Source organism: Ranitomeya variabilis, chromosome 6, assembly GCF_051348905.1.
Source record: "Ranitomeya variabilis isolate aRanVar5 chromosome 6, aRanVar5.hap1, whole genome shotgun sequence".
NCBI lineage: Eukaryota > Metazoa > Chordata > Amphibia > Anura > Dendrobatidae > Ranitomeya > Ranitomeya variabilis.
The window spans coordinates 156,649,884-156,938,241 of record NC_135237.1 but is presented as its reverse complement, the minus strand read 5'-3'; the positions used below and the strand labels follow the sequence as shown (position 1 = coordinate 156,938,241).

At 44.5% G+C, this 288,358-nt stretch overlaps 2 protein-coding genes and 1 pseudogene across 12 annotated transcripts in view; 2 read left to right on the top strand and 1 right to left on the bottom strand.

Moving 5' to 3' along the window:
- The first annotated feature begins 144,289 nt into the window (after positions 1-144,289).
- Positions 144,290-228,551, top strand: LOC143783235 (AP-2 complex subunit alpha-2 pseudogene; annotated as a pseudogene).
- Positions 228,552-255,278: 26,727 nt separating this feature from the next.
- Positions 255,279-269,019, top strand: SEC61G (SEC61 translocon subunit gamma). Its single transcript, XM_077269146.1, has 4 exons — positions 255,279-255,414; positions 256,931-257,036; positions 258,060-258,162; positions 268,880-269,019. The coding sequence occupies exons 2-4, from the start codon at positions 256,943-256,945 to the stop codon at positions 268,887-268,889; spliced, it is 207 nt and encodes a 68-aa protein (XP_077125261.1). The 5' UTR covers positions 255,279-255,414; positions 256,931-256,942; the 3' UTR covers positions 268,890-269,019.
- Positions 269,020-286,828: 17,809 nt separating this feature from the next.
- The window catches only part of TPK1 (thiamin pyrophosphokinase 1), an 854,031-nt gene continuing 852,501 nt past the window's right edge, over positions 286,829-288,358 (bottom strand). For all 11 annotated transcript variants that reach the window (XM_077269139.1, XM_077269141.1, XM_077269138.1 and 8 more), the window contains one exon: positions 286,829-287,317. In XM_077269139.1, the coding sequence (XP_077125254.1) occupies positions 287,187-287,317 (131 nt within the window). In that variant the 3' untranslated portion in view covers positions 286,829-287,186. The remainder of the gene's footprint in view (positions 287,318-288,358) is intronic.

Genomic DNA, 288,358 nt, shown 5'->3' with positions numbered 1-288,358 from the left:
CCTTGTTACATTGGTCCCAGCTCTCTGCAGTTCATTCACTAGGTCGCCCCGCGTAGTTCGGGGATTTTTGCTCACCGTTCTTGTGATCATTCTGACCCCACGGGGTGGGATTTTGCGTGGAGCCCCAGATCGAGGGAGATTATCAGTGGTCTTGAATGTCTACCATTTTCTAATTATTGCTCCCACTGTTGATTTCTTCACTCCAAGCTGGTTGGCTATTGCAGATTCAGTCTTCCCAGCCTGGTGCAGGGCTACAATTTTGTTTCTGGTGTCCTTTGACAGCTCTTTGGTCTTCACCATAGTGGAGTTTGGAGTCAGACTGTTTGAGGGTGTGCACAGGTGTCTTTTTATACTGATAACAAGTTTAAACAGGTGCCATTACTACAGGTAATGAGTGGAGGAAAGAGGAGACTCTTAAAGAAGAAGTTACAGGTCTGTGAGAGCCAGAAATCTTGATTGTTTGTTTCTGACCAAATACTTATTTTCCACCATAATATGCAAATAAAATGCTAAAAAAACAGACAATGTGATTTTCTGGATTTTTTTGTCTCAGTTTGTCTCCCATAGTTGAGGTCTACCTATGATGTAAATTACAGACGCCTCTCATCTTTTTAAGTGGTGGAACTTGCACTATTGCTGACTGACTAAATACTTTTTTGCCCCACTGTAGTATAATGCACTCTATAGTCCTCTATATAGTATAGTGCACTCCTCATAGACCTTTGTATAGTATAATGCACTCCCCATAGGCCTCCATATAGTATAATGCATCCAATTTTCCTCCATATAGTATAATGCAGTCCCCATAGGCCTCCATATAATATAATGAATTCCCCATAGGCTTCCATATAGTATAATGCACCCCATAGTCCTCCATATAATATAATGCATTCCCCATAGGCCTCCACATAGTATGATGCACTCCTCATTGGCCTCTATACAGTATAATGCACTCTTCAAAGGCCTCTACATAGTATACAGCACTCCCCATAGGCCTCTATACAGTATAGTGCACTCCCCATGGGCCTCTATATACTCTAATGCATTTACATAGGCCTCTATATAGAAAAAAACAATGTAAAATAGTAAATAAATAGCATAGTGCATGAAAATAATGTACGGTATTTAGTTAACATGTTTTTTGATTAAAAAAATGCAAAAGTCATCCCGACTCATCATGGTAACTGTAATTAGGACGGTCCTATCTCTAATATCAAAATCTTACCATTTATCAAGGGACGTGCATGTAGATAAAGGCTGAGGGACTGCATCCAAATAGTGGATGCACGGCCGGGTAAAACCACATAAATAATACCCTACATGTACGTCAATGGACAAACAGTAAGGTTTTAATATTAGAGTTATGATGGTCCCAATTACAATTGCCGTGACGAGACGAGTTGGCTTTCACATTTTTTTAATCAAAAAACATGTTTTGGTTTTATAGCCCTCTATAATATAGTATAATGCATAGTATAGTACTGAATAATGCATTTCCCATAGTCCTCCATATAGCATAATGCACTCCCGATAGGCCTGCATATAGCATAATGCACTCTCAATAGACCTTCATAGAGTATAATGCACTCCCTGTAGGCTTGATGTAGTATAATGCACTCCTCATAGACATCCATATAGTATAATGCACTTCCATAGGCCTCTATATAACATAATCAACTCTCCATAGGCCTCCATATTATTATTATTATTATTTATTTATATAGCACCATTAATTCCATGGTGCTGTACATGTGAAAAGGGGTTACATACAGGGTTATATATATCGTTAACAGTAAACAAATTTACAATGAAAGACTGGTACCGAGGGGAGAGGACCCTGTCCTTGCAGACTTACATTCTTCGGGATAATGGGGAAGAGACAGGAGGTCGGTGTGCTGCAGCACTGGTGGTGGTGAGGCGGCAGCTCGAGTGGTTGGTGAGGTGGCAGCTCAGGTGGTTGGTGAGGTGGCAACTCTGACGGTGGCGATGCGGCAGCTCGGGTGGTTAGTGACATGGCAGCTCGGGTGGTTGATGAGGCGGCAGCTTGGATGGTTGGTGAGGAGGCAGAATGGTTATTGCAGGCTGTAGGCTTTCCTAAAGAGATAGGTTTTCAGGTTCCGTCTGAAGGATCCGAGGGTGGTGGATAATCGGACATGTTGAGGCGTGGAATTCCAGAGGATGGGGGATATTTGGGAGAAATCTTGGAGGTGGTTGTGTGAGGAACGAATAAGTGTGGAGGAGAGTAGGAGGTCTTGGGAGGATCGAAGATTACGTGAGGGAAGATAGTGGGAGATTAGTTCGGACATATGGGGAGGGGACAGGTTGTGGATGGCTTTGTAGATCAGGGTTAGTAATTTGAACTGGATTCGTTGGGGGGATTTGCAGAGAGATGAAGCAGGGGAGTAGCGAGGAGAGAGGTGGGTTAGCTGAGCAGCAGAGTTGAGGACAGGCTGGAGTGGTGCAAGGGAGTTAGCGGGGAGGCCACAGAGGAGGGTGTTGCAGTAATCGAGGCGGGAGATGATGAGGGCATGCACAAAAGTTTTAGTAGATTGTGGGCTGAGGAAGGGATGGATTCTGGCAATATTTTTGAGTTGGAGGCGACAGGAAGTGGCAAGAGTTTGGACGTGCGGTTTGAAAGACAGGGCAGAATTGAGAGTTACCCGGAGGCAGCGGATTTCAGGTGCGGGAGAGAGCGTGATGCCGTTTACCATAATAGATAGATCAGGTAGGGGGGATACGCGAGATGGGGGAAAGATGATGAGTTCGGTTTTGTCTACATTGAGTTTTAGGAAACGAGAGTTGAAGAAGGAGGACATGGCTGACAGACACTCCGGGATTCTGGACAGAAGAGAGGCGACGTCTGAGCCAGAGAGGTAGATCTGAGTGTCGTTAGCATATAGGTGGTACTGGAAGCCATGGGACTTTATGAGTTGTCCTAGGCCAATGGTATAGATGGAAAAAAGTAGAGGCCGAAGGACAGAGCCTTGAGGGACTCCAACAGAGAGAGGGCGGGATGAGGAGGTAGTGTGGGAGTGGGAAATGCTAAATGTGCAGTCGGAAAGGTATGAGGCAATCCAGGACAGGGTAAGGCGTTTTGATGGCGAGGGAAGAAAGAATCTGTAGCAGTAGGCAGTGGTCGGCTGTGTCGAAAGCAGAGGACAGGTTGTGAAGGAGGAGGATGGAGAACTGTCTGTTAGCTTTGGCTGTGAGTATGTCATTAGTAATTTTGGTCAGAGCAGTTTCGGTGGAGTGGTGGGGGCGGAAGCCAGATTGGAGGTTGTCAAGGAGAGATAGATGAGAGGTGGGAGGAAAGTTGACCATGGACATGCTGCTCAAGGAGTTTGGAAGCAAACGGGACCAGCGATATGGGGCAATAGCTGGGCATAGCAGTTGGGTCAAGGTTAGCTATTTTGAGGATGGGTGTGATGGTGGCATGTTTGAAGGCAGAGGGGAAAGTACTAGAAGATAGCGATAGGTTGAAGAGATGGGTTAGGGCTGGAATGAGCGTGTTAGTGAGGTTGGGGAGCAGGTGGGAAGGGATGGGGTCAAGTGCACAGGTGGTGAAGTGTGATTTGGAAAGAAGGCGAGTAAGTTCTCCTTCAGTGATGTTGGAGAGGGAAGTTATTGGGGAAGGGCAGAGGTCTGGTATATGGAGTGGTTGGGGTGGTGGAACAGTAAAGGTTTGCCTTGTTTGGTCTATCTTGTTTTTGAAGTAGGTGGCAAAGTCCTCAGAAAAGATGAGGGGAGTTGGAGGTGGCAGTGGCAGGCGGAAGAGAGAGTTAAATGTGCTGAACAGTTGTTTTGGGTTGTAGGATAGTGAAGATACAAGGTTAGTGAAAGAGGTCTCTTTAGCAGAAGTGAGGGCTAGTTTGAAGGCAAGTGTAGCTTGTTTGAAAGCGGTGAAGTTGTCTGGCAGGCGTGTTTTTTTCCAACGCCGCTCGGTGACCCTGGATGCTTGTTGCAGTTTTTTGGTGAGGTTGTTATGCCAGGTTTGTGCAGCGCCCCAGAGACCTGGTCGTTGCAGTAACATCGCTCCGCCGCTAAGGGGAGTGATGGTACGTCTGATGGCACTGAAGGAGTTCACCTGACCAGGTATCACAGACACCAATACACTTCATAGTCTGGCCTCCTGGGGGAGCAAAGGGCACTATGCATTAGGCCACTCCTCACAATCTGGTAAAACTGGGGGTTAGATAGAAAGTTAGACAGAAAGCTGACTGGGTTGGAACCAGGCAACATCCTGTGGCAGAGGGTGTTGCAGGGGAAGATTCAGGGGGGTCCCTGTCAGGGGTGGGATCCTGACAGAGGCCTAGCGAACAGAGAGAACGTTACGGGACCGCGCCTGCACTTCATCGCGGCGGTACCCCAAGAAAGGACAAGAAGCGAGGTTTATTGTGAAGAGTGAGAAACGAGATCAAAGCAACAAGGAGAAAACACCAGTAGGAGTCGTGCTGTAAGATCGAGGCAACATCCTACTGAGGCGTGTAGCCGGTGGCCGGAAACGCCGAGGAAGTACTGGCTCCAAGCCTTACTTCAAACCAACGGCAGGACAGTCAGTTATAGGCGGGCTGTCTCGCCTAAATCACCTAAGCAGACATAGGGGGCAACAGTGGGAGAGGGGTGACTCTAGGGTCCTGGAAGAACTCCAGGCCTACCCGTCATATGGGTGCGTCCTAGCCATATCATCTGGGGGACGGAGAAGAACATCAGAATCAGTTGTGAGGGAACATCAGAAACAGACACAACAGTTGTGAGGACTATCCCGTGGTGCTCAGCAGGGAAGGACTACAACACACAAGCGCTAGAAGGAAGGCACAGATTTCCACCTGCAAAGGGAACTCTGGAGGTGCCATCGGACCGGCCGGTCTCAGACAGCCCTGTTAACCGTACTCTGGATTGAGGATCCTGAAGCCCTTCAGTAAAGAGGTAAAGAGACTGCAACCCTGTGTCCTCGTTATTCATCGCACCCTGCACCACACATTATCACTCTCAACTTTTACTGGATGCCCCTTAGCAGGGTCACGGACCGGGTCTAGCCACTGTGACAATCCCAGAACCGAGACAGAGAGGCCCGGTACCGGGTACCCCTCGGCCCTGCGACAGTGGGGGTGATCCAACTTGGCGTCACAAACAGGATCTACTTAAGCCTGAAGAATCAGGTCATGTGTGCCTTGGAACTGAGATTTATTGTGCTTGGACTGTGAATTATTGCAACGACTGTGTATTGCCTCTTGCCGCCAAAAGTTCCCGCCAAAACCGCCGCTATTGCAGCACCATGGGGAGCGCAGAGGAAGAAGAAGGGTGTGCCATGGGAGGAGATTACCAAAGCGGCGCCAAAAGCGGCGACCGCCCCCTCCGACTACTGCTGCGAGATGACAACCTGCCCAGAAGCAGAGGAGAACCACCCCCTGATTTGCAACGGCGGGAACGAGGTGGAGAAGGAGTTCCACCCCGGAGAAATGGCGGAGCCAGGTGCATGTGCAGCCATCGAATGCGGGACAACGAAGATGATCAGCGAGTGCCCGAGTGACGGCAAAGTTATCCCGGCCTGTCCTCGTCCACTGGAGACGGACCCGAGTCCACTGCAGCTGGAGGATCCGGACCTCTCGGCGCCACGGGTGGCGGAGCCGAGCCAGCCCATCCTGAACCTGGAGCCGGTCGATGCGAAGAAATGGGGGTCTGAGCTGCATCAGGAGACCGCCCTGGAGGAACCGAAGTCCGGGCTGCAGCCGATTCCAGGGTCCTTGTCAACGGAACAGATCGACATTGGTGGAATCACATCAGACGCAGGTATGGAAAGCATCCCTGCTCCCCCGACCGATCCTGCTCTCCTGACCGACCCTGCTCCCATGACCGCTCCCCAGCCTGACAATAACCGAGTTTTCACCGCTGAGCTAGTGATACTGACCCCAGGCACTATGGAGAAGCTGGTGCCTCCGCTACCAACCACGATGGGGGAACCGCTAGATATGAGCTCAGAGGGGGTGACCTTCCAATGGGACACCCCGCGGATCGGGCCAGACGGGGCCAGGCAGGAGGGCCTCAGCATTGCTGCGCTCACCTGGGAACAGTATAAACAATGCTTAATTCGACAATGGCAAAACCGAAGGGAGACAGAACCAAATGACCCACCGAGAGTACAGAGATCAAAGACTGAACACAACAGGAGGAACCCGGTCAGGCAGGGGACTGTACTAGCCTTCCACCCGAAGCGGGGTTGGGGCTCTATACAGGAACCGGGACTACCGACTGACATCTTCTTTACCAGCTACAATGTGAAAACTCCATCCCGCAATCGATATGACAAACAGCTACCATGTAAAGGGGACCAGGTGACCTACACCCGCCACCGGAGCGCACAGGGGTGGTGCGCACGAGACGTCCAACGGTGTGAGCCGGTAGCAGCACCACCCGCTGTCCCGCTGACGACCAACCCTGATTTGACCAACACCCCTACTGTTGCTACGGTGTGTATTTTTGCTGCCACTGAACTTGCAACCACAGCCGATATTCTAATCCAGACATCGGGTGATCTGGCCGTGTCTGGGAGACCAACTAATCATACTGAAACCACACCCGCCGAGGACAGAAGGCCACAACCTCCCCGGCCGGCGAGTGTCCGCCACCAATTGATGCAGTGTAACCTTGTATGAGGATAAACCTCGGAACCACGAAAATGTAAATAGTTAACTGTTTGTCTTTTTGTGTTTCTCTGCTGTTATAACCCGACTAGGGTTAACTCTTAAAGGGATCCCTTAGTTTACCCGGGATCCCTATTTTTGCCCTTTTTGTTTTGTTTCCTGTTTATCACTGTTACAGAGAACTGCTGGATCATGAACACTGCATGATTTCAAACTTATTGTAAATAGTTTGCACCTTCTTAAAGGTGCCCCCCCCCTACTGGTTTTACAACAAAGAGAACTCTTTGCAAAGAAACTGTTCCTGGGAACAGCATTGGAGTCCCTGCCTTGCACGAACTGGCAGCATGAGTAGCTGCACTACCTCAAAGAGACTTGGCTCCCTCTTAAAGGGAATGTTCGTTAGTTGTATTTAAGATACAATGTCACCTTGCAAGAGAATAAATAAAAATAATGTTTTACATAGAAAAGTTATATGTAGTTAGTTAGTTGATTGTAGGAAATGTTTAAGGCCACGTTCACACGTTGCGGCTTGCTCTGCGGGTTAATCCCGCAGTGGAATTGATAAATCTGCAGGGCAAAACCGCTGCGGTTATCCCTGCAGATTTATCGCGGTTTGTTCCGCGGTTTCCGCTGCGGGATTACTCCTGTACTATTGATGTTGCATATGCAGCAATATGCAGCATCAATAGTAATGTAAAAAATAATAAAAATTGGCTATACTCACCCTCTGACGTCGCGATCTCCCCGGCGCTGCACACGGCTGTGCTGACAAGGACCTTCGTGACGTCACGGTCATGTGACCGCGGCGTCATCACGGTCATGTGACCGCGACGTCACCACAGGTCCTGCAAGCACAGCAACTGAGACCGGACGTCGCGGGCAGCGCTGAGAGGTGAGTATAGCATCATTTTTTATTTTAATTCTTTTTTTTACACCAAAATATGGTTCCCAGGGCCTGGAGGAGAGTCTCCTCTCCTCCACCCCGGGTACCATCTGCACATTATCCGCTTAACTTACCGCAACGTGGGCACAGCCCCATGCGGGAAGTGAGCGGATCAATGCATTTCTATGGGTGCAGAACCGCTGCGATTCTGCACCAAGAAATGACATGCTCCTTCTTTTTTTCCGCAGAAAAGCCGCGCGGCTTTTCCCGCGGAAATCCGCAGTGTGGGCTCAGCGGGTTTTGTTTTCCATAGGGTAACATTGTACTGTACCCTGCATGGAAAACTGCTGCGGATCCGCAGTGTCAAATCCGCTGCAGATCCGCGGCAAAACCCGCAAAGTGTGAACATAGCCTAATAATGTGTTAGAGAATGAGGACAGGAAAGTGAACCCGTAGGGGTTAATGGGTGAGTCCTCCTAGGAGCCATACAGAGATGGCTCAGTGATCTTGTGCTGAGAGAAGGTTGATAAGTCCTATACTGTGTATAGAAAGAGAAAGGCAGTAGGCCCAGACGAGGAATTAGGCGGTCCTGCAAAAGAGCGAGAGGCAGTAGGCCTGGGGCAGATAGACAGGCGGTCCTGCGAATGTAAAGTTGGAAAAATGAAGAAAAGTTGATTAGCATTGTAGTGTTTTATGAGTAAGTCTTTAGTGGGTTTAGCTTATACGCCCTTAAAGAAAAAGTTAGTCTTATAGTAAGCCTTTAGTGGATTCAGCTTATACGTCCTTAGAGGCAAAGTTAAATTATTGTTCAGTAATTGCACTAAGTAGAATACCCGGCTGGGTAATAGAAGTTATTTATAGTCTGTTATTTAAAATATTTAACCATGTTTGTAACGTTTAAGAGTTCTTACCTCCCATAAAGGGAAGCACTGTTCTTATTACTTATTACTTGTTATTGCATTTCAAAATTGTATGTCTTTTTCCTGACATGTATTGTTGTTTTCTTCCCAGTCCGGGAGTACTGGATTCAACCGGGGGGGGGGGGAGTGCAGCGCCCCAGAGACCTGTTCGTTGCAGTAACATCGCTCCGCCGCTAAGGGGAGTGATGGTACGTCTGATGGCACTGAAGGAGTTCACCTGACCAGGTATCACAGACACCAATACACTTCATAGTCTGGCCTCCAGGGGGAGCAAAGGGCACTATGCATTAGGCCACTCCTCACAATCTGGTAAAACTGGGGGTTAGATAGAAAGTTAGACAGAAAGCTGACTGGGTTGGAACCAGGCAACATACTGTGGCAGAGGGTGTTGCAGGGGAAGATTCAGGGGGGTCCCTGTCAGGGGTGGGATCCTGACAGAGGCCTAGCGAACAGAAAGAATGTTACAGGACCGCGCCTGCACTTCATCGCGGCGGTACCCCAAGAAAGGACAAGAAGCGAGGTTTATTGTGAAGAGTGAGAAACGAGATCAAAGCAACAAGGAGAAAACACCAGTAGGAGTCGTACTGTAAGATCGAGGCAACATCCTACTGAGGCGTGTAGCCGGTGGCCGGAAACGCCGAGGAAGTACTGGCTCCAAGCCTTACTTCAAACCAACGGCAGGACAGTCAGTTATAGGTGGGCTGTCTCACCTAAATCACCTAAGCAGACATAGGGGGCAACAGTGGGAGAAGGGCGACTCTAGGGTCCCGGAAGAACTCCAGGCCTACCCGTCATACGGGTGCGTCCTAGCCATATTATCTGGGGGACGGAGAAGAATATCAGAATCAGTTGTGAGGGAACATCAGAAACAGACACAACAGTTGTGAGGACTATCCCGTGGTGCTCAGCAGGGAAGGACTACAACACACAAGCGCTAGAAGGAAGGCACAGATTTCCACCTGCAAAGGGAACTCTGGAGGTGCCATCGGAAAGGCCGGTCTCAGACAGCCCTGTTAACCGTACTCTGGATTGAGGATCCTGAAGCCTTCAGTAAAGAGGTAAAGAGACTGCAACCCTGTGTCCTCGTTATTCATCGCACCCTGCACCACACATTATCACTCTCAATTTTTACTGGACGCCCCTTAGCAGGGTCACGGACCGGGTCTAGCCACCGTGACAATCCCAGAACCGAGACAGAGAGGCCCGGTACCGGGTACCCCTCGGCCCTGCGATGGTGGGGGCGCTCCATTTGCCTAGTGATTTGTCGCACTTTGCCATGCATGAAAGGGGCGACTGAGTCTATATCTGATGTGAGGGTGGAGTTATAGAAAGCGGTGGCGCTATCCGTATCATGGAGTGAAGGTATGGAGGCCCAGGTAGAAGAGAATCTGAGAGTCTGTGAATGTCTAGGTGTGCAAGGTTTCTGCTAGGATGTGGTACTGGCTGGACGTGGGGGGCGGGTGAGGAGGACAAGGAAGAGAAGGTGAGTAGATGGTGGTCAGATAGGGGGAAGGAAGAGGTTGTGAGATTAGATAAGGAACAGAGGCCGGTGAAGATGAGGTCTAGTGTATGTCCGTCTGTGTGGGTAGCTGTGGAGGACCACTGAGTAAGTCCAAAGGATGAGGTAAGGGCCAGGAGCTTGGAGGCTGCTGGCCACTGGGTGTCAGTAGGGATATAACAAAACAAAAATTGGCGGCTGACAGCACATCTGACAAAAGAGCAGGAAAAGGCGGATGCCCATCCTAATTCCACTGGACCCAAGTGGAAGAGTACATACCATAGGTTGAAGTGAAGGACAGCATCCAGTCAAGGTGAAAAAATTCTTCTTTATTGTGCCATAAATGCATTTATGGCACAATAAAGAAGAATTTTTTCACCTTGACTGGATGCTGTCCTTCACTTCAACCTATAGTAGGGATATTACAGTCACCCATTATGACGGTGGGGATGTCAGCAGAGAGAAAGTGAAGAAGCCAGGTGGAGAATTGGTCAATGAAGGCAGTGGCTGAGCCCGGTGGTCAGTATATGACAGCCATTTTGAGATTAGAGGGAGAGTAGATACGGACAGAGTGAACCTCGAAAGAAGGGAGGATAAGGGAGGGTGGGGGTTGGATAGGGTTGAAGTAACAGTTTTTGGAAAGAAGGAAACCCACTCCCCCGCCATGTCTGTTGCCAGAGTGAGGAGTGTGGGTAAAGTGGAGGCCACCATAACTCAGTGCAGCAGGGGGGGCCGTGTCAGGGGGCATCAGCCAGGTCTCAGTGAGGGCCAGGAAGGAAAGGTTGTGGGAAGTAAAGAGACTGTGGATCATGTGGAGCTTGTTGCAGACAGAGTGGGCATTCCAAAGTGCCCCAGAGAGAGGAAGCAGGGGGGTGGGGGTCAGTTGCACAGGTTTTAAGTGTGAGGGATTGCGGTAGTTTCTCATAGTGTGAGAAGGATAGGGGTGAGGATTAGTATAATGCACTCCTCATAGGCCTCTATACAGTTTAACGTACTCCCCATTGGCCTCTGTAAAGTATGATGCACACCCCATAGGCTTCTATATAGTATAATGCATTCCCCATAGACCTCCATATAGTATAATGCACTCCCATAGGCCTCTATATAGTAAAATGCACTGCCCATAGACCTCCATTTAGTATAATGCAATCCTCATAGGCCTCTATACAGTATAATGCACTCCCCATTGGCCTCTGTGTAGTATATGCACTCCCCATAGGCCTCTATATAGTATAATGCACTACCCATAGGCCTCTATACAGTATTGTGCCGTCCCCATTGGACTCTGTATAGCATAATGCACTCCCATAGGCCTCTATATAGTCTACTGCACTTCCTATAGGCCTCCATATAGCATAATGCACTCCTCATAGGCCACTTTACAGTATATTGCTTTCCCCATAGGTCTATATACAGTATAATACACTACCTAAAGGCCTCTATATAGTATAATACACCCCCATAGGCCTCCATATAGTATAATGCACTCCCCAAAGGCCTATATATAGTACAATGCACTGCCCAAAGGACACTACACAGTATAATGCACTCCTCATAGGTCTCCATACAGTATATTGCACTCCCCATAAAACAAAAATACAATACTCACCTCTCCTCCTTGTCCCCCCACTTACCCAAGTGCCCGCTCATCTTGCAACATCTGGTTCCATGTACTGACGTCATCACTCTCAACGTCAGTGTCTACGTCATTGATGTCAGACGCAGAGGGGGAATGATGAGTGAGGGAGTGTGTCGCTCCCTGTCTCATAATTGCTTTCAACTGTATCGGCATCCAATTAATACAGTTGAACTTGTGATTATGGGTGTGGGCCCGGTGCTGGCAACAGGCTTCCCCAATTCACGGGCCCCATAGCGGCTGAGTTGTAGTGCATGGAGATTGAATCTCCGTGCTTTGCCGCAGAGTGTAAATGTATGGTAGCTATACTACTGGGGTCCATGTTTCTAAAAGTTGAAACCCCATGATTATTCAATATGGAAAATATTTATTATGCAGAACCAAGAGAAGGAGGTTTAGAGGATGCATGATAGAAATCCCATATGTAGCATTGCCCTTCCATGCAGATTCATTAGCGTTGCAAAATCTGTCCATGGAGAAATGATCAGGATGGACTCACTCCTCTGTCTTCTCTATCAGGCTCACTAGACCTACCTATTACTTTGCAGCTCCCAGATTTTTTAATTTTATAACTTTTAGTGTTCTTATACTTAATAAGATACCCTATGATTAGTAAATCTAATCTTTTCATCTAGGATATGGCTTCCCATTACTGATAAGTCATATAATGATTCTGATATATAATATATACTGTCTGAAACCCCACTAGAATGATTCACAGAGTCACTGGAGAGTGGAAAGAATTTGATGTGCTCAGACCATTTTTTTTAGAAGACTTGATGATTCATATAATTTACCTGGTAAGTAACACACAGTGGGTTAAAGTTGGGGCATGGGCTCGGGGTCAAGGAAAGTTCTATGTGTAACTTCTACAAGCTTGATTCACTATTCACTTTCTTTAGCTTTCAATGATCCTTCTGATTCATTTGTTCTGGTCTATTATATCCTGTATTTTGTTTCCATTGCTTACTAAAATGAGCCTGACTCAGTGTGTGCTGTAATTCTGGACAGTGGAGCTTGGATAATGATTGGGAGCAGGATACCTTATTATTAGCACAGGGGATTATAAGACTATATATAGACCATGCTGTATATAAATACGTACAGATTTCGTACACCAATGGAAAGTACAAGCTACCTGAAAAATGTTTCTGATATTGTTCTACTGTATCTGATTCATCCATATTCTATTTGTTTATTTTTCTCACCAATGTTAATGTAGCGCCCCAGAGTTCTGGTCGTTGCAGTAATGTCATTCTTCCACCAGGGGGAGTGATGTTACGTCTGAAGGCAATAAAGGAGATTTTCCTACCAGGTATCACAAACCATACACCACGCTTCACACTCCAGTCCACCAGGGGGAGCCTTGCTCCTATCTACTAGGGCACTCCTCACAATTAGGTAAAACTGGTGGGCTGGATAGAAAGTTAGTCAGAAGCTGACTGGGCTTTGTCCAGGCAACATCCTGTCAGGCAGACAGGGGGAAAGAAGGAATATCTGAGCTGCAGACAGAGAGGTCCCTGACAGGGGTGGGATCCTGTCAGAGGCCTAGACAGAGGGTCATGGAGCTGCGCCTGCCCCACGTGCGGCAGCATCCTAAGGAAGGACACGAAGAGAATTGTGTTGTAGAGGGTGAGAAACGAAGTCATAGCACAAGGAGAGAAAACCAGAGGGAGTTCTGCCCTGCGAAAGGCTGCCTCCTTCTGAGGCACAGACGCCGGTGGCCGGAACACCGAGGGAGCAATTGTCTCTAAGCCTTGCTCCAGAGACCGGCAGGACAGTCAATTCCACGTCGGCTGCCTGACCATATACCCAGGAGGCACGGTGGGAAATTGTGGGGGCTGAGGCGTCTCTAGGGTCCCTGTAAAAAGCCTCAGGCCACCAGTCATATGGGTTTGTCCTATCCACCACCATCTGGGGGACAGAGAGGAAGAAATAACATCTAGAACATCTACAATAGTTATGAAGACCTTACCGAGAAGCTCAGCAGGGAGGTACTACAACACTCAGGCGCTAGGGGAAGGCTACTGATTTCCACCTGGATAAGGGCACTCTGGATTTGCCTTCAGACCGGCCGGACTCTGCCTACCCTGTGGTCTGTACCCTGGACTGTGGATGCTGAAGCCTCCAGTAAAGGTAAATAGACTGCAACCTTGTGTCCTTGTTATTCACTGCGCCTTACATCATCCACCATCACCACCTACACTTCTGGGAAGCCCTGGGGGTACACTTCACCTGTGGGAAGGTATACCATCAAGCTGCCATAACACCACCCCCAGCGGACCCCTAAGCAGCGTTGGTCACCCTGACCGAATACCACAGGTGGCATCACGAACTACCCCTTTAAAGACCTTTCCCAAAACCATAAAAACTCTTCTCTTTATTGGACGCCCCTCAAAGGGCCATGGACCGGGTCGGGCCACCGTGACATCCCCTGAACTGAAGGACCCGGTGCCGAGTACCCCATTGCCCTTACGTGGGGGCGATCCATCAACTTACACTGACATGCATTATTGATATCAGGGGCATAGCTATAGCAACGGTTGCAAGTCTAGAGCCCAGAGGAGCCCAAATGGCCCATATGGGAGGACCAGTACTGTTAAAGGCCCTTGATAGCTGGAGCCATGTTAGGGAATATGCTTTGGTTACACCACTAAGTGATGGCAAAGAATATATACAACCTTAGCATATGAAAACTAGACTATGAATAAACTGTTCTATAAAGAGTGGCGCCAAGTATCATGCGGAGATATCCTGCAGCGAAACCAACAATTCCCCACAGATCAGAATTGTAAAACAAATTTGGCAAATAGTAAATACACACATAAACAGTATGTATGGGTTCGCGCTGGAAAGGCTAATATTGGTTCAGATATAGGAGGAAGTGTAAACAAATATATATAAATTAACGTGCAGTAATTCCAGACACAGAGCTGTTTACCAGCATGGAAAAAGCTACTCGAGGCTCACCCGACTTGTATGAATGGAAGAGCGCTTGATAATCCCAGCAGTCAATGGTAGATGTCCGTCCAGAAGATCTTTTAAGTCCGGCAGGATAAAGTCCGTGGATGCAAAGAAGATCGTGGCTACCCCGGCCGGTAGTAGCCACTATTCACCTACTGGCAGGAGAAGACGGGGGTCCAGCTATGCCGGCGCCGCGTGTGAGTCGAGCGGTGCGTACGGCTAGACTGCAGGACCTACGTGACGTGTCTCTCACGTGACCGCCGCTACTACCCGGTGATAAGTGTTACAGAGTGCGGTAAGGACCACTTTCCTACGCGTTTCGGAGACGCCTGTCTCCTTCTTCAGGGATGGTCCTTTACCCCACTAACAGTCTATTTATACCGCCTCCCGTAATCAGTTGTTTCACTGGAACCCGAACAATTCAGCTCCAGCGTTAAGACCTCTTGGTACAATAGTGTCTAATAGAAATATCCACTTGGTCTCAGCTCTGGACATCGCTTTGATGAAGTTGCCACCTCTCCAGTGTTTTTGTACCACCGCAATACCTGTGACCTCCATGTCTTTAACTAATCCTCCATGGTGGTTAATAAAATGTTTTGAAAGCGGGTGGCCCATAAATTTAGTTTTAATATTGCGGATATGTTCACTGATCCTAGTTTTCACTGAGCGTTTTGTTCTACCCACATACCTTTTCCCACAAGGGCACCTGATTGTATATATCACCCCTGTGGTGGAACATGTAATAAAGTCTTTGATAATATATTTTTTGTTACCCTTTTCAATGTCAGTTTGTTTGTGCATTTTAATCTGCTTGCATATATTACATCTATTACATGGGTAAAATCCTTTCAATATTTTGTGGAAAAAGGTAGATGGTTTATAGGCTGGTTTATCCTGGACTGTAGGTGCAATACTGTTGCCCAGGTTACAGGATTTTTTATATACGAATCGTGGATGGCTAGTAATTCTGTCCCCCAAGATTTTATCTTTCTTAAGCGTATGCCAATGTCTATTGACTATTTTACGAAGAATATTAGTACTGGCATTATATTGAACAATAATGGGGGTGAAGTCTTCTATATTTTTGGTTTTCAGATTACTGTTAATGAGTTCTTCTCTAGATTTTTTAAGAGCTGTTACTTTAGAGCATTCCAACATTTTCTCCTCGTATCCTTTCTCCAAAAATTTTTTGGTTAAAAGTTGGGCTTCAGTATTAAAATCCTGGGATCTCGAGCAATTACGATGGATCCGCATATACTGGCTTTTGGGAATGTTCAGAAGCCAGCTGGGGAGGTGGCAGCTGTCAAGAGGGATAAAACTGTTTATATCAGTAGGTTTCGTGAATGTACACGTGTTAATTTCAGAATTAGTAATAAAAATATTAAGGTCTAAAAAGTTTATATTGGTGGAACTGGTGGTTGAAGTAAAATTTAAAAAATATTCATTTTTATTAATATCAGTTAAAAACGTATTAAGAGTATCCAAACCACCAGACCAGATAAAAATGACATCGTCAATAAAACGCTGCCAGAGGACCAGGTCCGCGCGCAGACGCCCCCCAGGGTAGATGGTGGACTCCTCCCATCTACCTACATAGAGGTTGGCGTAACTGGGCGCGAACCTGGTCCCCATAGCAGTACCCCACTGCTGGGAGTAGTAGTTATTCTGGTACTGGAAATAATTGTGTTTCAAAATAAAAAGCATAAAATCACCTAAAAATTCAATCTGTTCGTGCGGAATCTCAGATAGTTTATTCAAAAAATATTTAGCCGCATCACACCCTTTTTTGTGGTCAATGACCGTATATAAGGAAGTAATATCGAGGATGCCTAGTAAATAATGATCCTGCCAATCGACATTTTGTAAAAGGCGCAAGACATGTGAGCTATCCTTTAGATGAGATTGCACCTACAGTCCAGGATAAACCAGCCTATAAACCATCTACCTTTTTCCACAAAATATTGAAAGGATTTTACCCATGTAATAGATGTAATATATGCAAGCAGATTAAAATGCACAAACAAACTGACATTGAAAAGGGTAACAAAAAATATATTATCAAAGACTTTATTACATGTTCCACCACAGGGGTGATATATACAATCAGGTGCCCTTGTGGGAAAAGGTATGTGGGTAGAACAAAACGTTCAGTGAAAACTAGGATCAGTGAACATATCCGCAATATTAAAACTAAATTTATGGGCCACCCGCTTTCAAAACATTTTATTAACCACCATGGAGGATTAGTTAAAGACATGGAGGTCACAGGTATTGCGGTGGTACAAAAACACTGGAGAGGTGGCAACTTCATCAAAGCGATGTCCAGAGCTGAGACCAAGTGGATATTTCTATTAGACACTATTGTACCAAGAGGTCTTAACGCTGGAGCTGAATTGTTCGGGTTCCAGTGAAACAACTGATTACGGGAGGCGGTATAAATAGACTGTTAGTGGGGTAAAGGACCATCCCTGAAGAAGGAGACAGGCGTCTCCGAAACGCGTAGGAAAGTGGTCCTTACCGCACTCTGTAACACTTATCACCGGGTAGTAGCGGCGGTCACGTGAGAGACACGTCACGTAGGTCCTGCAGTCTAGCCGTACGCACCGCTCGACTCACACGCGGCGCCGGCATAGCTGGACCCCCGTCTTCTCCTGCCAGTAGGTGAATAGTGGCTACTACCGGCCGGGGTAGCCACGATCTTCTTTGCATCCACGGACTTTATCCTGCCGGACTTAAAAGATCTTCTGGACGGACATCTACCATTGACTGCTGGGATTATCAAGCGCTCTTCCATTCATACAAGTCGGGTGAGCCTCGAGTAGCTTTTTCCATGCTGGTAAACAGCTCTGTGTCTGGAATTACTGCACGTTAATTTATATATATTTGTTTACACTTCCTCCTATATCTGAACCAATATTAGCCTTTCCAGCGCGAACCCATACATACTGTTTATGTGTGTATTTACTATATGAATAAACTGTGTTTAACCCCTTTTATTCCCAAGCCTGTTTGCACCTTCATGACCAGGCCAAATTTTACAATTCTCAACAGCGTCACTTTATGAGGTAATAACTCTGGAACACTTCAACAGATTCCACAGATTCTAAGACTATTTTTTCATCACTTGTGGTACTTCATGACAGTGGTTAATTTTGTTTTATATGGGTTGTGTTTATTTGTGAAAAAAATTGAAATTTGGCAAAAATTTTGAAAATGTTGCAATTTTCAAACTTTTTATGTATATGTCCTTAAACCAGATAATTATGTCACACAAAATAAATAGTTAGTAACATTTCCTACGTGTCTACTTTACATCAGTAAAAAATTTGGAACATCTTTTTTTATCTTAGGAAGTGAAAAGTCGACCAGCAAATTAGAAAACCATTTTTTTAGGGACAATATTACATTTGAAGTGACTTTGAGATGCCTATATGACAGAAAACGCCCCAAAGTGACATCATTTTAAAGCTGCATCCAACATGGTTATCAAACCCACATTCAAGAAGTTTTTTTAACCCTTCAGGCACTTCACAGGAATTTTTAGAATGTGGAAGGAAAAAATGAATATTTTACTTTTTTTTCCCAAAAATGTTATTAATACCCACATTTTTTTTTTTTATTTTCACAACAGTAACAGGAAAAAACAGACTACAAAGCTTTTTGTACAATTTCTCCTTAGCATACAGATAACCCATGTGTCAGTAAAAACCACTGTTTGGGTGCATGACAGGGTTTGGCAGAGAAGGTGCGCAATTTGACTTTTTTAATGTAAAATTTGCTGGATTAATTAGTGGATGCCATGACGCATTTGGAGAGCCCCAGATGTGCCTAAATAGTGGAAACGCACCACAAGTGACCCTACTTTGGAAACTAGACCCCTCAGGGAACTTAACTAGATGTGTGGAGAGTTTCTTGAACTAGCAGATGCTTCTTAGAAGTTTAGAACATTGAGCCGTGAAAATAAAAAAAACATTTTTTGCTCACAAAAATGTTTTTTAGCCCCCAAATTTTGCATTTTTACAAAGGTAACTGGAGAAATTGCACACACAATTTGTTCTACAATTTCTCCTGAGTATGCAGATACCCCATAAGAGGGGGAAAACAACTGTTTTGGCAGGGATCGAAAGGGAAGGAGTGCTATTTGACTTTTAAAAGCAACATTTTCTGGAATAATTAGTAGACACCATGTCGCGTTTGGAGCGCCCCTGATGTAACTAAACAGTGGAAACCCCCACAAGTGACCCCATTTTGGAAACTAGACTCCTCAAGGAATTTATTTAGATTTGTGTATCCTGAATGTAGAAATACCCCGTATGTGGCTGTACAGTACTACTTAGCCATATGGAGAGATTCGGGAGGGTCGGACTGCTATTTGCCTCCTGGAGAGCAGATTTTCCTAGAATAGTTTGTGGACTCCATATACAGAGCCTCTAAGTGATAGAAAAGCAGAATCCCCCCTTAAGTGACCCCATTTTGGAAATTATACCCCTTTGGGAATTTATCTACAGGTGGAGTGACAATTTTGACTCCATTCGTGTTTTCCATGAACATGCAGTAGTGGATATTGCTGACTGAAAATTCCAAACTACCGTTGTAGTGACCAGTACACTGCAGTGACCAGTCTTTTTGTAATTGGGGTATAGGATGTTATGATGCAAATTATATATTACGAGATGGATTTATTCACTTAATATATCTTTGGGGGATTATATATGTATTTTAGTTATATGATAGTAGCATATTTGTCTAATTCTGGTTTCACATTTGGCTCACCATTGTATCACGTACTGTGTAATTGGTATATTTGGATTTGATTTATTATGATTCTTGATACTCTTTTGGATGTATTTTGTACTATTCCACTTCTGTCAAATGATTACACTCTAAATTTTATATGGTATATATCATACCTCCCAACCGTCCCTGATCTGGCGGGGCAGTCCCGAATTTGACAGTCTACCCAGTGGTCATGGGCGGGACAGCAGTTTTCCCACACTGAATCTCAGCCTCAGCCTCATTGGGCCTCATTGGGACTGCCCTGCTGGATCTGAGATGGTTGGGAGGTCTGCGAGTCATCCCACCACCTGCAGAGCAGCACACCACATATATGGCTGCTCTGTGCGCACAGGACCTGTGATGAGGTCACAGGAGGGGAGGAGTCAGGGGTCACATGATCGGGGCCTCCATGTATGCATGCAGGACTGCTGATTGTCATGGTGCTGGATGAGGGTAAGTTTATGTGTGGGGTCAGGAGTGGTTTACAGTGTGGATGTAACAGAGCAGAGTGTGTGTGTACGAGGTGTACTGAGCGGAGTTAGCCATGTGTACAAGGTGTACGGAGCGGAGTTGTGTGTGTGTGTACGAGCGGAGTCGTGTGTACAAGGTGTACAGAGAGGACGCTAGCTGTGTCAGATCGGAGCAGATATTGCTCCTCGCTCCGACACTGACTGGCACAGGAGACATGCAGAGGTCTTTATCAGTGGTGTATTGGAGCTGCAGCGACGTGAGCAGTCAGCGATGCAGGGCAGCTGGATGACATCATTCAGCACCGTGGGAGTGGAAGCTGTCGGCTGCTGCGAGGGAGAGGTGTGTGTGTGTGTGTATGTGTATGTAGTGATGAAGAAGGCAATGATGGGGATGTGAGGGCAATGACGGGGTGGGGTAACCATGTGTGGCCATTATACTGTATGCAGCATCATGTGAGGCCATTATACTGTATGGAGCATAATGTGAGGCCATTATACTGTACGCAGCATCATGTGGGGACATTATACAGTATGCAGCATGATGTGGGGCCATTATACTGTACAAATCATCATGTGTGGCCATTATACAGTATGGAGCGCTGTGTGGCCATTATACAGTATGGAGCACTGTGGGGCCATTATACAGTATGGAGCACTGTGTGGCCATATTTTCTTTTTTTTATAATTATTGTTTATGAGACAGTGTGATCAACAGTGCTAAATGGGTGTGGTTGGGGTGTGGATATGGGTGTGACTAGTTGTGAAATGGGTGTGGTCAGAGGTGTGGTCTGAAATTTGCCTGTCCGCGCTGCAAACTTTGTCCCTTTTTCCCTTCTTCAAAAGTTGGGAGGTATGTATATGGAGCGGCCCCCAGACGCAGGACAGCGGGGTACTCGGATCCGGGTCTCTCGGTTCTGAGGATGTCACGGTGGCCCGACCCAGTCCGTGGTCCTGCTAATGGGCGCCCAATAAAAGGTGTAGGTGATGGTGTAGGTCGCAGTAAATAACGAGGACACAGGGTTGCAGTCTCTTTACCTCTTTACTGAAGGCTTCGGCATCCGCAATCCAGAGCACTGTTAACAGGGCTGGCTGAGACCGGCCGGTCCGAAGGCACATCCAGAGTTCCCTTTGCAGGTGGAAATCAGTGCCTACCTACTAGCGCCTGGGTGTTGTAGTACTTCCCTGCTGAGCACCACGGGATAGTCCTCACAACTGTCGTGTATGTTTCTGTTCTTTCTTTCTTTCTCTCCGTCCCCCAGATGATATGGATAGAACGCACCCGTATGACGGGGTAGGCCTGGAGTTATTTTATAGGGACCCTAGAGACGCCCCTCTCCCACAATTGCCTCCGTTGTCTTCATTAGGTGATTTAGGTGAGGCAGCCAACCTAAAATTAACTGCCCTGCCGTTGGTTTGAAGTAATGCGTAGAGCCCAATACTTCCTCGGCGTTCCAGCCACCGGCTACGCGCCTCAGTAGGATGTTGCTGATCTCGGGGCACGACTCCTACTGGTTCTATCGCCTTTGTGCTGTGATCTCGTTTCTCACTTCTCCACAATATACTTTGCTTCGTGTCCTTTCTTAAGATGCCGCCGCAATGAAGTGCAGGCGCGGCTCCGTAACGATCTGTCCTTTTCGCTAGGCCTCTGACAGGATCCCACCCCTGACAGGGACCCCCCTGGATCTTCCCAAGCAACGCTCTTCTCTCACTAGATGTTACCTGGGCAAAACCCAGTCAGCTTCTCCCTAACTTCCTATCCAACCCCCAGTTTTACCAAAGTGTGAGGAGTGGCCTAATAGATAGAACCCTTTGCTCCTCCTGGGTGCCGGAGTGTGAAGTGTAATGTGTGACTTTGATACCTGGTCAGGTGAACTCCTTTAGTGCAATCAGATGTACCATCACTCCCCTTAGTGGCGGAGCAACAGTACTGCAACGACCAGGACTCTGGGGCGCTGCATATATATGGGGAGTGTATAATATTGTCAGTCTCCTTATATTCCCCTTAGATTGTTTCTGCACTGTCACTTTAAATATACTTGAGTGAGGATGTATCATTTCATCATGCCTTGTAGTTGCAGGCCCATTTGATAGCATGTGGCACAATGGTACATCGTGCAGCAACTCGGTGTTTGTTGCAGATAGATCATTTATACTGGAAAGGCCCTGGCTAGTGTTGAGCATTCCGATGCCGCAAGTATTGGTATCGGCCGATATTTGCTGTATCGGAATTCCGATACCGAGTTCCGATATTTTTGTGATATTAGAAATCGGAATCGGAAGTTCCCAGTGTATGGTTCCCAGGGTCTGGAGGAGAGGAGACTCTCCTTCAGGCCCTGGGATCCATATTCATGTAAAAAATAAAGACTTAAAATAAAAAATATGGATATACTCACCCCTCCGGCGGACCCTGGACCTTAGCGATGTAACCGGCAGCCTCCGTTCCTAAGAATGCAGTGAGTATAGGACCTGCGATGACGTCGCGGCTTGTGATTGGTCGCGTGAGCGGTCACATGAGTGGTCACGCAACCAATCACAAGCCGCGACGTCATCAAAGGTCCTTCACTCCCTGCATTCTTAGGAACGGAGGCAGACGCTTGGACCGGTGAGAGCCGGGGCCGTCTGAGGGGTGAGTATATCAATATTTTTTTTTTTTATTCTTTATTTTATACATGAATATGGATCCCAGGGCCTGAAGGAGAGTTTCCTCTCCTTCAGACCCTGGGAACCATTCCGATATTTTGTGTCCCATTGATATGCATTGGTATCGGGTATCGGTAACGGCGATATCCGATATTTTTTGGGTATCGGCCGATCCAATCCGATACCGATGCCTTTGCATATCGGAAGGTATCGCTCAACACTAGTCCTGGCCAATCTTGACCACATTTGAGCACATGCCAAGTACGTGCTATGAGGCAGAGCATCGCAGATGGTCTCTTCATCCCAATGCATACTGGGCTTAGATGTCACAGGGCATCTCCCCCACCCAAATGTTTTTGCGTTGAGACTGGATGTGACGTATCGGCCGGAGTGTGGTGTACGACGAATGCGCTGACAAAATGATCAGCCGGCAGGAAGTCCTGTATTTAAACGGGAGCAGTGCACATGAAATTACAGCCCCATGAGGAAGCCCACGTGAAACGTTGGGGCTGTCAGCACCTGACCCTGTGAGGAGACTATAGGTAAGACCCTCCTTTTACAAAAGATTTAGCTGTTTCTCAGCCATATTTAGAGTTTCTGCTGCCCTAGGCACTTTTAGTGCTGCCTCCCCCTTTCGTGAGTATGACACTATAGGCAGTGACTTTGGAAAGAATCGCTGATGTGAAAGTCGCCTTTTGCAGCAGATCCGGCAGTTTTTCTGCATCTGCCGTGTAATGGATCACTTATGGCAACACTGTGTTCGGCCTCATTCATTCCCTATGGGATTTGCGGCACTTGCCGTGATCTGGCAAATGTGGTACCATACCTCCTAACTTTTGAAGAAGGGAAGGAGATATAAAGTTTGCGGCGCGCGTAGTGCGCCGCGGCAAATTTTAGGCGACGCCTCTGACCACACCCATTTCACAACTAGTCACACCCATATCCACGTCCCAACCACAGCCATTTAGCACTGCTGATCACACTGTTTTATATACAAAAATTATAAACAAAAAAAATATGGCGACACAGTGCTCCATACTGTATAATGGCCACACATGATGCTCAATACTGTATAATGGCCACACATGATGCTCCATACTGTATAACGGCCACACATAATGCTCAATACTGTATAATGGCCACCACACATGATGCTCCATACTGTATAATGGCCACACATGATGCTCCATACTGTATAACGGCCACACATGATGCTCAATACTGTATAACGGCCACCACACATGATGCTCCATACTGTATAATGGCCACACATGATGCTCAATACTGTATAATGGCCACACATGATGCTCTACACTGTATAACGGCCACACATGATGCTCAATACTGTATAATGGCCACACACAGTTCTCTATACTGTATGATGATCCCACATGATGCTCAATACTGTATAATGACCCCCCTGTATGCATGGCTCATATTCCCCCTCCTGTATGCATGGCTCATATTCCCCCTGTATGCATGGCTTACATTCCCCCCTGAATGCATGGCTCATATTCCCCCCCCCGAATGCATGGCTCATATTCCCACCCCCTGAATGCATGGTTCATATTCCTTCTCTGAATGCATGGCTCATATTCCCTCCCCTGTATGCATGGCTCATATTCCCCCCCCCTGTATGCATGGCTCATATCTCCCCTGCATGCATGGGTCATATTCCCCCCTGTAAGCATGGCTCATATCCCCCCTGTATGCATGGCTCATATTCCCCCCCTGTATGCATGGCTCATATCCCCCCTGTATGCATGGCTCATATTCCCCCCCTGTATGCATGGCTAATATCCCCCCCTGTATGCATGGCTTATCTCTCCACCCCCCCGCTCCTGCTCCCATCTTGCATGGCGCGTCGGCTTATGTCCGGCTCATGTCCTCCTTCATCCCACCATCCCCCCGTCCCTCATACTCACCTGTCCCTCACAGCCCGGCCGCGCCGACATCCCTCTGGCTCTGTCCCGACTCCCAGCGCAGCACCTTCTTCCTGCGTGAGCGGTCAGGTGATACCGCTCATTAAGGTCATGAATATGCGCATATTCATGACCTTAGTGAGCGGTACCACGAGACCGCTCATTCAGGATGAGCTCCAGACACGGAGACCAGGCATCGCTGGAGCAGGGTGAGTATCGTCTTCAAGGAGAGTGGGTGGGAGGCAGGCGGGCGGGCGTGGTGGGCGGTCGGTTGGGAGGTGACCCAGGACTTATTAAAAAAAAAAAAAAACAACAAACCTTGCTCAGGTGCGGCCCCCTGCATTGTCCCCGCCCTAAGCACGTGCCCTCAAGTGCCTATTGGCAAATACGGCCCTGCTGTTTCTACTGCCTGTTCATCGGTGCTCTCTATGTGTGTCCTATGTGACTCAACTGACCGGTTACTAATACTGAGTCCTTTTGATTTTGATTATTTATTGTGTTGTATTGAGACTTAAACTGAACGTGACACACTGTGAGAGCACCGGATGAGTAGTCTTGAATAACATAAGCACTGGCACTTTATATATAATGTAGCTATTTCCATGGGTCTCCCATCCACTTTATATGTATCCTTTCTAGGGTCTTGCTGCTAGTTTCACCATTGTGCCACACTATTCATCTTTGCTATTTTCATTATATCTGTATCTATATACTGATGTTCGTAATTATGTATTTAATAAAATGAGTTACATTTTATATTGGACTATTTGTCTCTCCCTTTCTGTATTTCTGTAGTGACCAGTACGTTGCAGTCACCAGTATGTTATTCCCAGCCCTTGCTTCTGGAGACACGCACCTGTAAATTAGGCGGGCTCTCATCACTACAGTAATACCAAACATGTGGACGTTAAATGTGGTTTAGACACAGTGGGGCTCAGTAGGGATGGGGGCATTTGGATTTGAGAGTGCATAATTTGCTGATTTTCTTTTGGAGGTTCAGGAGCCATTTTTTTCCGCAGCAAGGGCAGTGCGGATTGCGGTTTCCATAGGTTTACATTGTACTGTAAATGCATGGAAAGATGCTGCGGACCCGCAGCTGCAGATCCGCTGCGGATCCGCAGCAAAATCCGCAACGTGTGCACATAGCCTTACTGTGATCTTTAAGATGCAGAATGAACAAATCAAAAGCAGGTGAAGAATTGTTTTTATTTATTTTTACACTGTTCCTCATACGGTATAAGTAATTAGGTGACTTTATTCTTCGGGTCGGTGCGATTACAGTGATACCAGATATATATAGTTATTTTTATGTTTGGCTGTTGTTACACACTAAAAGACCCCCTTTATTACAAAAACTAGTTTTCGCATCCCCATATTTAGAAAGCTATAATTTTTCCATATTTTGGCCCACAGAGTCATATTGCTGCTTGTTTTTTGTGGGACAAGTTGACGTTTTTATTCGGGCACATAACTTTTTTTTATTGCGTTCTATTCTGATTTTTGTGAGGCAGAATAAACAAAAAACAGCAATTCAGGAATAGTTTTTTGTTTTTTTTATGTTGTTCCAGATGTGGTAAAATTGATAAGGCAGGTTTATTCTTCGGGTCAGTACAATTACAGCGATACCTCATTTATATTGTTTTATTATGTTTTGGCGCTTTTACACAATAGAAACAATTTTATAGAAAGATAAATATTTTTCCATCGCTTTATTCTGAGAGCTATAACTTTTTTATTTCTCTACTGAAAAAACTGTATGGCGACTTGTTTTTTGCGCGGCAAGATGATGCTTTCAGCATTACCATTTTTATTTACATTCATCTTTTTGATCGCATTTTATTGCACTTTTTGTTCAATGGTATGATGATAAAGCATTGTTTTTTTGCCTCGTTTTTGATTTCTATCTTTTATGGTGTTCACTGAAGGGGTTATTTAGAGCGGGTCGTTATGGACGCGGTGATACCAAATATGTATACTTTATCTGTTTTTTTTACATAAATAAATGTATTTATTGGAAAAATATTTGTGTTGTTGTTTATTTGGGGATTTAAAAAAAATATTTTTATACTTTTTAATGGTTTTTTTTCACTTTTTTACATTTTACATCAGTATGCAACAAAAAACAACAACGCTGCAAAAACGCTGAAAGAAGTGACATGCTCTATGTTAAACAAACGCTGCAAAGCACAAAATCCTGATGACAGAAAAAACAATGTGTGTACATGAGATTTCTGAAATCTCATAAGCTTTGCTAGTACTGTAAAGCAGCTGAAAATTAGCATAAAAAAAGCAGCATACTGTATATGCTCGTGTATAAGCCAGCCCGAGCATAAGCTGAGGCACCTAATCTTGACACGAAAAACTGGGAAAACTTATTGACTAAAGTATAAGCCGGGTATGCATTGTCAACCTCATCCCCATCCTTGTCTGCATGGCTCCTTATTCCCATCCTTGTCTGCAGGGCTCCTTATTCCCATTCTTGTGTACATGGCTCCTTATCCCCATCCTTGTCTGCATGGCTCCTTATTCCCATCCTTGTCTGCAGGGCTCCTTATTCCCATTCTTGTGTACATGGCTCCTTATCCCCATCCTTGTCTGCATGGCTCCTTATTCCCATCCTTGTCTGCAGGGCTCCTTATTCCCATTCTTGTGTACATGGCTCCTTATCCCCATCCTTGTATGCATGGCAGCTATCGGTGTGTTTAGATTCGATAGCTGCTATTGCATAGGCGCCAACAGTGCCATCTTGCCGTAGAAGAAAGAAAAGATTTCCTCCTCCAAGATGGCACCACCCACGCCTGTGCAATAGCAGCTATTGGCGATCTCCGAGAGCTGCAACTACGCAGTCACGGGCGGCATCATCTTGGAGTAGGAAATCTTTTTTGGACTATAAAAAAATAATGTAGAATGGAGTAAAAGGAAATCAAAATGAAGCTAATTGAACAGGTTTAATTTGCTTTTTGGTTTGGTTATCAATTAAATAATTACAGGAAAATATTAAAGGGAAGAGTTCTTCATGTTTGTTTTCTTTTTAGGAAATAAAATCCCTTTGACCATTGTGGGTTTTTCTGTCATTAAACGAGGGGTACCAACAATTTTGACCACGTGTGTATATGTAACCATGTAAGGGCTCATACTGTATACTGTATAAGGGGCTATGTGAGGGATCATACTGTATACACGGGCTTTGTGAGGGCTCATACTGTATATATGGAGGTTATGTGGGTTCTCATACTGAATACAGGGAGGCTATGTAAGGGCTCATGCTGTACACGGGGGAATGTGTGAGGGCTCATACTGTATATAGAGGGATGTGTAGGGGCTAATACTGTATATAGGAGGCCACCGATAGACCAAACTGCTGCACAACCAGCTCTACCTCGCCTACTGTATTCTCACCCCTTCTCATATGCAAAGCGCTATGGAATAAATGGCGCTATAATAGTAATAATAATATGTGAGGGCTCATACTGTATATTGATAACTATGTGTGGGCTCATACTGTATATATGGAGGTTATGTGGGGGTCTCATACTGAATATAGCAAAGATATATGAGTGCTGTGCGAGGGCTCATACTGTATACAGGGGGACTCTGTGGGTGTTGATACTGTATATAGGGGCTATATGAGGGATCATACTGTATATGGAAGGCTATGTGACTGCTCATACTGTATATAGGGGCTATGTGAGGGCTCATACTGCATATAGGGGGTTTATGTGGGGGCTCATAATGTATATAGGGAGGCTATGTAGGGTCTCATAATGGGCAGAGATGGGGCAGGTTGGGGCCGTGGCAGCATAGCTTATCTATTCTCTGACTGGAGTAAGATTTGTGGCGAGGCATACAAAGGCATATGCCACTTACCATACACTTCTGATTTATTTAGAATCATGCGCTTATTAATGAATCAGATGTGTCTAACTCCTACACACCACCTCATCAAGACTGACAAGAAAATTGGGGGTCTTGATTAATCGAGGCCACAGTGTTTTAGTTTTTGTATGTATGATATAACACAAGGGTTTTTTTTAACCACTTTAACCATTTTATCAAATCTGCTGTGCTCAGTGGAAACTATTTAATGTACTACTGAAGAGGAAACAAGTACAGGGCATCAGAGTGAGAGATGTCCCTTTTCAGTTCAAAATTGAAGTAATAAATCTGACTACTTGTTGATCAGTTGCCAGTCTTCTTACCAGAAATCACCAAGCTTCATTGTCCATATTGTGAAATGTGTTTGAATAGCAATCATAGCATATGACTGTCATCTGCTGTGATTGCTATAAAAACACATTGAAAAACTTTTTTTATTTGGAATGAACTTACAGTAGAGATACTTTTTCCCTTTCGTCTATTACAAGGGGGTGTAGATGACTCGTCCTGATATACCCTGGTACTTCTGAATGTGAAAGAGAAGTTGTTACCTTAGCATGCTCTGACACTGGCAATAAATCAACAAACTTGGATTTCTTCAATTAGTTGGTAACAAAATAATGTTTTAGCGCTGATTACATGCAGCAAGGTTATCTTTGCAATGACAGTAAAGATACTTGAGTTGCAGCACAGACACAATACTGCCTAATAAACACATTTACCTCAATGCATCCTGTTTGAGTCATAAGTCTGGCTGCTCTTAATTAATAGTGTTTTGTTAGAATGATTTTGAACTAATTAATATTTATAGTAGCTTTACCTTTTCTACAAGTGATTGTTTACTTATCTGTACAAAAGTGGGGCAGAGTACTATTAATAGATAGATTAGAATGGTAAGACATGCAAACATGGACTAAATTGTTGGTACTGTTCTGCTAAAGTAAAAAAAATAATGGTCATTAAAATAACTTGAAACTGACAAAAGTAAATTTCAATTTACTAAATATCAATTAATGAAAATAAGATATTGCTTTTTAATTAGGGCAAATTGACTGGACAAAAAGAAAAGATTGAAAACAATTTGAGCATACAGACATGTTAAACTAAGGTGGGTTTTGTAGTTAGTATCACAGATGTCTACCAATTTGTAATCAGTCAGTCTGCCTATTAAGAGTTTGAAAAGTAGTTACTGTTCTATTTGGCATCATGGTGTGTTTACACAATGAACATGTGTAATATGCCAAAGCGAGGTAGACATGGGCGAGCTTCTGCTCCCATTCTCTTTGGCATCCTACAGACAACAGTAGATACGATACTCACGGACCACTGTCTGCGTGGCCTCTCCATGGCCCCGTTCAACTTCTTTTCAGGCCTTCATCAACACCTCTACACCGGGGTAATTCTCTCTCTGAGCAGAGGGTATCTCTTGCTCCACTTCCATCTCTTCCTCGCTAATGTCCATAGGGCAGTTGGGAGACTCATTAGTGTTCTGCACCATTGTTGCTCGGGGCTCACAGCTTCACTTCTCACTCATCATTTATTCAGGAGAAAATGGCATCAGTCACTTCCTTATGATGCGCAACTTACATGCCTGGATCCGCCTCTCTCTAGGTTGGACATCTGATGCGACCGGCGAGACACGCTTCACTCTTGGCGGCTACTCTTTCAGCCGTGCCCCTTCCATTGCAATCTTCCATTCAGTGGGCAGCGCCTCACATTGCGCCACGCCCTCCTCCAGAATGTACCTCCCATTCTGGGCTGAACTCTGGCTGTTGGACCCATCCTTCTTAGGGCCATTATTGAGGGGGCTGAACACATTTTTGTGCTCCAGGGTGCTGTCAAGGCCACAATACATGACATTTCTTTTTCTCTTCACTGTTGCCTTTGCCATCTTAGAAAACATGCTTCAAGCTGCCATCTTGGGCCGCATGTAGTCCTGCGCTCTTCCATCTGCGCCATGAGCCATATCTTACCCGCTTTCTTTTTGTGAGGCACTTCCATCCTGCCAGTTGCACCAAATGTAAGATGCCCAAGCAAGGTAGTCATAGGCGAGCTTCTGTTCCCACTCACTTTGGTATCCTACAGACAACTCATGTCCCAGTCCTGATGTGCTGCTGTGTATGTGGTGAATCATACTTCAGAGCTACAGGCCTCTTCTGACTCCAGGAATCCCCACGGTATCTGTGCATGGCGCAATTAAATCTAAAGACTATCAAGGCATTCTGGAGCGAAATGGGCTACTTAGTTTGAGAAAACTTGGTCTAAGTTGCTGATCATGGTTCCTACAAAAGCATAATGACCCAAAACATAGCTAAAAGCATCCAAGAATGGCTAAAAGCAAAGCATTGTACTTTTATGAAATAGCCTTCTATAAGCCCTGATCTAAATCCTATTGAACATCTGTGGAAGGATCTGAAACCAGCAGTCTGAATAAAGGTACCTAGTGGAAGAGACGAAGAGCTAGCACTCGACTAGGGTGGAGTTCGATGGTGCTAGTGAACGGAGCCAAAAGCCCCCTTAGTACTAGAGAAAAAAGTCAAATCACCGCACTCATCATGTTGATTTTTGCTAACGTGAGGATTTATTCAAGATGAGAGACGAAAACAACAGGGCAATAGTATTTTAACGTTTCGGCCACTCAGTGGCCTTGATCACAAAGTGCGTGCCTTAATGGTTGTTTTGTATTCCGTCATGTGATATAAAGATATTCTACTGAGTTCAAGGTTAAAGAAGGCGTCGTATTTCCCAAGATTGGGGAAATAAGGCCTAGGGTCCAATGGGTGGTTGTCAGAGACAGGGTAAATCTGGTTCTAGTACCTCTGTCAAGAGCTAGGTTGGCTTGATATTAGTCTAAATGTCCCGTCCTAGGTGTGAGATCCGGTATAGATGCAATTACGGTGCTGTTACTTAGGAGCAAAAGCAGCTCCAAGGTGTATAGACCCACTAGAACGAAGTGGGGGTATCTGCTCGGATATCAAATACCAGCACTGCTGGTTTCACCGCCAAGACACAGTGTGCGTCGGCGTCTCCCACCTCACCACCAACGCAGATTTCAAGCTCCCACATAGCGCTTCCTCGGATATTTGATATCCGAGCAGATACCCCCACTTCGTTCTAGTGGGTCTATACACCTTGGAGCTGCTTTTGCTCCTAAGTAACAGCACCGTAATTGCATCTATACCGGATCTCACACCTAGGACGGGACATTTAGACTAATATCAAGCCAACCTAGCTCTTGACAGAGGTACTAGAACCAGATTTACCCTGTCTCTGACAACCACCCATTGGACCCTAGGCCTTATTTCCCCAATCTTGGGAAATACGACGCCTTCTTTAACCTTGAACTCAGTAGAATATCTTTATATCACATGACGGAATACAAAACAACCATTAAGGCACGCACTTTGTGATCAAGGCCACTGAGTGGCCGAAACGTTAAAATACTATTGCCCTGTTGTTTTCGTCTCTCATCTTGAATAAATCCTCACGTTAGCAAAAATCAACATGATGAGTGCGGTGATTTGACTTTTTTCTCTTGAATAAAGGTACCGTCACACTAAACGATATCGCTAGCGATCCGTGACGTTGCAGCGTCCTGGCTAGCGATATCGTTGAGTTTGACAGGCAGCAGCGATCAGGATCCTGCTGTGATATCGCTGGTCGTTGCTGAAAGTTCAGAACTTTATTTGGTCGTCAGATCGCCGTGTATCGTTGTGTTTGACAGCAAAAGCAACGATGCCAGCGATGTTTTACAATGGTAACCAGGGTAAATATCGGGTTACTAAGCGCAGGGCCGCGCTTAGTAACCCGATGTTTACCCTGGTTACCATCGTAAAAGTAAAAAAAACAAACTGTACATACTCACCTTCTGATGTCTGTCACACGTCCCTCGCCGTCCGCTTCCTGCACTGACTGAGTGCCGGCCGTAAAGTAAAAGCAAAGCACAGCGGTGACGTCACTGCTCTGCTGTTAGGGCCGGCACTCACACAGTGCAGGGAAGCGGACGCCGGGGGACGCGAATGTAAGTATGTAGTGTTTGTTTCTTTACATTTTACACTGGTAACCAGGGTAAACAGCGGGTTACTAAGCGCGGCCCTGCGCTTAGCAACCCGATGTTTACCCTGGTTACCCGGGGACTTCGGCATCGTTGGTCTCTGGAGAGCTGTCTGTGTGACAGCTCTCCAGCGACCAAACAGCGACGCTGCAGCGATCGGCATCGTTGTCTGTATCGCTGCAGCGTCGCTTAGTATGAAGGTACCTTAAGGCAATCTTCACACCTGAGACAGCTGGAGCAGCTTTCTCATGAGGAGTGGACCAAAAGGTTGCAAAAGGCTCATTGAGTATTACAGGAAACATTTGCTTGCAATGATTAATGCCTCAAAAGGTTGAGCAACAAAATACTAAGTTGAGGGTACTATCATTTTTGTCCAGACCAAATTCATTAGCTTTATTTTTGCTGAACCACAATTCAAAAGCAATGTCTGATTCCTATTAATTGCTATTCAGTAAATGTAAATTGAAAGTTACTTTTGTCAGTTTCAAGTTATTTCAGTGACTATTGCTGGTCTTTCTTAATTTAACAGAAGGGTGCCAATAATTTTGGCCATATTTGTATAAAGACTTAAAATATATGAATAAATCTGTCACTCTAATTCCTATACTATAATGCAACCTGGTTTGGATGCATCCTGAAAAAAACAAGAGTAAGTGCAAATAATTGATATATAGTTCTTAACCCCTTAACCCCCAGAGCTTTTTTCAGTTTTGGGTTTTCATTTTTCACTCTCCTTCTTCCTAGAACCATACATTTTTTATTTTTCCATCAATATGGCCATGTGAGGGCTTGATTTTTGTGGGACAAGATGTACTTTTAAATGACACTATTGGTTTTACCATGTCGTGTACTAGAAAATGGGGAAAAAAATTCCAAGTGTAGTGAAATTACAAAAAAAGTGCAATCCCACACTTGTTTTTTGTTTGGCTTTTTTACTAGGTTCACTTAATGCTAAAACTGACCTGCCATAATGATTCTCCAGGTCATTGCGAGTTCATTAATATATTTAGACGTAAGTGTGGAGCCCCTGAGGGTCCAGTCACTACAGAAGTACTGAACCTCACTGAGAGGTGTAGTACTTCATTCTCGGGTAAGGAGGGGACACTACCCAGTATCCACACACTAGCATCCAACACCAGAACTCTCCAGGCTAGGGAGGGACTAAGTAGAAGGTGTGGGTGGAGAGAGTGGCAGTTGTGAGAAGTTGTCATGGAAAAAAGGAGAAGTTAGTCAGTTAGTGAGAGAAAAAGGGAGCAGGAGATGGGACTTGAGGAGTAAGGAGCTCGTCCCAGCACCAGAGGACACAGAGAGAGAGAGGTTCCAAAGAGTGAGAGAGGAAGAAGGGGTCCTACGGGTACGGGTAGCGGAGAACCCACTCGTGGGGCCTAAATCCATGCCGACTGTAGTTGGGTGGAGGGACCAGGTCCCAGTAGGGGACCGGCCCTAGACTAGTGGAGAAACTGAGGACTAAGCTAGCAAACCAGAGGCTGTGGTAATTGTATGTGCCACAGCCACAACCACACACATTCACTGAAAAGGGAGCCATATAGGATCAAGGGAACCAGGAGGACATCATCCGACAGGATCCGAGGCTGCTGGCTTGGGACACTGTGTGTGAAGGCGCAGGGCAGGAGTGGCGGGAGCCAGCTCAGTGAGATGGCCAGAGAAGGAACAGAAGAAGGGGGTTCTGGTAAAGTGCACCCCAAACTACCTGAGAGCTGGCTGGACAGCAGACCCAGAGGATACAGCACCCAGCTGGGGACTGCTTGTAAGAACTGTGAGTAAAGTGTGGAAACTGCACCCTGCTGTGTTCTCTGAATTATTACTGCATCACCTGCCCTGCATCACAACATTCACCATCATTGACTTTAACACCATAATTGCCCTGGGGCCCAGCTCTACCCGTGGAGAGCCTTAACAACTCTGCTGCATCACCATCAGCCCCAGTGGTCCCCTTAAGCAGTGTCGGCCACTCATTGCCGAACACCACGGGTGGCGTCATGAACAAACCCACTATAAACTTTATTTCCCCTTTATTTAATTAATTTTATTGGACGCCCAGGGCCACGGATCGGGTCATTGCTGCCATGACAACCCCCTGATGAACATTCGGACCCGGCCTGAGTACACCACGGCCCTAGTGGGTGCTCCATAAGCACAACTGTTAACTGGTGCACAAGTAGGTTCCCAAACCGTGCTTGACTAGTTGAATAAACTTGGCACACAGGAAATTGCATAAGTTGTATTTTAATATGATCCACATGTTGTAGTAAAAAATTATACATACAAATGTTTCGGTCAATCAGACCTTCCTCAGTGAATCGACTGCAAATAGGAAATAGGTATGTGGTATAGACACTGTTATCCAGTATCCAAGCAGGCTATTTAAGCCTGTGATGAATGGCCTATGGTTGTATCAAAATGAAAATACTTTATCTTGCTGTGATGAGTGGGGCAGTGACCTGGTGTCCACCGCTTGTCGTATCGTGTCACTGCCCCACTAAAACCCCCTTTTTTACCTTTGTTGGTCACGCGTGGACTGGTGGATCTGCTGCAGCACAATATATCTGTGAGCCTTTCCTTCACCTCAAATTGGTGAGTAGAATCTGATCTATCTATTCAATTGTATCTCAGATAAGACCCTATGGTGCTCTTTTCTCCAACAGCATAATTTCCAAGTTATAACTTTTGTATTTTTTTTTTTTAAAGAAAAATGGTCAAAATAAAAAAACAGTGCTTTCAGACCTCAAATAAAGTTAAGAAAACAAGTTCATAATCATTTAGAAACAACAATACTAGTGTTTTAACTCAGGAAGAGTTCAGGAATCAATATTTTGTGGAATATCCATGATGTTTAATCACAGCTTTCATGCGTCTTGGTATGCTTTCCACCAGTTTTTCACACTGCTTCTGGTGCAAAAATTTAAGCAGTTCTTCTTTGATGGCTTGTGACTATCCATGATCCTCTTGATTACATTCCAGAGGTTTTCAATGGGACTCAGGTCTGGAGATTGGGCTGCCCATGACAGGGTTTTGATGTACTGGTCTCTTAATTTTTGCCAGAGCTGTATACACAGGGTCAACTACATAAAGGATAAATCCTATGGAATTGTTTTATCAACTATATCATCATTTTTTAACAGGACTAAACCAAAATGCTTTTGGGCTTTTCCCACCACTATCATCTCCACAAGTATTAATTTCCTGTACCTTACTATCTCAGTGGATCAGAGTCAACTAAAAAAAAAAGTTTTCAGAAAAAAGTTGACTCAAATAGTTATATACCAATAACCAGTTTTCATCTTCCATCATGGCTGCTCAACATACCAAACAGTCAATTTACTCAGATCCAGAGAAACTGCAGCCGAATCACGGAAGAGAGGAGAGGCCCAATTTCTGAAGAATCAATTCACTGAGAAAGGTTACCCTATGGAAAAGTTGGAATCTTCACTCAAAGAAGTACAGGAAATGACAAGATCAACATTGAACCGTAAAATTAATCCAATACAAAAATCACCCAACTTAAAAGAGCAAATATAAGAAGTACCCATTATCACTCAATATCATACAAATAATGGGGCTTTTGGGCTTTTTAGAAGATCATCAAAAAGTATTGGTATATTCTCAAAGAAGACAGGATTATTGGTGACCTTCTGGCAGTACTTCCAAAATTCGTATACAGATGAACACCAACCTTAGGTCTGAAGATTGCTCCCACGAACAAGGGCATCTATTTACCCGTATCCAAAATAACTAACAAACAACAAACTTTAGGTTGGTTTTCCCGTGTGGTTTCTGCACTTGTTGCAGACAACTTTTGAGAAAGAACCCTGGTAGAGTTGACTTTCAAAATTCGGAAGCCACTAAAATGTACTCCATTAGGGATAAAATCAAATGTTCCACTATGGGTGCCATTTATATTATTAAATGACCATATGAGAAAATTTACGTAGGGCGTACAAAAAGGAAGCTATCACAAAGGATAAACGAGCACCTTAAAAATATTAAAAAAGGTTTTGAAGGTCACCCATTGTCAAAACTTTTTAAGGACCTACACAACCATTCACACAAGGGTTTGGAATTTTTTGGCATTCAAATCATCTCCACACATTTTGCGAATTGAGATACTGATTTGGCTTTAATCCTAAGTCATATTGCAAGACTCGTTAAAGGGTTGATTGTGACTTGTAGGATCGCTACTTCCAACAGGTGGTGCTATAGAGTTCAAGTCCTTTTCTCTGAAGAGACAATTTGCATACCCCACACATTGGAGAGGGGGTGATTGTAACAGCCACATATCCAGAGCGGAGTCAAAATGGTTCTTTCTTTTAGACAGCCTGGCACCAAAGGGCCCCAAATTTGAAATTTAGCTATATGCCTTTTAACAAATTAATCATCAGTGTTGATCAGTAGGCATCCCCATAATACATTTCCCACAAAAATTTTGAAGGAACCAGGACGAACCATAAAAACCAGGTTAGAAGTTGTCACATTTGTCATTTCCCCAGGAGGGGATTTTTAAGGGTTTTCTCGATGGCTTAAAAAGGTATCTGTCATCCCATTCGAACATTTTTAGCTAATAATATGGGCATACAAGATGTATTGTATAAAGCTGAAGCTATTCATACATGTAAGCATCAAAAGATTAACCTGTCTAAATCAATGGCACTTCCAAAAAGTTTATGCATCAAAAAGGAAAAAAAGCGAAAGCTGTATGCCATAAAATTCTAAAATTTTTATTAATACAAATTAAGACAATAAGAATAGAGATAAAATTCATAATTAAATAAGGACAATAATGCAAAAAAAATAGCCACATAGAAATTACACAATGCCAAAACAGTATACCATATGTATAATAAATCCTAGGAAAATCAACTACTATCGGACTAAAGATATATGTATTATCATACACAAGGAGCAGATTAACACCTTCAAAAAGGAATATAATATATTCTCAGTCCAAATATAAACTGTTTATGTGTGTTGTATCCAAGGATTCAAAATAGATATCCCTATGCCCGGTTCAAAAAAACTCTAGTAGCATTTGTATCTAAGTGAGTATCATGTCAAAACACATGCAGAGCAAAGGCGAATCAGGCAAAAGAAAGGGGTAGAGGCGAAATGATAGTTGTTATTGGTAAATGGGCACTATACCTTTAAGTGGCACTGGCACCCGACGCGCGTTTCGCATTTTTGTCCCCTGGATATCTATTTTGAATCCTTGGATACAACACACATCAACAGTTTATATTTGGACTGAGAATATATTATATTCCTTTTTGAAGCTGTTAATCTGCTCCTTGCGTACGATAATACATATATCTTTAGTCCTATAGTAGTTGATTTTCCTAGGATTTATTATACATATGGTTTACTGTTGTGGCATTGTGTCCTTTCTATGTGGCTATTTTTTTGCATTATTGTCCCTATTTAATTATGCATTTTAGCTCTGCTCTTATTGTTTTAATTTGTATTAATAATTTTTTTTTTAATTTTATGGCATACAGCTTCCGCTTTTTTCCTTTTTGATGCATATTCATACATGTAGATGATTTTTAATGAACAAGGCATCATCAAGGAAGCATACATGTATGACTAGTTTCAGCTTTATTCAACCTGTATGCCCCTATAACTACCTAAACGCTAAAATAGGGTGACAGATTCCCTTTAAAGCTTGCAAGTTACTGACATTTCCTAGGCTTGTTATAAAATGCTGTCATATTGACACAAGCAAGTGTAGTGACCCAGTTGAGAATGTGTCCTTCCCTTTAAGTAATCCTGTATTGTGAGTAGCTTCTGTACACTACAGCTCACTCTCTAACTGCCCTTCTATATTATCCCCTGCATTTGTGAGCTGTAATTCTCCATTTCTAGTCACCTCCATTTTAGATGAATGCATTTCTCATTTGCTGTGTTCTGGCATCATTTAACCCCTTAGTGACAGCCAATTTGGTACTTAATGACCGGGCCAATTTTTACAATTCTGACCACTGTCACTTTATGAGGTTATAACTCTGGAACGCTTTAACGGATCCCGCTGATTCTGAGATTGTTTTTTCGTGACATATTGTACTTCATATTAGTGGTAACATTTCTTCGATATTACTTGCGATTATTTATGAAAAAAAATGGAAATATTGCGAAAATTTTTAAAATTTTGCAATTTTCAAAATTTGTATTTTTATGCCCTTAAATCAGAGAGATATGTCACACAAAATAGTTAATAAGTAACATTTCCCACATGTCTACTTTACATCAGCACAATTTTGGAAACAATTTTTTTCTTGTTAGGGAGTTATAAGGCTAGGTTCCCATTGCGTTAATGGGATAGCGCTAACGGACAGCGTTGCACGGCGAAATTAACGCCGTGCACCGCGTCCGTTAGCGCTCCCATTGCCGGCAATGGTAGAGCGCATTGCTAGCGCGTGTCATTTTCGGCACGCGCTAGCGATGTGCCGGTCTTTTGTAGCGCGCCTCGGACGCTGCTTGCAGCGTCCGCGGCGCGCCAGAGGTCCGTTCCCCGCTCTCGCAGATCGGGGATCTGCGAGAGCGGGGACGTTAACGCGACCCCTGAACGCGGCCCCGAAAAAGACATTGCGTTAGCGCAATCCGCTAGCGCTCGCGCTAAACGGATTGCACTAACGCAATCTGAACCTAGCCTAAGGGTTAAAAGTTGACCAGCAATTTCTCATTTTTACAACACCATTTTTTTTTAGGGACCACATCACATTTGAAGTCATTTTGAGGGGTCTATATGATAGAAATAACCAAGTGTGACACCATTCTAAAAACTGCACCCCTCAAGGTGCTCAAAACCACATTCAAGAAGTTTATTAACCCTTTACGTGCTTCACAGGAACTGAAACAATGTGGGAGGAAAAAATGAACATTTAACTTTTTTTGCAAACATTTTAATTCAGAACCATATTTTTTTATTTTCTCAAGTGTAAAAACAGAAATTTAACCATACATTTTGTTGTGCAATTTCTCCTGAATATGCTAATACCCCATATGTGGGGATAAACCACTGTTTGGGCGCACCGCAGAGCTTGGAAGAGGAGTGCCATTTGACTTTTTCAATGCAGAATTGGCATGTTTAGAGAGCCCCTGATGTGCCTAAACAGTGGAAACGCTCCACAAGTGACACCATTTTGGAAACTAGACCCCTTAAGGAACTTAACTAGATGTGTGGTGAGCACTTTAAACCCCCAGGTGCTTCACGGAAGTTTATAACGTAGAGCCGTGAAAATAAAAAATCGCATTTTTTCAACAAAAATGATATTTTTGCCCCAAAATTTTTATTTTGACAAGAGTAACAGGAGAAATTAGACCACAAAAGTTGTTGTGCAATTTCTCCTGAGTACGTCGATACCCCATATGTGGGGGTAAACCACTGTTTGGGCGCACCGCAGAGCTTGGAAGAGGAGTGCCGTTTTACTTTTTCAATGTAGAATTGGCTGGAATTGAGATCGGACACCATGTCGCGTTTGGAGAGCCCCTGATGTGCCTAAACAGTAGAAACTCCCCACAAGTGACCCCATTTTGGAAACTAGACCCCTTAAGGAACTTATCTAGATGTGTGGTGAGCACTTTAAACCCCCAAGTGCTTCACAGAAATTTATAACGTAGAGCCGTGAAAATAAAAAATCCTTTTTTTTCCCTCAAAAATGATTTTTTAGCCTGCAATTTTTTATTTTCTCAAGGGTAACAGGAGACATTGGACCCCAAAATCTGTTGACCAGTTTGTCCTGAGTACGCTGATACCCCATATGTGGGGGGGGGGGCACTGTTTTGGTACCCATCAGGGCTCGGAAGGGAAGGAGCGCCGCTTGGAATGCAGACTTTGATGGGACGGTCTGCGGGTGTCATGTTGCATTTGCAGAGCTCCTGATGTACCTAAACAGTAGAAACCCCCCACAAGTGACCCCATTTTGGAAACTAGACAACCCAAGGAGCTTATCTAGATATGTGGTGAGCACTATGAACCCCCAACTGCTTCACAAAAGTTTATAATGTAGAGCCATGAAAATAAAAAAAAAATCATATTTTTTCCACAAAAATGATCTTTTCACCACCAAATTTTTACTTTCACAAGGGTAACAGGAGAAATTGGACCCCAAAATTTATTGTGCAATTTATGCTGAGTAGGCTGATATCCCATATGTGGGGGATAAACCACTGTTTGGGCACATGGCAGAGCTCGGAAGGGAAGGAGCGCCGTTTTGGAATGCAGACTTTGATAGAATGGTCTGCGGGCGTTGTTACGTTTGCAGAGCCCCTGATGTACCTAAACAGTAGAAACCCCCCACAAGTGACCCCATTTTGGAAACTAGACCCCCCCAAGGAACTTATCTAGATGTGTTGTGAGAACTTTGAATGCCCAAGTGCTTCACAGAAGGTTATAATGCAGAGTCGTGAAAATAAAAAAAATATATTTTTTCCACAAAAAATATTTTTTTAGCCCCCAAATTTTTATTTTCACAAGGGTAACAAGAGAAATTGGACCCCAAAAGTTGTTGTCCAATTTGTCCTGAGTACACTGATACCCCATATGTGGGGAAGGACCACTGTTTGGGTGCACGGCAGAGTTCAGAAGGGAGGGAGCACCATTTGACTTTTGAGCGCAAAATTGGCTGTGGCGTTTAGAGAACCCCTGATGTACCTAAACAGTGGAAACTCCCCAATTCTAACTCCAACCCTAACCCCAACACACCCCTAACCCTAATCCCAACCCGATCCATAATCCTAATCACAACCCTAACCCCCAAAACACCCCTAACCCTAATCCCAAAGCTAACCATAACCCTAATCAAAACCCTAAAACGAACACACCCCTAATCCTAATCTCAACCCTAACCTCAAAACCTAACCCTAATCCCAATACACCCCTATCCCTAATCCCAAACCTAACCCTAATCCCAAAGGTAACCCTAATGCCAACCCTAATCCAAACCCTAATCCCAACTCTTACCCTAACCTTAGCCCCAACCCTAGCCCTAACCCTAACTTTAGCCCAAACCCTAACTTTAGCCCTAAACCTAGCCCCAACCCTAACCCTAACTTTAGCCCCAACCCTAGCCCTAACCTTAGCTCTAACCCTAATCCTAGCTCTAACCCTAACCCTAGCCCTAACCCTAACCCAAGCCCTATCCCTAACCCAAGCCCTATCCCTAGCCCTAACCCTAAGGCTATGTGCACACGTTGCGGATTTTGCTGCGGATCTGCTGCGTTTCCACAGCTGCGGGTCCGCAGCAGTTTCCCATGAGTTTACAGTACAATGTAAACCTATGGGAAACATAAAACGCTGTGCCCATGCTGCGGAAAAAACCACGCGGAAACTGTTGTGAAATTGGATTTTGGGCTCCCCCGGTGGCCACTGGTGGAATTGAACTGGTGTGCATCATCCTCTCTGTTCACCTGTTTCCATCAGGATGTGGGAGTCGCTATTTAGCCTTGCTCCTCTGTCACTTCCATGCCGGTCAACATTGTAATCAGAAGCCTTTCTGTGCATGTTCCTGCTGCTAGACAACTCCCAGCTAAGTTGGACTTAGTCCTTGTTTGTTTTTGCATTTTGTTCCAGTTCACAGCTGTAGTTTCGTTTCTGTGTCTGGAAAGCTCTTGTGATCTGAAATTGCCACTCTGATGTTATGAGTTAATACTAGAGTCTTAAAGTAATTTCAGGATGGTATTTTGATAGGGTTTTCAGCTGACCATGAAAGTGCCCTTTCTGTCTTCCTGCTATCTAGTAAGCGGACCTCAATTTTGCTAAACCTATTTTCATACTACGTTTGTCATTTCATCTAAAATCACCGCCAATATTTGTGGGGGCCTCTGTCTGCCTTTCGGGGAAATTTCTCTAGAGGTGAGCCAGGACTATATTTTCCTCTGCCAGGATTAGTTAGTCCTCCGGCCGGCGCTGGGCGTCTAGGGATAAAACGCAGGCTACGCTACCCGGCTACTGTTAGTTGTGCGGCAGGTTTAGTTCATGGTCAGTTTAGTTTCCATCCTTCCAAGAGCTAGTTCGTATGTTTGCTGGGCTATGTTCTCTTGCCATTGAGAACCATAACAGTTTGACCGGCCAAAAGGGTTAAATTAATTGACAGAGAAAGGAGAGAAAAGAGAAGTCTGCTGAAGATTTTTTTTTTTTTTTTTTTTTCTCAGTTCTGAGTGTGCTTGTAATTGAATCTCTTGCAAGTCTGCCTATATTGCAGCCTTTCTCTCTCTCTCTCCTTCTAATCCTGGAATGGCTCTGTGTTCACCTGTTTAAAATGGATATTCAGAGTTTAGCTGCAGGTTTGAATAATCTCACCACGAAAGTTCAAAACTTACAAGATTTTGTTGTTCATGTTCCTATATCTGAACCTAGAATTCCTTTGCCTGAATTTTTCTCGGGGAATAGATCTTGCTTTCAAAATTTCAAAAATAATTGCAAGTTGTTTTTGTCCCTGAAATCTCGCTCTGCTGGAGATCCTGCTCAGCAGGTCAGGATTGTGATTTCTTTGCTCCGGGGCGACCCTCAGGATTGGGCTTTTGCATTGGCTCCAGGGGATCCTGCGTTGCTCAATGTGGATGCGTTTTTTCTGGCCTTGGGGTTGCTTTATGAGGAACCTCAGTTAGAACTTCAGGCGGAAAAGGCCTTGATGTCCCTATCTCAGGGGCAAGACGAAGCTGAAATATACTGCCAGAAATTCCGTAAATGGGCTGTGCTTACTCAGTGGAATGAGTGCGCCCTGGCGGCGAATTTCAGAGAGGGTCTCTCTGATGCCATTAAGGATGTTATGGTGGGGTTCCCTGTGCCTGCGGGTCTGAATGAGTCCATGACAATGGCTATCCAGATCGATAGGCGTCTGCGGGAGCGCAAACCTGTGCACCATTTGGCGGTGTCTACTGAGAAGACGCCAGAGAATATGCAATGTGATAGAATTCTGTCCAGAAGTGAACGGCAGAATTTTAGACGAAAAAATGGGTTGTGCTTCTATTGCGGTGATTCAACTCATGTTATATCAGCATGCTCTAAGCGTACTAAGAAGCTTGATAAGTCTGTTTCAATTGGCACTTTACAGTCTAAGTTTATTCTATCTGTGACCCTGATTTGTTCTTTATCATCTATTACCGCGGATGCCTATGTCGACTCTGGCGCCGCTTTGAGTCTTATGGATTGGTCCTTTGCCAAACGCTGTGGGTATGATTTGGAGCCTCTTGAAACTCCTATACCCCTGAAGGGGATTGACTCCACCCCATTGGCTAGCAATAAACCACAATACTGGACACAAGTAACTATGCGGATTAATCCGGATCACCAGGAGATTATTCGCTTTCTTGTGCTGTATAACCTACATGATGTGTTGGTGCTTGGATTGCCATGGCTGCAATCTCATAACCCAGTCCTTGACTGGAAAGCTATGTCTGTGTTAAGCTGGGGATGTAAGGGGACGCATGGGGACGTACCTGTGGTTTCCATTTCATCATCTATTCCCTCTGAGATTCCTGAATTCTTGACTGAATATCGTGACGTTTTTGAAGAACCTAAGCTTGGTTCATTACCTCTGCACCGGGAGTGCGATTGTGCCATAGATTTGATTCCGGGTAGTAAATACCCTAAGGGTCGTTTATTTAATCTGTCTGTGCCTGAACATGCTGCTATGCGAGAATATATAAAGGAGTCCTTGGAAAAGGGACATATTCGTCCTTCGTCATCTCCCTTAGGAGCCGGTTTTTTCTTTGTGGCTAAGAAAGATGGCTCTTTGAGGCCGTGCATTGATTATCGGCTTTTGAATAAAATCACGGTTAAATATCAATATCCGTTGCCACTGCTGACTGATTTGTTTGCTCGCATAAAGGGGGCCAAGTGGTTCTCTAAGATAGATCTTCGTGGGGCGTATAATTTGGTGCGAATTAAGCAGGGGGATGAGTGGAAAACCGCATTTAATACGCCCGAGGGCCACTTTGAGTATTTGGTGATGCCTTTTGGTCTTTCAAATGCCCCTTCAGTCTTTCAGTCCTTTATGCATGACATTTTCCGTGATTATTTGGATAAATTTATGATTGTGTATCTGGATGATATTTTGATTTTTTCGGATGACTGGGACTCTCATGTCCAGCAGGTCAGGAGGGTTTTTCAGGTTTTGCGGTCTAATTCCTTGTGTGTGAAGGCTTCTAAGTGCGTTTTTGGGGTTCAAAAGATTTCCTTTTTGGGATATATTTTTTCCCCCTCTTCCATCGAGATGGATCCTGTCAAGGTTCAGGCTATTTGTAATTGGACGCAACCCTCTTCTCTTAAGAGTCTTCAGAAATTTTTGGGCTTTGCTAACTTTTATCGTCGATTTATTGCTGGTTTTTCTGATGTTGTTAAACCATTGACTGATTTGACTAAGAAGGGTGCTGATGTTGCTGATTGGTCCCCTGCTGCTGTGGAGGCCTTTCGGGAGCTTAAGCGCCGCTTTTCTTCCGCCCCTGTGTTGCGTCAGCCTGATGTTGCTCTTCCTTTTCAGGTTGAGGTCGACGCTTCTGAAATCGGAGCTGGGGCGGTTTTGTCGCAGAGAAGTTCCGATTGCTCCGTGATGAGACCTTGTGCTTTTTTCTCGCGTAAATTTTCGCCCACCGAGCGGAATTATGATGTTGGGAATCGGGAGCTTTTGGCCATGAAGTGGGCTTTTGAGGAGTGGCGTCATTGGCTTGAGGGGGCTAGACATCAGGTGGTGGTATTGACTGACCACAAAAATCTAATTTATCTTGAGTCCGCCAGACGCCTGAATCCTAGACAGGCGCGCTGGTCGTTGTTTTTCTCTCGGTTTAATTTTGTGGTGTCCTACCTGCCGGGTTCTAAGAATGTTAAGGCGGATGCCCTTTCTAGGAGTTTTGAGCCTGACTCCCCTGGTAATTCTGAACCTACAGGTATCCTTAAGGATGGAGTGATATTGTCTGCCGTTTCTCCAGACCTGCGGCGGGCCTTGCAGGAGTTTCAGGCGGATAGACCTGATCGTTGCCCACCTGGTAGACTGTTTGTTCCTGATGATTGGACCAGTAAAGTCATTTCTGAGGTTCATTCTTCTGCGTTGGCAGGTCATCCTGGAATCTTTGGTACCAGGGATTTGGTGGCAAGGTCCTTCTGGTGGCCTTCCCTGTCTCGAGATGTGCGAGGCTTCGTGCAGTCTTGTGACGTTTGTGCTCGGGCCAAGCCTTGTTGTTCTCGGGCTAGTGGATTGTTGTTGCCCTTGCCTATCCCGAAGAGGCCCTGGACGCACATCTCGATGGATTTTATTTCGGATCTTCCTGTTTCTCAGAAGATGTCTGTCATCTGGGTGGTGTGTGATCGTTTCTCTAAGATGGTCCATTTGGTTCCCCTGCCTAAGTTGCCTTCTTCTTCCGAGTTGGTTCCTCTGTTTTTTCAAAATGTGGTCCGTTTGCATGGTATTCCGGAGAATATCGTTTCTGACAGAGGTACCCAATTCGTGTCTAGATTTTGGCGAGCATTCTGTGCTAGGATGGGCATAGATTTGTCTTTCTCGTCTGCTTTCCATCCTCAGACTAATGGCCAGACCGAGCGGACGAATCAGACCTTGGAGACATATTTGAGGTGTTTTGTGTCTGCAGATCAGGATGATTGGGTTGCTTTTTTGCCTTTAGCGGAGTTTGCCCTCAATAATCGGGCCAGTTCTGCCACCTTGGTGTCTCCCTTTTTCTGTAATTCGGGGTTTCATCCTCGATTTTCTTCTGGTCAGGTGGAATCTTCGGATTGTCCTGGAGTGGATGCTGTGGTGGAGAGGTTGCATCAGATTTGGGGGCAGGTAGTGGACAATTTGAAGTTGTCCCAGGAGAAGACTCAGCTTTTTGCCAACCGCCGGCGTCGGGTTGGTCCTCGGCTTTGTGTTGGGGACTTGGTGTGGTTGTCTTCTCGTTTTGTCCCTATGAGGGTTTCTTCTCCCAAGTTTAAGCCTCGGTTCATCGGCCCATACAAGATATTGGAGATTCTTAACCCTGTGTCCTTCCGTTTGGACCTCCCTGCATCTTTTTCTATTCATAATGTTTTTCATCGGTCATTATTGCGCAGGTATGAGGTACCGGTTGTGCCTTCCGTTGAGCCTCCTGCTCCGGTGTTGGTTGAGGGCGAGTTGGAGTACGTTGTGGAAAAAATCTTGGACTCCCGTGTTTCCAGACGGAAACTCCAGTATCTGGTCAAATGGAAGGGATACGGTCAGGAGGATAATTCTTGGGTGACTGCCTCTGATGTTCATGCCTCCGATTTGGTCCGTGCCTTTCATAGGGCTCATCCTGATCGCCCTGGTGGTTCTGGTGAGGGTTCGGTGCCCCCTCCTTGAGGGGGGGGTACTGTTGTGAAATTGGATTTTGGGCTCCCCCGGTGGCCACTGGTGGAATTGAACTGGTGTGCATCATCCTCTCTGTTCACCTGTTTCCATCAGGATGTGGGAGTCGCTATTTAGCCTTGCTCCTCTGTCACTTCCATGCCGGTCAACATTGTAATCAGAAGCCTTTCTGTGCATGTTCCTGCTGCTAGACAACTCTGTTATGACCCCAATGGCGAGGGTCTCAGAGGAACGTGGAAGTCTGCAGAATACAAAAATCCAGCTCATAGGGCAGTGGTAACTGGGTTGACCATATATCTACTCCTAACGCCAACACTAGAAGTAGCCGGGGATCATTCCTACGTTGATTCTAGATGACACGCGCCAGCCGGAGAATCTAGCTACCCCTAGTAGAGGAAAACAAAGACCTTTCTTGCCTCCAGAGAAGGGGACCCCAAAGCTGGATAGAAGCCCCCCACAAATAATGACGGTGAGGTAAGAGGAAATGACAAACACAGAAATTAACCAGGTTTAGCACAGAGAGGCCCGCTTACTGATAGCAGAATAAAGAAAGGTAACTTATATGGTCAACAAAAACCCTATCAAAATCCACACTGGAAATTCAAGAACCCCCGAACCGTCTAACGGTCCGGGGGGAGAACACCAGCCCCCTAGAGCTTCCAGCAAAGGTCAGGATGTAGATATGGAACAAGCTGGACAAAAATACAAAACCAAAACAAATAGCAAAAAGCAAAAGGCAGACTTAGCTGATATAACTGGAACCAGGATCAGTAGACAAGAGCACAGCAGACTAGCTCTGATAACTACGTTGCCAGGCATTGAACTGAAGGTCCAGGGAGCTTATATAGCAACACCCCTAACTAACGACCCAGGTGCGGATAAAAGGAATGACAGAAAAACCAGAGTCAAAAAACTAGTAACCACTAGAGGGAGCAAAAAGCAAATTCACAACAGTACCCCCCCCTTAGTGAGGGGTCACCGAACCCTCACCACGACCACCAGGGCGATCAGGATGAGCGGCATGAAAGGCACGAACTAAATCGGCCGCATGAACATCAGAGGCGACCACCCAGGAATTATCCTCCTGACCATAGCCCTTCCACTTGACCAGGTACTGAAGCCTCCGCCTGGAGAGGCGAGAATCCAAGATCTTCTCCACCACGTACTCCAACTCGCCCTCAACCAACACCGGAGCAGGAGGCTCAGCAGAAGGAACTACAGGCACAATGTACCGCCGCAACAAGGACCTATGAAATACATTGTGAATAGCAAACGACACAGGAAGATCCAGACGAAAAGATACAGGATTAAGGATTTCCAATATCTTGTAAGGCCCAATAAAACGAGGTTTAAATTTGGGAGAGGAGACCTTCATAGGAACAAAGCGGGAAGAAAGCCATACCAAATCCCCAACGCGTAGTCGGGGACCCACACCGCGGCGGCGGTTGGCAAAGCGCTGAGCCTTCTCCTGTGACAACTTCAAGTTGTCCACCACATGATTCCAGATCTGCTGCAACCTATCCACCACAGAATCCACCCCAGGACAGTCAGAAGGCTCCACATGACCCGAAGAAAAGCGAGGATGGAAACCAGAGTTGCAGAAAAAAGGCGAAACCAAGGTGGCGGAACTAGCCCGATTATTAAGGGCAAACTCAGCCAACGGCAAGAATGTCACCCAATCGTCCTGATCAGCAGAGACAAAACACCTCAAATAAGCCTCCAAAGTCTGATTGGTTCGCTCCGTCTGTCCATTAGTCTGAGGATGGAAAGCAGACGAAAACGACAAATCAATGCCCATCCTACTACAAAAGGATCGCCAGAACCTGGAAACGAACTGGGATCCTCTGTCTGACACAATATTCTCAGGGATGCCGTGCAAACGAACCACGTTCTGGAAAAACACAGGAACCAGATCGGAAGAGGAAGGCAGCTTAGGCAAAGGAACCAAATGGACCATCTTGGAGAAGCGATCACATATCACCCAGATAACGGACATGCCCTGAGATAGCGGAAGATCAGAAATGAAATCCATGGAGATATGAGTCCAAGGTCTCTTCGGGACAGGCAAGGGCAAGAGCAAACCGCTGGCACGAGAACAGCAAGGCTTAGCTCGAGCACAAGTCCCACAGGACTGCACAAATGACCGCACATCCCTTGACAAGGAAGGCCACCAAAAGGACCTGACCACCAGATCTCTGGTGCCAAAAATTCCCGGGTGACCTGCCAACACCGAGGAATGAACCTCGGAAATGACTCTGCTGGTCCACTTATCCGGGACAAACAGTCTGTCAGGTGGACAAGACTCAGGCCTATCAGCCTGAAATCTCTGCAACACACGTCGCAGATCCGGAGAAATAGCTGACAAGATAACTCCATCTTTAAGAATACCAACAGGATCAGCGACTCCAGGAGCATCAGGCACAAAGCTCCTAGAAAGAGCATCGGCCTTCACATTCTTTGAACCTGGTAAATACGAGACAACAAAATCAAAGCGGGAGAAAAACAATGACCAGCGGGCCTGTCTCGGATTAAGGCGTTTAGCAGACTCGAGATACATCAGATTTTTGTGATCAGTCAAGACCACCACACGATGCTTAGCACCCTCAAGCCAATGACGCCACTCCTCAAATGCCCATTTCATGGCCAACAACTCCCGATTGCCCACATCATAATTTCGCTCGGCAGGCGAAAACTTCCTAGAGAAAAAGGCACAAGGTTTCATAACAGAGCAACCAGGGCCTCTCTGCGACAAAACGGCCCCTGCCCCAATCTCCGAAGCATCCACCTCAACCTGAAAGGGAAGTGAGACGTCAGGCTGGCACAAAACAGGCGCCGAAGTAAACCGGCGTTTCAACTCCTGGAAAGCCTCCACGGCAGCAGGAGCCCAGTTAGCTACATCGGAGCCCTTCTTGGTCATATCCGTCAAAGGTTTCACAATGCTAGAAAAATTAGCGATAAAACGACGGTAGAAGTTAGCGAAGCCCAAGAACTTCTGAAGACTCTTAACTGACGAGGGCTGAGTCCAATCAAGAATAGCTCGGACCTTGACTGGGTCCATCTCCACAGCAGAAGGGGAAAAAATGAACCCCAAAAAGGGAACCTTCTGTACACCAAAGAGACACTTTGAGCCCTTGACAAACAAAGAATTTTCACGCAAAATTTTAAAGACCAACCTGACCTGCTCCACATGCGAATCCCAATTATCAGAAAAAACCAAAATATCATCCAGATAAACAATCAAAAATTTATCCAGATACTTCCGGAAAATGTCATGCATAAAGGACTGAAAAACTGAAGGTGCATTGGAGAGCCCAAAAGGCATCACCAAGTACTCAAAATGACCTTCGGGCGTATTGAATGCGGTTTTCCATTCATCACCTTGCTTAATGCGCACAAGGTTGTACGCACCACGAAGGTCTATCTTGGTGAACCACTTGGCACCCTTAATCCGGGCAAACAAGTCAGACAACAGCGGTAAAGGATACTGAAATTTGACAGTGATCTTATTTAAAAGCCGATAATCAATACAAGGTCTCAAAGATCCGTCCTTTTTTGCCACAAAAAAGAATCCCGCACCAAGAGGGGAAGAAGACGGACGAATATGTCCTTTCTCCAGAGACTCCTTGATATATGAACGCATAGCGGTATGTTCAGGTACCGACAGATTAAACAGTCTTCCCTTAGGAAATTTACTGCCTGGGATCAAATCTATAGCACAGTCACAGTCCCTATGAGGAGGCAGTGCACTGGACTCAGACTCACTGAAGACATCCTGATAATCAGACAAATACTCCGGAACTTCCGAAGGCGTAGAAGAAGCAATAGACACAGGCAGGGAATCCCCATGAATACCACGACAGCCCCAACTTGAGACTGACATAGCCTTCCAGTCCAGGACTGGATTATGGGTCTGTAACCATGGCAGCCCTAAAACAACCAAATCATGCATTTTATGTAAAACCAGGAAACGTATCACCTCGCGGTGTTCAGGAGTCATGCACATGGTAACCTGTGTCCAATACTGCGGTTTATTTGCTGCCAATGGTGTAGCATCAATACCCCTAAGAGGAATAGGATTTTCTAATGGTTCAAGAGTAAAACCACAGCGCTTAGCAAATGAGAGATCCATGAGACTCAGGGCAGCACCTGAATCTACAAACGCCATGACAGGATAAGATGACAGTGAGCAAATCAAAGTTACAGACAGAATAAATTTAGGTTGCAAATTACCAACGGTGACAGGACTAACAACCTTAGCTATACGTTTAGAGCATGCTGAGATAACATGTGTAGAATCACCACAGTAGTAGCACAAGCCATTCCGGCGTCTATGAATTTTCCGCTCATTTCTAATCAGGATTCTATCACATTGCATTAAATCAGGTGTCTGTTCAGACAACACCATGAGGGAATTTGCGGTTTTTCTATCACATTGCACCGAATTAGGTGTCTGTTCAGACAACACCATGAGGGAATTTGCGGTTTTGCGCTCCCGCAACCGCCGGTCAATTTGAATAGCCAGTGCCATAGTATCATTCAGACCTGTGGGAATGGGAAAACCCACCATAACATTCTTAATGGCTTCAGAAAGACCATTTCTAAAATTAGCGGCCAGTGCACACTCGTTCCAATGTGTCAGCACGGACCATTTCCGAAATTTTTGGCAATACACTTCAGCCTCGTCCTGCCCCTGAGACATAGCCAGCAAGGCCTTTTCTGCCTGAATCTCAAGATTGGGTTCCTCATAAAGTAAACCGAGCGCCAGAAAAAACGCATCAAGATCAGCCAATGCCGGATCTCCTGGTGCCAGCGAAAAAGCCCAATCCCGAGGGTCGCCCCGTAAGAACGAAATAACAATTTTTACTTGCTGAGCAGAATCTCCAGATGAACAGGGTCTCAGGGACAAAAACAATTTACAATTATTCACGAAATTCCTAAACTTAAACCTGTCTCCGGAAAACAGTTCAGGAATCGGTATTTTAGGTTCTGACATAGGATTTCTGATAACATAGTCTTGTATGCCCTGCACACGAGTAGCCAGCTGGTCCACACTTGTAATCAAGGTCTGGACATTCATGTCTGCAGCAAGCATAGCCACTCTGAGGTAAAGGGGAAGAAGAAAAAAAAAACAAAAAAACTCAGAATCTTCTTTCTTATAATCCCTCTTCTGCAATGCATTAAACATTTAATACTGGCCTGGCAAACTGTTATGACCCCAATGGCGAGGGTCTCAGAGGAACGTGGAAGTCTGCAGAATACAAAAATCCAGCTCATAGGGCAGTGGTAACTGGGTTGACCATATATCTACTCCTAACGCCAACACTAGAAGTAGCCGGGGATCATTCCTACGTTGATTCTAGATGACACGCGCCAGCCGGAGAATCTAGCTACCCCTAGTAGAGGAAAACAAAGACCTTTCTTGCCTCCAGAGAAGGGGACCCCAAAGCTGGATAGAAGCCCCCCACAAATAATGACGGTGAGGTAAGAGGAAATGACAAACACAGAAATTAACCAGGTTTAGCACAGAGAGGCCCGCTTACTGATAGCAGAATAAAGAAAGGTAACTTATATGGTCAACAAAAACCCTATCAAAATCCACACTGGAAATTCAAGAACCCCCGAACCGTCTAACGGTCCGGGGGGAGAACACCAGCCCCCTAGAGCTTCCAGCAAAGGTCAGGATGTAGATATGGAACAAGCTGGACAAAAATACAAAACCAAAACAAATAGCAAAAAGCAAAAGGCAGACTTAGCTGATATAACTGGAACCAGGATCAGTAGACAAGAGCACAGCAGACTAGCTCTGATAACTACGTTGCCAGGCATTGAACTGAAGGTCCAGGGAGCTTATATAGCAACACCCCTAACTAACGACCCAGGTGCGGATAAAAGGAATGACAGAAAAACCAGAGTCAAAAAACTAGTAACCACTAGAGGGAGCAAAAAGCAAATTCACAACACAACTCCCAGCTAAGTTGGACTTAGTCCTTGTTTGTTTTTGCATTTTGTTCCAGTTCACAGCTGTAGTTTCGTTTCTGTGTCTGGAAAGCTCTTGTGATCTGAAATTGCCACTCTGATGTTATGAGTTAATACTAGAGTCTTAAAGTAATTTCAGGATGGTATTTTGATAGGGTTTTCAGCTGACCATGAAAGTGCCCTTTCTGTCTTCCTGCTATCTAGTAAGCGGACCTCAATTTTGCTAAACCTATTTTCATACTACGTTTGTCATTTCATCTAAAATCACCGCCAATATTTGTGGGGGCCTCTGTCTGCCTTTCGGGGAAATTTCTCTAGAGGTGAGCCAGGACTATATTTTCCTCTGCCAGGATTAGTTAGTCCTCCGGCCGGCACTGGGCGTCTAGGGATAAAACGCAGGCTACGCTACCCGGCTACTGTTAGTTGTGCGGCAGGTTTAGTTCATGGTCAGTTTAGTTTCCATCCTTCCAAGAGCTAGTTCGTATGTTTGCTGGGCTATGTTCTCTTGCCATTGAGAACCATAACAGGAAACGCAGCGGTTTACATTCCGCAGCATGTCAATTCTTTCTGCGGATTCCACAGCGGTTTTACACCTGCTCCATAATAGAAAACCGCAGGTGTAAAACAGCAGGGGAATCCGCACAAAAACCGCGGTACATCCGCGATAAATCCGCAGGAAAAACGCAGCGTTTTGGCCCTGCGGATTTATCAAATCCGCTGTGGAAAAATCCGCAGAGAACCATTCTACGTGTGCACATATCCTACCCCTACCCCTAACCCTACCCCTACCCCTAACCCTAACCCTACCCCTAACCCTAACCCTAATTGGAAAATAGAAATTCATACTTTTTTTAATTTTATTATTTTTTCCTTACTAAGAGGGTGATAAAGGGGGGGTTATTTACTATTTTTTTTATTTTGATCACTGTGATAGGATCTCACAGTGACCAAAATAAAACAAGTGGAAGAATCTTCCTCTGCCGGCCGGCAGATCATGGCGGGCGCACTGCGCATGTGCCCGCCATTTTCTTACCGGAGCAAGAAGCCGGTGGCCAGCAGAAGAAGCAGGAGGACCCAGGGACAATGGTAAGTATAACAGGGTCCCCGAATCCCCCTATTTCTCTGTCCACTGATGTGCGATCACATCAGAGGACAGAGAATGACATCGCTTTTTTTTTTTTTTTTTGCGGTCGCCGGTAAACAGTTAATTACCGGCGATCGCAAAACAGGGGTCGGTAAAAACCGACCCCGATCATGTTCTTTGGGGTCTCGGCTACCCCCGGCAGCCGAGACCCCAAAGATCTTCCGGGTGCCGGGCGGCGGGCGCACTGCGCATGCGCCCGCCATTTTTTCCCCGGAAAAAGATGGCGGCGCCCATCGGGAGCCACGAGGAGCACCGGGGGAGATAGTTGAGTATTGGGGGGCTATCGGGGGCGATCGGGGACCCCATTTCTCTGTCCTCCGATGTGCGATCACATCGGAGGACAGAGAAATTATATGGCAAATCGCGTTTTTTTTTTGTTGCGACCGCCAGTAAACGGTTAATTACCGGCGATCGCAACTCGGGGGTCGGTAAAACCCCCCCGAATCATGTTCTCTGGGGTCTCGGCTACCCTCGGCAACTGAGACCCCAGAGAAAATCCAACTCTGGGGGGCGCTATTCACTTTTTCCACAGCGCCGTTAATTAACGACGCTGTGGTTTAAGTACCCTTAGCGGCCGCCGTTAAAAGGCGTATCGGCGGTCATTAAGGGGTTAATGGTGAAAGTGTTATTGTTTTGTAAGGATCTGAGATGTGAATCCGGTGTCCTATTGGCCAGCTCCTAGTCACCTGGTCAATAGGAGGAGCCATTTTCCAGGCAAGTCTAGAATGTTCTTTAGTCTGAGGGATGCCCTCACGGAGAGCAGAACACACGTGGAGGCTGTTTTCACTACAAGATCTCCTGCAGGCCTAACAGCCTGGGTTCCCTCTAAAACCTCTACAAACATCATTCTAAAGTCTCTCTGACTGGAATCACCTCAGATTTTACATTCACCTATAAGTGACATCATTCTAAAGTCTTTCTGACTGGAATCACCTCAGTTTTTACATTCACCTATAAGTACTTGTGCACGTGCCGTGACACACTGTGGAGTTAACCCCGAGTACAGGTCTGTAACCTCTCATTGCTGCATCTACCTCCTTCTGTAAGTTATCAAATAACACTGTCCAGTGCTCTTAAAGCTCCAGACCCTAATCACATCTCAACATCTAAGTGTGAACTGTAATTGCAGTGGACTACCCATGAGAGACTGTTCATTATTTGTTTCAAGTTATAATTCCCGTTCCTGCTGAAGTAAAAGCAACTGTTATCCCCGAGACCGGTGTGTACCATAATTCCTTCGTCTGCGGACACCGTGTGGGGGTGGATAGCAGGGAATATTCGGCCTGGTCATTACACAAGGTCTCCTGATATATTCACGTAGAGTATATTTTAGCCATATGCTTATAGGATGAAAGAGTATATGCAAAGTATAGGAAACTGAAATTTAATTTAATTATGGAATGCAATTTATCTGTGCAGTTATTAGCCATACATTGTATTATACAGGTTTGCCGTACACCAAATAATGATGAAAGTGTTACACTGACATCTGCTGTTCCCTGGAGAAAACTCCCTACGTTAGAAAAACATTCTTGAACCATGTTTCATGTGTATTAAACTACATCAATATCTATGAAACATGAGAACAGATTTTCTAAGATCAGTCACACATTGCCCAATAGTACCTAACAAGGGTGAAAAGCTGTAACGCTAATACTGGCCAGTGCTCTCTGCGACACTAGCCACCAGTATTATACGTGGTACATAGAAGATGGTGGCTCTGTTGCAGATTGTGCAATGGGGTTTTAGGTCATGATTAGTGTTGAGTGATACCTTCCGATATGCAAAGGTATCGGTATCGGATTGGATCGGCCGATACCCAAAAAATATACCGATACCCGATACCAATGCATATCAATGGGACACAAAATATCGGAATGGTTCCCAGGGTCTGAAGGAGAGGAAACTCTCCTTCAGGCCCTGGGATCCATATTCATGTATAAAATAAAGAATAAAAATAAAAAATATTAATATACTCACCCCTCGGACGGCCCCTGGCTCTCACCGGTCCAAGCGTCTGCCTCCGTTCCTAAGAATGCAGAGCGAAGGACCTTCGATGACGTCGCGGCTTGTGATTGGTCGCGTGACCGCTCATGTGACCGCTCACGTGACCAATCACAAGCCGCGACGTCATCGCAGGTCCTACACTCACTGCATTCTTAGGAACGGAGGCTGCCGGTTACATCGCTAAGGTCCAGGGTCCGCCGGAGGGGTGAGTATATCCATATTTTTTATTTTTATTCTTTATTTTTTACATGAATATGGATCCCAGGGCCTGAAGGAGAGTCTCCTCTCCTCCAGACCCTGGGAACCATACACTGGGAACTTCCGATTCCGATTTCCGATATCACAAAAATATCGGAACTCGGTATCGGAATTCCGATACAGCAAATATCGTCCGATACCCGATACTTGCGGTATCGGAGTGCTCAACACTAGTCATGATAATAAATGTAGAAGTTCTTTCATCATTGTGCACAATCGGCAGGTATTGTGCACCTGTCCTATTAAATAGAAATGCAAAAAAAGGTTTTGGTATCGTGTTAGCCAGTTGAAAAAAGATTGATTGTTCTCAGTGAGAGAAACAAAATAATATTCTTGTAATTATGATAACTTTTAATTAGTGATGAGCCACCTCCCTAGTGTTCGGGTTCGGTTCGGTTCGTCGAACAGGGACGTGCTCGACGAACTGTTCGTCGAACGTTCGACGAACACCGTCGAACCCCATTGAAACCAATGGCAGGCAAACACAAACACATACAAACACATGGAAAACACATAGAAAACACCTTAAAAAGGTGTCCAAAAGCTGACAAACTGCTCAGAAGACACAACAAACACATGGAAAAGTCACAACTACATAAAGAAAAGAAAAGAGGTGGAGGAGTAAAAGGAGGAGGAGACACAGATATAGGCATGTCATGCCTTTCTAAAATCAAGAAAGGCTGGAGTAAAAATCTAAACTCACTCTACCAACACCCAGACGTCGTGACAAAAAAAATAAAAAAAGAAATATCTTTAGGTAGAATGGTGGCGGGTCCATTCAGAACACTTTCCTTAGAAGACGTAGTGGTACCCCCGTTGGGAGTTGTGCTAAAAAATGAACCCAATACATTCAGACTAATCCACCATTTGTCATATCAAAGGGGCAGGTCAGTAAACGACAACATCGACATGGAACCAAGTACAGTACTATGTACTGTACCTCCTTTGACGAGGCAATCAGGCGGGTCAAGAAGTTGGTAAGGGGCACCCTAATGGCCAAAGCAGACATTGAGGGGGCGTTCCGGTTACTACCTGTGCCTCCGAATAGTGTCCTCCCATTGGGCTGCTTATGTGAAGGAGCATACTACATAGATCGCTGTTTGCCCATGGGGTGCTCCATATCCTGCTCACTATTTGAGGCATTTAGTTGCTTCCTCGAATGTGTCGTCATGGACGTTTGTAAGGCGGCACATATTATCCATTACCTCGACGACTTCTTATGCCTGGGCCCAAAAGATTCGCCACAGTGTGAAAACACGCGGTAGTCCACCTGTGAGAAGGAGAGAGCTGGAGGGAGAGTGGACACCCCAGAGCCGAGGGGTTACATTGAGAAAGAAAGAAGGCGGTGTAGCTTGCTTCATGGGTGGGGTACTCAGCTGAGTAGCATAAATAGCTACTAGGCCCAAAAGGATTTCCTGGGCCAGATGCCATTACAAAATAGTAGTTAGGTAAACAGGCAGTGTAGCTTGCTTCATGGGTGGGGTACGCTGCTGAGTAGCACTAAATTCTACTAGGCCCAAAAGGATTTCCTGGGCTAGATGCCATTAAAAAATAGTACTTAGGTAAACAAGCGGTGTAGCTTGCTTCATGGGTGGGGTACGCTGCTGAGTAGCACCAAATTCTACTAGGCCCAAAAGGATTACCAGTGCCAGATGGCGTTACAAAATAGTAGTTAGGTAAACAGGCAGTGTAGCTGCTTCATGGGTGAAGTACGCTGCTGAGTAGCACCAAATTCTACTAGGCCCAAAAGGGTTTCCTGTGCCAGATGCCGTTACAAAATTGTACTTAGGTAAACAGGCAGTGTAGCTTGCTTCATGGGTGGGGTACGCTGCTGAGTAGCACAAAATTCTACTAGGCCCAAAAGGATTACCAGGGCCAGATGGCGTTACAAAATAGTAGTTAGGTAAACAGGCGGTGTAGCTTGCTTCATGGGTGAAGTACGCTGCTGAGTAGCACCAAATTCTACTAGGCCCAAAAGGATTTCCTGGGCCAGATGCCATTAAAAATAGTACTTAGGTAAACAGGCGGTGTAGCTTGCTTTCATGGTTGGGGTACGCTGCTGAGTAGCACCAAATTCTACTAGGCCCAAAAGGATTTCCTGGGCCAGATGCCGTTAAAAAATAGTAGTTAGGTAAACAAGCGGTGTAGCTTGCTTCATGGGTTGGGTACGCTGCTGAGTAGCACCAAATTCTACTAGGCCCAAAAGGATTTCCTGGGCCAGATGCCATTACAAAATTGTACTTAGGTAAACAGGCGGTGTAGCTTGCTTCATGGGTGGGGTACGCTGCTGAGTAGCACCAAATTCTACTAGGCCCAAAAGGATTCCCTGGGCCAGATGCCGTTAAAAATAGTAGTTAGGTAAACAGGCGGTGTAGCTTGCTTCATGGGTGAAGTACGCTGCGAGTAGCACCAAATTCTACTAGGCCCAAAAGGATTTCCTGGGCCAGATGCCGTTAAAAATAGTAGTTAGGTAAACAGGCGGTGTAGCTTGCTTCATGGGTGGGGTACGCTGCTGAGTAGCACCAAATTCTACTAGGCCCAAAAGGATTCCCTGGGCCAGATGCCGTTAAAAATAGTACTTAGGTAAACAGACAGTGTAGCTTGCTTCATGGGTGGGGTACGCTGCTGAGTAGCACTAAATTCTACTAGGCCCAAAAGGATTACCAGGGCCAGATGCCATTACAAAATAGTAGTTAGGTAAACAGGTGGTGTAGCTTGCTTCATGGGTTGGGTACGCTGCTGAGTAGCACCAAATTCTACTAGGCCCAAAAGGATTTCCCGGGCTAGATGCCGTTACAAAATAGTAGTTAGGTAAACAGGCCGTGTAGCTTGCTTCATGGGTGAAGTACGCTGCTGAGTAGCAACAAATTCTACTAGGCCCAAAAGGATTTCCTGGGCCAGATGCCATTACAAAATTGTACTTAGGTAAACAGGCGGTGTAGCTTGCTTCATGGGTGGGGTACGCTGCTGAGTTGCACTAAATTCTACTAGGCCCAAAAGGATTTCCTGGGCCAGATGGCGTTACAAAATAGTAGTTAGGTAAACAGGCGGTATAGCTTGCTTCATGGGGGAAGTACGCTGCTGAGTAGCACCAAATTCTACTAGGCCCAAGAGGATTTCCTGGGCCAGATGCTGTTAAAAATAGTACTTAGGTAAACAGGCGGTGTAGCTTGCTTCATGGGTGGGGTACGCTGCTGAGGAGCACTAAATTCTACTAGGCCCAAAAGGATTACCAGGGTCAGATGGCGTTACAAAATAGTAGTTAGGTAAACAGGCGGTATAGCTTGCTTCATGGGGGAAGTACGCTGCTGAGTAGCACCAAATTCTACTAGGCCCAAAAGGATTTCCTGGGCCAGATGCCGTTAAAAATAGTACTTAGGTAAACAGGCGGTGTAGCTTGCTTCATGGGTTGGGTACGCTGCTGAGTAGCACCAAATTCTACTAGGCCCAAAAGGATTTCCCGGGATAGATGCCGTTACAAAATAGTAGTTAGGTAAACAGGCAGTGTAGCTTGCTTCATGGGTGAAGTACACTGCTGAGTAGCATCAAATTCTACTAGGCCCAAAAGGATTTCCTGGGCCAGATGCCGTTAAAAATAGTACTTAGGTAAACAGGCGGTGTAGCTTGCTTCATGGGTGGGGTACGCTGCTGAGTAGCACTAAATTCTACTAGGCCCAAAAGGATTTCCTGGGTCAGATGCCATTAAAAAATAGTAGTTAGGTACACAGGCGGTGTAGCTTGCTTCATGGGTGGGGTAAGCTGCTGCTTAGCACTAAATTCTACTAGGCCCAAAAGGATTACCAGGGCCAGATGGTGTTACAAAATAGTAGTTAGGTAAACAGGTGGTGTAGCTTGCTTCATGGGTGAAGTACGCTGCTGAGTAGCACCAAATTCTACTAGGCCCAAAAGGATTTCCTGGGCCAGATGCCATTAAAAATAGTACTTAGATAAACAGGTGGTGTAGCTTGCTTCATGGGTGGGGTACGCTGCTGAGTAGCACTAAATTCTACAAGGCCCAAAAGGATTTCCTGGGCCAGATGCCGTTAAAAATAGTACTTAGGTAAACAGGCGGTGGGTGGCTGGGCTACTCTGCTGACTAGCAGACACTGAAGCTTTGGAGCAGACGTCTGAATCCCAGGCCATAGTATGAGTAAACAACTCTGCAGACGACCCCACCCACCTGGAATTGATGATGGCAACATCATGTAAAACTCAGCAAGGGGACTAAATAAAAGAGTCTCCATTTTTTCAAAAACTTCGGCCACAGACACCACTTAAGTGGCATCAATTTCGCCAGAGTTTTTTAAAACGGTTGATGAGGTGATTTTCAAAAATCATCAAGCTTTTAGTCTCCCCAAGATGACACAGGGGTAGAAAAGTCCTTGCGGATCCAGGATTTGTTCATCTTGATGAACGTTAGTCTGTCTACATTGTCACTGGACAGCCGCGTGCGCTTATCTGTCAGCACACTGTCAGGCACTTTATCTGGAAGGTACATACCTGGTGCTGGTGTCCTGCATCGTGATGGACAAAATAAAGCTAAGTATCGGTCTCTGATATTGTTTGAATACACTCCTAATGAACCTCCTTTGGGAGGAGAAACGCGTCGAGTTAGAGTTATGAGACTGGTTGTATTTATACCTATCCATTGAAATGTGAGTTTTGAAAATCTGCTAATCAGAGAGATCGGTCTCTTCATGATCAATAGGGGGGTCCTTGAATCTAGAAGCCGATAGACATGTCTGTTTGCTTCATGGCCCCACTGGTAAAAAAGTGTGTGAACCAGGTATTTTGGGGATCTAGTTTTGTGTATTTATGAACATTTGTATGGTGTCTGGGGATTGTCCCATTACCATTGTGGGCATTGTGCAATATACTCTATAGGCTGAGTGCCTTTATTCAGATCAGCACTCGTTTTCTTTTTTTTTTGTTTTTTTTTTCCTGGCTCACTAAGCTCTCACATTTCAGTTCCCTAAAACATTAAAAGACTTTCAAATTTTCAATAGGGTAATCTACTTTTGGGACAGCCGTCGAGGGGCGGGGGCGCCATTGCGCAGGTCTAGGGTGCCAACCTCCGCTGGCAGGTAGGGTGAATTTAAGGGACAGCATCCACCTTCGCCCACCTCTTAGGACCACACACATATACTTTTTCTTTCCTTCCCATTTAGGGGATATTAGATCAGAAGGGACAGTCGACGGTGAGCGGGGGCGCCACTGCGCAGGTCTAGGGTGCCAACCTCCGCTGGTAGGTAGGGTATTTACAAAGTGATAGGTTAATAGGGATAGGCACCTCCCTAGGTTCTTTTTCTATTTTCAAGTGTCAATTATCTGGTGATGGTTTTGTATACACTAGGTTTTTTTAATTAATTGGTTAATAAAGAGATTTTTAAGATTTTTGGGGGGTTTTCTGTGAAACTTATCTGTCAGCACACCACCAGCAGCGCTGAACACACGTTCAGAGAGAACGCTGGCTGCGGGGCACGACAAGATCTCCAAGGCGTGAGTGGCGAGCTCAGGCCATTTTTCAAGACTGGAAGCCCAAAATGAGCAAGGGTCCAGTTCCACAGTCATGGCATCGATGTTAACTTGGAGATACTCTTGTACCATCCTCTCTAGGCGTTGGCTGTGCGTCAGACTTCTTGTCTCCTGTGGCCTTGCAAAGGATGGTCTAAAAAAAATCTTGAAACGATTGGAAAAAATTGCTGTTACCACCAGATAAGATGTTACTGTTACGGTTAGAGTGATGACTCGATGGTCCCACAGTTGGCAAGTTAGAACTCAGAGATTGACTACGTGCACCACTGGTGTTTTGTGGAAAAGCAGATGTTAGATTCTATAACAGTCTCTGCTGATACTCCTGCATGCGTGAATCCCTTTCTATGGCAGGAATTATTTCGCCAAATTTGCTTTTGTACCGGGGATCTAAGAGTGTGGCAACCCAGTAGTCAGCATTACTTCGGATTCTGACAATCCGAGGGTCATGTTGCAGGTAGTGCAGCAAGAAGGCACTCATGTGTCTTGCGCATCCAGGAGGATCAAGTCCTTGTTGTCTTGGTGGTGGCGAGGTGAGAATCATGCTTCCTTCATCTGCCCTCTCCCCCCAACCTCGCACAACAGAAATATGATCAAGGTCTCCCTCATCTGATGAGTCTTCCATGCCCAGCGCCAGTTCGTCCTCCACTTCTTCCTCACCTCCTGCACCTTCTTCAACAGTTTGGCTGCTACCATGCGCCCTCGGTAATCCCTCTCCCCCAGCCTCCAATGCCATCCGTCTTGGTGCTGCCAACCTTCTTGACCTTGGAAGTATGATCCCTTCCACATACGACTCCTCCTGTTCCTCCTCCTCCTCCTCCTCTTCTTGTTCCACCACCTGACTCCGGACACTGTGTAAGGTGTGCTCCAGCATGTAAATCACCGGAATGGTCATGCTGATAATGGCATCATCAGCACTAAACATCTTCGTTGCTATTTCAAAACTGTTCAGAAGGGTGCATAGGTCCCTGATCTGAGACCACTCCTGCAGCGTGATTTGCCCCACCTCTTGATCTCGTTGGCCCAGGCTATACGTCATAACATATTGCACCAGGGCTCGTTGGTGCTGCCACAGTCGCTGCAACATGTGCAGAGTTGAATTCCACCGTGTGGGCACATCGCATTTCAGCCGGTGAACTGGCAGGGCCAACGACTTCTGTAGATATGCAAGTCGTCGAGCTGCGGGATGCGAACGGCGGAAGTGAGAACACAGCGACCGTGCCCTCTGCAGAAGCCCATCTAGTCCGGGATAGTGGGATAAAAATTGCTAGACAACCAGGTTCAAAACATGAGCCATACAAGGCACATGTGTGACATTGCCCCGGCAAAGGGCCGCACCCAGGTTTGCAGCATTGTCGCACACAGCCTTCCCTGGCTGCAGGTTGAGTGGAGACAACCATTGATGGAACTCGGTCTGCAGAGCTGACCACAACTCCTCAGCTGTGTGACTCACATTTCCCAGACATTTCAATGTAAACACTGCCTGATGCCGTTGAGCCCTGGTGACAGCATAGTGAGGAGGTGTACAGGATTCCTTCTGCGCAGTTACAATGCGGGTGGCATTACCAAACAGGCTTTGGGTGCAGGTGGAGGACCAAGAGGAGGTTGAGGAGGCAGAAGCAGTGGAGGAACTTCTAGATGCAGAGGATCGATGAGCAACTCGTGGGGACGGCAAGACTTGGACAGCAGCCCCTTCTCCTGATGTCGCCGTAGTTACCCAGTGCCCAGTCACCGACATGTAACGCCCCTGTCCATGTCTACTCATCCAAGTGTCTGTGGTGAAATGCACCCTGTCACACACAGAGTTTCTCAAGGAAGCGGTGATGTTGTGTGCGACATGCTGGTGTAGCGCAGGCACAGCTTTCTTTGAGAAGTATTGGCGACTGGGCATCTGGCAGCATTTCTGTAGCCAACAGCTTGCAGATTGAGAAATTCAACCTCTTAGCTTTGTCATGGCTAGGAGGAAATGGTCTTTTACTTGTCCACATCTGAGGGACTGAGGGCTGGCTGCCGCGCTTAGACGGAGTAGAGTAGGGTGTCCCTGGCAAACTGCTGGTCTGTGAGGAAGGTGCAGGCGGAGATGTTATGTTGCCTTGATCAAAAGGTGGTGTCGATGTCGGAGAGCGCTCAACACCAACAGGTGTTTCCACTTGCAAATGTCCTGACGACCTGCCAATCACACTGGTTGTTGCAGGTAAAGAGGTGGAAGGTCTGCATCCAAAACCAAGTGTGACTGCTGTCCCCACAGTCACAGAGGATGAAGAGAACGCGGATGCACTTGATGGAGCAGACGGTGGTTGACCCGGCCCACTAGGCCGCATTGTAGCACAGTGAGCTTCCCACTGCAACTTATGCCTCATATCCATGTGACTGTTCATGCATGAAGTACTCAAGCTAGTGATTTTTTGGCCTCTACTGAGATTTTGCTGACAAATCTTACAGACAACATGAGTTGGGTCATCCTTTGCGATGTCAAAAAATGCCCAGGCTATGCAAGGCTTAGAGCCCGTGCGACCTGAAGAGCCACCACGACTTCTGGTCTGAGGCACAGTTGGGGTTGAGGATGCAGTTGTTGACGTGCTTCCAGTACTCCATCTCTGTCCAGGAAGGCGCACCTTTACCTCGTCATCAGACTCATCACTAGCATCCTCCTCCACCTCCTCCTCTGCTGACCTCATGGACTGGCAGACTGTGGGTTGACAGTAAGTGGGGTCTACAACCTCGTCATCATCATCCTGTGTGTTCTCACACCTGTTGTCCTCAGAGCCAACCTCTTCCTGCCTCGACCGAAAAGTCAAGTTTTCGTTCCAATCAGGTATCTCAGGCTCTTCATCATCTTCCTCATTGTCTCCACCTACAGGAGTTACAGTTTGGGAACGAGGGTCTACATTATGCTCAGAACCTTCTTCATCTGGGCCTGGATCCGACTCACAAAGATTCTGGGCATCAGTGCAGATCATTTCCTCATCTGGATTCACAGAAGCTCTGGAGCAGACCTCTGATTCCCAGGCTATAGTATGCGTAAACAGCTCTACAGACTCAACCATGTGTGTTACCCCATGCTCAGACGGGCAGCTGGAGACTTGGGAGCTGTGAAGAAGCAAGTGCGATTGGGGTGACAAGTCTGAGGACTGGAGTAGTTGTGATGTTGAAGTTGACATGGAGGAAAGCACACTTTAACGAGCACTTGATATCCGTTCAAGCACCTGCTGTTTTGTGCCTCATCTGGAATTTTTGACGATGCTCGTAGCGATGGTCGTAAGAAAGGGATCATATCAGATTGTCCACGAAAAGAAGTAGTCATCTTACTTTGGCTGGAAGATGGTCTTTCTTCTGCAGATGTTACTGCTGCTTTACCACCTACCCCACGGACACAACCTTGTTTTCCCTTTCCAACATGCCTATTCCCCTTTCCACCAGCAGCAGGCCTTTTGCCACTCATTTTGGTGCTTAACTAATTGGCAACTCTGTATCTGTAGTTGTTGGCACAAAAAACGAAGGATGAAAACCGAGCAGAGCTGAATGGCCAAACTGTGGTACTAGGCCCAAAAGGATTTACTGGGTTAGATACAGTAAAAATTTAGATACACAGGGGGTGTAGTTAGCTTCACATGTGGGCTACTCTGCTGACGTGCAGACACTGCTCCTAGGCCCAAAACAATTTACTGGGTTAGATGCAGTAAAAATTTAGATACACAAGCGGTGTAGTTAGCTTCACATGCGGGCTACTCCGCTGACGTGCAGACACTACTCCTAGGCCCAAAACGCCAAAACTATTCGCTGGATTAGATGCAGTAAAAATTGAGATACAAAGGCGGTATAGTTTGTTTCACAGGCGGGCTACTCTGCTGACGTGCAGACACTGCTCCTAGGCCCCAAACCCTAAAACTATTAACTGGATTAGATGCAGTAAAAATTGAGATACACAGGCGGTATAGTTTGTTTCACATGCGGGCTACTCTGCTGACGTGCAGACACTGCTCCTAGGCCCAAAACCCCAAAACTATTAACTGGATTAGATGCAGTAAAAATTGAGATACACAGGCAGTATAGTTTGTTTCACAGGCGGGCTACTCTGCTGACGTGCAGACACTGCTCCTAGGCCCAAAACCCCCAAACTATTAACTGGATTAGATGCAGTAAAAATTGAGATACACAGGCGGTATAGTTTGTTTCACATGCGGGCTACTCTGCTGACGTGCAGACACTGCTCCTAGGCCCAAAACCCCAAAACTATTAACTGGATTAGATGCAGTAAAAATTGAGATACACAGGCAGTATAGTTTGTTTCACAGGCGGGCTACTCTGCTGACGTGCAGACACTACTCCTAGGCCCAAAACCCCAAAACTATTAACTGGATTAGATGCAGTAAAAATTGAGATACACAGGCGGTATAGTTTGTTTCACTGGCGGGCTACTCTGCTGAAGTGCAGACACTGTTCCTAGGCCCAAAACTATTAACTGGATTAGATGCAGTAAAAATTGAGATACACAGGCGGTATAGTTTGTTTCACAGACGGGATACTCTGCTGATGTGCAGACACTGCTCCTAGGCCCAAAACTATTAACTGGATTAGATGCAGTAAAAATTGAGATACACAGGCGGTATAGTTTGTTTCACAGGCGGACTACTCTGCTGATGTGCAGACACTGCTCCTAGGCCCCAAACTCCAAAACAATTTACTGGATTAGATGCAGTAAAAATTGAGATACACAGGCGGTGTAGCTAGCTTCACAGGCAGGCTACTCTGCTGATGTGCAGACACTGCTACTAAGCCCAAAACACCCAAATGATTTCCTGGGTTAGATGCAGTAAAAATTGAGATACACAGGTGGTGTAGCTAGCTTCACAGGCGGGCTACTCTGCTGACGTGCAGATACTGCTACTAAGCCCAAAACCCCAAAACGATTTACTGGGTTAGATGCAGTAAAAATTGAGATACACAGGCGGTGTAGCTAGCTTCACAGGCAGGCTACTCAGATGACTATCAGACAATGCTACTAGCCCAAAAGGATTGGCTGAGCTAGATTACACCAAATGCTGTGACTAACACTTGCACAGCACTGGCTGAGACCTGCCTGGCAAACAGTGCTATGAACTGCTGTAACCTACCCTGAAAAGGGCTGATATTACAACTAGTCCCGACTCCTCCCAACTCCCTAAACCTATCTCTCTGACAATTCGCTCCAAAAAAACACTCTTAGTCTGTATAGCGCCCACAGCAGCAGCGGTGCCGTCTAACACTAAGCTCCAGAAGTGAGGAAATGGGGCGACGGGGCAAATGGCTGGTTCTTATAGGGCAAGGACATGTGACATACACAGCCAATGACACATGCCCTTGCTTGTGTGCATCACATGCACATTGCTGTGTGTGTGCGCACTGCTGATAGGCTGAGAGACTGCACCGCCCCTCTGTAAATGCGGGAAAGAAAATTTTAAAAATGGAGATCGGCGTTATTTCAGCACAAATCTGTCCCCCGCCCACTATACACTGAAACAGTCCATTAACAATGATAAACAGTTTTAATGTGAAAATCAAGCTTGTCTTTTGGTGAACGAACAGTTATCGAACAGAAACTCGAACAGCCGAATTTTAAGCAAATTGTTCGGGTTCGTCGAAAGACTTGAACACCGCCCAAAACAGCTCGAATTTGAAATTGGCGAACAGTTCGACTCGAACACCGCTCATCTCTACTTTTAATGACTAACACAAATGAAATAAGTGATGTTACAAACAAAGCTTTCGAGACTACTTAGGTCTCTTCTTCAGCCATGGTATAATAAAGTGTCAGAAGAAACACAAATATACACTCACTGGCCACTTTATTAGGTACACCTGTCCAACTTCTTGTTAACACTTAATTTCTAATCAGCCAATCACATGGCGGCAACTCAGTGCATTTAGGCATGTAGACATGGTCAAGACAATCTCCTGCAGTTCAAACCGAGCATCAGTATGGGGAAGAAAGGTGATTTGAGTGCCTTTGAACGTGGCATGGTTGTTGGTGCCAGAAGGGCTGGTCTGAGTATTTCAGAAACTGCTGATCTACTGGGATTTTCACGCACAACCATCTCTAGGGTTTACAGAGAATGGTCCGAAAAAGAAAAAAAATCCAGTGAGCGGCAGTTCTGTGGGCGGAAATGCCTTGTTGATGCCAGAGGTCAGAGGAGAATGGGCAGACTGGTTCGAGCTGATAGAAAGGCAACAGTGACTCAAATCGCCACCCGCTACAACCAAGGTAGGCCTAAGAGCATCTCTGAACGCACAGTGCGTCGAACTTTGAGGCAGATGGGCTACAGCAGCAGAAGACCACACCGGGTACCACTCCTTTCAGCTAAGAACAGGAAACTGAGGCTACAATTTGTACAAGCTCATCGAAATTGGACAGTAGAAGATTGGAAAAACGTTGCTTGGTCTGATGAGTCTCGATTTCTGCTGCGACATTCGGATGGTAGGGTCAGAATTTGGCGTAAACAACATGAAAGCATGGATCCATCCTGCCTTGTATGGAGCATCTTTGGGATGTGCAGCCGACAAATCTGCGGCAACTGTGTGATGCCATCATGTCAATATGGACCAAAATCTCTGAGGAATGCTTCCAGCACCTTGTTGAATCTATGCCACGAAGAATTGAGGCAGTTCTGAAGGCAAAAGGGGTCCAACCCGTTACTAGCATGGTGTACCTAATAAAGTGGCCGGTGAGTGTATACAAAAAAGATCAGAGACATGACACTAGAAATGGACATTAAAAAAAACAATCAAACTGAAAATCCTTCATTAGCTTTGATAAATGGTTTGAAGGTTTTATTGTCCCAGACCTGATGCCCTCACTGTCTCTGGAGCAGATTCCTTAGATTTTATATGTAAATTGCCTAAATCCCCCGTCAGAAAGGAAGAGGACTTGAACTCTATAGTGACACCTGTTGGAAGCAGCGATCCTACAAGTCACTATACACTCTTTAACGAGCTTTGCAATATGACTTAGGATAAAAGTCAAATCATAATCTCAGTTTGCAGACATGGTGTTTTGCGGTATTGCCCCTCGTCAGTGCAAATTAAGAGATCTGACTTGGCTACAGCCACTCACCTAGCCAAATTAGTTGTCATACTTTGCACTGACGAGGAGCAATACCCCAAAACACCGTGTCTTCAAACTGAGATTATGATTTGGCTTTTATCCTAAGTCATATTGCAAGACTCATTAAAGGGGTGATAGTGACTTGTAGGATCGCTACTTCCAACAGGTGACGCTATAGAGTTCAAGTCCTCTTCCTCTCTGAAGAGGCAATTTGCATATTTAATTTCCAAGAGGAGCATCGCATGGCGAATACGTCTCCTTACATTGGCATGCCAGGGTCAGTGTGTCACTCTTCACAAGGAGAAACCTTTCTGTCCCATTTCTTAAACATAGACACCCCCAGTAGGACAAATAGTGCACACAATTAAGTACACCACTTTGGAAGAGGAACATGTGAATGTCCCATGAATCCTACAGTCCTGCTGAGAACTGTGGATATATATCTGGTCTGAGGTCATTAGAACACATGCACAACTGTCAAATTCCAAGCAATTCGCCGACGCCACATCAGCAGTGCTAATGTTTGCAATATCACACAAAACTTTGATGCTGCAGCTCTTCTACTACTATATATACCAGTTGCTGTGTTTAACACATGCTTTACATGATATTAGGGGTTGAAGCGCTGATTTGTTCCCTAACAAGTATAGAATGATTATAAACTAAAAACATAAGCAATGGGAAATAAGAAAAACTTATAGTTCATGAATCGATTACCAGGTACTGCAACTGACACATACAGTACAGACCAAAAGTTTGGACACACCTTCTCATTTAAAGATTTTTATTACTATGAAAATTGTAAATTCACACTGAAGGCATCAAAACTATGAATTAACACATGTGGAATTATAAACCTAACAAAAAAGTGTGAAACAACTGAAAATATGACTTATATTCTAGGTTCTTCAAAGTAGCCACCTTTTGCTTTGATGACTGCTTTGCACACTCTTGGCATTCTCTTGATGAGCTTCAAGAGGTAGTCACCGGGAAAGGTCTTCCAACAATCTTGAAGTAGTTCCCAGAGATGCTTAGCACTTGTTGGCCCTTTTGCCTTCACTCTGCGGTCCAGCTCACCCCAAACCATCTTGATTGGGTTCAGGTCTGGTGAAGCACCCCATCACTCTCCTTCTTGGTCAAATAGCCCTTACATAGCCTGGAGGTGTGTTTGGGGTCATTGTCCTGTTGAAAATAAATGATGGTCCAACTAAACTCAAACCGGATGGAATTACAAGCCGCTGCAAGATCCTGTGGTAGCCATGCTGGTTCAGTATGCCTTCAATTTTGAATAAATCCCGAACAGTGTCACCAGCAAAGCACCCCACACATCACACCTCCTCCTCCATGCTTCACGGTGGGAACCAGGCATGTAGAGTCCATCCGTTCACCTCTTCTGCGTCGCACAAAGACACAGTGGTTGGCACCAAAGATCTCAAATTTGGACTCATCAGACCGAAGCACAGATTTCCACTGGTCTAATGTCCATTCCTTGTGTTCTTTAGCCCAAACAAGTCTCTTCTGCTTGTTGCCTGTCCTTAGCAGTGGTTTCCTAGCAGCTATTTTACCATGAAGGCCTGCTGCACAAAGTCTCCTCTTAACAGTTGTTGTAGAGATGTGTCTGTCATGGGAGCCAGTTTCGTTGTAGTGCTTGATGGTTTTGCAACTGCACTTGGGGACACTTTCAAAGTTTTCCCAATTTTTCGGACTGACTGACCTTCATTTCTTAAAGTAATGATGGACACCCATTTTTCTTTACTTAGCTGCTTTTTTCTTGCCATAATACAAATTCTAACAGTCTATTAGTAGGACTATCAGCTGGGTTTCCACCAGACTTCTGCTCAACACAACTGATGGTCCCAACCCCATTTATAAGGCAAGAAATCCCACTTATTAAACTGACAGGGCACACCTGTGAAGTGAAAACCATTTCCGGTGGCTACCTCTTGAAGCTCATCAAGAGAATGCCAAGAGTGTGAAAAGCAGTCATCAAAGCAAAAGGTGGCTACTTTGAAGAACCTAGAATATAAGACATATTTTCAGTTGTTTCACAGTTTTTTTTGTTAAGTATATAATTCCACATGTGTTAATTCATAGTTTTGATGCCTTCAGTGTGAATTTACATTTTTCATAGTCATGAAAATACAGAAAAATCTTTAAATGAGAAGGTGTGTCCAAACTTTTGGTCTGTACTGTATATATTAAGACAAATGAGCTTGGGTGAAGAATAATCCTAGAATTCTGCCCTACACTAACAGAACAGGATTCAATTATTTGATTCATACATATATAAATGTAAACTATTATGACTGAAGTAAGGATGAGAAAAGGTTTTCATTAAGAAAGATCCAGGTAAGTAGAACAGTTAAAAGAATGTTGATATGTTTCAAGTGCTGGGTCTTTTTTTTAATAAAGAATTAAATAAATCGTTATTTTTTAATCACCATCCTGGATACTTTAGATGCTTTCTTGAATTTACTACTCATCCTTGGGGATGTAGCAGGAATTTCTCATTTTGGATGGGGATGAGTCAGTGCACACTTTTCCATTTTTCCTATCATAGGTTTTTCCGTAGACTTTAAGCAAACCTTTTGAGTTATTTTAACAGTTCAATGACAGATTCAACTCTGTAACATCTGTACACATGAACAGAATTAAAACTATTTGGAACCACAATGTTAACAGCCGTGTAATTCTATCATGACAGTGTAAATAGTGTTCACTTCTAAAGACCATGCTACAAGTCCCATCACCAACTATGCCGACATGAGTAGTCATCGGTTAATTCTAGACAAAGATTACATTTTATAGTATCTTTCGAGCAGAGATAACCACACTTAAGAGTTCAGGAACCAAGAATAAAGGTGATAGATTACATTGAGCCATATTAGAAGTTTTTTGTTTTTTTTTAAACCCTATCTATAAGGCCTCATTCACATCTGCCGCAGGATCCATCACAGAGCCTGAAAATTTTATTTGAAGAAATTACATACCGTGCTATTTTCTATCATACAGTAGAATAAAATACATGACAAAACCCCGACAGATACCACTTTAGACAACAGGTCTGTCATGCTCCATTATTCTTCTATTCTTCACATAATTAATCCATCCTTGGCGTGAGTTTTAGTAACAGAATATATCAGAATTAACTGATCTTCAGAAGAAAGGGGACGCAGCCCTCCTTTAGTTCTTTGTCTCCGTCAATGATTTATCCCTGCATAGCGGCTACCAGCTACCAGGCTGCAATTTGCAGCAGAGCCCAATTTTAATGAATGGGGCAAACTACAAAACAATTCCTTGCATAACCAGTTGGCTGATATCATCACCATGCAGTGAAATATTAAAAGCGGACAAAACACTGCACCAGAGAACAAAAAGTGATGGCATATCTGATAATATAGTAGTTTGCCTTTACGGCATGAAATAAGTAGAAACTCTTTTAAGGAATTCTTACTACATTATCTGTCACATAAGCTTCATTGGGAGCCATTTGTAAGGAGCTGTTCTTTTCTAGAATCAGTGTTTCTAGGGGAGAATTCCTTCTTACATACAGTACATTATTCATGGCTGCAAGATGTGCAGTTTCACAAAATATCACTGTTTTGTATATCTCCATATAAAACCAAAAGCATTCTTAAGGTAGAATTGTGGCCACATGCATGTCTATGTCTATAGCAGCAAAAAAGGCAAACACAGTTCTAGGATGTATTAAGAGAATCATAGATCACCTGAAGTAATTATCCCCCTCTACTCCTTTGTCCGGCCTCATCTGGAATAAGTTGTTCAATTCTGGGCACCGCATTTTAAAAAAGACATTGAGAAACTGAACCAAGTTCAGAGAAGAGCTACAAGGAATGTGAGCGGACTGCAAACTACGTCCTACGAAAAATGGTTAAAGGATCTGGGAATGTTTGCAACAAAAGGCTAAGATGATACTTAACCCCTTCCTGACGTCGGACGGGATAGTACGTCCGAGGTCAGCTCCCCTGCTTTGATGCAGGGCTCCGCGGTGAGCCCGCATCAAAGCCGGGACATGTCAGCTGTTTTGAACAGCTGACATGTGCCCGCAATAGCGGCGGGTGAAATCGCAATTCACCTGCCGCTATTAACTAGTTAAATGCCGCTGTCAAACGCAGACAGCGGCATTTAACTACCGCATCCGGCCGGGGGGCCGGAAATGACGTCATTGCCGACCCCCATCACATGATCGGGGGTCGGCGATGCTTCAGTATTGTAACCATAGAGGTCTTTGAGACCTCTATGGTTACTGATCGCCGGTAGCTGTGAGCGCCACCCTGTGGTCGGCGCTCACAGCACACCTGATTTTCTGCTGCATAGCAGCGATCTGATGATCGCTGTTATGTAGCAGAGGCGATTGAGTTGTGCCTGCTTCTAGCCTCCCATAGAGGCTATTGAAGCATGGCAAAAGTAAAAAAAATAAGTTAAAAAAAATGTGAAAAAAATAAAAAAAACATAAAAGTTTAAATCACCCCCCTTTCGCCCCAATCAAAATAAATCAATAAAAAAAAATCAAACATACACATATTTGGTATCGCCGCGTTCAGAATCACCCGATCTATCAATAAAAAAAAGCATTAACCTGATCGCTAAACGGCGTAATGAGAAAAAAATCCGAAACGCCAGAATTACGTTTTTTTTGTCGCCGTGACATTGCATTAAAATGCAATAACGGGCGATCATAAGAACGTACCTGCACCAAAATGGTATAATTAAAAACGCCAGCTCGGCACGCAAAAAATAAGCCCTCAACCGACCCCAGATCATGAAAAATGGAGATGCTACGAGTATCGGAAAATGGTGCAATTTTTTTTTCTTTTTTAGCAAAGTTTGGAATTTTTTTTCACCACTTAGGTAAAAAATAACCTAGTCATGTTAGGTGTCTATGAACTCGTAATGACCTGGAGAATCATAATGGCATGTCAGTTTTAGCATTTAGTGAACCTAGCAAAAAAGCCAAGCAAAAAACAAGTGTGGGATTGCACTTTTTTTGCAATTTCACCGCACTTGGAATTTTTTTTCCCGTTTTCTAGTACACGACATGGTAAAACCAATGATGTCGTTCAAAAGTACAACTCGTCCCGCCAAAAATAAGCCCTCACATGGCCAAATTGACGGAAAAATAAAAAAGTTATGGATCTGGGAAGGAGGGGAGTGAAAAACGAATACGGAAAAACGGAAAATCCCACGGTCATGAAGGGGTTAATAGCTATCTACAAATATCTGAAGGGATGTCACAGTGTAGAGAGATCTTCATTATTCTCATTTGCACATGGAAACACAAGAAGCAATGGGATGAAACTGAAAGGGTGAAGATACAGATTAGATATTAGAAAAAAACTTTTTGACAGTTAGGGTGATCAATGAGTGGAAAAGGCTGCCACGAGAGGTGGTGAGTTCTCTTTCTAAGGAAGTCTATAAACAGAGGCTGGACAGACATGTCTGAGATGGTTTACTGAATTATGCATTGAGCAGGGGGTTGGACACGATGACTCTGGAGGTCCTTTCCAATTCTAACATTCTATGATTCTATGGCGCCATAAGAGATGTTATCTATACTGTGTTAAATGTAGAAAAAAAACACAAAAATTGAGCTTGGTTTGAGTTGGTATACATGCAGCACATAAACGCAGGTTCACATTGGCCATAAAACATACAAAACCTACAAGAAACAAAATGAGCTAAAACCCTGCTGTATCTAAATAAGTAAAAAGCAAAAGTGCATTTAAATAACACAGGGTTCTTAGTAATACTGTTTTTGATCAAAAATAGCATAAAAGCAAAATAGCATAAAAGCCATCCCACTGTTGACAAGGTGATCCTGATTGGGACGGTCCTATGCTGTCTAATATTAAAAACCTTACCATGTGTCAAAGTTCACCTCAGTGTGTGAATAAGGGCAGACAAAAGGACCGTGCCCCGACCAGTGAACATGAACACCAGTCTGGGGAAGCCTTTAAATGTAATCCCAGCTCAGGAAGGGAAGCCATGCCCCGGCTTGCACAGAATGCAAAAATATATATATATATAAAAAAAAAATTTGACCTTGGTTTGAGTTGGTATACATGCAGCACATAAACGCAGTGTTTTTCTCATTTTAATTCTTGTAGGTTTTGTGTTAAATGTAGGTAGCGTAAAACTACAGAGGATGCTCATAATTTATCACAGTGGATCACGCTATAAGATGAACTTATTACAACTTTAGACATTTTGATCAACTTTTTGTGACCTTACTTTAGTCTAACGTTGTGTGATGTGAGATATTTTAAGCCACATAATAAGCCATGTCACTTTCCCCCAATCCTCAGGTCTAGAAAGGTGCAAAACTCCCTTACCATAGTTCTGGTGAAACACATACATTTTACGGTGCAATTTAAGATGTAATTCTTTAGCTTAAGTAATCCGTATAATAGTGTCTTCCCCAAGAGATTACAACCTTCAATTCTTTTTCATATGAAAGCAGTACCAGGGAGCAGCCACTGCTCAGTGTGCGGAGTGTGTCATTCTGTTACATGCCCTGTACACTCCCGGCTGCCTGCAGAGCTGGTAGCAGCTGATCAGCGGAGTGTCAGGTATCGGACCTCCACTAGTGTTCTATTGATAACATACCATAAGGATAGGACATCAATACAAAAGTAGGGGACAACTTAGTTTTTTTTTGTTTTTTTTATTTTCATTCCTTCAGCTATAATTTTACTACAACCTCAGAATTTCCTCCTAACATTACAGATGTCTTTCCTAGTATTAATCATGACCTATAAGATATAACACATGTTCCAGATCTTTCACATGAAAAGCTGTCAGTGTGATTCAACATAGTTATGTTTTGTTTTAAAGTAAAATGTAATTATAAAACATTGGATCAGCTCCACATTTCTGGCTCTCTGCCCAGCTTTTCAAGGCAGAAAGGTTAATATTAGTTGGAGTATAACCACAGCTGGGGTAGACATGACTTTTGCACTACAAAATGGATAGAATAACATTTGTTAGAAATTTGAAATAAATTGCTGTTTTCTGCATTTGCTACATTTTCTTAACGCTCCATTACCTTCTTCTTAACTTTGGTGGGAGACTCATGTATGGGTCCTCTGCCATCTTTGTGATGCCCGTATGAATTTTCTTTGTTAGATCTGCTTCACATACACTAATTTTGCATTTAAATTAAAAAAGCAGTCATCTCCAAAAACAAATATACTGTGTATGTGGACTTCTTAGTTTGCTGGAAACTTTTAAATAGTGTTTAACTGCAGTTGTTATGGTCCTAAAAATAACATTAAAGCGGCAACAAAAATGCCTTGAGCAACAATGTGGAACCACATACAGTCAATATCAGTTAGAACTATCTTTAGAGTAAAGAAAAACAAAGAGTCCTGGAAGTGATGATATGCCCCTCACAGAGTCCAGATCTCCATATCATGTAGTCTGCATGGGAATACATGATTAGTAATTTATATAATCAAACTGCAACATTTGTATCGGTGCCTGCCCTCCCTATTTCTGTCACTGGGTGGCACCGTGCTTTCGTTGTGGGTGATGCAGGGTGATAACATTAGTCCTGGGATCTCTGGGACTTGTCAAGGCTTGGAGTTAACCTCTGTTGGTGTTTTCTCCCAGCTGTTTAGTCTTGGCGGAGTTGCAAGCTATTTAAGCTACTTATATCCTTCCATTGACTGCCAGTTATAGCTATACTAACTTTGATGTTCTTCTGTGTATGGTTTATCTCCTGTATTTCCAGGGGGTATTCCTGTTTTCCATGTCTGTTCTGACCTCAGCTAATCTACTGAATATTCTCCTGATGATTTTTCCCCATTTGTACCTCCTGGTGCTGACCTGGCTACCTGACCATTCTTCCTTCCACCCTGCACCACCGGCAACAGCTACTCAGAGCACCTAACCCAGAGTCCCTTTATAAAGCCAAATATCTGTACTGGGGTTAAAAGGAAAAGGCAGGGCTTCTCTGTGACCTGATAGTCTGATTAGCCAGCACAAAGCCAGTCTTCTCAGAGTTGCCAGGCGACCACTAGCAATGCCCCCGTAACACCTACATCCACAGAAGATCTGTGGTTAGTTCTCCAACATGCTTGGAACAATCTCCATACCAACTTCCTCTGGAAACTATGTGCAAGTGTTCCTAGAAGAATTAATGCTTTTTGAAGGCAAATGCTGGTCACACCAAATATTGATTCAATTTAGATTTATTTTGCTCATTCACTTTTCATTTTGTTGATTGATAAAAATAATCTATTAGTATTTCTATTTTGACAGCCTTCTTACTTTACAGCACTTTTTTCACGCCTGCCTAACACTTTTGCATATTACTGTATATAAAATGAAAAATGATAGTTCTTCTTTTACAGTACTTGTAAAAATAGGTAAAACTAGGACAACCCCTTCTTAAACTAAATGTCACCTCTTGTGCTGATGCCGTTCCCGCGGTGTCAGCAATCTCTCTCTCCAGAGCTGTGATGCAGTGTTGTGACACATGACGGTGGCGTCCGATCACCTCTGGCGTCATTGTTTCCACCTTTGGACAAACTGACCATGAAGAGGAAGTCTGGGCTGCAGATGATCCTGGACTTCCTCTTCATGTTCAATTTGTCCGAAGGCAAAGACAATGACCCCAGCGCTGATAGGGTGCCGGGCATCATGTGTCATTCCACCGCATCACAAATCAGGACCACCACTGGAACGGCGCCGGCATGGGAGGTGAGTATATTCTTTATTATGCTATCAGGGACAAACATTTAGTTTAAGAAGGGGTTGTCCTAGTAGTGGACCTCTTTAATGAGAGATTGAATGAATTGCCCTCTCCTCCTGAAACCAGTATAAAATATCTTGTGTTAGAGAGATTGTATATAGCTAGAAAGAGAGGAACTATCAGTTCACTAGTTGTCAGTAGAATATTTTAAGATTTTTTTTTTGCATTATAATCTTGTCATATTAAAAACACCAAAAAAATGTTTAAGATATATTTGTAGTGCATTTAATATTTGCCTAATTACTTAAAAGCAACATCTTCTTTCAGAAAATACTGCAGGCAGATGTTTGCTTGAAGTCATTAGGGAAATATGAAATGCTTCTATGAAATGTTGCTTTTGTGCATTTTTACTATGAAAATAGGGTTTGTTGATAAATGCGGTCTAAAAAAAGTTATATTAAAATTAAATTAAAATAATATAAACTGTCTCAATTCAGTTTTGTCATTTTGTCATTCTGATGAAACTATTTCATACAGTCTTTAATAACAAACCTTATATCCAATCGAGTTCACCTTAAACCTCAAAGCGACATATTTCTTGCTATGGAATCAGTTCCATCTGCTCTACCATCATACCACAAACCTATTTCACAGCCAGCTAGACATTGTATAGCCACATTTATAAACACTGTGGGTTGGTGCATGTTAATAACACCTCTTACTTCTCTGGCAAAATAAAAGAAAAATAAATGTATGTTACAAATGAAACAAAGCTCTCACTTTGCTGGAAATCCGTGCTGCTCTATGAACATCTGTAGTGGTAAACTAGGTGCTGATTAAGCCAAGCTTCCCCCCTCTCTTATTATCTAGAGGACTAACCTTTGGCAAAACAACTCGCTACGGTCTTTCCAAAAAAGAGAAGTCCAAGCTACACAGTATAAATTGAAAATAATGACAAGTTAGAACTAAGGAGGTCTGTGTCCTTGCTGGGTGGTCTACGAAAAAAGAATAAAAATTGTCTTGTTAAGACGGAATATTCTCAATCTGTTACATGTCCATGTGAAGCATTGTTGGATACTTACATAGACAATATAACGGCTATTTCATTCATGTTACCATAATGGTTTCATTTAGTCCTGTAGAGAGTACAGCACATTTAACAACTTTTTTCTGGGAATACACTTTGCTCGCCTATTCTTAGCATTACCCATCAATATGTGATCAGATGGAGATCGGCCCTGGCAGTAGAACAAAGGGTATATCATTTTTAAATGGGTTTTCAACCGCATAAAAAACACCTTTCAAAGCATGCTGAAAAAGTAAAAAAAATGATGCATACTCTCAGGAGACGAGCAAATTGGTTTGAGGCAAATTGAGTTTGCCTGCAATTTCACGAATTTTTGTGATTCACTTAATGTGAATCCAACTAAATGGCAGCCAGACATTATTTCAATGATTTGTAAAAGGCTGGGAAAAGTTTTAAAATTAAAAATTACTCAAGTCAATGCTCATATGACTTACTACCACAGTTCCCTACTCCATATTCATCGCAGCTCCATCCAACCTCTTCTTTTCCTTTCCTAGCACCTTCATTCTGTGATACGTAGACATTGGACAATATGACATAATGAAAACAAAATGTGCATCATGATATCAAAGGCACCAGAAGCCCCAGCAAAGAGTGAAGATGCAAATTGAATTTCTGGGCCAAATTTGAGCAAACTGACAAATTAGAATTTCGGCACATTCGCACATCTCTAATACTCACCTTAGGGATTCCCACAGCTTCTTGTCCAAAGCTGCCCATTCTCTGTGCTTCCTCTTTTGGCTGCACTGATACTTAGCAGTGCCTCTTAATAAAGCTCAAATGTGCAGTACAGTACCGGACACAGCTGCATCTATGGATAATTATTCACATTTTGGGACTTTTTTTACATAAATGCATGTATTTTTGAAATGTTGGCTTTTCCAGGCTGTTTACACATTCAAGTTTTCAAGATTAATTTTTTGAACTGGTCTGTGGTCATAAATTTGTTGAGAGGAGCTCAGAAAAAAACAGATAAGAGTTAGGACATCTACCAATCCTGAGAACTGTCTAAATGGAGCAGTAGCTTGGCATGCACAGCTCCTCTCTATGCCATTGGGACAGCTGGAAAAAGCCAAGCATTGTTCTTTTTTCTCTTAACTTTTAACCCCATCATGACAGCGACCGTACATGTATGGCATAAGTTGGAAATGGGTATATGGAGTGGTATAACGGTGCAGGTAATGGCAGCTCCATGCTCAGCAGGTAATGACTGCATGATGACACCTGTTAAATGCTGATGTTAGAATTAGGCTGGGGTCACACTTGCGAGTGCAATGTGAGAAACTCGCATCAATTCCCGGCACTGCCACTGGCACTCGGGACTAGAGCGTGCAGCAACATGTATTTCTATGCAGCTGAACGCTCGGCTCCCGAGAGCCGGCATCAGTGCCGGCAATTGATGTGAGGGACTCGTGCAAGTTTCTCAAATTGCACTCGCAAGTGTGACCCCGGCCTAATTCTGACATCAGCATTTAACAGGTGTCATCATGCTGAGACATGAGTACTTGTTCTCGATGTGCTGCTATGCCAGCAGGGGGTCTGTTGAAGACTTCTGTGCTTGTCATTATGGAGCTCATTTGAAACCCAGCCTGTGGCCAGGCTTCAAAGGGGAAAGTGATCTTTACTATATGTATATACAGTAGACAGGTGTGTGCCTTTCCAAATCAAGTCCTATCAGTTTAATTAAACACAGCTGGACTCCATTGAACAAGCAGAACCATCTTAAGGACGATCACAAGGAAATGGACAGCATGTGACATAAATATGAGTGTCTGAGCAAAGGGTCTGAATACAGTTATATGAAAAAGTTTGGGCACCCCTATTAATCTTAAGCTTAATGTTTTATAAAAATTGGGGTTTTTTTGCAACAGCTATTTCAGTTTCATATATCTAATAACCGTTGGACACAGTAATGTTTCTGCCTTGAAATGAGGTTTATTGTACTAACAGAAAATGTGCAATCTGCATTCAAACTAAATTTGACAGGTGCATAAGTATGGGCACCTCACCAGAAAAGTGACATTAATATTTAGTAGATCCTCCTTTTGCAAAAATAACAGCCTCTAGTCGCTTCCTGTAGCTTTTAATGAGTTCCTGGATCCTGGACGAAGGTATTTTTGACAATTCCTCTTTACAAAACAATTCCAGTTCAGCTAAGTTTGATGGTTGCCGAGCATGGACAGCCCTCTTCAAATGGTCCCACAGATGTTCAATGATATTCAGGTCTGCGGACTAGGATGGCCATTCCAGAACAGTGTAATTGTTCCTCTGCATGAATGCCTGAGTAGATTTGGAGCGGTGTTTTGGATAATTGTCTTGCTGAAAGATCCATCCCCTGCGTAACGTCAACTTTGTCACTGATTCATGAACATTATTGTCAAGAATCTGCAGATACTGAAAGGAATCCATGCATCCCTCAAGTTTAACAAGATTCCCGGTGCCGGCATTGGCCACACAGCCCCAAAGCATGATGGAACCTCCACCAAATTTTACTGTGGGTAGCAAGTGTTTTTCTTGGAATGCTGTGTTTTTTGCCGCCATGCATAACGCCTTTTTGTATGACCAAACAACTCAATCTTGGTTTCATCAGTCCACAGGACCTTCTTCCAAAAATAAATTGGCTTCTCCAAATGTGCTTTTGCATACCTCAGCCGACTCTGTTTGTGGCGTGCTTGCAGAAACGGCTTCTTTCGCATCACTCTTCCATACAGCTTCTCCTTGTGCAAAGTGCGTTGTATAGTTGACCGATGCACAGTGACACCATCTGCAGCAAGTTGATGCTGCAGCTCTCTGGAGGTGGTCTGAGGATTGTCCTTGACTGATCTCACCATTCTTCTTCTCTGCCTTTCTGATGTTTTTCTTGGCCTGCCTCTTCTGGCCTTAACAAGAACTGTACCTGTGTTCTTCCATTTTCTTACTATGTTCCTCACAGTGGAAATTGACAGGTCAAATCTCTGAGACAGCTTTTTGTATCCTACCCCTGAACAACTATGTTGAATAATCTTTGTTTTCAGATCATTTGACAGTTGTTTTGAGGAGCCCATGATGCCATTCTTCAGAGGAGATTCAAACAGGAGAACAACTTGCAAGTGGCCACTTTAAGTAGCTTTTCTCATGATTGCATACACCTGGCTATGAAGTTCAAAGCTCAATGAGGTTACAAAACCAAAAAAAGTGCTTTAGTAAGTCAGTAAAAAGTAGGTAGGAGTATTTAAAACAAGAAAATGATAAGGGTGCCCATACTTATGCACCTGTCAAATTTTGTTTGAATGCAGATTGCACATTTTCTGTTAGTACAATAAACCTCATTTCAAGGCAGAAACATTACTGTGTCCAACAGTTATTAGATATATGAAACTGAAATAGCTGTTGCAAAAAAAACAATTTTTATAAAACATTAAGCCTAAGATTAATAGGGGTGCCCAAACTTTTTCATATAACTGTACTTATGACCATGTGATATTTCAGTTTTTCTTTTTTTAATTAATTTGCAAAAAAATTCTACAGCTCTGTTTTTTTTCAGTCAAGATGGGGTGCAGGGTGTACATTAATGAGAAAAAAAAGAACTCTGTTGAATTTACCAAATGGCTGCAATGAAACAAAGAGTGAAAAATGTAAAGGGGTCTAAATGCTTTCCATACCCACTGTACTATAGTGTGTGTGTGTATATATATATATATATACACTCACCGGCCACTTTATTAGGTACACCATGCTAGTAACGGGTTGGACCCCCTTTTGCCTTCAGAACTGCCTCAATTCTTCGTGGCATAGATTCAACAAGGTGCTGGAAGCATTCCTCAGAGATTTTGGTCCATATTGACATGATGGCATCACACAGTTGCCGCAGATTTGTCGGCTGCACATCCCAAAGATGCTCCATACAAGGCAGGATGGATCCATGCTTTCATGTTGTTTACGCCAAATTCTGACCCTACCATCCGAATGTCGCAGCAGAAATCGAGACTCATCAGACCAAGCAACGTTTTTCCAATCTTCTACTGTCCAATTTCGATGAGCTTGTACAAATTGTAGCCTCAGTTTCCTGTTCTTAGCTGAAAGGAGTGGTACCCGGTGTGGTCTTCTGCTGCTGTAGCCCATCTGCCTCAAAGTTCGACACACTGTGCGTTCAGAGATGCTCTTAGGCCTACCTTGGTTGTAACGGGTGGCGATTTGAGTCACTGTTGCCTTTCTATCAGCTCAAACCAGTCTGCCCATTCTCCTCTGACCTCTGGCATCAACAAGGCATTTCCGCCCACAGAACTGCCGCTCACTGGATTTTTTTTCTTTTTCGGACCATTCTCTGTAAACCCTAGAGATGGTTGTGCGTGAAAATCCCAGTAGATCAGCAGTTTCTGAAATACTCAGACCAGCCCTTCTGGCACCAACAACCATGCCACGTTCAAAGGCACTCAAATCACCTTTCTTCCCCATACTGATGCTCGGTTTGAACTGCAGGAGATTGTCTTGACCATGTCTACATGCCTAAATGCACTGAGTTGCCGCCATGTGATTGGCTGATTAGAAATTAAGTGTTAACAAGAAGTTGGACAGGTGTACCTAATAAAGTGGCCGGTGAGTGTATATATATATATATATATATATATACTAGATTGTGGGCGATTCTAACGCATCGGGTATTCTAGAATATGCATGTCCCCGTAGTATATGGACAATGATGATTCCAGAATTCGCGGCAGACTGTGCCCGTCGCTGATTGGTCGAGGCAACCTTTATGACATCATCGTCACCATGGCAACCATTATGACATCTACGTCGATAATGTGCCCGTCGCTGATTGATCGAGGCCTGGCGGCCTCGACCAATCAGAGACGCGGGATTTCCAGGACAGACAGACAAACAGACAGACAGAAAAACCCTTAGACAATTATATATATAGATATATAGATAGATATACTAGCTGAAGAGCCCGGCGTTGCCTGGGCAGAGTAAATATCTGTGGTTAGTTATAGCACCTCACTTCTCTTATTTTCCCATCACGCCTCTCATTTTCCCCCTCACATCTCTCATTTTCTCCCTCACACCTCTCATTTTCCCACTCACTCCTCTCATTCCCCCTCACTCCTCTCATTCCCCCAACACTTGTCATTTCGACCTCACATCTGTCATTTTCCGATCACTCCACTATTTTCCCTCACTCCTCTCATTTTGCACTCACACCTTTTCATTTTCACCTCACACCTCTCATTTTCCCCTCAGTATATACATGTTTGTCATCTCCCTTATCTATAGTATACACCTGTATGTCATCTCCTGTATATGGATTATAGTAATAGGTGGTTTAGTAGTGGAGCACCAGGAGGTAGACCCAGAGAGGGGAGAGAGAAGAAAAGGTGCAGAGTCCCTCGTAGCTTCCCGCTGAACACCTCCAGTGGAGGACGCAAAAGCAGGGAAAATGAATATCGGTCTCAGGAGTGCAGAAAGAAGACTCGGACACCCGGTTGTATTTGAACCACAACGCGTTTCAACGGATAACACCCGTTGAAAGGCGATGTGGTTCAAATACGACCGGGTGTCAGAGTCTTCTTTCTGCGCTCCTGAGACCGATCTTCATTTTCCCTGCTATCTCCTGTATATAGTATATACCTGTAGGTCATCTCCCCTGTATATAGTATATACCTGTATGTCATCTCCCCTGTAAATAGTATATACCTGCTGTATGTCATCTCCTCCTGTATATTGTATATACCTGTATGTCATCTCTTCTATATATAGTATATACCTGTATGTCATCTCCTCCTATATATAGTATATACCTGTATGTCATCTCCTGTATATAGTATATACCTGTATGTCATCTTCCCTGTATATAGTATATACCTGCTGTATGTCATCTCCTCCTGTATATTGTATATACCTATGTGTCATCTCCTCCTGCATATAGTATATACCTGTATGTCATCTCCTCCTGTATATAGTATATACTTGTGTGTCATCTGCTCCTGCATATGGTATATACCTGTATGTCATCTCCCCTGTATATAGTATGTACGTATGTCATCTCCCCTTTATATAGTATGCGCCTGTATGTCATCTCCTCCTGTATTAGACCTCGTTCACACGTTATTTGCTCAGTATTTTTACCTCAGTATTTGTAAGCTAAATTGGAAGCCTGATAAATCCCCAGCCAACAGGAAACCCTCCCCCCTGGCAGTATATATTAGTGCACACATACACATAATAGACAGGTCATGTGACTGACAGCTGCCGTATTACCTATACGGTACATTTGTTGCTCTTGTAGTTTGTCTGCTTATTAATCAGATTTTTATTTTTGAAGGATAATACCAGACTTGTGTGTGTGTTTTAGGGTGAGTTTCATGTGTCAAGTTGTGTGTTGAATTGTGTGTGGCAACATGCATGTAGCAAATTTTGTGAGATGAGTTTTGTGTGGCGACATGCGTGTAGCAATTTTTTATGTGTCGAGTTGCATGTGACAGGTTAGTGTAGCAAGTTGTGTGCAGCAAGTTTTGCGCATGGCGAGTTTTGCGCGTGGCGAGTTTTATGTGTGGTGCGTTTTGAGTATGTGCAAGTTTTGTGTGAGGCAACTTTTGCATGTGTTGGAACTTTTGTGCATGTGGCAATTTTTCCACGTGTGCAAGTTTTGCATGTTGCGAGTTTTCCATGAGGTGAATTTTGCACATTTGGCTAGTTTTGCGTGAGCCTAGTTTTGCATGTGGCGAGTTTTGCATGTGGCAAATTTTGTGCGTGGCAAGTTTTGAGCGGTGGCTTTTGTGTTTCGACTTTTATGTGGCGAGGTTGGTGTATGTGTGGTGAAATGTGTGCTGAGGGTGGTATATGTGTTCAAGCACGTGGTAGTGTGTGGTGCATCTTGTGTGTGTGTTCATATCCCCGTGTGTGGTGAGTATCCCATGTCGGGGCCCCACCTATACTCTTTGGCGCCATCGCTCTCACTCTTTAAGTCCCCCTTGTTCACATCTGGCAGCTGTCAATTTGCCTCCAACGCTTTTCCTTTCACTTTTTCCCCATTATGTAGATAGGGGCAAAATTGTTTGGGGAATTGGAACGCGCGGGGTTAAAATTTTGCCTCACAACATGGCCTATGACACTCTCGGGGTCCAGACGTGTGACTGTGCAAAATTTTGTGGCTGTAGCTGCGACGGTGCAGATGCCAATCCCGGACATACACACACACACATACACAAATACACACACACATTCAGCTTTATATATTAGATATATATATATATATATATATATATATATATATATATATATATACATACAGTATATATATATATATATATATATATATATATATATATATATATATATATATATACTTTGGCATTGCTGTGCATAGCACAAGCGATCAGATGATCACAGCTTCAGGTTCCCTAAGGGGACTAATAAGAACAGTCAAAAATATGTTAAAAAAAATTGTTAAAAAAACTAAAAATTCAAATAACTCCTCTTCCCCCCCCCCTTAAAAATAAAAATAATAAAAAATGTAAAAAATACACATGAATAGTGTCGTCGTGTTCAGAAAAATCCAATGTATCAAAATATAAAAATAATTAACCCGATCGGTAAACACTGTAAATGAAAAAAATAAAGAACGTCAAAATTTATTTTTTGGGGTCAGTAACAACTAACAAGCGATCACAACGCCATATTTATCCCAAAATGGTATCAGTAAAAACGTCTTGTCCTGCAACAAATAAGCCAACACAGAGCACCATTGACTGAAAAATGAAAATGTTGACACATTTCCAACATTTTCTTTCAAACTTCTAAAATAATAAAAAACAGGACATGCTTAGTATCACCGTAATTGTACTAATGAAGAGAATCATATTGCAAGGAAAGTTTTACATCAAAATGCACACCATTAAAGCAATTCCCAAAAAACTATGTCAGAATTCCTTTTTTTTTTTTTACAATTTATCCCCACTTGTAGAATTAATTGTGTCATTCAAAAGTTCAACTCATCCCACAAAAGACAAGCCTCATATGTCTATGTGCACAGAAAAATAAAAAAAAGTTAGGGTTCTGGGAAGAAGGTGAGGAAAAATCGAAAACGCAAAAACGAAAATTGACTGCATTATCAAGAGCTTAAAGGTAGGAATAGTGCTTAAAAAGGGCCACAGTGCGCACTGGAATCTCACAGCCTCTCTATTTAAATATTTGGCTATCCAATGGTAAGATATCCAGTTATCATACAAATAGGCACAAAGGTATGTTGTAGGAAACCCCTTGGTCAAAATAGTCATAAAAAGCACAAATCTTTGTTGCTTCGTTTTAGTGATCAATAAATGAAAGCGAATCACTGGAATTAAGCAAGAAAGATATATGAAACTCAACTGAGGTTTGAAATTAGTATATTCCGAACAAAGTCTCCTTATGTGCTTGTTAAACATACACTATAACAGATGTCTAACAGTGAAATTGATCACCCATAAACTATATTTGTAGGCTATAATGTAATCCACTTAACAGATGTCCCCTAGACTTTCATGTTAAAAAAGAAAACATTTAGCATATTTTAGGGGAGTATTAAATTATAATTAGGAATTAAAGGGGTTTTTAACATCATAAATTGATATCATCAGCACTTGTATGGATGGGGCTAAGGAGAATATTCTAATAAAAAAAATATATACCGTATATATAAAACTTTTAAAAAAATAATGTAAAAATTTGCATCACCCCCATTTTTCTAGCATTAAAGATAAAAAAAATAGATAAAGGTGATAAAGGTGAAAAAGATCTAACAGCCCAAATTGTGGAGTTTTAAGCACCACATCACTCTCAAAAATGCCACAAAAAGTCATACGTATCCCAAATTTGTATTAACAAAACCATCAGCTCCCACACAAAAAAAAATAGCCAGCACACAGCTTAATTACGGAAAACATAACAATGTTACAGTTCTTCGAATGTGGTGACGACATAAAACAAATTTTTTTTTACAAACTTCTGGAAATGTTGTTTTACATACGTCAAGTATGCGATGCAGTATGATGATGTGCTGTAGCACAGCAGACCTGAGTGTGATTAACTGACACTTCTAGTAGCTCTCCTCTCATGCTCTTGAGCGTTATCTTAGCTGGTCATCAAAAATAGAGGGGTCCTCACACCATTTTTTTTTAGTATTTAAATAAATAATTAAAAAAACAGCAGGAGGTCCCCACCACCTCATTTTCAACAACCAGCCAAGCTAAAACAGACAGCAGGGCTGGAATTCTCAGACTGGAAAGGACCAGGGATATTGGCACTCTCGAGCCTAAAAATAGCAGCCCGCAGCCGTCCCAGAAAAAGCGCATCTATTAAATCCGCCAATTCTGGCACTTTGCTCTTCCCACTTGCCCTAATGTGGTGGCAAGTGGGATAATATTTGTGCCGTTGATGTCATCATTATAAGACACACCCATTACTATCCCATAGTCAAATGTAATAAAACCACAGATATAGAGAAAAGTCCTTTATTTCAAATAAAAATACAGACTCCTTTATTTGAAAGACACACTCTCCACCCTCGTTCACCCTTTTACTAATGTACAATTAAAAATCATAAAACATTATATTTCTCACCTTTCTGATAATAATCCATATATCCCACAACGTGCTCCAACCATGGGAGCCTGCAACGCCCATCGGATCAGGGCCGCACCGGACCGCCCCTGGGTGAGTATAATCTAAAAAAAAAAAAAAAAACAGATACCAACGGAATCCAAGACTCCTTGCATCATTTGGACGGTCAATTCCCCCTGATGAACCCCCGGTTTTCCCACGGGGGGGAAACGCGTTGGGTACTATAAGGGATGTTATCCTACATGGAGATGCTTGTCGGTGGCTGGACTGATATCCGCAGCGCTACTATAGGACTTCTATGAATCAGATGAGTAAAGTGCTTGATGTGGCTCAGTGACTGTTCTAGCTGCATAGGATATGGCCATCTAAATGACTATTTGTTGCATTATATATATATCTCCCTGGGATAAGTTTTGCATTATACTCTGGGGTTTCCACTCCATGAAATGATCTTATTGTGAATAGGAATTAGCCAGTATATTAAGGTGGGCTTTTTGTATCTAGCTTTGGCTGACTTCACCATTGTGTGATAATCCTACGGTAGTATTACTGTCATTTGAGTGGTTCCCCATAACTGAGTCCTTTGCATAAATGGGACACTATTATTTTCCCTCTCTGTCCACCCAAAAAGACATAATCTGTTTGAGTACCCTATTAAGGGTCTCTAGGCTGTTGCTCAAAAAGATATAATTTATATGAGTACCCTATTAAGGGTCTCCAGGCTGTTGGTTATCAAACCACTTTTCAGTTTTTTTGCTTAGTTTGTTTTTTCTGATTTTTTCTATTTTGTTTTTCATACTATCTTTTTGCTAATTTTTTATATTAATTTTGTTTTTTTTTGGGTATATTGGTATGCCACTGAAACTATCATGTGTGGCACTGGAGTTTCCACTCTATGATTTTATGGCTGACTTCACTGTTGTGGGATAAGTCTATGTCAGTATGTATGTTATTTGAGTGGTCTCCTTAATTGAGTTGGTCTGTATAATTGGGATATTGATATTTCCCCTTTTTCTATACCCAAAAAATGGTACATTGTATATAAGTACCTGGAGCGCCCCCACTGCCGCAGGGCCGAGGGGTACCCGGTACCGGGCCTCTGAGTCTCTGCTCTGGGGTTGTCACGGTGGCTAGGCCCGATCCGTGACCCTGCCGAGGGGCGCACAGTGAATGATGTGACGGATGTAGATGGTGCAGTGCAGTAAATAACGAGGACACCAAGTTGCAGTCTCTTTACCTCTTTACTGAAGGTTTTAAAGTCCTCAGTCCAGAGCGCTGTTACCAGGGCTGTCAGAGACCGGCCGGTCTAAAGACACATCAGGAGTTCTCTTTACAGGTGGAAATCAGTGTCTACCTTCTAGCGCTGGGTGTTGTAGTTCTTCCCTGCTGAGCTCCCGGGATAGTCCTCACAACTGGTTCTGTCTATCTCTGATGTTCGTTCTCTCCGTCCTCCAGGTGATATGGTAGGACGCACCCGTATGACAGGGTAGGCCTGGAGTTCTTCCAGGACCCTAGAGTCGCCCCTCTCCCACAGCTGCCTCCGTTGTCTGCTTAGGTGTTAAGTGAGACAGCCAACCTGTAATTGGCTGTCCTGCCGTGGTTTGCAGTAGTACTTAAAGTCTCTTACTTGCTCGGCATTCCGGCCACCGACTGTTTGCGCCTCAGAAGGATGTTGCCTCGGTCTAACAGCACGACTCCTTCTGGTCCCAATTCCTCTTCACTGTATTCCCGTTGTGCACTGGTTAGTTCTGCTCCGAGGAGTCTGTCAGGATCCCATCCCTGACAGGTCCTCTCACTAGCTCTTCCCAGCTACTTCTCCCTGTCCTGTCCAACCCCCAGTTTTACCAGAGTGTGAGGAGTGGCCTACTAGATAGGACCACCCCCCCTGGTGGCCGGAGTGTGAAGTGTAGTGAGGTGTTACCTGATCAGAGAAACTCCTTTAGTGCAATCAGACGTACCATAGCTCCACATAGTGGCGGAGCCACAGTACTGCAACGACCAGGACTCTGGGGCACTGCACTCCCCCCCGGTTAAATCCAGTACTCCGGGACTGGGAAAACAAGAACAACAATACATGTTAACAGGGAACACACAACATTTTGAAATAGCATAAACAATTAAACATAACAGTGCTTCCCTTTTATGGGAGGTGAGAACTCTTGAACGTTGCGAAAATTAGGTCATGCACAGTTTATGACTCTCAGTTCAGTGGTTGAAACAGCGGGGACCCCGGGTAAACAAAGGGGTCCCCCTTTTTGAAAGTTTTTGAGCAATTCACCGTCCATTACTCTATTGTCCATTTTATAACCTGTAACAAAAATATGTACACAAACATTTTCAATTAGATAGCAGACCTTATCAATACCTCCAAGTTTTGTAGCGGAGGGGAGTTTGGTTCTGAGTGCTGCGTGTGGACCTTCGCAGCGCAGGGGTGGCTATTGGCCTAACAGGGCCCGCTATGCTTGCTACCGCTGGTGTAGTGCACTGTCTTCTAGCTACACTTCTAGTGAGTCTGGGTAGCACTGGCAGGTTGGGGCTCTCAGAGCTGCTGCTATCAACAGTGGGTACAGCAGGTTCACCGACAGCAGAGGGAGGATTTGCCGGTTCAACGGTCGGCATGGCATCTTCAGGTAAGGCTTGTTGAGGTTGCAGGGCCGGATGATCTGGTACCACCATTGTTTCTGGTGGGTCCGGCTGTTGAAACATTAGAACAGGTACCACGATGGCTTGATTTATCTGAGTCCAGGACTGGGGAAAGTCACCAAGGACGGTATGGATCATCTTCTCCTTTTCCACTGGCGGGGAGATTTCCGGGGCCATGTCCCTCTCTCTCAACTTATCGGGGCAGACCTTAAGGTGATCCCTGGATACCGCTGTCGAAGTCTCCCCTCTGTCCTTGCTGATGAGACAGACCTTCGTGTTATCGAAGTCGGATGGCAGGATGGTATAAGGTTCCGCTTCCCATTGGTCATCGAGCTTGTGTAATCTCCTCTTTCGTTTAAGTACTTGTTCACCAGGGGACAGGGGAATCGCAGGAGCGTGTTGGTTGTAGTCCCTTTCTTGTTTCTGCCTAGCCTGGGCGAGACTTCTTTCTACACACTCCTGTACCTCGCGGTACCTTCGCTGCCTTTCTGCATCCCAGTCGGCATCCGGCGAGGTATCTTCGGGTACTAGGACCCCCATGTCCAAATCAACGGGTAACCGACTAGATCTTCCTCGCATCAGGTACGCTGGGGTACAGTTGGTGGAACTTACTGGGATGTGATTGTACATATCCACCAAGTCAGGCAACTTTATTGGCCACAGGTTCCGTTCCTCCACAGGCAGGGTCTTCAATAAATCGATTACCACTTGGTTCATCTTCTCACACATCCCGTTGGTTTGAGGATGGTACGGTGTGGTTCTGATCTTCTTACACCCGTACAGTTGACAGAATTCTTGGAACACTTCCGCTTCGAATGCAGGTCCCTGATCAGTCAGTACCTTCTCTGGGTAGCCATGGGGCCTACAAAAGTGCTGCTGGAAGGCCCTGGCTGCAGTCCTGGCCGTTAGATCCTTGACAGGTACAACCACCAAAAACCTGGAGTAGTGGTCCACGATGGTAAGGGCGTAGATATAGCCCGATCGGCTAGGTGTCAGCTTCACATGATCCAGCGCGACCAGTTCAAGCGGCCGTTTGGTGATGATAGGCCGCAGGGGAGCCCGTTGACTGTCACGGTCCTTCCTGCGCAGACTACATGGACCACACTCCCGACACCACTTCTCAATGGTTCTCTTCCTGCCAATCCAATAGAACCTCCCTCGGAGTAGCCTTTCTAGCTTCCTCCATCCGAAGTGTCCGGCTCCATCATGGTAGGCTCCCAGAACCATGGGCGTATCTCGCCTTGGCACCACTATCTGCCACACCAATTCATGAGTACGTGGATCGATGCTCCTCCTGCACAACTTGCCATCATGGATAAACAGTTTGCTTCTCCCCTTCCACAGCTGTTGGGTCTCTTGTGGGTCATCTGGGCCAGGGTGCGACCCTGCCTGCGTCAAGAGCTCTTTCACCCGACGGACCGCGGGGTCACCATCCTGGGTTTCCGCCCACCCGTGATGGGGCAGGGGATTCAGCGTGTCATCCGGTTGGTTCTTGTGCCTGTTCTTCACACGATGAGAGCTCTGAGTGGCTTTGGGGCGATGGAATGCAGGCAGCTCCACCTCTTCAAGTGCCTCCGGGTCTTCTCCCGCTTCTGGCAAATTGGGCATTCGGGACAAGGCATCGGCATTGGCATTCTCGCGCCCCGCCCGGTACTTGATGGTGTAATCGTAGTTGGACAGCCGTGCCATCCATCGCTGTTCCAAAGCCCCGAGTTTGGCAGTATCCAGATGCGTTAGCGGATTGTTGTCCGTGAAGATGGTGAATTTCGCGGAGGCCAGGTAGTGTTTGAACCTCTCTGTCACTGCCCAGACAACGGCAAGGAATTCCAGTTTAAAGGAACTGTAGTTGTCAGGGTTCCTTTCCGTGGGACGGAGTTTCCTGCTGGCGTAAGCGATCACCCTTTCTTTGCCTTTCTGGACCTGAGACAGCACGGCTCCTAATCCCACATTACTGGCATCTGTGTACAGCACAAACGGTTGGTCGTATTCGGGGTAAGCCAGTACCTCTTCTCCCGTCAGTGCCGACTTCAAACAGGTGAAGGATTCCTCCAGCTCCTTGTTCCAATCAAAGGGGGTGTTCCTCCCCTTGGTCTTCTTTGGTTGGCCCACCAACAGGTTTTGCAAGGGCGCGGCCTTCTTGGTGAAGTCCTTAATGAACCTTCGGTAATAGCCTACCAGCCCGAGGAACTGCCGGACTTCGTGGAGGTCACTGGGCTTTGGCCAGTCCTTGATCACTGTGACCTTGTTGGGGTCTGGGGCCACTCCTTCAGTGCTCACCACATGGCCCAGGTACTGCACTTTAGGTTTCAGCAGATGACACTTGGACGGTTTCACCTTTAAGCCGAAGTTGGACAGGGCTTCAAACACCTCGGCCAGGTGCTTCAGATGGTCTTCGTAGGTCTTAGAGAAGACAATGACATCATCCAAATACAGCAGCACAGTTTCAAAGTTCATGTGTCCTAGGCAGCACTCCATCATCCTCTGGAACGTCCCGGGAGCATTGCACAATCCGAAGGGCATGTAGTTGAACTCGCAGAGACCCATTGGTGTCGTGAAGGCCGTCTTCTCTTTGTCCGCCTCCGCTACAGGAACCTGCCAGTACCCACTGGTGAGATCTAAGGTAGAGAAGTAGTTAGCAGATTTTAAGGCAGCCAGAGACTCCTCTATCCTGGGCAGTGGGTATGCGTCCTTATGTGTAATGCGATTCAACTGCCTGTAATCAACACACATCCTCATGGTACCATCTTTCTTTTTAACGAGGACTAACGGAGCTGCCCAGGGGCTACAGCTGTCTCTCACCACCCCAGCCTCCTTCATTTCCCGCAGCATGTCCTTGGCACACTGGTAATGAGCTGGGGGTACAGGGCGATATCTTTCTTTTATGGGTCGGTGATCTCCCGTGGGGATGTGATGTTGGATCCCTTTCACCTGCCCAAAATCTAAGGGGTGTTTGCTGAATACCTGCTCGTACTCGTGTACCACCCTGTAGGCCCCCTGTTTTTGATGGGATGGGGTAGAGTCAGTGCCCACATGCAATTCCCGACACCAGTCTTTCAAGTGCTCTGCAGAACCTTTGTTCTCTGCCACGTTTGACGGGACCAAGGGCTCAGGTGTCTGTATCACACTATTATTGACAGTGAACAGCTTGGCGAGCGTGGTGTACTTGGTGAGGTGAACCTCTTCCTCCCCACAATTGAGGACACATACGGGCACTCTCCCCTGGCGGACGTCGACCACCCCCCGGGCTGTCAGAACAGTAGGCCTATTGTCTGAATATACGGGTTCTACCAAGGCCTGGTAGTCCTTACCCCTGAGGCCTATGGCTGCCCGACACCATATTAACATCTCACTCCTGGGGGGTATCGCGATGGGGTTTGAATCACTCACAGTGACACGACCAATCTCACCACCAGTCAGCTCTACCTGCTGTCTCTGCATCAGAGCTCTGATTTCCTTCTGCAGGGCCCGTTGCTCGCTGTGGCCAGCGGTTTCTGCTACCTGTTGCAACAAAACAATAACTTCTGCAAGACAATTTTCTATAACATTAGTACCAAGAGTCATCATGGGATTACATTCTCGACGATCAGTATCAACAATCACAATCCCTTGGGCTTTCAATTCCACCCGCCCCACCTTGATGGTGACCTCCTTATACCCTACTTGTGGCAACGGCTGACCATTACTGGCTATTATGGTGAAATCATCGTCAGAGCCACGAGTAATATCAGCGTCCTCCCAATACCGTTTATAAAGCACGTAAGGTATAGTCGTCACCTGAGAACCGGTGTCCAGCAAAGCGTTCAAGGGGATTCCATCAACCACTACAGGGAGAACTGGTCGTCCTCCAATATACTTGGTTCTCCAATGCTGCGGGCCTGACCGTCCTACTCCTGGGGGTTGGCCCTTTGCCCCAGGGGTTGCTCGTTTAAAGGACAGTACCGTGCAAGGTGGCCCACCTGGTGGCATCGGCGGCAGATGGGTCGTCCGTCCTGATGGAAGCGATCGCTGTCCCGGCCTCTGGTCGGTGGGGTCCTCTTCTGTCGCGTCCAGGGGACATCTTCTGGTCCGGACGCTAGCTGGATCTTTTCCTTGGGGGCCTCCTGTAGGGACTGCACCGTCCGGGCTAGGGCAGCAACGCTCTTGGTTAGCTCTTGCATCTGGAGGCGAAGTCCTGCAGGGGAGTCGTCCTCGAAGCTCTGGGCGTCGGCCTCCGCGGCAACTGGGGTATCCGATGCCACCTCCTGGTGGTATGTGAGAGCGGGGCGCCTGGGTGGGATTGTGCGGCTGGGCTGTCGCTCCTGCAATGCCTGGATAGCCTTATCTTTGAATTGCGCAAAAGTCAAGTCTGGATTTTGCATGGCCAGGAAGTACAATTGGCCCCGCTGGTGACTGCACAGGAGCCCCTCAATGAACCGCTCCTTCAGAAGTTTATCCTCATCTTGCATGCTGCCGGGGTCACTCTGCTTAATGGCCCTCATCGCCTCTTGGAGATTAAGGGCATAGTCCCGTAAGCTATCCTGCGGTCTTTGTTTGCATCCATAGAAAGTCAGTTTAATTTCTGTAGCAGTGCGAGTATCGAAGGTGGCTTTAAGCTTTGCAAAAATCTGTTGTGCAGTTCCCTTATCCTCGGCGGGCCAGGACTTCAATTCTCTCAGAGCCGCCCCAAAGAGTTGGCCGGTTATCATATGAACCTTCTGAGGCTCTGTCAGGGGATAGAACTCGAGCAGGCTGCAGAGCCCTTCTTTAAAGTCAGTGAATGTATGCGACTCCCCAGAGTATCGTGGGAGCCAGGCCGCTCCGGGCAGGTACGGCATGGAGAAGGGCATTATGGCTTTTGTGTTAGCGGCAGTGTCCGACTGGCTGAGGGGGACAGCGGGTTCTGCGGCAACTGGTGGTGGTATTAGGGCCGCGGCTTCACTCGCTGCGGGGACCGGAGCTGCCCCTGCGTCCGCGGCTGCGGCTGCCACCTCCCCTCCTCCCGACTCGGACATGGCTGTCCCTTCCTCCCACTAACCTGCTGGAGGTCGGAGTTCCTCTTCCGGGATTGGCGCCTTACTGCGCTTTCCGTTCCACGCTTCTTTTGGCTGGTTCCGCCCACGAAGCTAAGGCTCCTCCCTCCGTGCGCGGCAATGGCGAATTTTGGCGGTAAATGGCAATACACAGTCCAAGCACAATAAATCACAGTTCCAAGGCACACATGACCTGATTCTTCAGGCTTAAGTAAATCCTGTTCGTGACGCCAAGTTGGAGCGCCCCCACTGCCACAGGGCCGAGGGGTACCCGGTACCGGGCCTCTGAGTCTCTGCTCTGGGGTTGTCACGGTGGCTAGGCCCGATCCGTGACCCTGCCGAGGGGCGCACAGTGAATGATGTGACGGATGTAGATGGTGCAGTGCAGTAAATAACGAGGACACCAAGTTGCAGTCTCTTTACCTCTTTACTGAAGGTTTTAAAGTCCTCAGTCCAGAGCGCTGTTACCAGGGCTGTCAGAGACCGGCCGGTCTAAAGACACATCAGGAGTTCTCTTTACAGGTGAAAATCAGTGTCTACCTTCTAGCGCTGGGTGTTGTAGTTCTTCCCTGCTGAGCTCCCGGGATAGTCCTCACAACTGGTTCTGTCTATCTCTGATGTTCGTTCTCTCCGTCCTCCAGGTGATATGGTAGGACGCACCCGTATGACGGGGTAGGCCTGGAGTTCTTCCGGGACCCTAGAGTCGCCCCTCTCCCACAGCTGCCTCCGTTGTCTGCTTAGGTGTTAAGTGAGACAGCCAACCTGTAATTGGCTGTCCTGCCGTGGTTTGCAGTAGTACTTAAAGTCTCTTACTTGCTCGGCGTTCCGGCCACCGACTGTTTGCGCCTCAGAAGGATGTTGCCTCGGTCTAACAGCACGACTCCTTCTGGTCCCAATTCCTCTTCACTGTATTCCCGTTGTGCACTGGTTAGTTCTGCTCCGAGGAGTCTGTCAGGATCCCATCCCTGACAGGTCCTCTCACTAGCTCTTCCCAGCTACTTCTCCCTGTCTTCCTGTCCAACCCCCAGTTTTACCAGAGTGTGAGGAGTGGCCTACTAGATAGGACCACCCCCCCTGGTGGCCGGAGTGTGAAGTGTAGTGAGGTGTTACCTGATCAGAGAAACTCCTTTAGTGCAATCAGACGTACCATAGCTCCCCATAGTGGCGGAGCCACAGTACTGCAACGACCAGGACTCTGGGGCGCTGCATACCCTATTTAGGGTTTTCAGCCTGTTGGCTATATAACTACTTTTTGAGTTTTTTTGTTAAGTTTGTTTTTTCTAATTTTTTCTTTTTCTATCTTTTATACAAACTGTCTTGCTAATTTTTTATATTACTTTTGGTTTTTGGGCTATTGGCATCTGTGTCACTACCTATTAGGGACTATAGGGAATTTGTAGGGCCATCAGGGCCAGCCTTCGTGGAGCGGGGGCGCCAACCGCAGTAACTTAGGGTGCCAACCTCCGCAAATAGGTAGTGGACAGGAGTAGGGTATTTGATAGGGGTCAGTTATTCCCCATGATGGTTATTTATTTAATTTTCATTATTTTGTCCTCAATTTTAGAACTGTGTGGTTTTAACTTTATACATTAAAAGTTATATTTTAGGAATCCTTGTGGTCTGGTTGGTTGAGTATAATCTAACTTATTTTTCTTATCTTTCAGGTTACATCAGGGGCTTATCTACAGCATTACAGAATGCTGTAGATAAGCTCCTGATGGCGGTGGCCACAGCTTATAGCTGCAAAATGAGGTGACAGATTCCCTTTAAATCTCGTTATCAATTATGTTGATTTATATGATCAGGTGAAATATACATTTGCACAAAGCACTTTTTCATAATATTTGTGGTAGACTGTATGTATTTTCCAGCTGTTTGCAGTATTTACACTAGATGTGATGAGTTTTGTATATATTTGAATACATTTGTGATTTATGTTTGACATCCACAGTTATTGTCAAGACCATCCCCCTCCCCCCTGTTATTTTAACCTCCCCCTTTTTTTATTTGGTTTTATTTTTTATTGCACAATAAAATTTGTCATTTGATTAACATATTATCTTTGCCTAATTTTTGTAACTAATTTTGTAGGTTTTTGGTTGATATTAGTGATGAGCGAATATACTCGTTACTCAAGATTTCCCGAGCACGCTCGCGTGTCCTCCGAGTATTTTTTAGTGTTCGGACATTTAGTTTTCTTTGCCGCAGCTGGATGATTTACAGCTACTAACCTGCTTGATTACATGTGGGGATTCCCTAGCAACCAGGCAACCCCCACATGTACTTAGCCTGGCTAATAGCTGTAAATCATTCAGCTGAGGCGATGAAAACTAAATCTCCGAGCACTAAAAAATACTCGGAGGACACCCGAGTGTGCTCGGGAAATCTCGAGTAACGAGTATATTCGCTCTTCACTAGTTGGTATGTTCATAGGTATGGTATGTTCATAGGTATTCAATAGTTTTGCTATTTTTGTTATTTCCTTCTATGTAGGTTTGTATAACCAATTCCTCCTGACCTGTACCTGTCATTGGACCTTCGCAATCACTATCAGCAACCATGTCCACTTTATTGTCACAGCACGTGTTCAGCTGTCCCTACCACAGGACTTTGAGTGATGCTGAAATACGCATCCACCCACCAATATGCCCAAACACTAAACGGACACATTTCCAGACTGCTTGCAGTGGATATGTTGCCATTTGGCTTGTGCAAACAGAGACTTTCCACATCATCATGTTGGTCGCTGTCCCTCTGTACTCACTCCCCGCCTGCCACTTTTTCTCCCAGTGCTTGTGGCCAGGGATGCTACATTACTCATGGCACACTGGGTGAACCTAGCTCAAGCTGGAAGCACTGCAACACTGCCTCGGTGCAGCAGCAACAGGCTCTGCTGAAACTAATTTGTATTGGTAACAAACAGCACACCGGCACCTAGTTGTTGAAAAAACTAACAGACCAGGCAGACCTGCGGCTCTCGCCGCTGAATCTATAATCAGGCATCGTCCTGTGTGATAATAGCTGTAACCTGGTTGCGACTCTGAAGCTTGGCAACCTCGTACACGTACCATACCTGGCCCACATGCTCAACTTAGTGGTTCAGATTTGCATGAGCTACTAGTGAAGGTGCACTGTGTGTGCGCCCATTTCTGCAAGTCAGAAACAGCTGCCGCCGGTCTGGCAGTGTGGTAGCAGAACTAGCAAGTGCCAGCTCACTGACTGGTGTGCGGCACGACTGCATTGTGTATGTTGGCAAGGCTGTTATGACCCCAATGGCGAGGGTCTCAGAGGAACAAGTAAGTCTGCGACGTACAAAAATCCAGCTCATAGGGCAGTGGTAACTGGGTTGACCATATAACTACTCCTAACGCCAACACTAGAAGTAGCCGGGGAACATGCCTACGTTGGTCGCTAGATGTCTCGCGCCAGCCGGAGGACTAACTACCCCTAGAAGAGGAAAACAAAGACCTCTCTTGCCTCCAGAGAATAGACCCCAAAAGTCGGATACAAGCCCCCCACAAATAATAACGGTGAGGTAAGAGGAAATGACAAACACAGAGATGAACTAGGTTTAGCAAAGAGAGGCCCACTTACTAATAGCAGAATGTAGTAAGATAACTTATATGGTCAACAAAAACCCTAACAAAATTCCACACTGGAGATACAAGAACCCCCGAACCATCTAACGGCCCGGGGGGAGAACTCCAGCCTCCCTAGAGCTTCCAGCAAGGTTAGGATACAGATTATGTACAAGCTGGACAAAAATGCAAACAAAAACAAATAGCAAAAAGCAAGAAAGCAGACTTAGCTTAATTTAGCAGGAACCAGGATCAGTAGACAAGAGCACAACAGATTAGCTCTGATTACAACGTTGCCAGGCATTGAACTGAAGGTCCAGGGAGCTTATATAGCAACACCCCTGACCTAACGACCCAGGTGAGCATACAAGGGATGAATGACATACCCAGAGTCAAATCACTAGTAACCACTAGAGGGAGCCAAAAGGTAAATTCACAACAGTACCCCCCCCCTTAGTGAGGGGTCACCGAACCCTCACCAAGACCACCAGGGCGATTAGGATGAGCGGCGTGAAAGGCACGAACTAAATCGGCCGCATGCACATCAGAGGCGACCACCCAGGAATTATCCTCCTGACCATAGCCCTTCCACTTGACCAGGTACTGAAGCCTCCGCCTGGAGAGACGAGAATCTAAGATCTTCTCCACCACGTACTCCAACTCGCCCTCAACCAACACCGGAGCAGGAGGCTCAGCAGAAGGAACCACAGGCACAACGTACCGCCGCAACAAGGACCTATGAAATACGTTGTGAATGGCAAACGACACCGGAAGATCCAGGCGAAAGGATACAGGATTAATGATTTCCAATATCTTGTAAGGACCAATGAAGCGAGGCTTAAATTTGGGAGAGGAGACCTTCATAGGAACAAATCGAGAAGACAGCCATACCAAATCCCCAACGCGAAGTCGGGGACCCACACCGCGGCGGCGGTTGGCAAAACGCTGAGCCTTCTCCTGTGACAACTTCAAGTTGTCCACCACATGACTCCAGATCCGCTGCAACCTATCCACCACGGAATCCACCCCAGGACAGTCAGAAGGCTCCACATGTCCCGAGGAAAAACGAGGATGGAAACCAGAGTTGCAGAAAAATGGCGAAACCAAGGTGGCGGAACTAGCCCGATTATTAAGGGCAAATTCAGCCAACGGCAAGAAGGTCACCCAATCATCCTGATCAGAAGAGACAAAACACCTCAAATAAGCCTCCAGAGTCTGATTAGTTCGCTCCGTTTGTCCGTTAGTCTGGGGATGGAAAGCGGACGAAAACGACAAATCAATGCCCATCCTACCACAAAAGGATCGCCAGAACCTGGAAACAAACTGGGATCCTCTGTCCGACACAATATTCTCAGGAATGCCGTGCAAACGAACCACGTTCTGGAAGAACACAGGAACCAGATCAGAAGAGGAAGGCAGCTTAGGCAAAGGAACCAGATGGACCATCTTGGAGAAACGATCACATATCACCCAGATGACAGACATGCCCTGAGACACCGGAAGATCCGAAATGAAATCCATAGAGATGTGTGTCCAAGGTCTCTTCGGGACAGGCAAGGGCAAGAGCAACCCGCTGGCACGAGAGCAACAAGGCTTAGCTCGGGCACAAGTACCACAGGACTGCACAAATGACCGCACATCCCTTGACAAGGAAGGCCACCAAAAGGACCTGGCCACCAGATCTCTGGTGCCAAAAATTCCCGGGTGCCCTGCCAACACCAAGGAATGAACCTCGGAAATGACTCTGCTGGTCCATCTAGCAGGCACAAACAATCTGTCAGGTGGACAAGAGTCAGGCCTACCAGCCTGAAATCTCTGCAACACACGTCGCAGATCTGGAGAAATAGCAGACACGATAACTCCTTCCTTAAGAATACCCACAGGTTCAGCGACTCCAGGAGCATCAGGCACAAAGCTCCTAGACAGAGCATCGGCCTTCACATTCTTAGAACCTGGTAAATACGAGACCACAAAGTCAAAACGGGAGAAAAACAATGACCAGCGGGCCTGTCTAGGATTCAGGCGTTTAGCAGACTCGAGATACATCAGATTTTTGTGATCAGTCAAGACCACCACACGATGCTTAGCACCCTCGAGCCAATGACGCCACTCCTCAAATGCCCACTTCATGGCCAACAACTCCCGATTGCCCACATCATAATTTCGCTCTGCCGGCGAAAACTTCCTAGAGAAAAAGGCACAAGGCCTCATAGTAGAGCAACCAGGGCCTCTCTGCGACAAAACGGCCCCTGCCCCAATCTCCGAAGCATCCACCTCAACCTGAAAGGGAAGTGAGGCGTCAGGCTGGCACAAAACAGGCGCCGAAGTAAATCGGCGTTTCAACTCCTGGAAAGCCTCCACGGCAGCAGGAGCCCAGTTAGCTACATCAGAGCCTTTCTTGGTCATATCCGTCAGCGGTTTAACAACGCTAGAGAAATTTGCGATAAAACGACGGTAGAAGTTAGCAAAACCCAAGAACTTCTGAAGACTCTTAACTGACGAGGGTTGAGTCCAATCATGAATAGCTCGGACCTTGACTGGATCCATCTCCACAGCAGAAGGGGAAAAAATGAACCCCAAAAAGGGAACCTTCTGTACACCAAAGAGACACTTTGAGCCTTTTACAAACAAAGAATTTTCACGCAGAATCTCAAAAACCATCCTGACCTGCTCCACATGCGAGTCCCAATCATCAGAAAAAACCAGAATATCATCCAGATAAACAATCAAAAATTTATCCAGATACTTCCGGAAAATGTCATGCATGAAGGACTGAAAAACTGAAGGGGCATTAGAGAGCCCAAATGGCATCACCAAGTACTCAAAATGACCTTCGGGCGTATTGAATGCGGTTTTCCATTCATCGCCTTGCTTAATGCGCACAAGGTTGTACGCACCACGAAGGTCTATCTTGGTGAACCACTTGGCACCTTTAATCTGGGCAAACAAATCTGACAACAGCGGCAAAGGATACTGAAATTTGACAGTGATCTTATTTAAAAGCCGATAGTCAATACAAGGCCTCAAAGATCCGTCCTTTTTGGCCACAAAAAAGAATCCCGCACCAAGAGGGGAAGAAGAAGGACGGATATGCCCCTTCTCAAGAGACTCCTTGATATATGAACGCATCGCGGTATGTTCAGGTACCGACAGATTAAACAGTCTCCCCTTAGGAAACTTACTGCCAGGAATCAAATCTATTGCACAGTCACATTCCCTATGAGGAGGCAGTGCACTGGACTTAGACTCGCTGAAGACATCCTGATAATCAGACAAATACGCCGGAACTTCCGAAGGCGTAGAAGAAGCAATAGACAAGGGCAGAGAATCTCCATGAATTCCATGGCAGCCCCAACTTGACACTGACATAGCCTTCCAGTCCAAGACTGGATTATGGGTCTGTAACCATGGCAAACCCAAAACAACCAAATCATGCATTTTATGCAGAACAAGAAAACGTATTACCTCCCGATGTTCGGGAGTCATGCACATGGTAACCTGTGTCCAAAACTGCGGTTTATTTTTTGCCAATGGCGTAGAATCAATACCCCTAAGAGGAATAGGATTTTCCAATGGCTCAAGAACAAATCCGCAGCGCTTGGCAAATGACAGATCCATAAGGCTCAGGGCAGCACCTGAGTCCACAAACGCCATGACAGGATACGATGACAGTGAGCAAATCAAAGTTACAGATAGAATAAACTTAGGTTGCAAATTACCAATGGCGACCGGACTAACAACCTTAGTAAGACGTTTAGAGCATGCTGAGATAACATGTGTAGAATCACCACAGTAGTAACACAAGCCATTCTGGCGTCTATGAATTTTCCGCTCATTTCTAGTCAGGATTCTATCACATTGCATTAAATCAGGTGCCTGTTCAGACAACACCATGAGGGAATTTGCGGTCTTGCGCTCCCGCAACCGCCGGTCGATTTGAATAGCCAGGGCCATAGAATCATTCAGACCTGTGGGAATGGGAAAACCCACCATCACATTCTTAATGGCTTCAGAAAGGCCATTTCTAAAATTTGCAGCCAATGCACACTCGTTCCACTGGGTCAGCACGGACCATTTCCGAAATTTTTGGCAATACACTTCAGCCTCGTCCTGGCCCTGAGACATCGCCAGCAAGGCTTTTTCTGCCTGAATCTCAAGATTGGGTTCCTCATAAAGCAAACCAAGTGCCAGAAAAAACGCATCAATGTCAGCCAATGCCGGATCTCCTGGCGCCAGCGAGAAAGCCCAATCCTGAGGGTCGCCCCGTAAAAAAGAAATAACAATTTTTACTTGCTGAGCGGAGTCTCCAGATGAACAGGGTTTCAGGGACAAAAACAATTTACAATTATTCCTGAAATTTCTAAATTTAAATCGGTCTCCGGAAAACGGTTCAGGAATCGGTATCTTAGGTTCTGACATAGGACTTCTGATAACATAATCTTGTATGCCCTGCACACGAGCAGCAAGCTGGTCCACACTTGTAATCAAGGTCTGGACATTCATGTCTGCAGCAAACACAAGCCACTCAGAGGTAAAGGGGAAAAGAAAAAAAAAAAATGAGAGAGAGAAAAAAAAACTCAGAACTTTCTTTCTTATAATCCCGCTTCTGCAATGCATTTAACATTTAATACAGGCCTGGCAAACTGTTGTGACCCCAATGGCGAGGGTCTCAGAGGAACAAGTAAGTCTGCGACGTACAAAAATCCAGCTCATAGGGCAGTGGTAACTGGGTTGACCATATAACTACTCCTAACGCCAACACTAGAAGTAGCCGGGGAACATGCCTACGTTGGTCGCTAGATGTCTCGCGCCAGCCGGAGGACTAACTACCCCTAGAAGAGGAAAACAAAGACCTCTCTTGCCTCCAGAGAATAGACCCCAAAAGTCGGATACAAGCCCCCCACAAATAATAACGGTGAGGTAAGAGGAAATGACAAACACAGAGATGAACTAGGTTTAGCAAAGAGAGGCCCACTTACTAATAGCAGAATGTAGTAAGATAACTTATATGGTCAACAAAAACCCTAACAAAATTCCACACTGGAGATACAAGAACCCCCGAACCGTCTAACGGCCCGGGGGGAGAACTCCAGCCTCCCTAGAGCTTCCAGCAAGGTTAGGATACAGATTATGTACAAGCTGGACAAAAATGCAAACAAAAACAAATAGCAAAAAGCAAGAAAGCAGACTTAGCTTAATTTAGCAGGAACCAGGATCAGTAGACAAGAGCACAACAGATTAGCTCTGATTACAACGTTGCCAGGCATTGAACTGAAGGTCCAGGGAGCTTATATAGCAACACCCCTGACCTAACGACCCAGGTGAGCATACAAGGGATGAATGACATACCCAGAGTCAAATCACTAGTAACCACTAGAGGGAGCCAAAAGGTAAATTCACAACACAAGGCTTTATGAGCAGCTGAGCTCAGTAGTTGAATACCAGCTACAAAATGCATATTGGTATATGGTCAAATTCCACACATAACAATTGACGAGTAGGCATGGATGTATGACATCTGTGAGGTTCTACAAAACTTTGAGGACACAACCACAATGGTGAGTGGCAATGACACCATTATCAGCATAGCCATTCCTCTTCTGTGCCTACTCAAACGCTTGCTACTCACAATTAAAGAGGAAGCTTTGCATGTGGACCAGGTGGAGATGGAGGAAGACAAGAACACAAAGTGATACTACCAGGCCCAGCCTTCTCTCATCTTCTCAGCATGTATTGGGTGATATTAAAGGGGAGGAGGCTGATTAAGAGAAACAGGAAATGGTTGTCTATGCTACAGAGGGTACTACCCACACCAGTTTCATCCCATCTGCTAAGCGTGGATGAGCTGAAGAGGAGGAGGAGGATGAGATGGGAAGTCATCTACAAGGTGGGGACAAGTATTTCTTTCCTGTTGTGAGTTTGGCACACATGACTGACTTTATGTCCCGCTGCCTTTTCCTTGACCCTTGTGTTATATGTATTTTGGGTTTACATAGCACAGTTAAATCTAGGGTATTTTTACAAGGTTACAGAAAAAAAAACCCTTATTAAAATATAACCTTTATTAGGTATATGCTAAAATATTGAAATCATGATCCCTAATAAATCAAGTGTAAATAATGTGCATGCATGGTGAAAAATTGACGACACATAAAAGAGTGTCAGAGGGGTGCTCTAGCCCTATAGTCTTGTACTCATTGAGCACCATACCAACCATGGAAGGTGGCACCATCAAAAAAAAATCAAGAGATGGCACCCCAGCTGTCCTTAGGCTAACCTAGATAATCCATGATAAAAGACAGATAAAGACCGACAAGCGCTATTATATAGAATATTTACCCTGTCTGCGGTTGGTAGGGTGTTCATTGAGTACAAGGATATAAGGCTAGAGCACCCCGCTGGCACTCTTTTACGTGTCACTTTTTCACCATGCATGCACTTTTTATACACTTGATTTATCAGGGATCATGATTTCAATATTTTAGTACATACTGTAAGGTTTCTCTTACTGAGAGTGTTGGGGGACACTCACTTGGCCGCGATATTCAAGCACACGGGCACGGGTTTATAAAACAAAGCAGTCCATGCGGTTTATTAAAGTGCCATAAACCGGGTAATGCACAGTTCATCACTTGTATCACATAGAACACAACAGGCACCAACAGTCTCTTTGGTACCTGACGGGAGCCACTGCTCCACCTGCCGACTCTTCTAACAGCCTTTGGGTAAGCTGCCTAACGGGGATCACCAACTCGCCTGGTCAATACACAGTAGTCAGTCCAGACCTCACCGAAGGACTCCAGCTTCCCCACACTCTGTTAACACTCTTCCGGGTAAGCTGCCTAACGGGGATCACCAACTCGCCTGTCCGGCACACAGTAGTCAGTCCAGACCTCACCGAAGGACTCCAGCTTCCCCACACAGTAACTGTCCCTGGCCCCGCAGATCCCGGTCCTCACCTCGTGCTATTCAGGGATCCGATCCTCGTCGCAGGACCTCCCAACACCCAGGTAGCCAGGACCCTGCCTGGTGGCCTAGTCCGGGTATTCTTCAGGACATCCTTCCCCAGCCGGGAACGTCCAATACCCAGGCCACCCGAAGCCAAGTCTCACGGTCTCAGGTGCATGCAGGACCCTAGTCATTCCTAGGACAATCCAGCACCGACCATCTCAGGTGCTTGCAGGACCCTAGTCATTCCTAGGACAGTCCAGCACCGACCATCTCAGGTGCTTGCAGGACCCTAGTCATTCCTAGGACAGTCCAGCACCAACCATCTCAGGTGCTTGCAGGACCCTAGTCATTCCTAGGACAATCCAGCACCATCCATACATCAGGTTCCTCGGTTCCAGGTGCTCACAGGACCCTAGTCATTCCTAGGACGATCCAGCACCTTCACCGGTCAGGTCCATACACAGGTTCCACACAGGAACCACACAGGACCTACCGGACACACCTCTCAGCTCCACACACAGGGAGCTCACAACGAACACTGACCCACACCCTGGTCACGTTACATACTGGTAACCACTCCCCTGGGTGGGAGTGTATGTGTGGCTAGTCTGACCCTCCCATCTCTCATGACTAGCCTAGTAAGTCACCCAAACTTAACTATACACATTACACAAACTCTTGAGGGACTACAGGTCCCAGCATAATCACAATACATCAGACTTACCACGCAGACTTCCTCTGCGACACATATCGGCCATTCACAACACTGCCGATTACAGGTTCACCACTATTACCACAACAGATACGCCTCCATGCATATCTCACAGAGCGCACAGAGCGCCCCCTAGCTGCCACAGGGGTCACTACACCACAATACCTAATTTAAGCTTATATTTTAATAAAGTTTTTTTCTTATTCATATTTTGGCCAACACTGATTACTGGTTGTTCACTCTGCAGTACCCACACTACAAGGAGAACTTTCTTCTCTCTTTCCTGCAGCGGAGAGGGCTAGTAAAATGATACAATACCAGAGGGCCCTAGTCGAGCAATTAGTACAAAAATTCCCATCTGACAACACTGGCAGCAGAGGTCATAATTCCTTGGACAACCAATGAATAGAGATGAGGAAGACAAACTCCAGGTCCAACAAAGGCAGGGGAAGACTATCAAAGGTCAGGGACAGTTTCATTATACCCTCCCAGAGCCGAGGCCCTGATGCGCGGGGTACTCTGACAAAGAGAGAAACATTTTGGAAGATGGTGAAGGAGTACCTAGCCAACCATACCAGTATCCTCCGTAATTTGTCTGTGCCTTACAACTATTGGGTATCCAAGCTGGACAGCAGGCATGAACTGTCCCTCTATGCCTTGGCGGTGCTGTCCTTCCCTGCCACTAGTGTATTGTCAGAGCTGGTTTATACTGCCACCGGGGGCATAATAACTGATAGGCGCATCCGCCTGTCAACTAAAAATGCTGACAGACAGTCTGTTATCAAAATGAACAAGGCCTGGATTGGCTCAGACTTCTTAACCCCACCGGATGACAGCACTGGAACTTGAAGTCAATTCTAATGTTCCACTTAGTACAAATGCTTTACCAATCTAGGAGTCCCACTCCTTACTAATGGGAAAAAAATGTTTTTTGAGGCACTCCTCTGCATGTCTTCTAGGGTGTATTGCAGTGCCTCCTTTTAATGTGGTAAGTACATATAGCGAATTCCTCACTTTAAGGAATAGGTGGTGCTATCAGATGATAAAGCGGTATGTGGCCAGCCATGGTTTGCTGCCCTGTGTGCTGAACCTGGGGTGAATGTCTTGTTTAGCGGCGCTCCCGCGCCCTGCTGATATCGGTGTTGCTGATATCGGCGCGGGAGCGCCGCTAAACAAGACATTCACCCCAGGTTCAGTACACAGGGCAGCAAACCACGGCTGGCCACATACCGCCTTATAATCTGATAGTACCACCTATTCCTTAAAGTGAGGAATTCGCTATATGTACTTACCATTGCTTTACCAAGCGACATTATGATTAAGGCTCGGGAGAGCCGAAACGTCAATTGAATTGTTATTACAAGTGGTCGCTTATCCTTGAAATGTATATTGCTCCCATGTGTCACTAATGTGTAGTTAATAAATTTGCAATATTTTGCATAAGCATCAATTAGAGTGTGCGGTGTCTTCTAAATACTACTTGCATTGGGACTTTTACAGTCCATGACACCTGCACCTCACCTTTTAAATTGACTGAGTGCACACCATTATACCTTATTATTCCTTTTAATTTTTGACAGCCCTTGCACTTAGTGCATAGACTTTATCAGTGGAGGAGTCCTACTGTTTTTAAAATTCTAAAAAAAATATTTTGAGGCCATCCGTTACGTGTCTTCCAGTGTGTATTGCAATCCCTGCTTTAAATTTTTGCTAAACATTGCACTTAGTGCATAAGCTTTACCAGTGTAGGAGTACTTTTTCTATAATTCTACATTCTATAATTTTTGATAGTCCTTGCAAAAGATTGAAGGAGAGATTGCAGTGAACCCTGGAAGCGTAGGCTTTACCAGTGTAGGAGTCCCATTTTACTTTAAATTCTACCCAAATTTATTCTGGCACCCTCCTCTACATGTCTACGGGGTGTATTGGAGTCCCACCTTCAAATTTTTGGCAGCCCTTGCACATAGCTCAAAGCCTTTATGAGTCCAACTACCTAACAATTTTAACAGAATGTGTCTGACTCCCTCCATTATGTCTAATACAGGGTGTATCGGAAGCCCACTTCCTTCTAATTTTTGGCAGTTCTTGCATTGTCAGCATAGGCTTTGTGAGTTTCAGAGACCCTCCTGTGAAGTGAAGTAATACTCTAACAACACTGTTCCCAGCATCAACCTGGGAATTAGAGATGCATCCAGGCATCTTCTCCATGCTGTTTCCATTCCTCTTGAGTGCTGTTTCCATACATTTCAGCGATATTCCTGCCTTCCCAGACCTCTTGGGACAGTCTGCCTGAAAAATGCTTTATTTTCCAATTGACTTGCAACATACTCGCGACTCATATTGAGCCCGTCAGAGTATCCAACTTGCTTGATTAGAGTAACAAGCACTCGAGAATTTTGGTGATTGCTTATCACTAATCTTGAGCTGAGTGGTGTTTTTGGATTCATGAGTTTGTCCTATTGTTGTGAATTAGACTTTTTGGCTCCCTCTTGTGGTTACTAGTGATATGACTCTGGGATTGTCTTTCCTCAGTTTGGCACTCACCTGGGTTGTTAGTCCAGGGGTGTTGCTATATAAACTTCCTGGATCCTTAGTCCAGTGCCTGGCATCGTTGTAATCAGATCCTTTCTGTTTGCTCCTGTCTGCTGGTCCGGGTTCGTGCAAAATTAAGCTAAGTCCTGCTTCTTTGTTTTTTGGTTATTTGCTTTGCTCTTATTTTTGTCCAGCTTGTACTAAATGTGATTCCTGACTTTGCTGGAAGCTCTAGGGGGCTGGTGTTCTCCCCCCGGGCCGTTAGACGGTTCGGGGGTTCTTGAATATCCAGCGTGGATATTTTGATAGGGTTTTTGCTGACCATATAAGTCATCTCACTATATTCTGCTATTAGCTAGTGGGCCTCTCTTTGCTAATTCCTAGCTCATTCTTACGTTTGTCTTTTCCTCTTACCTCACCGTTATTATTTGTTGGGGGCTTGTATCCAACTTTTGGGGTCTTTTCTCTAGAGGCAAGAAAGGTCTTTCTTTTCCCTTCTAGGGTTAGTTAGTTCTCTGTTGTGAATTTGGATTCTGGGCTCCCCCGGTGGCCGCTTGTGGAATTGGACTTGTCATCCTCTTTCCTGTTTCACCTGGTTCCATCAGTAGTGGGTGTCGCTATTTAAGCTCATTTCTCTGGTGGTTTCTTGCCGGTCAACAATGTTATCTGATGCCTCTCAGTGCTTGTTCCTGCTTCTAGACAACTTCTAGATAAGTTGGACTTTTGTCCATGTTTTGTTTTGCCTATTTGTTCCAGTTCACAGCTGAAGTTTTGTTACTGTGTCTGGAAAGCTCTCGTTGATCAGGGATTGCTACTCTGGCGTTATGAGTTAATGCCAGAGTTTAAGGTAATCTCTGGATGGTGTTTTGTTAGTGTTTTTCTGCTGACCATGAAAGTATACTATCTGTCTTCTGCTATCTAGTAAGCGGACCTCAAATTTGCTAAGACTATTTTCCTGCTGCGTTTGTTGTTTCATCTGAACTCACCGTCATTATATGTGGGGGGCTACTGTCTTCTTTGGAATATTTCTCTAGAGGTGAGCCAGGTCTTATATTTCCCTCTGCTAGCTATTTAGGTCTTAGGCCAGAGCTGGGCATCTAGCGATAAATAGGAAATGCTACCTGGCTATTTCTAGTTGCGCGGCAGGCTTAGTTCATGGTCAGTATAGTTCCATCTTCCGAGAGCTTGTCCCTCTATAGGCTTGCTATGATCTCTGTCTGCAGAGATCATGACAGTTTGACCGGCCCGATAAAGTGTTAAAGACCCAGGTTGAGAAAGGAGAGTTATAAGAAGTCTGCTGGAATTTTTTTTTTTTTTTTTTTTTTCCCTCCAGTCTGCCTTGCTGCAGTCTTTTTTCTCTCTCTCCTCCTAATCTCTGTATGGCTCTGTGTGCACCTGACAATAATGGATCTCCAGAGTGTAACTGTGGGTTTGAATAATCTCATCACGAAAGTACAAAATTTACAAGATTTTGTGGTACATGCTCCGGTATCTGAGCCGAGAATTCCTTTGCCGGAGTTCTTTACAGGGAATAGAGCTAGCTTCCAGAATTTCCGAAATAATTGTAAGCTTTATTTGTCCCTGAAGTCTCGTTCAGCTGGAGACCCTGCTCAGCAGGTTAGGATTGTGATTTCCTTGCTCAGGGGTGACCCTCAAGATTGGGCCTTCTCATTGCCAGCAGGGGATCCTGCGTTACGCGATGTGGATGCGTTTTTTCTGGCCTTGGGCTTGCTTTATGAGGAACCTCATTTGGAACTTCAGGCAGAAAAAACTTTGATGGCACTATCTCAGGGGCAAGACGAAGCTGAAGTTTTCTGCCAAAAATTCCGTAAATGGTCTGTGCTTACTCAGTGGAATGAGTGCGCCTTGGCGGCAACTTTCAGAGAGGGTCTCTCTGATGCCGTTAAGGATGTTATGGTGGGGTTCCCTGTGCCTGCAGGTCTGAATGAGTCCATGACAATGGCTATTCAGATTGATAGGCGTCTGCGGGAGCGCAAACCTGTGCACCATCTGGCGGTGTCTATGGAAAAGACGCCAGAAAGTATGCAGTGTGATAGAATTCTGTCCAGGAGCGAGCGACAGAATTTTAGACGGAAGAATGGATTGTGTTTCTATTGTGGGGATTCTACTCATGTTATATCAGCATGCTCTAGGCGTACAAAGAAGCTTGATAAGTCTGTTTCCATTGGCACCATTCAGTCTAAGTTTATTTTGTCTGTAACCCTGATTTGCTCTTTGTCATCCATTGCCACGGACGCCTATGTTGACTCTGGCGCCGCTCTGAGTCTTATGGATTGGTCCTTTGCCAATCGTTGTGGTTTTGATTTAGAGCCTTTGGAGACTCTTATTCCTCTGAAGGGGATTGACTCCACCCCATTGGCTAATAATAAACCACAATACTGGACACAAGTAACCATGCGTATCAATCCGGATCACCAGGAGATTATTCGTTTCCTGGTGCTGTATAATTTACATGACGATTTGGTACTGGGATTGCCATGGTTGCAGTCTCACAACCCAGTCTTGGACTGGAGAGCAATGTCTGTGTTGAGCTGGGGATGTAAGGGTATTCATGGGGACTTACCTTTGGTTTCTATTTCGTCGTCCATTCCCTCTGAAGTCCCTGAGTTCCTCTCTGATTATCAAGACGTCTTTGACGAACCCAAGCTTGGGTCGTTACCTCCGCACCGTGAGTGCGATTGTGCCATAGATTTGATACCGGGTTGTAAATATCCAAAGGGTCGTTTGTTTAATCTGTCTGTGCCGGAACATGCTGCTATGCGGGAATATATAAAGGAGTCTCTGGAAAAGGGACATATTCGTCCATCTTCTTCTCCCTTGGGAGCTGGGTTTTTCTTTGTCTCAAAAAAAGACGGCTCTTTGAGACCATGTATTGATTATCGGCTTCTGAATAAGATCACTGTTAAGTATCAATACCCATTGCCATTGCTTACTGATTTGTTTGCTCGTATAGAGGGTGCTAAGTGGTTCTCTAAAATTGATCTTCGTGGGGCGTATAATTTGGTGCGGATCAGGCAGGGGGATGAGTGGAAGACCGCATTTAATACGCCCGAGGGCCACTTTGAGTATTTGGTCATGCCTTTTGGTCTTTCTAATGCCCCTTCAGTTTTCCAGTCTTTTATGCATGATATTTTCCGCGATTTTCTGGATAAATTTATGATAATATATCTGGATGATATTCTGATTTTTTCTGATGACTGGGACTCTCATGTCCAGCAGGTCAGGAGAGTTTTTCAGGTTCTGCGGTCTAATTCTTTATGTGTGAAGGGGTCTAAGTGCGTTTTTGGGGTCCAGAAAATTTCCTTTTTGGGGTATATTTTTTCTCCCTCTTCCATTGAGATGGATCCCGTCAAGGTGCAAGCTATTTGTGACTGGACTCAGCCCTCCTCTCTTAAGGGTCTTCAGAGATTTTTGGGCTTTGCCAACTTTTACCGCCGATTTATTGCTGGTTTTTCGGATGTCGTTAAACCACTGACTGATTTGACCAGACAAGGCGCTGATGTTGCTAATTGGTCCCCTCATGCTGTAGAGGCCTTTCAGGAGCTTAAGCGCCGTTTTGCCTCTGCCCCTGTGTTGCGTCAGCCTGATGTGAATCTGCCTTTTCAGGTTGAGGTTGACGCTTCGGAGATCGGAGCTGGGGCAGTGTTGTCGCAGAAAGGTTCCGACTGCTCCGTCATTAGGCCTTGTGCCTTCTTTTCTCGCAAATTTTCGCCCGCAGAGCGGAATTATGATGTTGGGAATCGGGAGCTTTTGGCCATGAAGTGGGCGTTTGAGGAGTGGCGCCATTGGCTCGAGGGGGCTAGGCATCAGGTGGTGGTATTGACTGACCACAAAAATTTGATTTATCTTGAGACTGCCAGACGCCTGAATCCTAGACAGGCGCGCTGGTCTTTATTTTTTTCTCGCTTTAATTTTGTGGTGTCATACCTACCGGGTTCTAAGAATGTTAAGGCAGATGCCCTTTCTAGGAGTTTTGACCCGGACTCTCCTGGTAATTCTGAACCCACAGGTATCCTTAGGGAGGGAGTAATTTTGTCGGCCGTTTCTCCTGATCTGCGGCGGTCCTTGCAAGAGTTTCAGGCGGATAGACCGGATCGTTGTCCGCCTGATAGACTGTTTGTTCCGGATGATTGGACCAGCAGAGTCATCTCTGAGGTACATTCTTCTGCATTGGCAGGTCATCCCGGAATTTTTGGTACCAGGGATTTGGTGGCAAGATCCTTCTGGTGGCCTTCCCTGTCACGAGATGTGCGAGTCTTTGTGCAGTCATGTGACGTTTGTGCTCGGGCCAAGTCTTGTAGTTCTCGGGCTAGCGGACTGCTGTTGCCCTTGCCTATTCCTAAGAGGCCTTGGACACACATCTCGATGGATTTTATTTCAGATCTGCCTGTTTCCCAGAAGATGTCTGTCATCTGGGTGGTCTGTGACCGTTTCTCTAAAATGGTCCATTTGGTTCCTCTGCCCAAGTTGCCTTCTTCTTCTGAGTTGGTTCCTCTGTTTTTTCAGAATGTTGTCCGATTGCACGGTATTCCTGAGAATATTGTTTCTGACAGAGGTACCCAATTTGTGTCTAGATTTTGGCGGGCATTCTGTGCTAGGATGGGCATAGATTTGTCTTTTTCATCTGCTTTTCACCCTCAGACTAATGGCCAGACCGAGCGGACTAATCAGACCCTGGAGACATATCTGAGGTGTTTTGTCTCTGCTGACCAGGATGATTGGGTTGCTTTTTTGCCATTGGCAGAGGTCGCCCTCAATAATCGGGCCAGCTCTTCCACCTTGGTGTCCCCGTTTTTCTGTAATACGGGGTTTCACCCTCGATTTTCCTCCGGTCAGGTGGAATCCTCGGATTGTCCTGGAGTGGATGCGGTGGTGGAGAGATTGCATCACATCTGGGGGCAGGTTATGGACAATTTGAAGTTGTCCCAGGAGAAGACTCAGCGTTTTGCCAACCGTCATCGTCGTGTTGGTTCTCGGCTTTGTGTTGGAGATTTGGTGTGGTTGTCTTCTCGTTTTGTCCCTATGAGGGTCTCTTCTCCTAAGTTTAAACCTCGGTTCATCGGCCCTTATAGAATATTGGAGATTCTTAATCCTGTTTCTTTCCGTTTGGACCTCCCTGCGTCCTTTTCCATTCATAACGTTTTTCATCGGTCGTTATTGCGCAGGTATGAGGTACCTGTTGTACCTTCAGTTGAGCCTCCTGCTCCGGTGTTGGTTGAGGGTGAGTTGGAGTACGTTGTGGAGAAAATTTTGGACTCTCGTGTTTCCAGACGGAGACTCCAGTATCTGGTTAACTGGAAGGGTTACGGCCAGGAGGATAATTCTTGGGTCAATGCATCTGATGTTCATGCTTCTGATCTTGTTCGTGCCTTCCATAGGGCTCATCCTGGTCGCCCTGGTGGATCTGGTGAGGGTTCGGTGCCCCCTCCTTGAGGGGGGGGTACTGTTGTGAATTTGGATTCTGGGCTCCCCCGGTGGCCGCTTGTGGAATTGGACTTGTCATCCTCTTTCCTGTTTCACCTGGTTCCATCAGTAGTGGGTGTCGCTATTTAAGCTCATTTCTCTGGTGGTTTCTTGCCGGTCAACAATGTTATCTGATGCCTCTCAGTGCTTGTTCCTGCTTCTAGACAACTTCTAGATAAGTTGGACTTTTGTCCATGTTTTGTTTTGCCTATTTGTTCCAGTTCACAGCTGAAGTTTTGTTACTGTGTCTGGAAAGCTCTCGTTGATCAGGGATTGCTACTCTGGCGTTATGAGTTAATGCCAGAGTTTAAGGTAATCTCTGGATGGTGTTTTGTTAGTGTTTTTCTGCTGACCATGAAAGTATACTATCTGTCTTCTGCTATCTAGTAAGCGGACCTCAAATTTGCTAAGACTATTTTCCTGCTGCGTTTGTTGTTTCATCTGAACTCACCGTCATTATATGTGGGGGGCTACTGTCTTCTTTGGAATATTTCTCTAGAGGTGAGCCAGGTCTTATATTTCCCTCTGCTAGCTATTTAGGTCTTAGGCCAGAGCTGGGCATCTAGCGATAAATAGGAAATGCTACCTGGCTATTTCTAGTTGCGCGGCAGGCTTAGTTCATGGTCAGTATAGTTCCATCTTCCGAGAGCTTGTCCCTCTATAGGCTTGCTATGATCTCTGTCTGCAGAGATCATGACAGTTCTCCAGCTGGCGCGAGACGTCTAGAACCAACGTAGGCACGTTCCCTGGCTGCTGCTATTTGTGGTGCTAGGATTAGATATATGGTCAGCTCAGTTACCACTGCCCTATGAGCTGGTTTTTTGTGTTTGCAGACTTGGTAATTATTTCTGAGACCCTCTGCCATTGGGGTCATAACAGTATGCCAGGCCCACATTGGATGTTTAATGGAGTACAGAAGGTAGGAATTTCAGGAATAATTGTAAATTGTTTCTATCTCTGAGACCCCGTTCATCTGGAGATTCAGCTCAGCAAGTTAAAATTGTTATCTCTTTTTTACGGGGCGACCCTCAGGATTGGGCTTTCTTGCTAGCGCCAGGAGATCCGGCATTGGCAAATATTGATGCGTTTTTTCTGGCGCTCGGATTGCTTTACGAGGAACCCAATCTTGAAGTTCAGGCAGAAAAAGCCTTGCTGGCTATTTCTCAGGGCCAGGATGAAGCTGAAGTGTATTGCCAAAAATTTCGGAAATGGTCCGTGCTTACTCAGTGGAATGAGTGTGCTCTGGCCGCAAATTTCAGAAATGGCCTTTCTGAAGCCATTAAGAATGTGATGGTGGGTTTCCCCATTCCTACAAGTCTGAATGATTCCATGGCGCTGGCTATTCAAATTGACCGGCGTTTGCGGGAGCGCAAAACCGCTAATCCTCTGGTGGTGTTGTCTGAACAAACACCTGATTTAATGCAATGTGATAGAATTCAGACTAGAAATGAGCGGAAAAATCATAGACGTCAGAATGGGTTGTGTTTTTACTGTGGTGATTCTACACATGTTATATCAGCATGCTCTAAACGCCTAACAAGGGTTGTTAGTCCTGTCGCCATTGGTAATTTGCAACCTAAATTTATTTTGTCTGTGACTTTAATTTGCTCATTGTCTTCTTACCCTGTTATGGCGTTTGTGGATTCAGGTGCTGCCCTGAGTCTTATGGATCTGTCATTTGCCAAGCGCTGTGGTTTTGTTCTTGAACCATTGGTAAATCCTATTCCTCTTAGAGGTATTGATGCTACGCCATTGGCGGAAAATAAACCGCAGTTTTGGACGCAGGTAACCATGTGCATGACTCCTGAACATCGGGAGGTGATTCGTTTTCTTGTTCTGCATAAAATGCATGATTTGGTCGTTTTGGGTCTGCCATGGTTACAGACCCACAATCCAGTCTTGGATTGGAAGGCAATGTCTGTGTCAAGTTGGGGCTGTCAGGGAATTCATGCTGATTCCCCGCCGGTGTCTATTGCTTCCTCTACTCCTTCGGAAGTTCCTGAGTATTTGTCTGATTATCAGGATGTATTCAGCGAGTCTAGGTCCAGTGCTCTGCCTCCTCATAGGGACTGTGACTGCGCCATAGATTTGATTCCAGGTAGTAAATTTCCTAAGGGAAGACTATTTAATCTGTCTGTACCTGAGCATGCCGCAATGCGTTCGTATATCAAGGAGTCTCTGGAGAAGGGGCATATCCGTCCATCCTCTTCCCCTCTTGGTGCGGGATTCTTTTTTGTGGCCAAGAAGGATGGATCTTTGAGACCTTGTATTGACTATCGGCTTCTGAATAAAATCACTGTTAAATTTCAGTATCCTTTGCCTCTGTTGTCGGACTTGTTTGCCCGGATTAAAGGTGCCAAGTGGTTCACCAAGATAGATCTTCGTGGTGCGTACAACCTTGTGCGCATTAAGCAAGGAGATGAATGGAAGACAGCATTTAATACGCCCGAAGGTCATTTTGAGTACTTGATGATGCCTTTTGGGCTCTCTAATGCTCCCTCAGTGTTTCAGTCCTTTATGCATGATATTTTCCGGAAGTATCTGGATAAATTTATGATTGTTTATCTGGATGATATTCTGGTTTTCTCTGAAGATTGGGACTCACATGTGGAGCAGGTCAGGATAGTGTTTCAGGTTTTGCGTGAGAATGCTTTGTTTGTTAAGGGCTCAAAGTGTCTCTTTGGAGTACAGAAGGTTCCCTTTTTGGGGTTTATTTTTTCCCCTTCTGCTGTGGAGATGGACCCAGTCAAGGTCCGAGCTATTCATGATTGGACTCAACCCACGTCAGTTAAGAGTCTTCAGAAGTTCTTGGGTTTTGCTAACTTCTACCGTCGTTTTATCGCTAATTTTTCTAGCGTTGTTAAACCTTTGACGGATATGACCAAGAAAGGTTCTGATGTTGCTAACTGGGCTCCTGCAGCCGTGGAGGCGTTCCAAGAGTTGAAGCGCCGGTTTACTTCGGCGCCTGTTTTGTGCCAGCCTGATGTCTCACTTCCCTTTCAGGTCGAAGTGGATGCTTCTGAGATTGGGGCAGGGGCCGTTTTGTCGCAGAGAGGCCCTGGTTGCTCGGTAATGAGACCATGTGCTTTCTTCTCTAGGAAGTTTTCGCCTGCTGAGCGGAATTATGATGTTGGCAATCGGGAGTTGCTGGCCATGAAGTGGGCATTTGAGGAGTGGCGTCATTGGCTCGAGGGTGCTAAGCATCGTGTGGTGGTCTTGACTGATCACAAAAATTTGATGTATCTCGAGTCTGCTAAACGCCTGAATCCTAGACAGGCCTGCTGGTCATTGTTTTTCTCCCGTTTTGACTTTGTGGTCTCGTATTTACCAGGTTCAAAGAATGTGAAGGCTGATGTGCAGCGCCCCAGAGTCCTGGTCGTTGCAGTAGTGTGGCTCCGCCACTATGGGGAGCTACGGTGCGTCTGATGGCACTGAAGGAGCTCATCGGATCAGGTATCACAGACACCAATATATTTCACAGCTGGGCCTCCGGGGGGAGCTAAGGGTGCTATTCATTAGGCCACTCCCCACCATAGTGGGTAAACTGGGGGTCAGGCAGGAAGTTAGATCAGAAAGCTGACTGGATTGGATGAAGCAACACCTGGTGGCAGAGGGTGTTGTGGAGGAAGAGACAGTAGGGTCTCTGTCAGGGGTGGGATCCTGACAGAGGCTTGGCATTGGAAAGAACGTAACGGGTCCGCGCCAGCTCCGGGAAGCGGCGGGGCCCAAGCAAGGACTAAGAAGCGAGATAGATTGTGCTGAGTGAGAAACGAGATCAAGCGATAGGAGAATACCAGTAGGGGTCGTGCTGTAAGACCGGAGCAACACCCTACTGAGGCGCACTACCGGTGGCCGGAACGCCGAGGGAGTATCATAACATTCAGCTTCAAGCAATACTCTAAACAGCGGCAGGACAGTCAGTCTAAGGCGGGCTGTCTCACACAAATCACCTATGAAGTCTTGGGGGGCACCTTGTGGAGAGGGGCGACTCTAGGGTCCCGGAAGAGCTCCAAGCCTACCCGTCAAACGGGTGCCGTCCCAACCAGAACAACAGGGAGGGACGGAGGATTAGAAGAACATCATTTAATCGAGTTGTGAGGGAACTTAAGAAACAGACACAACGGTTGTGGGGACTTTCCGTAAGCACAGCAGGGGAGGACCGCAACACATAGCGCTAGAAGGAAGGCACCGATTTCCACCTGTGAAGTGAGCTCTGGAGGTGCCATCGGACCGGCCGGACTTGCGCAGCCTGGTGAACCGTATTCTGGACTGAGGACCCAGAGATCTTCAGTAAAGAGGTAAAGAGACTGCAACCTGGTGTCCTCGTTATTTACTGCACCGCACCACCACCACTGTCATTTACACGTATTATAGACTGCGCGCCCCACGGCAGGGTCACGGACCGGGGCCTAGCCGCCGTGACAACCCCAGAGCAGAGACCCCGAGGCCCTGTACCGGTCACCCCTCGGCCCTGCGGCGGTGGGGGCGCTTCAACTTGGCGTCACGAACAGGATCTACTTAAGCCTGAAGAGTCAGGTCATGTGTGCCTTGGAACTGTGATTTGTTGTGCTTGGACTGTACTTTATTGCAAAGACTGTGCTGCGCCATTTACTGCCAAAATCCGCCGCCATTATTGCGCTGAGGAGAGCGCGGGAGAAGAAGAGGGGCGTGGAGTGGGCGTAAGCAAACTGGAGAGCGCGAACAACCATGGCCGCCCAGTCTAAAAATTGTTGCTTCTTAAGGGCGGGCCCGTCGACAGGAGAGATCCGCCTCCTGATCCTCTATGGCGGGCGGAGACCGAAGAAACGAAACTATGACTCAGATGAGGTGGAACTGGAGACCAGGACAGGCCTACAGAAAAGGATGGCTCCGCATCGACCCCCGTCACCAGCGGATTATTCTGACATGCCTCCGCTGGAGGATTTGGACCCTTGGGAGCTGCCGCTGGAGCATCCCGGGCCTGGACGGTCCCCGACTCATACGCCTTCCCCAGGAGGGGCTACCGCAAGTGGAGGTACCCAGTGCCGCGATCCCCGGGATGGCCACCTCCCTTCTGCATACGACCCGGTCACTGCTGCGACCGGTGGCGCCCCGATGTCCCCGCCGTCTAGCACCAATGCACCGGGGGGGCATGACCTTGGGCCCTTCCCCTGGGGGGAATATCGGAACCATCTAATCGCAGAGTTCCAGCGTGAAGTGGAGCGGGAGGCGCGAGGTGAGCTGCTGGAGGGCTCCTTGCCGAAGTGGGGCGTGGTGGTTGTATACCTGCCCCAGACGGGAAAGGGCTTCGTGCAGGAGATCGGGACCGCCCTAAGGGTCCGCATCACCCGGGAGGAAGTGGAGCCCTGCCTGAGTGGAGACGGCGCCAAGTCCTTCCTGAAGCCGGGGGATGTAGTCACCTACCGTCGGCACCTAAAGGGGAGCGGATGGTGGGCTCAGGACATGCAGCGCTGCACCGCCGTTCTGGCGGTATCCCGCACTGAAGGGGAGGAGCTTGCCGCTGAAGCCGCCGCTGCCGCTGCTGCTGCTGCCAGCCGCATCCATCGGCCCATGCAGACCATCATTGCGGCTCACGACCTGGTCGTGCAGAAGACCCGAACCCACGAGGTATCCCTGGCCGCAGGGGTAAGCTTGGAGCCCAGTGAATTCGGCCAGCAGAAAGCCACCTGCCAGGTAAAGCCTCGGTGGGGGCTGCCTCCTGCGTAAGATTTTAAGATGCTGCTTGGAATGTAAATAGTTACTGTTTTCCTGTTGTTCTGCTAAACCCGTTCAGGGTAAACTCTAAAAGGGATCCCTTTGTTGACCCGGGATCCCTATTGTTTTTGGTTATTTTCTATTTTTTCTATGTTCTTCAAAAACTGCTGAAATCATGAACAGCGCATGATCCGAACTTCTTGTATATAGTTTGCACCTTATTAAAGGCGCTCCCTACTGGTTTTACTTAAAGAAGGACTCTTTGCGAAGATACCGCACTGGAACCTTTGCTAAGTATGGACTGGTAGCTTGAGAAGATACGCTACCTCGCAGAGACTTGGTCCCCTCTTAAAGGGGATGTTCATTTGCCACACTTCAATAGTAATATTGCTTAAGACAAGTAGCAATAATGTTGATGAGAGAAAAGTGATGATAATGTTTGTACGAGAAAGTTATATGTGTTCAACTGGTTAATTGTGAAGAAGTGTTAATGATGTTGTCTGAGAAGAAAAAGGTGAAAGATAGAAGGATGCAGTGGACCCGTAGGGATAGATGTGGTGTCCAGCATGCATGCAAGAAAGAAAGAGAGAAAGATAATGAGAAGGCTTATACTAAATAAACAAAGGCACCGCGCCAACTAAATAAATAATGCGTAAATGTACACAGTGAGCATCTACCTGAACACAACGTGACGCACAATGAAAATATAAAAGGTAACAATAGCAGAGTGGATGCCTGTTATTTCCAAAGCTACCACATAGAGTATATGGCTTGCTATTAGAAGAGAAAACACACTTACTGGCTAATGATGTAGCTGTTTGTGAAGGTGAGAGCACGTTTTCAGGAGAGCTGCAGTAGTAGGAACAGGATCGCCAGCGGCCACAAAAGTGAAAGTAAAAATCCAGTATCCAGATTTGCGATGCCCAGGACAGAGTGGATGCCTGTTATTTCCAAAGCTACCACATAAAGTGCATGGCTTGCTATTAGAAGAGAAAACACACTTACTGGCTAATGATGTAGCTGTTTGTGAAGGTGAGAGCACGTTTTCAGGAGAGCTGCAGTAGTAGGAACAGGATCGCCAGCGGCCACAAAAGTGAAAGTAAAAATCCAATATCCAGATTTGCGATGCCCAGGACAGTGACGTGGGGCGGCACAAACACCCAAACGTAAAGGGAGCGTCCTCCCTGGTGAGTATGTGCCTGCCGCACACGTCAGGAACACCGCTTGCCGGCACACGTGGACCAGGAGAAGCTGGTGCACAGAGCGGTGAAAAAGGGGCGTGGTAAAGGTGACGTCACCAAAAAAAAAAAAAAAAAAAAAAACAGAGGACGGATGCCGCACAGGACCACACTTGCCTACGCGTTTCGAAGGTCTACGGACGTTTTGGTGACGTCACCTTTACCACGCCCCTTTTTCACCGCTCTGTGCACCAGCTTCTCCTGGTCCACGTGTGCCGGCAAGCGGTGTTCCTGACGTGTGCGGCAGGCACATACTCACCAGGGAGGACGCTCCCTTTACGTTTGGGTGTTTGTGCCGCCCCACGTCACTGTCCTGGGCATCGCAAATCTGGATATTGGATTTTTACTTTCACTTTTGTGGCCGCTGGCGATCCTGTTCCTACTACTGCAGCTCTCCTGAAAACGTGCTCTCACCTTCACAAACAGCTACATCATTAGCCAGTAAGTGTGTTTTCTCTTCTAATAGCAAGCCATGCACTTTATGTGGTAGCTTTGGAAATAACAGGCATCCACTCTGTCCTGGGCATCGCAAATCTGGATACTGGATTTTTACTTTCACTTTTGTGGCCGCTGGCGATCCTGTTCCTACTACTGCAGCTCTCCTGAAAACGTGCTCTCACCTTCACAAACAGCTACATCATTAGCCAGTAAGTGTGTTTTCTCTTCTAATAGCAAGCCATATACTCTATGTGGTAGCTTTGGAAATAACAGGCATCCACTCTGCTATTGTTACCTTTTATATTTTCATTGTGCGTCACGTTGTGTTCAGGTAGATGCTCACTGTGTACATTTACGCATTATTTATTTAGTTGGCGCGGTGCCTTTGTTTATTTAGTATTTTCCTTTATTATTCGACAGAATTAGCACAGTTACTGTCTAGGTACCTGCAGCCTTCTGCTTTATTCCCCTGGGAGCGCCGGTGTGTGTTTATTCTCTAATGAGAAGGCTTAATGTTCAATAGAAAATGTTTTGATAATGCTGATAGATAGTTAGGATAGAAGGTAAACCCTGAGTCCTCATAGGAGTCATGTAGAGATGACTTGGTGCTCTTAAACTGAAAGTAATGTTATGTTCTATACTGTGTATAGTAGTTGAAAAGGCAGAAGGCCCTGGCTGAACGGGGCGGTCCTGTAACAGAAAGGAGAGGCAGTAGGTCTGGTGCCGATAGGACAGGCGGTCCTGCAGATCCAAAGTAGGAGAATGTAAAAGTTAGATTGCCTTATAATGTGATTATAGGAAGGTCTTTAGTGGATAAAGAGTGTATGTCCTTAAAGGCAAAGTTAAATTATTGTTCAACAATTTTGCATGTAGTAGAATACCCGGTTGGGTAACAGGAGTTATTTATAACCTGTAATTTATAATGTTAACCATGTTTGTAACGTTTGAGTGTCCTCACCTCCCATAAAGGGAAGCTCTGTTCAAGTATACTTATTGTTATTGCACTCAACAAAATTGTATGTCTTTTTGCTAACTTGTATTGTTGTTTTCTTCCCAGTCCCGGAGTACTGTGTTTAACCAGGGGGGAGTGCAGCGCCCCAGAGTCCTGGTTGTTGCAGTACTGTGGCTCCGCCACTATGGGGAGCTACGGTGCGTCTGATGGCACTGAAGGAGCTCATCGGATCAGGTATCACAGACACCAATATATTTCACAGCTGGGCCTCCGGGGGGAGCTAAGGGTGCTATTCATTAGGCCACTCCCCACCATAGTGGGTAAACTGGGGGTCAGGCAGGAAGTTAGATCAGAAAGCTGACTGGATTGGACGAAGCAACACCTGGTGGCAGAGGGTGTTGTGGAGGAAGAGACAGTAGGGTCTCTGTCAGGGGTGGGATCCTGACAGAGGCTTGGCATTGGAAAGAACGTAACGGGTCCGCGCCAGCTCCGGGAAGCGGCGGGGCCCAAGAAAGGACTAAGAAGCGAGATAGATTGTGCTGAGTGAGAAACGAGATCAAGCGATAGGAGAATACCAGTAGGGGTCGTGCTGTAAGACCGGAGCAACACCCTACTGAGGCGCACTACCGGTGGCCGGAATGCCGAGGGAGTATCATAACATTCAGCTTCAAGCAATACTCTAAACAGCGGCAGGACAGTCAGTCTAAGGCGGGCTGTCTCACACAAATCACCTATGAAGTCTTGGGGGGCACCTTGTGGAGAGGGGCGACTCTAGGGTCCCGGAAGAGCTCCAAGCCTACCCGTCAAACGGGTGCCGTCCCAACCAGAACAACAGGGAGGGACGGAGGATTAGAAGAACATCATTTAATCGAGTTGTGAGGGAACTTAAGAAACAGACACAACGGTTGTGGGGACTTTCTGTAAGCACAGCAGGGGAGGACCGCAACACATAGCGCTAGAAGGAAGGCACCGATTTCCACCTGTGAAGTGAGCTCTGGAGGTGCCATCGGACCGGCCGGACTTGCGCAGCCTGGTGAACCGTATTCTGGACTGAGGACCCAGAGATCTTCAGTAAAGAGGTAAAGAGACTGCAACCTGGTGTCCTCGTTATTTACTGCACCGCACCACCACCACTGTCATTTACACGTATTATAGACTGCGCGCCCCATGGCAGGGTCACGGACCGGGGCCTAGCCGCCGTGACAACCCCAGAGCAGAGACCCCGAGGCCCGGTACCGGGTCACCCCTCGGCCCTGCGGCGGTGGGGGCGCTTCAGATGCTCTTTCAAGGAGCTTTGTGCCTGACTCTCCTGGAGTCGCAGAACCAGTTGGTATTCTTAAAGAGGGAGTTATCTTGTCGGCCATTTCTCCTGATTTGCGACGTGTGTTGCAGAGATTTCAGGCTGGTAGACCTGACTCTTGTCCACCTGACAGACTGTTTGTTCCTGATAAGTGGACCAGCAGAGTCATTTCCGAGGTTCATTCCTCGGTGTTGGCAGGGCATCCGGGAATTTTTGGCACCAGAGATCTGGTGGCTAGGTCCTTTTGGTGGCCTTCCTTGTCACGGGATGTGCGGTCATTTGTGCAGTCCTGTGGGACTTGTGCTCGAGCTAAGCCTTGCTGTTCTCGTGCCAGCGGGTTGCTCTTGCCCTTGCCTGTCCCGAAGAGGCCTTGGACACACATTTCCATGGATTTCATTTCAGATCTCCCGGTGTCTCAGGGCATGTCTGTCATCTGGGTGGTATGTGATCGCTTTTCTAAAATGGTCCATTTGGTGCCTTTGCCTAAGCTGCCTTCCTCTTCCGATCTGGTTCCTGTGTTCTTTCAGAATGTGGTTCGTTTACACGGCATTCCTGAGAATATTGTGTCTGACAGAGGATCCCAGTTTGTTTCCAGGTTCTGGCGATCCTTTTGTGCTAGGATGGGCATTGATTTGTAGTTTTCGTCTGCCTTTCATCCTCAGACTAATGGACAAACGGAGCGAACTAATCAGACTCTGGAGGCTTATTTGAGGTGTTTTGTTTCGGCAGATCAGGATGATTGGGTGACCTTCTTGCCATTGGCTTAGTTTGCCCTTAATAATCGGGCTAGTTCCGCTACTTTGGTTTCGCCATTTTTCTGCAACTCTGGTTTCCATCCTCGTTTTTCCTCGGGACATGTGGAGCCTTCTGACTGTCCTGGGGTAGATTCTGTGGTGGATAGGTTGCAGCAGATCTGGAATCATGTGGTGGACAACTTAAAGTTGTCACAGGAGAAGGCTCAGCATTTTGCCAACCGCCGCCGCGGTGTGGGTCCCCGACTTCGTGTTGGGGATTTGGTATGGCTGTCTTCTCGATTTGTTCCTATGAAGGTCTCCTCTCCTAAATTTAAGCCTCGCTTCATCGGTCCTTACAAGATATTGGAAATCCTTAATCCTGTGTCCTTTCGCTTGGATCTTCCGGTGTCGTTTGCCATTCACAACGTGTTCCATAGGTCTTTGTTGTGGTGGTACGTTGTACCTGTGGTTCCTTCTGTTGAGCCTCCTGCTCCGGTGTTGGTTGAGGGCGAGTTGGAGTACGTGGTGGAGAAGATCTTGGATTCTCGTCTCTCCAGACGGAGGCTTCAGTATCTGGTCAAGTGGAAGGGCTATGGTCAGGAGGATAATTCCTGGGTGGTTGCTTCTGATGTGCATGCGGCCGATTTAGTTCGTGCCTTTCACGCTGCTCATCCTGATCGCCCTGGTGGTCTTGGTGAGGGTTCGGTGACCCCTCCTTAAGGGGGGGTACTGTTGTGAATTAGACTTTTTGGCTCCCTCTTGTAGTTACTAGTGATATGACTCTGGGATTGTCTTTCCTCAGTTTGGCACTCACCTGGGTCGTTAGTCCAGGGGTGTTGCTATATAAACTTCCTGGATCCTTAGTCCAGTGCCTGGCATCGTTGTAATCAGATCCTTTCTGTTTGCTCCTGTCTGCTGGTCCGGGTTCGTGCAAAATTAAGCTAAGTCCTGCTTCTTTGTTTTTTGGTTATTTGCTTTGCTCTTATTTTTGTCCAGCTTGTACTAAATGTGATTCCTGACTTTGCTGGAAGCTCTAGGGGGCTGGTGTTCTCCCCCCGAGCCGTTAGACGGTTCGGGGGTTCTTGAATATCCAGCGTGGATATTTTGATAGGGTTTTTGCTGACCATATAAGTCATCTCACTATATTCTGCTATTAGCTAGTGGGCCTCTCTTTGCTAATTCCTAGCTCATTCTTACATTTGTCTTTTCCTTCTACCTCACCGTTATTATTTGTTGGGGGCTTGTATCCAACTTTTGGGGTCTTTTCTCTGGAGGCAAGAAAGGTCTTTCTTTTCCCTTCTAGGGTTAGTTAGTTCTCCGGCTGGCGCGAGACGTCTAGAACCAACGTAGGCACGTTCCCCGGCTGCTGCTATTTGTGGTGCTAGGATTAGATATATGGTCAGCTCAGTTACCACTGCCCTATGAGCTGTTTTTTTGTGTTTGCAGACTTGGTAATTATTTCTGAGACCCTCTGCCATTGGGGTCATAACACCTATTCAGACTGTGCCCATCTGATGTTGAGGAATCATTGTGGTTGTTTCTGAACTACTCTTACCTTTAAAGGGAACCTGTCAGCAGGATTGTGCACAGTAACCTAAAGACACTGTCAGGTCGGCGCCATTATTATGATTAAAATGATACCATAGTGGATGAAATTTGGCTTGTGGTTGTTGTTTAATCTTAATTCTCAGTTTTTAGTTAATGATCTGGGGCGGCCTGTGGGGGATCTTCATGTGGTGCTCTGCTTGGGAATTCATAATGCAGACTGCTGACAGGTCACTGCTCCTTCAGTGACCTGCCCCTTAGTTTGCATAATGAATATCTGTACATACTGAAAAAAAAAAACCTTCTGCATTCAGGTGCCAGCCGTGACACAAACACTGCAGCATAATCACATGTTTAATGTCCCAATAATAAATGTAAAAGGCACAGATGCTGCAGTGTACATTTATTTATTGCAATTTTTGTGGAACCATGGGACCACTGTCCGGGGGGCTCTGAAGGTGGAATGACTGTGCGAACCCCAGACACCTGTAGTAAGACCTCTCAAGCAGGGTTGGATAGGAATGCCGGAGGGATGCAGGTGCTACCTCCAGTTAGACCCTGACATGTGGAAGCTGTCCCAATGGAGCAAGTAGACTGGCTGGTATTGCAGGTAGCGAAGCACTTGGCAGATGGCATGCAGAAGAGTCAGGTAGCGGGCTGGAGAGGGTAAGAACTGGTGCAAGAAGTTCAGATGATGTCCTAGGAGGCGCAAGGAGGCATGGCAGGTACACTGAAGAGATAAGCGGAATTAGTAGAAAACTGGTGGAATGCAGACACCAAGGTACGAGGAACCTGGGAGTAGCAACAGGAAGCACTTGTTGCTCAGGTACCTCCCTAAGGACAGAGGTGCCTGAAATAATACGAGACACTCAGCCATTAGCTGAAAGCTATTTTGAAAATGGTGCTCTGTCTCTTTAAGAGACTGGAAGTGCACGCGCGCATGCCCTTAGAGACATGCCCGGAGATCTGCAGGGAGCGTGCAGAGCCCAGGAAGCAGCAGCAGAGGCATACAGCATGGCAGATAGGACGGAAGCCCCAGGAGTCCGGCATCCCCACCGGGTACCCCGCAGAAGCGGTGACCCCACAGGCCACAGTTAAGGATCTGGGAGAAGAACGGGACAGAGGCGCTGCAGTACCTCCTTTATGTCCCCTCTTCCTCAAGCCTGCAAAAAATCTCTCCAGTAACAGAGGGATATTCTCTTTGGGCTCCCACAACCTCTCCTCAGGCCCGAAGCCCTTCCAATCCACCCGAAAAAAATGTTTCCCCTTACCCTTTTTGTGGCCAACATATTTTCTACCTCAAAGATATCCTCCTCATTGATTGGATCAGGAGTGGTACCCAGATCCTTAAAGAAAAAACTCAAGATTACCGGTTTGGTTTGAGAAGGGAAACATGAAAAGAATTAGGCACATGCAAAGAAGGAGGCAATTTCAATTTGTCAGAGACAGCATTCATTTGCTTTAAGACCTTGAAGAGACCGATGAAGTGAGGACCCAATTTGTAGGATGGCATCTACAGATTGATGAGCTTGGAAGAGAGAGTCACACTTTGTCCCCAGGCTGAAAGGTCGGAGCATCCAGGCTTCTCTTATCAGCATGCTTCTTCATACGCTGCAATGCTCTATCTAGAAAAGTCTTGGTGTCACTGTCACTTTAGAAAAATCCCTCATAAGGGTGTCAGCAGCTGGAAAGCCCGACGACCCAGAGATAGGAAGAGGGATTCCGGGTTGCAGACCGAACACAATCTGGAAGGAAGATTTAGCAGAGGACTCACTTAAATTATTATTGTACGAGAACTCTGCCCAGTCGTTATGATGCACGTTGATGAAGTGACGCAGGAACCCGGAGATGATCTGATTGGTCCTCTCGACCTGCCCATTGGATTGAGGATGATAAGCAGAAGAAAAATCCAGCTCTACTTTCATAAGACTAAAAATCACCCTCCAAAACTTCAGAGTGAACTCAACACCCCTGTCCGAAACAATGTGGTGAGGAAACCCATGAAGGCAGAAAATATGCAGAATGAAGTAGTCGGCCAGTTCAGGAGTAGATGGAAGACCAGAGAGAGGAATGAAGTGAGCCATCTTAGAAAAGGGGTCCACTGCTACCCAGATAACGGAGCAGCCAGAGGAAATGGGGAAATCCAAAATGAAAAGAGATAGTTTGACGGAACCACTGCTGGGTGAGACTTCAACAATCACGGTTGTTACCCTCTTTGCTAGACCACACCTGTGGACTCCGGGTGCTCATCCAGGAAAACAAGACATGGTGTATGCAGAAAAAAGAAAAATTAATATCTAACAACAGAGTCTGACTGCAGTGCACAAGAAGAATCCTCTATTTCACCAGGCCCATCAGATCGAGCCCCTGAAAATCTAATGGACTCAGCCCCGGCGCCCCCTTTAGGAGGAGAACACGCAGAGGGGGTAAGGGGAGAAAACGCAGGACGCCAACGGAAAAGGAAACATGTGTCATGGAGACAGAGACATTAATGGATCCTTCCAATAACATGGTGTTGAATTTTACTGACCATAGTTTGAACAGTTCACACTTATCTGTTCTCTCAAAAGGACTGGGCTTTTGTATTCCGGAGGCTTTTAATTTTGTGGACTTTAAAATAGATCTTTTTAAGGCCATTCCTAAAATTCATCTGCACAAGTCGCTTGCATCAAGTGTCACGGAGGTGACAGTATTAGAAGGGGAGAGCTCATGCCAGGTGGGCCCTCTGGGGTTCCTCGCTGGCACTGACTCACTGGCTGATATAAGGGCAGATGCCTAGATTTTGTGTGATTTAACAGTCCCGGAGGTTGTTCACCCCATAGATGATGAGTCTTTCAAACCATTTACAGGGGGTGTGCCATCAACGTTTATGCCCCAAGTTTCCTCTGGGAATGTAATCGATTTATTTGAGACCCAGGTACTAAAGGTTGCCCCACCTAACCTCACAACTTTAGAGAAACGTGCCCTTTTTGAAATCAGTGAATGGTCTGATGTGGTTGTGAGGAATGCAGATAAGGGTGGCAATGTAGTTTTATTACCAAAAGAGCAGTATTTGGCGGAGGCCATGAGACAGTTGTCTGGTAGGTCTACCTATTTAAGATTTAAGATTGACAAGATCCTACAACTAGGTTCAAAAATGAATTACGAACCTTTTTGCGTAAAAATGTAGAATTGGGTGTTTTGTCCAGAAAAAAGGCCGAGACCCGTCGAAGCGCCATGAAGCGCAAAACGGCCATCGTCAGCACTGGCTCGCACATCTGATTAACCTGTTCTTCTAGCCACAATGTTTTAGGTATTTGAAGTATGAAGTTTTAAGGACCGGTGAGTGCTATCAACATTATTTTTCTTTTTTCTGCAGATCCATAATGAAGTTTATGCGCTGCCAGGGGACTGAAGGAATTGGAAGCGGCAGAAGGTGTCTGGATGGAAGGTGCTTTGCAGATTTGTTTCGGGCACAGGAGAAGCAAGCCGAGACGTACTCTGAGATGTCTTTTTCCATGGTAGGCCACCAATAGTAATGGGAAACGAGTTGCAAAGTTCTCCTCTGCCCAGCATGACCGGCCAAGATGGATGAGTGATCCCACTAAAGAGCTCGCCTCCTGTCCGAAATGGATACCAAAGTCTTTCTGGGTGGAAGATGAGACAGATTGATGGAGGCTACTGACACCATCCTGGACGGCTCGATGATGTGCTGAGGCTCTTCCTCCGAGTCGGGAGGCAGAAATGCCCTAGAGAGTGCATCGGCCTTGACGTTCTTGCTGGCGGGATGAAAGTGAAGAACGAAGTCGAATCGAGTAAAGAACAAGGACCACCTAGCCTGGCATGGATTCTGCCCCTGTGCAGACTGTAGATAGGCTAGGTTTTCATGGTCGGTGAATATGATGACTTGGTGGACAGCTCCCTCAAGAAGATGACGCCACTCTTGCAGAGACAAATTGATTGCCAACAATCCCCAATGGAATAGTTTTTTTTGGAAGCAGAAAAGACCTTTGAGAAGAAGCCACAAGAAATCATATGCTCGGAGGAAGACTTCTGAGTGAGAACTGCCCCTCCACCTGTGGAGGAAGCATCCACCTCGAGGAAGAATTGTTAATCTGTGACTGGACGATGGAGCACAGGCGCAGAAGAGAAAACTTTTTCAGCAAAGTAAAGGCCTCCACCGACTAAGGAGACCAACCCTTGGAGTTGGCACCTTTCCGGGTCAGAGCCGAGATGTGGGACAACCGAGATGAGAAGTGTGGGATGAATTGATGGTAATAATTAGCGAACAGCAAGAACCGTTGTATCGCCTTAACCCCGGTCGGGCAAGGCCATTTGAGGATAGAGGCTAATTTTCCTGGATCCATCTTCAGATCTGTGGATGAGACAATATAGCCAAGAAAGCACAGAGAGGGTTGCTCAAAGACTCAGTTCTCAAACTTGACATACAGTCTGTTCTCTCTGAGCCTCTGCAAGACCTAGCGAACATTCCTTCGGTGAGTGACCAAGACTGGGGAGTAGATCAAGAGGTCATCCAAGTAGACAACTACAAAACCATAGAGGAGATCCCTAAAAATATCATTCACGAACTCCTGAAAGGCCGCGAGCGCGTTACTGAGCCCGAAGGGCATAACCCAGTACTCATAGTGACCATTTTGAGTGTTGAAGGCTGTCTTCCACTCGTCTCCCTGGCGTATGTGAATCAGGTTGTAGGCCCCTCTGATATCCAGCTTGGTGAAGATCTTGGCCCCTCGGAGACAGTCAAGCAGTTCTGAAATAAGAGGCAATGGGTACTTGTTTTTCACTGTGATCTGGTTCAGAACCCTGTAATCGATATAGGGACGTAGAGATCTGTCATGATTCCCAATGGCAGGGAAACATCAAAACACAAAGATAACGGATGAGCTCTGGGTGATGGAATCTCGAGCTGACCGTGAGCTAAATCTACCACACAACTAATAGTAGCCAGGGAGCATACCTGATTAACCCTAGATGCCACGCGCCAGCCAGAGGACTAACTACCCCTGGTAGAGGAAGGAACAGACCTGGCTTACCTCTAGGGAAATACCCCAAAAGATGATAGCAGCCCCCCACATGTAATGACGGTGAGTTTAGAGGAAAAGACATACACAGTATGAAGGTAGATTTAGCAAAGAGAGGTCCACTTACTAGATAGCAGAAGGATACAAAAGAGGACTTCACGGTCAACTGAAAACCCTATCAAAAAACCATCCTGAAATTACTTTAAGACTCCTGTGTCAACTCATGACACAGGAGTGGCAATTTCAGCCCACAAGAGCTTCCAGCTACAGAGAATAACAAAACTGCAAACTGGACAAAAGATACAAAACAAAAGGACAAAGTCCACTTAGCTGATCAGCAGACTAGTAGCAGGAACATGCAACCGAAGGCTCTGGTTACAATGATGACCGGCAAGGAAATGACTGGAGAGCAAGGCTAAATAGGAAACTCCCAAACACTGATGGGAGCAGGTGAACTGAGACAGCAAAGACACACAAGTCACCAGTACCACCAGCAACCACCAGGGGAGCCCAAAAGCGGATTCACAACAGAGATCCATCATTCTTCTTGACAAAAAAGAAACCTGCGCCCGCTGGAGAAGACTTCCGAATGAATCCTCTAGCTAAATTCTCCTGAATATATTCCGACATGGCCTGGGTGTCGGCGTGGGACAGAGGATAGATTCGACACCGAGGAGGAGACGTCCCTAGGAGCAGACCAATGGGACAATCATATCACCTATGAGGAGGCAGCATTTTGGCTTCCTTCTTATCGAAGACATCAGAGAAAGACCAGTAGCAAGGATGTAGGCCAGGTAGAGCAGTTGGCGCCACAGGGGAGCAAACCGGATGGATGGGAGCGAGACATTGGTAGAAACAAGAATTTTCCCAGTACAGGACTTTGACGGTCTTCCAGTTTAACACAGGCCCGTGTCCTCCAATCCAGGGTAAACCTAAGAGCAAGGGATGAGACAGACCAGGCAAAGCATGAAAACAGATTCTCTCTGAATGCATCAGACCTACCCGAAGTTCCACAGGCACGGTCTGGAAACAAATGCGCTCAGTCAAGGCTCTACTATCCACGGAGGTCATCAACACTGGGTTCTGAAGGTGCTGGACAGGACTCCGGTAATGGTCCACCGCAGCTTGCTGAATGAAGTTACCAGCCGATCCAGAATCCAGGTAGCCAGACTCAGAAAAACTGACAGTGTTGAAGGACAAAGACACGGTCATTAGTAGTGAAGGAGAGGAATGATCCTCACCTAGGGAAGCCTCTCCTAATGACCCTAGGCTCTGGAGTTTCCCGGTTTCTCAGGACAAGAGCGAATTTGATGCTTGGAACTGCCACAGTAGAAACACCTCTTGTTCGAGAGGCGCTCCTCCTGACGTTGTTTAGCCAAGTTCACACTGTCAACTTGCATAGCCTCCAGAGCAGAAGCAGAATTCTAAAAAGCAACCAACCTCTGGATACTGGTAGTCGGGTGATAAGGTCTCCTCTCTCGCTTAGTCTCCTTAGAGTGCTGTTCAAACCGTAGGTCAACTCGGGTCACCAGGGATACCAAGTCATCCAGAGATGTAGGAACGTCCTGTCTCACCAGCTCGTTCTTTATTCTACCAGACAGACCGGCCCAGAAAGGCCTCGTTGTTCCATGACAACTCAGAGGAAAGGGTGCGGAACCAAACAGCATACTGAGCCACTGTGAGATCCTCCTGTTGAAGACTAAGAAGGGAGGAAGCTGTCGAAATAGTACGACCAGGCTCCTCAAAGGTTCTGCGGAACAGCCCAAGAAAAGACTGGTGGTCATTGACTAGATGATCCCCTCTGTCCCATGAGGGATTCAGCCAATGAAGGCTACCTTGGCCCGGTCAGATGCAATCAGATGGCTCAGGAGTTCAAAGTGCAGCATGCACTGGTTAATGAACCCCCGAAACTGGATGGGATCACTGTGGAACCGGGTGGGAGCCGACAGACGAGGGCCTTTACCTGACATGTAGCCAGGAGCCTGGAAACCTGCATCAGAGGTGGTTGCAGCCTGGACAGAGGCAGAAGAAGCCGTGGTTATCACCGAGTCCACGCATGTAGACAAGTTGAGTTGATAGGTTGTGATAGGCTGTGTGCTGATCGCGCACCCTTAGTGACGTGCCTGGAGACCTGTGGGGCGTGCGGAGTCCAGGAAGCAGCAGCAGAGGCAGACAGTGCGGGAGATGGATTGGAAGCCCCAGGAGACCGGCGTCCCCACCGGCTACCGCACAGAAGTGGTGACCCCGAGGCCACAGATAAAGACCAGGGAGCAGAATGGGACAGAGGCGCTGCAGTATAATGGGGCCGACCTGACAGTTTAGGTTACTGTGCACAATCTTGCTGACAGGTTCCCTTTAATGGAAGACTTGCTTGTGGGCTTTGTGCTGTGGGGTGCTACCTGAAAATGGATTGTGATTTTTATTGTATAGGTTTATGTCCAATCTTATCTTACATTAGTCATATTTTCTATCTAGTTTTCCATTCTGGCCTATATGTAGGGTTGTCGCGATTTATATATAATTTTATAAGTTGAAGAAAACCTCTAAAGAAATAGCTTGGCCATTGTTAAGGTAATAGGATGAAACACATTCATAGCATACACTCATGGCCGAAAGTGTTGGCACCCTTGAAATTGTTCCAGAAAATGAAATATTTCTCCCAGAAAATTATTGCACTTACATATGTTTTGCAATGTACACGTTTAATCTCCTTTGTGTATTTTGGAGCAACACAAAAAAAAAACAGAAACAAAGCCAAATTATACATAATTTAAAACAAAACCACGAAAATTGACCTGACAAAATAGTTGGCACCTTTCCAAAATTGTGGGTAAACAGCTTGATTTATGCATGTGATATTTGTTCTAACTTACCTGTGCCAATAACAGTGGGCAATGTGAAAACCACACCTAAAATCAAATAAAAATGGGAGAAGTTGATTCAATCTTTGCTTTATGTGTCTGTTTGTGGCACCCTAAGTATGGAGAACAGAAAAAGAAGAAAAGAACTGTTTAAGGGATTGAGAACCCAAATTGTTGAACAATATCAATAATCTCAAGGTTACAAGTACATCTCCAGAGATCTTGATGTTCATTTTTCCATGGTACACAACATAATTAAGAAGTTTACAACCTATGGCACTGTAGCTAATTTCCCTGGACATGAGCGACAGAGAAAAAATGATGAAAGGTTGCAAAACAGGATAGTCTGGATGGTGGATAAGCAACCCCAATCAAGTTTGAAAGAAATTCAAGCTGACCTGTAGGCTTATGGTGAATCAGTTTCAGTGCAAAATATCCGTCAACATTTGAATTAAATGAAACGCTATGGCAGGAAACCCAGGAGGACCTCACTGCTAACACAGAGACGTAAAAAGCTAGACTGCAGTTTGACAAAATGCACTTGAGTAAGCGAAAATCCTTCTAGGAAAGCATCTTTTTGACATATGAGACCAAGATAGAGCTTTTAGGTAAAGCACTTCATTCCACTGTTTACCAAAAAATGGAATGAGGCCTAGAAAGAAAAGAACACAGTACCTACAGTTAAATATGGTCGAGGTTCAAAGATGTTTTGGGGTTGGTTCGCCTCTGGCACTGTGTGAACTGGCTATGTTTAGATCATGAAATCTAAAGATTACCAAAGGATTTTGGGTCACAATGTAGTGACTAGTGTTTGAAACCTAGGTTTGCTTCCATGTCATGCATCTTCCAGCAGAAAAATGACCCAAAACATATTTTAAGAAGCACCCAGAAATGGATGTGAACAAAGAGCTGGAGAGTTCTAAAGTTGCCAGCAATTAGTCTGTATCTAAATCCCATTGAAAACTTGTGGAGAGATCTTAAAATCACAGCTGGGAGAAGGCACTCTTCAAATATTAGAGACCTGGAGCCGTTGGTGAAAGAGAAGTGGTCCAAAATTCCAGTTGAGAATCTTTTTGATTCCAACACACTCTGTCCAACACAATGGTCACTTTGTGAGACGGAAGAAAAGAGGAGCCCTTACAAGGGATCGGAACACTCTGGAAATTATAAAAGATGGCGTTCAGTAAGTATAGCAATAGACTTGCACATCATTACATAAGTAATTAGGACAGTTTGTGAAATAAAAATATTTTCTGGATTTTTTCTTCAAAGCATCACTCCAGCGGTTTTTTTATTTTACTGCAGGAGTGTGCTTTGAATCTAAGGTTCCTGCCCTTAGTCTCACACGTATCTGCTGCCGTCTTCACCTTCATTTGCCGCTGCTCCCATCAGTCTTCTGCAGTTTGTGACCTGCTGGCTCTCTCAAGTATTTAATCTATCGAGTCAGAAGTAACTTTTCAATGTAAGTCTACGAAAAGCTCGTTCTGTCTCACATAGACTCGCATTGAGAGCTTGTGATGTAACTTCTGATCTCCGTTCAGTCAGAAGTTGCGGTCACAATATGGCACTGTGGGACCGGAGGGGCGCAGAAAAAAGGTGAAGATGGAGGAGGGTGAGTATAAGACCGCGGACAGGGACCTTACATTAGAAGCACCACTCCATCGCTGAAAAAAAACACTGAAGTGGGGCTTTAAGCAAGGTGCTGAGATGAAATAAGATTCAGATTATATTTTATATGTCAGGAAGAACCAGGTCACAGGTATGTGGGAGTATGACTACAGGATCAGATTAAACAAGGTTTTTCAATAGGTTTGACACATAGGCATACATAGCAGCTACAGTCCTAAAACCATAAGATATTTGTAATCAAAATACATCTACATTATAATGGCAGATCTTCAGAGTTACTTAAAACACAACATGCTGGACTTACTTTCTCATGGTTTTCCATCAGCCTCAGATTTTATTTTCATTGACACGTGCACCTTCATCCAGTGTCAGCCTCCACGTGGCACATTTTATTTTAGCTGTACCGCAGGTTTATAAATTAAAATGTTGTTAAAAACACAGCTGGTTGAGTTGGTTCTCTAAAAAAAGGTTGTTTACATTGTGACAAAGTAAAACTATAGCTTCTCCACTGCGACCTTCTGTGTGGGCCCTGTAATTCTGATATAGTGAGAGATTACATAACTGCAGCTGTACAAGACACAACAGCAGCCACGAAAAGACTAACATTGCTAAATTATTCATCAGATCTCTTCATGGTAAATGTTTCAGTAAGTCACATTCTTAGACAAAACATTTCATGAGGTTCATACTGCATAAAATAGGAATTGGGGTTGAATACATTGCATTGTGTCTGAAGCTACACAGATAATGACAAGGTTATTAAGAATTAAATGTGCTGCAAAAGTATCTGTACAAGTGTATCTCTCCTACAATTTGTTTTGTTAATTATTTTAAAGTAAGCACTTAGGATAAAATTCTAACTACAGGTTGCTATCACTAGGAGCAGCATATGGGCCTAGTAATAATAATAATAAAAAAAATATTATTGAGCTTAGTAAGCTCCCTCTAATAGTGGCTGCATGCATTTAGAATTGTATTCTTTGATGCCTTGAGGACCAAAGATACATTTTTTTATGGCAGTCATTAAGGAGATTAATCCTTTAGTGCTTTTATATGGTCCCAATGAATACATATATAGCGCCTCTCAATGTACAAAGATGCACCAGATGTTAGTTGTATACTATAACACCCTAAATGCTGCTGCTAATGGCAACTGCATCATCCAGGTAGTTAACAGATCGAGGGAGCTTACTCAAAAATCATATCAGTTCCGTGACTTGATTGCGGGATACTGACAGTTACCGCCGTATTAAAATCGTTGAGAAAAGGAGACAAATATATTTATCACCCCATTGCTTACCCCGTAACAAGATCACAGGTTGCAAATGGTGCTATAGTAATAGTCTCAGTGATTGCCAGCTATGGTGGCCTGTTAGCTCCTGCCATAAGCAGTTTCTAAAGAGACAAGTGTTAATACAACACTGACAGGTCTAAGGCCAGATTTAAGCCAAATATTAGTAGTTCTGTTGGGGTTTCTATCTAAAGTCCTGAAAAAAAGGATTTGGACAGAACCCCTGATGGGCCCATCCACTATAGTGAAGCAAATGATGTTGCTCTGTACTTAGCATGACTTCCATTTCAGCAGTGTCTGTCTTCTTGAGGTTGGTACAATAGTTAAGTCAACCTCAGTTTTGTGTCAACCGCAAGAAAGTAGACACCGTTGAAACTGCTTAAAACCCTACCCAGACACTTTAGAAAACACCATACCTCAGACCCTCGAGGTCTAAAAATTAGAGGTATCGACAAAGTATATGGTGGTATAAGGGGTGGGAATCTAAAACAAATCTTTGCACAATCTAAAGTTAGGTGGATTGTTGAGCTGGGCACTATGTCCCCAATGGGACTTAATGAAAAACTTAGCTTTGTACCATTCCTATAACTCTCTGCCGTATTTCAATTGTGTGTTTGTGTGACGCTCCAGGGTCCTGGCCATCACAGTGGCATTGTTTTCCCCACGGGGAGAGTGATGTCACGCTTGGAGGCGATGAAGGATAACTTTCACCAGGTAAATCTCACATACAACACGTTCACACTCCAGGCCAGAAGGGGGACTTCTGAACCCGGATTAAGGGGAGCTGCCCTTATACTGTATATTCTGGCTGGAGGGGAAGTTAGAGAGCAGTTGGTCCAGAGACACCAAGGGAGCAGAGAGTGCCTGACAGCAGACTGGAACAGTCTGTGGATAGGAATGCGTTTGGAGCCGTGCAGACGAAGGTGCTGCAGCTCAAGCATTGAAAGGACTGAGAAAGACGAACAGATTGTGGAAGAGATTGCAGGGGGAGAAAGCGCAGGAGAATAGAGCCAGTGGAACTGAGATGAGAAGTGGCTACCTCCATGGCTAGTGCAGATTCTGGTAGCCGGAAGACCGTGGCCGTGCTGAACTATATAGTGGCATAGCAGAAACTGGCAGGACAGCTAGATTGTAGATCACCTGACCGCATTGATACCCAGGAGACAGAGTGATATTTATAGGGCCCGGGTGATGATAGAGACCCTGTAAAACGGCCCAGTTCACCTGTCATACAGGTTGTGTCGTAACCTTTATGGGGGACAGAGAGGAACTGTGAGGACCTTATTTGAAGACTTAGGCAGCAAGAAACCACATCACCACCGCACTTTTAGGAAGGCTGTGATCTCCACCTAAAGAGAGGACTCTGGAGTCGCCTCCAAGCCAGCCGGACCCTGCCTGTACCTGTTGTCTGGTTCCCTGGACTGTGGTTGCCTGAAGCTACAGTAAACCAGGTAAAGACATTGCAAACTTGTGTCCTCATTCTTCATCACACCATTCCCCATCTTCACCTATACACCTGGAGTCCTGGGGACCTACTTCACCTGTGGGAAGTTATACCATCTAGCTGCCATACCATCACTCCAGAGGATACCTTTAAGCAGCATCGGTCCCCATTGATCGAACACCACAGGTGGCGTCACAACGAACTTTATTCATAAAACCCCTAATAGACTTTTCCTATAATTGGGCGCCCAGGGTCACGGACCGGGTTGCATCCATCGTGACATCCCCTTTAAGACCGGACCCGGTACCGAGTACCCCACAGCCCTGGCGGGCGTTCCATTTTGGCATCACGAACAGAATGGACCAATCTGAAAAATCGGGTCCTCTGTGCCCAAGAGACTGTGATTTACTGTGTGACTATTGAACTGTAAATTGCACCAAAAATGCCGCCATTATAGCACCATGTGGCATGCAAGAGGAAATGGATGCGTTATAGTGGGCGGCACCTGGAGAAATGGCGCGAAAACCATGGCTGCCCCTCGTCAGTATTACTATGAGAGAAATATGCCCATCAACTAGAGAGTAGTGTTGAGCGATACCGTCCGATACTTGAAAGTATCGGTATCGGAAAGTATCGGCCGATACCGGCAAAGTATCGGATCTAATCCGATACCGATACCCGATACCAATACAAGTCAATGGGACTCAAGTATCGGACGGTATTCCTGATGGTTCCCAGGGTTTGAAGGACAGGAAACTCTCCTTCAGGCCCTGGGATCCATATTAATGTGTAAAATAAAGAATTAAAATAAAAAATATTGCTATACTCACCTCTCCGACGCAGCCTGGACCTCACCGAGGGAACCGGCAGCGTTCTTTGCTTAAAATGCGCGTGTTTCCTGCCTCCCGTGACGTCACGGCTTGTGATTGGTCGCGTGCCGCCCATGTGGCCGCGACGCGACCAATCACAGCAAGCCGTGACGTAATTTTCAGGTCCTGAATGCCTAATTCTGCATTCAGGACCTGAAAATTACATCACGGCTTGCTGTGATTGGTCGCGTCGCGGTCACATGGGCGGCACGCAACCAATCACAAGCCGTGACGTAATTTTAAAATGCGTGCGTTTCCTGCCTCCCGTGACGTCACGGCTTGTGATTGGTCGCGTCGCCCATGTGACCACGACGCGACCAATCACAAGCCGTAACGTAATTTTAAAATCCTGAATGCCTAGAATTAGGCATTCAGGACCTGAAAATTACGTCACAGCTTGCTGTGATTGGTCGCGTCGCGGCCACATGGGCGGCACGCGACCAATCACAAGCCGTGACGTCACGGGAGGCAGGAAACGCGCGCATTTTAAGCAAAGAACGCTGCCGGTTCCCTCGGTGAGGTCCATGCTGCGTCAGAGAGGTGAGTATAGCAATATTTTTTATTTTAATTCTTTATTTTACACATTAATGTTGTTTCGATACCGATACCCGATACCACAAAAGTATCGGATCTCGGTATCGGAATTCCGATACCCGCAAGTATCGGCCGATACCCGATACTTGCGGTATCAGAATGCTCAACACTACTAGAGAGGTCTGCTTCCTGATCTGGGATGGCAGGGAGAAGAAAAGGAACCACCCACGAAGACGGGCGTGGTGGAGAGAAACCATGGGAATCAACATAGTGGAGGGAGATTATCAGACACCGGAGCATGGGATGGAGCAAGAGGACTCTCCCAGCCGGGACCTGCAAGAACTGCACCCGTCACCGATGATGAACCCGGACCTCCTGCAGAAGGGAAAAGAGGAACTCATCTGGCAGCTCGTGCGGATGCGGATGGAAGCTGTTTTTGGGTGGAAGAAGGCCATCATCATGAGCCTTACTGGACATCCATTGGCAGCCTCGTCTGGTCCAGAGCGGGAAAGAAGTCCCAGCGCTCCGGAACCAGAAAGAGTGGCACTGCTACAAAAGATGGCGGCGCTGACAAAAGACCTGCAGCCAACACCTTTGACCCCAGCGGAGCCTGACAGTGAGATGCAGCTGAAGAAGACAACAATACCGCGGTCTGACCAGCGTCCAGCGACTGCAGCTTCAGCAGCGGAGCAGACCGGCACCGGAGGGACTGCATCTGAAGCAGGTATGAAGAATGACCCTACCGCACTGACTCACCCCACTCCAGCGACTGCTCCTGCCCCAGCTTCTGACCCCGCTGCAGTGACCAATCTTACCGCAACCACCTCTGAGCAAGATGACATCCTGGTGGGCTCCTTACCGATCCCGCCAACGCTGGACTGCAGAAAGTGCGTACTAGTGCAATAGCAGAGCAAACAGGCCAGGCTGTAATGTCGGTCCCTGCCGGACCAGCAGCAGGCCAGGCCAAGCCAACACCCAAATGTGACCAATCCACCCAAACACCAGAAGTGGAACCAGCTAGCAGACCTTGGCATGCAGTACCAGTAAAGAGATATGACCCTCAGTTTTCCCATTCAGGAAGTAGCAGCCTGAAAGAAAGGAGCAACCCAGGAAAAAGAAAGACTAAATCTGCACGTTTGATACAACTGTGAATAGTTAACAGTTTGAAAGTTCATTTAACCTGGCAAAGGTTTCTACCTTAAAGTTCAGTTCATTTGCTTAAAGGACCTATGAATCATGAACAGTGAATGATTCACAAACTGTGTTGTAAATAGTTGGCACCTCCTTAGGTGCTCCCTACTGGTTTTACGTAGAACTCTTAAAGGGACTGTTCCAAAGTTGCCTTAATTGTTGATCTGTTTACATAGAGACCTGAAGAAAAACCCGTTGGTGCGGCAGAACACTGGGTCTGGATACACGTCTTGTAGCCCACCACAGGTGGCGTCACGATGAACTTTATTCATAAAACCCCTAATAGACTTTTCCTTTAATTGGGCGCCCAGGGTCATGGACCGGGTTGCATCCACCGTGACATCCCCGTTAAGACAGGACTGCTTATCATGTTCTAATTTTTTATGATTATCCATTTTGTCTGCAACCTTTCTTGGGGTTGTTTGATAATATCTACCTCATTATGTATCTGGAAATGGCCATAATACATGAGATCCCCTTCTTTGCTTTACGCCTGCACAACAGACCAGACTGACTAGATTTGCTTACCACTGGGCTTCTACAAACTGGTGACACGCATGCGCACTGCGTCTGGGATCCCTGCATCTGTCAAAGTCCTCTTTCAACTGATGGCGAGTGGATGTGACGTCATGGAGGATTTCCTCCTGCACGCTGGGTTTGAGTGCCGGAAACAGATGCACCTGGGACCCGGTGGTGGCAGTGCCATGCGCGACTAACTATAGGCCCAGCGGTGACGGTGACAGCTATAAAGATAGGATAAGGTAGGATAGGACATACACGCCTCCCCCTTGAGAAAGCGAGCGGCGAAACGCACGTCAGGGTCTCTGTGGCATCATGGACAGGCATTCACATATGGGTATGTTCTGAACCTTTAATTATTCTGTATTTTGCAGATTTATACACTTGCACTATCAAGCACTTTACAACGTTATCTGAATAGCATTTGCTAAGTTGACGGAGATAGGTCTGCACTATTTTAGGCACTCTGTAATGACCCACTGCATGCTACTATGTACTATCTTCCACTTTGCCACTATGTGTGTCTTACTTGAGTAAAAGTCTTTTCCTCTTACTTATTCTTCTATGTCAACTGTAACTATATGAGATTTTATTGATTGTGCGTAATGTTTGAATTTTTCAATTAAATTTACTATTTTACATATATCTCTGTGGTGAGTGGTGTGTGTGGATACTAGTTATCCACTTTTTAGGTTGTTACATTTTGTCTAAATGCACTTTGGGATTTATTTCAGTGGTGAAAGTCCCTATGTATTAGCAATATGCTTTTTGATATGTTTGTAGTACCGTTGAAACAGAGGCAAGACAGAGCATAGATGACTTTGTCTGCCCCATTATAATGAATGTGCCCGGTAGTGGATTCCGACCAAATCTCATTTTTCAGGGATTCAGATGGAAGTCCTGATGTAGCCATTAATGTATGGTCTGAATGCAATGGGAGCCCGCCTAATAAACTGCAATACAGAAGTACTGAAGTGCACTAAACCACTGATCAAAGTATAAAATAAACTCAAGCCTCATATTGGAATTCAGTAAAAAAGTTTAAAAAATGGTCCGTTTAATTTGTAAAAATGTAAAGAAAATAAACAAAAAAGCATAAAGAAAGTGCAGAAAAGTGTTTTGCCATTAAAAAAACAGAGAAAAAGGTACACATAATTAATATTGCTGATCCAGAATAACTCTAGTTGTAAAACTGTCATAGTGAAAAAAAGAAATTAAAAACACAAAATATGATTTAAGAAGTAATCAAAAAGTCATATGTATCAAAGTTATATATGTAATAAAAATGTTAAACTGAAAACATGAACTTGCCCCTCAAAAAAAAGCAAGCTGTAATATGGCTCTGTAAGAGGAAAGATAGAAAAGTTACAGGTCTCAAAATATGGCGATGAAAAACAATGTTTTAAAAATAAAAATCCTTTTTAGTGTGCAAAAATTAGCAAAATATAAAAAACCTATATACTGTAAATCTGGAATTGCTGTAATTGCACTGACCCAAAGAATAAAGCTGTGTCAATACTTATACCTAGTTATGAGAGAATACATTTAGCACTATTCGTTACTCGCACAAATAGTAGAGTATTCGGGCTATTCGTTACTCGGCGAGTAATTTGATATTCGCCTCGGTATATTCGAATGACCCGCCCAGCATGTTTGGCGCTCTATTTGCTGTCAATGAACATGCTGGGCTGAGTTGTCTATCACAGTAATGCTGGCACCATCTTTGGTGTGGCATTACTGTGACTGGCTGGCCTTACAGCATCATAGGGAATATTTAATGGCTGCTGGCGCCATCTTGCACACATTGCAGCCGGAAACAGCATAGGGAGAGTGATAGGAGCGTATACAGGGCCATATTTGCCACTAGGCACTCGAGGGCACGTGCCTAGGGCAGGGACGACGCGGGGGGCGACACCTGAGCAGGTTTTTTAATCCTCACCTTAGGTCACCTTAATCCTGCCCGCCCGCTCGCTCGCTTGCTTGCCTGCCTGCCTCCGAGTCCTTGCCCCCCTTGACATCATACAGATACAGTATGAGTCATACATACTCACCTAGCTGCTCCAGCGATGCCTGGTCTGGTCTCAGCGACGGCAGCTCGTCTTGTGTGAGCGGTCAGGTGGTACCGCGCATTAATTAATGCGGCATATTCATGACCTTAATGAGCGATACCACCTGACCGCTCAGCCTCACACAGGACAAGGGAGCTGCGCCGGGACAGAGGTGGACGTTCTGTGCGGTGTCGCCGGTGTGGAAAAGCCGAAAGGTGAGTATGATGACATCCAGGCCAGGGAGGACAGGGGGAGGATGAAGGAGGACCGTGGACGGGGAGCCGCTCAGCTGAGCCATACAAGATAGGAGCGTCAGGGTCCGGGGAGCCGATGACGATGACCGATGAGCCATGCATGGAGGGGGCCGCTGGCCAGGGGGGAGAGATGACGACGAGCCATGCAAGATGGGAGCCGGCAATGAGCCATGCATAGGGGGGATGGATGGGAGATGAGCCAGAGCCACCCATGCATACAGGGAAAGAGGGGGACATGAGCCACGCATACAGGGGGGATGGGAGATGAGCCAGAGACAGCCATGCATGCAGGGAGGGGGACATGAGCCAGGCATACAGGGGGGGATGGGAGATGAGCCAGAGCCACCCATGCATACAGGGAGGGGGAGATGAGCCACGCATACAGGGGGGATGGGAGATGAGCCAGAGACAGCCATGCATACAGGGAGGGGGAGATGAGCCACGCATACAGGGGGTGATGGGAGATGAGCCAGAGACAGCCATGCATACAGGGAGGGGGACATGAGCCAGGCATACAGGGGGGATGGAGATGAGCCAGAGCCACCGATGCATACAGGGAGGGGGAGATGAGCCATGCATACAGGGGGGAGGGAGTGGAGATGAGCCACCCATGCATACAGGGAGGGGGAGATGAGCCACGCATACAGGGGGAGGGAGTGGAGATGAGCCACCCATGCATACAGGAGGGGGGAGATGAGCCATGCATACAGGAGGGGGGGAGAGATGAGCCATGCATGATGGGAGCGGGGAGCCGATGAGCCATGCATACAGGATCGCATTGCTCCAGTGATCCGGAAGGAGTCCCCGGATCCAAGATGGCCGCAGGACTCCTTCCGGGTCATGAAAAGACCTGGCTAGCCGGCGCCTGCTGAGAGTTGCTGAGAGCAGGCGCCGGAAAGCCTCCTGAACTTGCCTGTCAGATCGCTGATCTGACAGAGTGCTATGCACACTGTCAGATCAACGATCTGATCTAATACAGTGATGTCCCACCCTGGGACAATAGTAGAAAGTTAAAAAAAAAAAAAATAGAATGTATAAAAAAAAATAAAAAAATCCCCAAATAAAGAAAAAAAAAACATTTCCCAGTAAATCCATTTATTTATGTAAATTACAAAAAACAATAAAAGTACACATATTTGGTATCGCCGCGTCTGTAACGACCCGCTCTATAAAACTAAAATCTTTCACTTTCTGCTACCTCCCCCAATCCCCACACCAAGTAAGGAACTGTTCATCTCCTCTTCAATCCTCCCCATTCATCTCACCTCCTCCTCAGAACTGTTCCTTAACATACAATCCTCTGTCTCAAAGCACAGGCAGCCCCCTCATGCCCTCTCCTGCTCCCACCTGCTAACACTATCTCTGCTCCTTCTCACTGCTGGTGATATCTCTCCAAATCCTGGTCCTCCTCACCATATTCACACAGTCATTTCTACCTCCCATCCACGCTCCATCACAAACTTCCGTAACCTCTCTAACCTTATACCCATTCGCCCAGCCACCGCTTCCCCTGTCCCACTAACAGGAGCTCTGTGGAACGCTCGCTCTGTCTGTAACAAGCTTTTCCTACAACCATGATCTTTTTGTTACTACCAAACTTTCCTTCCTCGCCATCACTGAAACCTGTCTCACCCCTTCTGACACAACCTCCCCTGCTGCACTCTCTTACGGTGGCTTCCACCTTTCTCACACACCCCGCCCCAGCAGCAAGCATGGCGGAGGAGTTGGTTTTCTCCTGTCAGATAACTGCTCCTTCACCCCAATCCCACTGCCACCCTCTGTTACCCTCACTTCCTTAGAGGTGCACTCTGTGCGCATCTACTCCCCCTCCAACCGGCTGCCATTTACCACCCCCCAGGGCCAGCCACCACCTTCTTTGACCACTTCACAATGCGGATGATGCTGCCACTCTATATAACACCACAATAGCTGTAACTTTGGAATCTGCTGCCCCACTTACACATACCAAAGCTCGCAAAATCAACAGACAGCCCTGGCACACCAGCCTGACCAAAGAACTAAGGCGAGCTTCCAGGGCTGCTGAGTGAAGATGGAAAAGATCCCACTCCAATGAGCACTTCATCGTATTCAAACAGTCCCTCACTACTTTCAAGACCACACTAGCCACAGCTAAACAAACCTACTTCTCATCTCTCATATCCTCCCTGTCTCACAACCCTAAACAGTTATTCAACACCTTCAATTCTCTCCTCCGTGCCCCAGCACCTCCTCCCTCCCCACTTATCTCCACTGAAGACTTTGCCTCATTTTTCAAGCAGAAGATTGATAGCTTCAGAGACAGTTTTGGTCAACAACCCCCAGAGCCCTTCCTCCCGACTTCCCAGCCCTCCACCTCCAAAACCAACTTCTCCACCATTACAGATCAACTCTCCACTCTACTCTCAAGATTGCATCTCACCACCTGTGCGCTTGACCCGCTCCCATCCCACCTCATCCCAAACCTCACCACAGTCTTCAGCCCAACCCTAACCCATCTCTTCAACCTATCACTAACAACTGGTGTTTTCCCCTCAAGCTTTAAACATGCCTCCATCACACTTATCCTCAAAAAGCCCTCTCTTGACCCATAATCTGTATCTAGCTATCTCCCTATATCACTTCTCCCTTATGCCTCCAAACTACTGGAACAACATGTTTACCTTGAACTGTCCTCCCATCTCTCTTCTTGCTCCCTCTTTGACCGCTTACAATCTGGCTTCCGGTCACACCATTCCACTGAAACTGCCCTAACTAAGGTCACCAACGACCTCTTAACCGCTAAGAGCAAGCGACACTACTCTGTTCTCCTCCTCCTCGACCTGTCGGCTGCCTTTGACACAGTGGACCATTCCCTATTATTACAGACCCTCTCATCCCTTGGCATCACAGACTTGGCCCTATCCTGGATCTCATCATACCTAACAGACCCGACATTCAGCGTCTCCCACACACACCACCTCCTCACCTCGCCCCCTATCTGTCGGAGTCCCACAAGGTTCAGTCCTTGGGCCCCTGCTCTTCTCCATTTACACCTTTGGCCTGGGACAGCTCATAGAATCTCATGGCTTTCAGTATCACCTCTATGCTGATGACACACAGATCTACATCTCTGGACCAGATATCACCTCCCTACTAACCAGAATCCCTCAATGTCTGTCCACTATTTCATCCTTCTTCTCCGCTAGATTTCTGAAACTTAACATTGACAAAACAGAATTCATCATCTTTCCCCCATCTCACGCGACCCCCCCAACGAACCTAACCATTACAGTAAATGGCTGCCCACTCTCCCCAGTCCCACAAGCTCGCTGCCTCGGGGTAATCCTTGACGCTGATCTCTCCTTCAAACCACATATCCAAGCCGTTTCCACTTCCTGCCGACTGCAACTCAAAAATATTTCACGAATCCGTTCATTCCTCAACCAAGAATCTGCAAAAACCCTAGTCCATGCCCTCATCATCTCTCGCCTTGACTACTGCAACTTTCTGCTCTGTGGCCTCCCCTCGAACACTCTCGCACCCCTCCAATCTATTCTAAACTCTGCTGCCCGACTAATCCACCTATCCCCCCGCTATTCCCCGGCCTCTCCCCTCTGTCAATCCCTTCACTGGCTCCCCAATGCCCAGAGACTCCAGTACAAAACCCTAACCATGACGTACAAAGCCATCCACAACCTGTCTCCTCCATACATCTGTGACCTCGTCTCCCGGTACTTACCTACACGCAACCTCCGATCCTCACAAGATCTCCTTCTCTACTCCCCTCTTATCTCCTCTTCCCACAATCGTATACAAGATTTCTCTCGCGTATCACCCCTACTCTGGAACCCTCTACCACAACACATCAGACTCTCGCCTACCATCGAAATCTTCAAAAAGAACCTGAAGACCCACCTCTTCCGACAAGCCTACAACCTGCAGTAACCACCGATTGACCAAACCGCTGCATGACCAGCTCTATTCTCACCTACTGTATTCTCACCCATCCCTTGTAGATTGTGAGCCTTCGCGGGCAGGGTCCTCACTCCTCCTGTACCAGTTATGAGCATGACTTGAATTGTTTAAGATTATTGTACTTGTTTTTATTATGTATACCCCTCCTCACATGTAAAGCGCCATGGAATAAATGGCGCTATAACAATAAATAATAATAATAATAATAATAACTATCCCACTAGTTAACCCCTTCAGTGAACACCGCAAAAAAAGAAAAAAAAAAAAAGGCAAAAAACAACGCTTTATTATCATACAGGCGAACAAAAAGTGGAATAATACGCAATCAAAAAGACGGATATAAATAACCATGGTACCGCTGAAAACGTCATCTTGTTCTGCAAAAAAAAAGCCACCATACAGCATCATCAGCAGAAAAATAAAAAAGTTATAGCTCTCAGAATAAAGCGATGCAAAAACAATTATTTTTTTTATATAAAATAGTTTTTATTGTGTAAAAGCGCCAAAACATAAAAAAACTATATAAATGAGGTATCGCTGTAATCGTTCTGACCTGAAGAAGAAAGCTGCTTTATCAATTTTACCACACGTGGAACGGTATAAACGCCCCCCCTAAAAGAATTTCAGGAATTGCTGGTTTTTGTTCATTCCACCTCCCAAAAATCGGAATAAAAAGCGATCAAAAAATTTCATGTGCCCGAAAATGGTACCAATAAAAATATCAACTCGTCCCGCAAAAAACAAGATCTCACATGACTCTGTGGGCCAAAATATGGATAAATTATAGCTCTCAAAATGTGGTGATGCAAAAACTATTTTTTGCAATAAAAAGCGTCTTTTAGTGTGTGATGGCTGCCAACCATAAAAATCTGCCAAAAAAACGCTATAAAAGTAAATCAAACCCCCCTTCATCACCCCCTTAGTAAGGGAAAAATAACAAAATTTTAAAAAATGTATTTATTTCCATTTTCCCATTAGGGTTAGGGCTAGGGTTAGGACTAGGGTTAGGGCTAGGGTTAGGGTTGGGGTTAGGGTTGGGGTTAGGTTTGGGGTTAGGGTTGGGGTTAGGGTTTCAGTTAGAATTGGGGAGTTTCCACTGTTTAGGCACAACAGGGGCTCTCCAAATGCGACATATCGTCCGATCTCAATTCCAGCCAATTCTGCTTTGAAAAACTAAAACAGTGCTCCTTCCCTTCCGAGTTCTCCTGTGCGCCCAGTTGTTCCCCCCAACATATGGGGTATCAGCGTTCTCAGGACAAGTTGGACAACAACTTTTGAGGTCCAATTTGTCCTGTTACCCTTGGGAAAATAAAAACGTGGGGGCTAAAATATCATTTTCGTGGAAAAAAATATATTTTTTATTTTCACGGCTCTGCGTTATAAACTGTAGTGAAACACTTGTTGGTTCAAAGTTCTCACAACACATCTAGATAAGTTCCTTGTGGGGTCTAGTTTCCAATATGGGGTCACTTGTGGGGGGTTTCTACTGTTTAGGCACATCAGGGGCTCTGCAAATGCAACATGACACCTGCAGACCAATCCATCTAAGTCTGCATTTCAAACGGCGCTCCTTCCCTTCCGAGCTCTGCCGTGCGCCCAAACAGTGGTTCCCCCCCATGTATTGGGTATCAGCGTACTCAGGACAAATTGGAAAATAACTTTTGTGTCCAATTTCTCCTGTTACCCTTGGAGAAAAAAAATGGGGGGCTAAAACATCATTTTGTGGAAAGAAAAAATGATTTTTTAATTTTCACAGCGCTACATTCTAAACTTTAGTGAAACAATTGGGGGTTAAAAGTGCTCACCACACATCTAGATAAGTTCCTTAGGGGGTCTTCTTTCCAAAATGGGGTCACTTGTGGGGGGTTTCCATTGTTTAGGCACGTCAGGGGCTCTCCAAATGCGACATGGGTTCCGATCTCAATTCCAGCCAATTTTGCATTGAAAAGTCAAACGGCGCTCCTTCCCTTCCGAGCTTTGCCATGTGCTCAAACAGTGGTTTATCCACATATATGAGTATCAGCGTACTCAGGACAAATTGCACAACAACTTTTGGGGTCCAATTTATCCTGTTATCCTTGGGAAAATAAAAAAATTGGGGCAAAAAAATCATTTTTTGTGAAAATTAATATGAATTTTTTTTTATGGCTCTACATTTTAAAGTTCTGTGAAGCACTTGGAGGTTCAAAGTGCTCACCACACATCTAGATTAGTTCCTTAGAGGGTCTACTTTCCAAAATGGTGTCACTTGTGGGGGTTTCCACTGTTTAGGCACGTCAGGGGCTCTCCAATCGCGACATGGGTTCCGATCTCAATTCCAGCAAATCTTGCATTGAAAAGTCAAATGGCGCTCCTTCCCTTCCGAGCTCTGCCATGTGCCCAATCAATGGTTTACCCCAACATGTGGGGTATCGGCGTACTCAGGACAAATTGTACAACGACTTTTGTGGTCTAATTTCTCCTGTTACCCTTGGTAAAATAAAACAAATTGGATCTGAAGTAAAAATTTTGTGAAAAAAAAGTTAAATGTTCAATTTTTTTTAAACATTCCAAAAATTCCTGTGAAGCACCTGAAGGGTTAATAAACTTTTTTAATGTGGTTTTGAGTACCTTGAGGGGTGCAGTTTTTAGAATGGTGTCACTTTTGGGCATTTTCTGTCATATAGACCCCTCAAAGTCACTTCAAGTGTGAGTTGGTCCGTAAAAAAAATGGTTTTGCAAATTTTGTTGCAAAAATGAGAAATCGCTGGTCAACTTTTAACCCTTATAACTCCCTAATAAAAAAAATTCTGTTTCCAAAATATTGCTGATGTAAAGCAGACATGTGGGAAATGTTGTTTATTAACCCCTTCCCGACCCATGACGCCACGTAGGCGTCATGAAAACCCGTGCCAATCCGACCCATGATGCCTATGTGGCATCATGGAATGATCGCGTCCCTGCAGATCGGGTGAAAGGGTTAACTCCAATTTCACCCGATCTGCAGGGACAGAGGGAGTGGTACTTCAGCCCAGGGGGGGTGGCTTCACCCCCCCGTGGCTACGATCGCTCTGATTGGCTGTTGAAAGTGAAACTGCCAATCAGAGCGATTTGTAATATTTCACCTAAAAAACTGGTGAAATATTACAATCCAGCCAAAGCCGATGCTGCAATATCATCGGCCATGGCTGGAAACCCTGATGTGAGCCCCCCACCCCACCGATCGCCCCCCCAAGCCACCGATCTGTCCCGTAGTCCCCTCCGTCCTGTGCTCCGCTCCCCCGTCCTCCTGTCCGCTCCCCCCATGCTCCTATGCCACCCCCCTGTGCTCCGACGCCCAACCTGTGCCCCGATCTCCCCCCCCTTATACTTACCGAGGCTCCCGGTGCCCGTCCGTCTTCTCCATGGGCGCCACCATCTTCCAAAATGGCGGGCGCATGCGCAGTGCGCCCGCGGAATCTGCCAGCCGGCAGATTCATTGCAAGTACATTTTGATCACTGTGATAGGTTCTATCACAGCGATCAAAATAAAAAAATAATAAATAACCCCCCCCTTTATCACCCCCATAGGTAGGGACAATAATAAAAAAAAGAAAATATTTTTTTTTCTTTTTCCACTAGGGTTAGGGTTAGGGTTAGGGGTAGGGTTAGGGGTAGGGTTAGGGTTAGAGTTAGGGCATGTGCACACAGTGCGGATTTGGCTGCGGATCCGCAGCGGATTGGCCGCGGATGCGCAGCGGATTGGCCGCGGATCCGCAGCGGATTGGCCACTGCGAATTCGTAGCAGTTTTCCATGAGGTTTACAGTACCATGTAAACCTATGGAAAACCAAATCCGCTGTGCCCATGGTTCGGAAAATTCCGTGCGGAAACGCTACATTGTATTTTCCGCAGCATGTCAATTCTTTGTGCGAATTCCGCAGCGTTTTACACCTGTTCCTCAATAGGAATCCGCAGGTGAAATCCGCACAAAAAAACACTGGAAATCCGCTGTAAATCCGCAGGTAAAACGCAGTGCCTTTTACCTGCAGATTTTTCAAAAATCGTGCGGAAAAATCTCACACGAATCCGCAACATGGGCACATAGCCTTAGGGTTAGGGTTGGAATTAGAGTTAGGGTTGGAATTAGGGCTAGGGTTGGAAATAGGGTTAAGATTAGGCTTGTGGTTAGGGTTACGGATAGGGTTAGGGGTGTGTTGGGGTTACAGTTGTGGTTAGGGTTGGGATTAGGGTTAGGGTTGGGATTAGGGTTAGGATTAGGGTTAGGGTTGGGATTAGGGTTACGGCTGTGTTGGGATTAGAGTTGTGGTTAGGGGTGTGTTGGGGTTAGGGTTGTGATTAGGGTTATGGCTACAGTTGGGATTAGGGTTAGGGGTGTGTTGGGGTTAGCGTTGAAGTTAGAATTGTGGGGTTTCCACTGTTTAGGCACATCAGGGGTCTACAAACGTAACATGGCGCCACCATTGATTCCAGCCAATCTTGCATTCAAAAAGTCAAATGGTGCTCCCTCCCTTCCAAGCCCCGACATGCGCCCAAACAGTGGTTTAGCCCCACATATGGGGTACCAGTGTACTCAGGACAAACTGGGCAACAACTATTGGGGTCCAATTTCTCCTGTTACTCTTGCAAAAATAAAAAATTACTTGCTAAAACATAATTTTTGAGGAAAGAACAATTGTTTTTTATTTTCACGGCTCTGCGTTATAAACTTCTGTGAAACACTTGGGGGTTGAAAGTGCTCACCACACATCTAGATAAGTTCCTTGGGGGGTCTAGTTTCCAAAATGGGGTCACTTGTGGGGTGTTTCTACTGTTTAGGCACATCAGGGGCTCTGCAAATGCAACATGACGCCAGCAGACCATTCCATCAAAGTCTGCATTTCAAATGTCACTACTTCCCTTCCGAGCCCTGACGTGCGCCCAAACAGTGGTTTACCCCCACATATGGGGTACCAGCGTACTCAGGACAAACTGGGCAACAACTATTGGGGTCCAATTTCTCCTGTTACCCTTGCAAAAATAAAAAATTACTTGCTAAAACATAATTTTTGAGGAAAGAACAATTATTTTTTATTTTCACGGCTCTGCGTTATAAACTTCTGTGAAACACTTGGGGGTTGAAAGTGCTCACCACACATCTAGATAAGTTCCTTGGGGGGTCTAGTTTCCAAAATGGGGTCACTTGTGGGTGTTTCTACTGTTTAGGCACATCAGGGGCTCTGCAAATGCAACATGACGCCAGCAGACCATTCCATCAAAGTCTGCATTTCAAATGTCACTACTTCCCTTCCGAGCCCTGATGTGCGCCCAAACAGTGGTTTACCCCCACATATGGGGTACGAGCGTACTCAGGACAAACTGGGCAACAACTATTGGGGTCCAATTTCTCCTGTTAGCCTTGCAAAAATAAAAAATTACTTGCTAAAACATAATTTTTGAGGAAAGAACAATTATTTTTTATTTTCACGGCTCTGCGTTATAAACTTCTGTGAAACACTTGGGGGTTGAAAGTGCTCACCACACATCTAGATAAGTTCCTTGGGGGGTCTAGTTTCCAAAATGGGGTCACTTGTGGGTGTTTCTACTGTTTAGGCACATCAGAGGCTCTGCAAATGCAACATGACGCCCGCAGACCATTCCATCAAAGTCTGCATTTCAAATGTCACTACTTCCCTTCCGAGCCCTGACGTGCGCCCAAACAGTGGTTTACCCCCACATATGGGGTACCAGCATACTCAGGAGAAACTGGACAACAACTTTTGGGGTCAAATTTCTCCTGTTACCCTTGGGAAAATTAAAAAATTCTGGGCTAAAAAAATATTTTTGAGGAAAGGAAATACATTTATTATTTTCACGGCTCTGCGTTATAAACTTCTGTGAAGCACTTGGGCGTTCAAACTGCTCACCACACATCTAGATAAGTTCCCTTGGGGGTCTAGTTTCCAAAATGGGGTCACTTGTGGGGGGTTTCTACTGTTTAGGCATATCAGGAGCTCTGCAAACGTAATATGATGCCCGCAGACCATTCCATCAAAGTCTGCATTCCAAAACGTCACTACTTCCCTTCCGAGCCCCGGCATGTGCCCAAACAGTGGTTTACCCCCACATATGGGGTATCAGCGTACTCAGGAGAAACTGGACAACTTTTGGGGTCAAATTTCTCCTGTTACCCTTGCAGAAATAAAAAATTCTGGGCTAAAAAAATATTTTTGAGGAAAGGAAACACATTTATTATTTTCACGGCTCTGCGTTATAAACTTCTGTGAAGCACTTGGGGGTTCAAAGTGCTCATCACACATCTAGATAAGTTCCCTTGGGGGGTCTAGTTTCCAAAATGGAGTCACTTTTGGGGAGTTCCTACTGTTTAGGCACATCAGGGGCTCTGCAAACGCAACCTGACGCCCGCAGAGCATTCTATCAAAGTCTGCATTTCAAAACGTCACTACTTCCCTTCCGAACCCCGGCATGTGCCCAAACAGTGGTTTACCCCCACATATGGGGTATCAGCGTACTCAGGAGAAACTGGACAACTTTTGGGGTCCAATTTCTCCTGCTACCCTTGGGAAAATAAAAAATTGTGGGCTAAAAAATCATTTTTGAGAAAAGAAAAATTATTTTTTATTTTCATGGCTCTGCGTTATAAACTTCTGTGAAGCACTTGGGGGTTCAAAGTGCTCACCACACATCTAGATTAGTTCCTTGGGAGGTCTAGTTTCCAAAATGGGGTCATATGTGTGGGAGCGCCAATGTTTAGGCACACAGGGGCTCTTCAAACGCGACATGGTGTCCGCTAATGATTGGAGCTAATTTTCCATTCAAAAAGCCAAATGGCATGCCTTCCCTTCCGAGCCCTGCCGTGCGCCCAAGCAGTGGTTTACCCCCACATATGGGGTATCATCGTACTCAGGACAAACTGTACAACAACATTTGGGGTCCAATTTCTCCTATTACCCTTGGAAAAATAAAAAATTCTGGGCTAAAAATCATTTTTGAGGAAAGAAAAATTATTTTTTATTTTCACGGCTCTGCGTTATAAACTTCTGTGAAGCACCTGGGGGTTATAAGTGCTCACTATGCATCTAGATAAGTTCCTTGGGGGGTCTAGTTTCCAAAATGGGGTCACTTGTAGGGGAGCTCCAATGTTTAGGCACACAGGGGCTCTCCAAACGCGACATGGTGTCCGCTAATGATTGGAGCTAATTTTCCATTCAAAAAGTCAAATGGCACGCCTCCCCTTCCGAGCCTTGCCGTGCACCCAAACAGTGGTTTACCCCCACATATGAGGTATCGGCGTACTCAGGAGAAATCGCCCAACAAATTTTAGGATCCATTTTATCCTGTTGCCCATGTGAAAATGAAAAAATTGAGGCTAAAAGAAATTTTGTGTGAAAAAAAAGTACTTTTTCATTTTTACGGATCAATTTGTGAAGCACCTGAGGGTTTAAAGTGCTCACTATGCTTCTAGATAAGTTCCTTGGGGGGTCTAGTTTCCAAAATGGGGTCACTTGTGGGGGAGCTCCAACGTTTAGGCACACAGGGGCTCTCCAAACGTGACATGGTGTCCGCTAGCGATGGAGATAATTTTTCATTCAAAAAGTCAAATGGCGCTCCTTCCCTTCCGAGCCTTACCATGTGCCCAAACAGTGGTTTACCCCCACATGTGAGGTATCGGTGTACTCAGGAGAAATTGTCCAACAAACTTTAGGATCCATTTTATCCTGTTGCCCATGTGAAAATGAAAAAATTGAGGCTAAAATAATTTTTTTGTGAAAAAAAGTACTGTTTCATTTTTACGGATCAATTTGTGAAGCACCTGGGGGTTTAAAGTGCCTATGCTTCTAGATAAGTTCCTTGGGGGGTCTAGTTTCCAAAATGGGGTCACTTGTGGGGGGAGCTCCAATGTTTAGGCACAAGGGGGCTCTCCAAACGCGACATGATGTCCGCTAAAGAGTGGAGCTAATTTTTCATTCAAAAGGTCAAATGGCGCTCCTTCCCTTCCGAGCCCTGCCGTGCGCCCAAACAGTGGTTTACCCCCACATATGAGGTATCAGCGTAATCAGGACAAATTGGGCAACAACGAACGTGGTCCAGTTTCTCCTTTTACCCTTGGGAAAATAAAAAAAATTGTTGCTAAAAGATCATTTTTGTGACTAAAAAGTTAAATGTTCATTTTTTACTTCCATGTTGCTTCTGCTGCTGTGAAACACCTGAAGGGTTAATAAACTTCTTGAATGTGGTTTTGAGCACCTTGAGGGGTGCAGTTTTTAGAATGGTGTCACTTTTGGGTATTTTCAGCCATATAGAACCCTCAAACTGACTTCAAATGTGAGGTGGTCCCTAAAAAAAATGGTTTTGTAAATTTTGTTGTAAAAATGAGAAATCACTGGTCAAATTTTAACCCTTATAACTTCCTAGCAAAAAAAAAATTGTTTCCAAAATTGTGCTGATGTAAAGTAGACATGTGGGAAATGTTATTTATTAACTATTTTGTGTCACATAACTCTCTGGTTTAACAGAATAAATATTCAAAATGTGAAAATTGCAAAATTTTCAAAATTTTCGCCAAATTTCCGTTTTTTTCACAAATAAACTCAGAAATGATCGACCTAAATTTACCACTAACATGAAGCCCAATATGTCACGAAAAAACAATCTCAGAATCGCTAGGATCCGTTGAAGCGTTCCTGAGTTATTACCTCATAAAGGGACACTGGTCAGAATTGCAAAAAACGGCAAGGTCATTAAGGCCAAAATAGGCTGGGTCATGAAGGGGTTAACTATATTATGTGATATAACTCTCTAATTTAAGGGCATAAAAACAAAAATTTTGAAAATTGCAAAATTTTCATAATTTTCGACAAATTTTTGTTTTTTTCACAAATAAATGTAAGTCATATCGAAAAAGTTTTACCACTATCATGAAGTACAATATGTCTTGAGAAAACTGTGTCAAAATCACCAGGATCCGTTGAAGCATTTCAGAGTTATGACCTCATAAAGTGACAGTGCTCAGAATTGTAAAATTTGGCCCTGTCACTTAGGTGAAAACAGGCTTCGGGGTGAAGGGGTTAAAAATGGACTAAAAAGATATGTCTGCATAACTTTATTGCCAACAGATTGCTGCTGGGTCCGTTCTAACAGATCCCTACTGGACATATGAACATACTGTAGCCTTAAGCTTGTGCATGCTTACATATGAATCTTTAGGAAAGACTTCACTGCATTTTGTTATGCTTCTCTCACAAGGCTAAAAGGGAATGTGTCATAGGAACATTACATATTGTTTAAATCAGGTTTATGTCTTACATGTACTGTATTTATTTTTTATCTCTGGCAGTGCTTTTCATTATTATTATTATCATTATTATTATTACTAGCTGAAGGGGCCAGCATTGCCCGGGCATAGTAACTAACTGTGGTTAGTTATAACAAATCATAATGATTATATTGCACATAAAAACATTGAACATCATATATTCAAAAGAGCGAAAATGAAATTGTCGCTGTTGAACTTAGCAATGCTCCCGCACTGGTACACGGAACACAACTGACGTCATTCTGTTGAAGCAAAAGTTTTTTCTAACACAATATTAACCCCCTAATGACTGCCGATACGACTTTTAACGGCTGCAGTTAAGAGGCCTTATTCCTCCTGCACCTAACGCTTCTTCTTTATACACAGCCTCCTCCTGCACCTCACACCTCACCTCACACTCCTCTTCCATATACAATTGGAAACGTTTGATCCCAAGAGGTTGCACTAATTGCAATAAAGCATATCATATACACAGACTACTTCTGCAGCACAGCACTTTTCTCCTTAAGTCCTCGTTCACACGTTATTTAGTCAGTATTTTTACCTCAGTATTCGTAAGCAAAACCTTGGAGCAAAACAATCAGAGGAAAAGTATATTAAAAACATTTCACCACTTCTGTATTTTTCTCCCACCCGTGGTTTTGGCTTATAAATGCTGAGGTAAAATACTGACCAAATACTGAACGTGTGAATGTGGCCTTATACACAGCCTCCACATGCAGTGCTTCACTCTTCTCTATACACAGGCTCATACTGCACAAGCACCTCACTTCTTTCATTTTCCCATCACGCCTCTCATTTTCCCCTCACATCTGTCATTTTCCCCTCATTCCTCTCATTTTCACCTCATTCCTCTCATTTTCACCTCACTCCTCTCATTTTCACCTCACTCCTCTCTTCCCCTCACACTTGCACAGTAACTTCCTGTTATGAGCACAGCTGTGTAATCCATGAGGCTCCTACCTTTCCCTTGACATCATGCCTCACAGGAACAACTCCATTCTAGAAACGACAGAGCTAGATGTGGCCTGTGCAGCTGGTGAGTTTTGCAGGGTGGCTTTTGAGGTGAATTTGTCTCTGCCTGTGTGCGCTAACAATGTGGGCCATGTGGACGGGGCTTTGCGTGTGGAGTGGGTGTGGCTATGCAGAGTGGGCAGGGCTATGATGAAGTGGGCATGGTTTGATGCATACATATATAACATACAGTGGGGCAAAAAAGTATTTAGTCATTCAGCAATAGTGCAAGTTCCACCACTTAAAAAGATGAGAGGCGTCTGTAATTTACATCATAGGTAGACCTCAACTATGGGAGACAAACTGAGAAATAAAAATCCAGAAAATCACATTGTCTGTTTTTTTATCATTTTATTTGTATATTATGGTGGAAAATAAGTATTTGGTCAGAAACAAAATTTCATCTCAATACTTTGTAATATATCCTTTGTTGGCAATGACAGAGGTCAAACGTTTTCTGTAAGTCTTCACAAGGTTGCCACACACTGTTGTTGGTATGTTGGCCCATTCCTCCATGCAGATCTCCTCTAGAGCAGTGATGTTTTTGGCTTTTCGCTTGGCAACACGGACTTTCAACTCCCTCCAAAGGTTTTCTATAGGGTTGAGATCTGGAGACTGGCTAGGCCACTCCAGGACCTTGAAATGCTTCTTACGAAGCCACTCCTTCGTTGCCCTGGCGGTGTGCTTTGGATCATTGTCATGTTGAAAGACCCAGCCACGTTTCATCTTCAATGCCCTTGCTGATGGAAGGAGGTTTGCACTCAAAATCTCACGATACATGGCCCCATTCATTCTTTCATGTACCCGGATCAGTCGTCCTGGCCCCTTTGCAGAGAAACAGCCCCAAAGCATGATGTTTCCACCACCATGCTTTACAGTAGGTATGGCGTTTGATGGATGCAACTCAGTATTCTTTTTCCTCCAAACACGACAAGTTGTGTTTCTACCAAACAGTTCCAGTTTGGTTTCATCAGACCATAGGACATTCTCCCAAAACTCCTCTGGGTCATCCAAATGCTCTCTAGCAAACTTCAGACAGGCCCGGACATGTACTGGCTTAAGCAGTGGGACACGTCTGGCACTGCAGGATCTGAGTCCATGGTGGCGTAGTGTGTTACTTATGGTAGGCCTTGTTACATTGGTCCCAGCTCTCTGCAGGTCATTCACTAGGTCCCCCCGCGTGGTTCTGGGATTTTTGCTCACCGTTCTTGTGATCATTCTGACCCCACGGGGTGGGATTTTGCGTGGAGCCCCAGATCGAGGGAGATTATCAGTGGTCTTGAATGTCTTCCATTTTCTAATTATTGCTCCCACTGTTGATTTCTTCACTCCAAGCTGGTTGGCTATTGCAGATTCAGTCTTCCCAGCCTGGTGCAGGGCTACAATTTTGTTTCTGGTGTCCTTTGACAGCTCTTTGGTCTTCACCATAGTGGAGTTTGGAGTCAGACTGTTTGAGGGTGTGCACAGGTGTCTTTTTATACTGATAACAAGTTTAAACAGGTGCCATTACTACAGGTAATGAGTGGAGGAAAGAGGAGACTCTTAAAGAAGAAGTTACAGGTCTGTGAGAGCCAGAAATCTTGATTGTTTGTTTCTGACCAAATACTTATTTTCCACCATAATATGCAAATAAAATGATTAAAAAAAACAGACAATGTGATTTTCTGGATTTTTATTTCTCAGTTTGTCTCCCATAGTTGAGGTCTAACTATGATGTAAATTACAGACGCCTCTCATCTTTTTAAGTGGTGGAACTTGCACTATTGCTGACTGACTAAATACTTTTTTGCCCCACTGTATATTTCCCAGAGGAGCATTGCACGGCGAATAAGCCTCCTTACCTTGTCAAGCCAGAGCTGGTATGTCACTCTCCACAAGGAGAAACGTTACCCCTTAGACCCCAGTCCAGAGCCTCTCACCTAGCCAAATTAGTTCTCATGCTTTGCACTGACGAGGGCCAACAGCCCGAAACACCGTGTCTGCAAATTGAGATACTGATTTGGCTTTTATCTTAAGTCATATTGCACGACTCGTTAAAGGGTTGATTGTGACTTGTAGGATCGCTACTTCCAACAGGTGGTGCTATAGAGTTTACGTTCTCTTTTTCTTTGAACAGGCAATTTGCATATTATATTTCCCAGAGGAGCATTGCACGGCGAATAAGCCTCCTTACCTTGACAAGCCTGCTGGTATGTCACTCTTCATAAGGAGAAGCGTTGCCCCTTAGACTACATATATAACACACACACATACATACACTCAGCTTTATATATGTAGATTATTACATTATTCACATAGGCCACTGGAGTTGTGACTCACACTTCAATGTCCTTTCTACAGGATCATTATTATCAGAGAAATAATTACAATGACAGATAACACCTCTTTACATATCTGAGAACTCAGGATCCACCATTCACAATAGGTGATTTCACAGTTGATCCTACTCCCACTCCCTTCACTCTCAAGTTAAATGCTTTCATACAAAAAATAGGGTCTGAGCCAATTTATTGCTGCCAATGCACATGTGAATTTACTTAAACATCACAAAGTTAGAGTCTAAAATCGTCCACGTTGCCTGTGTGAAAATTACAAGATTTCTAGTTTTTATTTTTAATACAGATTGCAATATTGAAATACATATATATATATATATATATATATATATATATATATATATATATACACTGTGTATATATATATATATATATATATATATATATATATATATATATACACTGTGTATATATATATACACTCACTGGCCACTTTATTAGGTACACCTGTCCAACTTCTTGTTAACACTTAATTTCTAATCAGCCAATCACATGGCGGCAACTCAGTGCATTTAGGCATGTAGACATGGTCAAGACAATCTCCTGCAGTTCAAACCGAGCATCAGTATGGGGAAGAAAGGTGATTTGAGTGCCTTTGAACGTGGCATGGTTGTTGGTGCCAGAAGGGCTGGTCTGAGTATTTCAGAAACTGCTGATCTACTGGGATTTTCACGCACAACCATCTCTAGGGTTTACAGAGAATGGTCCGAAAAAGAAAAAAAATCCAGTGAGCGGCAGTTCTGTGGGCGGAAATGCCTTGTTGATGCCAGAGGTCAGAGGAGAATGGGCAGACTGGTTCGAGCTGATAGAAAGGCAACAGTGACTCAAATCGCCACCCGTTACAACCAAGGTAGGCCTAAGAGCATCTCTGAACGCACAGTGCGTCGAACTTTGAGGCAGATGGGCTACAGCAGCAGAAGACCACACCGGGTACCACTCCTTTCAGCTAAGAACAGGAAACTGAGGCTACAATTTGCACAAGCTCATCGAAATTGGACAGTAGAAGATTGGAAAAACGTTGCTTGGTCTGATGAGTCTCGATTTCTGCTGCGACATTCGGATGGTAGGGTCAGAATTTGGCGTAAACAACATGAAATCTTTGGGATGTGGTGGAACGGGAGATTCGCATCAGGGATGTGCAGCCGACAAATCTGCGGCAACTGTGTGATGCCATCATGTCAATATGGACCAAAATCTCTGAGGAATGCTTCCAGCACCTTGTTGAATCTATGCCACGAAGAATTGAGGCAGTTCTGAAGGCAAAAGGGGTCCAACCTGTTACTAGCATGGTGTACCTAATAAAGTGGCCAGTGAGTGTATATATATATTGAAATGCATTTAACACAGAGACCTGATTCAAACAATTGGTAAGTTTTTTATTACACATTCCCTTAAAAATGATATTATGAATTTGTGTCTACTGTTCTTTTATATCTAAGGCACACAAATGATTGTGCCATTGGATAATAGCTGATATAAAGGAAGAAATCATCAATACTTATGAACCCACCACTTATGGAGCAGCTACAAACCACCAAAGAGAGATAAAGCATTTGTTTATTGAAATCAGTTTAAAATTACTATAAATGCAAAGTATCGTGGTCTAATAAGGAGGGAGATGAAAATGGAGAATCATCAATATCCAGTATCAAACATAGGAAAAGCATAATCCCATCAGAAATAAATTACAATAGTGCAAAGAGCAAGTGCCATGAGCCTATAGAGATCATATAGTACATATAATAATTATTCTCAAAAACCCATGTGTATACAGTATATGTTCCAGGAAAAGATGTCTAACATGGCCATGCCTCGGCACGCTATATGAAAATGGGTGCCCTAACTGGGTGTGTGGACTTCTGTTACTTTGGCGTTACGCCTCTGCAGACCACATGGTGCCACTGTATTCGGCTTGCCAGGATCAGTTGTTAAGGAGTTAAGTGAGATAGGAACAGGAAAAAGTCATGGTCTTGCTGAGTGCTACCAGTGAGGAGGAGAGTGTAGAGAGAGTAGATAAAACAGGTTTTTATTCAGACAACGCGTTTCTGGGCAGATCTGGTTCCTTCATCAGGTACATAGAGGACAATCATGACGTAATGAATGGTACGCATGAATGATAGATAAATAATAATATTAAAGCAGCACATTATTGAAAGCTATATGAACTGTGTATATAAAGATTGACATAAAAAGTTAAAAAAAACAAAATAAATATTAAAAATATGTATTAATATTTAAAAAGTAAATAATTATAGAATATGATTTCCATTCATGCTGCTTTACGTCATGATTGACCCCTATAAAAGGTCATGACTAGTGTTGAGCGATACCGTCCGATACTTGAAAGTATCGGTATCGGATAGTATCGGCCGATACCCGAAAAGTATCGGATATCGCCGATACCGATACCCGATACAAGTCAATGGGACACCAAGTATCGGAAGGTATCCTGATGGTTCCCAGGGTCTGAAGGAGAGGAAACTCTCCTTCAGGCCCTGGGATCCATATTAATGTGTAAAATAAATAATTAAAATAAAAAATATTGATATACTCACCTCTCCGGAGGCCCCTGCACCTCACCGCTGTTAACCGGCAGCCTTCTTTGCTTAAAATGAGCGCGTTTAGGGCCTTCCATGACGTCACGGCTTCTGATTGGTCGCGTGCCGCTCATGTGACTGCCAGGCGACCAATCACAAGCCGTGACGTCATTCTCAGGTCCTAAATTCCTAGAATGAGGAATTTAGGACCTGAGAATAACGTCACGGCTTGTGATTGGTCGCGTGGCGGTCACATGAGCGGCACGCGACCAATCAGAAGCCGTGACATCATGGAAGGTGCTGAACGCGCTCATTTTAAGCAAAGCAGGCTGCCGGTTACTACCAGGGCGCGTCAGAGGGTGAGTATATCCCTATTTTTTATTTTAATTCTTTATTTTTTACATGGATATGGATCCCAGGGCCTGAAGGAGTTTCCTCTCCTTCAGACCCTGGGAACCATACACTGGGAACTTCCGATTCCGATTCCCGATACTACAAAAGTATCGGATCTCGGTATCGGAATTCCGATACCGCAAGTATCGGCCGATACCCGATACTTGCGGTATCGGAATGCTCAACACTAGTCATGACTGACATCCTGTTCACCATGTACCTGATAAAAGAGCCAGATTGACTCTGAAACACATCGTCCGAATAAAAAGCTGTTTTAGCTACACTCTTTACACTCTCCTGCTGACTTGCAGCGCTCAACAAGATCACATTTTTTTTCTGTTTCTTTGTTTATGATCCCCTTCATGAAGCAGCTGCAGCCATTGGAAATTGAGCAATCATGCCCATGTTAGTGTTGTGCCTTCTGCACAACAGCTTCAGGTGAGTCTAAACACTCACCATTCCTTTACGCTTACTTGCTGTTGGTTTTGCACTAGGAGCGATCTCTTTCTTTCATATCTTTCAAGGCTCTAAGTGAGGGAGACCACAGTTCAAAAATAAACATCTTTTTATTAAAGAAACCTATAAGTAGCTATATACAGCAGATACTAGGTATGAATCTTTATAGCCAAGCAACTTCCAGATGAAGTCATCACTGGGACTACATGTATATCTGCATTAGGTTCCCACAATGAAGTCAAGACCCCAAATCGTTCCTGAAGCTTCTCTTCCATCTTCCTCCCTTTGGCATACCACTGCTCAATGCTTCTAAGAAACTCACCACAGCTTCTTTGGTTGATAAAAAAAAGTCCTCCAAGCACAAGTTGTATAAAGAATAAACAATTTTATTAGAACACAAAATTAAATTAAAAGAGCTTAAAATAGAGACGTAAAGAAACCATATAGAAAAACAAAACAAGCAAACACTTGGCAGATGGATGTGTTGTGTCCAAAGTTATGAATTAAGTACAACACCAGAGTAGACTCTAATTCATATGTAAGCAAATGCATGAGATAATAGGAAATACAATTCTAATGAGTTTCAATAAGGGCAAGGTGAAAATAACTAAGGTGCAGAAAAGGACACAGATAAATTAACTGGATGGTGCTGGGGTTTGTCTCTAGTAACTCTCACAAAAAGTTATAATAAATGTATAATAGGTAGATTAAATAATACAAAATAAGTAATTCATAGGAGAATCCAGAGACAAAAAGTACACATTGTAGCTCAAGGAAAGGAGGAAGGGAATTTCCAGCACGTCCATCCAGTGTAAGCAAAATTTCCAAGTTTATTAGAACATTTAAAAAAAACAGTTTTTTAAAAAAGAGACAGAGAGACTCTCTGCCTGACGCGTTTCTGGCGCACCACGGCGCCCTTAGTCATAGGAGCTAATACAAAATGAATGAACAGGTTTATATATAGCCAGAAACCAATCACAAACATAGCAATTAATTACATTGGAAAAGCTGCAGCTGGACACACATAACAGAATTTGTCTTAATTTAACCCCTTAATCCCATATGACGTACTATCCCGCCGAGGTGGGGTGGGCCTCGTGTTGCTCCGAGGGTCTCTTACCTCCTCTCCCTGCAGTCCCCGGATCCAAAATGGCTGCAGGGCTGCATCTGGGTCCTGCAGGGAGTGGCTTACCAAGTGCCTGCTCAGAGCAAGCGCTTGGTAAGCCTGCAGCGCTGGAACTCAGATCGGTGATCTGACAGAGTGCTGTGCAAACTGTCAGATCCGCGATCTGCGATGTCCCCCCCTGGGACAAAGTAAAAATGTAAAAAAAAAAATTTCCACATGTGTAAAAAAAAAATAAAAAAAATTCCTAAATAAAGAAAAAAATATATATATTATTCCCATAAATACATTTCTTTATCTAAATAAAAAAAAACAATAAAAGTACACATATTTAGCATCGCCGCGTCCGTAACGACCCAACCGATAAAACTGTCCCACTAGTTAACCCCTTCAGTGAACACCGTAGGAAAAAAAAAAACGAGGCAAAAAACAATGCTTTATTATCATACCGCTGAACAAAAAGTGGAATAACACGCGATCAAAAAGACGGATATAAATAACCATGGTACCGCTGAAAACGTCATCTTGTCCCGCAAAAAACAGCATCATCAAAGAAAAAATAAAAAAGTTATAGTCCTCAGAATAAAGCAATGCCAAAATAATTATTTTTTCTATAAAATAGTTTTTATTGTATAAAAGCGCCAAAACATAAAAAAAGATATAAATGAGATATCGCTGTAATCGTACTGACCTGCTTTGTCCATTTTACCAAACGCGGAACGATATAAACGCCCCCCTAAAAGAAATTCATGAATAGCTGTTTTTTTGTCATTCTGCCTCACAACAATCGGAATAAAAAGCGATCAAAAACTGTCACATGTCCGAAAATGGTACCAATAAAAACGTCAACTCGTCCCGCAAAAAACAAGACCTCACATGACTCTGTGGACCAAAATATGGAAAAATTATAGGTCTCAAATTGTGGAGACGCAAAAACTTTTTTGCTATAAAAAGCGTCTTTTAGTGTGTAACAGCTGCCAATCATAAAAATCCGCTATAAAAAATGCTATAAAAGTAAATCAAACCCCCTTCATCACCCCCTTAGTTAGGGAAAAATAATAAAATTTAAAAAATGTATTTATTTCCATTTTCCCATTAGGGTTAGGGCTAGGGTTAGGGCTAGAGTTAGGGTTAGGGCTAAGGTTAGGGCTAGGGTTAGGGCTAGGGTTAGGGTGGGTTAGGGCTAGGGTTAGGGTGGGTTAGGGCTAGGGTTAGGGCTAGGGTTAGGGCTAGGGTTGGGGCTAGGGTTGGAGCTAAAGTTAGGGTTAGGGTTGGGGCTAAAGTTAGGGTTAGGGTTGGGGCTAAAGTTAGGGTTAGGGTTTGGATTACATTTACGGTTGGGATTAGGGTTGGGATTAGTTAGGTGTGTGTCAGGGTTAGGGGTGTGGTTAGGGTTACTGTTGGAATTAGGGTTAGGCGTGTTTGTATTAGGGTTTCAGGTAGAATTGGGGAGTTTCCACTGTTTAGGCACATCAGGGGCTCTCCAAACGCGACATGGCGTCCGATCTCAATTCCAGCCAATTCTGCATTGAAAAAGTAAAACAGTGCTCCTTCCCTTCCGAGCTTTCCCATGCACCCAAACAGTGGTTTACCCCAACATATGGGGCATCAGCGTACTAGGGACAAATTGGACAACAACATTTGGGGTCCAAGTTCTCTTGTTACCCTTAGGAAAATATAAATTTGGGGGCTAAAAATCATTTTTGTGGGAAAAAAGATTTTTTATTTTCACGGCTCTGCGTTGTAAACTGTAGTGAAACACTTGGGGGTTCAAAGTTCTCACAACACGTCTAGATAAGTTCCTTGGGAGGTCTAGTTTGCAATATGGGGTCACTTGTGGGTGGTTTCTACTGTTTGGGTACATCAGGGGCTTTGCAAATGCAACGTGATGTCTGCAGACCAATCTATCTAAGTCTGCATTCCAAATGGCGCTCCTTCCCTTCCGAGCTCTGCCATGCGTCCAAACAGTGGTTGCTTCCCACATATGGGGTATAAGCATACTCAGGACAAATTGGACAACAACTTTTGGGGTCCAATTTCTCCTGTTACCCTTGGGAAAATACAAAACTGGGGACTAAAAAATAATTTTTGTGGAAAAAAATATTTTTTATTTTCACGGCTCTGCGTTATAAACTGTAGTGAAACACTTGGGGGTTCAAAGTTCTCACAACACATCTAGATAAGTTCCTTGGGAGGTCTAGTTTCCAATATGGGGTCACTTGTGGGGGGTTTCTACTGTTTGGGTACATCAGGGGCTCTGCAAATGCAATGTGACGCCTGCAGACCAATCCATCTAAGTCTGCATTCCAAATGGCGCTCCTTCCCTCCCGAGCTCTGCCATGCACCCAAACAGTGGTTCCCTCCCACATATGGGGTATCAGTGTACTCAGCACCAATTGGACATCTTTTGGGGTCCAATTTATCCTGTTACCCTTGTGAAAATACAAAACTGGGGGCTAAAAAATCATTTTTGTGAAAAAAAAAGAATTTTTATTTTCACGGCTCTGCGTTATAAACTGTAGTGAAACACTTTGGGGTTCAAAGCTCTCAAAACACATCTAGATAAGTTCCTTAGGGGTTCTACTTTCCAAAATGGTGTCACTTGTGGGGGGTTTCAATGTTTAGGCACATCAGGGGCTCTCCAAACGCAACATGGCGTCCCATCTTAATTCCAGTCAATTTTGCATTGAAAAGTCAAATGGCGCTCCTTCCCTTCCGAGCTCTGCCATGCGCCCAGTCGTTTACTCCCACTTATGGGGTATCGGCGTACTCAGGACGAATTGCACAACAACTTTTGTGGTCTAATTTCTTCTCTTACCCTTGGGAAAATAAAAAATTGGGGGCGAAAAGATAATTTTTGTGAAAAAATATGATTTTTTATTTTTACGGCTCTGCATTATAAACTTCTGTGAAGCACTTGGTGGGTCAAAGTGCTCACCACACATCCAGATAAGTTCCTTAGGGGGTCTACTTTCCAAAATGGTGTCACTTGTGGGGGGGTTTCAATGTTTAGGCACATCCCATCTCAATTCCAGTCAATTTTGCATTGAAAAGTCAAATGGCGCTCCTTCCCTTCTGAGCTCTGCCATGCGCCCAAACAGTGGTTTACCCCCACATATGGGGTATCAGCGTACTCAGCACAAATTGTAGAACAACTTTTGGGGTCCATTTTCTCCTGTTACCCTTGGGAAAATAAAACAAATTGGAGCTGAAATAAATTTTGTGTAAAAAAAAGTTAAATGTTAATTTTTATTTAAACATTCCAAAAATTCCTGTGAAACACCTGAAGGGTTAATAAACTTCTTGAATGTGGTTTTGAGCACCTTGAGGGGTGTAGTTTTTAGAATGTTGTCACACTTGGGTATTTTCTATCATATAGACCCCTCAAAATGACTTCAAATGAGATGTGGTCCCTAAAAAAAAATGGTGTTGTAAAAATGAGAAATTGCTGGTCAGCTTTTAACCCTTATAACTCCCTAACAAAAAAAAATTTTGGTTCCAAAATTTTGCTGATGTAAAGTAGACATGTGGGAAATGTTACCTATTAAGTATTTTGTGTGACATATCTCTGTGATTTATGGGCATAAAAATTCAAATTTCCGTTTTTTTCACAAATAAACGCAAGTTATGTCGAAGAAATTTTACCAATAGAAAACCTTTTCTTCCAATCACAATGTTACTTACAATATAAAATCATTTATTAATTGTGATTCTGACCATGTTATATATTGCATAAAGTGTAAGGCTTGCAATATTTGTTATATAGGTTATACCACAAGGAAAATTAAAAAAAGAATTTCAGAACATATAGCGAACATAAATAGCAACAATTTAGGTTATTCTGGAGCCACAAAACACTTTATTTCTGTGCATAAGGGAGACCTATCAAACTTTTCATTTTTTGGCATAGAAAGGGTAAGTCAGTCACCAAGAGGTGGTGACTGTTAGAAACAATTAGCACTGCGGGAAGCTTTTTGGATTTTGACCTTAGATACTAAATACCCACATGGCATGAATTATAGGAATGATCTTTTTTACATATATTAAACTGATAGACACAATTATGCGGTAACATAAATCATATATTCATGTAATTTTGATATGCTTTAACCCCTTTCTGTCATTGGACGTACTATTCCGTCCATGTGGGGTGGGCCCTACTTCCCAAGGACGGAATAGTACGTCCAGCACGATCGGCCGCGCTCACGGGGGGAGCGCGGCCGATCGCGGCCGGGTGTCAGCTGACTATCGCAGCTGACATCCGGCACTATGTGCCAGGAGCGGTCACGGACCGCCCCCGGCACATTAACCCCCGGCACACCGCGATCAAACATGATCGCGGTGTACCGGCGGTATAGGGAAGCATCGCGCAGGGAGGGGGCTCCCTGCGGGCTTCCCTGAGACCCCCGGAGCAACGCGATGTGATCGCGTTGCTCCGAGGGTCTCCTACCTCCTTCCTCGCTGCAGGTCCCGGATCCAAGATGGCCGCGGCATCCGGGTCCTGCAGGGAAGGAGTTGGCTTACCGAGTGTCTGCTCAGTGCAGACGCTGGTAAGCCTGCAGCCCTGTCAGTGAGATCGGTGATATGACAGAGTGCTGTGCACACTGTCAAATCACCGATCTGTGATGTTCCCCCCTGGGACAAAGTAAAAAAGTAAAAAAAAAAATGTCCACATGTGTAAAAAAAAAATAAAAAAAAATTCCTAAATAAATAAATAAAAAAAAAAAATTATTCCCATAAATACATTTCTTTATCTAAATAAATAAAAAAATCAAACAATAAAAGTACACATATTTAGTATTGCCGCGTCCGTAACGACCCCACCTATAAAACTACATAACTAGTTAACCCCTTCAGTGAACACCATAAAAAAAAAAAAAACGAGGCAAAAAACAACGCTTTATTCTCATACCGCCAATCAAAAAGTGGAATAACACGCGATCAAAAAGACGGATATAAATAACCATGGTACCGCTGAAAACGTCATCTTGTCCCGCAAAAAGCGAGGTGCCAAACACTATTATCAGCGAAAAAATAAAAAAGTTATAGTCCTCAGAATAAAGCGATGCCAAAATAATTATTTTTTCTATAAAATAGCTTTTATCGTATAAAAGCGCCAAAACATAAAAAAATGATGTAAATGAGATATCGCTGTAATCGTACTGACCCGAAGAATAAAACTGCTATATCAATTTTACCAAACGCGGAACGGTATAAACGCCTCCCCCAAAAGAAATTAATGAATAGCTGGTTTTTGGTCATTCTGCCTCACAAAAATCGGAATAAAAAGCGATCAAAAAATCTCCCGTGCCCGAACATGTTACCAATAAAAACGTCAACTCGTCCCGCAAAAAACAAGACCTCACATGACTATGTGGACTCAAATATGGAAAAATTATAGCTCTCAAAATGTGGTAACGCAAAAAATATTTTCTGCAATAAAAAGCGTCTTTCAGTGTGTGACGGCTGCCAATCATAAAAATCCGCTAAATAACCCGCTATAAAAGTAAATCAAACCCCCCTTCATCACCCGCTTAGGCTACGTTCATATTTGCGTTGTGCGCTGCAGCGTCGGCGACGCAACGCACAACGCAGGAACACCGCATGCACAACGCATGCACAACGCTGCGTTTTGCGACGCATGCGTCCTTTTTTTGCTTGATTTTGTACGCACAAAAAATGCAACTTGCTGCGTCCTCTGCGCCATGACGCGTGCGCCGCAGTGACGCATGCATCGCAAAACGCAAGTGCAACGCATGTCCATGCGCCCCCATGTTAAATATAGGGGCGCATGACGCATGCGGCGACGCTGTGGCGCCCGACGCTGCGGCGCAGAACGCTAATGTGAACGTAGCCTTAGTTAGGGAAAAATTTAAAAAAATTAAAAAATGTATTTATTTCCATTTTCCCATTAGGGCTAGGGCTAGGGTTAGGGCTAGGGCTAGGGTTAGGGCTACATTTAGGGTTGGGGCTAAAGTTAGGGTTAGGGTTGGGGCTAAAGTTAGGGTTTGGATTACATTTACGGTTGGGAATAGGGTTGGGATTAGGGTTAGGGGTGTGTCTGGGTTAGAGGTGTGGTTAGGGTTACCGTTGGGATTAGGGTTAGGGGTGTGTGTGGATTAGGGTTTCAGTTTAATTGGGGGGTTTCCACTGTTTAGGCACATCAGGGGCTCTCCAAACGTGACATGGCGTCCCATTTCAATTCCAGCCAATTCTGCGTTGAAAAAGTAAAACAGTGCTCCTTCCCTTCCAAGCTCTCCCGTGCGCCCAAACAGGGGTTTACCCCAACATATGGGGTATCAGCGTACTAGGAACACATTGGAGAACAACTTTTGGGGTCCAAATTCTCCTGTTACCCTTGGGAAAATACAAAACTGGGGCTAAAAATAATTTTTGTGGAAAAAAAATATATTTTTTATTTGCATGGCTCTGCGTTATAAACTGTAGTGAAACACTAGGGGGTTCAAAGCTCTCACAACACATCTAGATGAGTTCCTTAGGGGGTCTACTTTCCAAAATGGTGTCACTTGTGGGGGGTTTCTACTGTTTAGGTACATTAGGGGCTCTGCAAACACAATGTCACGCCTGCAGACCATTCCATCTAAGTCTGCATTCCAAATGGCGCTCCTTCCCTTCCGAGCCCTCCCATGCGCCCAAACGGTGGTTCCCCCCACATATGGGGTATCAGCGTACTCAAGACAAATTGGACAACAACGTTTGGGGTCCAATTTCTCCTGTTACCATTGGGAAAATACAAAACTGGGGGCTAAAAATAATTTTGGGGGGAAATTTTTTATTTTTTTATTTTCACGGCTCTGCGTTATAAACTGTAGTGAAACACTTGGGGGTTCAAAGTTCTCACAACACAACTAGATAAGTTCCTTGGGGGGTCTAGTTTCCAATATTGGGTCACTTGTGGGGGGTTTCTACTGTTTAGGTACATTAGGGGCTCTGCAAATGCAATGTGACGCCTGCAGACCAATCCATCTAAGTCTGCATTGCAAATGATGCTCCTTCCCTTCCGAGCTCTGCCATGCGCTCAAACGGTGGTTCGCCCCCAGATGTCAGATATCAGCGTACTCAGGACAAATTCGACAACAATATATAGGGTCTAATTTCTCCTGTTACCCTTGGAAAAATACAAAACTGGGGGCTAAAAAATAATTTTTGTGGAAAAAAAAAATGTTTTATTTGCACGGCTCTGCGTTATAAACTGTAGTGAAACACTTAGGGGTTCAAATCTCTCACAACTAGTGTTGAGCGATACCGTCCGATACTTGAAAGTATCGGCCGATACCGGCAAAGTATCGGATCTAATCCGATACCGATACCCGATACCAATACAAGTCAATGGGACTCAAGTATCGGACGGTATTCCTGATGGTTCCCAGGGTCTGAAGGAGAGGAAACTCTCCTTCAGGCCCTGGGATCCATATTAATGTGTAAAAGAAAGATTTAAAATAAAAAATATTGCTATACTCACCTCTCCGACGCAGCCTGGACCTCACCGAGGGAACCGGCAGCGTTCTTTGCTTAAAATGCGCGCTTTTACTTCCTTCCGTGACGTCATGGCTTGTGATTGGTCGCGTGCTGCCCATGTGGCCGCGACGCGACCAATCACAGCAAGCCGTGACGTAATTTTCAGGTCCTCAATGCCTAATTCTAGGCATTCAGGAATTTAAAATTACGTTCCGGCTTGTGATTGGTCGCGTCGCGGTCACATGGGCGACGCGACCAATCACAAGCCGTGACGTCACGGGAGGCAGGAGACGCGCGCATTTTTAAAATTACATCACGGCTTGTGATTGGTTGCGTGCCGCCCATGTGACCGCGACGCGACCAATCACAGCAAGCCGTGACGTAATTTCAGGTCCTGATGCCTATTTCTGCATTGAGGACCTGAAATTACATCACGGCTTGCTGTGATTGGTCGCGTCGCGGTCACATGGGCGGCACGCAACCAATCACAAGCCGTGACGTAATTTTAAAAATGCGCGCGTCTCCTGCCTCCCGTGACGTCACGGCTTGTGATTGGTCGCGTCGCCCATGTGACCGCGACGCGACCAATCACAAGCCGGAACGTAATTTTAAATTCCTGAATGCCTAGAATTAGGCATTGAGGACCTGAAAATTACGTCACGGCTTGCTGTGATTGGTCGCGTCGCGGCCACATGGGCGGCACGCGACCAATCACAAGCCGTGACGTCACGGAAGGAAGTAAAAGCGCGCATTTTAAGCAAAGAACGCTGCCGGTTCCCTCGGTGAGGTCCAGGCTGCGTCGGAGAGGTGAGTATAGCAATATCTTTTATTTTAATTCTTAATTTTACACATTAATGTTGTTTTGATACCGATACCCGATACCACAAAAGTATCGGATCTCGGTATCGGAATACTTGCGGTATCGGAATGCTCAACACTACTCACAACACATCTAGATGAGTTCCTTAGGGGGTCTACTTTCCAAAATGGTGTCACTTGTGTTTTTTTTTACTGTTTAGGTACATTAGGGGCTCTGCAAACGCAATGTGACGCCTGCAGACCATTCCATCTAAGTCTGCATTCCAAATGGCGCTCCATCCCTTCCAAGCCCTCCCATGCGCCCAAACGGTGGTTCCCCCCCACATATGGGGTATCAGCGTACTCAGGACAAATTGAACAACAAATTTTGGGGTCCAATTTCTCCTGTTACCCTCGGGAAAATACAAAACTGGGGGCTAAAATATAATTTTTGTGGGATAAAATTTTTCTTTTATTTTTACGGTCCTGCATTATAAACTCCTGTGAAGCACTTGGTGTGTCAAAGTGCTCACCACACATCTAGATAAGTTCCTTAGGGGGTCTACTTTCCAAAATGGTGTCACTTGTGGGGGGTTTCAATGTTTAGGCACATCAGTGGCTCTCCAAACGCAACATGGCGTCCCATCTCAATTCCTGTCAATTTTGCAGTGAAAAGTCAAACGGCGCTCCTTCCCTTCCGAGCTCTCCCATGCGCCCAAACAGTGGTTTACCCCCACATATGGGGTATCAGCGTACTCAGAACAAATTGCACAACAACTTTTGTGGTCCAATTTCTTCTCTTACCCTTGGGAAAATAAAAAATTGGGGGCGAAAAGATCATTTTTGTGAAAAAATATGATTTTTTATTTTTACGGTCCTGCATTATAAACTCCTGTGAAGCACTTGGTGGGTCAAAGTGCTCACCACACATCTAGATAAGTTCCTTAGGGGGTCTACTTTCCAAAATGGTGTCACTTGTGGGGGGTTTCAATGTTTAGGCACATCAGTGGCTCTCCAAACGCAACATGGCGTCCCATCTCAATTCCAGTCAATTTTGCATTGAAAAGTCAAATGGCGCTCCTTCGCTTCCGAGCTCTGTCATGCGCCCAAACAGTGGTTTACCCCCACATATGGGGTATCGGCGTACTCAGGACAAATTGTATAACATCTTTTGTGGTCCATTTTCTCCTGTTACCCTTGGTAAAATAAAACAAATTGGAGCTGAATTAAATTTTGTGTGAAAAAAAGTTAAATGTTCATTTTTATTTAAACATTCCAAAAATTCCTGTGAAACACCTGAAGGGTTAATAAACTTTTTGAATGTGGTTTTGAGCACCTTGAGGGGTGCAGTTTTTAGAATGGTGTCACACTTGGGTATTTTCTATCATATAGACCCCTCAAAATGACTTCAAATGAGATGTGGTCCCTAAAAAAAAATGGTGTTGTAAAAATGAGAAATTGCTGGTCAACTTTTAACCCTTATAACTCCCTAACAAAAAAAAATTTTGGTTCCAAAATGATGCTGATGTAAAGTAGACATGTGGGAAATGTTACGTATTAAGTATTTTGTGTGACATATCACTGTGATTTAATTGCATAAAAATTCAAATTTGGAAAATTGCGAAATTTTCAAAATTTTCACCAAATTTCCATTTTTTTAACAAATAATCGCAGGTAATATTAAAGAAATTTTACCACTATCATGAAGTACAATATGTCACGAGAAAACAGTGTCAGAATCGCCAAGATCCATTGAAGCGTTCCAGAGTTATAACCTCATAAAGGGACAGTGGTCAGAATTGTAAAAATTGGCCCGGTCCATAACGTGCAAACCACCCTTGGGGGTGAAGGGGTTAAATTAAGACAAATTCTGTTATGTGTGTCCAGCTGCAGCTTTTCCAATGTAATTAATTGCTATGTTTGTGATTGGTTCCTTGCTATATATAAACCTGCTCATTCATTTTGTATTAGCTCCTATGACTAAGGGCGCCGTGGTGCGCCAGAAACGCGTCAGGCAGAGAGTCTCTCTCTCTCTTTTTTTAAAAAACTGTTTTTTTTAAATGTTCTAATAAACTTGGAAATTTTACTTACACTGGATGGACGTGCTGGAATTTACCTTCCTCCTTTCCTACTTCAGCTGAAATCACCAGCAGGTACGGCACCCACCAGTTACATTCATTTGCAACGGCTTACAATGCATGTCTCAGAGTGTCAAGCTCCAACTTTTCCCTCTCCCTCTTCTCTCCCTCAGACATTGTAGCTCAAGGTCAAAGTAGATAATTATCAGTAATTATAATCAATATCATTCGAATTATACAGATAAATCCAAGCCAGGAGATATATAAATATCAAGGGTCCAGAGAATTTCAGTGTATCCCCTTGATGCACATTTCAATGATTTCAGAAGGGATGCACCTGTATATGTTCATCTGCCCAGTGTTTGCTTGTTTTATTTTCTGTATGGTTTGTTTACATCTCCATTTTAAGCTCTTTTAATTTTGTGTTCTAATAAAATTGTTAATTCTTTATACAACTTGTGTTTGCAGGACTTTTTTTCTCTACATAGGATTTTCCTTGCATCATGGTCCTTTGTGCTTATTATGTAGGGAGCTAGTATGATAATCACTGGCCTGCATCCGGCCTTACTGGACGGGATGGAGCTGAGACTTGCATACCTTCTGCAGTGGGCTCGGTACTCTGGGGTGATCACAGACTCTCCAGTCTTCTGAGCAGTGTATACGGAGTGTCTCCCTTCAATCTGAACCTGTTACAATTCCTCTGCTCAGTGAGTGACTGCTTTGCTACCCTCTATAATCTGGGTCATGCTGAGCTGTCAGTGTTTTGATTGACAGCTTGACTGTTCAATCTTCTGAAGTGTAAGTTTAGCTGTCAATACTTTGATTGATAGCTCGGTCATCCAATCTGTGACTGGGAGGTGCTGGGCTTCCATGTTTTCTGTGTTCTTGAGATGACCAGCTCCTTAATTGAGCTCTCTGCCTCTGATCCCTGCCAGATATAGTTTGTGCTTCCTGGTGAGTGTTTGCCTGACTTTTTTGTTCAGAGTTCTTATCTTCCACCGTGTGACCATTTGAACTGTGTTCATGCTATCTCTTTGTCTTGTCCTTTTGCTTTGATCCACTATTTTCTGGTATTTGGACCCCGGACCGTGACCCGACCTATGCCTTTGTCTTTCCCCTTGGTTTTCTATGTGCTCCCTAGGTACTGACCCCAGAACGTTATGGTCATGCTCATGGTCTGTCCCTGAGTAGTGACTAGCATCACAGAACCACAATCCCATATCTGCTCTCAATGCTCATGTCCTCCATCTCTCAGACGATCTGCCATTGTGTTCTGGACATTCTTTGAACACTAATGATGCTGTTTTCTCTCCAGCTCCCAAGGGGCTAATTGCACCAACCTTATCATCACAGCATTTTTGCTGGCATGACTCCACCCTGTCGTGGGCTGGGCTTTTGTTAACAAGCAATACGGTTTCCCTGGCATCTTCTCCCATGTTCTCTCAACACCTCCTGGTAGGTAGGCCTTTTCTTTCCACCTCACCTTCTCTCAGTGTACACCTCTCACAACAGGCTGGCTGCTCTTTGCAGGGTACTTCCCTCTTGAGGTAGATCCTGTGAAGGGCTGGACAATTCTTTATGTCCTTTTGTGTCCTCTACACTTATGATGGGAGAGTTCTTCTTTTCATGCTGCATCACCAACCACCATCTTAGATCCACTCCAGGTAGCATCTTTAAATACATTTTCATTGCCATTTTCCATGCTTAGAGGAAACAAAAGGATTAGGCGGAACAACTTAAGTATGACCCACTACGAAGTTTGTCGTGACGTGGCAGTGGGCTTCATACAGTTTGATCAGAATGTTAAACTAAGAACCTCATGTTAAGCTATTTATATTTTTGCCTGGTGACATTGGATTATGTATGATTTTTGGAGGTGCTGTCCACTCTCTTTTTTTCAGCATGTAACAACTTCAGTAAAATGAACAAAGTGTATAAATAAAAAATTTACATAATAATAGCTTCAGTCCTAAAAAGGTTGAATGGCAGACCATTCGCAATGTGAGAAACCAAAGAAACCGCTAGTCATGGATTAGAGAAAAATTGTAATGGGACAAGTGTAGTGAAGTAAAACACCTTTATTAAACAGTGGCTGGCAAAAAATTGGCACTCTGTGCAACAGAGTGCCCGCTCAGGTACAATGATTAAATTAAAAGAGCATATTAAAAACAAGAAGTACATAGAAATAGTTAATTCAAGATAGGGGGACCACAAGGAAATTAAAATGGTAAATGGATAATTAAAGTTCATAAATATAGTAATCCTTTCAGAATTTACCTTAGGCCATATATGTACAGGTGATAGTATTGAATTTGTATGGTAACTAATTAGTGCAGCATATCAGCTCACTTTAAATATATAAAGCAGTCATGGGAGGGGAAAATAAACTGCACAGTGTTATTTAGGGAGAGGGAATGTGGATTACAGCAAAGGTATTACCTAATGGTAGTCTGATAGTGGTCCCCGGGGTTGTGTGCCGCACTTGAACCCTTGTCCCCTTACCATTTTTCTCTAATCCATGACTAATGGTTTCTTTGGTTTCTCATGTCATGTGGCATGGGGCGGTAGCTGTGGGTGAGGTACTCATCTTCCATGCCCAGACACACTACATAAAAATGGGGATCCTAGCTGGGTGTGTAGACTTGTATTACTTTAGGTATACACCTCTGCAGATTGCATGGTGCCGCTGTATTCAGCTAGCCAGGACGAGGTGTTAAGGAGTTAAGTGAGGTAGACCACAGTTGAAAATTAAACTTCTCTTTTAACAGAATAATAGCATTGTAGAAACTATATACAGCAGACAGTAGGTAGGAATCTTCATGGACGTTTCTTTAGTAACACACAACATCACACACATTTCCTTTCTTGCTGAAATTGCTCTGCTCTTCTCAATGCCTCTCTCTACTGCCCAGCCCAGCAAACTATCTTGGGAGCTTTAATCTTCCTCAACAGCATGACTAAGGTTCAGGTAGCAAGAGTCATAGACTCCATTCCATTGCAATGCATCTCTGTTGGCGTGTGTGTGTCCCAATATGGCAACTATTTGATGTAGACACTTCGTATCTACAGCACTGTATAAATCCTCTTCCTTTTGCTTCCCATCACTATAGTTTCCCATTACCTCTCATCTCCAAGACTCCACACCATCCCTTTCGGCTTTCTGCTATAGGCCCTAGCCCATGTTCTTTCTTTACATTCTTATCAAACCTTCTGTCTGTAATCTGACCTATCACTGTGCCTGTATTCTCCTTGGAATCTTACTATCTGTTTCTCAGGTCTCCCTCTTGCCACACAAACACCCATTATATGCAGATTTGCCAATCTTCAGACCTGAGGTGTGCTACAGCTGCAAGCTGGGTCCTAACTAACCGCCAGGAAGTCATGTTCTATGTCTCTGTGTAACTCCCCCTTTTCTGAGCTAGTCCCAACTATTAAGTCTATCTAACCCTACTTATTACCTGTTGCTGTGCAGACTACAACTTCATCACATGACAATGCAGATTGCTAAACAGTTCATGTAGTCTAAATGCAGTTAATGTTCAAAACACCAAAATGCATTATTTCAGCACAGATTCTTCAAGGGGTGCGCACAGCACTTCCATTTCCTTACAGATGCTAGTTAATGAAAAGAGCTTAGCTTACACTTAGTGTAAAGGGTTAGGTATGCTCTCCAGGATGCCCCAATGCCAAGGGGGAGGGGTGCCATATATGTTCTCCTGCCTGGGTTTATATATAAGGGCTAAATGGTGAAAATTGAGAGGCGCGTGCGTTCCATGATCCGCACAATGAAATTACTTACGTAATGGCAGTCATCCCACTGGGTGCATATTGGGTGGACCATGACCCGATGACATCAATGACATGCATGTGTCTATATAAAGTAACATGGCGTTGGATCACATGTGCACATCGGTGGCTATTTTTTAGGAGACCAAGGGTGCAACTATATGGAAAGTATTGACGGAATGGAAGATGGACGAGGAATAAGAGGGGGGCAGGGTGGAGCAGATACATGATGAGAGTCATTACGATAAAGCGGTGTAATAACATAAAATGGGCGGGATGGGGCAGATCAAAGAGAAAAAAGCATTAAAATGATGCAGTGTAATTACATAAAGTGGAATGTGCAATATAAAAATGTGTAAAATGCATTGAATCAAGAAAGTCAACACTGACTAGAGTTGAATAAATGTCAAGTATGAGATGTGAAGGCAAGATGATGCAAACATAAACAAAGGGAAAAATTCTAAAAATATGATAAAACAAGCTGAGCAAAATAAATAAATAATAAGAGAGAAATTAATATTAAATATTATGAGTATAGTAGAAGTGTCAGCATAACAGTGTTGGTGAGATGAAAATGTGAGAAGAGAGAATACATAAACCATTAAATATAACATAATAAAATGAATTGTAAATACATAAAAAATATATACAATGAAATAAAAAAATAATAATAAATACAATAAATAGCACAAGACCATATGACATATTGACAATGGTAATACAAGCATTGTCCTCCTCCATACCTATCCCTTCCCCTATACATACGAAGGGCAACCCCCATCATCATAAGTGATCCCTATATTTAATACTATCATAATATCCATAAACATAAAAAAATCCCCTATTGATAGAAAATGTTCGCCAATCTCAAATTCGGCACAAACATTGGCTCATTTGGATTCCTTTTCGGATTCACGAGCATTTTTCCTCAACGTTGGCTAAATTTGGGAGCTATTCGGTAAATGATCGCGTTTCTATTAATACTTTTGTTAGAACATTGGCTGGGATAGTGGTAATGTATGGTGGGCCATGGGGACGTGTTATGAGGGGAGGGGTTGGGTATAGGTCAGAGGGTCGGCAGATTATTATTTTTTTAAATTAACTAAATTAATCAAGGTGCAGAAACCATCCACTACGTCCAGACACAAGAGCTTCTGTCATTGGCTGCCGAAGTCACATGTCACTCTCTATATAAAAAGCAGAAATGTTGTTGTGCTGATGCCATTTAGGCAGTGTAACAGTGCAGAGAAGCTGCTCCTGCTGCAACTTGTCAGATAGTTAGATAGGCGGTTTATTGTCAGCTACTTCAGCTAGATAGGATCCTGTGTGAAATCGACCTTCCAGGATCTACTACTTTGTGCTAATAGTGTTGTGCAGTCAGGAGGTCACATTTCCTAATCAAAATAGTTTGGGCTAATATTGGCATGCAGGCCCCAGGCCAAATTTCCTAATCAAAATTGATTGGGCTAATATTATTGTTCATGCACCAGACAAAATTTCCGAATCAGAATCATTTTGGCTAATATTGGTGTGGATGCACCAGGCAACATTTCCTAATCAAAATCTTTTCAGCTAATATTGGTGTGCAGGCACTAGGCCCCATTTCTTAATCAAAATCGTTTGGGCTAATATTGTTGTGCAGGTTTAAGGGGTGGCAGAAACTGGTGTATGTCCCACCCCTTTAAATATGTCCTGGGTAATTGTTTGTATAATGTTATGCCATTGCAAGTGTTGCTGTGTATACATAAGACCTTCATGTATATGTTGTTATAGGGAAAGCGTAGTGCTGAGGTTAGCCACTAGATGGAGGCATTTTAGTGTACCTAAGAAGGATAGGACACAGTCTATTAAATAGTTAAAAATAGGAGGGGCACAGTGGATAAGATAGGGAATACTTCCTGGTAGAGTCAGAGAGGGCCAGGGCACCCGTGGAGCGCAGAAGGGTTCTATAGCCCTGGGCAACATCATGCCAAGCAACGTTAAAGAGCCCAGCCATCCATAGCCACAGGCCAGGACAGCAACAGGCCAGAAAAGCAGCTACTAAGATAGAGCTACTGTAGGATATAGCAGTGTGGTGCAGAAGCTGAAGGAAAGGCCAGGAGAGTACAGGGACGCAGGAGATTTCATGATGTAGCAAGTTATCGCATGGGCTAATGCCCTCAGATCCGAGATGAAATGGCTGAGGGAGTCCACAGGCGAACAGGGATGATGCAGAGACTGTCTGGGACGGTCCGACCTGGGTACGTGCTGTATAGCCATGAGAGAAGCGCAGGGAAAGATGAAGATATATGTATTGTGCAACCTGTGATAAAAGCTGTGGAGTACAAGGATGTGCTGTGTAAAGAAACTAGTAAAGTCATTCATTTAACAGTTGCAATGAACTGTGCCTCAGTTTGTGTGAAATAGTCTGGAGAGAGTCCCCTACAGAAGAGAGGACTCTGAAGGAGTTAGACCTGGAGACACAGGTACACTTACTAATGGACACTATGTTTATGTGAGGGGAGGCAAGGGGGTGATGGGACTAAATTTCCTAATCAAAATTGTTTCAGCTAATATAGGGGTACAGGCAGCAGGCCACATTTCCTAATCAAAATCGTTTGGTTTAATATTGGCGATTATTGAGGTGCAGGCACCAGGTCCCATTTCCTAATCAAAATCGTTTAGCCAATATTGTTGTGCACACACCAGGCCCTATTTCTTAAACAAAATCTTTTGGGCTAATACTTTTGTGCACACACCAGGCAAAATTTCCTAATCAAAATTGTTTGGGCTCATACTGTGTTGCAGGCATCAAGCCTCTATCCTAATCAAAATAGTTTGTGCACACACCAGGCAAAATTTCTTAATCAAAATTGTTTGGAATAATATTGTTGTGCAGGCACACTATCTCAGCAAATAAATATTGGTTGTTAATTGAGTTACAGGTGACTGACAAGTCAGGACCTAGGGTTGTGAAACAGCTGGTTAAAAGAGGAAAATGGTACATCCAACATGAGTGGGTAAAAGTGAGGTCATGGTAGAAGGGGCATAGGCTTGGTGTTCGACGTGTACATGGGTTAGGTGGTAAGGTTTCTGAAAGCTCTACCGAACAAATGCCAGGACTGTTTCAAGGTATTTTGGACAAATTGCAAAATCGATTATTTCTGCAGTTACAGCACCAAGAACTAAAAGAGCCACCTTGTGCAGCGCTAATACTGCATTCTGACAAGGTGGCTCTTTTAGGTCTTGGTGCTGTAACTGCAGAAATAATCGATTTTGCAATTTGTCCAAAATACCTTGAAACAGTCCTGGGGGCAGGTCTTTCCCCCCTAATTCAGACGCAGCACCGCCATCACTCATGCCCTCTTGGCGCCTGGTGCCACCTCCTCAACGTTGTTTTCAACTGTCTCGGCGCCTGCACTGTTATCTTATGCCTTGGGCATGCGCAGTTAGTGCTGCCATCTTCTGACATCATTTGATGTCTTGCTGACTGCGCCTGTGTGGCCGCGCTGCCCGAGATCCCGCCCCACAGTGTGAATAAATCAGAAAACACTGCGGGGGGATCTCGGGCAGCGTGACCGTATAGGCGCAGTCAGCAAGACATCAAATGATGTCAGAAGATGGGCAGCGCTAACTGCGCATGCCCAAGGCATAAGATAACAGAGCAGGTGCCGAGACAGTTGAAAACAACGCTGAGGAGGCGCCTGGCGCCAAGAGGGCATGGCTGACGGGGGTGCTGCATCTGCATTAGGGGGGAAAGACCTGCCCCCAGGACTGTTTCAAGGTATTTTGGACAAATTGCAAAATCGATTATTTCTGCAGTTATAGCACCAAGAACTAAAAGACCCACCTTGTCAGAATGCAGCATTAGTGCTGCACAAGGTGGCTCTTTTGGTTACAAATGCCTGGGGGGTTGCAGGTTCCTTTTAACATCACACACAGTTCAATCCTCAGAGGTGGCACACCAATCACCCTTGCTTCCCCTGTATCTCAACTCTCCAACCAGTCAACTGACTTTGGTGAACACCAGATGAGCAAGTGTTCCCACACAGGTCTCCACCCGGAGAACCTCAACTTGTTTACCCCCAACAGTTTGTGTCAGTGAGAGCCTGTCAGCTGTTACAGATGTGGAGATGCCTACTGTTTTTATTTCACTGAGCACACATCTTTCTCAATCCACCATAACATTTCCACTTGTACCACACTCACAATGCCGCAAATTGCCTGTTCACACTACTCCACTCTCTTTCAGCACAGCAGCCAGCCCTCGGTCACACAGTTGTAGTAACGTAAAAGAGTGTTTCCTTCTACACAGGACAAAGCTAAGAGCTTGAACTCCACCATCTCCAATCTGTTGGCCAGGAAAAGGTTGCCTTTCCGCCTGGTGGCTACAGATGGTTTCAAAAAGCTGATGGTCATCGTAGTCCCTCAGTACCAGTTGCCCAGTTGCCATTATGTCTCTAAGAAAGCTGTGCCGACACTAGCGCAGCATGTTGCAGACAACATCACCTGTTCCTTGAAAAAATCTATGTCTGCTAGGGTGCATTACACCACTAACACCTGGATGAGCAAGCATGGCATGAGGCATTACATCTCGCTGACTGGGCACTGGGTGACTCTGTTGGTTGTGGGGGCAGTCAAGCAAAGGGCTGCTTCACAAGTCTTGGAATCCAAAAGGCTTCTGGGACAAACCTCTGTATCTAACACTTCCTCCACTACTTCGGTCTCATCCACCTCCTCTACGGCCTCCATCTGTACCCTCAACCTCTGCCTTATTGAGACACGCGTTCCAACAGTGCAGAGAGAATCCCCCACATCCGTACTGCATAGCCAGGGCTCACCGTAATTAGGTAGTGTTTAAATGAATATGCCTTGGAGATGGCAGTCACATAGCTCAAAATTTGTGGACAGCTATCCAGGCTGAGTTTGAGCAATGGCTATCTCCACTGAACCTGGAGCCAGGGAAGGCCATGTGTGATAATGGTGCAAACCTGGTGGCACCCTTACGCCAGTGCAACTTCACACACGAGCCTTGCTTGCCTCACATCTTCAACCTGGTGGTACAGCAATTTTTCCACCACTATCCCAGCCTGGATGTGTTGCTGCAGAAAGCACGATCGCTATGTGCTCACTTCTGCCGTTCTCACCCTACTTGAGCACCAATATCTCATTCTTGTAAGAGTGCCGTGTTTTGTTTTGTTGTACTGTTCTCACCCGGCAGGTCATAGCCTTGCATTGCCACAGAGGTCTTTCGGCCTCTCAGAGCACCATTGTACTATTTCTACTTTGGTGAAATTTATGGCACTTTAGTGGTGTGTGCCAATATTTTTTTGAAATGTGGAGTCTCTAAATTGGGTCTCCACCAAGTGGGCTGCCTGTAGTGGAAGGGGTGTCAAAGGCCCATTATAGCAGGGGTGTCAAACTGCATTCCTCGAGGGCCTCAAACCATGCGTGTTTTCAAGATTTCCTTCTCATTGCACAAGGTGCTGGAAACATTCTGTGCAGGTGATTAAATGATCACCTGTGCAATACAAGGAAATCCTGAAAACATGACCTGTTTGCAGCCCTTGAGGAATGCAGTTTGACACCCCTGCATTATAGTATTTCTACGCAAGGGAAATTGATGCCACTTTTCTGGTGTATGCCAATATTTTTTTGCAATGTAGAGACTCCAAGTTGGGTCTCCTTCATGTGTGTTACCTTGTCTGTAGAAGTAGGGCTCCCAAACCAGCAGGTCTGTACTTACTTTCAGTCATCTACCTATGTTACTATCCTTAAAGGTAACAATAGTAGTCTACAAAACTGATATTTATGCCACCTGAGTGTGGCTGAGTAGAAAAGCAGTTTGAGCTGTTGCATGAGGTATCAGGGCTCCCAGCACAGCAGGCTTACACCGGTCCTTCACCTACCTCGATTTAATTTAAATTTAAATTAAGAACTGTAAATGCTGGGCCAGATCCTGACACCTCATGCATGGCCCGTGGCTGACTGCTACTGTGCCATTATCAAATTTATACTCTGGGTCAATTGATGCCACTTTTCCTGTTGCCTGCCAATAATTTGGGGAAATGTTTGGACTCCAAGTTGGGTATTCTTCATGTGTGTTGCCTTCATTTGGCAGGCCTCTCAGAGTAGCAGGCCTACATCTGTCACTCATCCATCTGTTACTGATCAATGTTTCAGCTAGAACTGCTGGTCCAAGCCCTGTCTCATGCATCCATGCTGTGCAATTATACTATTTGAACTCGGGGTCAATTGATGCTATTATTCCTGGTGTCTGCCCCTAATTTGAGCTGTTTGGGAAGCTTTTTGTCCCCACAAGGTGTTTGCTATACATTTGGTTTTGCCTCCCATTGAATTCAATGGGGTCCGGGTATATTCGACCAACTGAACCTTGAAAGGTTTGCTCATCTCAATTGGTGACATTATATTAAGCGTTATGATCCAGCGAAACTCATGTTGTGCAAGAATCTGTTAACTTTGCTGCCATTAATAACACTGGTAATCTTGTCTATATCCCTAATTTTAAGGGATCACAGTTATCATATGTATTGAAGTGTGTGGGAAGAGTTTATAACATGGACACATCTGATATCTCCTTGGCTGTTAAAAGATCCCAGATGTGTTTGCGAGTTTCAACTTTCAATTCATGAGACTTTAGACCGATATACATTTTGGAGCATGGACATGTGGCATAATATAGCACATGGATATTATTACATGAGATGTAATCATGAATTTGATAATCTTTAGTTCCATCAGATGATGAGAATGTAGTACACCTAAGAATATTCTACCATGTCAAAAAATTACTACAAGAATAACAAACTCATTTTGGACCTATTGGTGAATTTTGCCTCATAGTGGCTTTATACCAAGAAATCTCAGAAATGTTTGCTCCTTTTAGGTGTCTTTTGAGGGATCTATGGAAGATGGGCAGTCAAAACATTGATAATTTTAGTACCGACCAATGTTTGGTTAGTATTTTATGGGTCCTGCCCCAATGACAGAAGTAAAAATAAAACTGATCTCAAAATTAATATTTGTTGTTTTCTTGAAATGCATCAAAAGATCATCTCTTTATGCAGCTTTCTCTCCTGTATCCATTCTTTGTATAAATCAAGTTTATTAAAGCAAATGAACAATACAGGAATGGAACAACGCTGAAACACAGTTGGTTAAATCAATAGGATACAGCCCATAATTCAAACATGAAGATAAGGTCCCAGCGGTTTCCAGGAATTATTGGCCAATGCCAATGCCGTCACTTTCGGAATAATAATAATAACTTTCATTAATGTAACGAGTAAACAACAGCGAAGAAAATCATTCATTACTCACTACGTTGAGTCAATTATTTTAGTGAAAAACGTCACTAAGTAGAAAAGGCAGTAAGAAAGAGAAAAAGTTACAGAAGAGAAGAAAGGAGGGAGAAAGAAGGGGATGCAGGTAGAGACAGGAGGGTATGATAAGTACGGGGAACGCAACTCCTCCCCCGGGTGAGCCCCAACTCCACACAGCGGTGGGGGAGCCAATAATTGTTGACACCAGTTTTAGGCCACAACAGCAATTTGGGGTAAAGGGGCAGTATCCATTTTATGAACGCATCTGAAGCGGTTTCAGTTGTAGATTAGGATCTGGACAGCCACGCGTCCAGCTCTGGGGTCTCCCTGAATACAATCCATGGAGCCCAAATGTTATAAAATTTCTCAGGATCCCCAGTGGATTGGTTAATCAGTTGTTCCATTCTGTAAATATCATTTAGTTCCGCAACAAAATCGGAGCATGAGGGGTAGCGATCCTGCTTCCAATATCGGGGAATCAAGTTCCTGACTGCCGTGAGAAAATGTCTGAGAAGACTCCTCTTAAACCCAGAGATCAATAGGTCACACAAAGACAAAAGGGCTAGTTCCACCATGAGCTGTATTTTGCGAATAGATAATTTATTGTAAAGATCAAAGACTAATGTCCATAATTTCTTTATAGGCGTGAATTACCACCAGATATGGACATATGTCTCCTTTTCTGTTGCACATCTCCAACAGATATCTGGGATCACCGGGAACATAGCATGAACCTGGTAAGGGCATCTACACCACCTCGACAGAATCTTGTAGCTCCTCTCCTGTGACACAGCAGACAACGAGGTCCTAAAAGTAAATAATAAAATCTTGTCCCTCTCCTCTTGAGACAAAGATATCCCTAAGTCACCTTCCCATCTCGAAAAAAACGTAGGGAAGTCATGTGTTGGAGTTTGACTCTCCTGGAAAAGGTTATATAACAAGAAGACCTTGCGGACCGGAGGCTCCCCAGCAACACAAATTTTCTCGAAAGGGGTCAAAGTTCCCATGGACTTGTTAAGCTTGAAAGCCGCACTTATGAAGCTTTTTAACTGCTCGTAGAAGTACCAAGAGCTCTCAGGAGGCTCTTCCCCCTGGAACATCTCGTGTAGGGGCCTAATACCCGTCTGATTTCTGAAGTCATATATGATGGGCCGTGAAGCCCTGTTCTTACTTAGGTAGGTTTCCCTACGCAGTCCTGCAGGAAAGTGGGGATTGTCATATAATGGGGTTAGTGGTCCCGGGGATGTAGAAGTTATTATGTTCCTGCCACTCTGTCGTATAAGCATGAGCATGTTCCTAGTCATGAAGGGTAGACTAGACCCCCCTCCCCCTCCACCCATGTTCCATAGTATCGTCTGAGGATCCCCACCAACAAGATCACCCTCCAGGCCAACCCATTTCTTATTATTTCTGCTATGGTATAGATCTAAAATACATGTACCGATTGAGGCACGGCTATAAACTAGGAAATCCGGTAGGCCAATTCCCCCTTTTTTCTTGGACCTGCTTACAACAAAATATGATATTCGTGATCTAGTGTGGGACCAGACAAATCGGATGACCGCTTTCTTAAGATGTGAAAAGAAGGAGGCAGGAAGGTACAACGGGATTGTCTGGAAATAATATAAAAGACGTGGCAATAAGTCCATCTTGATTACGTTAACTCTACCAAACCAGGACAATTGAAGTTTATGCCACCTCTCCAGGTCCAGCTCCGCTTTTTGTAGTGCCGTTTTAAAATTTGAGTCATACAATCCGGAGGTTCTGGCTGTTACCTTGATCCCTAGATACGTAAGTGAGTCAAAGCGCCATCCAAACGGGAAGAAGGCGCGCAACTGGTCCACCTCAGATAGTGGTAATGATATATTTAAGATCAATGATTTATGGGAATTAATTTTAAAATTGCTTAGATGTCCAAATTTTGTTAATTCTGATATCTGTATCCATTCTTGATACAGCTAACACTGTATCCCTTTGCTTTAAATCTATTCCTAAGAACAAACAATTGCTATTCAAATCTCTCATCAGTGGAATAAACTTGTCTAGTCCTTAGGAATTGACCAACTGAGATGGCTCTAATGACTAGGTAAATTCATGCGTGTGACAAAACGTTAACTTCTGTCTCCTTACGGTGTAGATAGGTTTGTATAGACCCATCCTCTTTGACACACAACTGTAGATACAGAAAATCAATATTGGCTTTGTGCCATTTGTAAGTGAACCTAAGCATGAAAAAATTATTGATAAGAATGTGCATGAACTTAATCAATTCGGTTTTAGTAGCCTGACAAATAACGAAACCAACACTGTACTAGGTCAGAGGTGTGTGCTGCTTCACCCTGGAGAATCTGTCTCTTCTAGTACCAGAGAGACAGATTTGCATATGATGAAGCATATTGCTCTTAAGGTAGATGCCATAAATTTTGGTAAGTACACCAGTAATGTCTCTGACATAGGAGGACATCAGTTCTAACAAAGGTTTGAGATAATGGTCAATGAACTTACAGAACACTCAACCCTCTTTTGCCAGAGACAATTGGGCATTCTGGTGGATTAATGGGGTCCTTATGGACTTTGTAGAGAAGACAAAATGTGTGTGTGGGGGGGGTGAAATTTAATCAATAGGCCATCGAAAAGATGTTTGGGGATAATGCCAGACACATAGGCATTACACAGGAGTGGTTAAAATATTTTGGAAAATGTCAATGTGGGAATTGGGGGGAATATCCGATAGGTATCCCTATTCCTGAGTTGGTTTAAGGCCTCCCTTTCTTATTTGTTGATCGGCCAAATCATTTCAATTGTGGTGCTGTAAGATAATCATTAGCAATGCCCATAGGGTTTTTTTTAAGGTCTTCAATTATCAATTTACTACAAAATATTGACATGTCGACAAACAAACAAGGGGGAAAGGTCAATAATCTTGATACAAGCATTTGTAGCAACATACTACCTTCTAATTCACATGTAACCCCCCCCCCATAAAAACACAATTAAAAAATGCAAGTAATCTAATTTGCATAATAGATGCAAAAATGGTGTAGAAATTCTGCAACATCAAAAATTCACCAAAAGCTCAATGTGGGAACATAGCCTTAGGATACATTACATGTAAGTATGTGTTAGGGATATGTGTCATCCATCATTATAAATATGTTTCGTATTTACTTCTGTCTTGCTCATTACTTTTTTCCATTTCTAAAGATATATTAATTTGGTCACAAGAGCTAAACCTACACTCTAATGACTTTTCCAGGATGAAAGGATAAAATATCTCTCTTTCAACACTATAAAGAGGTAAGAATTACGTGGTAAAACAAATATTTAAATTCACGCATTAATAGTATAAGTAGTCATATTAATGACCTGTCATTGACACTTCTTTAGATTCATATTATTTTTAAGAGTTTTATTTTGTTTTTACTACAATATGATTCCATTTATAGATGCTGTTCATAGATTAAACCAACTTAACTTAAAACATTAAACAGATAAGATAAACAAAAGTAATTAAAAGTTTATATACAGCATAAACAATTAAAGAAGTTTTCCAGATTTGTACTTTTTTCTCAGTGGCCAATCACTTGAAAAAAAAAATACAAAAACATTCAAATTTTTGAAGCGTAGTTGCTAGTGTTGAGCATTCCGATACCGCAAGTATCGGGTATCGGCCGATATTTGCTGTATCGGAATTCCGATACCGAGATCCGATATTTTTGTGGTATCGGGTATCGGTATCGAAACAACATTAATGTGTAAAATAAAGAATTAAAATAAAAAATATTGCTATACTCACCTCTCCGACGCAGCCTGGACCTCACCGAGGGAACCGGCAGCGTTGTTTGCTTAAAATTCGCGGGTTTACTTCCTTACGTGAAGTCCCGGCTTGTGACTGGTCGCGTGCCGCCCATGTGGCCGCGACGCGACCAATCACAGCAAGCCGTGACGTAATTTCAGGTCCTTCAGGATTTTAAAATTACGTCACGGCTTGCTGTGATTGGTCGCGTCGCGGCCACATGGGCGACGCGACCAATCACAAGCCGTGACGTCACGGGAGGCTGGACACGCGCGCATTTTAAAATGCGCGCTTGTCCTGCCTCCCGTGACGTCACGGCTTGTGATTGGTCGCGTCGCCCATGTGGCCGCGACGCGACCAATCACAGCAAGCCGTGACGTAATTTTAGGTCCTTCAGGATTTTAAAATTACGTTCCGGCTTGTGATTGGTCGCGTCACGGTCACATGGGCGACGCAACCAATCACAAGCCGGGACTTCACGTAAGGAAGTAAACCCGCGAATTTTAAGCAAACAACGCTGCCGGTTCCCTCGGTGAGGTCCAGGCTGCGTCGGAGAGGTGAGTATAGCAATATTTTTTATTTTAATTCTTTCTTTTACACATTAATATGGATCCCAGGGTCTGAAGGAGAGTTTCCTCTCCTTCAGACCCTGGGAACCATCAGGGATACCGTCCGATACTTGAGTCCCATTGACTTGTATTGGTATCGGGTATCGGTATCGGATTGGATCCGATACTTTGCCGGTATCGGCCGATACTTTCCGATACCGATACTTTCAAGTATCGGACGGTATCGCTCAACACTAGTAGTTGCGCTTTCAGAAAACTTTTAGTATGTCATTCAGACATGTCAAAAGTTTTGACCTATTGAGGTTTGGGTGTCAATCACTAAAACAAATTAGCAAAGCAGTCAGCTATGCAGTGTTCCCATCCATCACAGAACAGAACTCCTTACACTTTCCACTGAGACTGTTTTTAGTATTTGAGGAGAACAGTGTTCAGCTGAGCTATTCTGCACCTATGTTTTAGGAAACCAATGGAATCTCAGCACTATGACCCTCACTGATCAAAAGTTATGCTACGCTAAACTTTACACTATGGACCTGATTCATCAAAGTGTCTATGCCAGAAATTTGGAATACAACACATTGGAAAGTATCAAAATGTTGGCGCAATGTGAAGTTGCACAAAAAACAAAATGGTGTCTTTTGGCGCTTTCACACCAGCTCAGCCAAAGCCAATGGAGCAAGGGAGGAGCCAGCAGAAGTATGGAAATGCCTGCCTGAGAAATTCTTCAAAAGAGGCGGCATATATTACACCAGTTACCCCAGTCCCTAACTGGAGTAACATTTGTGGTGATGAGCACGGATGCACATCTTATTTCTGCATGCCCGTCATTAAAAATGAAGTATGAAATGCCTGTCAATGAAATGAGTCTTTCATTTTAGTTTTTTCATTAAAGGGAACCTGTCACCCCCAAAATCGAAGGTGAGCTAAGCCCACCAGCATCAGTGGCTTTTCTACAGCATTCTGGAATGCTGTAGAGAAGCCCCCGATGTATCCTAAAAGATGAGAAAAAGAGGTTATATTATACTCACCCAGGGACGGTCCCGCTGCGGTGGGCGTCGCGGTCCAGGGCCTCCTATCTTCATCAGATGACGTCCTCTTCTTGTCTTCATGCTGCAGCTCCGGTGCAGGCGTACTTTGTCTGCCCTGTTGAGGGCAGAGTAAATTACTGCAGTGCGCAGGCGCTGGGCCTCTCTGACCTTTCCTGGCGCCTGCGCACTGCAGTACTTTGCTGTGCCCTCAACAAGGCAGACAAAGTACGCCTGCACCAGAGCCGCAGCATGAAGACAAGAAGAGGACGTCATCGTAAGAAGATGGGAGGCCCCGGACCGGACCGCGACGCCCATCGTACCGGGACCACCCCTGGGTGAGTATAATCTAACCTCTTTTTCTCATCTTTTAGGATACATCGGGGGCTTATCTACAGCATTACAGAATGCTGTAGATAAGCCCCTGATGCCGGTGGGCTTAGCTCATCTTCAATTTTGGGGGTGACAGGCTCTCTTTAACCCACCTGCTTGATTTATAGAGGTTTTAAAGTAGTAACCATCCATGCTGTCCCATTGCTTAGGGACAATAGTAAAACATTTCAAACCATTCATCACTTAGTCAGAGTCTTGAAGCTACTGGACATAGCTGCAAGGTGTTGTATAAATTGATACCTACCTACCAAAACCTGTCTTTGTATGTCTTTAAAGATTATAGCCAATATCTGCATGGCACTGAGTGGGTGAGACAGGTTTTGGCTATGATTGCTGTTCTTCTCTGCCAATGAGCACTTCTCTCATGATAATATTTTTCCTCACATAGCAATTACAAATTAAACAAAAACAAAAAAATATTTTTTATAGTGCTAATCCATAAGAGTGTTCTGGAGTAAAACACTCAGTTGAACGATGTTTTTTAAGCTTCAGTGTTTTCAATCCAATTTTGCTAAGCTCTGCCAAAATGGGCACAGCAAGAAAGAAACAGAACATGGCGGCACCTGCCCTGCCAATTCATGAAAAGTTAAACCACTTTGGCAAATTTAAAGGGACTCTGTCACCTGAATTTGGAGGGAACAATTTTCAGCCATAGGGGCGGGGTTTTCGGGTGTTTGATTCACCCTTTCCTTACCCGCTGGCTGCATGCTGGCTGCAATATTGGATTGAAGTTCATTCTCTGTCCTCCATAATACACGCCTGCGTAAGGCAAGATTGCCAAATTCAGGTGACAGAGTCCCTTTAAGCCAGAAATATGATTCTAGTCCGAGGCTGGAGTAAGATTTCTGGTGAGGCGCACTGAGGCACATGCTCACGCGACCAATCACAAGCCGCGACATCATCGAAGGTCCTTCATGCGCTCATTCTTGGTAACGTAGGCTGCCGGTTACATCGGTAAGGTCCAGGCTCCGTCGGAGGGGTGAGTATATCAATATTTTTTATTTTTATTCTTTATTTTACACATTAATATGGATCCCGATACCGATTCCCGATATCGCAAAAGTATCGGAACTCGGTATCGGAATTCCGATACCGCAAATATCGTCCGATACCCGATACTTGCGGTATCGGAATGCTCAACACTAGTCACCAGCTCTCAGTGTAAGTATATAAGAACCTGATTCTGGCTCTTATAGACTTACATTGTGAGTTCTGGTCTGCCCAGCAAACACTTGAGCAATCAGACTAGTCACAACTAATAGAAGAAGACGGAAGAGGCGCAGAGAACAGAAGAAGATGGTGGCTGTTTACTACTAGCAGCGAAAAGACATTAGTGACACCACTCCTGCAGTGAATAAAGGCCGGAGTGGTGCTTTAATTTAAGTGCTCTTGTTAATAAATTATGTGCATCCCACACCAAAACTCCCATTCAGTAAGACTGATGTGTACAATGCCAGTTTTAATTAATTGGATCCTATCTGTGTCAGGAGATCAGTTATATCACCTCTCCTGTACCTGTGTGTAAGACAACTTTCTGCAGATGCAGTCCAGACCCGTTTTTCTTTTTACAATGGAAAGAAAAAGTTACTAAATTCAGCTTATTTTCTCTAAAACCCAATCCTTGATTGTTTTCCATTCTAAAATAGGTAGTTTAGTGCATAAGAAACACCATCATTGTTCATTTTTTCAGGCCAACAAATGGAAACATTTTTCTTACGCTCTTTGTACTTAGCCTGAATAACTGTAGTGCCAACATCCCTGTACGGTTCTTCTCCCCCCGCAGCAGGTATGCCAATACGCTCATCGCCACTGCCGCTCTGTTGTTCTTCCTGCTCTGGCTCGCACTGCAGCTCCCAGTTTCCTGAGCCAGCACACACTGTGCAGGTCTTCTACAATAATAATAATCTTTATTTTTATATAGCGCTAACATATTCCGCAGCGCTTTACAGTTTGCAAACATTATCGTCACTGTCCCCGTTGGGGCTCACAATCTAAATTCCCTATCAGTATGTTTTTGGAATGTGGGAGGAAACCGGAGTACCCGGAGGAAACCCACACAAACACGGAGAGAACATACAAACTCTTTGCAGATGTTGTCCTTCGTGGGGCTTGAACCCAGGACTCCAGCGCTGCAAGGCTGCTGTGCTATCCACTGTGCCACCGTGCTGCCCTTCTTCTGGCAATGTGTTCAGGGTGTGCACACACTCCTATTCTTAAAGGAGCAGTCTGCACTCCAGAACTATCCCCAGACTATAGCTGGGAGGCATCATGGATTTAAAGCACCCTCCCCTCTGGGGAGGTGCCTGAACAATTTTTGTTTCTAGTTTGCCTTTATACCTTCTAGTTCATTGTCAGGTCCCCAACCTGTCTGAACAAGTACCTATGATCCTGAACCCATCCTTTCTAGACCAGCCATCCTTTCTGAACCAGTACCTGTGATCCTGTATCTATCCAGTCTAAACAAGAAGTCCAGTCTGAACCAGCACCAGTATCTTTTCTACCAGTGGTCCTGCCAATGTCCCACCTGATACTCTAACACTGTATTTGTGTCCCTGTCCCTTGGAGTCAGCTGCTGCGGTACCGGGGACTGCCCTAGAGTGATAAATGGCACAAGCCTAACCCCACCATCAGGGCCTCTAATTAAGCACCAGGTAGTTGCTTAGTCAAGTCCCATCAGAACAAGCCCAGCCTGTGGCACAGTAAGCCCACACCCACCAGTGTGATAGTAACCATTGTTTTGATTTTTACTTCTTTTGCAATATTTTTACTGATTTTAAGGATTATAACAAAAATTAAAAGCAAAATCCAAGAATAAAGTCTTACAAACTCGAGCTCGGCGCTTTTCATAAAAAAAAGACCACTCCATAATCCCAGCAGATGTGCTTCGTATCTGCATTAGGACTAGAGCAGCGATAGCAGGTTGTGGGTCAGCCTACCTGGTGTATAATACCATCTATATAATATTTTCTTAAAATTTTCTAGATGGTTCATAGACTTAGCCATTTATTTTTTATAAATCAATAGTACACATGAAAAAAACTGAAACTTAGTAACATATTGTATTAGGGAAATCTGCTTGTTTTTCCTCTTGAATTGATGACTTATTCTCAAAATTCTCAGTTCTGTATTCAGGGAAAAGAGACTTTTCCACCAATGAGATAAGAGACGGAAGATACTGAACTTGCAGCTGCTGCCTCTAGCTCTTCCTCCTTCCCTCTTTATAGAATTTTAAAAGCACTAACTGCCATCTCCTATCTTAGTATTGGGAAAATTTGTCTCTACTGAATACAGATTTTATAGCTTTTTACCCCTGAAATGACAGTGAAAGATTAGTTTAGAATGAGAACAAAGCAGATTTCTCTGATATGATATATTACAAAGTTTCTTATTTTCATGCATATTATTCATTTATGAAACACAAATTAAATCTATGGTTACACTTTTATGTTTGTTACTGCCACGGAAGACAACATATAAATGGGAGCATACTATAACCAATAGCTAAAAGTGTCAAGTTAGAAAAAAAGTTACCTGCTAATCATTATTTTTCGATAATTCATACAAAAATACAACATTTGAGAAAAATAAGTGCAAAAAAGCAATACTAAACTCTTCCCAAATCCCAGCTGTGCATGTGTTGGCGTCTGCCCACGCTCTGTCATTAAACAAATCATTTGGCGCAGGTCAGCACTCCTGATAATTCACCTCATGGAGAAGTGTAACAAAAGCCTTCTCAGGATTGCTGCTCCTATGCTAACTGAATTACTTGCAGCTGGTTTCAATCAAATACTCCCCCGCTTTCCTTTTTGTCTTCCCTTTCCTGAAAGTTGGAATGCGTGTGCACTTTGTAGAACGCCTTGTGTCCTTTGCTGGATTACTACCTCTATTTTACATTTGACAGGCAGATATTTTCACATGAACATTTCAGAAATTGCTGACCAGGTAGTAATTTGGCGTCTGCTATTTTATTCTTCCATTCAGTGCATAGAATGTGGATTACGGGAAACGGGTGAATATATTGGGCACACCCTGACTTCCTGTCTGACCCAGTATAATTCAAGAGTCATGATACTTCTTAAAATGTCTATGTAGATGACCAGTAATTAGTCATTTTACACTTCATATGATTGTTTATTTATTTACTTTCAGTTAATGTTATAAAAAGAGTATTGCTCGGAATAAATGAGTACACCCTAACAGATTTGTCAGAAAATCTTTCGTTTCTTTTAAGTACGGTATCAACATTTTGTATGGGTTACCATGCTACACGTAGGTAAAGCATAGGTGAATTTGTGAATTAAGGTAATATAATATTTGCATGTAGCAGAACAATAGCCCCCAGTTAATGGAGAACATTTGACAGCAACACAACACTTTTTTGTTCCTAAGACTTTCATTTTGGTGTACTCATTTTTGCAACATGGTCTTGAATGAATTTGTGAGTCAAATTAGTTTTTTGGTATGCAAAAAAAACAATGCTTGTTTGCAATCAATGGCCCACATTTGTGAGAGTGGCTTGCAAAAGTATTCACCCACTTGGCATTTACTACCTCACAACCTGGAATTTCACTGTTTTTTTTGAGGGTTTGCATCAGTTCAGGTAAAGAAAATGCCTACAACTGTGAACATTTGCTTTTCTTATTATTGCAAAGCGAACAAATAATATGATAAAATAACTGAAAACTTCAGTGTGCATAACTATTTACCCCCTAAAGTCAGTACTTTGTGAAGCCTCCTTTTGCAGCAATTACAGCTGCAAGACGCTTTGGATAAGTCTCTTTGAGCTTTCCGCATCTTGCCACTGGGATTTTTACCTATTCCTCAAGGCAAGCTGCTCCAGCTCCTTCAGGTTAAATGGTTTCCTCTGTTGAAAAGCAATCTTCAAGTCTGACTAAAGATTCTCAATTGCATTAAGGTCTGGACTTTTACTAGAAAATTCCAAAGCATTTACATGTTTCCCCTTAAACCACTCGAGTGTTGCTTCAGCAGTATGCTTTGGGTCATTGTCTTGATGGAAGGTGAACCACTGTCCTAGTCTCAAACCACTAATGAACAGAAACATGTTTCCTCAAGAATAGCCCTGTATTTTGCATCAAACATCTCCGGACCATTTTGCCTCTGCCTGCTGATGAAAAACATCCCCACAGCAGGATGCTGCAACCACCATGTTTCACTATGGGAACGGTGTTCTTGGGGTGATGATGAGCTATTTGTTTGGCACCAGACATAGCGTTTACCTTGGAGGCCAAAAAGTTAAATTTTACCATCTAACCACAGCATCTTCCTCCATACATTTGGGGAGTCTCCCACATGGCTTTTGTCAAACTTAAAATAAGCCTTACAATTTTAGCATGTAAGTAAAGGCTTTTTTTTTTTTTTACTCTTGTATAAAGATCACTTCTATGGAGTGTACAGCTTATTGTGGTCATATGGACAGATATCCCAGTCTCTGTTTGGAAACTTTGCTGCTCCTTCAGGGTTACTTTTGGTCTCTGTGCTGCCTGTTTTATTAACGCTCTCCTTGCCCAAGCTGAATGTTTTGGTGGACAGCCCTCTCTTGGCAGGTTTGATATGGAACCATGTTCTATCCATTTGATGATAATGGAGTTGATGTTACTCCGGGGGATAGCCCAACTCTGACTTGTACTTGTCCACAAGTTTGACCCTAACTTGTTTGGAGATCTCCTTGGTCTTTATGGTGTTGTTTAGCTAGTACTGCCTCTTGCTTTATAGTGTTGCAGCCTCTGTGGCCTTTCAGAAAAGGTTTGTATATACTGACAGACCATGTGACCCTTAGATTGCACACAGATGGACTTCCTTTCACTAAGGCTAGGCTCACATTTGCGGTTGAGTCCGCAGCGTATCGTCCACAATTGCAAACGCTTGCAAACACATGATAATGCAGTATTTTTTATTCGCATCAGCTTACGCATGACGGGAAAAAGCGCAAAGTTTGGATGCGTTTGATTGCGTTTTTGCATGCGTTTGCGCTTTTTATGCGCATGCGTTTGATAAAAAAACATTTTTCAAGGAGAATTTCCTTGTAATAAGCCACACCAAATGGGCGTGTCTCATGAGATTTCTGTATATAAACCCTTGTACAGATGAAATCCTCAGATTTTGCTCCTGTATCCTGCGTCAAAATGGATCTTCGCATGGAGAGTTTCTATTGGAATCTGGATTTGGATGTAAACTTGTTTCTTTACATTGCATTTGCTTGTGAGCAAGAACGGAAAAGAGAAAAACAGAGAAGACGGCATCGGCGCATTTGGCAGCACCCAATTCTTGAACTCCGACAGAGCCGTGGAGCCTACCACTCCTTATTCAAACTAAAACTAAAGCAATACAGCAAGGACCAAATACCAAAAAATAAAAATCAAAGCATAGGATTATTAAAATATGCCTTTATTTTATGAAAGTGGCAATGGTTACAATAAAAAAAAGGGTTTTTTTATAAAAATTATTATATAACAAATTAAACAAACTTGCGCGGTACCAGGTATAATTATCGTTCCTTAATTTTCCCCTATTACTATATAAGGATATATTAAAACGTGCTGTACAAAAATAGATCTCCCTTGTTTAAGAAGAGCATAAAACTCATATTCATTGTGAATAAAATAAAATATAAAAAATATTAAAAATATAAAAAATATAGAAAAATCCTCATAATCACAAATATATAATTATAAAGTGTGCAAATATACCACAATATAAATAAAGTGACCAAGTGCTTCAGTGTGAAATTTTAATTATTTCCATCCACCAACAAAAAAACCTAGAGGGTGTGCAGGAACCTATCACTAGGTTCATAGGTGCCAGCATATGCTGGAATCACGTGCATAGAAAAAGACTTTTTTTGTACAGCCACTATATGATTATATATACCTTAGGGGTCCAGAACCTGTGCCTGCTGTTATGACCCCAGTGGACAGGGTCTCAGAGGAACGTGTAAGTCTGCAAGATACAAAAATCCAGCTCATAGGGCTGTGGTAACTGGGTTGACCAAATAGCTACTCCTAACGCCAACACTAGAAGTAGCCGGGGATCATGCCTACGGTGATCGCTAGATGACTCGCGCCAGCCGGAGAATCTAACTACCCCTAGGAGAAGAAAACAAAGACCTCTCTTGCCTCCAGAGAAAGGGACCCCAAAGCAAGATACAAGCCCCCCACAAATAATAACGGTGAGGTAAGAGGAAATGACAAACACAGAAATGAACCAGGTTCAGCAAAGAGAGGCCAGCTTACTAATAGCAGAATATAGCAAGATAACTTATCTGGTCAACAAAAACCCTATAAAAATCCACGCTGGAGATTCAAGAACCCCCGAACCGTCTAACGGTCCGGGGGGAGAACACCAGCCCCCTAGAGCTTCCAGCAAAGGTCAGGATACAGATAGGAACAAGCTGGACAAAAATACCAAACAAAACAAAAGCAAAAAGCAAAGAAGCAGACTTAGCTTGAAAAACAGGAACCAGGATCAGAGGACAAGAGCACAACAGATTAGCTCTGATTTCAACGATGCCAGGCATTGAACTGAAGGTCCAGGGAGCTTATATAGCAACGCCCCTGAACTAACGGCCCAGGTGAGGATATAGGAAAAGACAGACGCTCCAGAGTCAAATCACTAATGACCACTAGAGGGAGCAAAAAGCAAAATCACAACAGTACCCCCCCCTTAGTGAGGGGTCACCGAACCCTCACCACGACCACCAGGGCGATCAGGATGAGCGGCATGAAAGGCACGAACTAAATCGGCCGCATGAACATCAGCGGCGACCACCCAGGAATTATCTTCCTGACCATAGCCCTTCCACTTGACTAGGTACTGAAGCCTCCGCCTGGAGAGACGAGAATCCAAGATCTTCTCCACCACGTACTCCAACTCGCCCTCAACCAACACCGGAGCAGGAGGCTCAGTAGAAGGAACCACAGGCACAACGTACCGCCGCAACAAGGACCTATGAAACACGTTGTGGATAGCAAACGACACAGGTAGATCCAGGCGAAAGGATACAGGATTAAGAATTTCCAATATCTTGTAAGGACCAATAAAACGAGGTTTAAATTTGGGAGAGGAAACCTTCATAGGAACAAAGGGGGAAGAAAGCCACACCAAATCCCCAACACGTAGTCGGGGACCCACACCGCGGCGGCGGTTGGCAAAGCGCTGAGCCCTCTCCTGTGACAACTTCAAGTTGTCCACCACAAGATTCCAGATCCGCTGCAACCTATCCACCACAGAATCCACCCCAGGGCAGTCAGAAGGTTCCACATGACCCGAAGAAAAACGAGGGTGGAAACCAGAGTTGCAGAAAAACGGCGAAACCAAGGTGGCGGAACTAGCCCGATTATTAAGGGCAAACTCAGCTAACGGCAAGAAGGTCACCCAATCGTCCTGATCAGCAGAGACAAAACACCTCAAATAAGCCTCCAAAGTCTGATTAGTTCGCTCCGTCTGTCCATTAGTCTGAGGATGGAAAGCAGACGAAAACGACAAGTCAATGCCCATCCTACTACAAAAGGATCGCCAGAATCTGGAAACGAACTGGGATCCTCTGTCTGACACAATATTCTCAGGGATGCCGTGCAAACGAACCACGTTCTGGAAAAACACAGGAACCAGATCGGAAGAGGAAGGCAGTTTAGGCAAAGGAACCAAATGGACCATCTTGGAGAAGCGATCACATATCACCCAGATAACAGACATGCCCTGAGACACCGGAAGATCAGAAATGAAATCCATGGAGATATGTGTCCAAGGTCTCTTAGGGACAGGCAAGGGCAAGAGCAACCCGCTGGCACGAGAACAGCAAGGCTTAGCTCGAGCACAAGTCCCACAGGACTGTACAAATGACCGCACATCCCTAGACAAGGAAGGCCACCAAAAGGATCTGGCCACCAGATCTCTGGTGCCAAAAATTCCTGGGTGACCTGCCAACACCGAGGAATGAACCTCGGAAATGACTCTGCTGGTCCACTTATCAGGCACAAACAGTCTGTCAGGTGGACAAGAATCAGGCCTATCAGCCTGAAATCTCTGCAACACACGTCGCAGATCAGGAGAAATAGCTGACAAGATAATACCATCCTTAAGAATACCAACAGGTTCAGCGACTCCAGGAGCATCAGGCACAAAGGTCCTGGAAAGAGCATCGGCCTTCACATTCTTTGAACCTGGTAAATACGAGACAACAAAGTCAAAACGGGAGAAAAACAATGACCAGCGGGCCTGTCTAGGATTCAGGCGTTTAGCAGACTCGAGATACATCAGATTTTTGTGATCAGTCAAGACCACCACACGATGCTTAGCACCCTCGAGCCAATGACGCCACTCCTCAAATGCCCATTTCATGGCCAACAACTCCCGATTGCCCACATCATAATTTCGCTCCGCAGGCGAAAACTTCCTAGAGAAAAAGGCGCAAGGTCTCATAACAGAGCAACCAGGGCCTCTCTGCGACAAAACGGCCCCTGCTCCAATCTCTGAAGCATCCACCTCAACTTGAAAGGGAAGCGAGACATCAGGCTGGCACAAAACAGGCGCCGAAGTAAACCGACGTTTCAACTCCTGGAAAGCCTCCACGGCAGCAGGAGCCCAATTAACCACATCGGAGCCCTTCTTGGTCATATCCGTCAAAGGTTTCACAATGCTAGAAAAGTTAGCGATAAAACGACGGTAGAAGTTAGCGAAACCCAAGAACTTCTGAAGACTCTTAACTGACGAGGGCTGAGTCCAATCAAGAATAGCTCGGACCTTGACTGGGTCCATCTCCACAGCAGAAGGGGAAAAAATGAACCCCAAAAAGGGAACCTTCTGTACACCAAAAAGACACTTTGAGCCCTTGACAAACAAAGAATTTTCACGCAAAATTTTAAAGACCATCCTGACCTGCTCCACATGCGAGTCCCAATTATCAGAAAAAACCAGAATATCATCCAGATAAACGATCAGAAATTTATCCAGATAGTTCCGGAAAATGTCATGCATAAAGGACTGAAAAACTGAAGGGGCATTAGAGAGCCCAAAAGGCATCACCAAGTACTCAAAATGACCTTCGGGCGTATTGAATGCGGTTTTCCATTCATCCCCTTGCTTAATGCGCACAAGGTTGTACGCACCACGAAGGTCTATCTTGGTAAACCACTTGGCACCTTTAATCCGGGCAAACAAGTCAGACAACAGCGGCAAAGGATACTGAAATTTGACAGTGATCTTATTTAAAAGCCGATAGTCAATACAAGGCCTCAAAGATCCGTCCTTTTTAGCCACAAAAAAGAATCCCGCACCAAGAGGGGAAGAAGACGGACGGATGTGTCCTTTCTCCAGAGACTCCTTGATATATGAACGCATAGCGGTATGTTCAGGTATCGACAGATTAAACAGTCTTCCCTTAGGAAATTTACTGCCTGGAATCAAATCTATTGCACAGTCACATTCCCTATGAGGAGGCAATGCACTGGACCTGGACTCGCTAAAGACATCCTGATAATCAGACAAGTACTCCGGAACTTCCGAAGGCGTAGAAGAAGCAATAGACACAGGCAGGGAATCCTCATGAATACCACGACAGCCCCAACTAGACACTGACATAGCCTTCCAGTCAAGGACTGGATTATGGGTCTGTAACCATGGCAGCCCCAAAACAACCAAATCATGCATTTTATGTAGAACGAGAAAACGTATCACCTCGCGGTGTTCAGGAGTCATGCACATGGTAACCTGTGTCCAATACTGCGGCTTATTTTCTGCCAATGGCGTAGCATCAATACCCCTAAGAGGGATAGGATTTTCTAATGGTTCAAGAATAAAACCACAGCGCTTAGCAAATGAGAGATCTATAAGACTCAGGGCAGCACCTGAATCTACAAACGCCATGACAGGATAAGATGACAGTGAACAAATCAAAGTTACAGACAGAATAAACTTAGGATGCAAATTACCAACGGTGACAGGACTAACAACCTTAGACAGGGGCGTAACTACCGCGGTCGCAGGGGTCGCAATTGCGACGGGGCCCACAGTGCTTAGGGGCCCCGACTCTGAGCTACAAAATGGGCCGGCGGCCCTTTAAATAAACCTTTTTTACAGGCCCTGGTGCGCGTGCACTCTCTCAGTGCATGCGCGATCACGGGTGGGACTGCACTTGTCCCGCAGCAGAGCCCCTCCACCGCAGAGAGCCGCACACCACTACTATAGCTGCCACTGCTCTGTGCGCACAGGACCTTTGATGAGGTCACAGGAGGGGAGGAGTCGGAGTCACATGATCAAGGGCTTCCGTGTAGTGCAGGACAGTAGTGCAGTGCTGGTTGTCATCATGCTGGAGGAGGGTAAGCTTTTGTGTGAGGTCAGGAGGGGTTTGTGTGGATGTAGCAGAGCAGTGTGTGTATGAGGTGTACAGAGCGGAGCCGTATGTGTATGAGGTGTACAAGGCGGAGCTGTGTGTGTACGAGGTGTACGGAGCGGAGCCGTGTGTGTACGAGGTGTACGGAGCGGAGCCGTGTGTGTACGAGGTGTACGGAGCGGAGCCGTGTGTGTACGAGGTGTACGGAGCGGAGCCGTGTGTGTACGAGGTGTACGGAGCGGAGCCGTGTGTGTACGAGGTGTACGGAGCGGAGCCGTGTGTGTACGAGGTGTACGGAGCGGAGCCGTGTGTGTACGAGGTGTACGGAGCGGAGCCGTGTGTGTACGAGGTGTACAGAGCGGAGCCGTGTGTGTACGAGGTGTACGGAGCGTAGCCGTGTGTGTACGAGGTGTACGGAGGGGAGCCGCATGTGCAATGTGTACGAAGCTCAGCCGCATGTGTAGTAGTAACTGTGTGGCCATTATACTGTAGGCAATATCATGTGTGGCCATTGTACAGTATGGAGCACTATGTGTGGCCATTGTACAGTATGGAGCACTATGTGTGGCCATTGTACAGTATGGAGCACTATGTGTGGCCATTGTACAGTATGGACAGGGGCGTAACTACCACGGTTGCAGCGATCGCCATTGCAACCGGGCCCAGCAGGTCAGGGGCCCGGGGCCGGCAGGTCAGAGCAGGGCCGGACTGGCCAATGCCAGAAGAGCCGGTGCCAGTCATGGGCCGCTCGATCCGCCTCCCCCCGCCGCCGTCGACTCACCCCCCCTGCTGTCGCATTCAACTATACCGGCGTCTATGACTCCGGTAGAGTTGAATGCAATGACGGAGGAGAGAGCGTCTACAGACGCTCCCTCTCCCATCATTCCGCGCTCTGCCTCTGACACTGCGGGTGCGCGATCCTGGGCAGACTGCAGCCAAGCCTGAGACTGGAGCAGGAAGCAACGCTGGCAAGAGGAAAGGTAAGGAGAGTGGGGGGGGGGCGAGAGATGCGGGCTGTGCTGTATATACCACTGTGCGGGCTGTGCTGGATATACCACTGTGCGGGCTGTGCTGGATAGACCACTGTGCGGGCTGTGCTGGATAGACCACTGTGCGGGCTGTGCTGGATAGACCACTGTGCGGGCTGTGCTGGATAGACCACTGTGCGGGCTGTGCTGGATAGACCACTGTGCGGGCTGTGCTGGATAGACCACTGTGCGGGCTGTGCTGGATAGACCACTGTGCGGGCTGTGCTGGCACCCAACACCATGTTGCAGTGCAGGAGATTCCTCCTGCACGGCAACAGTCCGAGGTGTATCTAGGGGAAGGGGGCAGCCGGGGCACGTGAGAGACAGGAAGCAGCTCCAGTCATCACGATGAGACAGCTTCTCAGTCTGTATTTTTCCCCCCTCATACATCTCATGTACGTCTGAATGAGATCGTATTTAAGAGAAAGCCAAAATAACCCCGGGACAGAAGGCGAGAGCAGGGGGGAGGTGCGGGACAGAGCCGCTTTAGTCAGGAGAAGCTGAGGAGCTGCAGCCGGTTTACATTAGCCACCCCTGTACCAGAGAGGAGATTGTGAGTTGTGTATATGAGCTGGTATCTCTGGTGTGTGTGTGTGTGTGTGTGTGTGATATCTGTAGTATGTGTGTGTGTGTGTGATATCTGTAGTGTGTGTGTGATAACTGTAGTATGTGTGTGTGATATCTGTAGTATGATGTGTGTGTGTGATATCTGTAGTGTGTGTGTGATATCTGTAGTATGTCTGTGTGTGTGTGTGTGTGTGTGTGTGTGTGTGATATCTGTAGTGTGTGTGTGATATCTGTAATATGATGTGTGTGATATCTGTAGTGTGTGTGTGTGTGTGTGAGATCTGTAGTATGTGTGTGATATCTGTAGTATATGTGTGTGTGTGTGTGTGTGTGTGTGTGATAACTGATGTGTGTGTGATATCTGTAGTATGATGTGTGTGTGTGTGTGTGTGTGTGTGATATCTGTAGTGTGTGTGTGATATCTGTAGTATGTGTGTGTGTGAGGCAGCAGCGTAACTACCACGGTCGCAGCTGCAAGCGGCTCTGGCAGGTCAGGGGGCCGTGTGTCCCCTTGAGCCTGTCTCCCTTATGCTTGTGTCCTCATGTGCCAGTCTCCCTTGCCCATTAGTCACTGTGTGTCCCCATGTGCCTGTCTCCTATGTCCCCTTGTGCTTGTGTCAGTCTCCTTTGCCCACTAGTCCCTGTGTGTCAGTCTCCCTTTCCCACTTGTCCCTGTGTGTCCCCTTGTGCTTGTATCCCTTGTCCCCTTGTGTCGGTCTCTTGCCCACTAGTCCCTGTGTGTCCCCTTGTGCCTGTCTCCCTTGTCCCCTTGTGCTTGTCCCTTGTCCCCGTGTGTCCCCTTGTGTCAGTCTCCATTGCCCACTAGTCCCCTTGTATCAGTCTCCCTTGCCCACTATTCCCCGTGTGTCAGTCTCCCGTGCCCACTAGTCCCTGTGTCCCCGTGTGCCAGTCTCCCTTGTCCACTAGTCCCCGTGTGCCCTTTGTGTCAGTCTCCCTTGCCCACTTGTCCCCGTGTGCCCCTTGTGTCAGTCTCCATTATCCCCTTGTGTCAGTCTCCCTTGCCCACTAGTCCCCTTGTAACCTTCTCCCCTGCCTCCTAGCCCCCATGTGTCTGTCTTCCTTGCCCCCTTGTGCCCTCTCCCCTGCCCCCTCGTCACCATTTGCTCGTGTCTTTCTCACTGCCCCTGAATGGAGGGGCTGCATTATACTATGATGGGGGCTGCATTGTATTCTATGGGGGTTACATTGAATTTTATGGCGGGGGGGGGGCCCATTTGGAAGTTCGCATCGGGGCCCATAACTTTGTAGTTACGCCACTGACCTTAGATATACGTTTAGAGCATGCTGAGATAACATGTGTAGAATCACCACAGTAGTAGCACAAGCCATTCCGGCGTCTATGAATTTTCCTCTCATTTCTAGTCAGGATTCTATCACATTGCATCAAATCAGGTGTCCGTTCAGACAACACCATGAGGGAATTTGCGGTTTTTCTATCACATTGCATCACATCAGGTGTCTGTTCAGACAACAACATGAGGGAATTTGCGGTTTTGCGCTCCCGCAACCGCCGGTCAATTTGAATAGCCAGGGACATGGTATCATTCAGACCTGTGGGAATGGGAAAACCCACCATAACATTCTTAATGGCCTCAGAAAGGCCATTTCTAAAATTAGCGGCCAGTGCACACTCGTTCCAATGTGTCAGCACGGACCATTTCCGAAATTTTTGGCAATACACCTCAGCCTCGTCCTGGCCCTGAGACATAGCCAGCAAGGCTTTCTCTGCCTGAATCTCAAGATTGGGTTCCTCATAAAGTAAACCGAGCGCCAGAAAAAACGCATCAATATCAGCCAATGCCGGATCTCCTGGCGCCAACGAAAAAGCCCAATCCTGAGGGTCACCCCGTAAGAATGAAATAACAATTTTTACTTGTTGAGCAGAGTCTCCAGACGAACAAGGTTTCAGGGACAAAAATAATTTACAATTATTCCTGAAATTCCTAAACTTAAATCGGTCTCCTGAAAACAGTTCAGGAATCGGAATCTTGGGTTCAGACCTAGGATTTCTGGTAACATAATCTTGTATACCCTGCACACGAGCGGCAAGCTGGTCCACACTTGTAATCAAGGTCTGGACATTCATGTCTGCAGCAAGCTTAAGCCACTCTGAGGTAAAGGGGAAAAGAAAAAAAAAAATGAGAGAGGGAAAAAAAAAAACCTCAAAATTTTCTTTCTTATAATCCCACTTCTGCAATGCATTAAACATTTAATACTGGCCTGGCATACTGTTATGACCCCAGTGGACAGGGTCTCAGAGGAACGTGTAAGTCTGCAAGATACAAAAATCCAGCTCATAGGGCTGTGGTAACTGGGTTGACCAAATAGCTACTCCTAACGCCAACACTAGAAGTAGCCGGGGATCATGCCTACGGTGATCGCTAGATGACTCGCGCCAGCCGGAGAATCTAACTACCCCTAGGAGAAGAAAACAAAGACCTCTCTTGCCTCCAGAGAAAGGGACCCCAAAGCAAGATACAAGCCCCCCACAAATAATAACGGTGAGGTAAGAGGAAATGACAAACACAGAAATGAACCAAGTTCAGCAAAGAGAGGCCAGCTTACTAATAGCAGAATATAGCAAGATAACTTATCTGGTCAACAAAAACCCTATAAAAATCCACGCTGGAGATTCAAGAACCCCCGAACCGTCTAACGGTCCGGGGGGAGAACACCAGCCCCCTAGAGCTTCCAGCAAAGGTCAGGATACAGATAGGAACAAGCTGGACAAAAATACCAAACAAAACAAAAGCAAAAAGCAAAGAAGCAGACTTAGCTTGAAAAACAGGAACCAGGATCAGAGGACAAGAGCACAACAGATTAGCTCTGATTTCAACGATGCCAGGCATTGAACTGAAGGTCCAGGGAGCTTATATAGCAACGCCCCTGAACTAACGGCCCAGGTGAGGATATAGGAAAAGACAGACGCTCCAGAGTCAAATCACTAATGACCACTAGAGGGAGCAAAAAGCAAAATCACAACAGCCTGCGCCTCGCCCGACGCGCGTTTCGGAGTTAATTATCCTTCGTTATCCTGACGAAGGATAATTAACTCCGAAACGCGCGTCGGGCGAGGCGCAGGCACAGGTTCTGGACCCCTAAGGTATATATAATCATATAGTGGCTGTACAAAAAAAGTCTTTTTCTATGCACGTGATTCCAGCATATGCTGGCACCTATGAACCTAGTGATAGGTTCCTGCACACCCTCTAGGTTTTTTTGTTGGTGGATGGAAATAATTAAAATTTCACACTGAAGCACTTGGTCACTTTATTTATATTGTGGTATATTTGCACACTTTATAATTATATATTTGTGATTATGAGGATTTTTCTATATTTTTTATATTTTATTTTATTCACAATGAATATGAGTTTTATGCTCTTCTTAAACAAGGGAGATCTATTTTTGTACAGCACGTTTTAATATATCCTTATATAGTAATAGGGGAAAATTAAGGAACGATAATTATACCTGGTACCGCGCAAGTTTGTTTAATTTGTTATATAATAATTTTTATAAAAAAACCCTTTTTTTTTTATTGTAACCATTGCCACTTTCATAAAATAAAGGCATATTTTAATAATCCTATGCTTTGATTTTTATTTTTTGGTATTTGGTCCTTGAAGTATTGCTTTAGTTTTAGTTCGGTCCTTCACTGTGGATTCCACAGTATTTGTCACACAGCGCACCCTGGTGGTCTATCTAAGAATATATCTTTCACTATAATTTCTATAAATATACAAATACAAGATAAAGTGTAATCTTGACCCACCATACGTGAACTGTGATTTTTATTACACTCCTTATTCAGTGAACTCCGTGAAAACCCGGATAAATATTTCGAGTACACGAGGATGTCTCAAAACAGCTTCTGTCCGTGTACAAGGAGCCATCAGCAGGCAGGACACCCAGCTCCGTAGAGCGATTCCTGCTGAGGAACATCTGCTAGTGACACTAAGGTACGTAATATTTAAACATTAACGATTGTCATAATTCTTATTGTTCTGCAGTGTACTTAATATTTTTCCCTTTTTTTGATTTGCAAAAAAACTGTCCTAAATATTATTGCTATAAAAGCCATGTCCTTTTCTTTTCTTTCTCTGTTTTGCAAAACCCCAGTCATAAATATTATTGTTCCGAATTTAATTTTCTTTCTCTGTTCAGCAGATCCTGGCTACCAGAGAGAGCCTATCATCACTCCATTTCCAGTTCCAGATAGGAATTTCCACACTATCTGGGATCGTCGCAGACACTTGCCAGGCTTTGTGGGATGTTCTCCGTGAGGAATTTATCCCCCTACCCACCATGGAAATCTGGCAGGAGCCAGTGGATGGAAAACATATTAGAATTACCAAACTGGCTGGAATTGGATCCGAGTACTTTAATTATAAAAAATATTTTTCGATAGTGCTCATGGCAATTGGAGCTGCAGACTGCATATTTATCGCCATGGACATTGGATCATTTGGCCGTGGTAATGACTCCCAGACATTTAAAAACTCGAACATGGGCCAACGGTTGTATGGCAATCATTTAAATTTCCCCCTGCTACAACATCTTCCTAACACTCAATGCCCGCCAATGCCATTTGTTGTGGTTGGTGATGAGGCCTTTCAGATGTGTGGAAACCTCCCTAAACCATACTCCAGTCGGGACTTGACACACATAAAAAGGATTTTTAATTACCTAAAGATAGGATATCGCGCTAAAACACTAATAAACTAATATAAACTGATGTGGGTTTTACAAAACCCTGCTGCACCCACAAATTACAGCCAACAGAAGTACCAGAACTGGTAGTTATAATACATAGAAATAGTAGTGAGCACCTGCTCCTTACCTAAAAGATGGCACAATAGGGGTTACAGTTGGCATAGATTGTTGCTGTAGATTCCGGACAACCTGGCGGCAGGAGTGGACTGCGGTAGTACACGTAGTTCGGGGAACGCACAGAGCCAGAAGCGCCCCGGCCGGTAGCGATCCTGGATGCGCGTCTAAAAAATGGCCGATACTGCTCAGCTCTGCAGCGTGTGATGTCACAAAAACTACGGAGTATGGAGTGGGGCAAGAAGCTAACCAACGCGTTTCGAGGGACTCCGTCCCTCTTCATCAGGGTTACCGCCCCCTCCCTGCCAATTGTTATATATAGTTGTCCAGTGTAATTGACAAATTAACCCCTAAGAAACCGGATACCAGAAGAGATATAAAAGCGCAATAATTGCCCCTACTGATATATTTGTTATAGTAACATGAAATATTAGCACCCATTTCCCTTTATTTATTATGTATTTAATAGTGTGTAGGATGCTGCAAAAATGTGAAGATTGCCAAGGACACCTTTATAAATATAAAAAGTAAGACTCAATTATTTTTATTTTTATTAATATCATTACAACCATAACTAAAAAAGGGGGGTGTTTAAAAATATATATATACCACTATTGTAAAAAGTACCGCTATGATACGTATGCTAGTTACACACATAAACAACTCCACCTTAAAATGAATATTGCTTATATAGGAAATAAAAGCCATGTGAAAATGACATATAAATAATTGTATAAATAAGAAGGTATACCCGTATACAACTATATGCCAATGATTAAAAGTTTTATTAAAATATTTTCACAGGGTATTAATTAAAAAATTTTTGAATGAAATTTTTTATGCATAAAATTTTTGTTACGCAAAAAACCCATTTCTCAGAGTTAAAACGCATATAGTTCTAACTCATAATTTAGGCCCATAGGGGCCAGACTGTTTAAATTAAAAATCCATTGGGATTCGACCCTGGACATTTTCATAAGGTAGTCCCCGCCTCTTTGCCTATGAGGAACAATCTGTAAACCACAAAAGATGACATTTCTCAGGGACTGCTTGTGTTTGTCCTTGAAATGACGAGAAAGGGGATGTCCTAAAAAAACCTTTTTGTATATTTCTAAAATGTTTCTAAAAAATTTTTTTAATTACCGACTGACCAGGACACGAAGAACAGTTAAGTGTGCCTTTGGTATCCTTGTCTCTAAATGGCGCATTTTAGGGACAGCCATTAATCTCAAAATTGAGACAGTCAATGAGGTTGTCAAGGCGTGTGTGGTTCTGAACAACTACATAATGGCTAAAGAATGACCCAATGTTGAACTTGATGAACCTGTAAGTAACCCATTGCCAGATTACCATCATCACCCTCTCAGGACAACAGTTGAAGTTGCCCAAATGAGGTATACATTTGCGTCCTACTTTGTTTCGAAGAGTGGACGTGTGTCCTGGCAAGATTAAATGGTTTAGTGTTCTTGTAATGTTATGTAACTGTAATTATTAAAATGTACCTTTAATGTTTACTGACAATAAAACACCTATTGTTAAACACCTGTTCTGAGTGCCCTCTATATTACAATATATTTTTTTAAGTTTAATAAGGTGATCATCAGTTCACAACTACAGTTTTTTTTATAAAACTCACTTGCTGTATCATGCAGATTGCATGAGACAGTGATTGGACTATAACCAAATTGGGTTATGTAACCCATGCTTTACACTACACCTCTTCTCCCTGAGGTCAGTGCTATGGTAGGTGACATTGGATTAGCTCCATCGTCTCTTCAGTCTGCATTTCTATAGTTCTATATATTAATGCAGACTGAAAAGATGATGGAGCTAATCCACCTCATATCTTTACTCACCTGGCCGTGTGTCAGAACTAGTGCACTCAGAATGCAGAAAACACAGCATCCTGAGTGCACTAGTGCTGACATCTGGGCAGGTGAGCATTGCTGACCCCAGACCTTTTTTGCTGTACTAATATATATTTTTGGAGGATTTTCAGTCCTCTTTATGTTTTTGCCACCTCATAGCTCCATGACAGACACAAGAAGCAAAGCTGCAGTGTAAAGCAAATAAAGAAGAGGGGCAGCAGATTGTGTGTCATAAAGCTAGGAGGTGGCAAAAACACAGTGTGTGTAGACGGCAACATGTGTGTTGATTGCGCACGGTGTGTGTTATTTGATCCCTTATTTTTAATTTATGCCTATAAATTTTCTCACTTCACTTCACACAAATTGGATTAAAAAATATTTTAGCACAGGTTATAATGTATAAAACGAGCAAAAAGCAAAAAGCCAAGGTGGTGAATCCTCTCACATGCCAATGTATATACAGCCATGTTCTGTATATTCAGAACAAAAAAAAAGAAAAAAAGGCAACTTGGACAAAATTTCACACAAAACCCCAAGAATGGGTCGGACAAAATTATTTGCCACTTTTCAAAATTGAGAATAAACAACTTTGTTTCAAGCATGTGATTCTCATTTAAACTCACCTGTGGCAAATAACAGGTGTGGGCAATATGAAAATCACACCTGAAACCAAATAAAAAGGGGAGAAGTTGACTCACCCTTTGCATTATGTGTGCCACACTAAGCATGGAGAACAGGAAGAGTATTAGAGAACTGATGACTTGAGAACCAAAATTGTTGAAAAATATCAACAATCTCAAGGGTAACATAATAAAAAAGTTTACAACCCATGGCACTGTAGCTAATCTCCCTGGAAGTGGACAACAGAGAAAAATTGATGAAATGCAGGATTGTCCAGATGGCAGCCCCAATCAAGCTCAAAAGCAATTCAAGCTGTCCTGCAGGCTCAGGGTGCATCAGTGTCAGCGTGAACTATCTATTGATATTTGTATTAAATGAAATGATATGGCAGAAGACCGAGGAGAAACCCACTGCTGAAACAGAGACATAAAAAAGCTTGACTGCAGTTTGACAAAATGTACGTGACTATGCTATAATCCTTCTCGGAAAGCATAGTTTTGTGAACACATGAGACAAAGATAGAGCTTTCTGGTAAAGCACTTCTTTCCACTGTTTACAGAAAACTAGACCTACAAATAAAAGAAAATAGAACCTACAGTCAAATATAGAATCACAGAATGGTAGAGTTGGAAGGGACCTCCTGGGTCATCAGGTCCAACCCCCTGCTCAAAGCAGGATTCACAAAATTATCCCAGATGTCTGTCCAGCATCTGTTTGAAAACTTCCATGGAAGGAGAACTAATCACCTCTCTTGGCAGCCTGTTCCACTCATTGATCACTCTGTCAAAAAGTTTTTTCTAAAATCTAATCTGTGTCTCCTCCCATTCAGTTTCATCACATTGCTTCTAGATTTTCCTTATGCAAATGAGAATAAGGATGATCCTTCTACAATGTGACAGCCCTTGAGATATTTGTAGAGGTTCAAAGATGTTTTGATGTTGGTTTGCTGCCTCTGCCACTGGGCACCTTGACTGTGTGCAAGGCATCATAAAATCTGAAGATTCCCAAAGGATTTTGGGCTGTAGTGTAGTGCCCAATATCAGAAAGCTGGGATAGCATCCTAGGTCTTCCAGCAGGACAATTACCCAAAAAATATTTCAAGAAGCACCTAGAAATGGATGGAAACAAAGTGCAGGAGAGTTCTGCAGTGCTCAGCAATTGGTCCAGATCTAAATCTCATTGAGCACATGTGGAGAGAGTTTAAAATTGCTGATGGGAGAAAGCACCCTTCAAATATGAGAGACCTGGGGTGGTTTGTAAAAGAGAGGTCCAAAATTCCAGTTGAGAGGTGTAAGAAGCTTGTTGATAGGAAGCGATTGATTGCAACTATTTATTCCAAAGGGCGTGGAACCAAATATTAAGTTCAAGGTGCTAACAATTTTATCAGTCCCATTTTGGGTGTTTTGTGTGAAATTATGTTTTTTCTAAAATAATCACAAGGGTGTCACTGTCGGCCATGTCTGTGTATGTATATATATTCTATTTACACCCGCAAATATTTGTCAGAAAACCTTTAGGCCACGTTCACACTTAGCGGTTTTTCCCGCGGATCCGCGGCGATTTTGATGCTGCGGGTCCGCAGCAGTTTCCATAGCGTTTACATTAACATGTAAACCCTATGGAAACCGCAAACCGCAGTGCACATGCTGCGGGAAAAACGGCGCAGAAACACAGCGGTTTAAAACCCGCAGCATGTCACTTCTTTGTACAGAATCGCAGCGATTCTGCACCCATAGGAAAGCACTGAACCGCTTACTTCCCGTATGGGGCTGTGCCCACGTTGCGGGAAGTAAGCGGCTAATGTGCGGTTGCTACGCGGGGTGGAGGAGAGGAGACTCTCCTCCAGGCCCTGGGAAGCATAAATAGTGTAAAAAAAAAAAGAATAAACATAAAAAATCATGTTATACTCACCTCTCAGCGCTGCACGCGGCCGCCCGGTCTCAGTTGCTGTGCGAACAGGACCTGCGGTGACGTCGCGGTCACATGACCGTGATGACGCCGCAGTCACATGACCGTGACGTCACGAAGGTCCTTCTCAGCACAGCATCTTTGGAACCAGACCGCCGCGTGCAGCGCCCAGGAGATCCGGACATCGGAGGGTGAGTATAACCAATTTTTATTATTTTTAACATTACTATTGATGCTGCATGTTGCTGCATATGCAGCATCAATAGTATAGGAGTAATCCCGCAGCGGAAACCACGGAACAAACCGCGATAAATCTGCAGGGATAACCGCAGCGGTTTTGCCCTGCAGATTTATCAATTCCGCTGCGGGAGAACCCACAGAGGGATGCCGCAAAGTGTGAGTGTGGCCTTATTTTATTTTCAGAATCAATATTCTATTTATTGGACCCCATACTACTAAATACTCCCACAATTGTGGGCCACCTCCTAGAATCAAAATGTGTTATTTTGCACACCTAAAAAGTAATTTTCCTAAATAATTCAACAAATTCATTCAAGACCATGTTGAGAAAATTAGTACACCCCAACAAAAGTCTGAAGAGCAAAGTTAGGCTGGAGTGACACACAACGTATAAAAATACGGTCCGTTTTTTACTGACCAAATACGCAGAAATGTTCCCTGAACAGTGATCCATATGTCATCCGTAGGCAAGGTGTGGCTGCGTATTTTGCGCATGTAAAACACCGTATGGCATCCGTACGGCGAGATTTTCTCGCCGGCTTGCAAAATGGACATAGAATGGATCCATGGGCTCAAATATTCGTGAAAACATATATACAGTCTATATATATATATATATATAGACTGTATATATATATATATATATATATATATATATATATATATATACTGTACAGTATATATGTCATTGACACACATGTGTATATATATATATATATATATTTATATTTAATACAGAGCTAGATAGCAGAAAAGCCGGTAATTTAATTGCCGGCTTTTGCTATCTCCTTATCAAACCCGACAGGATATGAGACATGGTTTACATACAGTAAACCATTTCATATCCGTTATATTTTTACATATTCATCACTAATAATGTTAGAAGTGTCTGTGTGCAAAATTTGAGAGCTCTACGTGGTAAAATAAAGGGATAAATCACAGAAAAAAACTGGCGTAGGCTCCCGCGCAATTTTCTCCACCAGAATGGGAAAGCCAGTGAGTGAGGACAGATATTAATAGCCTAGAGAGGGTCCATGGTTATTGCCCACCCCTGGCTAAAAACATCTGCCCCCAGCCACACAAGGCACATCTGTAAGATGAGCCTATTCTGGCACTTAGCTACTCTCTTCAAACTCCAGAGTAGCGGTGGGATATGGGGTAATAAAGGGTTAATGTCACCATGCTAATGTAAGGTGGCACTAAGCCTGGTTAATAATGGAGAGCAGTCAATAAGACATTGTTCCATTATTAATCCAATAATAATAATAAAGGGTTAGAAAAACACTGTCATGATATGTACTTTTTTCCCTGTCCTGTATTATGTATATGTCATGATGTGGTGCGACTTCTCTTTGTTTGTATTTACTGTACACTTTGCAATGCCATGGGATGTATGTAACTTAACCTGTCTCCTTCCCCCAATACTTGCAGCCCTAAGCTATAATGTAATTAAGCTTTGTCAACACCACTAGTGAAGGAATAGCCATTCTTCCTCACAGCAGGTGGCTAGTCAAATGCACATACTGGATAGACTAAGCGGAGCCGACCAGTCTAGAATCTTCTGGTGGACCCAACCATTGAATAGAGGGTGTGACCCCTACCCCCTTCATGGGCTGATTCCAGGAGCTCAGACAATCCATTCTTATTTTTGAGATCAGATGTGAGTTGACCTTTGAAGGAGGAGTGGGGATTTTTGGCAAGACCCCACATCCATCTGTGACTGCGGAAGCGAACGGGGCGAGACTTGAGCTGAGGACATATCTCGTCGTTCGTGGGATTGTTTTGGGATCCCTTGGACTCGTGCAGACTATTGCTGTTAGCTGGCACAAGGATTATCGGGAGGTGCCCCCGAATCTGTTCCGTTGGACTCGTGTGGACTATTGCTTTGTTAGCTGGCACAAGGATTATCGGGAGGTGCCCCGAACCTGTTCCGTTGGACTAATTGTGGACTCTGTAGATCTACCTGCATGTGTTGTTCCAGAGTTCTTGTAATAAATCTGTTGAATCATCCCTTGGCCTGTTGTCCCTTCTTGCTCTGCCGTACACCCCGTCACAAACTGGTGGCAAGCAGTGGGGTCAGAGCAGAGGGAATGGAGGACAGTGGCCCATCAATGTCTGAAACCGGAACTTCAGGATATAGGAACTGGACTGTGGGGAGTTTACAAAGGCCCGTGAATTAGGAGTCTGCTATAAAGGACTGACCAAGGACCTTTTCTGCTATAAAGGACTGACCAAGAATTAAGACTTTGGAAGGAGCTTACCTGCAAGATGGAACCGAAGAAGGATCCCCACAGCAAACGGAGGAAAGACGGCAGCCAGAGGTAAAAGTCAGTGGGTTGTGTGGTACGAGGAGGAGTTGGCATTGCTGGGAGAAGAGGCCACCATAGATGATAAGAAGGAGGCCATTCACAGAGCTCAGGAGATGGCATTGCTGGAGAAGCAGATCGCTTTGGAAACAGCTAGAAGCTCCAGACAGACTGTAACCCCAGCACACACCATGAGGGAACTCCCCAGAGTGTCCCGCAAAGACTTCAAGCCATTTAATGAGGCTGCAGGTGACATTGAGGGTTTCTTCCAGGACTTTGAGCATCAGTGTCGATTAATGGAAGTCCCGGAAAGGGAGCGAGTCTGACATCTGGTGGGGCTCTTAGAGGGTGGAGCTGACGCAGCCTATAGAGCTATGGACCCTCGGGGAAACTGTGAGTATGCAGAGATTAAACAGACTATTCTAGAACATTATGCTGTTACCCCAGACACTTACAGGACTCTGTTCCATACTTTAGCCTGTGATGAGGAAGTGTCTTTCAAGATGTATGCCCACAGACTCAAACAAATATGTCATCGCTGGCTGGAGGCAGAGGAGGCCTTAACCTGGGAGACCTTCCTCCAGGTTATCCTAAAAGAGCAGTTTTACTTCAAGTACCCTGCTGAGATCCGGGAATGGGTGCGTGAGAGGAGACCAGCCACTGTGGAGGAAGCTGCTGCTTTAGCTGATGAGGTTCTCACTATCAAGCCTCATTGGAAAAATTTACTGGTGGATGGAGTAAATACTACCAACACCCCACCACCAGTGGTCTCTTGTCCTTCAGTCCCCAAAGTTAGCTGTCCTACTAGACCACCACCTCATGTCGATACCCATGTGACTCACCTTCCAGCTAGTCCTGCCTATTCCTCTGAAATGCTACAAGGAGAGAAAGTAGTAGAGCGCAGGTGTTATGGATGTGGGCATCTTGGGCATCTGCAGGCCACCTGCCCAGTTATACAGTGGAGAAATCGATCTCAATCCCACCAACCACCACATGCACCGTCACATAGATATCAGCCTCCAGGCTCCCTTACCTCCGTCCCCAGAGTGCACATAGGAAGAAGTGCGATACAGCGCAGATGTTACCGATGTGGGCAGGCTGGGCATCTGCAAGACACCCGCACCCAGGGTGAATTGAGGATTGACCCTGCACCAAATCGGCCTATCAATTATTTACAGCCAAATACAATGGAGGAAGAGGTGCCACCGCTACAAATTGATTTGCCTAATAGCTCAGAAACCCATGTTCGACCATTAGGGGTTTATGGGGTGCGGGCCACAGCCACAAGTTCCTTTAATCCGCAAAGAAAGCACGTACAGGAGGTCATGCTGGACGGTCGGAGAGTTATTGCTTTTGTGACTCTGGGGCATTTCTCACCATAGCTGATCCCAGAGTGGTTCGGCCAGAGGCAATACAGCATGGACCTGGGATTACCATTGAATTAGCTGGAGGCCAATGGAAGAATATCCCAAAAGCAAGTGTAGAACTGGACTTTGGGGTCAAGCAATGCGTGGTTGGGGTGATGGGGGGCCTGCCTGCAGATATTGTCTTAGGAAATGATGTAGGAGAGCTACAATGTCAATTTGTGGGTGCAGGAAGCAGAGTTTAAGTCAAAGAGGATGTAAAATGGAGCCCTGAGTCCGATCAGCCATGCCTGTGTGACTTAACCAGCGACCTGTAGAGGTCCCTAGTACGTACACAAATTGGGAGGGGGAAGGGATTGTCATATGTACTTTTTTCCCTGTCCTGTATTTTGTATAATATGTCATGATGTGGTGCGACTTATCTTTGTTTGTATTTACTGTACACTTTGCAATGCCATGGGATGTATGTAACTTAACCTGTCTCCTTCCCCCAATACTTGCAGCCCTAAGCTATAATGTAATTAAGCTTTGTCAACACCACTAGTGAAGGAATAGCCATTCTTCCTCACAGCAGGTGGCTAGTCAAATGCACATACTGGATAGACTAAGCGGAGCCGACCAGTCTAGAATCTTCTGGTGGACCCAACCATTGAAAAGAGGGTGTGACCCCTACCCCCTTCATGGGCTGATTCCAGGAGCTCAGACAATCCATTCTTATTTTTGAGATCAGATGTGAGTTGACCTTTGAAGGAGGAGTGGGGATTCTTAGCTGAGGCAAGACCCCACGTCCATCTGTGACTGCGGAAGCGAACGGGGCGAGACATGAGCTGAGGACATATCTCGTCATTCGTGGGATTGTTTTGGGATCCCTTGGACTCGTGTGGACTATTGCTTTGTTAGCTGGCACAAGGATTATCGGGAGGTGCCCCCGAATCTGTTCCGTTGGACTCGTGTGGACTATTGCTTTGTTAGCTGGCACAAGGATTATCGGGAGGTTCCCCGAACCTGTTCCGTTGGACTAATTGTGGACTCTGTAGATCTACCTGCATGTGTTGTTCCAGCGTTCTTGGTAATAAATCTGTTGAATCATCCCTTGGCCTGTTGTCCCTTCTTGCTCTGCCGTACACCCCGTCACAAACACACATTATGAATAAAGTATTTTAATGAAATAAATACACATGGGGTTTTATCATCTTTATTGTACTCTCAATCCAACTGACGACCCTTGTCATCTGAAAAAAAGGGAAAATAAAAAAGCAACAATATCCCATACCTGTCCGTCGTACAGTCATGTACCACGATGTAAATCCATCTGAAGGGGTTAAATAAATTTACAACCAGGAGCCTGCTAATGCAGCTGCCCCTGGCTGTAAAAACAGGGGAATGAATGGAATGCAGGGGAACCCAGCTTAGTAGAGTTCGGTGATGCGTCCCTTGCTGGCATAAACTCTTATGAACTCTAGAATGGGAATTTTTCTTCTGAATATTTAACCCTTTATTTTATTATTTTAACACCTAGAGCTCCCAAATTTTGCACACAGACACTTCTAACATTAGTAGTGAAGAATATGTAAAAAAAAAATAAGGGATATGAAATGGCTTACTGTATGTAAACCATGTGTCATATCCTGTCGGGTTTGATAAGATAGCAAAAGCCGGCAAATGCATTACCGGCTTTTATGCTATCTAGCTCTGTATTAAATATATATACCGTATTTTCCGGCGTATAAGACGACTGGGCGTATAAGACGACCCCCCAACTTTACCAGTTAAAAAATAAAATCTTCTTAAAAGTCGGGGGTCTTCTTATACACCCTATGTCGTCTTATAGGGCCGGTGAATATGTGCCTTTGGGGGGGGGGGGGAGTGATCCTGATGACGACGAGGGGGCGTCTCACAGGAAAGTGAGTATCCCCCATTACCTTATCATAGCGCTGCAGCGTGAGGTCTCTGTGCTGGGAGCGATGGCTGCTGTGCTGTGGTGCGGCGACTCCTCTTCTGCAGTGTGGGGCCTCTGTGCTGTGGGGTGGCGGCGGCGGCGTATCTTTATGCAGTCGGGGCTCCTCCGGCATCTCATTAAAGCCTGGAGGCCCCGCCGGCAACTCCATCGGTACAATGCGGTGGCCTCCGGGAAAATGGCCGCTGCTCAGATTCAGATCTCGTCCCGAGATCTCGGGAGACGAGATCTGAATCTGAGCAGCGGCCATTTTCCCGGAGGCAGCTCAATAGGTGCGATGCGGTGGCCTCCGGGAAAATGGCCGCTGGGGGCTGCGCATGCTCAGATTCAGATCTCGTCCCGAAATCTCGGGACACGAGATCTGAATCTAAGCAGCGGCCATTTTCCCGGAGGCCACCGCATTACACCGATGGAGTTGCCGGCGGGGCTTCCAGGCAACTCCATCCAGATGCCGGAGGAGCCCCGACTGCATGAAGATACGCCGCCGCCACCGCCCCACAGCACCAGAGGCCCCACACTGCAGAAGAGGAGCCGCCGCACCACAGCACAGCAGCCGCCGCTCCCAGCACAGAGACCCCACGCTGCAGCGCTATGATAAGGTAATGGGGGATACTCACTTTCCTGTGAGACGCCCCCTCGTCGTCATCAGGACCACTCCCCCCCCACCCACCATATACACCCGGCGTACAAGGCGATTCCCGGCATACAAGACGACCCCCGACTTTTAAGAAGATTTTCAGGGGTTAAAAAGTCGTCTTGTACGCCGGAAAATACGGTATATATGTGTGTGTCAATGACATAACTATATATATATATACACCTATTCTATGTGTACACATTTATTTTATCTATTCTATTCTAACCTGTCAGTGTGATTTTACTGTACACCGCACTGAATTACCGGCTTTTCTATAGAGCACCAGTGGGTATTTCTCGCAAGTCACATGCATGTTCCGTGTGTAATCCGTATTTTTCTTGCCCCCATAGACTTTCATTGGTGGATTTTTTGCGCAATACGCTGACAAACACCGGGGACTTTTTAACAACTGTGGGCCCTGTCGGTAGGGAACGGGGTATGGGCACCTCCTGCACTCACCTGAGGCTGTGCCCTGATCTTGCTACCGGACGTCCCTATATGGGTTCTTTCAACCCATCGCCGACCAGGATAGCTTGTCCCTCACTTGCCCTGCTCTAATCCTTATGTAGGGAACTGGCAGGTGAGAGTACTGGTCCCACCGCTGCACTAACACAACACTGGGAAAGTTACACAACAAAGGGACAAAGAAACTATAACAGCAAACTTAGCTTTCTCTGCTGCAATGCACCGTACAGCAAAGTAAGGCACCTGGAATGAGTTTTCAGCTGTAGAGCCTCAGCACTCAGCAAGCTCCTATTCCAGCAAGGTTGGTATCCAAAGGACCTGTATAACCAACAGTCAGCTGATGCACCAGGTGACCTTTTAAAGGAAGGTGGGAGTGGTCACCACCCACATCAGCAGAACAAGCAGCAATGCAATTACACCAGCGGCCACCGGGGGAAAAACTTAATTAACCCCCGATGACCTGAAAGGAAAAAAGGTTTTAATCTGAGGGAAACCAGATCTGTTACAGATCCAAACATGGATCGTGACACTGACACTGTTTAATATGATAATGGCTGACCCCATCCGATTTCTGTGTGTTAGGGACAGGAATAGGGACAGTCAGTGGCAGTGGTAGGTCAGCACTGGTAAGGGTTATGGCAGTGTAGTTACGGGTTAGTGTTAAGGGGGCACTGTAGAGTAGATTAGATTGTGTTGAGAACTGGCTTTAGTCAGAGTAGTGACAGTTGAGAAAGGGGGCGGAGCCAGTGTAGTGGCAGGGAGAGTGCCTTCCTGAGGTAATTTTCAGGTAGTGGGAGGAGCTAAAGCTGTGTGAGGAGAATTGTTCTAGAAGGAGTTGTGACAGAAAGCTGAACAGAGCAACAGTGTAGAGTTAAGAGAGCGAGGCAGCCTGGAAGAATCAGTGGCTAGTCTGTGGGTTACCTCCCGTGACGTCCGGGACTTACGGTCCAAACAGGAATTGCGGACACAACCTGAATTTTCATCCAAGATGGGGAAAGTGGACAGGGAGCACTCAGTATCAGCTAGCTGGATGGTTCAGGAAGCTGCGGGCCTGGGAGCCACAGTTCAGGAAGAAAAGCTGAGGGAGCAGACCAGGGAAAACGCAGGAGATGGATTACTCATGTATTGGGAAAATGGATGGACTGTAACTGTTATGAAGATGCACGAGTTAAGTAAAGTTTTATTGAAAATTAACTTGGACTTTGAGAACATTTGTGTGTGTCTGCGACGGATTGGAGCCCTGTATGCTGTGAAGGATTCTGACCCACATGTGGGTGAAATACGTGACACACACAGCACACCACAAAATGGACATGATATTTCTGTAGCGGAGCATCAGGGTGTGATGAGGAAGCAGCAGCAATCCCTCGGTACGGCTACCACCCTGGCCCCCGTTACATCTACATTGTAGCCTCATTTAAGTTGCACTAAGTACAGCACGAACATGCTAAGCTCAATAATGTACCCTCGTATAAGCTGAGATTTTCAGCACATTTTTTGTGCTGAAAATGCCACTCTCGACTTATACATGAGTCATTGCCGGCGGGGGAACAGAAGACATCATATTCACCCTCCTGGTTTCATCACTGCATATCAGTCCCTGCGTCGCAGCCTTGTTGGGACATGGTGGCCATCCACCAACCATCCACTACTCCATCCAGCTGGACCATCCAGGGTTGCTCGACACTCATCAGTAAATAAGACTGTTTGAAAACTAATCTTCATGTATGTCTGGGCCCACTGCAACCATTTCTGCTTGTGAACACTGTTAAGGGGTGGCCGAATAGTAGGTTTATGCACCACAGCAAGCCTCTGAAGGATCCTACACCTTGAGGTTTGAGGGACTCCAGAAGCACCAGCAGCTTCAAATAACTGTTTGCTGCTTTGTAATGGTATTTTGTAGGCAGCTCCTTTAATCCAATGAATTTTTCTGGCAGAAACCTTCCTCATTATGCCTTTATCTGCATGAACTCTGTCTGTGCTCTGTTTCAGTCACAAATCTCTTCATAGTATGATGATCACTTTTAAGTTTTCGTGAAATATCTAATGTTTTCATACATCGTCCAAGGCATTGAACTATTTAACACTTAAGCAGCAGAGAGATCCTTTTTATTTCCCATATTGCTTGAAACCTGTGGCCTGCTTAACCCCTTTCTGACCTTGGACGGGATACTATGTCCAACGTCAGCACCCCCACTTTGATGTGTCGGCATAGTAACCAGAGGTCTCCTTGAGACCCCTATGGTTGCTGATGCCGGCTTGCTGTGAGCACCACCCTGTGGTCAGCGCTCATAGCTAGCCTGTAATTCAGCTACATAGGAGCAATCTGATGATGGCTCCCATGTAGCTGTGCCGATCGAGTTGTGCCAGCTTCTAGCCTCCCATGGAGGCCATTGAAGCATGGCAAAAGTAAAAAAAAAAAGTTTAAAAAAATGTGAAAAAAATATATAAAAGTTTAAATCACCCCCCTTTCGCCCCATTCAAAATAAAACAATAAAAAAAACAAACCTACACATATTTGGTATCGCCGCATTCAGAATCGCCCGATCTATCAATAAAAAAGGGATTAACCTGATCGCTAAAGGGCGTAGCGAGAAAAAAAATAGAAACGCCAGAATTACGTTTTTTGGGCCACAGCGACATTGAATTAAAATGCAATAACGGGTGATCAAAAGAATCTACAGTATCTAAAATGTATCTACAGTATCTAAAGTATCTGCACCAAAATGGTGTCATTAAAAATATCAGCTCAGCACGCAAAAAATAAGCCCTCAGCCAACCAGAGATCACGAAAAATTGAGAAGTTACGGGGATCGGAAAATGGCACAATTTATTTTTTTTTAGCAAAGTTTGGAATTTTTTTTCACCACTTAGATAAAAGAGAAGCTAAACATGTTTGGTGTCAATGGACTCGTAATGACCTGGAAAATCATAATGGCAGGTCAGTTTTAGCATTTAGTGAAAAAAGTCAAACAAAAAGCAAGTGTGGGATTGAACTTTGTTTGCAATTTCACCGCATTTGGAATTTTTTTCCCATTTTCTAGTACACGACATGGTAAAACCAATGATGTCATTCAAAAGTACAACTCATCCCACAAAAAATAAGCCCTCACATGGCCATATTGATGGAAAAATAAAAAGATATGGCTCTAGGAAGGAGGGGAGCGAAAAATGAACACGGAAAAATGGAAAATCCCAAGGTCATGAAGGGGTTAATAATGTGGAATATCATTTTTAAGTAGTTTTCCTTTAATTAGAATCACCTGGAAAACTAATTATCACATGTGTTTAAGGCTGCCGTCACACTAGCAGTATTTGGTCAGTATTTTACATCAGTATTTGTAAGCCAAAACCAGGAGTGGGAGATAAATGCAGAAGTGGTGCATATGTTTCTGTTATACTTTTCCTCTATTTGTTCCACTCCTGGTTTTGGCTTACAAATACTGATGTAAAATACTGACCAAATACTGCTAGTGTGACGGCAGCCTAAGACTGATTTCAGTGATCCATTGAGCCCTGAGCCACAATACCATCCACGCGTTTATTTGAAAAACAAAATAATTAAATCTTTATGACACTTAAATCCAATTTGCATAATAATTTGGAACATGGTGTATATGGGACATATTTTTGCATGGAACATCTTATGGGGCCATCATTAACCTTTATGGAGCATATTTTTGTAAGGAACATCTTATGAAGCCATCATCAACCTTTGTGCAGCATTATATGGGGCATATTTTGATATGGAACATCTTATGGGGCCATCATTAACCTTTAAGCAGCATTATATGGGGGCATGTTTTTCTATGGAGCATCTTTTGGGGCCAGCATCAACCTTTATGGAGCATGTTTTTGTATGGAGCATCTTATGTGGCCATCATTAACCTTTGTGCATTATATGGGGCATATTTTTGTATGGAGCATCTTATGGGGCCATCATTAACCTTTATGCAGCATTATATGGGGCATATTTATGTATGGAGCATCTTATGGGGTCATCATTAACCTTTGTGCAGCATTATATGGGGCATATTTTAATATGGAGCATCTTATGGGGCCATCATTAAACTTTATGCAGTATTATATGGGGCATATTTTTCTATGGAGCATCATTAACCTCTGTGCAGCACTATATGGGGCATATTTTAATATGGAACATCTTATGGGGTCATCATTATCCTTTGTGCAGCATTATATGCGGCATATTTTAATATGGAGCATCTTATGGGGCCATCATTAACCTTTGTGCAGCATTATATGGAGCATATTTTAATATGGAGCATCTTATTGGGCTATCATTAACCTTTGTGCAGCATTATATGGGGAATATTTTTCTAAGGAGCATCTTATGGGGCCATGATTAACCTTTATGGAGCATTATATGGGGCATATTTTTGTATGGAGCATCTTATACGGCCATCATTAACCTTTGTGCAGCATTATATGGGGCATATTTTAATATGGAGCATCTTATGGGACCATCATAACCTTTATGCATTATATGGGGCATATTTTTTCTATGGAGCATCATTATCCTTTGTGCAGCATTATATGGGGCATATTTATGTATGCAGCATCTTATGGGGCCATCATTAACCTTTGTGCAGCATTATATGGGGCATATTTTTCTATGGAGCATCATTAACCTTTGTGCAGCATTATATGGGGCATATTTTTCTATGGAGCATCATTATCCTTTGTGCAGCATTATATGGGGCATATTTTAATATGGAGCATCTTATGGGGCTATCATTAACCTTTGTGCAGCATTATAAGGGGCATATTTTTGTATGGAGCATCTTATGGGGCCCATCATGAGCTTTATGGAGCATTATATGGGGCTTATTTTGTATGGAGCATCTTATGGCGCTCCTGATTCAATATGGATATTCAAAAACAGTTAACCTACTGATATCTCAATTAATTTTACTTTTATTGGTATCTATTTTTATTTTTGACATTTACCAGTAGCTGCTGCATTTCCTACCCCAGGCTTATACTCAGTGTCTCAGCTTATACTCGGGTTGGCTTATACTAGAGTATATACGGTATATATATTATATACTATTCCTATCCTGTCCTCAGCTGATATTTAGTATAAAATCATCTTACCTCTCCTTTAGCTTCACATCTTCACCTGATGAGTGTCACCATGAATGATTGCCTCCAATTAGGTCTACAAATAAGTGGTATTAGTGTATTAGATTGGTTTTAGAGATTTTTGATTATTGGTTAGGTGTTGAGTTCGTATAGGAAGGTTGGAAATTCTGGGTGAAGTTGTATTAATTTTATGCTCAAAAACAAAAATGATAAATGGTTAAAAACTTATATAAACATTATACATATACATATTTGTATAAGCAGGGGATGATGTACAGTGTTATGCAGCCAAGATGGTGTTTGAGCCTTTGCAAGCGCCTGCCTGCTACAAACATTTGGTCAGGGATATATTTTGGGTGAGTTTGGAAAACCTTATAGCTGCCAATCCACGATGTAACCCCCTGATCCCATTCAATTTGTTGCACTCCAAGTTTCAACTGTGCAGCGTCCTAACCCAAGCCCTGCTTCTCTCGGCCTACATCAAGTTTATCAACCTGTTTCTTGAAATTAAACCCACTATCCTGGGCATTCTGCTAGTAATGACATCTTGGCTACAGTTTTAAAGGAGATGCCTCCATTCCCTGAGAGAGAGTCATCCATCTTGGCTAAACTGAAGAAAAAGGGTCTGAATACTGTCACTGACCTCAAAGACATTAAAATGGAGAATAAAAGCTCCAATGTGAATGGGGGCACTGAGCCCACCCGTTAGCACAGCATCCAATCCTTCTCCTTCTGTGGACCTCCTAGGCCTGGGAGCTCCCTCCACATCCAGTCACAGTGCTCCACCTGCTGCCACATCCAGTGGTCTGCTTGTGGGCATCTTTGCAGGTACATCACATCCTGCTGATGCAGTCACTACTGTGAAAGTTTTATCTGCAAAGATAATAGCATCTTGTTTGAGAATCAGCTACTACAGATTGGATTTAAATCTAGCAAAATCTTGTTTGTATGTTCGTCTTCTATAGAAACAAGCTCTCCAGTCAGTTCCAGAAATTCACCCTACACTAGTTTGCTCTAACGAGCTAAAGGCCAGTCTGAACCTCCATTCTAAACCAGTGGGTCCTTTTGTTTCCCTGGGGGCCCAGGTGCAGCAAGTGATCAATATAGAGTGTTTGCAGGAATTTGTTCTGAGCATCCAGTTCAGAAACGGGGGGCCCAATACAGAATTTATCAATAAAGCTTCCTATAACCCTGAACAAGTTCTTTCAGCCGACTGATATGGAGGCATAAAACTTTTTCCACCACTCGAAGCAGCCCTCACAAAGAGGTCCAGAATATTTTTAAGGCAAAATCCAAAGGATGTCAAGATTGTAAAAGCAAAGCTCATTGGTTTTGGGCCTGCCGTCTTAGAAAACGTTGACTCAAACCCGTCCAATTTTGTAGCTGGTATTCAGGTAAAATCTCAACAAGTTGGATGTCTGCTACGCCTCGAACCAAATATGCAGACATGGATGTAGCAGCTCACCAGCCACACAAGTTAAATAGAAATCTCCAAGAGATTTTGTGACCTGCTCTCTGGGGAATTTTAAACCTAAATCCTTATTGCCAGGTCCTTATCATCTCAGTGAAAATAAATATTACATCCACATTGAAAAAAAAAGAAGTCATATACACCCCATAAATAGTACCACTAAGAACTGCGTGTTCTACAAGTAAAAAAAAAAACATATACAGCTTTATTGACTAAAAAATAATAACCTAGGGACATAAAAACAAATAATTTTGTAAGTAAAACAGATTGTATTATGTAAAAGTAAAAAATATAACAAAACTCTATAAAACATTGCAGACGCAAATAAAAAATAATAATAATAATAATAATAATAATAATAATAAATAATACTACCCTAATAAATTAACCTATTCATAGTGTATGACAAGCTCAGTAAGAATACATTTCTTTACAAAATAAGGACATCGTCACCACTAAGTTATATTAGTAGCTGGAAAAATTGATGTTTTATGCACCTTTATGAAAATGATGAAAAAGAGGCTAAAGGCCCCGTCACACATAGCGATTTACCAACGATCACGACCAGCGATACGACCTGGCCGTGATCGTTGGTAAGTCGCTGTGTGGTCGCTGGGGAGCTGTCACACAGACCGCTCTCCCCAGCGACCAACGATCAGGGGAACGACTTCGGCATCGTTGAAACTGTCTTCAACAATGCCGAAGTCCCCCTGCAGCACCCGGGTAACCAGGGTAAACATCGGGTTACTAAGCGCAGGGCCGCGCTTAGTAACCCGATGTTTACCCTGGTTACCAAAAAAAACAAACAGTACATACACACCATCTGATGTCCGTCAGGTCCCTTGCCGTCTGCTTCCCGCTCTGAGTGCCGCCGTACAGTGAGAGCAGAGCGCAGCGGTGACGTCACCGCTGTGCTGTACTTTCACTTTCACTTTGCGGCGCTCAGTCAGTGTGGGAAGCAGACGGCAAGGGACCTGACGGACATCAGATGGTGAGTATGTACTGTTTTTTTTTTTTTACATTTACGCTGGTAACCAGGGTAAACATTGGGTTACTAAGCGCGGCCCTGCGCTTAGTAACCCGATGTTTACCCTGGTTACCAGTGAAGACATCGCTGGATCGGTGTCACACACACCGATTCAGCAATGTCAGCGGGACCTCAACGACCAAAAAACGGCCCAGGCCATTCCGACACGACCAGCGATCTCGCAGCAGGGGCCTGGTCGCTGGTACGTGTCACACATAGCGAGATCGCTACTGAGGTCGATGTTGCGTCACAAAACTTGTGACTCAGCAGCGATCTCGCTAGCGATCTCGCTATGTGAGACGGGGCCTTAACTCCTTTAAAGGGTTTGTCTACTTTCAGGAGCGTGGGCCCTAATCTGTGTAAAATAACAAAGTTAGCTGTTACCCTCCCTCCCTGGATCCAGTGCCGGCTCCACCGGTGTTCACAGTGCTGTAGAAAAGACATTAACTTTACTGAGCAGGTCAATGGAGACATAGGGATAAATTATACTTTAATTAGGAACTTTGCATATCTAAGACTTTAAGGTAGTATCCTACTTGAGTCAAGATTTTATGTGCTGCTTACAAAAATTGCAAAATAGAAATATAAAAATTCAGATCAGCAGCTTTTAGCTGCATGCGATTTTGATTGATGTTTATGGCTATTGTGTTGCGTGCATGTACTGTATGGTTATTAGGGTTAAAAAGAACTTAAGAAAGTAAGCATGTAAGAGAATAAGGCTGCCGTCAAACTAGCAGTATTTGGTCAGTATTTTATATCAGTATTTGTAAGCCAAAACCAGGAGTGGGTGATAAATGCAGAAGTGGTGCATATGTTTCTATTATACTTTTCCTCTAATTGTTCCTCTCCTGGTTTTGGCTTACAAATAGTGATGTAAAATACTGACCAAATACTGCTAGTGTGACTACAGCCTTATTCAAAGTATTCCTTCTCTGTGCAAGTACAGTTTTCAAAAAAAGAAGTTGTACTAAGATCCAACTAATACTTGAAAGACTATAATTGAACTAGTGGGATGATACCGCCATCTAGTGTTAAACATGATAACTTTCAGGTTAGCCAAGGTTTTTTTGTTATGCTACACAGTCTGAAACATAAGAGGGGCTTTGCTATATAAAATGAGCAGGTTTCTCTGCTACATTCTCTCAGCCACATAGAATCATCATTATTTTCATCTATAAATCGCCTGTCAAATTCCCCCTGTGCGTGAGAAATGGCCAATGCTCCTTAAGGGGGCAGGAAAATCACTGAAATGGATGGAAACAGTGCTGAAATGGAATGTGAACATCAAGGAGAAGCCGCCTGGACACATCTCTGACTCCCAGGTCGCTGCTGGGAACAAGGTTGTCAGAGTCTTATGCCACTTTTACGGACTGACGATAAAACATACAAAACCGAAGATAAAACGTTAGGAAACAAGTTTTAACCCCTTTCTGACATATGACGTACTATCCCGTCGAGGTGGGGTGGGCCCGTATGACCACCGACGGGATAGTACGTCATACGCGATCGGCCGCGCTCACGGGGAGAGCGCGGCCGATCGCAGCCGGGTGTCAGCTGCATATCACAGCTGACATCCGGCATTATGCTCCAGGAGCGGTCACGGACCGCCCCCGGCACACTAACCCCCGGCACACAGCAATCAAACATGATCGCGGTGTGCCGGCGGTATAGGGAAGCATCGCGCAGGGAGGGGGCTCCCTGCATGCTTCCCTGAGACCCCCGGAGCAACGCGATGTGATCGCGTTGTTCCGAGGGTCTCCTACCTCCTTCCTCGCTGCAGGTCCCGGATCCAAGATGATCCGGGTCCTGCAGGGAGGGAGGTGGCTTACCGAGTGCCTGCTCAGAGCAGGCGCTTGGTAAGCCTGCAGTGCTGTGTGGCAGATCGGTGATCTGACAGAGTGCTGTGCAATGTAATGTCCCCCCCTGGGACAAAGTAAAAAAGTTAAAAAAAAATTTTTCCACATGTGTAAAAGAAAAAAAAAAAATCCTAAATAAAGAAAAATATATATACAATGCCTACAAGTAGTATTCAACCCCCTGCAGATTTAGCAGGTTTAATAAGATGCAAATAAGTTAGAGCCTTCAAACTTCAAACAAGAGCAGGATTTATTAACAGATGCATAAATCTTACAAACCAAAAAGTTTTGTTGCTCAGTTAAATTTTTATGAATTTTAAACATAAAAGTGTGGGTCAATTATTATTCAACCCCTAGGTTTAATATTTTGTGGAATAACCTTTGTTTGCAATTACAGCTAATAATCGTCTTTTATAAGACCTGATCAGGCCGGCACAGGTCTCTGGAGTTATCTTGGCCCACTCCTGCATGCAGATCTTCTCCAAGTTATCTAGGTTCTTTGGGTGTCTCATGTGGACTTTAATCTTGAGCTCCTTCCACAAGTTTTCAATTGGGTTAAGGTCAGCAGACTGACTAGGCCACTGCAACACCTTGATTTTTTGCCTCTTGAACCAGGCCTTGGTTTTCTTGGCTGTGTGCTTTGGGTCGTTGTCTTGTTGGAAGATGAAATGACGACCCATCTTAAGATCCTTGATGGAGGAGCGGAGGTTCTTGGCCAAAATCTCCAGGTAGGCCGTGCGATCCATCTTCCCATGGATGCGGACCAGATGGCCAGGCCCCTTGGCTGAGAAACAGCCCCACAGCATGATGCTACCACCACCATGCTTGACTGTAGGGATGGTATTCTTGGGGTCGTATGCAGTGCCATCCAGTCTCCAAACGTCACGTGTGTGGTTGGCACCAAAGATCTCGATCTTGGTCTCATCAGACCAGAAAACCTTGAACCAGTCAGTCTCAGAGTCCTCCAAGTGATCATGAGCAAACTGTAGACGAGCCTTGACATGACGCTTTGAAAGTAAAGGTACCTTACGGGCTCGTCTGGAACGGAGACCATTGCGGTGGAGTACGTTACTTATGGTATTGACTGAAACCAATGTTCCCACTGCCATGAGATCTTCCCGGAGCTCCTTCCTTGTTGTCCTTGGGTTAGCCTTGACTCTTCGGACAAGCCTTGCCTCGGCACGGGAGCAAACTTTCAAAGGCTGTCCAGGCCATGGAAGGCTAACAGTAGTTCCATAAGCCTTCCACTTCCGGATGATGCTCCCAACAGTGGAGACAGGTAGGCCCAACTCCTTGGAAAGGGTTTTGTACCCCTTGCCAGCCTTGTGACCCTCCACGATCTTGTCTCTGATGGCCTTGGAATGCTCCTTTGTCTTTCCCATGTTGACCATGTATGAGTGCTGTTCACAAGTTTGGGGAGGGTCTTAAATAGTCAGAAAAGGCTGGAAAAAGAGATAATTAATCCAAACATGTGAAGCTCATTGTTCTTTGTGCCTGAACTACATCTTAATACTTTAGGGGAACCAAACAGAATTCTGGTGGGTTGAGGGGTTGAACAATAAATCTAAATTTAAAAAAAAAACACAATAAAAGTACACATGTTTAGAATCGCCGCGTCCGTAACGACCCAACCTATAAAACTGCCCCACTAGTTAACCCCTTCAGTAAACACCGTAAGAAAAAAAAAAAAACGAGGCAAAAAAACAACAATTTATTACCATACCATGGAACAAAAAGTGGAATAACACGCGATCAAAAAGAGATATAAATAACCATGGTACCGCTGAAAACATCATCTTGTCCCGCAAAAAACAAGCCGCCATACAGCATCATCAGCAAAAAAATAAAAAAGTTATAGTCCTGAGAATAAAGCGATACCAAAATAATTATTTTTTCTATAAAATAGTTTTTATCGTATAAAAGCACCAAAACATAAAAAAATGATATGAGATATCGCTGTAATCGTACTGACCCGACGAATAAAACTGCTTTATCAATTTTACCAAACGCGGAATGGTATAAACGCCTCCCCCAAAAGAAATTCATGAATAGCTGGTTTTTGATCATTCTGCCTCACAAAAATCGGAATAAAAAGCGATCAAAAAATGTCACGTGCCCGAAAATGTTACCAATAAAAACGTGAACTCGTCCCGCAAAAAACAAGACCTCACATGACTCTGTGGACTCAAATATGAAAAAATTATAGCTCTCAAAATGTGGTAACGCAAAAAATATTTTTTGCAATAAAAAGCGGGTTTCAGTGTGTGACGGCTGCCAATCATAAAAATCCGCTAAATAACCCGCTATAAAAGTAAATCAAACCACCCTTCATCACCCCCTTAGATAGGGAAAAATAAAATAATAAAAAAAATATATTTATTTCCATTTTCCCATTAGGGTTAGGGCTAGGGTTAGGGCTAGGGTTATTGCTAGGGTTAGGGCTTGGGTTAGGGCTAGGGTTGGGGCTAGGGTTAGGGCTAGGGTTAGGGTTATTGCTAGGGTTAGGGCTAGGGTTAGGGCTAGGGTTGGGGCTAGGGTTAAGGCTACAGTTATGGTTGGGGCTAAAGTTAGGGTTAGGGTTTGGATTACATTTACGGTTGGGAATAGGGTTGGGTGTGTCTGGGTTAGAGGTGTGGTTAGGGTTACTGTTAGGATTAGGGTTAGGGGTGTGTTTGGATTAGGGTATCAGTTATAATTGGGGGGTTTCCACTGTTTAGGCACATCAGGGGCTCTCCAAAAGGGATATGGCAACCGATCTCAATTCCAGCCAATTCTGGGTTGAAAAAGTAAAACAGTGCTCCTTCCCTTCAGAGCTCTCCCGTGTGCCCAAACAGGGGTTTACCCCAACATATGGGGTATCGGCGTACTCAGGACAAATTGGACAACATCTTTTGGGGTCCAATTTCTCCTGTTACCCTTGGGAAAATACAAAACTGGGGGCTAAAAAATAAGTTTTGTGGGGAAAAAAAGAATTTTTATTTTCACGGCTCTGCGTTATTATAAACTGTAGTGAAACACTTGGGGGTTCAAAGTTCTCACAGCACATCTAGATAAGTTCCTTGGAAGGTCTAGTTTCCAATATGGGGTCACTTGTGGGGGGGTTTCTACTGTTTGGGTACATCAGGGGCTCTGCACATGCAACGTGGCGCCTGCAGACCAATCCATTTAAGTCAGCATTCCCAAATGGCGCTCCTTCCCTTCCGAGCTCGGTCATTCGCCCAAACAGTGGTTCCCCCCCACATATGGGGTATCAGCGTACTCTGGACAAATTGGACAACAACTTTTGGGGTCCAATTTATCCTGATACCCTTGTGAAAATACAAAACTGGGGGCTAAAAAAATCATTTTTGTGAAAAAAAAAAGAATTTTTATTTTCACGGCTCTGCGTTATAAACTGTAGTGAAACACTTGGGGGTTCAAAGCTCTCAAAACACATCTAGATAAGTTCCTTAGGGGGTCTACTTTCCAAAATGGTGTCACTTGTGGGGGGTTTCAATGTTTAGGTACATCATGGGCTCTCCAAACGCAACATGGCGTCCCATCTCAATTCCAGTCAATTTTGCATTGAAAAGTCAAATGGCGCTCCTTCCCTTCCGAGCTCTGCCCTGCGCCCAAACAATGGTTTACACCCACATATGGGGTATCAGCGTACTCAGGACAAATTGCACAACAATTTTTGGGGTCCAATTTCTTCTCTTACCCTTGGGAAAATAAAAAATTGGGGGCGATAAGATCATTTTTGTGAAAAAATATGATTTTTTATTTTTACGGCTCTGCATTATAAACTTCTGTGAAGCACTTGTTGGGTCAAAGTGCTCACCACACATCTAGATAAGTTCCTTAGGGGGTCTACTTTCCAAAATGGTGTCACTTGTGGGGGGTTTCAATGTTTAGGCACATCAGGGGCTCTCCAAACGCAACATGGCGTCCCATCTCAATTCCAGTCAACTTTGCATTGAAAAGTAAAATGGCGCTCCTTTCCTTCCGAGCTCTGCCATGCGCCCTAACAGTGGTTTACACCCACATATGGGGTATCAGCGTACTCAGGACAAATTGTACAACAACTTTTGGGGTCCATTTTCTCCTGTTACCCTTGGTAAAATAAAACAAATTGGAGCTGAAATAAATTTTGTGTGGAAAAAAAGTTAAATGTTTATTTTTATTTAAACATTCCAAAAATTCCTGTGAAACACCTGAAGGGTAATAAACTTCTTGAAAGTGGTTTTGACTACCTTGAGGGGTGCAGTTTTTAGAATGATTTCACACTTGGGTATTTTCTATCATATAGACCCCTCAAAATGACTTCAAATGAGATGTGGTCCCTAAAAAAAAATGGTGTTGTAAAAATGAGAAATTTCTGGTCAACTTTTAACCCTTATAACTCCCTAACAAAAAAAATGTTGGTTCCAAAATTGTGCTGATGTAAAGTAGACATGTGGGAAATGTTACTTATTAAGTATTTTGCATGACATATGTCTGTGATTTAAGGGCATAAAAATTCAAAGTTGTAAAATTGCGAAATTTTCAAAATTTTTGCCAAATATTCGTTTTTTTCACAAAGAAACGCAAGTTATATCGAAGAAATTTTACCACTATCATGAAGTACAATATGTCACGAGAAAACATTGTCAGAATCGCCAAGATCCGTTGAAGCGTTCCAGAGTTATAACCTCATAAAGGGACAGTGGTCAGAATTGTAAAAATTGGCCTGGTCATTAACGTGCAAAACACCCTTGGGGGTGAAGGGGTTAATGTATATACACTTGTATGTAAGGCAAAATTAAAATAATAAAAAACACCTCCTACACCCCTTAGGATATGTTCACACGTAGTGGTTTGGGACTTTCTCATTGCTTTCCATAGTGAAAAACTATCCAGTGGTAAATGTAACTTTAACATTTTACTACCTTATCTGGCCATGTGGTGTGTGTGACATGGTCAGACACATCCTGTTTAATTTATGAAGGAGGGATTCTGAAATTCACAAAGCCAATGCGGTTGTGAAAGAAATATATAATAAATAAGGGAGATCATAACAGCAGGATTTACCAGTATTGTAATCACAAATTGGCTTTTAATGGAGGTAGGGGTCAAGCCTGGCACCTTAGCTCCTGGATTCTGAACTTTGGGAGGGTTAGAAATACTCTGTACTACAACCCCTGGCTAAAATTATGGAATCACCGGCCTTGGTGGATGTTCATTCAGTTGTTTAATTTTGTAGAAAAAAAGCAGATCACAGACATGGCACACAACTAAAGTCATTTCAAATGGCAACTTTCTGGCTTTAAGAAACACTAAAAGAAATCAAGAACACAAAATGTGGTAGTCAGTAATGGTTACTTTGTTTTATCAAGCACAGGGAAAAAATTATGGAATAACTCAATTCTGAGGAAAAAATTATGGAATCATGAAAAACAAACATAACAAAAAAAACACTACAAAACATCACTAGTATTTTGTTACACCACCTCTGGCTTTTATAACAGCTTGCAGTCTCTGAGGCATGGACTTAATGAGTGTCAAACAGTACTCTTCATCAATCTGGCTCCAACTTTCTCTGATTGCTGTTGCCAGATCAGCTTTGCAGGTTGGAGCCTTGTCATGGACCATTTTCTTCAACTTCCACCAAAGATTTTCAATTGGATTGAGATTTGGACTATTTGCAGGCCATTACATTGACCTTATGTGTCTTTTTTCAATGAATGTTTTCACAGTTTTTGCTCTATGGCAGAATGCATTATCATCTTGAAAAATGATTTCATTATCCCCAAACATCCTTTCAATTGATGGGATAAAAAAGTATCAAAAATATCAATATAAACTTGTGCATTTATTGAAGATGTAATGACAGTCATCTCCCCAGTGCCTTTACCTGACATGCAGCCCCTTATCATCAATGACTGTGGAAATTGGCATGTTCTCTTCAGGCAGTCATCTTTATAAATCTCATTGGAACGGCACCAAACAAAAGTTCCAGCATCATCACCTTGCCCATTGCAGATTTGCGATTTATCACTGAATATGACTTTCATCCAGTCATCCACAGTCCACGATTGCTTTTCCTTAGCCCATTGTAACCTTGTTTTTTTTCTGTTTAGGACTTAATGATGGCTTTCATTTAGCTTTTCTGTTTGTAAATCCCATTTCCTTTAGGCAGTTTCTAAAAGTTCGGTTAGAGACGTTGACTCCAGTTTCCACCCATTCACTCCGCATTTGTTTTGTTGTGCATTTCCTGTTTTGGAGACATATTGCTTTAACTTTCAGGTCTTGACACTTTGATGTCTTCCTTGGTCTACCAGTATGTTTGCCTTTAACAACCTTCCCATGCTGTTTGTATTTGGTCCAGATTTTAGACACAGCTGACTGTGAAAAACCAACATCTTTTGCAACATTGCGTGATGATTTACCCTTTTAAGAGTTTGATAATCCTCTCATTTGTTTCAATTGACATCTTTCGTGTTGGAGCCATGATTCATGTCAGTCCACTTGGTGCAACAGCTCTCCAAGGTGTGATCACTCCTTTTTAGATGCAGACTAACGAGCAGATCTAATTTGATGCAGGTGTTATTTTTGGGTTTGAAAATTTACAGGGTGATTCCATAATTTTTTCCTCAGAATTGAGTGATTCCATAATTTTTCCCCTATGCTTGGTTAAAAATAGTAACCATTACTGACTACCACATTTTTGTGTTCTTGATTTCTTTTAGTGTTTCTTAAAGCCAGAAAGTTGCCATTTGAAATGACTTTAGTTTTGTGCCATGTCTGTGACATACATATATATCTATCTATCTATTCTATGTGTAGACATTTATTCTATCTATTCTATTCTAACCTGTCAGTGTGATTTTACTGTAAACTGTACTGAATTACCAGCTTTTCTATAGAACACCAGTGCATATTTCTCGCAAGTCACACACATGGTCAGTGTGTAATCCGTATTTTTCTTGCCCCCATAGACTTTCATTGGTGGATTTTTTTGCACAATACGCTGACAAACGCAGCATGCTGCAATTTTCTCAGCCCATAAAATATGACCGAGAAATATACGGCAGATAGGAGTTGCCCCATAGAGAAACATTGGTCCGTGTGCAATGCGTTGCTTTTGCGCCTCTCCCTCGTCCGTATACCTCTCTGGTGTGACCCCGGCCTAACATAGATTTTGAGGACTCATTACCCTGTGTGTTTTATGAGTGGTGGCAGCGTAATGCTATGTTCACACGTTCAGGATTTCCATCCTTTTTTTTTCCTGACTGAAACTGCAGGTCTCTCCAGAAAACGCAGGTGCGTTTTTTGGTGCGTTTTTGGTGCGTTTTTGGTGCGTTTTTTGGTGCGTTTTTTAGTGCGTTTTTTAGTGCGTTTTTTGATGCAGTTTTGTCTGCAGATTGTCTGTGTTTGACAGAAATAAAGTTTACTGCAGTGGGGGGGGAAAAAAAAAAAAGAAATGATGTCATTTCCTTGTCCAACCCTTTTCTTCTTCCATCCTCCATTTTGGGACTAAACACCAAAATGAGTGGACGTGTTTTGAATGACAGCGCTCCGCGTTTTGCGCCGCATGCGTCACTGCAGCGCACGCATCCGGGCGCAGAGGACGCAGCAAGTTGCATTTTTGCTGCGTCCAAAATCAATCAAAAAAAGGACGCATGCGGTGCAAAACGCAGCGTTGTGCATGCGTTTTGCTGCGTTTTACTTTGCGTTGTGTGTTGCGGCGCCGACGCTGCGGCGCACAACGCAAATGTGAACATAGCCTAAGTGCCACGTGCCACGTATTTCAGTGCCACGTGCCACGTATTTCAGTGCCACGTGCCACGTATTTAAGTGCCACGTATTTAAGTGCCACGTGCCACGTATTTAAGTGCCACGTGCCACGTATTTAAGTGCCACGTGCCACGTATTTAAGTGCCACGTGCCACGTATTTAAGTGCCACGTGCCACGTATTTAAGTGCCACGTGCCACGTATTTCAGTGCCACGTGCCACGTATTTCAGTGCCACGTGCCACGTATTTCAGTGCCACGTGCCACAATTTAAGTGCCACGTGCCACGTATTTCAGTGCCACGTATCACGTATAAGTGACACGTGCCACGTATTTAAGTGACACGTATCACGTATAAGTGACACGTGTCACGTATTTAAGTGCCACGTATCCCACGAAGATTTTCCATGGAGAACAGACACATCCAGAGATATGTCTGCTCTCCACGGCTGCAGCAACACACTGACAGGAGCCATAGTTCCTGTCGGTGTGTCACTGCGCATGCGCGAGCGAGTTAACCGGCGGTCATTGACCCCGGCTCTCTCGCTTAACGGCAGTGCTGCGTGGGAAAGTTCAACGCAGCTGTACTGCCGTTAACCGAGACGCCGGAGTCATTGAACTCCGGAACAGTACGCGATACACTGCTAGGAGCTTCGCTCCTGGCAGTGTATCGCCGGAGAGCAGCCGATCGGCGTGGGACACTCGTTTTATGGATTCTGCGGACAGGGAGTATGGATTTGATTTTTTATTTTGTGATTTTTTCCTGGAGGATCGAGGGCTTCGCCTACAAGTGTGCTGTTGGTGAGTATATACTCTATGTTATGTGTTGTATGTACTGTGTGTCATGTATGTGTATTGTGTGTGTTTTGTGTAACTTTACAATTGTGCTAAGTCGCTGGACACAGGGACAACTCTCCCATCCTAATACCGGATGGGAGTAGTAGTCCCATACGGCGACTTGGCACAATGGAGGCACTATCGTCGCATGGGGACACACAGACATACCAGATCAATCAGACGCCCGACATCGATCCCCATGCGACGGTATGCCTCCATGATGACAGTCTTCAGGAACGACACTCCGCCCACGCACTTCCGGCCCCGCACTTCCGCCGGCTTCCCCGCACTTCCTGCAGCTGCGGTTCTGCACATCAAACCGCAGTAAAACCCGCAGATATATTTTTGATCTGCGTGTTTTACTGCGATTTTGACCTCACAATGGAGGTCTATGGGTGCAGAACCGCTGCGGTTCAGGAAGAAGAATTGACATGCTCCTTCTTTTTTCCGGGAGCTATTCAGCGCGGCTTTTTTTTTAAATTTCCGGACCATGTGCACAGTGTGTCCTGTTTTCCATAGGGTACAGTGTACTGTACCCTGCATGGAAAACAGCTGCGGAACCGCAGCGGCAAAACCGCCGCGGTTCCGCGGTAAAAAACGCACTGTGTGAACATGGCCTAAGAATCCAGGGTGTGCTGAATGTGTCCTGGTGTGATCTATGCTCACTTTATGGCCATGTTCACACATTCAGTATTTGGTCAGTATTTTACCTCAGTATTTGTAACCCAAACCCAGGAGTGGGTGATAAATGCAGAAGTGGTGACGTGTTTCTACTTTACCTCTGATTGTTCCACTCCTGGTTTTGGCTTATAAATACTGATGTAAAATACTGACCAAATACTGCTAGTGTGAATGTGGCCTATAGCCTAGAACAGAGGTTGACTGCTGGATTCAGTGAGAGAAGATAAATTAACCCATGCAGGCGCACACCACGTCAGGGGCTGAGAAGTGTGTATGTGACTGCATAGCAAGCAGTGGGATAGTTTTTTTGTCTTCTATTAGAGCATTAGAACTTGGTTTAACCCCTTCACCCCGAAGCCTTTTTTTCACCTTCCTGACCAGGCCAATTTTTACAATTTTGATCACTGTCATTTTATGAGGCCAAACTCAAGAACGCTTCAACAGATTCCGGTGATTCTGGGACTGTTTTCTCATGACATACTGTACTTTATGATAGTGGTAAAATTTCTTTGATATGACTTGCATTTATTTGTTAAAAAAGGGAACTTTGGTGAAAATGTAGAAAATTTCTCAATTTCCAAACTTTTCATTTTTATGCCCTTAAATCAGAGAGTCATATCGCACAAAATAGTTCATAAATAACATTTCCTACATGTCTACTTTACATCAGCACAATTTTGGAAACATAATTTTTTTTTCTTAGGATGTTATAAGTGTTAAAACTTGACCAGCGATTTCTTATACTTACAACAAAATCTGCAAAACCATTTTTTTTAGGGACCACCTCACATTTGAAGTGACTTTGAGGGGCCTATATGACAGAAAATACACAAAAATGACACATTCTAAAAACCGAACCCATCAAGGTACTCAAACCCACATTCAAGAAGTTTATTAACCCTTCAGGTGCTTCACAGAAATTTTTGTAATGTGGAAGAAAAAAAATAAACATTTACTTTTCACATTTCACTTTTTGAATGTAAAATTTGCTGGAATAATTAGCCATGTCGCGTTTGCAGAGCCCCTGATGTGCCTAAACAGTGGAAACCCCCATAAGTGACACCATTTTCAAAACTAGACCCCTTATGGAACTTATATAGATGTGTATTGAGCACCTTGAACCCCCAGGTGCTTCACAGAAGTTTATAACGTTAAGCCATGAAAATAAAAAAAAACAAACAAATTTTTCCCAGATAAATCTTTTTTAGCTCCAAATTTTGCATTTTTGCCCAAATAATGTGAGCCCATCAACCATTGTCAAGGTAATCTCATGAATCTGATGGGTTCCTGACCTAACTTCCCAGTGTGAACACTTACCTATGGCTAATATTTGAATGCATGGGTGAATATAAACACCTCTCCTGGTAAAGCCTACATTTATGGGTTGGTCGGAATCTGATGTGATTAGATGTAGTTAAAATCACCACATGGTGAAGGGCGGAGTGATCAGTCAGAAAGCTTAGCTTAGATCCGTATGTCATCCGTAGGCAGGGTGTGGCTGCGTATTTTACGCATGTCATCCTCCGTATGTAATCCGTATGGCATCCGTACTGCATTTTTTTCTCGCAACCTTGCAAAATGGACATATAATGGATCCATGGGCTCAAATATTCCTGAAAACATATATACAGTCTATATATATATATATATATATATATATATATATATATATATATATATGTGTCAGTGAGACACATATATATATATATATTTATATTTCATACAGCGCTAGATAGCATAAAAGGCGGTAATTCAATTGCATATTCCTCACTAATAATGTTAGTAGAGTGTGTGTGCAAAATTTGGGGGCTCTAGCTGTTAAAATAAAGGGTTAAATCGCGGAAAAAACTGGCGTGAGCTCCCACGCAATTTTCTCCGCCAGAGTGGGAAAGCCAGTGACTAAGGGCTGATATTAATAACCTAGAGGGACCAAGGTTATTGCCCCCCCCCCCGGCTAAAAACATCTGCCCCTAACCACCCCAGGAAATGCACATCTGTAAGATGCACCTATTCTGGCACTTAGCCTCTCTCTTCCCACTCCCAAGTAGTGGTGGGATATGGGGTAATAAAGGGTTAATGTCACCTTGCTATTCTAACGCGACATTAAGCCTGGTTAATAATGGAGAGGTGTCAATGAGACACCTATCCATTATTAATCCAATAATATTAAAGGGTTAATAATACACACACACATTAAGAATAAAGTATTTTATTGAAATTAATACACACATGGGGTTGTAAAATCTTTATTGTACACCTGCATTAGCAGGCTCCTAAAATTGTAAAATTGTTTAACCCCTTCAGCAGGATTTACAGTGTGGGACGTGACTGAGCGCCGGAAAGGTATGGGATATTGTTGCTTTTTTCTTTTTTTTCTTTTCCAGAACGAGGGTCTTCAGGTGGATTAAGTGGTTTCTACCTTCAAGAGTACCCCCGGGACAGGGATAGTTAGGGTCCCAGTTCCAGGGACAGTTTGAGAACCCCCTTCCTTACCGAAGACCGTCACAGCTGACATTTTCACTGGCCCCACATTTTGTATCTTGGCATGGATCCCGTTGCAGTCCTTGACAAATAATTGCAGGGTCTGTTGCTTGAACTGTCAGACCTGCAATCTAGGGTCTTCTAGCAGCAGACTGTTAGTCTGGCAGGCAGGCTCAATCGAAACCTAGGTTGGCCCTTCTGGATAGGTCTGGGGGACAAGATAAATTTATTGTGCTCCGTGAAGCCTGCAAGCTTTATTTCAGGCTTCGTCCTCGTTCATCTGGGAGTGAGGAGCAGTGGGTTGGGACTGTTATTTCTCTCCATAAAGGAGATCCTCAATCCTGGGCCTTTTCACTTCCACAAGGCTCACTGTCTCTTTCGACTGTTGATTGGTTTTTTTGAGGTTCTAGGCCTTGTGTATGATGACCTGGACCATGTCTCCGTTGCTGAGTCTAAGCTGCGTAAGATCCAGCAAGGAGACCAGCCGGAGAGGAATTTTGCTCAGAGTTCCATAGATGGTCTACTGACACACAGTGGAATAATCCTGCTCTTAGGAGTCAGTTTTGGCGAGACTTGTCTGAGATTAAAAATTGCACTGGTGCTTTATGCAACTCCTGAGCAGTTAGAGACCACCATGGCTCTAGCCATACGCATAGTTAGAGGCCTCAAAGATAAACCAAGGTTCTCCCTGTATGCTCTATAGAACAGTTAGGAGGAGTCTCCCCTCAGTATAAATCTCTTTCGGTTCAACGCAAAACGGGGTTGTGTTTTTTCTGTGGTCAAAAGAGGCATTTCATTGGGGGTTTGTCTTTCTTTACCAAAGCACAAAAAGCCATCGGAAAACTTCTAAACCCAGGTTGTGTGGGGGATAACAACCTCGGTGTATATATCACCACCGTGTGTGTGTATCTCAGTTTTTCTTATCCGCAGGAGTGATTATTGGTATGAAAACTGAGAAAATATCTATACTCTCAGATATTGGGGTGGTAGCCAATATGATGGATGCTTGGTTCGCATGAGGCCTTGGTCTTCCTTGTAGCACTCTGGCGAAGCCCATTCCCATATTTGCAATTGACTCTGCACCTTTCAGTCAGGGAAATTTTACGCAAGTAGTGCATAATGTGAACATAGGGGCTCTTCATAGGGAGCTCCTTTTCTGTCATATTTTGAAAGGTCTCCCTACTCCTATTATGTTGGGTCTTCCCTTGTTGACTAAGCATAAGCCGGTCATAGACTGGCAGGCCAAAGAGATAATTAAGTGGAGTGACTTTTTCAAAAATAATTGTCTAGGTACTATTATCTCTAGTGTCCACTAAAAACATTCCATCTTCTCTGTCTGTTTGAGGTGTTCTCTGAAAAGAGGTGTCAAGAACTGCCTCCCCATCGTGTCCATGATTCTCCTATGAACTTGCTTCTGGGTGCAAGGTTGCCGAAGAACAATTTATACAATGTGTGTGGTCATGAGAGACAGGCCATGAAAGACACATTAGACCCTCATCTTTGCCTGTAGCAGCAGGATTCTTCTTTGTTAAGTGTTTGGACATTCGTGAGTTAAAGCAGAGTACTATCTGTAACCCATATCACCTCCCACTCATACCTGATTTCTTCAATCAGATTATTGGGGCAAAATGGTTCTCCAAATTAGATCTCAGGGGAGCCTATAATCTGATTAGGATTAAGTAGGGGGATGAGTGGAAGACTGCATTAAACACCTTAGAAGGGCATTATGAAAATCTTGTCATGCATTTTGGTTTGACAAATGCTTCCGCTGTGTTCTAACACCTCGTTAATGACATCTTCTGTCAACTCGAGAGTAGAATTGAAGTAGTGTATATTGTTATTTTAATCTATGCATATGACCTCAAGTCTCATCAGGTACATGTTGTAGCGCCTGCATCTCTGCCTGCAGTACCTCTCTCCCTGAAGAGACACCAGCGTACTCACCGCTGAGGGTCCTGTCCTGATCTTTCAGGGTCTGCTGCTCGGGGTGTGTGCACTGCTAGCAGGTCTCCAGGCACTGTGCTTAGGGCGCATGCACAAACTTCCTCTTTCTTAAAGGGGCCTCGTGCGTTCCTCTAAAGTGTCCCCAGCCAATAGCTGGAGGTCACTTGCTATTTAAAGCATCTCCTCCAACATGGAGGTGCCTGTGATAATTGTGAGTTTGTTCCTAACACTCTTGTCAGTTCTCAGGTCCCAGTGTTTGCATTTAGTCTGCTGTACCCCCAGTGCTCACCTCAATGGCAGCCGAGCCAGCTGCACCCACCAGTGCTCACCTCAACAGCAGCCGAACCAGTTGCAACTACCAGTGCTCACCTCAATGGCAGCCGAACCAGTTGCACCCGCCAGTGGTCACCTCAACGGCAGCCGAAGCAGTTGCACCCACCAGTGCTTACTTCAAAATCAGCCAAAACAGTTGCACCCCCAGTGCACACCTCAATAGCAGCCAAGATAGTTGCACCCACCAGTGCTCACCTCAACGGCAGCCGAGCCTGCTGCACCCGTCTGAGCTTGTACCTTCATCAGCCTGTCCTGTCTGCACCTGCGGTTCCTGTCATCTTCTCTGCCTGTCTGCATCTGTTGGACATTTCCCCAGGCCATCCCAGCTACCCGTTCCTAGGGGCCAGCTGCCATCCACCCAAGGTCAGTCCTGGAGTAGCACCTGGACCACCTCCCTTGTCTCTTCTCGGATCTCGGTGTCGTTAGCTGCTGTGTATCCGAAGTCAGATTGGGTGAGGCTCCTAGTCACGCCCCTCCAGGTCTTCCTTTGGCTCCATCACCCAGCCCGTTACAGTTTGCACAGGCCATGGAATCCACTGGCTCCCAGGCATCTTCCATCTCGCATCTCGGACCTATACCAGGCGGTCTCCCGTGAGAAGGATCAGCATCACAAGATTCTATCCTATCTTTCTTGTGGATTGGAAGAGGTTTGGTCCTAAGGAGAGGTCCTTAGAGCCCAAGGACAACATCCATGCCTTTCTCCTCCTGCAAAAATGTCTGACAGGTTTGAAAAAGAGTGGGTGTAAGGGGAGGTACTGTAGCGCCTGCATCTCTGCCTGCAGTCCCTATCTCCTTGCAGAGACACCAGCGTACTCACCGCCGAGGATCCCATCCTGCTCCTTCAGGGTCTGCTGCTGCCCAGGGTGCGTGCACTTCTAGCCGGTCTCCAGGCACTGTGCTTAGGGTGCACACGCACACTTGCTCTTTCTTAAAGGGGCCACGCGCATTCCTCTAAAGTGTCACTAGCCAATAGCTGGAGGTCACTTACAGTTTAACCCCTTAATCCCATGACGTACTATCCCGTCGAGGTGGGGTGGGCCTTAATTCCCACCGACGGGATAGTACGTCATAGTGATCGGCCGCGCTGACGGGGGGAGCGCGGCCGATCGCGGCCGGGTGTCAGCTGACTATCGCAGCTGACATCCGGCACTATGTGCCAGGAGCGGTCACGGACCGCCCCCGGCACATTAACCCCCGGCACACTGCGATCAAACATGATCGCAGTGTTCTGGCGGTATAGGGAAGCATCGCGCAGGGAGGGGGCTCCCTGCGTGCTTCCCTGAGACCCTCGGAGCAATGCGATGTGATCGCGTTGCTCCGAGCGTCTCTTACCTCCTATCCCTGCAGGCCCCGGATCCAAAATGGCCACGGGGCTGCATCCGGATCCTGCAGGGATTACTTCCGGGTCCAGATCAGGTGCTGGTAAACCTGCAGCGCTCTAAGTCAGATCGTTGATCTGACAGAGTGCTGTGCAAACTGTCAGATCAGTGATCTGTGATGTCCCCCCCTGGGACAAAGTAAAAAAGAAAATAAAAAATTCCACATGTGTAAAAAAAAAAAAAAAAAATTCCTAAATAAAGAAAAAAAAAATATATTATTCCCATAAATACATTTCTTTATCTAAATAATAAAAAAAACAATAAAAGTACACATATTTAGTATCGCCGCGTCCGTAACAACCCAACCTATAAAACTGTCCCACTAGTTAACCCCTTCAGTGAACACCTTAAGAAAAAATAAAAAAGAGCCAAAAAACAACGCTTTATTATCATACCGCTGAACAAAAAGTGGAATAACACGCGATCAAAAAGACGGATATAAATAACCATGGTACCGCTGAAAACGTCATCTTGTCCCGCAAAAAACGAGCCGCCATACAGCATCATAAGCAAAGAAATAAAAAAAGTTATAGTCCTCAGAATAAAGCGATGCCAAAATAATTATTTTTTCTATAAAATAGCTTTTATCGTATAAAAGCGCCAAAACATAAAAAAAATGATATAAATGAGATATCGCTGTAATCGTACTGACCCGACGAATAAAACTGCTGTATCAATTTTACCAAACGTGGAACGGTATAAACGCCTCCCCCAAAAGAAATTCATGAATAGCTGGTTTTTGGTCATTCTGCCTCACAAAAATCGGAATAAAAAGCGATCAAAAAATGTCATGTGCCCGAAAATGTTACCAATAAAAACGTCAACTCGTCCCGCAAAAAAACGAGACCTCACATGACTCTGTGGACCAAAATATGGAAAAATTATAGGTCTCAAAATGTGGAGACGCAAAAACTTTTTTGCTATAAAAAGCGTCTATTAGTGTGTGACAGCTGCCAATCATAAAAATCCGATATAAAAAACGCTATAAAAGTAAATCAAACCCCCCTTCATCACCACCTTAGCTGGGGAAAAATAATAAAATTAAAAAAATGTATTTATTTCCATTTTCCCATTAGGATTAGGGCTAGGGTTAGGGTTAGGGCTAGGGTTAGGGTTGGGGCTAGGGTTGGAGCTAAAGTTAGGGTTAGGGTTGGGGCTAAAGTTAGGGTTAGGGTTGGGGCTAAAGTTAGGGTTAGGGGTTTGGATTACATTTACGGTTGGGATTAGGGTTGGGATTAGAGTTAGGGGTGTGTCAGGGTGAGGGGTGTGGTTAGGGTTACCATTGGGATTAGGGTTAGGGGTGTGTTTGGATTAGGGTTTCAGGTAGAATTGGGGAGTTTTCACTGTTCAGGCACATCAGGGGCTCTCCAAACGCGACATGGTGTCCGATCTAAATTCCAGACAATTCTGCGTTGAAAAAGTAAAACAGTGCTCCTTCCCTTCCAAGCTCTCCCGTGCGCCCAAACAGGGGTTTACCCCAACATATGGGGTATCAGCGTACTCGGGACAAATTGGACAACAACTTTTGGGGTCCAAGTTCTCTTGTTATCCTTGGAAAAATAAAAATTTGGGGGGCCAAAAATCATTTTTGTGGGAAAAAAAGGATTTTTTATTTTCACGGCTCTGCGTTGTAAACTGTAGTGAAACACTTGGGGGTTCAAAGTTCTCACAACACATCTAGATAAGTTCCTTGGGAGGTCTAGTTTCCAATATGGGGTCATGTGTGGGGGGTTTCTACTGTTTGGGTACATCAGGGGCTCTACAAATGCAACGTGACGCCTGCAGACAAATCCATCTAAGTCTGTATTCCAAATGGCGCTCCTTCCCTTCCGAGCTCTGCCATGCACCCAAACAGTGGTTCCCCCACATATGGGGTATCAGCATACTCAGGACAAATTGGACAACAACTTTTGGGGTCCAATTTCTCCTGTTACCCTTGGGAAAATACAAAACTGGGGGCTAATAAATAATTTTTGTGGAAAAAAAAAGAATTTTTATTTTCACGGCTCTGCCTTATAAACTGTAGTGAAACACTTGGGGGTTCAAAGTTCTCACAACACATCTAGATAAGTTCCGTGGGAGGTCTAGTTTCCAATATGGGGTAACTTCTTGGGGGTTTCCACTGTTTGGGTACATCAGGGGCTTTGCAAATGCAACGTGACGCCTGCAGACCAATCCATCTAAGTCTGTATTCCAAATGGCGCTCCTTCCCTTCCGAGCTCTGCCATGCACCCAAACAGTGGTTCCCCCCACATATGGGGTATCAGCGTACTCAGGACAAATTGGACAACTATTGGGGTCCAATTTATCCTGTTACCCTTGTGAAAATACAAAACGGTGGCTAAAAAATCATTTTTGTGAAAAAAAAAGAATTTTTATTTTCACAGCTCTGCGTTATAAACTGTAGTGAAACACTTGGGGGTTCAAAGCTCTCAAAACACATATAGATAAGTTCCTTAGGGGGTCTACTTTCCAAAATGGTGTCACTTGTGGGGGGTTTTAATGTTTAGGCACATCAGGGGCTCTCCAAACGCGACATGGTGTCCCATCTCAATTCCAGTCAATTTTGCATTGAAAAGTCAAACGACAGTCCTTCCCTTCCGAGCTCTGCCATGCGCCCAAACAGTCGTTTACCCCCACATATGGGGTATCAGCGTACTCAGGACAAATTGCACAACAATTTTTGGGGTCCAATTTCTTCTCCTACACTTCGGAAAATAAAAAATTGGGGGCGAAAAGATCATTTTTGTGAAAAAATATGATTTTTTATTTTTACGGCTCTGCATTATAAACTTCTGTGAAGCACTTGGTGGGTCAAAGTGCTCACCACACATCTAGAAAAGTTCCTTAGGGGGTCTATTTCCAAAATGGTGTCACTTGTGGGGGGTTTCAATGTTTAGGCACATCAGGGGCTCTCCAAACGCAACATGGCGTCCCATCTCAATTCCAGTCAATTTTGCATTGAAAAGTAAAATGGCGCTCCTTTCCTTCCGAGCTCTGCCATGCGCCCAAACAGTGGTTTACCCCCAAATATAGGGTATCAGCGTACTCAGGACAAATTGCACAACAATTTTTGGGGTCCAATTTCTTCTCTTACCCTTGGGAAAATAAAAAATTGGGGCGAAAAATCATTTTTGTGAAAAAATGATTTTTTATTTTTACGGCTCTGCATTATAAACTTCTGTGAAGCACTTGGTGGGTCAAACTGCTCACCACACATCTAGATAAGTTCCTTAGGGGGTCTACTTTCCAAAATGGTGTCACTTGTGGGGGGTTTCAATGTTTAGGCACATCAGGGGCTCTCCAAACGCAACATGGCGTCCCATCTCAATTCCAGTCAATTTTGCATTGAAAAGTAAAATGGCGCTCCTTTCCTTCCGAGCTCTGCCATGCGCCCAAACAGTGGTTTACCCCCACATATGGGGTATCAGCGTACTCAGGACAAATTGTACAACAACTTTTGGGGTCCATTTTCTCCTGTTACCCTTGGTAAAATAAAACAAATTGGAGCTGAAATAAATTTTGTGTGAAAAAAAGTTAAATGTTCATTTTTATTTAAACATTCCAAAAATTCCTGTGAAACACCTGAAGGGTTAATAAACTTCTTGAATGTGGTTTTGAGCACCTTGAGTGGTGCAGTTTTTAGAATGGTGTCACACTTGGTTATTTTCTATCATATAGACGCCTCAAAATGACTTCAAATGAGATGTGGTCCCTAAAAAAAAATGGTGTTGTAAAAATGAGAAATTGCTGGTCAACTTTTAACCATTAAACTCCCTAACAAAAGAAAATGTTGGTTCCAAAATTGTGCTGATGTAAAGTAGACATGTGGGAAATGTTACTTATTAAGTATTTTGCGTGACCTATCTCTGTGATTTAAGGGCATAAAAATTCAAAGTTGGAAAATTGCGAAATTTTCTAAATTTTCACCAAATTTCCATTTTTTTCACAAATAAACGCAAATTATATCGAATACATTTTACCACTATCATGAAGTACAATCTGTCACGAGAAAACAGTGTCAGAATCACCAAGGTCCGTTGAAGCGTTCCAGAGTTATAACCTCATAAAAGGACAGTGGTCAGAATTGTAAAAATTGGCCCGGTCATTAACGTGCAAACCACCCTCGGGGCTTAAGGGGTTAAAGCGCCTCCTCTAACATGGAGGTGCTTGTGCAATGTTGTGAGTTTGTTCCTAACACTCTTGTCAGTTCTCAGGTCCCAGTGTTTGCAATTGTTCTGCTGCACCCCCCAGTGCTCACCTCAACGGCAGTCATGCCAGTTGCGCCCCCAGTGCTCACCTCCAAAGCAGCCGAGCCAGCCACACCCGCCAATGCTCACCTCAACGGCAGCCAAACCAGTTGCACCCACCAGTGCTCACCTTAATGGCAGCCGAACTAGATGCACCTGCCATTGCTCACCTCAACGGCAGCCGAGCCACACTTCTGTACCTTCAGTAAAGAGGAGTCTTTGGGGGTTGCTGGGAGGAACAATTTTACGTTCATCGGTATGGGAAGGTGTTCAGAATAATTTAAAGATCATGTGGGACAAATACAAATGTATGGCTGATAGGAAACGATTGTCAGGTCCGGATCTGGGGGATAATGATTTAGTATGGCTATCCACCAAAAATATTATACTGAAAGTTCCTTCTTGGAAATTATGTCTTAGGTTTACTGGGCCTTAGACGGTGGTCACCGTAACCAACCCTGTAGCTTTTCGTCTCAAGTGTCTGCCGACTCTCAAGATCCATAATGTTTTTCACTTTTCTTGCTCCAAAAATTTGTTGCGCTTGTGGAATTGTCACCTTTACCACCAGTTATTGTTGGTTGCAATTTAGAATTTCAGGTAGCGAAAATCACTGATTACCATATGGTTCACCGATCTGTATAGTACTTGATTGGCATCTGAGGTTAATGCCGGTAGGCTGATATGATCCTTTCATTTGGCCCATCTGGATAAACCCAGCCCTGAGGGTCCTGTGGCCCCTCAAAGAAGGGTGGTACTGTCACGAGTGTGTCAAGTCCTCCTGGGAGATCTGGGGTTAGAAGATCACTACATATTGTGAATTGCAGATGTTGCATTTAGAGTGTGTATTTGTGTCCCATATTGGATTTGGTTTCCTTTGGTGCTCAAGATGTTAGTGACCCTTTATATGCTGGTCAGAAACTTGCAGCTCCATTTCAGCAGCTTCTGATCTGGTCATTACCTTTCCCTATAAAACCTGGCCAGACCTTCTCTGACTTGCCAGTGAAAGCTTAGCTTCCTAGCTCATTGGAGACACTGTGTTGAATTACAGATCGCTGTTGCTACTGGAGACTGTTTCATGATGTTTTGGGGTGTATGCTTTCTTCATTGTCCTATTCTCATTTGGTTGGTACATTCCTATCCTTCTCTATATACCTCTCTACCTTTGATGAGTGTTTGTATGTTTGTTGCTTTCTGTTATCTCTGCTGTGTCTTTATGTCTTGTTTACCTTACATTTCTGTCCCATGACTCATGGCGAGGGGTAGGGGACACATCAAGATTTAATAGGAGCATAGTAACGTCGGACAATTGGGCCTTTCTACCGTCAAGAGGACCCCCGAGACCGGGATAATTAGGGTCCTTACCGAAGATTGTCACAGCGTGACAGGTTGCCATAATTAGGTACTTTATGACACTGTTAAGTGATATTATTCTGTCACTATGGCAAAATTATGCAGAAAAAGTCAGGTGTTAGAATTCAGTCACAGTATGATGGTGATCACTATATACCAATTCAACAATTAAATAAAGAAGAATCTAGACATGTTTGGTATCTACAAACTCATGATGACCTGGAGAATCATAATGGTAGGTCAGTTTTAGCATTTGGTGAATATGGCAAAAAAAAAAAAACAATCGTAGAATAGCACTTGTCTGGCAATTTCACCACACTTAAAAATGTTTTCCTTTTTTCCAGTACATTAGTTGGTAAAATAAATGGTGTTGTTCAAAAGTACAACTCGTCCTACAAAAAACAAGCCCTCACATGGCCATATTGGTGGAAAAATAAAAAAGTTATGGCTCTGGGAAGAAGGGAAGCAAAAAACAGAAACACAAAAATGGACTTGACGTAAAGGGGTTATATATTTTGTTGCAAAACCTTATTAGGCAATCACTGCAAACAAATGATTTCTTTAATACTCAATGAGATTTCTGCACCTGTCCACAGGTATTATGGCCACTTCTCATGAGCAAACTGCTCCAGCTGTCTCGGGTGTGAAGGTGCCTTCTCTAGACTTCAGGTCTCAGCTCTTCCACGGAAGTTAAATAAAATTATCTGAATTAAAAGGAGTGGATCTGCAGTACCCTGTGGACACTACAAAGACAGAGCTGTACAGTTCCACTATGCAACTGTTCAAATCTGGTCACTCAACATGTTTCTGAACATCAATAGCTGTTAGCAGGATCTGAGAGACAGCTTTGCGACATACGTTCTTCTATCACTACTTTTTCAATTGTTTTAATGGTATTGTAAGGAGATGGACATATTGCATGCATTCCCTCTTGAAGAATATGTAAATTGTTGTAATGTTAACTGTGATGTATAGTGTGGATTGTGACTTTTGTTTATGATTTTGATAATGTGTGTAATTTGACAATATTGATAGTAAGTGTTCATGGTTGGGACTAGCCCAGAGTGGGAGGGACTAGGCTAAAGAGAAAGTGACAGTTTCCTGGTAGCAAGGTAGAAAGGATCTAAGGTCTAATGTGAGCACTAACGAACGCATTGTTAAGTTTCACTAAAGTGAGTGTAGACCAGAGAAAATGGATAGTGAGATCCAGAACAGAAATGACTGAGAGACAGTATGAATTTTGGAAGACAGGTCCTTGAAAAGGATGCCAAGCAGTCAGTCCCAGAGTTTTTAAATACATAAAAGAACAGGTCTAGACAGGACTGAGTACGTGAGACAAACAGAGAGCCCCGGGCAGGAGGTCCAGAGCATCAACATTAGAGAAGAACTGGCCACACTGGCACCGTAGCTCCCCTAAGGGGAAAGGCAGAGAACTGCAGGTTGAGTAGAGGACTCTTTCTAAGCAGAACTGTACTGTCGAAGTGAAGTGTGGTGAAGTAGTGCGAAATAGTGAATACGGAGGACAAGTAAGGAGAGTAAAGAGGAAGGAATTAAAACTGTGGAAAATGCTCCTAGTTGTAAAAGAAAGGTGTACTAAGATATGTGCCCGTTATCTCCAGTGTATATTCCTTACCAAGTTCTTGTTCATTAAAAACTTTATTTTTGAATGGTGGTCTCCCTTATTGAACTGTAAAACATCTGGTCCTGGCAAACCAGCAACATCGGTTACATGCGGCCTGCACAGGCGTAGCTCCCTCACAGCACAAGTCCACACACCCAGCCACGAGTCCACATCCACCCAGTCATGTAACGTGTTGGGGCGTGCAGGAAGAGTACCTCATCCGCGGCTACCGCCCCGAGCCACGTTACACTAGCTTGACATAGGCCATCATTATATACATCTTCTTCTGAAACGTCATTTTTAGCCTTTTCACTTTCAGATCTACAGTATCTAACGGAAAAATAACTTTGATAGATTCCCACTTATTTCCTCACCCTTGTCCTTGTTTGGAGCTTCTTCAGAAAAGGAAGAGGGGGGCAAGGAAATCAAAAACAAAGGAAATATTGCCCAGCGTCTCGTCCTGCTGGGGCTATCGTAAGCCACACTTCTGAATATTAATATTATGAAGACATGCACCTCTAGCGTTCTATTACTCAGGCTTTCTCTGGCCCAAGCACTACAATATCACAGCATTATAGACCGTGATTCCATAACACACGGTCTCCCCATAGCCAGAGTATGATGTTAAAGCCTGCATGTGGCAGACAGACAGATACATACAATAGATTGCTATCAAACAGCACAAAACTGCCTGTAATTAGCACATAATCAGTAATTCAGTGATTATCCCACGGCTAACGGTCGGGACGGTGCGTTATAGTGCAGGCGGCGGAGGATGCAGTAATGTGAAGTATGTCTGGGTCTTCTTGTACTTTCCTTGTGTAATACAGCACGTTTTAGCGGTAAAATGGCATTTTTGCGACTATTAGAAAAAACTGATTTTATTTTGATGGACCTGGATAATGCTGACACTAAAAGGTGAGAAAAACACCTAGAATTATTATTAGTTTTTACACCAAAAGCCACAAAACACATCACTGAATGCTGCCAACTAATAAATCCCAGTCAGCAGAGCTTCACCACAGCCACACTGCTCAGTGCTCTCCTGCTGCTGGCCTTACAATCAGCCAGTGTTCAACAAAACAAGAACAATAAAGTTGTTGAAAAAAAAACCTCAGCGTTCCCAACGCCAGCTCAGCGTCTGAAGACTCCTCCCAAGAAACCATAGAGACGAAAAGAAAGGCGAGAGCGCCTGTACGTCGTCCTTTCCGCATTCTTGTTTCATGTCGACGTTCCCTCTTACTATTGGCTGGTGTAGGCATGAGATCCGGTGACGTCAGTCCTATAGAAGTCGGATCTCGGGCTGTGCGACGTGTCTCACTTAGCGGCTGTCGAACGGAGAAGAGGCAGAATCATCACCGGTAATTAGCGCAGACGGCGGGTGTCCTGTGTCCGTCCTGTATGTGCACAGAGCCCTGTGTGTATTCTGGGCCGTGTACACTGCGTGTAGTAGATCTACCTATAGCCCTGTGTGATGTGCGGGTCTCCCCGCTGCCCCCTGTATTAGTGATGCGGAGTCTCCCCGCTGCCCCCTGTATTAGTGATGTGCGGGTCTCCCCGCTGCCCCCTGTATTAGTGATGTGCAGTCTCCCCGCTGCCCCCTATCTTAGTGGTGCGGAGTCTCCCCGCTGCCCCCTATCTTAGTGGTGCGGAGTCTCCCCGCTGCCCCCTATCTTAGTGGTGCGGAGTCTCCCCGCTGCCCCCTATCTTAGTGGTGCGGAGTCTCCCCGCTGCCCCCTATCTTAGTGGTGCGGAGTCTCCCCGCTGCCCCCTGTATTAGCGGTGCGGGTCTCCCCGCTGCCCCCTGTATTAGTGATGCGGAGTCTCCCCGCTGCCCCCTATATTAGTGGTGCGGAGTCTCCCCGCTGCCCCCTGTATTAGTGATGCGGAGTCTCCCCGCTGCCCCCTGTATTAGTGATGCGGAGTCTCCCCGCTGCCCCCTGTATTAGCGGTGCGGGTCTCCCCGCTGCCCCCTGTATTAGTGATGCGGAGTCTCCCCGCTGCCCCCTATATTAGTGGTGCGGAGTCTCCCCGCTGCCCCCTATCTTAGTGGTGCGGAGTCTCCCCGCTGCCCCCTATCTTAGTGGTGCAGTGTGTAGACTAGTGATTTGTCAGGCGCTTTATGAATCCCTCCATCACAAGTGATCAGAGATGACTGATGGCTGTTACTGGGCATATATAGTATACATGGTGCCTGTGGTGGAGCTGCCTGGCTCATATGGTGGTCCGGGCCTTGAGCAGGGGCCCCTCATGCTCTTATCGGATATTTGACCCTTTTTTCCCTACACAAAACATTAATCACCTGCTGGAGTCTGATCTATCGCAAGCTTGGGGTTCCTCTGAGAATTGGGAATACATGTGTGGCTGATATTTAATTTGCTGGGACCATTGGTCATGATTCATAGAATTTCATGGTCTATCCATCCGATGGGCATGGGACACCTGTGTTGGGCCTTCACTGACTGTAAAGTTGAACCAAAAGGACACTATGTGGGATAGTTGGGTAAAGTAGTCGTGTCGCTCTGAACCAGTTGCACCCACATATTTTTTGAGCACACCAAAGACACTTCGTTATCACACGAGCATGCTCCGATAACCACTGCTCCGAGCACGTTCGCTCATCACTAGAAATGAGTATAAGTGTTTATTTTACTCATGCAATTAAGAAGGGGTTGTGCAAGTGGATTGACCACCTATCAGTACTATAAGGCATAGCTTAATCACTGCTAGGGGTCTGACCGCTGGGTCCTCAGCCATCTTGAGACCTGTTCTCAGCAAAGCCTCGTCTGCAAGGAGCATGTGGTGTCCTGCACTAGGCTGTATCAATGGCTAATATTGTCACTAATGCACTGCACATTAACCAATACGTGTCTTTAGTTTCCAGGCATCATGGACCAGGTAATGCAGTTTGTCGAGCCCAGCCGCCAGTTTGTGAAAGATTCGATCAGACTTGTGAAAAGATGCACAAAGCCAGACAGAAAGGGTACGTAGTGCCTCAGGCTACATATTGCGGCTTTATCTTTATTACCTTGCATATGCTTTACCCTTCATGATGCACTTTAATTTCATGGATAATATTTGCTGCATGTTTTGAGGCAGTAGACTGTAGCAACAGATGCGGTCATTGCCTAACAAGAATGCAATCTCTGCATGTGTTGCCGCTGTCTTCCACCGCAAAACATGCAACTGCAAGGACTCGAAAATCTTATCCGAGCACGTTCACTTATCACTGGTGTTGATCCTAGAATCTGGAGATCCAAAGAGCTAGAAACTCAGCTTCCACCATCTGCTGTTTGCAAGTCCAGAAGTTAACTATGTTGGGACCAGCACAGCTCCGCACACTGTCGTGGTCATTCTGGGGTGCGAAGTTCAGCTCACATTGAAGTATATGAACAAAAAACCTCCAAAGACTGTGAAACTAGTCCTAGGCTTGTTTCATGCGACTCTTCAGATTCTTTTAAAAAATAAAGAAAAACACCAAGCTGCTCTCTATCTATATATGATATTATTTATTTTTATCTAGTAGAATGGTGGTGTCTCGACAGACCAGTTTAAAGTTAATGGCCATTGGACACTTTTGGTGATCATGTGGTCAATTAGTGTTTTGCTTTATTTTTGTTCATATAACCAAACTTAAAAACTTTGACTAGAAGTACAGATGTGAGGTCTCTATCCAAAGTAAGGGTGGCACTCACTGTCCCTTTTTATTGAAGTTGCATAAAATAACAGAGGCAGTAAAGCCCTGTGTGGAGCTTGCTGGACAACGGCCGTTTCGCCCTGTATGCGCTTCTATGGATCCGAAAACTGGAAGCCTATTTTATCAATGTCAGAACATAAACGGGTCCTCTCCATCAGCAGGGTGCAACTCCATTCTGTCCCAAGTAGTAGGGGAGAAGCATTCGTCAGGTTGCAGAGAACTGTATGTGTGTTTCTTTTGTGTGCGCCCCCATAACTACCAATTCCCTCTGGAAAGACAAATGTTATAAAACATAATCTTTTATTTCAGAATTCCAGAAGATCGCAATGGCCACTGCTATTGGATTTGCTATTATGGGATTTATCGGCTTTTTTGTCAAGCTAATCCATATTCCTATCAACAACATCATTGTGTAAGTTATTCTTTTAAGTTTTTAAATCCAGGAAATGAGTGAGCGGTAGTGATGAGCGATCACACCTTATCGGACCATGCTCATGTGCTAATAGAGTATCTTCAGCGTGCTCGAATACTATTCTCGAGTTTCCTTGGCTGCATGTCTTGGGCTGTTCGACAGCCGCAACACATAGGGATTGCCTGTTAGGCATGCCGCCACGGCAACTCGAAAATAGTATTCGAGCACGCCGAAGATACTATATAGGCACTCGAGCCTGCTCAGATAACACCTCATTTGAGCACGCTCACTCATAACTAGAGAGCAGGCTTGGTTTCTCCTCTATCTGAGGTGATCACACGGCATAAAGTCACTTCACAATACAATCTACTATAGACTGGAGAACGGCTGCTCCAGGGGCCAATAACATTTCTGCCAATTGATACTGTCTGTGGAAAGCTCACTCTAAAGTAGTGAAATAAATCAGGCTTTCTATTCACTGGCTAATTTTGGGGAAATTGGTAATCTGGTTCACAAATCCAAAATTAAAATCTGCAGCCAAAAATGTGATACAATTTCATCAGTTTCTGATATTTTTGTGTGTTTTGGACTTGATAGAGTTGCTGATGTAATGCACACATGCTGAGTAATCCAGAGAAATGGTTATTGTAGACCTTCTCCACCCCAGCTAATAGATGAAGGGACTGACTCATTTCTTTCAGTGCCATGCGGTATGACTGTAGCTGCCCTGTGCACTACTGACTGAAAGACGGCGCCTCCCAGGGGAAATTGTGTGGTTTTTTTTTGTTTGTTTTTTTTTTTCTCCTCTCAGTAGCTGTGATTTAAATAAGGTGGGCGGACAGCATTGTAATGTTGTTTACCTATATATGCAGAATAATAGCGTTTGGGGACATGACCTGTTCCCTTTAACCCCCTTCCCGACATGCGCCGTATATATACTGCTCTGCCGGAGGTGTGATCCCGCAAAGAGCAATATATCTACGGCGGCACGATCGCGCGGCCTCACTCTGAGTGCTGCTGCGATTGGATGCGGGTGACAGCTGAAAACCCACAACAATGCCCACGGGCATTTAACCGCTCTGATGCCCTCTGTCAGTAGTGACAGCGGCATGGAGAAGCAGCCCCCTCCCTGTGCTCTTCCATCAGGACATCGCGATATGATTGCGTTGGCCTGATGGTCTCTATGAAGACCCCGGGCACCAAGATGACCGCGGGGTCCGGCAGGGAGGTGGCTTGTCAGCGCCTGAGGAGAGCAGGAGCCAGTATGCCTCCTTTCCTGCCTGTCAGATCGCTGATCTGATACTGAGCAATGCAAAGTGTCAGATCCGCAATCTGACATTATATAGTGATGTCCCTTCCTGGGACAATGGGAAAAAAAAAAGTAACAAAATATTAGAATGTGTAAAAATTTAAAAAAAAATAAATAAAACTTACTAAATAAAGAAGAAAAATATATATACAGTACAGACAAAGTTTGGACGCACCTTCTCATTTAAAGATTTTTCTGTATTTTCATGACTATGAAAATTGTATATTCACACTGAAAGCATCAAAACTATGAATTAACACATGTGGAATTATATACTTAACAAAAAAGTGTGAAACAACTGAAACTGTCTTTTATATTCTAGGTTCTTCTAAGTAGCCACCTTTTTTGCTTTGATGCCTGCTTTGCACACTCTTGGCATTCTCTTGATGAGCTTCAAGAGGTAGTTACCGGGAATGGTTTTCACTTCACAGGTGTGCCCTGTCAGGTTTAATAAGTGGGATTTCTTGCCTTATAAATGGGGTTGGGACCATCAGTTGTGTTATGCAGAAGTCTTGCGGATACACAGCTGATAGTCCTACTGAATAGACTGTTAGCTGCTTTTTTCTTGCCATAATACAAATTCTAAGTAAAGAAAAACGAGTGGCCATCATTACTTTAAGAAATGAAGGTCAGTCAGTCCGAAAAATTGGGAAAACTTTAAAAGTGTCCCGAAGTGCAGTTGCAAAAACCATCAAGCGCTACAAAGAAACTGGCTCACATGAGGATCGCCCCAGGAAAGGAAGACCAAGAGTCACCTCTGCTTCTGAGGATAAGTTTATCCGAGTCACCAGCCTCAGAAATCGCAGGTTAACAGCAGCTTAGATTAGAGACCAGGTCAATGCCACACAGAGTTCTAGCAGCAGACACATCTCTACAACAACTGTTAAGAGGAGACTTTGTGCAGCAGGCCTTCATGGTAAAATACCTGCTAGGAAACCACTGCTAAGGACAGGCAACAAGCAGAAGAGACTTGTACAAGAAAACGGAGCAAAAACATCCATAACAACATAGTTATGTATAAAAGTATATAATGTTTTTTTATAATTACACCAATATAACATCAGTATTCACACTATAAGGCCATGTTCACACTTTGCGGTTTTTACCGCGGATCCGCGGCGATTTTGATGCTGCGGGTCCGCAGCAGTTTCCATAGCGTTTACATTAACATGTAAACCCTATGGAAACCGCAAACCGCAGTGCACATGCTGCGGGAAAAACTGCGCAGAAACACAGCGGTTTACAACCCGCAGCATGTCACTTCTTTGTGCAGAATCGCTGCGATTCTGCACCCATAGGAATGCATTGAACCGCTGACTTCCCGCATGGGCCTGTGCCTACGTTGCGGGAAGTAAGCGGTTAATGTGCGGGTGGTACCCGGGGTGGAGGAGAGGAGACTCTCCTCCAGGCCCTGGGAACCATATTTGGGTCTAAAAAAAAAAAAGAATTAAAATAAAAAATCATGATATACACACCTCTCAGCGCTGCCCGCGGCGTCCGGTCTGGGTTGATGTACGAACAGGACCTGCGGTGACGTCGCGGTCACATGACCGTGATGACGCCGCGGTCACATGACCGTGACGTCACGAAGGGTCCTTCTCGCACATCATCTTTGGAAGCGGACCGCCGGGTGCAGCGCCGAGGAGATCGGAACTTCAGAGAGGGTGAGTATAGCCAATTTTTTTATTTTAACATTATACTATTGATGCTGCATATTGCTGCATATGCAGCATCAATAGTACAGCAGTAATCCCGCAGCGGAAACCGCGGAACAAACCGCGATAAATCTGCAGGGATAACCGCAGCAGGTTTGCCCTGCAGATTTATCAATTCCGCTGCGGGATTAACCCGCAGAGGAACCCGCAGCGTGTGAACGTGGCCTAAATAAGTGCTATATGCACTGTGCACACAAAGGAGGGCAATAGGAAGGAGACATGACAATCACCAAGCAGAAAGAGGGGGAAACAGAGTATATTACATCTTTTTCACATGTGTTTGTAAGCCAATGACCACTATATCCAGGGTCCTACCGGTATCCCCACAACATAAATAGCACTAGTACAACGCATTTAGTGCACCATAACATGGATCAGGCTTACCCATTAAAGTTGTTCAAGAAAGGTACCCCCTCCTGGCTTGGCACCCCCGGACGCGCGTTTCGCGTAATCGCTTTCTCAGCAGGGTTCATATGTGGCCAGTCTCATGCTGTTTAAATAGCCAATAACCCGGAAATGGTGCCGGAAAACACGGCGCATGCGCGCTGGAGCCGTCATAGTAGGGCGGAAGTCCGCCAATAGACGTCATGTGACGCGTGCCCTGCTGATACAGACGGCCGCAGCATTAGACGAGCACTCCGGGCGGCAGCGGGCATGCGCGCCTTCGGCAACCATTTTTAAGAAGACCACGGCGGCGGCCATTTTTGTAAAGATAAAAATCCAACACTGCATAGTCCCAACCGCCACATAAGTGAAGGACAGCGATGATAAAAAAAGACAATAGTGCCATGGTCGTATATAAAGGATAAACTATTATAGTTTAGTGTATATAGATTATCCTTTATATACGACCATGGCTTTGGATGGTGTTTAGGCTGCATTGTGTCCCTTTCTTTCACGCACGTAATTCACAATGGAAAAAGAAAATCAGAGGAAAGAAGAAGAATGAAGTTCTAATTTTTATTTTGTTTGTCTATATACATTCTATATATATCTAGAGATTACTATATTCACAGCACATGTCACTATGTGTATATTCACTTTATTTTTGATATGATTTAGTCAAAGTATAATTTTCATATTATCACTGTGGGTGAGGTGCGTTACCTCTCTCTCGTATTATAATTATTGTCTCGCACTATTGTCTTTTTTATCATCGCTGTCCTTCACTTATGTGGCGGTTGGGACTATGCAGTGTTGGATTTTTATCTTTACAAAAATGGCCGCTGCCGTGGTCTTCTTAAAAATGGTTGCCGAAGGCGCGCATGCCCGCTGCCGCCCGGAGTGCTCGTCTCCTGCTGCGGCCGTCTGTATCAGCAGGGAACGCGTCACATGATGTCTATTGGCGGACTTCCGCCCTACGCTTGCCCTGCTATGACAGCTCCAGAGGTGACGCGCCCCGGGCGCCACTGCGCATGCGCCGTGTTTTCCGGCACCATTTCCCTGTTATTGGCTATTTAAACAGCATGAGACTGGCCACATATGAACCCTGCTGAGAAAGCGATTACGCGAAACGCGCGTCCGGGGGTGCCAAGCCAGGAGGGGGTACCTTTCTTGAACAACTTTAATGGGTAAGCCTGATCCATTTGATGGTGCACTAAATGCGTTGTACTAGTGCTATTTATGTTGTGGGGATACCGGTAGGACCCTGGATATAGTGGTCATTGGCTTACAAACACATGTGAAAAAGATGTAATATACTCTGTTTCCCCCTCTTTCTGCTTGGTGATTGTCATGTCTCCATCCTATTGCCCTCCTTTGTGTGCACAGTGCATATAGCACTTATTTATAGTGTGAATACTGATGTTATATTGGTGTAATTATAAATAAAAATTATATACTTTTATACATAACTATGTTGTTATGGATGTTTTTGCTCCGTTTTCTTGTACTGATCTTTGCTTGGAGCTGTCCTGGTGAGTCGGCGCCCGTTGGGTGCTTGGGGAGAGCTAACGTGGTTTGCTCTGTCATCATCTACTTTGGTGCTGCTTGATTTTGTTATTAAGCAGAAGAGACTTGTTTGGGCTAAAGAACACAAGGAATGGACATTAGACCAGTGGAAATCTGTGCTTTGTTCTGAGTCCAAATTTGAGATCTTTTGGTTCCAACCACCGTGTCTTTGTGCGACACAGAAAAGGTGAACGGATGGACTCTACATGCCTGGTTCCCACCGTGAAGCATAGAGGAGGAGGTGTGATGGTGTGGGGGTGCTTTGCTGGTGACACTGTTGGGGATTTATTCAAAATTGAAGGCATACTGAACCAGCATGGCTACCACACCATCTTGCAGCGGCATGCTATTCCATCCGGTTTGCGTTTAGTTGGACCATCATTTATTTTTCAACAAGACAATGACCCCAAACACACCTACAGGCTGTGTAAGGGCTATTTGACCAAGAGGGAGAGTGATGGGGTACTACGCCAGATGACCTGGCCTCCACAGTCACCAGACCTGAACCCAATCGAGATGGTTTGGGGTGAGCTGGACCGCAGAGTGAAGGCAAAAGGGCCAACAAGTGCTAAGCATCTCTGGGAACTCCTTCAAGATTGTTGGAAGACCATTCCCGGTGACCACCTCTTGAAGCTCATCAAGAGAATGCCAAGAGTGTGCAAAGCAGTCATCAAAGCAAAAGGTGGCTACTTTGAAGAACCTAGAATATAAGACTTATTTTCAGTTGTTTCACACTTTTTTAAGTATATAATTCCACACGTGTTAATTCATAGTTTTGATGCCTTCAGTGTGAATTTACAATTTTCATAGTCATGAAAATACAGAAAAATCTTTAAATGAGAAGCTGTGTCCAAACTTTTGGTCTGTAGTGTGTGTGTGTGTGTGTGTGTGTGTGTGTGTGTGTGTGTATGTGTATATGCATATGTGTAAAATAAATAAATATATATTTTTTTTTTTTCCAATAAATACATTTACGTAAATTTATTAAAAAAAGTACCGATTTAATATCGCCGCACCTGTAACGACCCGCTCTATAATACTATCCCACTAGTTAACCCCTTCAGTGAACATTGTTGAAGAGGCAAAAAACAATGCTTTATCATACTGCCAAAAAAAGTGCAATAAAATGCAATCATAAGACGGTTGTAAATAAAAATGGTACCGCTGAAAACGTCATCTTGTCCTGCAAAAAACAAGCCACCATACAGCTCCATCAGCAGAAAAATAAGTTATAGCTCTCAGAATAAAGTGATGCAAAAATAATTTTTTCTGTAAAATGGTTTTTATTGTGGAAAAGCGCCAAAACATAACAATTATAAATGAGGTATCACTGTAATCGTAGTGTCAAGAAGAATAAAGCTTGTCTTATCAATTTTACAACACGTGGAACGGTATTATTGCTGGTTTTTTTTTATTCTGTCTCTCAAAAATTGGAATAGAAAGCGATCAAAAAATAGCATGTGTCCAAAAATGGAACCAATAAAAAGTCAGCTCGTTCCGCAAAAAAAAAATCCCTCACATGACTGGCAGCCGAAATATGAAAAAAGATTATAGCTCTCAAAATATGGTGATGCAATAATTTAGTTTTTGCAATAAAAAGCATCTTTTAGTGTGTGACAGCAGCGAAACATAAAAACCCGATATAAATCTGGTATTCAAATGCTGTTTTTTTTTTTTTATTCTGTCTCCCAAAGATCGCAGTAAGGCTCGGCGCACATTTATCCTGTGCTCTACGCTGAGCACTTACCACAGGGTTTCTGTGTAACTGTCTGAAATACCTGATTCATACAGAACCTCTGGCGGAAGATTCCCTATAATGAGGCAGATGGAGGCACTGTGGACGCCGTCTGACCTGTGTTCCGGCGGTGTCCGTCTTTTTAGGATTGAATAAAAGTGTCGTCGGCCACAGTTTTGTGCACTTCTGAAAAGGACACCGCTGACGAGAGGCCAGATGGAGTCCAGAGTAACTCTGCTGCCTCATTATAGTGAATGTATCCCTCAGGGGCTTCATCTGTCACATCACTCAGAGATTTAGATGGAAACCCCAGAGTAAGTGCTCAGCTTAGAGCGCCGGATAAATGTGACTCCTATCGTTATGTAAAATGTTCCAAATAAGTCATTAAATCCACAAAGAAAAAAGCAAGTCCCCACTCAGCTCTGTCATCTGTTAACGGAAATATAGGGGGCTTCCATGTTACTGGTAGCACAAAAGCTCTGAAAAAGCTAAATGGATCCTCGCCCCCCCCCAAAAGAAATTCAGCAAATTCCAAATGCCCCTCCCTTCTGAGCCCCAGTGTGCATAAACCACATTTAGCGCCCACATGTTTGGCATTGCTGTAGTGATTTAGAGCCTGCCTAATTTACAGGTGCGTGTCTCCAGAAGCATGAGATGGGCATGATGTAGTGGTCACTACAACAGCAGTTTGCAACATCCACTGCAGCCTGTTTCTGGAAAACACCCATGGAGTCAAAATCGTTACTACATCTGTAGATAAATTCCCAAAGGGTCAGGCTATGTGCACACGATGCGGATTTGCTTGCAGTAATTTCTGCAAATCTTGGCAGAAAAATGCAGTAGAAAATCCACACTTTTTTGTTGGGGATTTTCATGCGGTTTTGTAAGCTCCGCCCACACTCTTCCTCCATCAGACATCATTACCTTTGACAATTCTGCAGCGATTTTGGAAGCAAATCGCTCAAATCCACAAACCTTTTTACACCTGCGTTTTTGCTGCGGATTTTACTAACATGTATTCAGGCTGTCTAGCAGTTGCAAATCATACAGCTGCGGCAATGAAAACTAAATCTGCGAACATGCCAAAATGCTCGGAGACCACCCAAGCGTGCTCGAGAAAACCCAAGAAACGAGTACACTCCCTCATCACTATTAGAAATCACCCCACCCCTCCCCCATCTTCTCTGCATTTGATAAAATTGGATCACGCTATGATCAGAGTGTGCTTTGCATAATCAACCCCATTCTCTCAGATAAGAGAATATACAGTTACCCTAGCCTTAGGCCGGCGTCACACTCGGCGTAAGACAATACGGTCCGTTTTTTACGTCCGTACTACGGCCGTAATACGGAGAAATGTTCCCAAAATATTGATCCGTAGGCAGGGTGTGTCAGCGTATTTTGCGCATGGCATCCTCCGTATGTAATCCGTATGGCATCCGTACTGCGAGATTTTCGCGCAGGCTTGCAAAACCAACATCTAATGGATTTATGTGCTCAAATGTTAGGGAAAACATATATACAGTATGTGTATATATATATATATATATGTGTCATTGAGACACATATATATATATTCTGTATTTATATTTCATTCTGCGCGATATCTGTGAAAAGCCGGTAATTCAATTGCCGGCTTTTCATTTCTCCTGCACAAACCCGACAGGATATGAGACATGGTTTACATACAGTAAACCATCTCATATCCCCTTTTTTTTTGCATATTCCACACTACTAATGTTAGTAGTGTGTATGTGCAAAATTTCAGCGCTGTAGCTGCTGAAATAAAGGGTTAAATGGCGGAAAAAATTAGCGTGGGCTCCCGCGCAATTTTTTCCGCCAGAATGGTAAAGCCAGTGACTGAGGGCAGATATTAATAGCCAGGAGAGGGTCCATGGTTATTGGCCCCCCCGTGGCTAAAAACATCTGCCCCCAGCCACCCCAGAAAAGGCACATCTGGAAGATGCGCCTATTTTGGCACTTGGCCACTCTCTTCCCACTCCCTGTAGCGGTGGGATATAGGGTAATGAAGGGTTAATGCCACCTTGCTATTGTAAGGTGACATTAAGCCAGATTAATAATGGAGAGGCGTCAATTATGACACCTATCCATTATTAATCCAATTGTTTGAAAGGGTTAAAAAACACACACACACATGATTTAAAAGTATTTTAATGAAATAAACACAGCGGTTGTTTTAATAATTTATTGTTCTCTCAATCCATTAGGAAACCCTCGCTTGGAAAAATAATAAACGCACAAGATACATACCTTCTGATGTCAGATCACGTCCCACGAAGTAAATCCATCTGAAGGGGTTAACTAATATTACAGGCACGAGCTGCGATAAACCACTCGCTCGTGCCTGTAATCCCCGGGTGCTGAAAGGAAAGCTGGATCTGTACTTACATTGAGTTGCGGTGATGCGCCCTCTGGTGGATGTTCTCATGAACTGCAGCCTGGGAACTTTTTCCCACGCTCCAGGTCATATGAGGACATCCACCAGGGGGCGCATCACCGCGACTGAAGGAAATGTAGGTCAATGACCTACATTTCATTCATTCGCCGGGGAATTACAAGCAGGAGCACACCGCTGCATTTAGCAGGGCTCCTGCCTGTAATATTAGTTAACCCCTTCAGATGGATTACATCGTGGGACGTGATCGGACATCAGAAGGTATGTATCTTGTGCATTTATTATTTTTCCAAGCGAGGGTGTTCCGGATGGATTGAGAGAACAATAAATTATTAAAACAACCGCTGTGTTTATTTCATTAAAATACTTTTAAATCATGTGTGTGTGTGTGTGTGTGTGTGTGTGTGTTTTTTAACCCTTTCAAACAATTGGATTAATAATGGATAGGTGTCATAATTGACGCCTCTCCATTATTAATCTGGCTTAATGTCACCTTACAATAGCAAGGTGGCATTAACCCTTCATTACCCCATATCCCACCGCTACAGGGAGTGGGAAGAGAGTGGCCAAGTGCCAGAATAGGCGCATCTTCCAGATGTGCCTTTTCTGGGGTGGCTTGGGGCAGATGTTTTTAGCCACGGGGGGGGCCAATAACCATGGACCCTCTCCTGGCTATTAATATCTGCCCTCAGTCACTGGCTTTACCATTCTGGCGGAGAAAATTGCGCGGGAGCCCACGCCAATTTTTTCCGCCATTTAACCCTTTATTTCAGCAGCTACAGCGCTGAAATTTTGCACATACACACTACTAACATTAGTAGTGTGGAATATGCAAAAAAAAGGGGAGATGAGATGGTTTACTGTATGTAAACCATGTCTCATATCCTGTCGGGTTTGTGCAGGAGAAATGAAAAGCCGGCAATTGAATTACCGACTTTTCACTAACACCGCTGCGTATTTCTCGCAAGTCACACTGCAGGTCCGTGTGGAATCCGTATTTTTCTCGCCCCCATAGACTCATTAGCGATTTTTTTTTTTTTTTTTTTTTTTTTTTTTTTTGCGCAATACGCTGACACACGCAGCATGCTGCGATTTTGTACGGCCGTAGAAAGCCGTATAATACTGAACCGTAATATACGGCTAATAGGAGCAGCCCCATTGAGAATAATTGTGCCGTATATAATGCGAGTTTTACGGACGTAGTTTCTGCGCTCTTACGTCCGTAAAACTCGCCAGTGTGATGCCGGCCTTAGGCTGATGCATCATCAGTGATTTTGTGCGCCAGTCTTAATGGTGAGTAAGATGTGCCAAACCTTCTCATTTTTGTTGAGCCGTGCTATGCCATGGCCCCGCCTATGAAGTCCACCCACTTCTCGAGGTTGGCATAAACTTGCAAAATTCTGCTACTTTTGGTATATAACACAAATTCTTATGATGATTAAAACCTTTGGGAGGGATGTACTAAGACTGGTGCAGAAAATGAACTGATTAGCTGGAAATGTAATCTATTGGATCACTTTTTTTTTTTTCCTTGACCCTGTACATGGTTATATAAGATTTATCAAATAATTCTTCTTTCTTCATTTTTTCAGTGGCAGCTAGACCTCCCTGGTAGAAATGACAGCGACACGGAATTCTAAGTATCGGCAAAGTGTTATTGGAGAAGTGCTTTCTTATTTTATGTATATTTTTTATTTGGCTTAGTTCATGTAATTAAACACACTAAATTTTCTTTTGTGGCCTCTTTATTGCATAGTTGGCTGAAATTGTTTCACTTAAAGGGGGGGGGGGGGGCAGCTTTCAAAAGGGGTTAATTTAACCAAGCATTTATGTGTGCATTGAATTTTTTATTTTTTTTCTAATATTCCATGTACTTAAGGAGGGGACAGAATAATCTTCCTTGAGTATGCTTGATCAGATTTTATCACTGGTGACTTTCTTGTAAGCCACACCCCCCAGAAAAAAATATTGCCTGGCTTCTCCTTACCCACTTAAAACAAACAGTTTACACAGAGCAAGCCGTGTGTTGGGTGTGAGTGTGTGTTTTCATTTTTGTTTTCCTTTCTCTTTGGACTTGTAGTTTTGTATGGATGATTAGGATCAAAAACACCACTTTTTTCAGTCAATACAAATTGCGCCATAGACTATAATGGAAAGTTGAGTGGAAGGAAAAAGTGTGGTAGAAAAAGGTGCACAAGCAATCAGGATAACCGCAGCCTTGAAAGAATTAGGAAAAGGCCATTCAAAAATTTGGGGGAGATTCACAAGGAGTGGACTGCTGCCGGAGTCATTGCTTCAGGAGCCACCAGGACATGGGCTACAAGTGTCGCATTCCTTGTGTCAAGCCACTCATGACCAATAGACAACGCCAGAAGCGTCTTACCTGGGCCAAGGAGAAAAAGAACTGGACTGTTGCTCAATGGTCCAAGGTGGAGTTTTCAGATGAAAGTAAATTTTGCATTTCATTTGGAAATCAAGGTCCCAGAGTCTGGAGGAAGAGTGGAGAGGCACACAACTCAAGCTGATTGAGGTCTAGTGTGAAGTTTCCACAATCAGTGATGGTTTGGGGAGCCATGTCATCTGGTGTAGGTCCATTGTGTTTTATCAAGCACAGTGCAGCTATCTATCATACAATTTTAGAGCACTTCATGCTTCCCTCTGCCGACAAGCTTTTCGGAGTTGGAAATGTTCATTCTCCAGCAGGACATGGCACCTGTCCACACTGCTAAAAGTACCAATACCTTGTTGTTTTTAAACCGTATCACTGTGCTTGATTGGCTAGCAAACTCTCCTGACCTTAACCCCATAGAGAATCTACAGGGTATTGTCAAGAGGAAGATGAGACGACAGCTATCAAAGCAACCTGGGCCTCCATAACACCTCAGCAGTGCCACAGGCTGATCACCTCCATGCCACGCCGCATTGATGCAGTGACTGATGCAAAAGAAGTCCCAACCAAGTATTGTTGGCCTACTGAAATGTTTATTCAGTAAATGCACTCATTTTGGATTTTAAAATCATTTTACAAGCTGTTGTTATAAAGTATTCCAATTTACTGAGATAATGTCTGTTGGGTTTTCATTGACTGTAAGCCATAATCATCAACATTAACAGAAATAAACACTTGAAAGAGATCACTCTGTAATGATTATATAATTTGAGTTTCACTTTTTGTATAGAAGAGCTGAAATAAATTAACTTTTTGATGATATTCTAATTTTGTGAGAAGCACTTGTGTGTCATGGCAAAACCACATCAATTGAATATGGGATAATGGTTCCTGCTATGAACTGGAGCAGAAATCGCTGGGGAGAGAAACATTGTACCAAGTTAAAGGGAAGGGGGTTCATTGAAAGTGATGACTCTTTTACCCCTTCCTGTCACTATTCTGTCCATGTGACCCGGGCCAAAATTCCGAGTGTTAGCTGATTATCACAGCTGACATCCGGCACTATGTCCCAGGAGCGGTCACGGACCACTCCGGAACATTAACCCCCGAAGCATTGCGATCAAACAAGATCACAGTGTTCCGGCAGCATAGGGAAGCATCACGCAGGGAGGAGGCTCCCTGCATGCTTCCCTGAGATCCAGCAAGCCACCTCCCTGCAGGTGCTGTAAGGAGCCCCGTGGCCATCTTGGATCCGTGGCCTGCAGGGAGGAGGTAGGAGACCCTCTGAACAACGCGATCACATCGCGTTGTTCAGAGGGTCTCCTACCTCCTCCCTGCAGGCCACGGATCCAAGATGGCCACGGGGCTCCTTACAGCACCTGCAGGGAGGTGGCTTGCTGGCGCCTGCTGAGAACAGGCACTGGCAAGCCTGCAGCACTGCCTGTCAGATCGCTGATCTGACACAGTGCTGTGCACAGTGTCAGATCAGCGATCTGACAATATATAGTGATGTCCCACCCTGGGACTAAGTAAAAATTAAAAAAAATAAATAAATCCTCATGTGGAAAAATATTTTTTTTAAATCCTAAATAAAGAAAAAAATATATATATTGTTGCAATATATATATTTTCTTTGAGTAAAAAAGCAAAAGTACACATTTAGTATCGCCGCGTCTAACGACCTGACCTATAAAACTGTCCCACTAGTTAACCCCTTCAGTGAACACCGTAAAAAATAAATTAAAAAAAGGCAAAAAACAATGCTTTATCATCATACCGCTGAACAAAAAGTGGAATAACACGCGATCAAAAAGACAGATTTAAATGACCATGGTACCGCTGAAAACATCATCTTGTCTCGCAAAAAACAAGCCGCCATACAGCGTCATCAGCAAAAAAATAAAAGTTATAGCCCTCAGAATAAAGCGATGCAAAAACAATTTTTTTAATGAGTTTTTATTCTATAAAAGCGCAAAACATAAAAAAGATATAAATGAGATCGCTGTAATCGTACTAACTCAAAGAATAAAACTGCTTTATCAATTTTACAACACGTGGAACGGTATAAACGCCCCTCCCAAAAGAAATTCATGAATTTCTGGTTTTTGTTCATTCTGCCTCCCAAAAATCGGAATAAAAAGCGATCAAAAAAAGGCATGTGCCTGATAATGGAACCAATAAAAAGGTCAACTCGTCCCACGAAAAAGAAGACCTCAGATGACTCTGTGGACCAAAATATGGAAAAATTATAACTCTGAAAATGGTAATGCAAAAACTTTTTTGCAATAAAAAGCGTCTTTTAGTGTGTGACAACTGCCAAACAAAAACCCTCTAAGGGCTTGTTCACACGATCCTTTTTTCGCTGCGGATTTTTCAGGTCCTGATTTGTGAAAACCGCAGTGCAAAACCTGCGGTGGTTTTCACTGCGGTTTTCAGTCCTTTTTCTACTGCGGATTCCACTGCGGGTTTCCAGCTGCCTTTTCCTATTGGTGCAGGTGGAAACCCGCTGCGGAATCCGCAGAAAGAATTGACATGGTACTTCTTTTTTTCCGCTGAAAATCCGCGCTGATGTTCAAGCCGAAAAAAGGATAGTGGGCACAGCGGATTTCGTTTTCCATAGGGTAACATTGTACTGTACCCTGCATGGAAAACGTCTGCGGATCCGCAGCGAAAACCGCATCGTGTGAACATAGCCTCAACCCCCCCCCCTATAAATAGTAAATCAAACCCCCTTCATCATCCCCTTAGTTAGGGAAAAATAATACAATTAAAAAAATGTATTTATTTCTATTTTCCGGTTAGGGTTGGGGCTAAAGTTAGGGTTTGGATTACGTTAACGGTAGAGATTACGGTTGGGATTAGGGGTGTGGTTAGGGTTGGGATTATGGTTAGGGGTGTGTTGGGGTTAGGGTTGGGGTTAGCGGTGTGTTCAGGTTAGGGGCTTGTTCGGATTAGGGGTGTGGCTAGGGTTGGAGTTACAATTGTGGGATTTCCACTGTTTAGGCACATCAGGGGCTCTCCAAACGCGACATGGCGTCCGATCTCAATTCTGCGTTGAAAAAGTAAAACAGTAAAACAGTCCCTTCCGAGCTCTGTCGTGCGCCCAAACAGTGTTTTACCCCAAATATGGGGTATCAGCGTACTCAGGACAAACTGGACAACAATTTTTGGGGTCCAATTTCTCCTGGTACCCTTGGGAAAATAAAAATTTTGGGGCTAAAAAATTATTTTTGTGAGAAAAAAGTGATTTTTTTATTTTCACGTTTTTGCGCTATAAACTGTAGTGTAACACTTGGGGGTTCAAAGTTCTCACAACACATCTAGATAAGTTCCTTGGGGGGTCTAGTTTCCAATATGGGGTCAATTATGGAGGATTTCTACTGTTTAGATACATCAGGGGCTCTGCAAACGCAATGTGATGCCCGCAGACAAATCCATCTAAGTCTGCATTCCACATGGCGCTCCTTCCCTTCCGAGCTCTGCCATGCGCCCAAACGGTGGTTCCCCCTCACATATGGGGAATCAGCGTACTCAAGATAAATTGGACAACAACTTTTGGGGTCCAATTTCTCCTGTTACCCTTCGGAAAATACAAAACTGGAGGCTAAAAATCATTTTTGTGGGAAAAAAAAGGATTTTATTTTTACGGCTCTGCGTTATAAACTGTAGTGAAACACTTGGGGGTTCAAAGCTCTCACAACACATCTAGATGAGTTCCATAGGGAGTCTGCTTTCCAAAATGGTGTCACTTGTGGGGGGTTTCCACTGTTTAGGCACATCAGAGGCTCTCCAAACGCGACATGGCGTCCCATCTCAATTCCAGCCAATTTTGCATTGAAAAGTCAAACTGCGCTCCTTCCCTTCCGAGCTCTGCCATGCGCCAAAACAGTGGTTTAACCCCATATATTGGGTATCAGCGTACTTGGGACAAATTGCACAACGACTTTTGGGGTCCAATTTCTTCTGTTACCCTTAGGAAAATAAAATATTGGGGGCAAAAGATAATTTTTGTGAAAAAAAAAAAAAAAATTATTTCTACGGCTCTACATTATAAACTTCTGTGAAGCACTTGTTTGGGTCAAAGTGCTCACCACACATCTAGATAAATTCCTTAGGGCTATAACTAACTGACTAATATAGGCTATTCGTCAACCACCTCATTAGGGTGGGTAGAGGACCTAAGTCTATATTTTCACCTAATGAACTTTGTAGCCTTACGTCTGGGTATTTATGAATAGTGCATTATAGCCATTCATACATGAAAATTGCAATTACAGATGTAGTATGCAAGTAGGACTCAATTTACATTAAGGAGGGGTTTCTAAGTGCTGTATATACTCAATTTTCTTTATGTTCCCTGATTTTTTTCTAATCTTTCTGTAGTAACCTTAGTCTTTTAGACACAGGTCGAGAATGAAAGCATGATTTTTTTTCCATCACTCATTCTATAAAAGCTGTAAGAAACAAAATAAACAGCTTCCTAAAATCCCCACGTTATTTAATTGTACAATTAGCTTCACATCAGATAGCCTGAAAGTGAGCACACAAAGAAAAGAAACTCTGCATCAAACTGTGAGGCCAGCAAGAAAAGCTAATGTCTAAATACCAAACGTACAGCCCCCACACAATGGGGAAATAACACGCTGTAATATTGTACACATATCAACAAACCCTGCTGGAATAATTGCTTTGACAAATGGAGCAAAACCTCAATAAAATGCAGAAATTGTAAAGAACAGTGGTGTATCCGTCTGATTTTTCAGCTTTTGAGTGAATGAGGCCATTGTGTCCTATTTTTATTTGTGAACATTTCTTAAAGGCACTGTTACGTCTAGCAAAGCACTGCACCAAAAACTGAATATGTAAGAAAATGTTCAGATGAATTGGAGTTATTCTACATAAAATACACATAGTGTATATATAGTGCATAGAATATTGTAGCATTATGTAGTTTTGGCCAAAAAAAACAGACCATTGTTTCTCAAAGTGTGGGGGAAAGTTCAGAGGAGATCAAGCATCGATTAGCACTGTGGTGTGAAGCCATGGTGAGCATGGACCAAATATAGAAATGAAGCAATGTCCCCATCAAAGATTGATCATTGCAACTGTGCTCCCAATCGTGACTTACGGCTGTGAGATGTGGACGTGGCTGCCACCAGGAATTTCAGGGACCCATACTGGCAACATTTTTCGCCCCCCTTGAGACTCCGCTCAGGTTCCACCCCTCAAACTTTCCATGGTCCCACGGCCCACTCTTGGAAAAACTCCACCTCTGCATCACGTCCTCACCAATCACACACTAACAGTTCCCATCAAACACCATATCACATGTGTAGCCAACAGCTTTTGTTTTGGCCATAAGATTTTTTTTTTAAGCCTGCTACCACAACAGGTAGACTCTTTTGGCCAGGCCATACTCTATATTTTTTATTTATTTATTTTTTAACCCTTTCGTGCCCAGCCAATTTTTTCAATTCTGACTACTGTCTCTTTATGAGGTCAAAACTCTAGAATACTTCAATGGATTCCGGTGATTCTGAGAATGTTTTCTTGTAACATTGTACTTTATGTTAGTGGTAAAATTTCTTTGATATGACTTGTGTTTATTTGTTAAAAAATGGAAGTTTTCAAAAATGTTGCAATTTTCAAACTTTTAATTTTTATGCCCTTAACCCCTTCCCGACATGTGACGGGATAGTACGTCACATGTCGGGACCCCCGCTTTGATGTGCGCTCCGGCGGTGAGCGCACATCAAAGTCGCGACATGTCAGCTGTTTTTTACAGCTGACATGTGCGCGCAATAGCGGCGGGTGAAATCGCGATCACCCGCCGCTATTAACTAGTTAAATGCCGCTGTCAAACTCAGACAGCGGCATTTAACTACCGCGTGCGGCCGGATATGAGCGCATCGCCGACCCCCGTCACATGATCGGGGGTCGGCGATGCGTCAGGAAGGTAACCATAGAGGTCCTGGAGACCTCTATGGTTACTGATCGCCGGTGGCTGTGAGCGCCCCCCTGTGGTCGGCGCTCACAGCACACCTGCATTTTAGCTACATAACAGCGATCTGATGATCGCTGTTATGTAGCAGAGCCGATCGGGCTGTGCCTGCTTCTAGCCTCCCATGGAGGCTATAGAAGCATGGTAAAAGTTAAAAAAAAAAGTAAAAAAAAATGTGAAAAAAATAAAAAAAATATAAAAGTTTAAATCACCCCCCTTTCGCCCCAATCAAAATAAATCAATAAAAAAAAACCCCAACCTACACATATTTGGTATCGCCGCGTTCAGAATCGCCCGATCTATCAATAAAAAAAAAGCATTAACCTGATCGCTAAACGGCGTAATGAAAAAAAAAAATCGAAACGCCAGATTTACGTTTTTTTGGTCGCCACGACATTGCATTAAAATGCAATAACGGGCGATCAAAAGAACGTATCTGCACCAAAATGCTATCATTAAAAATGCCAGCTCGGCACGCAAAAAATAAGCCCTCACCCGACCCCAGATCACGAAAAATGGAGACGCTACGGGTATCGGAAAATGGCGCAATTTTATTTATTTTTTTGCAAAGTTTGGAATTTTTTTTCACCACTTAGGTAAAAAAACAACCTAGTCATGTTAGGTGTCTATGAACTCGTAATGACCTGGAGAATCACAATGGCAGGTCAGTTTTAGCATTTAGTGAACCTAGCAAAAAAGCCAAACAAAAAACAAGTGTGGGATTGCACTTTTTTTGCAATTTCACCGCACTTGGAATTTTTTTCCCTTTTTCTAGTACACGACATGGTAAAACCAATGATGTCGTTCAAAAGTACAACTCGTCCCGCAAAAAATAAGCCCTCACATGGCCAAATTGACGGAAAAATAAAAAAGTTATGGCTCTGGGAAGGAGGGGAGTGAAAAACGAATACGGAAAAACGGAAAATCCCACGGTCATGAAGGGGTTAAATCAGAGAGTCATATCGCAAAACATAGTTAATAAATAACATTTCCCACATGTCTACTTTACATCAGCACAATGATTGAAACATAATTTTTTTTTGTTAGGAAGTTATAAGGTTTAAAAATTGACCAGCGATTTCTCATTTATCCAACAAAATTTACAAAACCATTTTTTTAGGGACCATCTCACGTTTGAAGTGAGTTTGGGGGTCAATATGACAGAAAATACCCCAAAAGTGACACCATTCTAAACACTGCACCCCTCAAGGTGCTGAAAACCACATTTAAGAAGTCTATTAACCCTTCAGGTGCATCACAGGAATAATTGGAATGTGGAAGGAAAAAATAAACATTTACTTTTCTTTCACAAAAATGTTCCTTTAGACCTAATTTTAATTTACTTTCGCAAGGGTAAGAGGAGAAAATGGACCATACATTTTGTTTTGCAATTACTCCTGAGCATGCAGATACCCCATATGTGGGGGAATACTACTGTTTGGGCGCACGGAAGAGCTCGGAAGGGAAGGAGCGCCATTTGACTTTTTGAATGTAAAATATGCTGGAATAACTAGTGGTTGCCATGTCGCGTTTGGAGAGCCCCTGATGTGCCTAAACCGTGGAAATCCCCAACAATTGACACCATTTTGGAAACTAGACCCCTTAGGGAACTTATCTAGATGTTTATTGAGCACCTTGAACCCACAGGTGCTTCACAGCAGTTTATAATACAGAGCCGTGGAAATAAAAAATAACATTTTTCCAAAATAAATTTTTTTAGCTCCATATTTTGCATTTTCATAAGGGTAAACGGTGAAATAGCTCCATATAATTTGTTGTGCAATTTCTACTGAGCACGCCGATACCCCATATGTGGGGGAATACTACTGTTTGGGAGCATGGCAGGGCTTGGAAAGGACGGAGCGCCATTTGACTTTTGGAATGCAAAATTGGCTGGAATTGATAGCAGATGTCATGTTGCGTTTAGAGAGCCGCTGATGTGCCTAAACAGTAGGAACCCCCAACAAGTGACCCCATTTTGGAAACTAGACCCCTCAAGGAATTTATCGAGATGTTTGGTGAGCACCTTGAACCTCCAGGGTCTTCACAGAATTTTATAATATTGAGCCGTCAAAAAAAAAAAACCTTTTTACCACAAAAATGATATTTTGGCCCCCACTTTTTTATTTTCACAAGGGTAGCAAGAAAAAATGGACCCCAAAGTTTGTTGTGGAATTTCTCCTGAGTATGTCAATAACCAGTATGTGGTGGAAAACTACTGTCTGGGAGCACAGCAGGGCATGAAATGGAAGGAGCGCCATAATACAGTGCAGGTTTTTCTGCATTGGTTTGAGGGGGCCATGTCACATTGGTAGAGCCCCTGAGGTGCCAGAACAGCCCCCCATTTTGCAAACTACACCTCTCAATGAGTTCATCTACAGGTGCAGTGATCATATTGACACCACAAGTGTGTCACCAGGGGTGGGATTCAAATTTTTAACAACAGGTCCTCTAAGTCGCGGCAGCCGGAATTTTGGCCACGCCCATTTTCAATAACCCCGCCCATACTAATAAGCCACGCCCAGTGGCACGATTCATATTTTTTGAAGCAGTTTGTCTCCCTTAATGACAAGAATACGTTGTGACATACGGTATTAAAGTCATTCAAAGAAACAAACGACTAAAGCAAATGTACTGCACAGGACAATTCACTCGTATATCAGCTGAGAATCGCCAATGCAAGTCAATGGGTGCAAAGAAAAAAAATCCTACAGCACTCGCACCATGCGAGTGCTGTCCGATTTTTATGCACCGGCGTCCTTTGAAAAGCCGGTAATTCATGTCCGGTGTACAGTAAGATCACACGGCCTCATTCATTCCCTATGGGACTTGCGGACATGTGCGACACTTGCAGCAACGGAAAAAAAACACTGCTAGCAGTGTTTTTTTGTCTCACCGCAAGTGCCGCACATGTTGGCTAGTAGCCATCACTACCTGTCCCTAGTGAATCAACCACAGGGCATGCTGGGATTTGCAGTCCCTACAGTACCAACCACAGGGCATGCTGGGGATTTGCAGTTTCTACAGTACCAACCACAGGGCATGCTGGGATTTGCAGTCCCTACAGTACCAACCACAGGGCATGCTGGGATTTGCAGTCCTACATCTCCATAATTAGAACGACAGGACATGTAACCTAAACCTGTAGTTATTCTGCAGCTACAGAATAAAAAAGTCAGGGCGTGAAGGTACAAGTCCCCCTTACACAAAGGCTGGGAATGCTGGAATTTATGGTTCTACAGCTGCTCCAGAATAATAAAAACAAGCCTTGCTGGAAGGTGTACATGGGGCAGGGCGGCCACATACTGCAGAGGCCCCCTAATTGAAGCAGGACATTAACCATGTCCTGATCGCTGTGATGTTCCTCTCAGCACCTCCCCCTCTGTTCACAGCCTCATGTCAGCAGCAGGGCACAGGCAGCAGCAGAGGGAATCACAGCGTGAGGCTCTGTGTGATGCCCCTTCCCTCCCAGTCCCCGCAGACCGCAGCATTAACACTACCAGGTGAGGACAGGGCCCCAGTCAGCATAATCTTGTGTAGTGTGTAGCTGAGCTGGCCGGCCTCTCCTGCTAGCGCTGAAGCTGTCGGATATGCTGGGACCAGCAGTTACACCCCAAGCACCGCACAACTGACCTGGACACAACACACCTCACACCATCCTCCCCCGCAGCTGCTCAGACAGAAACTGAACTTGGCGCCACAGCGAGGAGGGGGCGGGGCCTGCAGTGTGACGTGTTCCCCTTCCAGCTCCCGGCCTCCGTCCACTGCAGCATATGTGATAGCGCAGTACAGGAGCCAGAAGAGGGAGATGGGGAAGAGGGAGATAGGGAGGGCGGGTGGGTTTGGGTGGGCGCTACCCCACATTATTAAAAAAAAAAAAAAACACACCTTGCTCAGGCGCCGCCCCTAGGCACGTGGGAAATACGGCCCTGATTACCGGAACGCTGGCAGCTAGAAATTTTAGTAAACGGCTGCCCCGTACCGGGTCGTACCGGCTGAATCCCACCCCTGTGTGTCACAGAGTTTGATACCATTGGGCAGTGAAGAAAAAATTATTACATTTTTACAACAAAAAAATATGTTTTAACCCCAGATTTTACATTTTCACACAGGGAAATGGGTAAAAATGGTGCCAAAATGTGTTACACAATTTCTTCTGAACTTGGCAATACCCCATATGTGGCTGTACAGTACTGCTAAGCCACACAGCAAGACTCTGGAGGGAGTGAGCTCTATTTGACTCTTGGAGAACAAATTATTATAAAATAGCTTCCAGACTCTGTATAAAGAACCCTTAAATGCCAGAAAAGCAGAATCCCCCTCAAGTGACCCCAGTTTGGAAATTACAACCCTTAAGAAATTTATCTACAAGTGCAGTGATGATTTTGACTCCGTTAGTGTTTTCCAGAAACGGGCAGCAGTGGATGTTGCCGAGTGAAAAATGCAAACTGCCGTTGTAGTGACCAGTACGCTGTAGTGACCGGTACGTTGCAGTCACCAGTACATTATGCCCAGCCCGTGCTTTTGGATACATGCACCCATAAATTAGGTGGGCTCTCATTACTACAGAAATGCCAAACATGTGGATGATATATGTGATTTAGGTACGCTTTGGGGCTCAGAAAGGAGCTGGGCATTTGAATTTGGGAGCGCAGTATTTCTTTTGGCGCTTGAGGAGCCATTTTGCTTTTCCAGAGCCTTTGTGCTACCAGTAATGTAGAAGCCCCTATATGTCTGTTAACAGATGATGGATATGAGTAGGGACTTTTCTTGTGGAATGAGTTGAAGCTTTTATTGGGAACATTTTACATAATGTTTTGGATCACATCTGGCACTCTACGCTGAGCACTTTGTGGTTTCTATCCAAATCTCTGAGTGACGTGACAGATGAAACCCCCAAATCCCTTCACTATAATGAGGCAGCAGAGTTACTCTGGACTCCGTCTGGCCTCTGTTCAGCAATGTCCTTTTCGGAGGTGCACAAAACTGGCTGACTGCGCTTTTATGTTTGACTAAAAAGATGGACACTACCGGATCACAGGTCTTACCTGGTTCCAATTACGATTGGCGGAGAATATTGTTTTTTTGCAATATTTGCCGAACACGGCTAAACATCATTGGAGTGAATGGGAGTGGAAATAAACAAATATGTTTGCAACCAATCATCAAACATAAATTTGGCATGAATAGGGTACCAATACTGCATGAACATGGGAAATTCAAATTTGGTGACCGATTCCGAACATATTTGCTCAACTCTAATTACCACCACATAATAGTTGTCATGCAGCAAGCAATGCCATAAGTGAGGCAGCTCAGCGCTACACAGTGCAGGAGCGTAATTACATTCCTGTCTCAGTGTGATCTGGCTGGCGTGGATAGCGGTCGCATCAGACAGCTATCCAAATCATCTGGATCTTCATGGGCCAGATATGGATTATCTTCACGTCGGACATATGAGGACATATGAGGGATATGGTTGTTTATTATTTTTCTTCTTTTACAGGGGAAATGGGCATTGGTAGATTAGATATAAATGTGAGTATTATAGTGGTTTATTATTTTCTTCATATACAGGTGACATGGTCTTCAGTGGATCAGATGTGAAGGTGAGTATAACAGCTTTTTTTATTTCTAATAAAGGAGTCTGTGTCATTATTTCAATTAAAAGATTTTATTCTGGCTGTGCTTTTTTCTTTACACTCTAACTATGGGACTAGCAATGGGGCGTCTTATAGACGCCTCTCCATTACTAACCTCTGGTCTTGATGTCAGCGGCCATAAAACAACTGACATCAACCCCAAACCTATTGCCCCACTGCGCTGGGGCAAGTGGGAAGAGCGAGTCAAAGCACCATTATTGGCTATTTTTAGGGCTGGGGGGACAATGTCCATGGCCCCTTACCAGTTTGAGAATACCAGCCTTCAGCTGTCTGCTTTGGCTTGGCTTTATTTAAATAATGGTCTGGGACTCCTCTATTCTTGATAACCAGTCATGATAAAGCTGAGGGCTGCAGCCTGCAGCTGTTGGTTTTGCAGGAGCTGATAACTTATTTTATTTTTTTAAACTTATTTATAGTACAGGCATCGGCTGATGAATACTTCCATCAGCAGAGCCTGCTCTCGCTGTTATCAGCGACAGTAGGGAGATGCTGATGAGAATAGTACTTTCAACAGCCGACACCTGTAACCGGCAGTAACCTGTTTACTGCCGGTCACAGCTGCTGGCTTGTGCTGTCAGCTGACAGTGTGGGAACCGTGGAGCTCTGACCAGTGGTAACTACTGTATTTTTCGAATTATAAGACGCTCCGGATTATATGACGCACCCCAAATTTTGAGGAGAAAAATAGGAAAAAAAAATATTTTAATAAAATGGTGGTGCTTCTTATTATTCATGCGTCTTATTGCTTACTGGGGATGGTGGCTGCGGTGAAGCGGGGTCCCAGGGTCACTGCTGGAGGAGGTAGGAGTGGGGTGATGCTGCAGGCCGCAGGCTTGGATGAGGGGGTGCCCAACGCTGCGGAGGTGCCAGTCGGTGCAGCAGGGGCTCTGCCGACATTCAAAAAATGTCGGCAGAGCCCCCGCAGCACCGCTGGGCACCCTCACAGCAACGCCGGACACCCACGCAGTGCAACACACCCCCTCATCCCAGCCTGCGACCTGCAGCAATGGTACCGGTAAGGTATATTATTATTATTCATTTTTATAGCGCCATTTATTCCATGGTGCTTTACATGTGAAAAAGGACATACATAGACAAGTACAATAAATATGAGCAATACAAGGCACACACAAGTTCAAAAGGAGAGAGGTCCCTGCCCACGAGGGCTCACAGTCTACAGGATATCCGCATTATAAGATGCACCCTCATTTTCCCCCGAAATTTTTTGGGAAAAAAGTGCATCTTATAATCCGAAAAATACGGTAACTTACTGCTGATCAGAGTCGCTGGTGTTACTTATGCTGTCACACAGATGTCCTGAATGCCGATGTTCAGGGTGCTGAATCTGAACAGTAATATGGCCTTCCTGGAGAAGTCCGTGTTCAGGATCCATGTACGAACACTAGGTGTTCGGTACGGACCTCGGACTTTACTGTTCGAGTTTGCCCATCTCTACTCTCTTTTGTACAGTGTAAGTGTACAGGTAATACATTGACTCACCAAAGATATACAGTGGGAAGAAAAGTATTTAGTGAGCCACCAATTGTGCAAGTTCTCCCACTTAAAAAGATGAGAGAGGCCTGTAATTGACATCATAGGTAGACCACAACTGTGAGAGTCAAAATGAAAAAACAAATCCAGAAAATCACCTTGTCTGATTTCGCAAGATTTATTTTGCAAATTATGGTGGAAAATAAGTATTTGGTCATTAACAAAAGTTCATCTCAATATTTTGTTAGGTCTAACATTTTCTGTCAGTTCATAAGGTTGGCACACACTGTTGGTTGTATGTTGTCCCATTCCTACATGCAGATCTCCTCTACAGCAGTGATATTTTGGGCCTGTCACTGGGCAACACGGACTTTCAACTTCCTCCAAAGGTTTTCTATGTTAATATCCCTTAACTACCCCCTACAGTAATAATGTCCCACATCCTGGCTTCTTCCTGTAATAACATCCCCCATCCTTACCCCATGTGTCTCATTCCTGGCCCCATATGTTCTCACATCCTGGCCCCTTGTGTCTCCATCCTGTTCCCATATATTCTCCCATTCTGCCCCCATGTGTATCCTCCTGCCCCCCGTGTCTTCATCATTCTCCCATATGTCCTCCAATTCTGGCCCCATTTGTCTCCATACTGCCCCCATATGTCCTCCCATCCTGCACTTATGTGTCTCATCCTGCCCCATATTATCTCCCATCCTGCCCCATATGATCTCCCATCCTGCCCTCATATTGCATCTTTGAGTACAAAAAGAAAAGTTTCTCCGGTCCAGCGGCATCCTCTTCCTCAGCCATTTGAGGCGCGGATGCCCTGGGGCATGGCAGTGATGTCATACATTGTCTGGTGGCTGTTAACGGTTGCCATGCAGGAATACAGTGGCTTCCCGCGCGGCAATAGATTTGAACTAAATGTGGGTCCAAGGACGCACATTCAGTTACTGAACTTGCAGAATCCTGCCCCTCGGGCCCAGTGAGCAGAGGCAAAAAGATAGGGGCCAGGTCCGAGTCCTCCTCCTTTCTTCTGCTCACCAGGCTCCATACATCATTAAGAGCAGTTATGCCCTGGTGGCAGCCATGGAAAAGGACACTCATGAAAGAAGGCAGAAGAAAACTTGATACCTTTGAACTGTGGAGCTGGAGAAGACTTCTGTCATACGTGGATTGTGGACCCACTGTGCCATGGGCAGGACTTACCATGGAGGGGCATGGCTAATCGGCTACCTGATGTTCGCTAGAGCTCCTGATGGTAGAGCTAGGCTTGTGCTGCAGGTATCTGCCAGGTACCATTCCTGGGCAGTCACCAGAACTGCAGCAGCTGACCTCAAGAGTCAGGACACGGACCCGGAGCCACTGGCAGGACAGGATTCCGATACTGGTTCTGACTGTGGATTCTGGATTACAAGACAGGATGGACACTGCAGCTGGTTAAGGTACTACCGGCTCAGATACCGCCAGAGTAGCTTCAGGTTCAGACAATACAGGTGTCAGGAACAGAATTTGGTTCAGACAACACAGGTCTCAGGAACAGGATCTGGTTCAGACAACACGGGTTTCAGGAACAGGAACAGATTCAGACAGCACAGGTTTCAGGAACAGGTTATGGTTCAGACAACACAGGGGACTTGGCAACTGACTAGTTGCACAACACTAAATCAAGGGGAGCATGCCTTATATACTTGATGCCTTACAGCTATTGGCTGGGGGCATATCCAAACCGGTTTGGATCCACAGAAGCGCTGGGATAGGCGCAAATGACTGTTGTCCTCCTTCACTTCTCCGCTCCCCCTGCATGTTAAAGGATTGTCCCGCCACATGGAATACAGGACATTAATCTTTCTTAAGAAGCAATGGTGAAAAGGTGAATTCTGTTTGTTTTTACAATATTAAAGTTTCACATCGTTTGGCCATTACCAAATTTTTAAAATTAACATTTTCCTGAGATCCTTAAACACACTTTTAACTTTACCCATTAAACTCCCAAACTGTCTTTTTCAAACCTATCACAGCAATCTAAAATTAATTTATATGAGTGAGAAAACCGAAATGACAAACACTCAATTCTAAGTGGACACAAAGAGGATATACTGGTCTCCCATACGTTAGACTGTACCACCTTATTAAACAGCTCACATGGGCTATTGACTGGTGCAGACAGAGTATGTCCTAAACTATATATAAAACAAAGCTTCTACCTGGTATCACTGCATACTTTACCATGGGTCACATCCTCTTTACCATCCAACCTTAAATCTCACTGCAGGGTGACAGCACAGCAGACATAAGTTTGATTACTGACACATTAGAGCTATAATCTTCTGGCAAACAAAGATGGAAGGGCAGCTAAACACATCTATACTACCCCCCCAAAGGACTGTCAGGAGATGAAGGCTCAAAGGTACCAGTAATCAAACATGTCTGTTGTGCTGACAGTAACTCGTAGTCGCTCTTCAATGAGATGAGACTATTTGTCGTTTTATGTCTAAAATAGGAGTAGCCTGTTCTGGGCTAAGGCAGGGTCATGTTCTCATTACTCCTGAGAGTTGCTGCCTTATGACTGGGAAAGATCATAGCGGGGGACAAAGTACACATCCCCAGTGAAAACTATCTGATAACACATACGTGGATATAAATTTGGCAGTATTTTTGTTGATTTATAATCTCTCCGCAATAGACAGGCAAAAAAAGGTTTATTCCAAGGTTTCGTATAAGGACCTTTCACCAAATTTGTATCGTTGAACTGGACACATGATGTAACTGTGCAGAGCAGCCACAAGTACATCATGTGTCCAGTTCAGCATTACAAATTTGGTGAAAGATCTTTTAAATGAGCACCATGAATCTTGATTGGTACACATACTGGTGGCTTCGAGTGAGGTGTATCCCTAGATATCTTTGACTATCTGGTAACTAAATATCCCATGACCATTTGAGGCATCAAAATATAGTTGGATAGATTATTTTAAATTGTGAACAAAATGTTGGAGATACAGACACAAACGGTCTAGGCACAGGACATGCTGCAGGCTGTTCTTGTGCAGCAGCAGTCAGGTCACAAGCAGTGTTTAAGCTCCAGCCTACTGCAGAGAATGAGGAGATGGCTGTCAATGGACTCAAATAATGTATGGGAAACACACATACATGGGAAACAGTTTTCAGAGACAACAGCTGAATGCAGCTGGATGTAGAGCTCCCTGGGCATGTCAATCCTCCAATATACATACAAAAATGAAGTCAGCACCCCCAATATAGAACATTTGAAACATTTAGCAGCACTTTGGGCTATTACATTTTTCCAATTTTCTATTTTGGGAGTGCTGCCTTCATTTTTGAATGTAGATAGATCGATAGGTGACGATGCTGTGCAGCGTGAGCCTGATTCAGGGAACATTGTGGGAAGCGCTGGACTATGTCAGACCTGAATGTGAACTTTTTTTTTCATAATAAATAGGTGAACAAGGGACATTGTCTTGATTCTGTTTCTCTCTTTTTGTTTTTCTGGTTTCCATTGGTGGACTACGTCAGACCTGAATGTGAACTTTTTTTTTTTTTCATAATAAATAGGTGAACAAGGGACTTTGTCTTGATTCCGTTTCTCTCTTTTTGTTTTTCTGGTTTCCATTTGTGGACTACGTCAGACCTGCGTGGGATTTTTTTTATATAAATTGGGAAACCAGGGATTAAGTAGAGGCATGCTTATTTAAATAAAGACAGCTTTTCATTACTAACACCAGGGCTTGATGCCAGCTGGAATTTTTGACAAATCACAGTTGGTATCAACCCCAAGTGTAATTACCCAGATGCCAACACACCAGTGCAATTAGAAAGAGCGACGTGCCGCATATAATATAATGTGCCAATTCTGGGGTGACTGCGGGCTGGTGTTCTTATGCTTGAAAGGGCCCAATATCCATGAACCTTCCCAGTCTTATAATATCAGCTGTCTGCTTTATTTTTGCTGGTTATAAAAAATGATGAGGCCCCCACGTTTTTTTTTTTCATTCATTTATTTATTTATTAGGTTAATTCATTACAGTAAGCTATACACACAAGGCACATGGATGACACGCACGTACACAAGTACATGTACAAGTACACGGACATACAATACTGATTTTTCCAGTACTGGTAAAATCAAGACATGTGAAGGGGGCAAAAGAGTAACTGCAAGCGTTCTGAGACTAGATATAGACAGACAGATGAATAGGTAGTTAAATATCAAACTGATAAAATTTGGCCATTATACTGCTTCTCTTTTGTAAGAACTTTGACAGGTACACTTGACCTTTTGTCAGCTGCAGTGTTATTCTTAGGTGTGCTCCTGGTGAGAAGATCAGTACTAGTCTTCAATCATCATTTGTTGTCCTTATGCCCATGGTCCATATCAGAGGACTGTCAGTTTCCACCGTAACAATTCCTGTGCCATCATAAGTGTTTGATGTGCTGACCAAAGTTCCAAACTTCAACACTCCAGTGGCTGAAACATAAGAAAGAAATAACTTTGTAACTCTTGACTTTTCCGTACTTTCAGTAAAGACAAAAAAGTTTTTTATTTTCTCTATAGAAAATGAGTAAATTATCTGTTTCTTAAGCAGCTGAGTTAAAAGAGCATTTCATATTATCAGGAATGGAGAACATGTTCCACATGGAGCTAACTGCTCATGCTGTGTTCTTGTAAGACTGCCCCTGAATGAACAGGACATTACATGCTGCTCTCAAAACTTTTACCATAATCTTTACCACAGGAGAAACCTTCACAATAATAGAGATATTATCTAGTATTGTAGCTCAGCTACAATTACTTGAATGTGGCTGAGGGTCAAAAAAATATCCCCAGACTAAAATAAAACCTAACTTTTAATAAGCAAGAGTAGTGAAGTTAGCGAGATGTAATACGAGTCTATTGTCTTGTTTAGAAATATTAGTTTTTTTTCTAGATGTTCATATCTTCCAGTGATTCCCAAATGTCTAATGAACTGTGTGATGTGTAAATGTCTCCCCCATCCAGCTTTGTAGTTACTATTAGGACTAGTGATGAGTGAGTGTACTCGTTGCTCGGGTTTTCCCAAGCACACTCGGGTGGTCTCCGAGTATTTGTTAGTGCTCGGAGATTTTGTTTTTGTCGATGCAGCTGCATGATTTATGGCTACTAGCCAGCCTGAGTACATGCGGGGGTTGCCTGGTTGCTAGGGAATCCCCACATGTATTCAAGCTGTCTAGCAGCTGTAAATCATGCAGCTGCGTTGACAAAAACTATATCTCCGAGCACTAACAAATACTCGGAGATCACCCGAGTGTGCTTGGGAAAACCCGTGCAACGAGTCTACTCGCTCATCACTAATTAGGACATGACTTTTACCTCTGACACTGTACAAACCATCTTCACGGCTGTAATTCAGAGTGTAATCTCATTGCAACAAATGAGCAACACGCTGGGACCATGAGTGTGGGGTCCAAGTATGTGCCACTGTGAAATATGTTTTGATGGCTCCTGATGTTTCCCTAACTATCAGAATGG

What these genes read in the sequence shown, in the direction of transcription:
- SEC61G (XM_077269146.1), top strand. Translation starts at nt 256,943, where the DNA reads ATGGACCAGGTAATGCAGTTTGTCGAGCCCAGCCGCCAGTTTGTGAAA. An exon ending in CACAAAGCCAGACAGAAAGG is followed by an intron (nt 257,037 to 258,059) that starts GTACGTAGTGCC and finishes CTTTTATTTCAG; the next exon opens with AATTCCAGAAGATCGCAATG.